This window comes from Ursus americanus, chromosome 12 (assembly GCF_024610735.1).
Source record: "Ursus americanus isolate L20-20 chromosome 12, mUrsAme1.1.p, whole genome shotgun sequence".
In the NCBI taxonomy this organism is placed as follows: domain Eukaryota; kingdom Metazoa; phylum Chordata; class Mammalia; order Carnivora; family Ursidae; genus Ursus; species Ursus americanus.
Window position 1 is genome coordinate 22787559 of NC_142138.1, and position 288358 is coordinate 23075916.

The window sequence follows — 288358 nt, forward strand, 5'->3', positions numbered from 1 at the left end:
AAAGATCAGCTTGTAGAATATGCAAAAGAAAATCATTACTTTAAAGGCTAATTTAAATTACGAATCCAAATAAGCATTTCTTTATGAGAGAATTGGTAGATACATTCCTTCATCTTGAATATCAGGGTTTACTGTGTTGAGTTTTAAATGCTAATGGGCTGCAGAGGCAAGGATGTTCATTAGATAGTTGAAATAATTATTAGAAAAGAAACTGAAATTGAGATACAGATTTGAGTGTCATTCCTGCTGAGGAATGAATTTCACATACCTAAGTATGAGATTACCAAGTGTGATAGGCAGAATTCTACAATGGCCCCATGGTTCCCGCTCCCTTGTATTCACACTTTTGTGTAATCCTCTCTCCTTGGGTGGAGCCTGTGACCTATTTCTAACCAATAAAACATGGTAGAAGTGATAGGTTATCATTCCTATAATTATGTCACCTTATATGGCAAATGTGAAAATATTTTGCAGATGTAATTAAGGTCCAAAATCAGTTAACTTTGAATTAATCAAAAGGGAGATTATCTTGGATAGACCTAACCTAATGAGATAAACCCTTTCAACGAGGTACTGAAGCCCTTCCTGAGTTCAAAGAAATTCTCTCCTGCTGGCCTTGAAGAAGCAAGCCATCATGAGTTCTACAGCTGCGTGGAAATTAATCCCACCAACAATGCTGTAAGCTTGGAAGAGGACCCCAAGTCTCAGATTATACCACAGCCCTGGTCAACACTTTGGCTGCAGCCTGTGAGAACCCAGCTGAGCTGTACCTAGACTACTCATTCATCACAACTGTAAGGCAAAAAATATCTATTATTTTAAACTGACATCGGTGGCAATTTGTGATGTAACAGTAGAATACTAACACACCAAAGGAAGAAGAATATGGAGAGAACCAAACAGGACTGAAAAAAGTTCTGTCAAATATACCTACATCTGAGTGACTGGGAAAAGAAACAGGGAAACTAATGGCAATTAAAAAGAGGTGGTTGTCTTAATTTGGACTGCTATAACAAGAATATCAAAGACTGGGTGGCTTAAACAACAAATAATTCTCACAATTTTAGAGACTAGAAGTTTGATATCAGGGTATCAGCATAGTCAGATGCTAGTAAGAGTCTTTTTCTTGGTTTTATCACAGTGAGAGACAGCTTGGTCTCTTCAACCCTTTATAAGGTACCAATCCCATCCTGGAGGCTCCCCTGCAATGGCCTCATCCAAACCTAATTACTTCCCAAAGACCCCACCTCCAAATATGATCACATTGGGGATTAAGGCTTCAACATATGAATCTGGGGTGAGGAAATATAAATATTCCATCCACAGCAGGTGGAGACTTCCAGATAATAATATAGCAGCTGACACAGGTTTGTGTCTCTAAATCTAAACATGCAGAAATTCTAAATATATTTTTTTAATTGTTTAAAATACAGAGCTAGGGGCGCCTGGGTGGCATAGCGGTTAAGCGTCTGCCTTCGGCTCAGGGCGTGATCCCAGCGTTCTGGGATCAAGCCCCACATCAGGCTCCTCTGCTATGAGCCTGCTTCTTCCTCTCCCACTCCCCCTGCTTGTGTTCCCTCTTTCGCTGGCTGTCTCTATCTCTGTCAAATAAATAATAAAATAAAAAAATCTTAAAAAAAAATAAAAATAAAATAAAATAAAATAAAATAAAATACAGAGCCAGCAATACCTAATTGGAAAACACAGTCAAAAGATTTCATTTATAATAGCAAGAAACAATAAAGTAAGTTGGAATCAATATAATAAGTAACATCAGGACTTTACGTAGAAAATTTTAAGTAAAAATTATCTATAAAATAACCATAGCATACATATAGTTTGAGATTTTAAAGCACAGAAAGAATGAAATATTATTTAAAAATTCCCTCCCACCCTTCCCTAGCCACTTAATTCCCTTCTCCAGGGGCAACCACTTTTAGTTTCTCATGCATTCTTTCACAGATATTCTAAGCATACACAGGCAAATGTATATTTTTCCTAATTTTGCAAAATGACAGCATAGTAGAATGCTTGGCACCCCACTTTTCTTCACTTATCAATATATCTGAGGATAATTTCATATCCAGACATATGAAATTGCCTCATTCTTTTGAAGTGTACCGTTGTATTCCATTTATACAATCCATTCCCTATAAATGCAAATTGGTACAAACAATGCTGTTGTGAAAAATCTCTGTACCTAAACTGTTTTCCACAATTTCATGTGTAAGAATATCTCAAGTTCAAATTGCTAGAAGAGGAATTGTTAAGTCAAAGGGTATGTGCATTTAAAATTTTGATAAATAAGCCAAATAGCCCTCTGTAGAAGTTACACTAATTCACATTCCCACCAGCAATGTAAGCCTGTGCTTGTTTTCTCCCAATATATTCTCTCCTCAGTGTTTTTTAAAAAATTTTATCTTTGTCAATATGACAGGTGAAAACGGTCTCATGCAAATGGCAACCACAGAGAGATACCACTTCACATACACTAGGATCTAGGTTATAATCAGACAGATAAGAAGTTTTGGTGAAGGACCCTCATACACTGCTGATGGTAGAAATTTTAAATGATGCAACTACCTTAGAAAACACTTTGGCAGTTTCTCAAAAATTTAAACACGGAGTTACTATTAGATCCAGCAATTTTATCCCTAGGAATATGCCCAAGAAAAATGAAAACATATATCTACACAAGAATTTGTATACGAATGCTCATAGCAGCATCATTCCACCAAAAGACATAAACAACCAGAATGTCCATCAGCTGATGAATGGATAAACAAAATGTAGTATAACAATACAAGAGAATAATATTATTCAACCATAAAAAGAAAAAGAAATACGACATGTTACAACACAGATGAACTTTAAAAACATTATGCTAAGTAAAAGAAGCCAGCCACAAAAGACCACATTTGATTCCATTTACATGAAATGTCCAAAATAAGCAAATCCAGAGTTACAGACAGTAAGTAGATAAGTGGTTGCTCAGGGTCAGATGGGATGGAGGGGTTGGAGGGGATGGCTAAAGGTTACAGTGTTTCTTTGGGGAGTGAAGAAAACAGTCTAAAGTTGATTGTGGGGATGGTTGCACAACTCTGTAAATATACTAAAACCACTGAATTATACACTTCAAATGACTAAATTATATGGTACATGAACTATATCTGAATGTATCTCAAATTGTTACAAAAAAATGGTCTCAGCATAGTTTTAATTTGCATTGCTATTATTAAGTGTGAAGTTGAGCATCTCTCCATATATTTGTTTGCCTTTCAGTTATTCGGTGACTTATCTATTTATATCCATTACTAGTTTTCTATTCATTTTTTTCCTAATCAATTTATTGTTCTTTGTACATTTTAGCTACATTGAGATGCTTTACAGATTGGCAAAAATTAGAAAGTTGGTGTGGTAGGCAGAAAAATGCCCCCCCCCCCCAGTCTACATTCTAATCCTCAGAACCTGTGACTGGATTAGGTTAATGGCAAAAGAGAATTAAGGCTGCAGGTGGAATTAAAGTTGTTAATGACTTATCTTGAGACAGGGAGATTATCCAGGCAGGCCCAATGTAATCACAGTGTCCTTAAATGTAAACAAGGAAGGCATAAGAGAGTGTCAGAGTGATATAATATGAAAAACACTTGACTGGTCACTGCTATCTTTAAAGATGGAAGGCAGCCATGAGCCAAGGAAAGCAAGTAGACCGTAGAAGCTGGGAAAGACAAGAAAATGGACTCTCCCTTAGAGTGTCCAGAAGAAAATGCAGCCCTGCCAACACATTGGTTTTAGCTCAGCAAGACCCATTTTAGACTTTTGACCTCCAAAGCTGTAAAAATTTGTGTTGTTTTAAGCCACCAAGCTTGTAGTAATTTGTTGCAAAGCAATAGGAAATAAATACAATGACTAATATAAATTCTGAAAAAGATGAGGAGAAACAGATATCTTCATATATCACTCATGTGAATGGCAACTGGTACAGCCAATTTTGGAGAGCAATGTTGTGGGACTTAGTGCAACTGAAGTGTGTACATCACTTATGACCCAGCACTTCTATTTCTGGGTATACACCTCAGAGAAACATCCACATGCATGCACAAGAGACATACAAAAGGATGTTTATTCTTTGGGTATTATTTGTGGTAGCAAGGAGCTGGAGGCAACCTAGAAGCCCATTAGTACAAGTACGGATGTGGAAATTCGGGTTATACTTTTGATGGAATATCATACAGCAAACTGAAACAATGCACCAAAGCTACTTGTAACAACATGGATTGATCATAATTTTATTTCTCCTTAAAACATGTTTAAAGAGGAATAAAATTCTTTTTAAAGATATTTAATTAAAAACGGCATAAATTTATAAAATAATACCATTCGTTTAAATTTTAAAATAGAAAAATGTTACATATTTATCACAAATTCATACGCATATAAATAAGCACTAGGAATATAAATTGGAAAGACATTATGTAAATGAGGACATCAATGGGGTGGGAGGGAGAATAGAACGGACATGGAGGTTAAGAGAGGAAAAAAGGCAACAAAACAAGGGTGCCTGGGTGGCTCAAAAGTTTAAGCATCTACCTTCAGCTCAGGTCATGATCCCAGAATGATGGAGCCCCACATCAGGCTCCATGCTCAGCAGGAAGTCTGCTTCTCTCTCTCCCTCGCCCACCACCCCCACCTCATGTTCTCTCTCTCAAAGGAATAAATAAAATCTTTAAACAAATAAAAAGACAAAACAAAAAGTCAAAAGGGGATATGAACAAGTCTTGCCAAAAAAAGAAAGAGGACTCAAATGAAATCAGAATGAAAGAGTAGATGTTTCAACTGATACCAAGAAATACAAGGAGAGTGCATCAGTAATCAAAAACCTGCCAACAAAGAAAAGTCCAGGACGAGCTGGCTTCACTGGTGAATTTTAACAAATATTTAAAGAACTAATGCCAGTCTTCAAACTCTTCCAGATAATAAAGAGGAAGCAACATGCCAATCTCATTCTACGAGGCTAGCATTACCCTGATACCAAAATCAGACAAGGCCACTACAAGAAAAGAAAATTACAAGCCAATATCCCTGATAAACATAAATGTAAAAATCCTCAAAATACTAGCAAATCAAATTCAACAATACATTAAAAGGATCATAGACATAATCAAGTTGGATTTATTCCAGGGATACATGGGTGGTACAACATTTACAAATCAATCGATGTGATACACCACATTAACAAATGAAGGATAAAAATCATATGATCATATCTCAATAGATTCAGGAAAAACATTTGACAAAATTCAAGGTCCGTTCATGACAAAAAAAAAAAACTCTCAACAAAACGGGTACAGAGGGAACATACCTCAACATAATAAAGGCAATATATGACAAGCTCACAACTAACATCATACTCAATGGTGAAAAGTTGGAAGCTATCCTCTAAGATCAGGAACACAACAGGAATACCCACTATCACCACTTTTATTCAGCATAGTACCAGGAGTCCTAGCCAGAGCAATTATGCAAAAAAAGAAACAAAAGACATCCAAATTGGAAAGGAAGAAGTAAAACTGTCTCTACCTGCAGATATATTATATATATAAAACCCTAAAGACTCCACCACAAAACTGTTAGAAATAATTAATGAATTCAGTAACTTTGCAAGATACAAAATCAATATACAAAATTCAGTTAGGTATCTATACACTAGAGACTCTAAGAAAACAGTCTCACTTACAATTGCATCAAAAAGAATAAAATACCTAGGAGTAAATTTAATCAAGAAAGTGAAAGACCTGTATACTGAAAATTATGACATGGGTGAAAAAAATTAAAGAAGACATAAATAAGTGGAAAGATATTCTGTGCACATGGATTGGAAGAATTAATATTGTTAATGTCCATACTAACCAAAACAATCTACAGATTCAATGCAATCCCTATCAAAATCCCAATGGCATTTTTCACAGTAATAGAACAAACAATCCTAAAATTCTTAAATTTGTATGGAACCACAAAAGACACCAAATAGCAAAGAAATCTTGAGGAAGAAGAACAAAGCTGGATATATCACACTTTCTAATTTCAAACTATATTACGTTATAACAATCAAATATAAATGGATAGCCACATGCAAAAAAAAAAAATGAAACAAGACCACTATCTTACTACATGCACAAAAATTAACTCAAAATGGACTAAAAACTTGGACATGAGACCTAAAATTATAAAATTCCTAGAAGAAAACATAGGCAGCAATTTCCTTGATAACAGTCTTGGCAATAATTATTTGGATTTGACACCAAAAGCAAAGGCAACAAAAGCAAAAATAAGTAAATAGAACCACATCAAACTAAAAGGCTTCTACAAAAGAAATCATCAAAATAATGATAATGAAAAGGCAACATACTGAATGGGAGAAAATATTTGCAAGTCAAATAGCTTATAAGGGGTTAATATCCAAAATATATAAAGAACTTATACAACTCAGTACCAAAATAATAATAATAATCTGATTAAAAAATTGGCAGAGGATCTGAATAGACAATTTTCCAAAGAAGACAGAGATGCTCAATAGGCACATGAAAAGGTGCTCAACATCACTAATGGTCAGAGAAATGCAAGTCAAACCCATAATGAGATATCACCTTACACACGTGTTAGAATGGCTATTAATAAAAAGACAAGAAATAACAAGGGTTGGTGAGAATTGGAGAAAAGGGAACCCTTGTGCACTGTTGGTAGGGATATAAATTTCTACACTATGGAAGACAGTATAGAGTTTCCTCAAAAAATTAAAAGTAGAACTAACATATGATCCAGTAATTTTACTTCTGGGTACTTAGCTGAAGGAAACAAAGACACTAACTCAAAAAGATATCTGCACCCCCACGTTCACTGCAGCATTTTTTATAATAGCCAAGATACAGAATAGCCAAGATACGGAAGCAACTTAAATGTCCATTGATGGATAAATAGATAAAGAAGTTGTGGTACGCAGACATATGCCAGAATATTATTAAGCCACTTGCAACAACATGGATGGACCTTTAGGGCATTATGCTAAGTGAAATAAGTCACACAGAAAGACAAATACTGTATGATCTCACTTACATGTGAAATCTAAAAAACAAACAAATACTGAAATCATAGCTACAGAGAACAGACTGGTAGTTGCCAGAGGCCAACAGTGGGTGGTGGGTGAGATGGGTGAAGGGGGTCAAAGGTACAAACTTCCAGTCATGAAATAAACATGTCCTCGGGATATAATATACAGCATGTTAGTGAGTAATAATACTGTATTGTATATTTGAATGTTGCTAAGATAGTAAATCTTATAAGTTCTCATCACAAGAAAAACAAATTTGTAACTATACATGGTGATGGATATTAACTAGATTTATTGTGGTAATCATTTTGCAATATACACATATATTTAGGCATTCATCTTATACATCTAAAATGAAAATAATGTTATATGTCAATTATATCTGAATAAAAAATTATAAACATACACTTCCCTTGATGCTGAAATTCTATTTCCAAAATCTTATGAAATAGCCACATATGTTCATAAACATATATCTAAGCTATATAAAGAGTGTTTCTTGCATTATCATGTGTAATAATAGAAAACTACAAATAAAATGTCCATTGGAATGGAAACAGTTCATGAATTGTGGCTCATTTGTTCCATAGATGTAATGAAATTGCTTAAGAAAAGTTATGAGGTAGATTTAAATACCTTGACATGGAAAGAGCTCCAAGATGAATAATGCTAATAAAGGAACAATACATAGTGTATGGTCCTAAGTAAACTCACACAAATAAAGGTGTATCTTTGATAATACAATGAATAGAAGTGGTCTAGAGATTAAAAACTGTTAATAGTAGACCCAGGTCAAAGTTGTGTTTGCTTAAAACTTTGCACAAATTGAAAAAACAGAAAGTGTCACTCTCAAAGTATGGTATAAAAGGACTGATAGAGATGATGAGAGAATGAAAATCTCCCTAAACCAAAGGCTGACAATTGATGAGTTTGCAATGGGGATGGGGAACAAAGGGACTTTTCATATTGTCTTTCACTCTTCTGTATTCTTGAATCTTGACCAAAAAAAAGGAGGGGGCTGATGTATTAATTGTAATAAAAGGGGGGGTAGGACTTTAAAAGACAATTGCATGCCTGCTTCATATACTAACAATTATACTCAATACAATTCTATACATCTAGGGCAGGGTCACCAAATATTTTGTATAAAGGGCCAGATAGCAAATATTTTAGCCTTTGTAGATCACATAATTTTTACAATCTCTAGGGTTCGGTAAACTAAAATGTTAAATGGGCAAAGAAGCACAATTAATGTGATTCCTAAGTAGGAGAAAAATCAGACAATAGAAATAAACCTAGAAATAGCAGAAATGATAGAAATGGAAGACAAGAACTTTACACAACTATTATAAATGTAATTGAGGATTTAAATAATAAGAGATTTGGAAGCTTATAAAAACAATCAAATGGAACTTGTAGAGCTGATAAATATTTTGATATCTTATACAAAACTAATTGGATGCATTTAACAGATTTGACACTGCAGATAAAAGAGCAATAAACTTGAAGACATAGCAATAGAAACTATCTGAACTAAAGAAAAGAGAGGGAAAGAAGCTGGAAAAAAAAAAGAACAAAGCCTCAATGAACAATATAAAGCACTCTAAAATTATGTAATTGGAATCTAGGAACATGGACAGAAGAAATATTTGAAGAAATAATGTCTGAAAAATTTTCCAAAGTCAACAAAAACTAAAAAAACTAACCAAACGAACAAAAATACCCCACAGATCTAACAAGCTCAACAAACACTAAGCAGAAACACCAAGGAAACCACACAGGAGCACATCAAAATACAATACTGAAAATCAGTGATAAGAAGATCTCGAAGGGGTTGAGAGAAAGAAAGACATTACATACAACAGAACAAGATGAGAGTTCCACTGACTTATCTTCAGAAACAATGCAAGCCAGAAGACTGTGGAATAGTATCTTTAATGTGCTAGGGAGAAGAAACCTATCATTTCATATACAGTAAAAAATTCTTCAGAAATGAAGGTTAAATAAAAATATTTTTAGACAGACAAAAACAGAAAATTTGTCACTAACATATCTGCACTATAGGAAATGTTAAAGGAATTTCTTTAGAAGTGAAATGATACCTCATGGAAACTTTGATCTCTATAAAGGAATGAAGGGTGGTGGTAATCATAGATATGTGGGAAAAAAACTTTTGTTTTCTATTTTTAAATTTCTTCTTAAAAGATAAATAGTTAAAACAGAAGTAGTAACAATGTATTGTGGGTTTGTATCATATATGAAAGTAAAATGTACAGCTGAAATAGCACAGAAGATATGAAGATAAAAGTATATTGTAAAGTTCTTAAATTACACACTATTTGAAGGTACACTGAGATAAATTGATAATACATATTTGTAAAAACTACCAGACATATGAAAAGATGTTTGTAGTGAAGGATATACAGTTTAAAATAATGAGATACCATTTCTCATCTGTTAGATTGATAAAAATTACAGAAGATAGATACCATTCACTGTTAGTGATAATGTTGTAAACTAGTACGAATGTGAATCACTACAATTTGGATAAAAATCTGGCATAGTCCATTAAAGTGAAAAAGCTCATACTCTTTGATTCAACAAAGCATATGTGAGATTCTATTACAAACAGAATTCTATTACAAACAGAATCTATCTATTCTATTACAAACACATAAAAGTTCCACATATCTGTGTATGTGTATGTATAAAACTATTTTTATTTTGGTGAATATATTATATTCTTATTTGGGGGAAAAGTAAAAAACAAACAAACCCTAAAGATCTATAAATAAGAGAATAGTTAACTAAATCTTAGTACATACACAGTATGGAAAATTATAGCTATTGAAAACAGAATTAGATCAATTATGTATATTATGGAATGAAGTTTATGCCACGTGGTAAAGAAAAACAAAACAAAGACAGGTGGATAGATAGATGAATAATAGCATGGCTCAATTTTTGTTTTAATGTAGGGGGGAAGCATATCATGCTTTTATACACCTATAAAGGCATGAAGAAAAATGTGGAAAGATTCCCACAAACTATTACTTTTGGAGAAGAGACTGGAGGGGAGAGGAGAAATTATTAAAATTTGATATTACTCTATTGTGTATGACTTGCAGAAAAGGACACTTAATTGAGATTCTTCCTGTCTCTGTTTTAGCAGAGATCCTATAGGACAAAATAAAAAATCCTAACACATCGCCCAGTAGATCAGACCAGTGACTTCTGGCATCTCACATGGTTCTTCTTTACAAAGGGGAGCATTCTCTGTTTCTGTTCCAGCACTTCACGTTGTGGGAGGCGTGTGGGGTATAGTATACATGTATTTTGGGATTACAAGCAGAAGGGTCATATCCCACTAGGTAGCCAACGCTGCTCACTTCTGAGAGCTTGGCTCTGAGCTGGTTGCAGTGACAGGACAGGATTTTGGCTGTTTCACTTGGGAAATCAGGGACTATCTTCTATATATGGGAACCACGGAGCGAAGGCATATTTGGAGCCTCAAATAATGAAATACAGAATAGAATGCTAATGCTCACTAAGCGTCCATGTTCCAGAGTGTTCTTTGTTAGGCTTTCATTGAGGAGCTCTATAACTAACTAACTAACCAACTAACTAACTAACTAACTAACTAAAATTATGTGTGGTTTTGTGTAGAAATATTTGCGAGAAATTTGTCCTTTGTGAAACACTCTCCTCTTTATAAGAATGTAAAAAACACTTTCCCTTGGGCAACCAAAGTTCTGCCTCTGTGTTACAAGGCATTATGTTGTGGAATCTGTGACTCCTATATAACTCCTGCGTCTCTTAGATTTAGCTACTGAGAATAGAAGAGCCAGATTGCAAATCAAGTTTACATTGTGTGGGACCTGTGGTTGTCAGTGTTTTAAATTTGCCTCATGTCTCACTTTACTCCTAATCTTTATTTTCATTTAATAAGGCCAATGGCAACCTTGAAACCTCTTGAATATACATTGCTCTTATCCAAGACATGGCATTTTCCAAGTGGTTTGTTCATCTGTAAACAACATCTGTGCTTGCTAAATGTCAATTGTAGAAATGTTGCAACTCTGCATTTTAAGAATCTTTGGGGATTACTAATAATCTAAGAATCTTGCACTACAGTATTTTATTTAAGCCTTTCAACATATGATACTACAAATATGTTTAGGAGCTATATTGAACAGATGAATAATTAAGTGAAAACTTTTAGAAATGAAACTTTTGCAAAGTGAAGCAGCAAGGGTGAATAATTAATCTTAGATTCCGATCCCCTTATTAAAGTAAAAGGTTCAAATACATCAAAACTTTCTTACCAAGTTTAACTGGTACCAGCACTTGCCTGATGCCCTAAATCACTCTGTTGGCAACCATCTCTTAGTACTTATTCTGACAAATGACACACAATTGTCATAGCACTGTATGAGTTAAGTATTTTTAGAACTTTTGGTATCAACAATGAAACAAAATAGATATGAAAAGGAATGGAAAAGTACCAGAAATGGAAACTGAAGTAGTATTTCCTAGAAAAGTCTTTGTCATTGTCACTGTGGTTATTCACTTAATTGAACTTTTGATTTGCAAGTACATTCATCTAACTACAGCTTTACAGAAGGCCATTTCACACCCATAGACTTAACTATCATATTAGGTTGATATTTTGGTTTGTATGTTAGGCTCTTGTTTCATTAGGTTTTCTCCACTACTTAGGGCTTATTCTCAGAAACACAGAAGAAAGATTTTTTTCTAACGACACAAGCAGCCCCTGATAACAGACATGCATCTACTAGGGAAACTCCCAGATACTAAAAGAAAGAGGAGGAGGAAAAGGAAGAGAAAGGAAGAAAGAAAATATAAAGGCCTCTACAGTCTATCAAATAAAGAACAGTTTAAAAAAAAAAAAAGGATGGTTAGATTCCATATGGAAGGGTCACCGGCTTGCTAAGAAAAACTACGTATAATTTTCCAACTACTTTTCTTTTAACTTGAAAGTTTTGAAGATTCAACACCACTTATAAATTTCATGAGCAAAGAGAGTGAGATCTCTCTAGAACAAGTCAATTCAGCTCAATAAACATTTGCTGAGCACCTGTCATGTGCCACTCACTGTGCCAGGTGCTGAAGAGAAAAGAATAAGCAAGACAAATGTGGACCTTGCACTAATGGAGCTTACAACACAGGGAGGGAGCATGATGGATGAGACAACTGCTGTTATCAGAAACTATTAGCACAAGTCTTCCCTCACTATTTAACCCTAATTAGATGATATATTTTTCTTAGATGTATAACTTCTTAGACTTAGATGATAACTTCTCTAATAATATTTATGTAAGATTGGTCATCCTGTTTATTTGCATCTAGGGAGAAGAAGAGAATAACGAAGGCCATCATTGTTGCCTGCATCTTATTCTTATAATTTGCTTTGTTTGCTTAACAATCAGATTCAGGGGCGCCTGGGTGGCTCAGTCATTAAGCGTCTGCCTTTGGCTCAGGGCGTGATCCTGGCGTTCTGGGATCGAGCCCCACATCAGGCTCCTCTACTGGGAGCCTGCTTCTTCCTCTCCCACTCCCCCTGCTTGTGTTCCCTCTCTCACTGGCTGTCTCTGTCAAATAAATAAATAAAATCGTAAAAAAAAAAACAAAAAAAAAAACAACAATCAGATTCGAGTCCTTTCTCCAATGCCTTCATCCATCCTTTTAAAGAAAATGGCTCAGGTGCATTTGGAACACCATCCTGTATCTGATTTAGCAATTCTGTAACATGACGCAATTAGAATGTTTTAGATTGTGCACTCCTTTAAAAAAAGAAAAATTTTATTTATTTGTTTGACAGAGAGAGAGAGAGGGAGAGAGGACAAGCAGGGGGAGCGGCAGGCAGGCAGAGGGAGAGGGAGAAGCCAGCTTCCCAATGAGCAAGGAGCCCAACATGAGGCTCAATCCCAGGACCCCGGAATCATGACCTGAGCTGAAGGCAGACGCTTAACCAACTGAGCCACCCAGGCGCCCCTATATTGTGCATTCCCTAGGGAAAAAAAGGATTGAGAATACATTGCCAATATATGTTTAGCTGTTTTTTTGCTTCCTTATAAATTTTGTATATACATAAATAAATATGTATTGCAAATATGTATTTACTATATATATAGTAAAAAGTACACAAAATATAAATTAAACTTTAAAATGAGATAAAGAATAAAATACATTTTGGAATAATTTATTAACTAAATAAAAGCCTTTTTTTACTAAAAAAAAATTGAAAAAATAAGCCAATCCATGAATTGTACGAGTTTATATAGTAAAAAGTACACAAAATATAAATTAAACTTTAAAATGAGATAAAGAATAAAATACATTTTGGAATAATTTATTAACTAAATAAAAGCCTTTTTTTTACTAAAAAAAAATTGAAAAAATAAGCCAATCCATGAATTGTACGAGTTTATTACTAACATTTGGTTACCATAATTTTACTATCTCTGCCTTTGATTAGTTGTCCTTCAGAAACTACTGCATTTTCCTATTTTTTTAACAAATGGGTTTAAAATTTGCTGAACTACTCAACTGAAACACTGAAATAGGATAGCAAATTGTTTCCAAGATTTTTTAAGCATTTATTTTTGTAGGTGACAAACATATAATTTTACTAACCCACCCCCCCCCAGCACACGAAGTAATGGTAACATCTTGAAATATCTGTTTTCAAATGTTCTCTTCATAGCACCTTCTCACTCAGTGTTAAAATGTTATCTTTACCTTGAAGAGACGGTGATTTTTTCAGAAAAATCTCTTCAGTAACATACTACTGAGAGATGCACAACATTACAGAAAAGTTCAGCAAATTTAGAATATTTGTCTTTTTTGGTGAAAAAGATAAATAGCATAAAAAATAACCCAGTTTTTTTTTCATATGGTATTTCTAGTTTAATTTTTTAAAGAGTCTCCATACTGTTTTCCACAGTGACCGCATCAATTTATATTCCCACCAACAGTGCTCACCGAGTACTTTTTTTCCCACACCCTTTTCTTTTTTTTTAATAATTTTTGTTATATTAGTCACCATACAGTACATCCCCAGTAAAAATAACCCAGTTTTAACTAAGATAACTCTTTGACTTTCTTGCAAATGATTTTCACAATCATTCACCATCTCACTACACAGTAACATTAAGATTCTACAACTTAAAGTTTTAATTTTTATCAAATTATTTACGGAGGCAAATTGCTGAAGTGTGTAAACTACAATATGTCACCGTCTCATAAAAACAATCTAGTGTACATTGCTAATTCTAAAATGCACTTTTTTTGTGTGTGTATTTAACATATTCCCAATTTGGGAGTCTTAAGCCTACTGTCCAAACAGTAGGGAGATGTGGTTAGCTCTGCAGAAGCTCAGCAAACGGGTTGGTTTTAGTGGACTGGAAGAATAGCGCGGGGACAATTGGGACACTCTTAAGAAATGCTGCCTTATTAAAGCTCTTCTGTCACTGAGGATGATGCTGGGTGAAACAAAAAAGTGATCAGGAGTGTTGGACTCAATGTGAATGCATCTGAAGAATATTTTAACCGATTTATTCTGCTATTTCCTTTTATGAATGAACAAGAGTGTTAGATAATAAATACGTATTTCTAAATAAACCTAAAAGGGACATTTCAATAACATTTTAATCAAAAGTGTATTAAGTGATAAGAATGCATGTGTCATAGTTTATGTGACAGTTCTTATTTCTTACCGGTACATAAAAATGGTATGTCGCATAGTTCACGAATTCCTGGATTCAATAAATATTGTCATAAGTGAAGGGCACTGCTGTCACCCCCTCTGCATTTTGTGCAGCTTTCCCTCTTCCCTCAAAACCCTACTTACAACATACCGAACGTGGGACTATTTAGGGTCAGTGTCATGCCATCTATTAAATGTTCATGTCTTCTTTTTTTAGATAGTAGACCTAAATACAAGCTCCAGTGTTTTCGCGAGCCCACTGGGGAGAGCGTGGCACCAGCGTGTGGTGAGAGCGGGCAGCCCAGAGCGCGCAGAGGAAGAACCCCTCAGAGGAAAGTTCTCTCTAATAAGCGTCAACAAAGTGGCTCCTCTGTGGCTCTGCAAATCGAGGACACGGTTTTGTCGTGCTTGTCATACCCTGCACCTAATTCGCCGCGCCAATTCAGTCAGTCCGCTCTCAATCGTACGCGAAAGCTTTACTGTCCGCCTTTTGTGGAGGGGGAAGGCGGGTGCGGAGCGATAATTACCTTGCTCAAGGCGACACTGGGAGCCCACCGGTGGCAGGACCCGGCCCCGGCCGGCTGGGAGCGCGGCGTGGAAACCGCAGGCGCCGGCGGGGCCGGGCGTCCGGCCGCTGAAGGGTGCGGCCGCATCCCCGGCTCGCCACCACATCCGCGAACCCTGGCGGCGCCGCCGCGCCCACTCTCGGGGTCTACCAGCCGCGCGCCGCGGACCCGGATAGCGCAGGGCGCGCGCTGGCGGCGGGAAGCTCGCAGCGCCTGGGGCTAGCGCGACACGTGCGCCCGGAGCGCCGGGAGCGCCGGCTGAGCCGCCGCCCGCAGACCCGCGACGTGCGGTGAGTGACCAGTGGCTCGGCTGGGGTGGGGGCACCGGGGACCTCGGGACGCGGACCTAGCGGGGTGTCTGAATGCCTGGGGCTTCTGTGCCTCGCTTCTCCCGGGAGGCTTGGCGGCGAGGAGGGCCGGGGGGCGGGGGGCTCTGCTCATCCAGGTGCTCACTCTCTGGGTGCTGATGTGCACGTGAGGGTGCCAGGTTGGAGTTCGGCCGGTTGGAGGGGAGAGGGCGCTCAGACTGAGCCTCCCAGGCGCTCCCTGGGGCAGGACGAAGAATGGTGGGCGCGTGGAGCAGGAGGGCTGGCGTCTGGGAAAGGGCTGAGGGCACCACTCAGGGTTCAGTCTTGGTCCAGGCCCGCAGGCGTGACTCGGGCTAGAAAATAGGCCTTCTCTGACTAGAATACTGGGGAGTCTTAGTCTGGCAGAGGGAGTGTACTGCCCCACAATGGGCAGCACTTTCCTGTGGCCTCTGTAGACAGACGCGGAGTCCCTACCTGGCCAGTTAGTTACTAGTGGAATGTTCTGGGGCAAGCCAACTGGCTAGCCACTGGCCAGACTCAATTTTCTTATCTGTGAAATGTCTTTAGGAAGGTCCTTCTCACTTAGTTAAGGGGCGCTAAATATAAGCATTCTAAGAAACGAAGTATCTGCATGATTAGATCGACACCTGAAGCATCTTACTAAAAAGACTTTTCCCAGGTATGTCTAGAGAATAGGACAAAATTAGTCTTTATTCCTTAACTCTGGATAATTGTTATATCCCTTACATGTATATCTTGTGTGGATAAAAGTCTTTGTTGAGCCCCTACTACGTACCTGGCCTTTGGATATATACTGTTGATTCTTTAAAACTGTTGATTCTTTATATGATTCTTTAAAAGTTGGTGAAGTTGTTATTAGTATTCTCATTTTATGGAAACTTTCACACTTTCACAGAGATGGTAAGTTACAGGTTTCTGGCTCCAAACTCTGTGCTTCTTGCCTTTGCACCTCTAGGCTCATAACATTATATCCACTTCCACTTGGACAAACACTACATTTTCATTTCCCATGAACTTTAGAAATGGTACAGTGCCCTATTTGACCAGAGCGGCGAAGAGCTGACACTCTTCTCCCCTATGGTATTGAAAAATCCTCAGTCATTACCAGCACTTTGTTAGGCATGAAAGGCTCTGTAAGAGTCTGCAACATTCCTTTTTGATGTGTCTTGTTTCTTGAATGTCATGATGATTACATAGGATGGTCAATTCCCAAATTTTGGCGAGCTCTGAATCCTGTGTTAGAATGAGTTCTAGGCTGAAAAAAAAAAAAATCTAAAGCATATGTAAGATTTTTATAGAAGAATCCTCTCAGTAGATGTTGCATTATCATTTCTCAAGAGTGGACTTATTTTTACATTACTACACCTGCTTTGTTTTCTGGTTATCTGTCATCTTTGTAATAACACTCAGCACTGCTCTCAACTTCTAGATGTAAATTTGTGCAGACCAACATAAATAGAAAGCCAAATCCCAAAGAAGGCTTGTCCAGTGCCCTTTGCTCTTGGAATCGTGGTGCTCTTTGCTAATGGTAACAATGCTTTTTTTAAAGATACAAATATGTATTGAATAGCTATTATGTTCAAGACAGTGTGTGGCACTATAGTGACTATAAAGAAATGAAAGATGCAGTTCCTGTCCTCAAGATGTTAAAACGGGTTGGGAAGACATTAATTATGAGAACACTTAGTATGTCAAGGATTTTAGGTGGCATGAATTCACCTATTATAAAGGAGGTATGGGATCTAGTCTTGATCAAATTAATCTTTCAGTGATAAGCAGAAGAATAGGCAAAGAGAGGGGTCAAAAAGCAAGACTGTCCCTGAAAAGGAAATGATATTATCCTTTTTCTTATGATAATAATAGCACATAATAATATTTATTGAGCTCTTGTTCTGTACCCATTACTGTAATAAGAGCTTCTTATTTAACCCTCACAATAATCCTGTGAGGGAGGTGCTATTTTTATTCTCATTTTACAGATGAGGAAACTCAAGTATGGAAGGTGGTTCTAATTTATCTAATTTTGAATTTACTTCTGGCTTTTCTTTATTATCTTGGTCAACTTACAGACTTCCCCACCTATAGAATTGAGATACCAGTAGTTACTTTGTATAGCAGATGACCAAATATTAACAACTCAGTTATATGCTTTGCATTGTATTAAATTGCTAAGTAAATGCCTATAAAAGATGATTAAGATTAGAATCTTAATTTACATCTCTTTTACAGTGGTATGCAGAGGAAGAGGTAAACATTGAGTAAAACATCTGGCAGAGATGTTGAGACATGGGGTTGTTTGTGTAGAGACGTCAATTGAATTCTTCATTTATATAAGAAACCTTGAGGAAAATTGTGGGATGATGATCACTTGTCTTAGCTCATCCCACCCCCTGTCACTAGCCTCCAAATATCTTCAGTTGCAAAATTCTTAGAAAATTCCGAAAACAAAGTAATTGTAATGTGTTTTAATATTTTTGATGCCTCATAGCACTTTATGAAAAGACTAGGTGATTGATGCTACAAGATGAAGCAAAACTTGCCAAGATTTCCCAATACCCAAGGTCCAAAGATAAATCTTCCACCTCCTGCCACTGTCCACAAATAGAGACTTCAAGACGGAGGATGTCCAAGGAGAGACACTTCCAATAAACCAGGGAAGAAAATTTTAGTGAAAGAGGCTTAATTTTCTCAATAATTTAATTTTCATTGTCATTTTTCAAACAAGGAAAAGAGGGAAGAAAGAGGGAAGAAAATTTTAGTGAAAGAGGTTTAATTTTCTCAATAATTTAATTTTCATTGTCATTTTTCAAACAAGGAAAAGAGGCTTTGAAATGTGAAGTTACTTATGATGGTGACACAGATAAAAGTAGAAGAACCAGGATGGCACCCAGTTCCTCAGGCCCTAGACACTGTGCTCTTTCTAGTACGTCATCCTTCCTGAAAGTAAATGGCTTATTTTATTTATAGCTCTAGATCAATGCAGAGAGTGAAAATAGAGAAGGTTGGATTGTTAAAACTTAATTGAACAAGTGCTATGAAAATTGTTGGCTTTTGGAGCTAATCCAAGAAAGAGAATAGGAAACATAACAACACTAGTTGATTTGAACGTACCTTGTTTCTTCAGGACTCCATCCGTGTCTTGTTTCTCCTTTCTTTATTTCTTTTTTGCAGTTCTCTTGTGGGAATGCTTATTCAGTTTACAAGATAGTTCACACTACAAATGATTTGAGGGTTGGAATGATATAAGATTCCCTAATGCATTTTAAATGTGATTTGTTTACACACCACATTTCAAAAGCCTATTATGTCCAATGTGATATATCTGAAATGGAAATAAAGACAAGTAGAATTGGCAGAACATTTCAGAAAAATATAAAAGAAGGGGTAAAAGGGTAAGGGAACTTTTGTTAAGAAAAATGATGAAGTAGGGCACCTGGGTGGTTCAGCTGATTGAGTGTCTGACTTTTGATCTTGGTTCCAGGTCTTGATCTCAGGGTCGAGAGTTCAAGCCCTACATTGGGCTCCGCATGGGCATGGAGCCTACTTTAAAAAAAAAAAAAGAAAGAAAAAGAAAAATGATGAAGAGGTCATAAAGAGGGAAAGGAGAAAACCCTTTAACAGAAATTAAAAAAAAAAAAAGACCAAAACTTCAGAAGTCTTGTGATTTCAAGCAAGAAAAGAATGTTTCTACGTATAGGTGAACTTAGGAATACAAATGCTTACCAGTGAGATGAAAGAAAATTCAAGAGAGCCTTAGCAGGTGTGTAAGAAAGGAAAACAGTGTCTGTCCCGTCCAGTTTGGCTCATGTAAAGGGTGTTGCGACTATTGGGTAGAAAAAAGAAAAAGCAGAAAGGGTTGAGGTGATGTTACTTTCCTTGCCCATCACACCACTAACATAACATCATGAAGAGGCTGATTTGATGATTAGGGCCTGACAGGCCAGCATTTGTCCATGTTATGCCTTGTGAAGTTTTTCACCAAATGGTAGACTCAGAAGGAAAAAGGAAATAATGCTTCAGTCAGGAGACTGTTCTTTTTCATGACTTAGCTCATGAAAAGTCATGGAGAAGGTTGGCTCCAATGGCTAGGTGGCAAGTTATCTACTTGGTGGATATGATTACCCTTTCCCATCCTCATAGTGGAATAGATCATTAGAGGTGGTTACATATTGCGTATATAGTTTTTATGTTTGTTTGTTTCATCCTCTTTTGAGAGAGGGAGGAGGGTATCAGAAATAATGATTTACACTGAACTCTACCTCTGAAACTAATAATACACTATATGCTAATTAATTGAATTTAAATTAAAAAAAAGAATGAGTAGTTAAACTGATTATGAGTGGTATTTGTTGACTAACGGCTTCATTTTAGGGTAAAAATATAAGGAGCACAGCACAGGTTTTAGCATTAGGATTTTTTGGCAGAATAGTTTTGAACTATTTACCAGGTTGCCCTTAATCATCAATATGTCACTTTTTGATAGAACATAACCATATCCTGTTATATATCCACGAAGCAAAGCTACTGTAGATTCAGTAAGCATACAGTCTTTGTTTTTACTCCAGTTTGATATTTTTTAAGCCTCTTACCTCTTATTTGGAGGTGGTTCTCTGCTCTATAATAAATCATATAATCTCAGCAAAAAGAAAAGAAAAGAAATAATGATTCAAGCTTCTGAAGATTAAAGCATCAGACATCATAATTGCTTTACTAGTGGGTATCATAAAGATTGTATTAATGTGCGTTGTGCCGGGAATATAGTAAGAGATCAACAAACTATAGCATTAGTATTAATGGTAGAGTTAGCGTTAGCACTATTTTTAATATTATGCTGCTACTGTTGTTACCGATCAGGAGCAGTCTCACATGCTAGAGGTAATGTTAGATTAGAAATCAGGAAACCTATGTTGTTTTTGTTTTTGTTTCTGTTTTAAAGACGATGTTCTAATTTTCCATTTACTGAGAGATTACTTTTTTTTTAAGATTTTATTTTTTTTGACAGAGAGGGCACAAGCAGGGGCAGTGGCGAGCAGAGGGAGAGGGAGAAGCAGACCGCCCGCTGAGCAGGGAGCCTGACGTGGGGCTCAATCCCAGGGCCCTGGGATCATGACCCGAGCCAAAGGCAGACACTTAACCGACTGAGCCACCCTGGCGACCCAGGAAACCTATGTTCTGATCTGGATTCTGCTATTAATGACCTTTGGCAAGTCCCATCTTTTCTCTAAGCCTCAGTTTATCTATGTGTAAAATGGGGAAGGTAGAAGAGATGACCTCCAAAGTGTTGTCTTTATACTGTCCTGCCACCAGTAAGACATGTCTGTAAGTAGCTTTGCCGGCAGAAGGGAAGGATTTTGTACTCTGCCTCATTGAGTCAACTGGGTAATTAAGGACGTTCATTTGTAAGACAGGAGCCTTAATGCACATCTAGAACAATCATTTGGTGGTTCTGCAGTGGCCCAGACTCAAATGTCAGCTGTTGGGAGGGAAAGAAAGTAGCAGGACCATGGCAATTAATAGCTAACATTTGAAGTTCCTTCCTCCTCTGCCTTATTAAATTATTTGATAGCTAGGGTTAAGAATAAAGGTAGCCTAACATATGATTTTCTTTTTTACCTAGTTTAACAAAGCATATAATTCCAGTACAGTGAAGGTCATAAGTGATTTTAAAAAGAAATGCAAAAGCAGGACCCAGAAGGGAAAATGGGAGCTAGCCTCAATGGTGTGCCTCCTTAATTCTAGGTATTCTCCTGGGTCCATCCCACTATCATATTAATCTTCCCAATAACTTTGTATAGTTCCATATTACTGTACCCACTGTAAGAAACGGCACTCTTACAGTTAATAGCACACAGTGGGACTGAGATTCACTAGCCTTTTTCTTTTCCATAATACCATGCTGTCCCTTGAACTTAACATGGTGCTACAGAAGAAAAGTAATGTGGAAGTAGAAAGTGCTCCTGCCTGCATGAAATTACCACCTGTGGTAAGGGTTTTTCCTAGCCTAGTAAAATATGATTTTGCAGTAGTGCAGATTTTGTGCTTCTTCCTGGAGCAGTGGGGAAAGAGACTCACTGAGGGGTTGCCTCTGCCTTCCTGCCAGTTGCTATATTTCTGGCTGGTCCTTATTCCCCTCACTGAGACATTGTTTTCACTATTTGGAAACTGTCACAATTTGAGTGATGAGTCAATGACATAGAACACTCTTTGATTTTCTGATTCAAGATGGAGTTGTAGTTTTAATATCAACCCTCTAGGCAGGCTGCCTGAAAGATGTTTACAGTTGATAGGAGGTTTCATTTTATTGGAAGATACCTCATTTACTTGAAGGTCTTTGAGGTTCTGAGTTTCTTATAAAAGGAGAAAGTATTTTACCAGGTATTCAAAGAGAATGAGCAAGTTCATGTTTGGATAAATGTACTATATAAATTGAACTTTATCCTCTATTTTGCCTATTTCATATGGTGTGTGCATGTGTGTGTGTGTGTATATATATATATATATATATATATATATATATGCATGTTTCATATATATTTCTTATATACATATTGCATATGTATTTTATATACACATATTTCATATTTATACATTTAAAAATTCTTATAATAACTAATTAAATATTTTGATATTAAATATTTTACTTATTTGGAGAATATCATAGCTCCATAAATTGCAGTGCATATGGAAAGATACCCTGTAGATACCCCTTGTAGTCAGGAAGCAGATGTGTAACTATTCATTCATAATTCAGTTTTCTTCTAGTTATCTTCTAGTTCAATTCATAATTTCCTTTATGCCAGAATATTCCAAATTTTGATGAAGCAACTAAGGAAGCAGTAATAAAGAAAAACTTGCTATTAATGATGTCAACCACAATGTGGCAGAATCAGATTTAATGTAGTTGTAATGTAGTTACATTAAACTAGAAATAAAATAGATAAACACAGAAAAACTAAGTTTTGTTCAGTTCAGCATATGCCTATTATGTGCCATAAATTGTGGGCTCTGCTCATGAGGAGTTTGTAAGCAAATGGAAGAGACAGACGGATACCTAAATAAATTAGTTCTAGTTAATATGGCAGGTGCTAAGATATGAGGATGCCAGGATGCTATGCAGGAGGCTTCAGTCTGACCTAAAGACATAGCTAAGGCTTCCTAAGATTTGACGACTTCTTTCCTTCTCTACTGCTGTAACTGTGGTCCACATCATCATTTCTTACTAGGTATCTGCGATTGCTTTCTAACTGGTCTGCTTGCTTCCACTCTGGCCCCCATAATGAAGCCTGACTAATTTTTTTTTTGTTTTTTGCCTTTGCATGTGTATATTTAATGTAATTCATACCTCGTAACACCCCCAATTAAAACTCAGGTAAATAAATAAAACCTCAAATTAAACATCAGTGATTTCCTGTAGATTTGAGAGTAAAATCCAGGCTCCTTTCCATGGCAAACAAGCCCATAGTAGGTCTGGCTCCTGGATTCTTCTCCACTTCATGTCCTACCATTCTCTGATTGCAGTCACTTCCCCTGCCACCCTGATCTTTTTTCTGTGCCTCACCCATAGCCAGCTATTCCTCTGCCTCTAGTCTTCATCCTGAGTCTTCATTTGGTCTGTGCCAGTCTCAGCTCAAGCTTCACTTCCTAGAAATGCCTTCATTGACTAGCTTCTCTCCTCTCCAGACTTCTCTCCCCTTAGCTTCTCTTATGTTTTTCTTTTATCATTGTCTGAATTTATTTGTTATTTATTTCTTTGTTTTCTGTCTCCCTATTCCAGATTGTTGGTTTCATGAGAACTGAAATCCTCTTTGCTCTATCCCTAGTTCCTGGCACATAGCAGCTGCTTAATACATATTTGTTAAATGAATGGCTGAATAAAAGGGTTCTGAGCTGAGTTGGGATGGATGAATAAGACTTAGCCATTCCAAGAACAGTGGAAAAGTAAGAGAATAGAATCGGCAAAGATACAGAAGCATGCGTTGGCGTGAGATATGCGGGGAAAGTAAGCAGCTCAGTGTTACTAGACGATAGAGTGCCAGCAGAGAGTAGAGGTAGATGTAGTTGGTAATAAAGGCAGGAATTAGCTCATGGAGGCCATTGTATGCCATGACTTTGGACTATATGGTTTAGAGAAAGGAAACTGTCAGATTTCAATTTATATCAGTTTTTCTTAAACATTTTTAACCAAGACCAACAACAAATACATTTCAGGGGCGCCTGGGTGGTTCAGTCAGTCAATGTGTCTGCCTTCGGCTCAGGTCATGATCCCAGGTCCTGGGATGGAACCCTGCGTTGGGCTCCCTGCTCAGTGGGGAGCCTGCTTCTCCCTCTCCCTCTGCCTGCCACTCCCCTGCTTGTGCTCTCTCTCTGCCATATGAATAAATAAAATCTTAAAAAAATATACATTTTATATTTTCTGTAAACTGAGAGCCACCCCCAGATTCTAGAGGCCATCACATTCCTTGGCTCATGGCCCCCTTCGTCCATCTGCAAAGCCGGCAGTGGCAGATCCAGGCCTTCTCATATCACAGCTCTCTGATGGAATTTTTGCCTCCCTCACCTACTTTTAAGGACTCACTTGATTAGATTGGGCCCATTTGGATAATACAGGATAACCTCACCATCTCAGATCCTTACTTGTATTCGCATCTCCAAAGTCCCTTTGTCATGTAATGTAATACATTCACAGGTTCTTAGGGATTAGGCCATGGACATCTTTGGTGGCCATTATTGTGCCTACCACAGGGATGTTTATAGGGAGTTTTTTATAGCTCATCTTCTTCCCCTTCCTCCCTTTTATCTTTCTTTTAATAAGCATTTATTAGGTACTCTTTCCTAGTGCTGATACAGCAGTGAGCAAGACAGCCAGTGTTCCTGCTCTCTTGGTGGCTTAAATTCTAGCACAGAGATAGAGGACAGACAAGTAGTCAAGTAAAAGTAAACACAGTAGTTATAGACTGTACCATAAAGGCAATAAAAAAGGTGATGAGTAGAAAGTAACTGGGCAAGACCACTTTAGCTAGGTGGTCAGGGAGGGGCTGTCTGAGGAAGTGACACATGATCTGAGATCTGAATGGTGTAAGTCAGTCAGCCACTAAGAAACAGAGGAAGAGGATTCTAGCAGAGGAAATGGAAAGTTCAGAGTCTCCGGGCAGCAAAAGACATGTCTTATTCAAGGAACAGTCTGAAAGCCAGTGCAAATGGAGCAGAGTAAGCAAGGCAGAAAAAGTTGAGCAAATGATGGTGGCAAGACAGGAGAAGTGAGGCCATGCAGTGCCTGAAAGATCATGTGCGGTAAGGATTTTGGATTTTATTCTAACAGCAAAGGACATATTAAAGGGTGTTAAATAGTGGTGGTATGAAACAGGTAATGTAATCTGATTTATACTTCTAAAAGGTAGTCACTATGTGAAAATGACTTAGAAAGGGGTAAGGATGGATTGGAGAGATACACTCCGGGACTACTGTAGTCATCTTGAGGAGAGATGACAGTCTTTTGGACTAGAGTGAGGACCGTAGGAATGGATAGAAGCAGATTGATCTCTGATATATTTTGGAGGTAAAATTAATAGGACTTAGTGATGGTTTTGTTGTAGGGGATGGGAAAGAGAGTGGGATCAAAGATGACTTCTAGGTTTTTGAGCAACTTCAGTTATTTACTGAAATTAAAAAGGCTAGGGAAAGAACCAATTTGGGGAAGGGAGACCAAGAATTCCAACTGATCATGTTAATATTGAGCACTCTACTAGAGGTCTAAGAAGTGATGCAAGGAGACAGATTGGAGCTTAGAGAGATGTCTGAGTAGAAGATATGCATCTGAGAGTCATTAGCATACAAATAATTTCTAGAGCCAGGTGACCAGATGAGATCCCCTAGGGAGGGAGTAGAAATAGAGAAAAAATGTCTTGAGTGAGCTGAGGTCCTCCCAGAGTTGAAGTTCAGGAGGAGGAGGAAGAACAACCAGCAAAGACTATTGAAAAGGTGCTAAATTTTTTTGGAGCTTTCCTGATTAATGGCTAGGCTAGAGGTAGAAACGTCAAAGGAGCAAATGGGGACATTTCTGTATACCCACTAGAAGCAGTACTGTTGTATCGCTAGCACTTAACAATGTGCCTGGCACATGAAAGATGTCCTATTGAATGAATGAGTGAATTTTTTTAAAAACGGCCAATATGGTCTGGCTTATCATTTTTTTTTTTAGAGATTTTATTTATTTATTTGACAGAGAGAGACAGCCAGCGAGAGAGGGAACACAAGCAGGGGGAGTAGGAGAGGAAAAAGCAGGCTCCTAGAGGAGGAGCCTGATGTGGGGCTCGATCCCAGAACACTGGAATCACGCCCTGAGCCGAAAGCAGATGCTTAAGGACTGAGTCACCCAGGCGCCCCAGGTCTGGCTTATCTTTAGGTATGGGAGTAAAAGGTGAACATTTGCATTGGCTGGTTCCCAGTGGCCTAACATCACAGAAATTTCCAGCCTAATTTATGGATTCTTGGCCTACTTTTAATAGAATTTAGAGAATTTCCTAATGAGTAGTAGAGCCATTCCTTAGGTTTAAATTTGGAAACAATCAGAAATCACCAGTTCATATTTTCTGAAACATTCAAGATAGAAATATGTAGTAAAATAAACAACTAGTGAATAAATAAGCAAACAAACAAGTAAAATCGAACTTTTGTAGAAGACTCCAACAACTCCCTTTCTTATGACCAAAGAGATCAGTCTTTGCTAAGTTCCAGGAGAGGGGTATGAGCCACTTTTTAATTTCCTGTTACTTCTAGAAGCACATGAATAGCTTAGAAATTCTCATTATTCTTGGGATTTAACACCACTATGTTTGACTATGTTGGTACAGCCCTGTTTGGAAGAAAAAAATTTTTGTGTGTGACTGAGGCTCAGAGGTTAAATAACTTGTGCACAGTCTCAAAGTTCATTTTTATTTTTACTATTTTATTTTATTTTACATTATTTTTTTAGGGGGTTGGGCAGAGGGAGAGGAAGAGAGAGAATCTTAAGCAAGCCTCACATCCAGCATAGAGCCCGACGTGGGGCTCAATCTCACAACCCTAAGATCATGACCTGAGCCAAAATCCAGAGTCAGATGCTTAACCTTAACCAATTGAGCCACCCAGGCATCCCACAGTCTCAAAGTTCTTAAACCCAGTTCTAAAGGACTCCAAAGGCCATCTCTCTTCTCCCACCCTTTGCCAACACCAAGAAGCTTAAGCGAATGGGGGTTAGAGGTGGCTAAGATTTTCAATTTACTAGTTTTAAAAGTTACTTCATTAAAAAAATCTTAACAATATAGAGAAATTAAAGGGGCATTTTAAGTCCTGAATGATGTTGGTTCTGGTATTTTCTGAATATATTTAACATGAATGAATTTGTCTTCTTTTACAAGGAAAATTACAGAGGTGTATTCCCGAGTTGACTGTTCATGGCACATACAGTTGGAGGGTGCTCATTGGCACTTATTTTTATCATTGTGTTGTTGTTGGTTAAAGCAAATATAGGTAAGATATTTCTATAATTGAATCTGTAGAAGGATTTGCGGTTTAAACTCTCAGTTACAGATGAAATATGTATTTGTGGGAATTGTTCTGGTAGTTGGTCTTTTGTAGTCAGTCTACTCTCATTTTAAATGGGTAAGTCTGGTTCCTGCTCTATAACTAATATGCATTTTATTTAAATTATGCTAATATATGAGTGCAGTCATATAATTTCTCCTTAAAAAGTGGCTAGGCAACCACACAGCTGGCATTGTGCATTTTACTGAAATGAAAAATGATAGTGTACTTTAACAAAGGGTATGCATGGGTGGATTCAACTATGCTAAAAAAATAATGGCTGACATTTTCCTTGCCTTTTCTTTACTGGGAGCTTACAATTTTACTTCCTAGCTCATTACAGTCAATGAAAATCAAAGAAGCAGAGAACAGACGTATAAGTAGGATGGGAGGCGAGAGTAAAAGAGAGTGACTTAGTTTTAGTTCTGAAAATAAAAAAGATTTTTTTATTTAAAATGAATTTTTAGTATTTCCTTTATTTGATCTAAATAACTTTTTTTACCAATTTCTGTTTAGTGTAGTTAATCAAAACAATCTTGCAATTACCAAAAAAAAAAAGACTTTCAGTGGAGGCTTTCCATCACATCAGAAAATTCAGGGCAAATCTATAATTCTGAGGTTCTTTCATTGGCAGAACTACCAAAAACTGTTCATTTCTAATTAGTTGTCACTTATTTACACAAAAACTTCTAGAGAATAAGAATGACCTCTCTTTTAATTAGTTTAATATGGTATCTGGCAATAAATAAATAAATAAGTAGACTCTTTTAAAAAGAATACATTCATGTAATGTCATATTAGCTGTATCGGGTTATGGTTCATCTAGCTCAGGGTCTTGAATCTTGAAGGAATACCAAAGTGTGGCATGGGGGACCTAGTTTTCATCCTTGATGCCAACCACAAACATACCAGAGCCACTGAATATTTTCTTTTGTTATAAAATAATGTTATAGATTATATATACTTTATACCACTATAGCAAGAGAAAGTAGTATTCCTACATCTACCCCTTAGAGTTTGTAATAGCCTTTTAAATGGTCATTTGTTTTTGTTGTTTGTTGCTTTTTTTTCCTTTTTGCTCTGAGTCTTGAAGTAAGCCTTATAAATCAGAAATGGGGATGGAAGCAAATGTGATTTATTGTGGGAAGTACTTTTCAGTAGTCTGGTGAGTAATTTGCATATAAGCGAGATTGGTTTTTCCTGGTCTTCTGTTCCTGAGTGTTCTTCCAACCCTATTTTCTTAGCACTCTTAGTCTTACTGTTTTGAGAACAATGCATCTTTTAATTAAAATACAGTTAGACTTTAATGTGGTTGCCTTCTGTTCTCATTGTGTATCACCAATATAGCCAGAGCAATGTGGGTTATTTATATTTCCATGATTTGATGGGATTAATTTTACCCTGCTGTTGAGAATCACACAAACCCACCATTTTGAAATGGGTTTCTTACATGCTGACTTGTGTCTTCTTGCAGATGCATGCAAGAGAGGAGATGTGACTGTGGAGCCTTCCCATGTAATTTCACTTGGATCAGCTGTCAATATTTCATGCTCTTTGAAGCCCGAACAAGGCTGCCCACAATATTCCAGTTTAAACAGGTTAATCCTCTACAAGGTTAAAGAAAAAATCAATTTGCTGCATGGTCACTTCCTCAGTTCTCAAGTCACAGATCTTCCTCTGGGTACAACAGTGTTTTTCTGCAAACTGGCCTGTAGCAAAAAGAAGGAATTACGAATATGTGGGGCAGAGATCTCAGTTGGTGGTGAGCATTCCATTCTGAATTCTTAAAAACTAGTCATGTTTTGGTATTTGTCATGTGTTAGACAGACATCCAAATATAGGGCAGTGTTCTTTTTTCTCCTGCCACATGGATATATTTTATCTTGATAGCAATATGAGCACCTCAATGTGAGAAATCCAGAAAGCAATAGAATTGGGATCTCATTTCATAGTGTTCTCTCTCTCTCCCCCCTTTCCTCCCCCATTTTTTTTTTCCCTCTTAAGACCAAGGACTTAATGTCCTTGGACTCCAGTGGCACAAAAGAGAATCTCTACAGCTGAATTGTCATGCCTTCTTGATCTATGAGAATTTGTTCAAAGCTACAGCCTCCTAAAAAGAAAAAAGAGATACCTTTTTTGACTTATGAAGCCCAGGTTGACTACACAAGAATGAGCAATTCTCCTTTCCCTAACTTAATAGTCCTTACATCCACATTCACTCCTGATCACTGGTTATCATACTTAGCAGAGGTTAAAGGAGAACTGGATTTTCTAGAAAACTCCATGAGGCAGAACAGATGCTTTGTCAGGAGAGTTGAGTTATATAGTCTCAGGGAAGCAAGAGTGAGGGAATGAGCCAGAAAGGACCAAAGCAAACACAAGGAGGTCAAATTACGGAGCTGGCCACAGCACAAACAGAAAATACAGCTGGTTGCTTGGTCGCTAGGGACATTCCCAGAAAAAAACATATGGGAAGATACAATGACAGGGAGAGAGAACAATTTAACTGTCATTGGTCAAAGTTCACCCATAGGGTATCAACTCCCCTACATGCTGGCTTGCACTGCTGGTCCCTCCAGGAAGCTGCTTGGAAGTAAGAACTAAGACATCAGAGCTGGCATCTATAGCATGAGCCACAGTGCCCCAGGTGAGCCCACAGTATACCTGCCTAAAACTTGTAGATTGCAGCCCACACCCTTAGCCTTGAAGGCTAGCCAGGCAAGCTAGTGAGCATGCCTGGGCTCTGAGTCATCCCAGGACACTCTGTGCCTCCATGGTTCCAGAGAAGTTCCGGAGTGGCTGGTAAGAGGCCTGGGGAAAGTAGGAGGACTGCAGGCTGACTGACCAAGATGCAAGGACAGAGCCCCTGACATGAAAACATGATACAGAGCTCAATGAGACTCTTTTCAGCAAAGATCCCTCTTTGCAGAACCACTTTTCTGTAACCTATAAGGATATGGTTGGTGCTAAGCAATCTTGCCAGAGAGCCATCAGAAGCTCTGAGCAGAACACCAAGCATACAGCCAAATGAATCATTGGAGGCTAAGGAGACATAAACCAGATCCAGGCCTCCTCTTCCCATTCGTGGCCTCCTATTCACACCACCTATGGGTCATGTATTCTCTGGTCCGACTGCCTGTGGTGTCCTAAAAGGAGCATGGGCTTTGAAGCCAAACCCTCTCACTAACAGTGTACTGATAGGCAGTTTCAATTCTCTGAGCTGCAGTTTCTCTCTCTGTGTTATCAAGATACTAACACCTACTTCATAAGATGGTTGTAGTGATTAGATGACACCTGGTATGCAAAGTGTTTCATCTAGTACCCAGCACATCGAAGGCACTGAGGTGATAAGCTCTAGGGTGGAGGTTACAGCTGTCTTGGCTCTTCTTCCTGTGTGCAGCATGTTGGGTACGAGTCCATTTCCCTTGAAAGAAAGTACAAGAAAGTGATAGACAAATGAAAATTTCTCTAAAACACACCATTGGTCCTCACCTCTTTTGTCCTCAGAACACCTGAATGTTTCACCCAGGTAACTCGCAGTCTTGGTAGACCAATGTTATGTATTTGTGTTGGACGTTCCCAGACCTGTGATGTTAGTTGCTGCTGATGTTTTTCTTCGTATTTATTAGGCTATGATAGCTTTGGAGGTCAGTATTCTTGCACTTGTCCTTAGCCATCCTGTTCCATTTCCTACCTTTTCTCAGGTATGTTAAGAGTGCTGCAACCCCTTTCCATTTGTAAAGTTTCCATCCAGAGGGGCGCCTGGGTGGCTCACTCGGTTAAGCATTGACTCTTGATATCAGCTCAGGTCTTGATATCAGGGTCATGAGTTCAAGCCCCACCTTGGGCTCTGCACTGGGTGTGGAGTCTACTTAAAAAAAATGTTTTTTTCCATCCAGAGTATGGAGATGCATTTGTGACAGTTTGCAGCCACAGAAGACCTAGGGAGATGGTTAAGAGGATCTATCATGGTGCAGCTCAGTTGGGTGGTACTGTTGGAATGTTGCTTGTCCAGTGCGCTCACGTGGTATCCACACCATCAGTGGCTGCTCTTTGAGCAAGTTTAGCACCTTAGAGGTGAAGGACTGACTGGAAGCAACACCTTTTTCTGAGTATGGCTAGTCATTCCAAGAAAAGACGCAATGAATTTTGGTTTCACCTAGTATAGTAAGCTTAATCTTATCAGTAAGGGAGTAAACAACCCCTTTTCTTTTTTGTGATAGTGGTATCCTTTTTTGTAGCACCATTGTATATCCTGAGAATGCTGTCATAAAGTGGACTGATTTTTCAGAACTGGGAATGGGTAATTGAGCCCTTTCTTCCCAGCCCCTCCCTGGGCTTGGGCGGCTCTGCTACCAAGAGCTCATTCATGTTGTGTAGTAACTAAGCAATCAGTGCTCTAGCTTAACCTCACAGCGTTGATCCACAAACTACTTAGAAAATCAAGGTAATAAATGAAAGACAATGGATCCTTGCTTGGTTGTTTTCAATATATGCTTCACTGTTGATATTTCTGAAAGCTATTTTTCTAAGACAGTTAATGTCCCATAGTAAGTAGGGCTTTTAAATACAATAGCAACCATGGGGCGCCGGGGTGGTTCAATCAGTTTTTCTCTGAATCTTGATTTCAACTGGAGTTATGACCTTGGGGTTGTGGGATTGAGCCCCACATCGGATTCCATGTGGAGCCTCCTTGGGAGTCTCTGTTCCCCTCTCCTTCTGCCCCTCCCCCGGTTGTACTCTCTCTAAAAAAAACAAAAACAATAACAACCATAATACTAGTAACAATTTATTATATTGCAAGCTATTTTAATTTTCAGAGGCTTTGATTTCTGTCCTTTTTTTGGTGTCAGCTGTTATACACTTGTATTGAAGAGAATGAGATCTGGTTTCACCTGAGACAGATAGTTTCTGCCAAAACCATGTCCTGGGCTGAAGTAGACACCTTGATTTCATGGTGTGGGGACCTCATGTTGGGAAAGTTGACTTGACTTTCAGTACAAGCTGTGCTCTTTAAAATGAGAGTCTCCGCAAACTTTTAGGAGTAGAGGTACAAGTGAGAACTTAAAGGTGCCGAATGCTTTATATCTCATTTGGTCATCATTACCCCTATGAAGGGTTAAGGTGATGATGGTGGTTTGAACACATGTATTTACATTGATTCCCCTGAAATTAAGCCAACATGCAGTAAAGAAAGTTTTCTAGAGGCACAAATTGTAAAGGACAAAAGGGATGGGAGGCGAGACATATCAACAAACTTTTGGAAGCTGGAAAGCAGGTAGACCAGTGATAATTGGCTTAGCCAGCAGCTGGCAATGAGAAATGTCATGATGCAACATGACTGAATGCAGAAGCTCCCACCTCAGAAAGACTCAGAAATTAGTGATACTATGTCCTTCTGAGAGTGAGGGTAAGAATGGGACCAAAAATGAGAGATTTGATTGAAAAATCTATTTGAAAAACAGATTGTCAGATCTCTTTCCCAATTCCATGTAGCTAGACATTCACTGCTCTACTACTCTGGTGTAAGACTGGAGGCTTGGCATTAAAGGGTCACTAAACTAGTAGCATGCTGGAAAACGGAGGGGATTAAAGGAACATTTACATTCAGCTCCCTTCAGCCCTGTACCTTCCTCCACTCATTAAAATATCCTTTTCTGGGAAATCTGATAAGTCCGAGAGGAAATATCTAAAATTATTTCCAACATAGGTTCCCAAGAAAACCTCACCAGATCACCTTGGGGTGAAACCCAGAGTCAGCAAACACTTCTCAGCTGACACACATGCAGAGCTCCAATCTGTAATTCCGTGCCTCACTCCTATACATGAGTAAAAATATAACAATCTGGGGAAAATGTCTACTATGAAAGATAGAAACCAGAAGAAACATAGGAACAAAGCATATAAGCTAGGTGGAAGAAATAGAGTGTATTCAGGGAGATGAAATGTTAAAAAACAAAAACTATCCTTATACCCTCAGAAAATTACAAGAAACTATTGCATACAGAACAAAAAAAGGATGGTGTGTGGAAAGAAAATACTCAGAGAATAGAAAACATTGCCCCTGAAGATAAACAAATGAAAAACTTACTAGGAGGGTAGATATATACACTGAGGAGGTTTTTCCTTGAGAGTAGAACAGAAAGACCAAGAGCTTAAAAATATAGAAGATAAGGTATAAAATTAGAAGAAGATCCAACCTATAAAAACTGGGGATTTTTGGAAAGGAAAACACAGAAGAGAATCAACAGAGAAATAATTCAAGACTATTTCCCAAACTGAAGGATATAAGTTCCCAGAATGTATGAACTCTGAGAATCCAGAAGAGAATAGATCCTCATCAAGCATATCCTTGTGAAAATTCAGAAGAGTGGGGACAAAGAAAAGATTCTACAATCCTCTGAAGATTAAAAACAGTGGTTCAGGAATCAAAAGGGCTTCAGGCTTTTTTTTTTTTTTTTAAGATTTTATTTATTTGTCAGAGAGAGAGAGGGCATAAGCAGGGAAACAGCAGGCAGAGCAGACAGAGCAGGCAGAGGGAGAAGCAGGCTCCCTGCTGAGCAAGGAGCCCTTCCTGACGCAGGACTCAATCCCAGGACCCAGGATCATGACCTGAGCTGAAGGCAGATGCTCAACCAACTGAGCCACCCAGGTGTCCCTGGCTTCAGGCTTCTTAACAGCACCCTAGAATGTAGAAGACAGCAGAGCATTGCATCCAAAATCCTGGATGAAAATTCTTTTCAATTTAGAATTCAGTACTCAGCCAAAGTATCAGTCAAGTGTGAGGGTAGAATAAAGACATTTTTAATCATGTTCATAATATTTCCTCCCTGTACCCTTTTCCAGGGAATTATTGGAGGATGTACTCCACCTACACATATAATTAAATCAGGGGAGAGGAAAGAATTGAATTTAAGAAACAGGAGATCAAACGCTGGAAAATGAAGGCATTTCCATTATACTAAGGGCTCGCAATATCAGAATAACAGCTGTGTACCAGGCACAGAGGCAAACCTGTCTTGTTGGATAGTTCCCAATGCCCCAAGAAAGAGGTCTTCGGGCAAATGAAACAGCATTTGAATATTTGAACAGTGGTTCAGATAATTGGCTTGAGTTTGGAATTATATTAATAATAAGAAAACTAATGGAAGAACAAGACAGTTTTTTACTGGCTCCAAGATAAAAACAAAAAAAAAAGGTGTATAGAAAGTGGGAAGTTAATGTAGTAGTCTAAGTGGATCCCTCATAAGTAGTTATGTATACAGATATATACAGTGTATATATGCATTTAACCATGTTCAAAATATTTCCTTCCCTGAACCCTTTCCCAGGGAACTGTATACAGTGTATACAGTGTGTATATATAGTTCATATATATTCAATATAAGATATACATATTTCATATACATGTATATGTGTGTGTGTGTGTATATATATATATGAAAGAGTCTTCTTTCAGGAAAAGAAAGTTTATTATTTCATTAAAAAAAACTATATGAGCTACCTAGTATTATACCGATTTTATAGATGAAGAAACTGGACTTCTGAGAAGTTAATCTGTCCACTATCACATAGTGGGCAATTATTGTGCCCGGGTCTGTGATGTTTGCTAAAGACAACAACAACAAAAAAAGCCATTTATTCTACCAGTTACAGGTTGTTGTTTTTTGTTTTTTGGTACAGACAATATCTAGGACTTCAGTGGTATAATTGTTTTATCTCACCCAAACGAAACATCTCTTACATGTGGGTCTCAGTATTAGAATAGAATGAGATGAATGAGTAACAGTATTTTCTGTTACCTCCACTAAATCTAAGAAACTCCTAGCTTTGGGTTTACCTCTGACTATAAAATGGCTTAATTTACAAATACACACCTTTGATAGAGGGGACCTGGCCTGCCTTGTACACCTTTGTGTGTCCATAGCTAGCACTATGCCCTTGGAAGGTACTCAGTGTCCATGTACATAAAGAATCAGTTTATAAATACTCATAAAGTGTTCCAGGTGAAGCTGCAGAAATTAGGTTTAGCTGGTACAGTCCAGTAGGACACGCCTAGGGCCAGTGGGTGGAATGTCTTGGCAGCAACTATCAGGTCTATGAAGAGAAAGAGACCCTAATCTTTAGAGGTTTCTAATATTTGAATGGACTTCACTCTAAATAAGTAAACTCATCATCACCAGTGGTAATGGAGCTAGCATTGGATGTTCACCTGTCAGGGAGAATGGGGGAATGTGGTGGTAAAAGCCTCAGACTCAAATCAGCTACTCCTGGGCTGGAGCCCTGACTCTGCCACTTCACAGTTTTGTAATTTGGGACAAGATAGTTATCCTCTAAGTCTTAGTTTCCTCTTCGATAAATTGAGGATAATAACAATGAATACTTTATGGAGCTGCTGTGATGCTTCATTGAGAAAAACCTCATATAATGCATAGGACTTGGCATGTTGTGTTTGATCCATATTCACGATTGTTATTAGAGGACATTCATGCCTTGGAAGCAAATTTGAACGTGATGAAATCTAGACATAGGGGAAGTATTGTTATTGCAAAATAATGCGATTGAGATATTAACTGTGTGCTGTTTAAAATATGAGGTTTTGCATTTTGTTTTTAAAGTTGTTCCAGAACAGCCTCAAAACTTATCTTGTATACAGAATGGAGAACGTGGGACTGTGAACTGCACCTGGGACAGAGGAAGAGACACCCATCTATATACTACGTATACTTTACAGTAAGTGAGAGACTGTATTTTTGCAGCTGGTTTGTAGGTATTATCTTAAACTACACTTGGAAATATCTAACAGTTTTACTTTTATCGGAGAGAAGAAGCAATAGACACCTCTAGGTAATTAGGTACTTAAAAAAAAGAAAGAAAGAAAGAAAAGTCTAGGGTTCATCAATAAAACTGACCCATTTCAGTTAGAGTGTGAGAACTAAGGTCTTGGATCTGAGATCTCACTTGGAATTCTCTTCAGGGCAGCTGAGGCCCATGTTGTGGATGTCCCTCCCTGCTCTGAGAGGGTTACACTGGCTGCATTATAGCCTTTCCCTGTTTGTAGTTGCAGACTCTTGGGGTCATAATATATAAATAGACTCATTCTTGTGGTAGATTTCCATTAGCTTTGGAGGAGTTTCTTTTTAAAGCACCTTTGCCTGACCCGAAAGTCCACACAAAGTAGAGTCTGGGAGAGTCTGTTCCCTGGAGTTGATCCCGTAATCCCATCCGAAGATCCAGCTGGTTTGCCCCATACCTAAGTGAGCAGGAAATGGGGAAAGGACGTGGAGCCCAGGGTTTCAGTCTGTACTAGAAGCTGGCCCTTCTGTGTAGAAAATGCCTAGCTGGCCGTGGATCCTTTGTATAACAATTAGATCTGCCCTGAGGAGCCAGGATGCCAGCCAGGGTTTTGGGAATTTAGGTAGTGTAGGTCTGGTTACTTATCTACACGAACATCAGAAAGTCTCAATCCTACTGAAAAAGGGGAAAGGGGAGAAAATATAGTCCTATTTATGACCATAGAATACAAATATTCCCATAATGTATCCTCTAGTAATAAGACTAACCTTAACAAAATGTCTAGAATTTAAAATATTTGCATTTTCTATTCCTTTGTACTAGAAGGAGCAAGTAGCTCATAAAGGATCTTGCTAAACACAATTGTCTTTTATTTACAGGTTAAATGGACCAAAAAATTTAACATGGCAGAAGCAATGTAATGGTCATTATTGTGACCATTTGGACCTTGGAGTCAACCTAATCCCTGAATTGCCTGAATCCAGCTACACAGCCAAGGTCACTGCTACCAATAGACTTGGAAATGCTTCTTCGTTTCCATCCACATTTACATTCTGGGACATAGGTACATTTTATTTCACTTTTTGTACATATCATTCATTGGTATATGGACATTATTTTAAAAATCACTTGAATGTTCTATATGTGACTGTTTCAAAAGGGACAGTGTCACAAGGAATAGATATGACTTTGATGCAAGTGAAAGAGTGCATGATCCTAGAACTTTATAGAGATGGTTGTACAAAATGGAATATTCAACCTTATTCTCTCCATTGGAGAAAAAAGAGCTCAGTCCTATGGAGGCTCTAGCTGCCAGTGATACCACTTGCGTGAGGACAGGGTTCTGCAAGGTTATTCATAAAGCTCAGTGTAGGCACTCCTCGGCACAGGTGTCTTTTTATCCCCATGGTTACCCCACTGTTCTGAGATGGGCCACCTGTAGGCCTGCTGGGCCAGAGCAGAGGTGCCAACTATCAATAAAGTGTATCCAGGTACATTAAATGCATCTTGCTCTGAGAATACCTACGTCCATTCCTCTCATCACCTTGGGAGCTGGAGTGAGCCAGTCCCAGCACATTTCTGAGCAAATATAATTAGCCCAGTTGAATCAGAGGCCCATCTCAAGCATCCCCAAGTTCTGACCATTACAGGTAGGACTGGGCTTCTGGCCTGCCTTAAGTTCTGGCCTTATACTGCGCATGTCTCTGCCCTCTTCCCACAGCCCCTCTTTGCACACATACTGCTATGAGTCTTGTCATAGGCATTTACCATACATTTTCCTATCACACTTCTCCTCATCTTACCTTCCATTTCTTCACATTGACTCTTCCACTGTAAGGCACCTTCTTTCCCTTTTATTCTTTTCCTGTGTTCTCCGTTCCTCTGCCCCTTCCATATGACCTTTTCCTACCAATGTTTCTTCCCTTTCGGAGAGGTGATCACCGCTAGCCACCTCTGCCTTCTCAGTCATTGGAACTCTCAAGTTTGGCACATTGGTTTTCTTGATACGTTGGATTAAATGCAGTCGACACTATCACTAATGTTGGAGGTAGTTTATTTGGTAAAAATGAAGGTAGATTAAGGAGAATTATTTTAGTTATTTCATAGTGAATCAAACTTTTTCTTCTCTGAAAAGCCAGGGGTTTCTCTCTTATATATTTCACCAACTTAGTGGTCATGTATCTTTGAAATGAGTTTTGTTCAATTCTTTCTAGCTCATGTCAAAACAAAGGTTATTTCCGATTGTGGAGCCTGAATCACACTTTTTTTGTTTGTCCTGATTACCAGTGAGGCCTCTTCCTCCATGCGACATCAGAATCAAATGTGTAAACGCTTCTGTGAGCAGATGTATCCTTCAGTGGAGCGACGAGGGGCTGGTGCTGCTTAATCGACTCAGATATCGGCCCAACAGCAGCGGGTCCTGGAAAATGGTAATGGTTTTGAGAGTAAAAGGAAAAATCAGGGAGGGGCTCTTAATATCACTGCACAGATCTCTGTCTTTTCATGCCAGCAAAGTACTGGGTTTGAGAATATTTAGCCCTAAAGTACACACTTGAGATGGATCAGATAGTCATATACACCTCTGTTTGCTAAGAAATATCTTGAATTTTGATCACTGATTCTGAAGTTTTTTTTGAAGATTTTATTTATTTATTGGAGAGAAAGAGAGAGCACAAGCAGAAGGAGAAGCAGGCTCCCCTCTGAGCAAGGAGCCCGATGCTGGACTCGATCTCAGGACCCAGGGATCATGACCTGAGCCAAAGGCAAACGCCCAGCCGAATGAGCCACCCAGGCATCCCTGATTCTGAAATGTTTTTAGCCACAGGCTTCTGCAAACCAATATTAATTTTCTGTGATTTATTTCTAGTAAAGGATTCATTTCACCTTGTTATGCTACCCCTCCCTCTGTATGACTTTTTAGTAATTTTTTAAATATACTCGAAAGAGGAATATTAGGGAATGTCTGTTGAGACTTACACGGAATTTAATATTCCAAAGATGAAGATGCACACTTTGATTTCATGTTAGACATTAATTTTTTTACAATTAGATTTTAAGATTATAATTCCTTTTAGTATTTTGTAAAATATAAATGCTTATAATAATAACAAAATGTAAGTTCCACATATAGCTGAAACTCAGGAGAAATATAGTAATTTTTTAATATAATTAAAATTTTCTTTCTGAAGCCAGTTCTATGTCTGTGTTAAAACATTTATCACATTGGGGGCTCCTGGGTGGTTCATTTAGTTAAGCATCTGCCTTCAGTTTGGGTCATGATCCTGGGGTCCTGAGATCGAGCTCTGATCTCTGCTTAGCAGGGAGTCTGCTTATCCCTCTCCCTCTGCTCCTACCCTTGCTCATGCTTGCTCTCTCTTGCTCTCTTTCTCTCTCAAATAAATAAGATCTTTAAAAAAAATCATTTATCACATTGTAATCGTGACCAAATAAAGATAATCTCTAGAAAATTCTCCAAGGCTGTTCTGAAAAATGGTATTTTTCAGCTTGTTTCAGGATCCCCCTTGGGGCCTTTATAGATGGGTTCCTAGACCCCAGAGTTTGTTTTTATGAGAAGCTAATTCAGATTAACATCATTTGCATTCAATAACCCTGTCATTGTGTTCTCAATGAATGACAGATATAAAAAATAGAAAGGGTTATCTACTCAAGTTTCTTGCCTATGTGTGTCAAAATTCTTTATTTTAATTTTAATAGACCTCTTAAAAAAAATCTTGTCTGATTCAAGGTCAGTGCTACAAATGTCAAAGGAAGACATGATTTGCTGGACCTGAAACCATTTACAGAGTATGAATTTCAGATTTCCTCTAAGCTACATCTATATAAAGGTAGTTGGAGTGATTGGAGTGAATCGTTGAGAACACAAACACCAGAAGAAGGTATGTGTTTTAAAGAGGGGAGTGGGAGGAGAGGGAGGAGAGACAGGAGGGGGAGAGGAAGATATAACGATTTCCTTGGAATAGGATCTCTAAAGTACTGGTACTGAACCAACAAGTTAATTTAATGCATAAATTGAGTGCATTAATTAATAAGTCAATTTTGACATTAGCTTAAGTACTGTAATTGTCCAGGGCGATATGTTTATATTTGTAGGCAATTTTTAACATGCGGTCAAGTCCTACTCTTGCTTGTTACATGTTGTCATATTGGTTACAAGCTGATGCTTCAGTAATGTTTAGTTATAACTCCATTTCTGTTTCTCTTCCTATCTCAGGAATTCTCTCATTCCACAAAACCATAACCAGTAATTTCATATCTTTATGAAAGTTAAAACTTGATACATTTTTCTATGAAAAATAATTTTCTATGAAAATTAAAAGCTTGAAAGAAGGTGTCCTCTGGAGACATAACATTTTAAATAAAGGTTAACATCCAGCAAGCCTCTCTCCTCCAGACATCATGGCACTGCAGCTCATCACTCCTCTGATACTTGTTGCTCCAGTGAGGGCCACCAGATTGCCCATAGCTACGGAAAGGATATCAAATATAATTCTCAGTCTGATGGGCTTTTCTTTTTGGCAAGTATAGGGAAGACAGCTTACGAGGTGCAATCAAACATTTTATTGGAGCAAAATTACCTGTATGAGCTTTATGCCAATATTAGCAAATCTTTGGATACACAAGAAGAAGCCATCTGAGTAAGAGTTTTTAACAGCACTCATTTAGTGACATACTATACAACTTTTCTCGATCTGTAAATTTGGCTCAGAAAAGAAATTGTTGTCATATAATCCATTGCTTATATTATGTGGAGATTCTGAAGTACTAATGTGAGAAAATCTAAGTGCTTATTTGTAAAATTTATGGATATGTGTGCCTGTAAGTTAGTCTCATAAGTTACATTCATTTTCCGTGAGCTGCTAATGGCCTTTGAGTGCTGATGACACTTATCAGTGATACCCCAATGACTTTCAAGGACCCGAAGTATTTATTAATAAGATATAATACCCAATAAACAAATTATAGTATAATTGTGTATTCTTCCTTTCTTCTGTCAATTGCATTTCTGTATTTTAAAAAATATTTTAAAATAAATCCACCCAACAAATTATAATTCATTCCCTCTCATTTTATGATATAGATCTCTTAATGTTGAGCCACTTGTTCCCCATTTAAATATTTGTCATTTTTATAATCCAGAGCTTACTCTTTTTATAATTTTATTACACATAGTCAAAGTAATGTATTTTTTAAATACCTCATGGGTTAGACTTTGTTTATATGCCTTACAGATAAAATTTTTGAAAATGGGCCATATTTTATGTCCAAGGCCAAGGTAGTTAATAGGCTGAGAACTTTTTAAGTTCTATCACATTAGGCTTAACTATAAACCAAGGAAACTGTGGGCTTGTGAATTCTTGTCATTCTTACTGACGTTTAGTAATGACCTGTTTGGAGATGTGTGAAGAGGATTTTTTTTTTTTAATGTCTATCTGTTGAATTAAAAACACTCCAGGGTAGGACAGTAACTTCCTCACAGCCCCTAAAACAAACCACTATCATAACAATGAGTGCAGCAGCTTGTCATGGTTGTGAATTCATGGACAGTTATGAATTGAACCAAGGAACTGGCTCGTTCAGAGTAATCGCAGGGGTTTGTGAAGAAACCCATCCTCCAAGGTACCAGGTTTACCAAGCTCTGCTGGCTTCCTTTCAGTGTCTGCATTTCCCTTGTCGTGTTTGATCTTTCTGTGGGTTTATGCAAGACCTCTTCCCTCTTACTCTGAGCAGCATGGTTTTCACCCCTTACCGCTGTTTCTGTCATCAGTTTCTTTATGAAACACCAACTGATGTCACCTAAAAGGTGTGAATTTTTTTTAGCACTTCTTCTTTTTCAACTTTTGACTGTGTATGCATATGTAACTTGGCATTTAAAAAAAATTACTAGTAAGCTTTTTTTTTTTTTTTTTTTTTTTTTTTTTTTAGTTTTTAAAACTGTGAATGACCTTACGATAGAGCTCTTTGTAACCTTTGCTGCTCCAAACTGAGAGCAGTGTTCTCTCCTGGTGGATTGGGCACAGTTATTTAGATCATGTCAGCAGAGAATGAGGGCTTATTTACTCCATATGGCCCTTTCCTATGTCATTAAATTCAACTTCTGTCATGGTCCTCCATGAAAAACACTTTTTAAATGGCCACTAAATGAAAAGGAGGAGGAAAGAACTTGCTTTCCTTTGTTGAGGAGGACAGTCCCTCAGTTAGTATCTATCAAAAGCAGGCCTGATTCTGGGAACTGAACAACCATATTTTGACTGTAGTGGAAAAACATTCTTGATTTTGAGCTGCATGGCCTCCAGACATGCCTGAGAGTATGCCCAGGTGTTAGGGGAAGGTGATTCCCTCACCACTCAGAGCGCCCAGGAGGAGACTCCAAAATAAAGCTGAACAGGCCGTTCCTTAGAGCTGTGGTATCAATCAGGTGTTTCTGTCTGCTCATTCGCCATTTTTTAAAGTCTTATTTACATGTTTTGAAACTTACACTCTACTATGGACAATTAATATGCTCAAACTCATGCCAGAGCAGTAAAGGAGTATCCCTCCCCCATCATAGGTGATTGGTGAGAGACCCCCAAAGGGGAGAAAATGCAGGGTTACCAGTTGCAACCACCCCTTCTCAAGTTGAGACGCTAGGCAATTCACTCAGTCTTTTGTAATTCTGAAATATTGCCAAGATGGGTTAATTTAAATGAAGAGAAGAACCCTGACCCATGGTAAGCATTCAGTAAATTTAGCTGTTGTTTTCTTCATTTGAAAAGGAGCTTGTTCAAGGTTCCAGAACTAGTAAGTAGAGAAGCCAGGTTTTGAACACTGGTCTGTTCATTGCATAGCCCAAGTTCCTTGCTTTGCACCCTTCAGTTACCTGGCTCTGAGAAGGCCAATTAAATGCTAGAGGTTATTTTACCATTTTGGTTAGCAAGTACTTCATAACAGTCTAGTGTAGGGGTCAGCAAACATTTGCTGTAAAGGTCTAGACAGTAAATATTGTCAGCTTTGCAGACCACATCTCTGTCACAAGTACTAAAATCTGCTATTACAGTGTGCGAGCAGCCAATGACAGTGTATAAATATGTAGACAAAGCTATGTTCCTATAAAACCTTATTTATGGACACTGAAATTTGAATTTTATGTAACTTTCATATATCAAGAAAAGTTATTCTTCTGTTTGCGTTCAACCACTTAAAAATGTAAAAACAAAAAGTAAAAACCATTGTTAGGCCATAGGTTGTACCAAAATAGGGAACAGATTTGGCCCACAGGCCATAATTTGCTGACTCCTAAACTAGCTAAACTTGAATATATCATATTTGTGTCTTTCTGCTTAATGCTTGAGAAAATGAGAATGAAACGTTCTTAGCCTTTGAAAGAGACTTGCATGCAAACATTTTCATTAGAAGGAAAATGTTATGTTTGAGATCCAATGACAGTCTCTGCCCTCCTTTCTTTTTTTGGTCCCTTCTAAGCCCAACACCTATCCTGGAAGAAATCAACATCTGGGCTCAATTATTTGATAAGTTGGTGATTATCCCAAAGAAAGAAATGCTTTCCCTGTAGCCTTCCAAGCAGAAACCAATGAAAAAATACGCTTCCCTAGATGATCTGTGAGGAAGGTGTTTGTGTATCAGGAACTATCCTAGATGCTAGGATAGATGATAACTAGTCAGATCTTCAGACTCAAGGGCTTATAGTCTATTTTGGAACATTAGGGAAAGATCCCTGAAGGATATGACTCCAAGAAGAAATGCAAAGTTCAAAGGGAATCTTGTGGCTGGCCTCCCCTCACCTGGAACATATGGCTTCCAAGGTCACTGCAGTAGAAGAAAGGAGCTAGTTTCTCCTTGAAGTACTAGATTCTTTAGAATTCTGTGAAATCTCATATTCCTGAATTTTATTCTGCTTTATTGGCAGTTCTTCTTGGTCCCTTGCTGGTCATTTTTCTCTTCTCAGTATCAATCCCTATGGCTCCCTTCTTTTCCCAGGTGACCTTATCCAGTCCCATGGCTCTAAAACTAGACAAACAGATGATAGAGAGAAGATAGATAGATAGATAGATAGATAGATAGAATATAGTTTCAGTCTTCGACTCCCTCTACATCTTCAGATTCGTGCTCCAGTAGCCTATTCCATATCCTACCTAGATATCAACAGACATTCTGAACATCACATAGCCTAGACAAAACATCATTTTCTCCAAAGCAAAATGTTTCTAAAATACTTTGGTTTCCATATTTTCTATTTCAGTAAACAATACCACCACCTTCCTAGTTACTGAAGTCGAAAATCAAGAAATTATACTTAAATTCTCCTTTTCCCCCATTCCCCTATATCAGCACTTGACTCTCCTAAACAATAACAAAATCTGTTCATTCCTTCTGTTGCCAGTATGATTATCCTAGTTTAAGCTACTTTCTCCTTACAAAGGATAACAACAAAATGAACAGTTATGAACCCACCATTCAACTTAAATACTATAAAATTACCAATATATTCTTACTCCTGTCATGCCTCCCCAGAGGTAATATTATCCTGTACATTTATCAGTACTTTTCTCATAGCTTTCAGAAATGTATGTATCTCTAAACAATAATTAGTTTTCCTTGTTTCTGAGCTTAATCAAAATTATATACTGTAATGCAACTTGATCTGTCTCCCATCACTCTGGCACAATGCCTCCACTAGTTTTAGTATGGATGAAACCTCCCCGCTTCTATCAAGAAACAAGCTCTTTGCTTGTGACCTGTATTTTAAAAATGTTAAAAGCTTGGGGCACCTGGGTGGCGCGGTTCGTTAAGCATCCAATGCTTGATTTCAGCTCAGGTCATGATCTCATGGTCATGGTCTCAGGGTCATGAGATTGAGCCCTGCATCAGGCTCTGCACTCAGCGGAGTGTCTACTAAGGACTCTGTCCCTCTCTCTCTGCCTCTCCCCTGGCGCACACACACTCCCTCTCTCTCTTCAAATAAATAAATCTTTAAAAAAAAGTTAAGGGGTGCTTGGATGGCTCAGCTGGTTGAGCGTTTGCCTTTGGTTCAGGTCACTTTCCCAGGGTCCTGGGATCAAGCCCCACGTAGGGCTCTCTGCTTAGCCGGGAGCCTGCTTCTCCCTCTGCCGCCGCTCCCCCTGCTTGTGCTGTCTCTCTTTCTGTGTCAAATAAATAAATAAAATCTTAGGAAAAAAATGTTAAAAAGTCATGTTTCTTAAAAAAAAAAAAAGGAGAGAGTCCCCAACTATGTCAAATCCTGCTGAGAAGTCCAATGACGTAAGAACAAAGAAGTGACTATTAGATTTGGCAACACAGATTCACTGCCAACCAGAGGCAGTGTCAGTAGAATGATGGGGAGACGATCTCAGGTGCTATAGGTGAGGGACTAAACACAGGACAATTCACAGCTCTTCAAGAAGTTCTGTAAAGTAGAGCAGAGACGCAGGGCAGTAGCTGGAGCAGGATGAGGTATCAGGAAATGCTTTGCCTGGTTTTGTTGTTAGGATCAGAAAAAATTCAGTGTATTTTCAAGGTAATGATAAGGTCTCAGCAGAGAGGGAGAAATTAATGATGCATGAGAAGTGGGGGAAAGGTCCTTGATAAAGCAAGAGAGGATGGGATTCAGCACTCGGGTTAAGGGGTTGAACTTTGATGGCAGTAGGGGTGCTATGTTTGGGAATTGATGGTGAAGTTTGGAGGTTTCCATGGTGGAAAGATGAGAGAATCCCTGCCTGATTACTTCCTTTTGCTCAGTGAAGTATGAAACAAAAACATCAGTTAAGAGAAACCTATCATTAGAAGTGGTCAGGTGGAGGGAATGACAATACTAGCTACTGGGAAGGAACAAGCTGTGGATGGTGGCCCTTCATAACTAGTAAAAGCAGTGACAGAAAGAAGTGGAAAGAGAGAGTGAACCAAGTGTTAAACATCATTAATCAAGAAGGAAGAGGAATGGGGGAGTCTGTATAGGGTTTCCCTTGCAGACATAGCTGGTGATAACGTCTGAAAATAAAACTTGTTTAATCAAGTAGATACTTGTAAGATCTGTTTGAATCTAATTGTTTAAAACTAGATTTTGGATAAATGGATCATCCCCAAAAAGAGCTCATGAAGGAACCAGGGCAGCGAATACCTTATCTCTTCCTTGCCCTGCTTGGAACATAAGTTGGATCAAAAAATTCTCCTGTGTTGCCTTTAGTCCACTACCTGAAACATCCCAAGATAATGCCTTTTCCATATTCTCTTTGTGTTAAATTCCTCATTTTCACTGTTCTTGGAAATCTTTATACTCCTCCTTACTGCCTGTGAAACCTCCACCAAGGGATTGCTTTCCACCTGTGATTCAGTTGCTCTTGTCCACGTTCCTGCTCTTGCCTTGGCTTTAGATATGGATGCTCATCTCAGAAGCACATGGGTTGACTGATTTGTTTGCCACACATACTGGTTCATAGAAACCCAGAATCTTGGGATTTTGGAGTTGAAAGCACCCTCAAGGTCATTTAGGCCAATCTCCTGCTTAATTTAGGACCTTTGTTTTTTTTCACACTGGGACTCTGTTCAACCCTAGAGTTTCCCCGTTTATTATATAGGAGGTAGTTTCATCTCAGGAGACCTGACTTTCATTTCTAAATATTTGTATTTTTAATCATTTGTGCCCATTTGTTTTGTAATCACTTGAACATTGGCCTTTGAATTTTTTTTTTTTTCTGGCCTGCCTATAATAGTTTTATCTGCCTTTGTTAGATAACACTGAGGTTAGGACTTCAAGTGATTTTGTGTCAGTTGAATGTCAAAGATTTTCTTTAATATCAGCTCTTATGTTGCTTTAAGCAGCAGTGGTTTAACACCCCTGGTCATGAAATTTTACACTTTGAAACTCACACAGATTCAGCTAATGATTTCTCTCCCATAGAGGCTAACACTGCAGGTGGGCACCATTAAAATTTCAGTTTCACTTGCAATTTTTCCTTTGAAGAGACTGTGATTCTAGAATTCAATTCTTAGCTCTGTAGTAATCTGGTAGGTTGTAGATCTTTAATGAGGCAATGAGTGTTCCTTTAAATTTTTTACCAATATGTAATTAACTGAGACATTAACACTAAAGAGTCAGCTGACTTTGACATTGAGCACAACCAAGTTTCCAAATCCTGATTATGTAGTCAATGTCTGGATTATCTAGTTTTCTCAGATCTTTGCTCAATGTGGTGAACTGTAATGGAAGAGCAGGGTCTTTGGAAACAGTGAAACCCGGGCTCAGCTCCTGGCTTTGCCATTTGCCAGCTCCAAGTGTTCTGTAGATCTTTAACTTTTGTCAGCCTCCTTGTCCTCAGCTCTAAAACAGGTGTAGCCACATGCACCCCCTGCATTCATTGTGTGACTATTAAATGAGATAATGTACAGTATATGAAGTGTCCAGATATTTCCTGGAACATAGTAAGTGGTTGATAACTGTCAGGTCCCCTTTCCTTCTGTTGCCTGTGCTTTTTTCCTTTTTACATCTGGACTAGTAGGAAAAAAGTCCTAGGCTTGATTTCTGGGTCGCTGTTCATAATCCTGAAGGATGGAGAACATTTTCAGAATGTATTTCTTGTCTTTAGGTCCTCACTGCAAGGGTAGAAGTTACCGCTAGTGGGAAGAGAGGGGAAGAAAATAGGTGAATGTTTAGAAAAAAAACAGAAAGGGAAGAGGGGGAGAGAGGCAGGAAAAGGAAGTGACAAAGGAAGAGAGTAGAACATGAAAGAGCACCTGTTGAGGGTGGAAGTATTGTAGAGAAATTGTAAGCCTTCTCAGAGCCAGGTAACTGCAGGGTGCAGAGCAAAGAGCTTGGGCTATGCGATGAAACAGACCAGTGTTCAAAACCTGGCTTCTCCACTTACTAGTTCTGGGACTGCGAACAAGCTCCGTTAGTTCTCAGCACTTCATTTTCTAAATGAAGAAAACAGCAACAGCTAAATTTACTGAGTGCTTACCAGGATTCTTCTATTCATTTAATTCTCACAACAGCCCCATGTGACGTATAGAACTATGCCACTCATTCAACAGATGAGGAAACTGGCTTAAGGTCGTGGTTAACATTGTTCAAGATTGCAGAGCTGGGATTTGCCCATAGATGGTCTCGCTCTGGAGTTCACACTTCAACCACTGCACTAGAGCTGCGTACATCATGGTGGGGTGGGGGGGACGGGGGGAGGAGGACATGGGAAGTAACTGTGAGTGGGCCCCCACAGGACCTGCCCAGAGTATGTGCAGGTGCATGTGCTCCCTACCCTTCCTTCTTTCTCTTCTCCTCTCCCTGGCTTCTTGTCCTCTGTTTTGCCAGTGGGACTTAATGTTCTGGAAACTTCCATCTGGTTAAATGGAACTTGCCACTCGAGAAGGAACCCCTGTGCAGCTCCATCTCAATACACTCTAAGTGTCAGTGTAAACAAGTTACATTGGTGCAGTTGAAGACTGTTTTCAAGGGCTCCTTCTATGAATCCCACCCCTGACTATAAATCAAGACAAATCTGAAAATGGAAGAAATAACACTATTTCACCCAATCACATGGGTGCACACACTGTCTCTTACACACATAGGAGTTGATTATTCAGTTCCTTTTCTAATCTGTTTGATTGACTTTTTCAAATTAAATTAGGTCAGCCTGTGTTTTAGCATCAAGTAGCTAATATTGCCTGAATTGTCCATTCGTTCATTCATCACCTAACAAAGAGTTATTGGGAACCTGTTACATTCTAAGCACTGCATAGGTATGAGGGATGTTAAGATGAATGAGATAGGCCTTCCTTTCAAGTAGATCGTTGCCTAATGATCATAAAACCAAATAATTATGCCACAACATGGTAAGTTCAGGAATGAAAGTGAACCCAGAGTTTATCATTTGTATTTTACATTTTTACAGGGTCAAAAAATATGTTCCTTATGATTTATGGTTTTCTTTTTCTGTTGAGAATTCTTTCTGCATTCCAACAAAAAAGAAAGAACCACACATACTATCTTTGAGTTATTTTCTTAATACATATTTTAAGAGTAAGTTAGTAATCTAATTTCCTCATCATCATTTTTTAAGATTTGTTTTTAAGGTAACCTCGTATTTTCTATGGCCAACAATATACATGTTCATTGTTTAACAAAAAGAAAGCAATACTGGGGCACGAAGAAAATTGAAATTGTCCTATAATCCTACTCTCCCAGAGTTATTTATTAAATAAGTAATTGCCTTTGAAAGGTTTTATATTGTGTATCTGTGGGTATATATGTGTGTGTGTGTGTGTATACAAAAATATGTTTTTTCCCCTTCAAAACAGAGCCTACAGGGACATTGGATGTCTGGTACATGAAACAGCACATTGACTACAGTAGACAACAGATTTCTCTTTTCTGGAAGGTAAGTTTTCAGTGTCAATATAAAGTTCAAGAGAATTATATATTTAATTTTTTTTTGGTCTTATTTTGTTTTTATTGAGATATAATCGTTATATAAAAATAATTATATTTTTGAACAATGTTTTAAGGCCAAAAAAATAAGTTTTACTTCCGTAATGGCTTTATACAAGGCTTCAGATATTTAGTTGGAGCACATTTTCTCAGTGATATCCTCGTGACACTTGACTCAAGGTCATTTACTTCTGCCACATAAGGGTGAGAGCTCTGATTTCTCTCCTCTACACAGCCACATCGTTTCCCCATCCACCTCCATCCCTTCCCATCCCCAGGCATGTCTGACACCACCGCAGCATTTCTTCTGACTCTTGCCCCTCTCAGCCGCCCTACCTCCCCTGCAGACAACATGCCCAGCAGTGACCATGCCACCTTATTCACTTTTTTGGGAAATTAAAGATGGGAAGTGTGTGGATATAGATATTCAGGAATGTATTTTCTACAGTCACCAAAAAGGGAGAGGGTGGAAAGAAGGCTTCTCTACCTCAAGAACTAAAGTAATAGTAGAAAATAGTGTGAACAGGAACAGAAAGGTGCTCTTCCTCAGGAATAGTAGTAAAACAGTGGTGACTTGAACAACCTTCCAGAAAACAGTGAGGCCTAATGTTATTACAGGATGTGAGAGCTTCACAAAGTGCTGAGATCTGGGGCGGTTGTTTCACGTAATCCTTTAAAAACCCTGTGAGGTAGGTACTAGGTATCCCCACTTAACAAATGGAAAAACTGAGTTAGAGAGAGGATGTTCTTCCTACAGTTACCCAGTTACTAAGTGCAGAATTGAGACTGAAACCCCATCCAGACCTCTTTCTGCTACATCATGACTCATCTTAATGAAAAGAAAATACTGGTTGAATTGAACTCCTGATTGGCATGCTCATAAGAGGTTTTCAGGTGAGCTGCACGCCTCTATACTTCCCCAAGCCTGCATCCCTCTCACCACACCTCTTCCAGTTAAGGGTAAATCAACAGTTTTGGAATTATGAAGCTGATGAGCATGAAACCCGAACAGTCAGAGAAATGAATATAAAGTCCTCTGTTGGGGTTAGCATGATAGAGTTTGATAATTGCAATCTTCTTCAGTTTTAAGAAATGAGCTGGGCAATAAATGAGCTCTTTCTCCCTCTTTTCCTTTCTCTCTCACATGCACACAAAATGTCTGGTATGAGACTACTATAAATAGCTTGGTGAGTCATCATCAAGCTCTTCACTCTGAAACTAAAACTGCAGCTTAAAATTTATTTTAAAATAAAGCCATGTTTAAGAGCAAGACAATTCTCAAAGCAAGACATTTAGAGCAGCCATAATTTGTGAATATTATAGAAGAAGCCAGCTCAATTCTTGGCTGTTGGTTTTCATTTTCACAAGTAAGCAACTGGTTAAAACCAAAATTCCTTCTTCCATAAAGATTCCTTTTCCCCAAATGTCCTCAGCGGAGATCTGAAAAGATATACTGTTTTAGTTCCGATAAACTTTTGTTAGCCACAGGTAAGGGTCAGCCTACGTGCATATGCAAATTCTTCTCTGCTTCTCATTTTAATCTTGCCCCTAATCCTTGAAAAGCCTAAATTCTAAAGTGAGGTCTTGGAATTCAAAAAGACTTCAGTTCTCTTCTAGTCCATCCTTCCTGTCATAAACATTGCTCCCATTCCATCCAGGACAGACAGATACCTCTGCTGGGATCATCTGGGACAGGGAGAATTCTACTTTGTAAGCAGTACATGCTGTGGTGGACATCTCTTACTGTTGGAAAATTTTCCCTTCTGGGGTGCCTGGGTGGCTCAGTCTGTTAAGCAGCTGACTCTTGATTTTAGCTCAGGTCATGATCCCAGGGTCCTGGGATCAAGTCCTGCATCGGGCTCCATGCTCAGTGGGGAGTCTGCTTGAGGATTCTCTGTCCTTGTCCATCTGCCCCTCCCCCAACTCATGCACACACACACACACTCTCTCTCTCTCTAAAATAAATAAATAAAACTTAAAAAAAACTTCCCCTTTTGTGGAGCCAGAATTGTGTGTGCTAGACTGGAACTGGCTTGAATAAGAAACCAAAAATGTAAATACTAGAAATTTCTACAACTTGGCACTCGATGGTGATCAAGACAGGACACCTTCAAAACCTTCAGTGACTATCCAGCCTGAGAGGCTCCTTAAGGAATGTTGGATCTAGTCCTCAGTTTTTCAGGGCCATTACAGGATTAAGCCCTTTTCTGCAAAATCCTGGGCTTCTTCAGTGGCCCCAAGTAGGCCATTTACCTGGGAGTGGGAGTAAAAGACTGACCAGAGTTACTGAGATGAGCAGTCTGCTTTGGACCACGAACTACAGAGCCTAAGAGCCAGAGGGAATGTAAGCTGTGTGCAGTCCCACCACTCATGTTACAAACACAGAAACAGGTCTAGGGAGATGAAGTGACCCCAAAGTGAGGATTTCAGGTACTATGGTACTTGCTGCTGGGACACTTTCCTGAGCAGAAATCACTGCTCCTTCTGTCTGGAACCCCTTCTGTCTCACTCATACAACTGGGGATTCCTCACACTACTCTCAGGCAGGCTTGGGAATTTGATGGGATGGTGCCATGACATAGGGACTCGTCTAAATGACAAACTAGAAAGAAACGCTGCAGCCAGATCGGGTGCTTTGTGGTGGGGCCCAAATCAGACCTCACTGGGAAAGGAAGCAAAGACGTATGTGTGTGGTGGCTTTGTTTTTTTTTTTTTTCACTTTGATCAGTACTGGGAAACCCAATGAGAGGGACACCCTGCCACTGCGGAGAAGGGGATTTCAGGTCTTGGCACCAAAGGAAGCCCCAGGTAAAACCCCATTAGTCTATGAACAAAGTGAGAACATGTTTCTCTAGCAACTGGGGAAATGTGAGATGACCTTTCATTTTTGTAGGATGTTTACATCAGAAGAGAACAACTTGGTGCTGAATGGGTATAGCCTGTGTATGTGAGGGTGTGAAGTATGAATGTAGGTGAGTGTGAGTACGTATCTGTGAGTGTGCGTCTATGTAAGTGATGTCTGTGCGTGTGTGTTGTAGTTGTACGTGAGTGCAAAGGCTAAGTGTGAATGTGTGTGTGAATGGGTGAGTTTTTTATGTTTGTGGGGTGTGAGTGTAGGAATGTATATACGTATGTATGAGTATATGTATATATGTATATATACTCATATGTATATATGAGTATATGTGTCAGTGTGGGTGCATGTAGGTGAGTGTCTTAGTCCATTTGGGAGCTAAACAAAATACCATAGACCAGGTGGCTTATAAACAACAGAAATCTATTCCTCACGGTTATGGAGGCTGGAAGTCCAAGATCAGGTGTCATCACGGTCAGCTGAGGGGCCTCTTCTGGGTTGCAGACTTCTTGTTGTATCTTCACATGGCAGAAGGGGCTAGTGAGGGGCGCCTGGGTGGCTCAGTCGGTTAAGCGTCTGCCTTTGGCTCAAGTCAGGATCTCAGGGTCGTGGGATCAAGTCTCACATTGGGCTCCTTGCTCAGAGAGTGGGGAGTCTGCTTCTCCCTCCACCCCTCCCCCTGCTCATGCTTATGCTCTCTCTCTCTTTCTCTCTGAAATAAATAAATCTTAAAAAAAATAAAAAGAGGAAGGGGCTGGTCAGCTCTGTGGGGTCTTTATAAGGGCACTAATCCCATTCATGAAGCCTCCACTTTCATGACTTAATCACCTCCTAGAGGCCTTACCTCCTGATACCATCACACTGGGAATTAGGATTCCAACATAGATGTGAATCTTGGGGACACACAAACATTCAGACTATAGCAGTGAGTGAGTATGAGTATGTGGAGGGTGTGTGTGTGGGTATGTTTGTGAACGTGTATATATGAATGTGAGTGTGGGAATGTGTTGAGAGTGAAGGAGACCTTTGCTTTGTTGTTCTGGTTCTTACCTATTTACTCTGGGTTTCTCCTGAAGGGTTTCTTCTGAAAGTTCTGTTTCCTCAAAAATATCTTGTGCTTTTTTTTTTTTTTTGCTGTAGCTATTTTTAAGACAAAAATTCTTTCTGTATTGAAGCCAAAAAGTACAACTTAATCTATGAAATAAAACAAAAATACCTAGGTATGTTAAAACAATAAATGCAATAACAAGTAGAAAGTGTTGCTCTGTCACAAAGAACCCCAGTGTTATGTTAGAGTCCTTCCCAGGGGCCTTTTAGCCTCCTCTCCCTCAGATTCCCTGTCTCTTCCTTCTGTGCAAAGTTTCGTATTATTTCCTTTGCTTTGATTAAGCATTTCAATCCATGATTCCAATACACCATTCTTCCACTTAACACAATATGTATTCTTTAAGAAGAAAATCACCTTGTAGATAGATAGATAGATAGATAGATAGATAGATAGATAGATAATGTATGAAAAGATAGGACAATGGGCTTAAACCATATTAACCTTTCCAGTTTCCTCTGTTAATTTCTTAATCATGGCAGATCATAAACTTTCTGAAATTGTGTTTGAGGCCATGGATCTGGAAGAGAAATATGTGTTTATAAATGAAGCCAGCTTCACTATATTTATCATCCATTCCCTGGTATTGGACACTGTTGCATTGCCAGGGTATGGAAGCGAATAAGGCAAATGCCGTCCTCGGGTGCTTGAGCTCACAGACCAGCACAAGGACAGAGATGGGGATGATGAGGGCACTCAGCTGTCAAGGAGCAGTTCGAGATTCAGTTGGGGGGGATGATGATCAGGGTCAGCCAGGAGAACAGGGGAATGGGTGAGGGGTCACAGAAGACCTCTTGCAAGGTAGTACTGGAACGGACCCCAGAAGAACACGTTAGCTGGGACAAGGGTGAGAGAACACTTGGTAGCAGGTAAAAGATGTAAAGGGTCACTGTAGTGAAGCACCATCCCATAGAAATATAAAGCAAGCCATAAATGAGAGCCACAGGTATCATTTAAAATTTTCTTGTAGCCACATTTAAAACATAAAAAGGTGGAATTAACTTTAATAATATATTTTATTTGGCCCAATTATGTATGGAATATTATCACTTCAACATGTAATCAATATTTTAAAATTATTGATTAGCTATTTTACATTCTCTTTATCCTACTAAATCTTTGAAAGTTGGCATGTCTACTAAGTGCCCGTGGGTACAGTGGCTAAGAGCTCCCCCTCCAGAGAGCAGCACATCTCAGTTACGCTTCAAGAGCTCCGTGGCTGCGTGCAGCCAGCAGCTCCCTCCTGTAATGAACAGGGCGCCTCCAGGGCCTTCACAAGCAGTAGAGAAGAGAGTTAGGCAAACTCGGTTCCAAAAGTGGGGGGAAGATTTGGTGGGTTTTACTCATTTGCTAAATGAAGTAACTCATTTGGATAAACAGCTACCCTCAAACCACAGACGGCGAGAAGAAAGAGAAAGTAACAAGCCCGGTACACCAGTTCACAGCGGAGCCTCAGAAACGCTGCTGTGGCCAGAGGCAGCCAGAGGCAGCTTCGTTAGTACATCCCCTTTGTCTCTTTCTCCCTGTATCTCTCTGTGCTGCATGAAGAATATTCCAATCCATATCACATTGCACTGAGGGGATGTGTCCTTTGGCCTCCTCATATGAAAGAAATCCAGTAAATGTAGGAAAGTATTACTCGTAATCTGATTTATATTGATGTAGAACAAAGGTCTATCATAAATCCACAGGGAAGATTGGCTGTCGGGAGCCTGAGGCCTTTATATAATTAGAGGAGGCGTCCAATCTCAGAATCGATATTTAAATACAAAAGCAGCAAATGGGAAGGTTTTGATAGTTTTGTTGTAATATTCAACTCTGTCTCCTTCCCTTTCCCAGCAGGCTGGCACAGCCTTTCTAAGGTATTTTTAGAAAGAACAGGTTGTTTTGCCTTGCTTACTAGTCATACATGTTATACTAGCTGTTATGTAGGGAATTTCAGTTGGATGTGAGAATGTGGTCAATGACGAAGATAAGAACGTGGGTAACAGAGAATTAACAGAAAATAGAAAACAGAGATGGAAGGGGAGTTCAAGTTTTGCTCTGACAGTTTCTGTTATTTTGATGTTTTTCTGCTACAAAATAAGGTAGAAATCATTATGTCAGGGTAACTAGCATGAGGTATTAGTATCAGTTAAATAATTTCAGGGTAGCAGAACACCTGGGTATCTACTGAGTGCTCACATGACAGCAGTTAAGAGTTCATCCTCTAGGTAGAGCTGTGCTGTCTGGCTTCAAGTGGAAGCTTCACCACTTACTGGCTGTGTGGTTCTTGAGCAAGGTGCTTATCCTCTCCGTGCCTTCCTTGCCTTACGAGTAAAGTGCAGATAGTAATAGTATTTACCACATGAGGTGGTTGTGAAGATTAATGAGAGAATCATGAAAAGTGTTTGTTAAGTCACTAGAAGGCAAACATGGTGCAAGACGCCAAGGACACAAAGATGGCTGACAGGCGAAGTGGGAGGACAGATCCACAGATAGATCACTTCAGTACAGTGATTTTTTAAAACTTCCAGATGAGGTTGCCTTTTAAGTTGCTCCTTCAGTTTGGAATGGGGTTGCTGAAAACAGTCATGAGTTCTGAAATCAAGGTACCCAGGCTTAAACCCACAAATTATATGTACTTTGTAATCAACTGTATGACATTGGTGAGACTTCCATACAGAGCCGTGGTGGGAGCCGAGTCAAGATGGCCTGGCTCTCCATAGATTGATGGAAGAGTCATATGACTACAATGGGAAAAGTGCCAGTTAGGATGATTTTTATATTAGAATAACCAAGAGCAGGGAACTCACCAAGTGGCTGACATCTGCCGTGCGCCAAGCACTCTTTGAAACCGTTTGCCTCCCTCAACACATTGCATCCTCCAGTAAGCCTAAGCTGTACATAGAATTATCCTCATTTTACAGATAAGTAAATTGAGCCTCAGAGAGGTAAAATAATTGCTCAAGGTCACACAGCTGCTGTGTGGTGGAGCAGGAAAATGAACACTCTGCCCTAATAAGAAAAACTAACCTCGCCCCTCAAAAAGTCTTCACAGACAAAACTGTGACATATTCAAATTCCCCAGCTTTCTAAGAGGTCTTGATTACAGACTCATCTTTGATGTAGGCTTAGTTCTGACAGATTTTTGTGTGTTTGTTTGTTTGTTTGTATCAGGGGAACTTCAGAATAAAATATCAATTTATGACAAGTACAGTAGTTTTTTCTTTAAGTACTAATAAATGATTTATCAATTCGCAGAAACACCCTTCCTCCCATATACTTAAAAACAAAACAGGGGTGCCAGGCTGGCTCAGTCAGTGGAGCATGCGACTCTTGATCTCAGGGTTGTGAGTTTGAGCCCCATGTTGGGTGTAGAGATTACTTAAAAAAAAATAAAATTTTAAAAACAAAACAAAACACAGAGGCCTTACATTCTGACATGAACCAGATTTTGTCCTATCATGTCCTATATTCACCACATTAGTTTTGACACTGAAAGCGTTTTCAGCCAACAGAGCTCTCACAATAGTTCTATAAGTTTGCTGCTCACTCTTTGCCTCTCAGACAAACCTAAGTCAGAAAAGCTAAGTGTACTAAGGTTAGATTTCTTGCAGAGCAGAAAGAAAACTGATTTTTCTTTAGGCAATAAGACAGCTTTTCATGTCTTGCACACTCTTACCGGTAGGAGAGGGTGACAATGACAGTAACACTGGCTCGACACCCCTTTCAGCACTGCCCATAAAGGTACAAAAATACCAGGGATACCAGACACATTCCGGACAGCACCTTCCTCCCTCGTGCCCACCAGGGGGCGCACGAAAATCTCACCTCTCTTTTCTGTGGCTACTACTTCAGTCAGTTTCTTAACCTCAGGACAGGGAGACATGAGGACTAAATGTGACAGTAGAAGTAAATCTTCTGACTCATGGTATGGCCCAATAAATGATAGTTTCTCCCTATCACCCACCCAAATATATAAACATTAGAGTAAAAGTAAGTTCATCTGGAAAGACCCAGCTGGCTCCTCAGATGGCAGTTCTTCTGGGTTCACAGCTAGTCTCCTTGTGACCTAAGGCCTGTTGACTCTGGAATAAAAGAATTCTGGATCTCCACATTCCCAAAATTGCTGACCTGATGTCTGCTGTTGAAGCTCCACATCAGAGTGTACCTCAGCCTCACAATTAGACAAGCTGCTGTCCAACTTTGGGCCAGAAGGGTGACTGAGGATTCCAACTATGAAATATCATGCCCTATGGTGACCGGTTCATTGTCGCAGGCTTGCCAGCGTAAGGAGCAGCACATCAGAATAGAGGGATCGCTAGTCTAAAGTCAGGATCCCTGGGTTCCCCTCTCAGCTCCTCTCTCTGTTCCTTGAGTGGCCTTAAGCAAGTCATTTCATGTCCTGGACTTATTTCCTATTGATAAAATGAAACGTCAAATTAATTGTTAAACTATAGAGTCCTTCCTGGTTCTGTAGTTCTGTGATGATACTCCGTTACGTCAGGGCCAATATTATCCAGAAGTGATGGATTAACATGCATTATTTGCAAACTTTATGTTGCTATTTTTTTAAACCAAATTAAACTGCTTTCAGTTGCTTTAGGACACTACACCCAGCTGGATAAATACCTGCTTTCCTATTGGCTGATTGGGTTTTTTGTTCCATGGACCCTGTTGGACAAGTTAGGCCCGTTTTCAAATTGGTGAAGGAGACCAATTGCCTGAAAGATGTTAACCTTTATCCCAAAACTTGAGCTTGACATTTTATACAAGCATAACTCATGGGATACCATATTTATTTCTCTAACTACCTTAACTCCATCTTTACCTTCTCAATGATATTTTAAAGTCTAAAATATGAGATGAGCAGAAAATGCAAGGTTTTGGGTCCAGGCCCTTTACTACCCTCTAGGAAGCTTCACTACATCTCTTACTAGATCGCTGTAGTGTGTGGTGTGTGGAAATCAGCGAGATTTCCACAGCAGTCACAAGGCAAGTTCATCGGATCCAAGATGACTTGACATTTTCCCTTCTTCCAGTGCTCTATCATAGGATTGATTGGGATTGTTGAGGTGTCTCTAAGAGACAATGAGAGAAAGGTAGTAAGGGCTGATTTGCAAGGTGTTTTGTTTTTTTTCAGTTAGGGCTCTGGTGTTTCATTTGTCGGAGTAAGACGGAAGCCCCTTGGGTTCCTGGCAAGAATGGGGAGCTTTGTGAGCTCAGTTAACTCTTGAGAAGTGCCTTAAGGAGAGGGTACATGGTGTGAGGGTGAAATAATAGTCCTATCTCTAGACCTACAGAGGAGACAGAGAGAATGGTTTGAGAAAGAGTTGAGGGAATGGTCTTCCCTAGCCAGCTTTCACTTTAATTTATTCTGTTTTTCTCCTATGACAAAGAGCATGTTTATTAATAACAGTTCAGAACACTACAATTTCAAAAGCAGACACTTACTTTAATTCACACAACAGGTCTATAAGATTGACTGTGATGGACAATTAAAATGCTAACTTTCTTGGTTCCTGCCAGAACACAAAGATGTCTTCTAGGGAAAGGCTGAATGTGCACCCAAAAGAGCCTTCAGCAACATGGTACTCTGGTGCATTGACCATGGTTTAAGATCCAGTCCTGGACTTTGTGGATCCGGAAGAGCACCTGGGATAGGACCTGCATTAATCAAGTTCCCAGAGACTGAAATATAAAAAGCTAGATGTTCATGGATTAATTTACAGTGAGGAATGCAGCTGTTGGGCTACCCAGAAGTCTTGAATCAGCAGATAGGAACATTCTCTCTCAGCATGCTAATTATTTCAGAAACTAAATTATCATCAGAAGGCCAATTTATTCACTTAAAGTGAAAAATACAAATTTTAAGTGAAACAGATGTTTATGTTACTCCAGCCTCTCCTGATAAATAAATACACAGGAAACCAAATTATTAGAAGATTGCTTAAGGGGTAGGGAATCCGAGAAGGGGGCATTTGCCAGTCCTAATGTGTGTCTTTCAGCACCTGAACCCATAGGAGGACTAGCCTTGCCAAGAAAACCATCATGCTTAAGTCTGACAAGCTAAACCGTCCTCTCCCTGAACTAGACAAGGATGGGCACTGCCAGGGCTGCCCTTGGCCACTCTCCATTTTCATTGGTTCTGTTTCCCATTGGTTCTGGTCCTTATCCAAACAGGGTTACAATACAAATAATTAGTTTTCTGCTTACTTTCTGGGATTGCTCCCAAATTATCTCAATTGGAATTTTTGCAATTCCAAAACTCATTAGTCACACATTTATAAACAGTGTCTTACTTTTCTAGCACAGATGGCTAATCCAGCTCACTAAGTGTGGATTTTACAAGTTTAGCTCTTGAAAATCTCATTTTTGATTTAATGAGCAGCATTACACTTTCTATATGAAAAGTTTTGTGTGTGTGTGTGTGTGTGTGTGTGTGTGTGTGTGTGTGTGTGAATGTATGTGTAGGGGTGTGTTTCACAGATTGAGAAATGGAGATTCAGAGGGGCCAAGTGCTTTACTCTGGGTCACACAGCTAGTGGTGCTTGGTAGACCTATTTTATCAATAGGAAATAAGTCCAGTACATGAAATTACTTGCTTAAGGCCACTCAAGGAACAGAGGGAGGAGCTGAGAGGGGAACCAGGGATCCTGACTTTAGACTAGCAATCCCTCTACCAATGAAACCCAGATCATCTGAGTTCAGATTCCACTCTTATTCCATTGGATGTAACTGAGGTTTCTACTGTTAGGAAGTTTCATTTTGAAGCAAGAAAGGAAAATCAATCTGTTTTTAAGAATTAGCTTTAGAAAATGTTAACTGACTTTTTTTTCCCCTAAATGGTGGGCTTGGGTGGAGGCATCAAAATATGCAGGGGAAGAGATAAGAAGATAGAAATGAAAAGGTCACTCCTATGTTATCTCCTGCTGCGGGGGGCCATTAAGTCCAGCCACAAAGCATCTGGCGACTTTGGGAGTAAGTGGATGTGTTTTGTTGCAGAATATGAGTCTATCCGAGGCAAGAGGAAAAATCCTCCACTATTGCGTGACTTTGCAGGAGGTGGCAGGGGGGAAAGTCACACTACAGAACATCACAGAACACACCTCCTGGACCTGGGTCATTCCTAGAACTGGGAATTGGGTTGTAACTGTGTCTGCAGCTAACTCAAAAGGCAGTTCCCTGCCCACTCGTATTAACATAACGGACCTGCTTGGGCCAGGTAAGTACCAACTTTCCTTTAATATCGCCTATGGGAAACTGTGTCTTACTTATCTCTTCTCTTCCACAGGCTCAGCCGAGGGCCTGGCATGAGCTGCACAGGAATTTAGGTTTTGGAGCCAGAAGCCTTCAGAGGCTCTTTTGCACTTACCCTATGAGTAGCCTTGGACAAGTGAATTAACACCTCGGAGCTTCAATTTCCCCCTCTCTAAAGTAGGGATTATATTATCTGTCTTGTAAGTCATTGTGACATTAAATACAGAGAGTAATACATAGCAGGTGCTTAGCAAATGTTAGTTAAGGAAATGTTAGTTACATTAAACTGAACACTAATAACTGGCTAATCTTTCTAGGCGCAAGAATAATCTGTGTTGTCAAGTTCTAGGAAAAAAAATTCTACACTTACAGTCAAAACATATTTTAAAACCAATAGTATTAAAATGAAATTCTGGCTGTAATGAAACTGCAGTAAAACTTTTCTATACTACAGCTCTTTATTACACAAATTCAGATATTTATCCAATTATCTACATTGAAATCTCCCAGCTAGCTATCCACATTTTATAGTTGCATGCTCTGAAAACTCATTTCTTGAGATAAAAGCTTATGATTAGTCAATAAAGTAGATATAAATGCTATTTCTCAATGTCAAGATCATTGGCCTAACTTTTCCAAAAAATGCCTTATAAAACTATAATCAAATCCTTTCTTAAAATTCAGTGGAACAAGTTTATCTACATATGAGTCTAGCAATCATCGTTTGAAAGAAGCTTCTACCCAAACATGATTATTTTATATACACTGTTAAATTTTAGTTATATATCCTTTCAGTCATATATTCATAAACATAGAGATGGTACAGTAGATAAAAAACACTAGAAGAAAATACAAGTAAATACTGATGTAACTTGAGGTTGGTATATGAGTTAGGAATTGCTCTAAGGAGTAAGGGTTGCTCTTACCAGAGGCCTGACTACAGTGGCTTATTAATTCTCTCACATAAAAGAAGTCCAGAGGTAGACAGTTCAGGGCTGGTGTGACAGCTTGGTGACATTATTAGGATTCCAGGCTTCTTCTTTCTGTTTCCTCTGCCAAGTTGGCTTCCATCCTCAACATGGATATGGTCCAAGATGGCTGCCAGAGCTCTATCTCCTTTCTTCTAGGAAAAGAAGGAAGAGAGGAGGGCCCACCCTTCACCCTTGAAGAGCTTTGCTCCAGGTCACACAACACACTTGTAGTCAATGACTTGATCTGGTCACCTGGTCACACCCAGCTGCAGAGGAGGCTTAGAAATATATTTCAGGCAGTGATGCTCCCTTTCTAAAAAGGAGAGAATGTTTGGTAGGCAACTGGTAATCTGTGACTAATGTGGGTACTAAGGCACAAACCTGAAAAGATGAATTAACTGTGGGGAAAGAAAGCTCAAATTCTATGAATAGTAAAATAAAAAATTTTTAAACACCATAAACAAAGCCATAAAAATGTAAATAGCAGTTTAAGAAAAGCATATATCACATTTTTGGCAAAAGGAGATTGATTGATTACCTATCTGTTTATCTTTCGATCTATCTACTTTTTCAAATAAATAAGAGATCGGAGATATGAACAGGCAACTAAAAATTAAACAGAAAAGTAGCAATAAAGATATGAAAATACGTTCGGCCTAACTAGCAATCAGTGAGAAGCAAATTTTGAGAAAAGATGAGAAACCAAATCAGACTGAGAAAGAGTAAGTAGAATTAGTATAACCCATGTGGGTGAGTGTGTGGGGAAAAGATATGCCATACCCTGCTGGTGGGTATGTAAATTGGTACAACTCTCTGAAGACAATTTGGCCATATATAACTTTAAATCCTAATGTATCTTTGACTAAAAATGTTTACCATTAGAAATGCATCCTCAGCAAATGATAAGTGCTTAAAAGTATAAGGACAAAGATGTTTGTTGAAAAATTTTTGAAATAGTGAAACACCATGAACAATCTAAATGTAAAATAATAGAGAAGGGACTGGTTTAATATATCATGACTCTCACCTGCCTTAACCCCACACTGGGTTAAAGTGATGTTGTAGCTATGCTTTTATTGGCAAGGAAGGATGCACATAATAAGTAAAAAGGTAGGCTTTCAATAGTATATATGGGATGATGCAATTTAAAATATGTATTTACATGAGTACACATTTTTTTGCATGGTAAAAAATCCAGTAGAATGTATGTGGAAATGTTAGTAGCAATCATGACTGCGTCATGGGACTACAAGTGATTTTCTTTCCCTTTTGCTTTTTATATTTAAAAAAAAATTTTTTCTGTGGGTAAGTGCTGCATATATAGTTTTTAAAGTGAATTCTGTGGGGGAAATTGAACTCATACCACTATTTAGTATCCTGCTGTTGTTAAAATGTAGCATGTCAGAATACCTTACTTCTTCAGATGTCGCTGCAGATAGGTCTTGAGGCTATTAACTTCATGAATTTTCTGGGTCTGTTCCAGGTGCTTTATTTAGATTTGGTAACGACTTCTCAAAATGGCACATTCATTATGTTAGAGCTGGCCTCCACTTTATCCATTCAACAGTCATTTACTGAGCATATACTACATAAGGGAGCTAGAATCCAACAACTAGGTTAAAAATACTGTTGAGGTCCTCCAGTTATATTCAGTCACATGGGAGGGACAGACATAAACAAGGAAACTATGGTGCAGTATAATAAGTGTGAGATTAGAGGGATGCCCAGGTAACTAGGAACAGAGGAAAGATGAAGCATGGGCCTGGAGAGGATGCCTGTGACTGGGGTATGGAGGCAACATGTGACTGGGGTATGGAGAGACGAGTTGGTGGGAGCCAGGTGAGGGAGTGGAGGTGTGCGGGCATGAGGGTTTGCTTTAAATAAGATCTGAGCAAACGTGCAAGTTGAGGAAAAGAATCAGGTAGAGAAGAGTTTGGAGATAAAGGGGAGAGAGGAGTTAATTAATGGATTGAGGTCCATGGGGAGTGGGAAGATGATGAAAACCAGTGACAAAGAGAGAGGTAAGAGGAACACCTGTTCCTCCCGGATTTGACAGGTGTTGCATAAGGATGAGGTTCAATAAGGATGAACATGCAGGGGAGGTAAGATAGGGTAGTACTTGAACTGAGCTGTAACTAAGAGGGTCCTGGTCCTGGAAATCTTGGAATCTCAAGGGTCTATTGTCTCTCCTAAGACCACATCTTAACCACCTAATACAAACACCCAATACTCTGTGTATCCCAGAGTGACGTGGAGGGCACATTGGCAAATTACAGCATCCCATCTTTGAGTGCTCTTGTCTCACACATATTCTGAATGATCTGTAGGAATAGCATAGCATGATTTTGTCTCCCTCTCTTTCAGCGTATGTTCACACTACTTACACATATAGCTTTCCTCTTAGGAAAGGAAAGTAATGTGCCTCCCCCTCCCCAGGCAGAATTATGTTGGTTTTGAGAAAGTAGGGACAACTTTGTTGTAAAAAGCACCTGCCACAGCATTGCCTATAAAGAAACATAAGAGTGATTTTGTTGGTTTACGATGAAAATCGAATGTGTGCTCAACCCTGCAGTCAACAAGTAAAAACGTGTTTAATATTTCAGACCAGTCCCTGTGCTCAAGAATTCCTGAAACTACGGGAAGGGTCAGAAGCCAGTACAGTCATAAACAGAGACCCACACAGATGTCAGAAACAGAGGCCCCAGGAGGTGAAGGAAATTAGCCAAGACCATACATCCAATTAGTGGCAGAGCTGGACCGAAAAACCAGGCCACCTGTCTCTTAGGTGGGCATGTATTCCAAATACCTTATGAATTTCATAACTCTGTTCAGAAGCTCTCGGGGGGAAAAGGAGATGGGAAGTTGAATGATTGAGGCTAAAGAAATAATTTTGAAAGGTGGCAGAAAGAAGGTGAATTGTTAGCAGAGTTCTGAAGGAGAGAACGTGCCCTGGCAAACATCATGGGAAGGAAATTCAGGCTGGTTCCTGGTAAATAGGATGACTCAGACAGGGCAATGCCAAGTTGATTTGCTTAGCTCATTGCTTTCTTTGGAAAGAAGGGCTCTTTGGCTATTTTAGCCCGTCACCTGCCAAAGGGTACTGGAACCTATAGGCGCTCAATAAATATTTACTAAATGAATGCATTTCATTCTCAAAAAAAAAAAAAAAATCTTGTGGCATAGCCAAGATATCCAGTACCAAGGCAAATGAATATAAGGGAACCCCTAGTGGGGAATTCCATTCCCTGGCAGAATAGGCAATGCACAGGTTACAGGTTCTCACCACCAAGCACAATTCTGAGGATGCCACAAGAGGGACAGGATAGATGGCTGAGTGCAGTGGGGAATAGTGATACGGGGGAGCACTGTGGTAGCACTTTCTGTTTTTACTACTTCTTCTTGCTCATGTTGCCCTGATATGATCATTGATTGGACATTTCTGCTATGGAGCAGGGAAGCCCAGAGAGCAGAACAGAGTAACTTCAGGGAAGCCCTGACACCTAATTGTGGAGGGGGTCTGAGAGCAAAGAGTACCTGTGAGCTGGCTGGCTCTTGAGATGTCTCCTGCCATCCACCCCATGTGCCCAGCAATTACAAAAGAGAGTAACAGCCTCAATTCCCCATGAAGAGCAGTGCCAGCCATAGAGGCATGGGTAGGTTCTGAAGGTACCAGGTGTAACTCAGGGAAGCCTGGGGATAGGTAGAGCTCAGGCTACATCCCTGCGTAGGCTCTCTGGCCTGGAGCTTTCCACCCTGAATAGCTCCTCCTCCCCACCTGAACTTGCCTGGAGAAGCACAAGCTAAGGGAAAACCTTCACTCTCCTCCCACAGAAAGATAAAGGCCAAGGCTGCTGAGCAATCCAAGAAAATAACACAAGATCCCAAAGGAGAAAATTAGGAGAAACTGAGAGGCACACATTCTGGTAAAGGCAACCTGTACCGTAGGAAATCTCACTAATGCAACAGAAAGAATGAGAGTTTAAATAAGCATAACAAGTATCCTTAGAAAGATTAGGGAGGATGCTAGAAACATAACTCAGTCAGAATTAGATGGTTATGAAAAAGCCCCAGATAAAGAGATTCAGTATGGAAAGTTCGTTGTTGAAATCAAGAACGCAGCCAATGGGTTGGATAGCAGAAAGGACTCATCTGAACACTGAATGAGTGAGCAGAAGATTGCGTGAGAGTCTCTTCCAAAAGGCATCCAGAACGGGGAAAGAAGTCAAAACATGAGAAAAGTTAAAACATGGAAAGAATAGAAAGAGAAGTTATGACAACTACTTAAAAGGAGCCCCAGTACCAGAAAAAACTAAGTGAAGGGGGAAAATACTTGAAAATGTTTATAAAAAATCTTTCGGTGGCGTATACCACGCTGGTGTACCGCTCTGGAGCGATGTCAGCAGCTGGTCAGGCTGTGCGCATGTGGGGGTGGGGAGGATACGGAAAACCTCGCACCTTCCACTCATGCTGCTGTGAACTTAGCACTTCTCTAAGGCATAAGATCCGTTTTTTAAAAGTTTCTGCAAAAAAAAGGGGGGGAGAGACGAAAACAAATTAGTGAAGAATGATCAACAGGATTGACCCCAAGAATACAAAGATGGATCAACATCAGAAAAATGTATTAACGTAATTCACCACAATAATAAAAAAGAGAGAAAAGGGATATGTTTTTAATGGATGTAGAAAAGTATTTGGTGAAAAATAATATTTTAGTAAATAAACAGTACTTTATAGAAATAAACCTATTGGAGCACTATGAAGGAAAAAGAAAAATTTTAGTTTTTAAAGACTTTCTACCGAAAACCTACAGCAAATATCATCCTAATAAAGATAGGTAGGCACATTCTCTTTAAAATTTGCAACAAGATGAAAACAAAAAAAGGAATAAAAGATTTAATTTAAAGATTGGAAGGAGGAGATATTTTACGTGTGCCGCTAATAAGTTTACTACATGGAAAATTCAACAAGGGCAATAGATAAATTATTAGAACTAATTAGAAATTTTAGCAGGTTCGCTAGAAATAAGAATAACACACACAAATTAATGGTAGGATAAGTGGTAGAAAATAAGATGCCTTTTAAATTGCAAACTCAAGGTATAAAGTGTCTAGGAATTAACCTGTAACAAAGAATGGAGGAGTTGGGGCTTTTAAAGAGGACCTGAATAATTTCAATGAAACAGTATACTTATGAATGGAACAATTTAACTTAATTCCAATAAAAAATACCAGCTGGAATTTCTGGGGACTCTGATACACTGATTCTAAAAGCTATATGGAAGAATAAAGTGTCATGAATATCCAGGACCACTTTGAAAAATGAAGGGAAAAATGAGGAAGGGATTTTACCAACCAGGTAATCAGACATCACAATACCTAGTAATGTCAATAGTGTGTTCTAGCAAAGAAGTTGACCCCAGACATGGACCCATGAATATATGGAACTTGGTATATGTTAGGGATGGTATCACATTTGCAAAAATCGACTCACAGTATGGAAAGATACAATAAAATCTATTCCCTTAAAAAAAAAGCCTTTTAGCTAGATTTGGATTAAAAATTTAAATGGGGGAAGGTAAAACCAAAAGCCAATAGAAGAAAATGTAGTTGAGTATCTTTGTGATCCCAGGATGAAAGAATTTCATAAACAAGACTCAAAATGTACAAGCCATAGATAAATTTACCTACATCAAAGTAAATATTTATGTGCAATGAACACATCATAAAGTTATCAGGGAGTTGAAGGAGTGAAGTATATTTCTAGTGCTGAAAACTAATGATTGATATCTAGAATATAAAACCTATTTCTGTAAATCAGAGAAAAGACAGGAAACTCAACAGAAAACATGAGTTAAGTATATGAGCAGGAAGTTTACAGAGGGGGAAGTCAGATTGCTCGTAATATATAAAGAAAAGCTCAGCTTCATAAGAAATTGGAAAACCATTTATAAAAAAAAAAAAAAAGATACCAGAAAACCAAAATAAAACCGCAGTTAAATGCCCCTTTGCATGTACCAGATTGGCAAACATTTGAAAGTCAGAGAATACCAGCTGTTGGTGGGGAAATAAGAATCCTCATGCTTTTCTTGTTGGAGTGTCAACTGATTGGCTATTTTAGAGATCACTGTGGGCATGTTTAATGAACGAATGTGTGGATTTACTCTATAATTGAGTAGCTCTGTGCAGATATATCCAGAGACATTCTTGCACAGGCACACATGAGGACATGCAAGAGAATGTTCATTGTATCCTTGTTTGTGTTAGCAAGGAGTTGGAAGGATCCTCCTCGTCGTCACTTGGAGACTGGACAGAAAGAGGTGTGAGGTAGCTGTTGGAAGGAATGAGCTGGATTTACATATAGCAGCAGGATGGACATATTCTGAAATATAATATTGAGTGGGAAGGAAAAAGTAAGAAAAAGCATTAAACTTACTCCCAGCACGTTTCATGGAAACACAGAACACAAGCACAAAGCCACACTAACTTTCAAGGATGCATAGATCTCTAAATAAACATCTGGGAGGTAGATTAGAAAGATGCATATGTCACTACAGCAGGTACCTTTGGGGACACAGAAGTGCAAGATGAAGGGGAAAATAATTCCACAAATAACCCTGCACAGGGGTCCTTGCACTTAAAAGAACAAATCTGAAGTTCTTAACGAGAAATTGGTTCTTCGTAAAATTTTGCCGGAATGAATTGTTTTTTATATCTTTATCCACCTGTGATTTTGTTTTTGTGCTTCCCCCTTTTTCCCCAAAAAGGGTTGCCGGCTCCTCGCCAGGTGTCTGCAAACTCGAAGGGTGTGGACAACATTATGGTGACGTGGGAGCCTCCAGGGAAAGCTGCACCTGCTGTCCAGGAGTATGTGGTGGAATGGAGGGAACTTCATCCCAGGGGTGGCACGCAGCCCCCCCTGAACTGGCTGCGGACTACCCCCTACAATGTGTCTGCTCTGATTTCAGGTACTTAATTGTTCACCTTTTCGAAAGCTTTTAAGTTCACTTTTTTTTTTTTATAAGAAATCACAGTTGGGAACCCAGAACCTTCTTCAATTATAGGCAGCTGCATAAAAGGGACAGTGGTGACCTAGAGTCCTTCAGGACAGCACCTTAGAATACAGCACTGCAGCTACAGAAGACCAACTGATTGACCAAAAACTCTAGTACTTATGGAAAATTCATGTGCCTCACACAGAACCATTTAAGACAAATGTATCATTGAACCAAACAAGCATGGCTGAAAGTTAAGTAGTAACCAGTCAGTGTGATGGGCACCCTTCATTTGGGAGTTTATGTAATTCTCAGAACAATCATATGCAGTGAGTGTTTAATTATACCCATTGTACAGATGAGGAAATCAGGAGATCTTTCATTCTCAATTCTGCTGCATATTATTTGTGTGATAATAAATCCAGAATTATCTATATGGTAATCAGCATCTCAGTCCTCAAATCCAAATCTGTCAGTGGTTTCTATCAAGTGATAGAAAGCATCTGAAAAGATATTAAAATGATCGGACAGAACTTCGTCAGTGTCACTTTTAGGAAAAAGCTTAGCATAGTAAAAAGTGCAGGTTCTGCAACCAGACTATCTGGGTTTAAGCCCTGTCTCTGTCACTTAAGGCTGTGTGACCTACGGAAAATTACTTAACTTCTCTCTGCCTCAGTTTCCTTATCTGTCAAATGAGGGAAATAGTAATACTTACCTCGTTGGGTTATTGTGAGGACTAACTGAATAAATGTAGAGAAAACATTGTGAACAGTGCCTCATGCATTTTAAGTACTTGATAATTTAGCTGTCACTGTTGTTATTATACTTGATAGGGCTAAGATTCTCATAGGTTTCAAACTCTAAATTCTATAATATTTTATGACGCCATGGCCATCATTACACCTGCCTGAGACGATACGCATACCCTGCCTATGGAGACAAGACAAATGAAATGAGGGGCGCCTGGGTGGCTCAGTTGTTAAGCATCTGCCTTCGGCTCAGGGCGTGATTCCAGGGTGCTGGGATCGAGCCCCGCATTGGGCTCCCTGCTCCGCTGGGAGCCTGCTTCTTCCTCTCCCACTTCCCCTGCTTGTGTTCCCTCTCTCTCTGACTTTCTCTCTCTCTCTCTGTCAAATAAATAAACAGATAAATAATCTTTAAAAAAAAAAAGACAAATGAAATGAGCAGAACACAGCACAAAACAGTAAGTACGTGAGCTAGCCCTTAACCATGGATCTCTTTCACAGTTTAGCTGTTCAGACTTCTAGTGGGTTGTGTTCAGTTGTCATCACTACACCTAAAGATAGTGTTGTCTAGATAACCCAGTGAACATCAGAGGAAGATGAACAAGTCATTAGGGGTCTGGAACTTTTAATGTGGGAATCATTTAGGGGCAACTGGGTGGCTCAGTTGGTTAAGCATCTGACTCTTGATCTCAGCTCAGGTCTTGATCTCAGGGTTGTGAGTTCAAGCCCCGCACTGGGCTCCATGCTGGGTGTGGAGCCTGCTTTAAAATAATAATAGTAATTGTAATAACATGGGAACCATGTAGCCTATAGAAGAGAATTCTAGATGGGGGTGAGCAGTTTGATGGCTGTTGCTGGCTTTGATGTATACCTGAGAAAGAATATGTGTCCTTTGTTGCTCTGGAGAACAAAATTGAGTCCTCCAGATGGAAATTATAAGGCAGATATCAGTTCAGTTTTGAGAAAGAAATTGCCTTACATGTGATAGTCTCTAACAGGACAATCAAGTGGCCCTCAGGGTGATGCATTCCCTGTCCCTAGATTGTTGCAGTAGAACCAACTTCCCTTTAGGGCTCTTATGCCCATCAGATCAAATGAAACAGTGGATAGAAAAGACATTTACTGAACTACAAACTGCTACAAAATTGTAAATGCTTATTATAAACTATATTAGGATTGACCTCTGTGAGATAGTTTGAGCCCTGTGGTCCCTATACTTTCTTCCTTTTAGAATTTCTGTAATACTACTCAAATACCATAAAAGAGATGACAAGAAAGAATGTTTTGCATATTTAGGGAACTAAAACATTTTTAAGCATTTTAGAAATACTCATTTGAAATCAGTACAATACTGGGTAAAATAACTTCATTAATTAAAGCTATTCCCCTGCTTGAAAACACTGTGGGTTAGCTATTGATGTTACATTCTGGAAATAAACACTTAAAAAATTAAGTAATTCATACGTATGGATTCAGTATGGCACTCTCCAGTCAGTAAGGTGACTCCGTGCCATCAGATCCTGACCAGCGCTTTCCCAGCATCTGGCTGGGGAAGCATTGCGTGTTCTGGAGTATGTTGTGGAGGCCAGAATACAATCCAGCTCTTGGGTTATAGGTTGGTGGGGCCTAGGCTAGAGACCATCAGTACTGTCTTTCGTGGGTAAAAATGATTCTGACCACATAGAGCCACTCCTTTTACAAATAGGTAGAAATCCGTAGGTATCTAGAAATGCTTTCCCCAGTGCCTAGGCTATTTGGGTCTCTCTTCTGCATGCTCCCACTGTATTTCCTCTGTGATCACTCCTCATTATTGATCATAAATGTGTGTCTTCTCCCATACTTATTAGGTGAAAACAGCTTTCTGCAAAAAACGCACCAAAGAGGTAGTTTATAAACATGGAGTCAGAGCCTTTGCCCAAGGGTGCCAGGTATATATGTATGCACAGGAGTAGTGGGAAATGAGCCCGGAAGTTGGGGCCAGCCTGTAGAAAGAGATAAAGATCTTAAGAATGTGGACGTTGTGCACTGGACAGCAAAGCTGAGGAAGTTTTGAGATGAATTTTTGAAAGCTAATGATTAGGGCGTGTATGTGTAAGAATTAGCCAATAAAACAGGAGTCCCTAAGGTCCGAACCAGGGAATAAGCTCGTTAGGGCTCTCCTCTTCCTGCAAAGGGAAATGTCAGCTAAGTTGTGGAGCCCTGCTTTGTTCCCTCCTCCTTTAAGGGTAGGTAGGGTGTTCACAAGAGGAAGCCCACAGCCTCTGCCCTGAGCTCAGGTTTTGCATGGCAAAATGCAACGATACTATTTGCTTAATGAGCTCATCTGGAATTCCCACACCTGCACAAGCACGGTGGTTGGTCGGCTACTTGCAGGACTAGAGACAGCAGCCAGGCCCAACCCTCTCCCAAATGAAATATGATTCCATGTTCCGTGTTGCCCTTTCAGCTTCTGGGTCTGCATGCCACCGCGAAGAATCTTTGGATGACTGGACTAAGCTGTCCTTTTCTCCGTATCACTTGATTCATGAATACAAATGAGAACTCACCATGGCATGGGTTTGAATCTCCTCGTGGTCTCTTCTGACAGTACTGGTTGCACATCTGAGCTTTATGTAGGGTACTTGCTGGACTATTTAAGGGACAATGGATTTTCATATAAAACATGATTGAGTAAATTATTCTGTGATATAAAATTCCTCTTCCTCAAAAATGAAATGTTAAGCCCTCATCAATTGTCGGTGGAGGGGACCCGATCTGCCTACGGCAGGGCATTAAACACTGTGGGAGAGAGTCCTTACGCTGACCATATGCCCTATAGTTGCCTGGTAGGGATTCTCTCTCATTTCCCTTTAAATTTCCTTGGACATTTAAAGATCTGTCATGGGCAGTATCTATGAAAAGGGCCTTTTCTTTACAGGAAGTAGAATCTGAAACTCATGGAAATAAGGAGTTTTGACAGGAATGAGCAGCTTGCCAGCCAACGTCATGACGGACAGAAAATTGCAAAGTGTGGCATTTTAAAAGCTAGGAAGTAGCATTAACATTCCCAGGTGTCTTCTAACCTCCCGGCTGTGAAGCAGGTGTAATCTGACTGGAGCACGGAGGGGAACGCGGGGAAGGAGGGACAGAAGGAGAGGTTGGATTGCCCTGAGCGTGCCCAGTTAGTCTCAGCCGCATGGGGCCGATCCCGCTAAGCATGTCCGGAGTGAGAAGAGCTGTCCCGGTTCTGTGACTGCAAACCGCCAGCCGCACTTCTCTGTAAACAGCAAAGTATTTGTTTGTAGAAGTCCGTGAGGTTTTTTTTCTTGAAAGTGAGTTCTGTTTCAAAAGCATCCTGTGTGGTTATATTTAAATCTTTGTTGGAAGTGCAATAGCTTTTGTCTCCTTAATCGTGATGACCCTGGAAAGACACTTCAGGTTGGCCTGTCTGTTCACCAGGAGGTGAAGTTGGGAGGTGGGAGCAGTGGCTTCCAGAAGCCATCAACTGGCAAACCGGATGCTGAGATTTCGTGACCTAGGTCACCCCTTTACCCTCAGTCCGGACTGTACTTGAACTATCTTCAAACTAAAGAAAGCAAAGAAGTGCCTTGAATGCATCCGTATCAGATACTTAACTGTCTCCCTTTAGTGACTCATACGTGATGCCAAACCTGTTGTAAGAACTCCCTTTTCCCTGCAGAGAACATAAAGCCCTACAGCTGCTACAAAATCAGCGTGTATGCGCTGTCAGGGGACCAGAGAGGAGGCAGCTCCATCCGGGCTAACTCTAAACACAAAGGTGAGTCTTGACACTTTTTGCCAAGTTTTGCTTTATTTCAACAGTTTGGATTTGGAGGGTGACGAAAGCCTCCTGTGTTCTACCTTGCAGCACCACTGAGTGGCCCCCACATTAATGCCATCTCAGAGGAAAAGGGGAGTGTATTAATTTCATGGAATGAAGTTCCAGCCCAGGAGCAAATGGGCTGCCTCCTCCATTATAGAATATACTGGAAGGAACAGGACTCCAATTCCCAGCCTCAACTTTGTGGTATGTGTGAGAAACAAATGCAGTAGGGTCTTTTTTATTTAGGTGTCGGGGACACGTAACTACACGCATGTGCATACTTACAGGTGCTAGCGCTGTGAGTGGCACGTAGTAGGTGCTCAGTAAATATTTGTGAAATTAACTGAATGAAGAAAAATAAAATATCTAAATGCACACATGCACACAGAGTTACTGAATATGTTATGTGCCAAGCAAATTGAAGAAGAGAAGGTAATGGACTAGGCTCTCAGGAGCTGCTCACAGGGGGAGATAGCATTTCAAAAAGCAATAACAGCACTTGAATACTATCATATAGACCCTTGAGGTTTGCAAGGGTTGAGTTGGGAGAAATTTTGAATCCCCACATTTGCAAATACTATCATAGCATATTATTTTCTCCTTAAAATGGGTAAAATACAATACAGTTTAAGTAACTTCTTATGACCTATAATTATTCTATAACTCTAAAATGAAAGCAATTAAATTTTGGCTGGGACATTATCTCAAATGATTTCATCTCTCATTTATGTCGGAGCTCCAAGTCGCTTGCCAGATTTGATGTTCTAATCTTTGATTTATTCAGAGTCGTGTTTTTTTTCCTGGCTTGACCTTCTTTTTATTTCATAAGCAGCTGGCTTTCTTTCAGGAGCATTTATCATAAAGAAACAATATTTTTATTCCTTCATGAGAGCTCTTAGGTCAGGGAGAATGCAGCAAAGCCACCCTGAGATGTGGGTACCAGCTGCCTGCCAGAGTGACTTTTACCTGGGAAACTGTACAGGATGGTCCTTTCTCTTGACCTTAGAAGATCTTCAGTATTGCTTTTCTGAAAGTTATGACTCTTGATGCTAGTTAATTTTTATTATATCAATAATACTTGCACGTGGTAAAAAAACATTCAAATCGTTCAGAAAGCTATACAGTGGAAATTCTTCCTCCATTCTTAGGCTATAGCAGTTCTTCACATGTTCTTCCAGAAAAAAACTTAATGCACTTGTCAAGCATATATTTGGGATCATCATCTGTATTCTGATCTACATCTCGCTTTTTACCTCTCAATAATATATCGGTCCACATCAGTCCGTATGGATTTGCATCATTCCTTTTTAACAGCTCTATAGAATTCTATTATAAGGCCTTGCAAGCAGTCACTTAACTAACCCACCATCGATAAGTAGAATCTATCATTGAACAGGGCTGCTTCCTACTGGGCCTGTCAGGGTAAGTCAGTTCGGAAATGCATCTGAGAACCTGATGACTTCATTGACCTCTTTGTGGGCCATTGGAGTTCTCTGTGTGAGATGTGCTGCTTCCCCCCACCCCAGCTGTCATTTTAGCAGAATTTAAGCCACGATGCCTATTAACAACCAACACAGTCAGCTGGTTCTTAAAGCCACTCTTGTACGTGTTGAAGAAAATCTCTTCCTTATTTTACTACGAATCTGATGAGTCTAAAGTCTATGTAAGGGCATTTTAAGTTTTATTTATTTATTTAGTAATCTCTACCAACTTAAGACCCTGAGATCAGGAGTCATACACTCCACGGACTGAGCCAGCCAGGCGCCCCTTGTGTAAGGGCATTTTAAAATAAGTTGAAAGGGGGTGCAGATTCACAGTCCTATTTCACACCACTTTAAGTTTCCTTTTGTTCCGGAAGCACTTACTGATGAATTAGACCTGCCCCTAACTTCAGAGAGCTCGCGGTCCACCGAGGGAGACGGTAGATCCCTATTGTATTTAGCAACCAGAAATCATTAGCAAATCCACAAGTACAGTTTCTAGAGACGGGTAGAGGGCTGTAGGTTGAGGACGAGGGAAAAAGACCCCAAGAGAGAGGCATCACACGCAGAGGAGGAGGATGGAGGGCCAAGGCAGAAGGGGCCCTGTCCTCTGTCTCTTGGGGCTGCCCCCGAGGCAGCTGCACGAAGGGGGCATGGGGAGCGCAGTAGGAGCACGTGGTGCTGCCGGAGCAGAAAGGAGGGGTGCAGCTGGGGTGGGCATCTGCATTTTCGTACCTTGCACAGGGGATTCTGTTGCGCAGCCCCTCCTCTGAAAACGCGCCGATACTGCCACGGGCACCAAGAGCGCGTGTCTCCACCTGCGCACACGTTGTGCGTTGTTACTACCGGGCTGTTCTTGTCAACGGACTCTAAGCATCATGAAGGAAGAAGCCATGGCAATTTGCTCACCGTTGTCTCCCCGTACCTACAATACAGCCAGGCATGCAGGAGGTGCTTCGTACAAACAGTATTTGTTGACTGACACATGAGTGACTACTGCCCCCCACTTTGGTAAACCAATGTAGATTGTTAGGTTAGAACTAGTTTCCAGTCCGTGCAGCTGTTTTGTCTGGTAGCACTTGACCTTCCTACCTGCAGCCTTTCAAAGGACTGGCAGCTATCCCATCTTCCAAAATGCTGCCTCCTTGTTTCACCACCTCGGCCTAAAGTTTCAGACCCCTGCGGATTGAATGCCCCCCCTTTATCTCTGCTGGAGGTCACACTCCAGACCAGGCAGCAGAACCAGTATTTCTGGCATGACTTCTTTCTCCCATTACTCAACACAACCTCTTTTGCTAGCCAAACTTCTGGCGCCATCACCTGCCTCACTGCTCCCTCCACAGAGTTAATATTTTTGTTCTTCAAGTGTGTGTGTGTGTGTGTGTGTGTGTGTGTGTGTGTGTGTGTGTGTGTGTGTTTGCATGTAAACTTCTTTGGCCCAGCAAACCATTCAGATCCCTTCCCTCCTATTCTGAGGTCTCAGAGCCGACGGTGCCTTCATGCAGTCGGACAGTTGACTCTGATGCTCACTGATGCTTTGCTGCAGCAAGATGAGCAGAAGGTCTCTCCAAAATTAATGTTTTACTCTCCTGCCTCAGGAATAAGGAGAGATTTTTGAGTTTCATCATACTGCTTAAGTCTGGGCAAGCAACTTCATCAGGTTAGAGTTGGCTTGCCACTTTCCACGTGGTACTTTTTTCGCAACAGGATGTTGAATACAGAAATTGCCCTGATAGTCACAGCTGTTAAGCGATCTGCTCAGGCTTCAGCCCCTTTGCGTGGAGTGGCCACGATAGTACAGGACTCCTTCTTGCTGGTTACCCATAGTAAACAGGGGTATGGGAGCATAAGAGGTCTGTTTTCCCCACTGATGCAGATTCTGTGCCTTTGTATCCTTGGTGACTTGTCCAGAGCACCAGCTCAATAAATATTTGTGACTGTTGAAATAAGTTTAGCAAACAGGAACGTTGTCTGACCTGCCCTGGGGTTTGTGAGCTGGTAGCTGATATTGAGGCTCAAAGTGCTGGGTTCTAGTTTCCACCTGGATCACCAGCACAGGCACGCCTGAAGAGCCCGCAGGCTGCTCCTGCCCAAGTTCTGCCCTTGACCTTGTAGCCCCCCTGCCCCCGCATCCCCAGCTTTTAAGAAGTCACTCCAAAACTCACAGCCAGCAGATCCTGGAGGAGATTGCCTACGTTCTGCAGGAGGAGAAAAACAACATCAGAACCCAAAATCTTCCCTGCTGAGACTCTGCAGGGGTGTTGAGAGCAAAAGGGACTGATAGGCTAGGCTTAAACTCCTGAGTAAATCTAATCTAAGTACAATTGCTCCCACTTTTAGATTTTATGTCAAATTAAAGTAGATCATCGTATTAAACCCATTAAAGACCCGTGTCCAGAACCTACCAAAAAAAGCAGAAAATCAAAATTAATGTTACTTAACTATTTCATTAACTGCTGAACTTAGCTTGCTTAAAAATTCCATTGAAAACAATTTGTGTATTTAATTGCCTCCCCAAAAGTTCTCAAATATATCTTAAAATCTTGGAAACATTGTAGTCATAGGAAATGAAATGAGTTACTACAGCTAAATAATTTCAGAAGCAGAATGGTAGGGGCGCCTGGGTGGCTCAGTCTGTTAAGTGTCTGCCTTTGGCTCAGGTCATGATCCCCTGGGATGGAGCCCCCCTGGGTGTCCCTGCTCAGCGGGGAGTATGCTTCTCCCTCTCCCTCTGCCCCTCCCCACCCTTGTGCTCCAGGGAGAGCAGGCATGCGTATACACTCTGTCTCTGAAATAAAATCTTAAAAAAAAAAAAGAAACCAGCAGAATGATAAAAGTTCTTTCAAAAGATTTTACCACAGAAAATATATTTAATTATTTAGGTATGCTGTGAAGTAGGACCTCCATAAATGACAGTATCTAGGGCCAATTAAAGTATTAAGTACTGATGAATTAGAACCATTTTAAAACCGCAACGTGCTTTTCTCTTTCAAATTAAATAAAGCATAACAACAGCAACAAAAATAAGTAAAAGCTCGCATTCAAATATTTCCTTTAATACGTGTCTTTCTTCTTTTATCTTTATCCTCCTTTCAGAAATTCCCTATAGGGTATCCCTAAATTCACATTCAATAGACAGCCTGCAGCCCAGAGTGACATATGTGCTATGGATGACAGCTCTGACAGCTGCTGGTGAAAGCCCGCCAGGAAACAAGAGGGAATTTTGTCTGGAAGGTAAGAAGCAACTTTAAAGGTGGTATGTCCACCCTGGATTCCTACATGGGTATACACTCCCACTACGACTGGCAAAGAGATGATCAGAGTTTCTCTAATTCATTAATTACTTTCTCGCTGCTACCCCTTTGCACTTGCTGTTTCCTTTAACTGGAGTACTCTACCACTTCATGGTCTGCTTGGAGATGGTACCTACTTATTTTTCAAAACTCAGCCTGAATGTTTCCTCCTCCAGGAAGCCTTCCCAAATGCACCTCCATAATTCCTTCATAATGCACTACATTTGACGCCTGTTCAAAACTCTGAATCTAATAGGCAGGAACTGATACCTGTTTATCTTTGAGGTCTAGTACGGTGCCCGGCACATGGTACTTGTTCACTAAATATCTGTTCCAATGGCCAATGGGAATAATCTCAATAATAACCATAGCAGCTAGTGCATATCAGATAGTTACATGCAGCGGTCATTGCGTTAAGTGCTTTGCATACTGTTTTGTTTGCCGGGGCCCTTGTAACAAAGCACCACAAACTGAGTGGCTTAAGTAATAGAAATTTATATTCTCACAGTTGTGGAAGGTGGAAGTCTTGAGTTCAGGGTGTCAGCAGGGTTGTTTCTTCTGAAGTCTCTGAGAGAATCAGCTCATAGAATTCCTCCTCCAGCTGAGGCGCAGTCTTTGGTGCTCCTTGGCTTGTAGATCTCTGCCTTTATCTTCACCTGGAATTCTTGTATGTGTCTTCGTTCAATTTCCTCTTTTTATAAGGACACCAGTCATACTGGGTCAGGGCCACCCTATTACACTCTGACCTTATCTTAACTAATTCCATCTGCAATGATCCCATTTCCAAATACAGTCACTTTCTGAGGTCCTGGAGGTTAGAATAACATACGGTTTTTTGGGGTGGGAAGACACAATTCAGCCTGCATAACACATACTTTTACTCATTTAATCCTGACCACTGCCACGTAAGGTGTCTGCTTTACACGATTGTACCTGGCCACAGTACCAGGAAGCACTCAATTCAAAAATGAATAAAGGAATAAGGGATTAGGATGCCTTTTTATAAGGCCCAGAAGGTACAGAAAGATTACCCAAAGTCATGGAAGTGGCAAGTGGTAGAATGACAATTCAAACTCAGGTTTTAGTGACCTCGGTTAAATCGGAGTGTATAAAGAAGGGACATAGCTCACATGGACTTGCCTCCACAGGCTAAGTTGTGCTGTTCTCTCGGGCAGCACCTGTCTGCATCTGCTCCGAGCATGAAACCAGCTGTTCTTGCTCTGCAACCATCATTCAGGACTTTGTTGTTCTATGCCAGGTACTTCTCCGCTGGGAAGCCTGACAAACCCCATCCCCTAGTACCCCGTGAAAGCTAACTTGTAAGCAATTAATTGGATTAATGACCCAGCATCTTTCTACCTGTGGTACCCCAGACTTGTCCCATCTGCCCAGGAAGGAAGGAAGGCAGATGCTACAGAAATGTCAGATGGGGCTGATTGTGCGGAGAGGTAGCAAAGCTGCCTGCGTCAGCTCCCCGCCCCCCCTTCGGCCCTGGTGGCACACATCTCTGGGGGCCTGGCAGGGCTGTGGCCTCTCATCCTTCCCTGCTCATCCTCCCTCCCCTGCCCCCAACCCCACCTGTCCTGCACACAGTTAGAAGAATCTTTCTGCAAGATGCCTGCTCCACGCTGACAGTCGGCCTCCTGCGGCACCCGTCAGTGGTTCCCCAAGGGCCTTCAAGCCGGAATTCAAACCGCTCCGTCTCCAAGCCCTGTATGATCTGCTCCTGTTCATCTGTCTGGCTTCGTCCTCTGCCACATGCTCATCATTTATCCTGGAAAGCAAAGCCAGACTACCTGCGGTTGCCCGACAGTGCAGCACTGTTTCTTCTTTCCATGCCTTCGCCTAGCTTTGTCTAGTCTGCTTCCCTGACTTGTCTGCTGTGCTGGCTCCATCCTTCAGATCTGTCGCTTTTCACATCGTGCCGTTGGGAGAACATCCTGAGCTGCCTTTGATGTCATTTCCCATGCCGATCCCTGCTACACTGCCTCTTACGTGCCTTTTTAAATGTATACCCCATGGCATCATGGTTTGTTTACATGTTTACACATCTGTCTCCCGGACTAGATTCATGGCTTAAGACAGCAGAGCCCATGGCCTAGTGACGTCTGCATCCCAGCACCTAAGAGGGCCTGATGCATTAATACTCAATAACTGGATGAAGTAATGGAGAATCCTGACACATAGCTGAGTACACATTCATAGCAAGGAATCCGAACAGTTTCAAAGACCCTAGAAAGACACAAGGCTTTTCCAATGGTTTGGTAAAACCAGTGATACCATTTCTCAGGGGCTGCTTCTGTTCAGATACATCACCATGTGCTTTATATGTACCATCACTAATCTTCACAGCAACCCGTAAGGTAGACGTCATCATTCACCTTTTATAGATCAAGAATCTGAAGTCCACTGATCCCGTAGCAGTCAGCGGCAAAGCCAGGACTAGAACTCAGGGCTCCCAGTTCCCAGCCAGCGCTTTGTATACCACACCCCCTTCTCCTTCTGCCCCTGTTAAGAGGAAGGAGCCCTTGTAAGGCTGGAGTCCCTTCCTTAGAACCAGAGAGCTGGTCCCCTTAGGGCCCCTTCTCCCTAACCGAAGGGACAAAAACAAGTTGGCCTTGTTCCTGAGCCCAGCTATCCAGTAGCTGTGGGGAGGTGCCAGAGGGTTCACGCAACAGTATTTTTAGATGTTCGTGGCAGATAACTCAGTCACAGGGTTTGCTAACTTTTCAGGTAAAGCCAGTTGGAGTGTGTTTGTGGCACCAAGCATTTGCATTGCTGTCGTCATAGTGGGCATTTTCTCAATGCGTTACTTCCGGCAAAAGTGAGTTGGTTACATTTTCCAATTTCTGTAACTTTTTTTTTTTAAATGATAACAGCTGTTGCCACTATGGGTCAAAGAAATGGGCTTTCTCAAACATTGCTGGTAGCAGACTAAATTTCTTCAACTTTCTTGGACAGCAGTATATGTTAAATTTTTTGAAAAAAAATAAAACCTATGATCTAGCAATTCCTAAGTAGAAATTTATTTTAAGTATATCATAAGTATTTGCAGATATTTAGTGGCAAATATGTTCACTGAATTATTGTTCATTAATGGAGAACTATTTGAAAGAACCTACTTGCCCAGTGACATGGGACTGGTTTCCTATATCACAATATCTCATGCTGTATGGCGTATTATAGCCATTAAAGAGATAGAAGAAAATTAAATGGTATAATATTTGCAATATTACATGTTAAAAAGGTTGCAAAGAATTACACAACTTCACCTTTTAAAAAGTACATACACACACACACATACCCATATGCAAATATATCAGCTAGCATTAAATTTGCTTCTGTATAACATAAAAAGCCGATTATAGGACTTAAACTGGCCGGCAGTTTCTCACCCAAGTTAAGGAAGTAAACTCAGGTCGAGGACTGGTGTAGTAGCTCTGTAGTCATCAGGGATCTAGGCTCCTTTTGTCATTTCGTGCCACTGTCCTCTCTTGGCTTCCATCCTCAAGCTCACTTCATGGTCCAGTGACCATAGCCATCATGCCTGCATTCTACAACTACGGGGGGGAAGAAAGGTGCCCACACTTCCCTGTTCCGGAGCCTTTATGTGAAGAAGTCAAGACACTTTACTGAAGAAGTCAGGACACTTTTGGTTACACCTCATTGCCCAGAACTTGGTGAGGCAAGGGAGACTTAAAAATTGTGGTCTTACATCTGGGCCCACTGTCATCCCAGTATATCAGGGTCCTCTTCCTAAGGAAGAGGGTAAAGGAGTATTGGGTAGTGATTAACACTCTCTAACCCAAGGATAATGCACCAAAATATTAATGGTGGTTCTATCAGGGGCTAGAATAACAGGTGATTGTAGTTCTGTTTAACTATTTTCTACAATTTCTTTAAATGGGTATTATTCTGTAAAGAGAATCTTCTAATGAGTTATTCAATACAGAGATTTCTTCAAATGTGTAAAGTAAGAGAAGAGGTCAAAATAAAACTAGCTCAAAGTCATTCTACTAGCCATTGAACTTGTCTGAAAGGCTTTACATTTATTGAAGCTCCCTTGTGTGACAGATACTTCAAAGCAGCACTCTCTTTAGGTAAACTTTGAAAAAGTTTAATTCAAATAGAGTCAAGCAGGATCAAACTCATCTTCTTGAGGGAAATATTATCAGTTAGGGTGAAGACTTTTTTGTTAAAAAAAAAAAAGTCACCAGATATATGGCTTTAATAAAATAGTTTCTCTCCCATAGAACAGTCCTGAGGTGAGTCATCCAGGTTGGTTGGCAGCTGTGCTCCAGTCATTAGGGACCCAGTTTTCTTCCACCTTATTGGCCCACCATCCCTTGGGCACTGTCCTCATCTGCATGATCTGCTCACATTTGTTTGGAGAAAAACCCGTTACGTGGGCCTATCTCTTGCTTCAAAGGGCTAAACCTCCATTCTTATTAAACATCAAAGCTTTTTAAAGCTAGTTCTTAAAAAATGTTTCATATTAGTTTTGAATTTTTTAAAAATAAAAGTTTAAGTCACATGCATTTATAAGAAACATTTTTAGGACTTTTTTCCTTCCATGTCACGAAAGTAATGTAAACAATTTTAAAATATTTTCAAAAGCCCAGAAATGATAAAGAAAAAAGACCCATATTTCTTCTATCAAATACAACTACTGTTAACAGTTTGGATTATTTCTGTTTTTTTTTTTTTCTAGGCATTTTTAAAAAATACAGTTATGTTCAAACTACTTATGCCATTTGTATCTTGTTTTGCTTTTTAAGGTTTTTTTTTGTTTTTGTTTTGTTTTTACTTTTAGCATAATAGTTTACCTGTTACTGCGAACACTTTATCAACATTCTAAACTAAGTAGTAAGCTCCCCACGGACAGGAACTATGTCTTCTTGTTTGCTCCTCCATCCCCAGTACGTGGCATGTGCTCATCACTCGCTGGGGCTTCCGTCCGTGTTTGCGGAATGAATGCATGGCTGGATAGTGACAGCTAAACATTACACTGAGTAAAAGTTTCATAGTTTATTTAGCAAACCCCAAACAGCGGCATCATGAGTCTATCATCTATCCAAACTCCACAGAAAACTAGTCTAGCCTTGCATGATGCATCATCTTTCTCCTTCAGGGTTTTTATGCTACTCATTTGCATACCCCTATACTGAACCGCCTCTACAGTGCAATCAGTGCACTAAGAACCAATGCCTCCATGCCACTGTGGGCACACTTAACCAGATGTCATTTTTTTATCTATAGGGTATTTGTTCTTCTTTCGGCCCTCAGACCTCAGTGGTGTAGTAAAGAAATTCCAGACCCAGCGAACAGCACCTGGGCCAAGAAATACCCCATCGTGGAGGTAAGGTTATAAAGCCTTACTGGTGAGTTGATGGGATTCCAGTGATGCAGGTTTCCCATTCTAGTTACAAGGAGACCTAGGTGCTTAGTTCCTATGGATAAGATGGAGCCCCTGTGCTAGGTTACTGAGTCACCACTCCTATGCACAGAATTTTCTGAAGCTTACGACCAAAAAGACCCATAGCTTTTCATTCCTCTCTCTGCCTTATGCTCCCCTCCTCACCTCAACTACTTCAAAAGAAATTTAAAAATCAAGTATTTTTGCCATTTGCTGAGCACTAGCTTGACTCATCCAAATTCAAGAGAATTGGAGTTTTACCGTGACATTTCCTGTCCTGAGCATAGAACAGATAAATAGAGCTCAGACTATTTTGGTGTTGGCAGAAAGCCAGTAAGTCATTCCATTGTGTAAGGAAAAGGTTTTCAAGAAGGAGAGGCTGCTCGGCTGGCAGATGGGAGAGCGGAGACTAAAGGATGAGAAGGGCACTGCCGCACAGCCCGAGGAAGTGAGAACAGCTCACGTGGGCAAGATGGTCATCTTGGGTGGGTGTTCTGGGAGTTGGAGGCATCTGAACATGGAGCAAGACTGTGCATTTCAGGGGAGCAAAGGGGAGAAAGGCAGTATGCCAGTATTCTTCCCATTGCCCAGCACCCTGGCAGCCCCACACTCTCCCTCACACCTCATAGCCATTCTCCTCCAAGACTCTCCTCCTCAGTTACACAGCGCATTCTCTCATCCACACCCTTCCTCAGGCCAGAAGCCAGTGGTACCAGCTGCTGCTCAGAGAGAGAGCGGGTTTCAGCCATGTCTGCCTCAGTGGGAACTGAAGGCACTACTGTTAGTGCCTTGAAATAAAGTTTGGGTGCAAACTCCACCTCTGCTACTTACTATGGTGGATGGCCCTTGGGCAACTTGCCTGATGAACTGAGCCCTAGTTTTACCCTCTATACAGGAATGGACAGTATCTCCCACGTAAACTGGTGTGGGGATTAAGTAAAATGCCGTGTAACGCACATGGGTCATACAAGGCAAAGGTGGTTCACTTTCTTCCCAGGAAGACTCACACTTGACATATTTCACTATTGAGGTATTTTGTCCCTATTAAGTTACAATAGCAAGAACAATAACAACAGTTTTTATATATGTAGACATATATTTAATTATATATATATGTCATATACATGATACATAATTATATATAATATAGTATATAATTGTATTATTAATATATTCATATGTTTATATATATTTATCTGAGGCATACCTCAGATTTATTGGTTTAGTTTTGAACCACTGCAATAAAGCGAATATTGCAATAAAATCAAATGAATTTTTAGGTTTCCCAGTACATATAAAAGTTATGTTTATATTACACTGCAGTCTATTAAGTGTGCAGTGTACTGTCTAAAAACACAATATACATACCTTAGTTTCAAAATCCTTTACTACTAAAAAATTCTAATCCTCATCTGAGTTTTCTGCTAGTCATAATCACTGATCATATATCACCATAACAAATATATTAATGAAAGAGTTTGAAATGTTGCAAGAATTACCAAAATGTGACACAGAGACACAAAGTGAACAAATACTGTTGGAAACATGATGCCAGTAGACTTGTTTGAAGCAGGGTTGCCACAAACCTTCATTTTGTAAAAAACACAGTACCTGCAAAGTGCAATAAAGCCAAGCATGATAAAATGAGGTATATCTGTAGCTTTTATATAGCAGGCACTTTAAAAAAAAACCTCTTTCATGCATTAAAATCTAATCCATACAACAGCTCTAGGAGGTTGCACTATTATCCTCATTTCAAAGATGAGAAAACTGAGGGACAGAGGACTAAGTAACTTGCCCAACACTAGTTGGCTAGTAAATGGTGGGTCCTGGATTCACATACAAGTAGGATGTTCTATCTGACATTATATTGTATGCTCTAAAAGATGTTTAAGCATACAGTGAGGGGAGTGTTTCTAGCAGTCAGCACCTCTGAGCTGAACAGGCTAACTGAAGAGGTATTCACACACTGGGCCCTAACTTGGTGGCAATCTTGTGATGACCTACGTGCTCACACTCAATAAGGATGCTGTTGCCGGTGGCAGAGATGATTCAAATACGAGAAGCTGCATCATTTGAGCTTTACGATCCCTCTCTTCCAATGCTGAGATTCCACAGTCCCACGTCCTAAGAGCCTGAAATAGCACAGTGGGAAGCATCTCTGGGTCAGTCCCGGACACCTGGCTCCCGAACTTGTAGCTTTGGCGTCATGGTCTCTGTCTGCCTCTGGTTGGGAATGAGGAGAAACAGAGGCATGCAGGGCCTAGGAAAGCCGTAAAAACCTAGAAGAAATGCTAAGACAGACACACAAAGGTTTAGAGACATTAACACAGGGAAGAGATAATAGAAATTGCCATTCATGTGTCCAAAATTATATAGTGTAAGTATGTTCATTGTAGCATTATAAATAGAAGCCAAAAAACTGGGCATAATATAGCCTGCCACCAGGGGAGCAGATTAAACGTGGGTACATCCATACAACAAGATTTAAGCAACTACTAAAAAAAAGAGAGAGATCCACATGTCTAAAAATCCCTAAGATATTTGAAGGTGAAAAAAACAGTTTGTAACAGTTGTCTAAAATGGGTTCTCATTTGTATAAAAAGGAGGGAGATTTTATATACACACACAACTGCAGCATGTGTAGAGGGTATTTCTAGAAGCCTACATATGAAACTGATAATGCTGGTTGCCTTTGAGTAGTGGGTTGGAGGTTAAGAGGGTCACTTAATTTTCATTACAAAGTTTCTTCAAACTTTAACAAAACTATGTGCATATATATCTTTTGCAAAAATAACTGGTAAATTAGAAAATAAAATTTAGCTTAAACATGGCATCTGTGATGATGGCCTTGAGGCAGCCTCAGAACCCCGTGTCACTTGACCCCTGAAGTGGGTGGACTGTTTTTAAAGACCCAAACTGCTCTCCTGGTAATAGGCTGAGGCAAACATTAGAAACAATATTCTTTCACCTCCAACAAAATTCTCAGAATTCCGAGTTCCCAGGCCTTAGCTCCTGTGCTCCCTTACCACTTTTTAAGATGTGTCTAAAATATAACATGTCTTCAAGCTCTAGAGAAAAGGCCAAATCATAAAGGGGATCACTGGGATGTTCTCCATTTTGAGTTTGTAGAAACTAAACCATGTCCATGAGGTACCTGAACTAATGGTGGTCTCAGAGGCCTTACCCCAGGACTTGTTAGCCAGAGGCCCTGCTTTGTACAAGCTCTAAGGAGCAGGCTCTATCAATACTGTCAAAGCCTTCAAGAAGGCATAGCAAATGCCTCACCTTATGAAAAAAAACAAACCATTTTCGCATCCTGTGTAGTCTCTCCCACACCTGGGGTAACAATGCTTTGTTAGCTCCGCTTCCCCGAGCTAAAGACCATCTACCAAGCCAGACCATTGTGCCACGGCCAGTTTGGGTAATGATCAGAAAAGAGCACACTCCTAAAAAAGAAACACACACTTACCCTCCAGCTTGTCAGTGTCCTTTGCGGAAGTCTGTCCTGAGACAGCACCATCAGTCACTTGTTGGAATCTTGCCATGCTCGAGGAAAGAAGGGGACATCAGAGGCCAATCCAGACCTAAGCACTCTTACACAACTTGGCATTTGACAGATGAGGACAAAGGCCAGAGAGGTTGATGGAGTTTCCCCAAGCTGTAGAGTTTCGGAGTTGGGACTAGTTCTCAGGGTTTCCCCTGTCTAAGGCTATTTTTTGTCATCCTACCCGTCTCTTAAGGCATGAATGATCCCTGATTGTAGATGGTTTATGGACATGTTAAAAAAAAGAAAAAGTGACAGTATAAAATATCATGTGCCAAGAACCTGAAAGTGGTTCTTTGCTGTTTTAGGAGTCCAGTGGAGGAAACAATCAGGAGGGGCTTCATGAGAGAGGAAGAGCATCAAGCAGGAAATGGTGCAGCCAACAAAAGCAGGGTGGAGGTTGGCAGTGGAAGCGCCCAATGTGGTGGTGGCACTGAGAAAAAAATGTGTTTAAAAAGACCAGGATGGTGTGCCTGAAATAGTTTCTGAATGGAGACATGAGGAGGTAGAGGAAGGTGCAAGAACCTGACTACCAGTCTAAGGGCTAGAAGCTTCACTGCACATGTAAGTCTAGATGATAGTGGCTTTGGAACTCTGCTTCAGAAAGAACAAGCAGTCAGTGTGAAAGATAGTTTTGAGGGGTAGGTAGAGCCCAATAAAGCACAGAAAGAGAAATGTTAATAAAGCACTTGGACTCAGGAATCCACAATAAGATAGGAAAGGAAAGAATTAGGACATTGACGAGCTAGTAACTGATGTGATATTGACAAAGAGAAGGCAGAGAAGTAGCAGACAAAATTAGCCATAGAGGAAAAAGAATGAATTACTCCAGTTTCCAGTTTACCCTGAACCTTTAATCAAAGCCCAAACTCATTAGCATCCTTTAAAGATCTCATTAGGCAACCTCAGATTTCCAAAGCCTCAGTTTGCCTGGCAAAGGAAAGACTAGCAGGTTCCAGAACAGAACAGTCCTCCTGGCCTGTTACCTCCCTACTTGGAAAGTATCTCTCTCAAGATTAGCTCTAGTGAGACTTCTTGAAAGTCTCCTCTGCCTCCTCCCCCAGACAGGAGCAAGCCCAGCCTTCCCTTTGCACCTACCTCGCCCTCTATCCTGGAGAAATCGCTAGTGCAGTTGGACTCCTCAGAAACAGTCTGGCTGAAGGTTGAGCAGAGTCGCTCCCTGGCTGGGGGGTTGAGGAGTCCATGGCTCCTGTCTCTCTTCCTCCCTGACGATGTTAACTGCTTCACTCCTGTCACAAAGGCAACGGCCCCCAATGTCCCACCTTGAGCCAACTAGGCAGTGCAGCCTTCAAGGCTGCATAACCCTGGAAAAGTCAGTTGTCAAGGGCTACTTACGTAACATAGCTGTATGAGCCTCTTCCTCCCCTTTCTCAGAAGACGCAGCTGCCCTTGGACAGGCTCCTGACAGATTGGCCCAATCCTGAAGAACCTGAGACCCTGGTCATCACCGAAGTCCTTCATCAAGTGACCCCAGTCTTCAGACATCCCTGTCACCCCAACTGGCCGGACAAAGGACAAGGAGTCCAAGGTCACTACACCTCTGAGGAAGACACAGGGTACAGTGCCTCAAGCCTACCACCTTCAAAAGCTCTCATAGCAGAGACAGGACAACTAGTGGATCTGTACAAGATGCTGGGGAGCAGGGGCCCTGACTCAAAGCCAGGACACCTAGTCAGCCCCTTGACAGCCCTCCCAGTGGACTACCTTCCCACCCATGAGGGATACTTACCCGCCAACATAGAGTATCTCCCTTCACATGAGGTTCCTATAACTGACCCTCTGGAAGAACTAGAGCCTCAGCACATCTCTCTCTCTGTTTTCCCTTCAAGTTCCCTTCACCCACTCACCTTCTCCTGTGATAAGAAGCTGACTCTGGATCGGTTAAAGATGGGGTGCAGCTCCCTCATGCTGTAAGTGGTGAAGCTTGGAAAGTCAATGTGTTCCCAGGCCCCAATGAGTCCCACTTCCCCAGCCCCCTGCTCCAGTGGTGAACGCCTCTGGGTGCTGCCATCAGGTTTGCAACTAGAGGGCAGATAGGCCGCTCAGGGTCCATCTTGGGAACTGAGAATTGGCTTTAACCCGGATACCTCATCTTGCCTTTTCCAGAGCCTTAGTATTACGGTTAATCCTTGAACAATGTGAGGGTTAGGGGCACAGGCTTAAGTCGGTGTATTTTTTTAGTCCCCAGAACGTTAACTGTTGGCCTGATGACCACTCTTATTGATAACATATTTTGTTGTATGTATTATATACTGTATTCTTACAATAAAGCTAGAGAAAATGTTAAGAAAATCATACGGAAAATGTATTTATAGTACTGTACTGTATTCACTGAAGAAAATCCACCTAAATAGACCCGCACGGATAAAACCTATGTTGTCCAACGGTCACCTGTACACTGTGTGCACCTAGACTCCAGTCTGGGTTCCTGCAACTTTCTTGGCTCTGTTGGCTAGTAAAGGGAAAGGGCAGAGTGGAAACCAAGGCTCTTACTAGCAATCACTAACAGTCCAGGGACTGCTCATGCAACTATTTATAAGGCAGCTCCTACACAGCAGGTCATACACCTGGGTCAGTAGCATCCAATAGGCCTAAGGTAGAAATGTTATATTTATCTTCACTGTTCAATGCCGTAGATATGAACCACATTGGCATGTGTGTAGTAGTGATGAGGAAGTAAGTGGTTTTGATTGTAATTAGTCACACATGGCTAGTGGCTACTGTATTGGAGGGCACGAATCTAAATGACGGATACACTAGTAAACATTACAGGAGTTTTCAGAACAGATCAACCCAGTTTTACAGATGAAGACATAAAAGACCCTCGTGAACACCAATATAGAAGGCCCCCCAAGATGGTCATGAATGTCCTTGTGAAAGCCTACACAAATGTACCTTTTTCCTATTTTATCTTCACCCTTTCAGTGAATCAAGGGCAGCTGGATGATGGAAAGTTACCAGAAACCTGCCCTTAAGACCCTGGGCCTCTAAGACCCTAACCACTAATGTTATATTTGTGTCACCCCCTTCTCTCCAAGGCATCCTGTTTTTCCTTTCTCAGGAAGGCTCTGAGTTGGTCCTCAGACAGCTCAAGTTCAGCCTAGAAGATAATTCTCTTTTTCTCAACATGAACTTTAACACAATACATGTTTTACTCATTTAAAGCTGGCTTGTCACCATCCCTTACCCCATCACTGCCTCTATCTCTTCACTATAGGCCCTTCTGCAAAGGTGGTAGGGAAGGCTTTCAAAATGCTTAGCGCCCTTCCCAAAGTAACAGGCTGTCAAGCCCCGGGCCCACCCCTTACCCTGACTTCAACCCAAACACTGGCACCGAGACAGTGTTGGTTTACCAGATGTCCCTCAGAGCTCTAGAAATTGAAATCATGAGCATTTGCTCTGCTTATTCATGTTTAATTCTTTATCTATGCTCCCTGCCACTCCAAACATCTTTAGTTTCCTCAGGCTTTCTTTGAAAAGCTGAAGTTCCTTCCTTACATCTATTCTACTCTATTTAGGTGCGGAGCAGCACCCTCGCACATGGCTTCTTGCATCTCAGCAGTCTCAGTGTTGGCTTGGCTATACCCAGGATGTGGTGCCCCATGTTTGACTGTTTATAAGTCATAACAGACAAGGCCACCTCCTCAGAAGCTGGCTAACTTATCACCTCTTGACAATGGGAGCCAACTTCCCTTCTTGCAGTACCTGCTTTACCTATTTTGGATTTTCTTTTGATTGCCTGACATCCATCTTAGTCATTCATCCCTTCCCCGCTTGGACCCAACACCTAGCTCCAATCCCCTTATTACCCCTAGACCCTTTCCCGTCTCCAGGTGATACTGCATTTGTTTTCCTAAAAAAGTAACAAAAACAAAAAAAATTTAAAAAGACTTCCTTGACCTCTGAAGGCTCCTTTTATGACTGCTGAGGTCTCATCCCCTCAATGCTTCCCTAAGCATGATGTCCACACCACTTACTTCCTCTACTGGACTGTAAGACACGAAGGCAGGAACGATGGTAATCTGCTTCCCCAGCACCATGCCTGGTTCACAGTAGGCTGTCAATAAAAAGTAAGAACCATCACCTGCCACTGCTTTCACTTGTTCCTTCTGTACCAGAAGCCAGTCTAGCTGTGCCTGCTTCCTCTTTATTGGGACAACTGAGTTTGTATTCTTCATTCCCAACATTCTACCCTACTGTTCACTAACAACGTTGCTATAGAATACTTGTAGCAGTAGCTCTTATTTTGAAGACCTCTTTGAGCTTTAGCTGCTCACTCTGCCAGATAAAATATCCTCTTTTCATGAACAGCTGAGGACGGGTAACCTTGTCCTGCCCTTGCCAAGTAGTTTTCACAATCCCCTCATCCTGCAGATGCAGTCAAAATACCAAATCAGGTTGCCTCCTTTAACCAGGACTAGATGAGACTCATGAATATTCATACGCCCAGTTTTTATTACTCAGGAAAATTAGCTATGATTTTAATCCTCACTCCTTCTGTACATCCCAAAGCCCAGAAATCTCTGCTCCATTGAAACACATCAAATTCTCTAAGGCCTAAATACTACAAATAGAGTCCAAGTTCACTCTAAGTGGATTCATGGGAATCTTCACCACTAATTCTTGTGTACAGATCCTTATCTTAAATTGCCCCTTGAAAGGGCCCTCTTTCCCAGAAGCCAGAGATTCTATTTCCTGGGCCTCTGTCTTCTTTTTTGGCAATAAAGTCTAACTAGTGTTATCTAGTTCTTTCCCCTTTACTGACTTTTCCCTTCCATTCTGTCCTAATTTCTCAGCTTCCATTAATAGCCCACAGCTGCAACTCACCAATGCCCTGAGGCCAGTGAAAGACATGCCAAGCTAGGCACATTCTATTCTAGTCAATCCCTTCTGTTTGATTCTTGGTTTTTCTCCATTAGCCTTTTTTTCCTTCATCTGATAGTTGTGATCTGTTCCAATATTGCAGCTCAAACCCTCCAAAAGAACCCCACTTTTCTCTTCCCAATCTGAAGGACTCCTGGACATTCATATTATCCATCCTATGAAAGGCTGATAGGTGAACTCTGAAGTAAAATCACTTCTCTAGAATAAAGGTCTCTTCTTCCCACTAATAAAAGATAAGCAATTCAACAACTGGCTGTCAACGGAAAGGAGTCCGATCTTTACATCACAGCCTAGATAAGAATAAATCTCCAATTAAAACTTTGCAAAACACATACACCAAGTTAGATAAAAATATCTGCAATATATGCCCAAAATAACTTAGGTGCTCTTAAGAGATCAGTATAAAAGCCAACACTAAAGAAAAATGGACTGAGTCAACTCACAATACATGTAAACTGCCCAAGTAACATGAAAAAAACAATCACCTGTAATCAAAGAAATGAAAGTTAAATATCATTTTTCACTTATCAACTTAGCAAAATCAAGGGGAAAATTAGCCAGTATTAATCAGAGAATATGGTGCTCACAACCAGGAGTGTTAGCTGGCTCCTTTCTGGAGGCAGTTGGGCAGTAATATTCAGTAAAATTTGAGTAAGTAACTCCACTCCTAGCAATGTAGACTAAAGAACAGTATAAATATCGTAAATTGGATAAAGGACTGATCACAGCATAGTTTAAAATGGAGAGGGGGCCTAAACGCCCTTCAGTAGGGACCTGCTTATATCATAATCCATATAATGAAACACTCAATTTCATGGAGTTTGATTCTACCAGTTTTAGGACACACCATTACTTTATGTTCTGAGTAGGAAAAACTGCTAATTAAACTGTAATATTCCATCAATTTCTATGATGGACATTCCCCCACCATTTTAACATGCCTGAAATTGGAATGGATTTTAGAATTGCTGAAAAGCGTACTATACAGTCTTCATAAAAGTATAACAATATTTGACATGGAAATGGTCAGTTACAAAAGGCTGAATAGAATCATCTCACTCTTATAAAATCAATGCAAACACAAAAACAACGCAGGAAGAATATACACCAAAATGCTAGTGGTTATCTCCAGCCATAGGTTTTAAAATTACAGTTTTGCATTCTTTTCACCAAATACTCATTATTTTTATAACTGGATAAAGTTAATAAAATAAGAAGTATTACCAATTTCTTTCCGAAGACTTGAAACGGTGGATCTAGAGAGAGACCCTACCGAGCACTTTAAGCCCATGCCGCCTTCATCCTCCACCGTGTCTGGCACTTTCACTGACCAATAGTACTCCTGTCAGAGGGCATAGCAGAAAAGTAAAAAAGGCAAAGTAGATGACACGCTCGGTGAGGGTGGGGGTTGGAAATTTTAGGGTAATAACTTAAATGATGGATCTTGGAAATACTAAGTTTACATCACAAGCCAGTTTTTCCCAAACAGACATTTTAACAGGAATAATTATAACATCTAACAAAAGTCCTTAGTACATGCAGTTTTGAAGGGTGTAATGCAGTGCTCACTCTGACTACAGAGATGGGGAAACAGATACAAACTCGTAAGTCACATAACTAGTACTTGAAACTGGACAGTCTTGTTTCAGAGCATAAGCTTTACTCTGTAATTCCTTCCTATGCATGACTGCCCTATAAATTTACATCAGCTGGGGTTCTGACTGTAGTTGACTATAATTCCATAAAAATCTTTGATGTGTATTTTTACTAGGTAACCAAAAAATGGCACTTCCATACTTCTTAAGTTCTAGATTATTGGTTCTTGAGAAATCTACCTAAAACCATGGTAAACCTTAAATGACCAGAAAAGATCTGGCACTCCTGAATTTGCAAACTTACCACCCAGCTATTCTAAATTCTATAATAGAAGGCACAGGTAGGAAAGGAAGTAACACTCCCAGTAAAGTCCATTATTTTAAGGAATTGGTAAACTATTTAAAGCTGTAAGTATATTATGCCTTTTAAATAGAAAAATAACCAGAGCTTTCTCTTAATTTCTCTTTAATACCTATTACCCCACCCAACTTACCTATTTTTTTCCACATACGAAGGCTTTCTTGAGGCTGCATTCGACTTAATTGTGTTGTGTATGTGAATTGTTGAAACATAAATGCCCTTCCTCCATTCTGTGGTAATTGGTTCTACATTTTGCTAGTGGTCATTTATTTACGGCAGCAAAACTATTCTTAAGTTGGTTCTGCTGAGATTTCAATCGCATCTCTAAGAGACAAACTTATTAAATGTGCTGTCATGTGTTCCCTTTAAAAGTCAATTCACGCCTCTTTTTAATTTCCACAAATTTAAATAATTCTTCCATAAGAGACCCCCTTGCCCTAGGCAAAAGAATGTTAGGTGAGGTTCAAAATACCCTTCCTTGTCAATTTCAGACATTTGATTACCTGTAAGTTAATAATAGGACCCCAAAGGAATACTGTAGTAACTATTAGGGAGTTTCTCGGAGAATAAACTGTTCTCAAAAGCCCTGAATTGTCACTGATCAGTCCTGAACACCCCAAAGCAGGATACTTTTACTAGTTCAAAAAACTGCGAAAGCATTCTTTTAATGTCAGATGAAAACCCCTAACCATAAGACACTTGTTTTTTATGAAAGAAAATCTCAATTTACCTGCTAAAATGGCAATCATAGCAGACAATGTGGCCTATGTTAGGCTGAGGGCACATTTCTTGTGCCACCTAAACTAAGGAGCCTGGCGATTCCATCCCCAGTCCTCCCCAAACAAAAACTCTCAAGGTGAAAGTAGGGTGTTGCAAGATTTTAGAAACAGAAATCTTACTTTATTCCATCACAGAGAGTAAAAAGATCATCTGCCATCTTTCCACAACACTGTATAAAATACTTTTTCTAAAAGTTTTCTCCTTATAATTACAACTTCATTATGACTAGATTCCTTTGGATTCCTATACACTCCCTTTAGTTTACCCCTCCTGGTCTATGACAGGGTCGATTTCAAAGCAGCTGCAAAGAGTTTTTAGAAAACACTCACTTTGACCTGCTTGCAACTGACTAAAATTAACTTGCAAGGATAATTAAGAAAGTCATTTCTCCAGCTACAGATGCAATCTTCAAATCAATTCAGATTTCTTTCCTCTAAAAATCTGCAGTTATTTTTAAAGTCTAATAACTCTTAAGTAGCAAGACTGATGATCCTGAAAAAAAAGGGGAATATCCTTGCCCTCCTGTAACTGGGATGTGCTTATTTCAGTTCTTCAATTAACAAACAATATATTGGCAATTTTCTCTAAATAAATCTGGCCCATTTTCTCCTGAAGGGAACATATTCTGAGGATTATTTCACTTAGCATTACACACCATCTAAACCCCTTCTCTACTTCAGTCAACATGACTTCCAAGAGTTCTACCATGACCCAAGAAGTGTGTGTGTAAGCATGTGGAAGGCCAATCTGTTAAAAACTTCGGTTTACTGGGTTTTGTTAATACAGTGACTAAATGCCACTCAATCTTCAAGGGATACCATTATGAATAAAATATACCTGCTCAATTATGCTGATTTCCATCCTAGTGACCAGTAACAGGTCTTAAGAGTACCTTTATCCAATCCATTCTTCTCAAGCACTCTTCAGCTCTTTAGACTTTAGCACTTAAGTAAAACCTTGGTAACTATGTACCATAAAATCATGCTGGAACAAAATTATCTAGTTTTTGTTAAAGTTCTTCCTTTACTGGAAAAAAAAATAGTGTGGAAGCTTCACTGAAAATTCAGAATTTATAGGTAAAAGACAAACCAACTCTCTCTCTCTAAACAGAAAAGTATGTTTAGTTCAGTTCACCAATCATGAAGCCTAAACATTTTCAGCCATGAAACTGGAAGTTGGCGGGGTGGGTGGGTGGCGACAACTACCATCTTCTTTGATGTGTTTAGTCATCAATTTCCACAACCACCTCTGGCAGTCTGAGCACTCTGTGTGGCTGCCAAACAAAGCAACATTTCACTATGGATTATTACACCCAAGTGTGAAACAAAGAATTCAACAGGTTTCCAAAACAAAGTTTTTGACATTATTCATCAGCTAATAAATTTTAGGCCCAAGGTAACAAAACTCCATGCGGTCAAACGTAGAGAACCACGTTCAGGTAGACCACTATATTTATAAAGAATCTTCATGCTAGATAGATGAAAACCAGTGCCATTTCTTCAAATTAAGACAACTCTTTAAGTCCTATAATCTTTAAATCATCAGTCACAACTGCAATCGAGGTTAATATAATCAATACTGTCAGTTCACCAAGTATCAAAATCCTGAATATTAACTAGCCCTTTGCTCTCCACATTTCTATACCAATAACACTTTATGCATCTATTTAAGAAATAAAGCCATATCAAGAGCAACTCTCCCAACACCGGGTATCAGTTATCCAAAATAGGTTTAAGAAATCCATAATTCATCAGAATTATCAGATATTAGTAATCACCTGGTTTCTTTTATGTCTTCCAAGCACAAAGCTTAGCATACACATAAGCATACTAGGAACTACCACACCCTGCCAAATAGGCGGCAAAAGGGACAATGTTACTAATTTAAAACACTTAAGTACCTACATAATTAACACCTCAAACAAAAACATAATTTGGTAATTTCCTAACTTGTATGGGTCGTTTTTCATCTTTTCTTTCCATTTAGAAACGCACAATTGACTCCTAGTTATTTGTGAGATAATCAATGGCACAAAAACTAAATTCTGCCCAAATGAATATTCTCCTAAGCTCTGAGAAATGCAGTCATCAAGAAGCCAGTCCCCAGCTCAACCTATGGGGTTAATTAAGACATTTGTTGCTCAGCATCGGGCTCCCTGCTCAGCGGGAAGCCTGCTTCTCCCTCTCCCACTCTCCCTGCTGGTGTTCCCTCTCTCGCTGTGTCTCTGTCCAATAAATAAATAAAATCTTTAAAAAAAAAAAACAAAACAGACATTTGTTTTCTCACCTATACGAAATGTTCACAACTCTCACCTCATGGGAAAAACCAGTTAGAACAGTTTAGCACTGACAAAGTCTAATATATAACGCTGAACATAAAACATTAAACTGTAATCACGGCATTAAGCGTACTCTTACAGCAAATTTATACTTTCCTAAGTTTTCAGTTACAAGTTATATAATCTTTTTTAAACTAACAAGACCATCTTTACTAGAGGCTACCAGATATCTTGCCCTTCTTCTGACTATAGAAGAGGTATTTTAATATACTTCTAACTTCACAACTTCCCATGGGGCAAGAGGATTTAATTTGTACCTAGAACTAAATTATCACTTAAAAGAACTCTTGTATGTTGACCTGGGAATGATAGCTTAAGATCAGGAGTCAACAAATATTTTCTATAAAGGGACAGTTGTTTTATGATTTGTGTGCTACATCCATCTTTTGTATGGTAGTAATGGTTTTTTACCCTTTAAAAATGTGTATTCTTAGCTCATAAACTACAAAAGCAGGCCAAAGGCTGAAGTTTGGTGACTCCTAGCTTAGATATAGAACTTATTTAAACACTCATTTCCAATGCTATCTTCCTGAGGCCAAAATCGTGATAGCTTCAGTAATGCATCTTTATATCCTCATCATTTTCTGAAATTAAGTCTCTCATCCTTTAGACAATTTTTCTTTCCTTATATTCTTTGATTTAGTGATTCCTCTCAGCCTTAAACAGGCTTACTTCAATCAGTCCTTGAACATCATCTCTATTTAACCTAAAAATCAAGTGGGATTTTCAATGTGAGAGAATGTGTTTATGGTAATCCTAGACTGAGCAAAAAGAAACCACCCAAAATCCTAAAAGCTGCCAGTCAATATAATCTTAATGCTAAAACTTCGACAATTTTGCAAATCACATCGATAGATTAGTTCACTAATTACTAGGTCTGAAAATTTGTTAAGATCATTTTACAACTTGTCACTATTCTGTAAAGTGTACCACTAACCACACTCTGGGCTTTCTCCAGTTAACTTGGAGATGTGGCTTTTTAGACTCACTAAACACAGGTTAATTTCAGAATTAAAAATGTATGGGTTAAAATCTAAGTATTAATTTACTTTCTTTAGAAAATACAATTTAAATGTACCTGAGAGCTCTAGATTTTGCAAACCAGTTACTTCAAAGTTGGGACAGACGGCCATGAATACACCTGATATAATCTTACCTTGAAGTCAGTATCATTCAGGTTCCAGCAGCTTCACACTTGTTTTTTAACCTTTTAATACTTGTTGGTTCCTTCTACATAACACTAGTGCTCTTAAAGATGTATTTTAAATATCCAATACATAATATTTAGACTTTGTATGCAACTCCCTAATGGCACAAAATTTTCCTATTTCAGTGCAATGACCTCTTAGAAAAATAATAAAATCAGAATGAGTACTTAATACTCTCCTTCCAAACCCATAGCTAGAAATAAGCCCCAAGTATATTTACAACCCTGGAGATGATGTGTCATGCTTCCATGTTTAAAATAAAACTGAGTAAATTAACTAGATATGTAATACCTACTGCACATTTTAAAATTTCTCCTAATTCCACACAGGTCTCCAAAAACTACTGAACTAAAAAAATAAACTAGATTCCAATTATTTCAATGCAAGTTGAAAATGTCATAATAAAAGTATCAACTCTGGCATTATTCCCATGTAATCAAGATATATGTTCATTAAACATTAAATCAGCCACCACTATTATTTAGAGATCTGTATTAAGGGATTTTTTAAGTATTATATCATTTGTTTAAAAAAAGAATGGCATTCAGTATGGTTAACCTTCACACTCAAAATGTGATTTGCTAAAAGAAATGCCAGTTGCCATGTCAGTCCTTGAAATTCATTTTACAAGTTAAAATTTCAACTTTCTAATTGTAGTAGGTTTCATCCCTTCCAAATGTGATCCAACGTCCTCATAACAAAAACCCCACATACACAAAATCTAAATCTAAGGGGGAAAATATGAAATATGATCATTATCTTATGGGTACACACACAGGCCAGAAAACACGTGACGATAAATGGGCTCCTATTTGATTGTTTTCATGACTTTTAAGAAGTGAGCATGAAAATAAAATCTTTATTTTCAGTTATTACCCACCAATAAGAGAAAGTTAGGTTCACAGTTTTAGCTCTTTTAACACAAAGTGAACTAGGAGGCAAATTTTACATCCATCAGATACAACTAATGGACCAACTTTTTAAAGTCAGGCTATCTTGAAAGCTTGCAACATACCAGATATTGCTGTATTCTCTAGTGACAGAATGCCAGCAATGGCTGACACTAAGTAGAACTTGTGAAGTGTTTTTAATAGGAGGTGTTTTCTATATGTTGCTAAAAATTAAGAGGTTTATAAACATGTTACATGTCCAGAAACAAGTTAAGATACTTGGAAGTCTAACCACAATGATTTCGGAGCGTGTATGTTGCAATCTCAAGAGGGGTCAATAGTCCATATGGACTAAATTAATACTTGCCTCTGGGTAGCAGGTATGTTTGTAAATATAAAATTATATTAGACATTAGCACCAGTGCAGAACATGCTCAGCATCATAAGATCCAAAACACCAGCACAGAAGTTTATCCATCATTAAAAACCAATTACCTCCTTCCTAAGATGTCAAACTAGCAGGTAACTAGATTAATGAATCTAATCCAAATGAATAACTCTCATACTGTACAATCTCTTTTAGAAGTATACGGGAGAATGAGTCAGCTAAATAGAAGACATTTTATGATTTAAGATCTTCAATATTTCAAAACTGGACTTACCATACAACAGGTAGAAAATACTGAGTGACAAAAGATCTTTGATACTATACATGAAAATTCCTTTCCTGTTTACTAATAAATGTGGCGTAAGATTTAAAAAAAAAAAGATCCTAGAAAATCTGTTGATAATTCTCTCCAAGTATGTTTTAGTAAGTGGTGATGCTCCCATTCAAGGAATCCATTAACCTAATTTTCTAATGGAGGAAGAGGTAAAAATACTTATCACTTTCTGTGGAACAGTTATCTATCAACTTAAGACCAAAATTAACAGCAATACAGGAAATTCGGAAACAGTAAGATTTTTGGTTTATATTTCATGGACGGTGCTGCTGTTCCAACCTTATAAAGTAAAGCTGTCTGCTTTCCAAATTCCAAAAATTAACATACTCCCCCATCTTACCATACAAACCAGTGCCCTTTGGTTTCTTTAGAAAAAGGAAGGGTTAAAGGGTTGCTGATTATGGAAGAACAATTTTGATTTGGGACCTTCCATACACACAAATCATACTGAGTGGCCAGACGCTTATTTTACAGAACAGTTTAAGTATTACGCAGCAGCCAAATCAACTTGTTCCACCCACCCTTTGGAGGGGAAAAAACCCAACACCCATAAAACTACTTCACTTGATAGGATGTGTATCAACAATAAGTAGCTTAAACTTTCACCAATAAGGTGTCCAATCTGGTTTTTAAAATGGGAAAGTCACACATTTTAAAAGTAAATATACTTGAAATTGTGAGTCAATTATAAATTTGAACCTAATGAACCATGCAGGAGCAAGGGTTAATAAACCAATGTGCTTTGAATTTGTTCAAGTACTGATATTTCTGTATATAAAGATTTAGCATATATAACAGCTATCATGAGAAGTGAAAAAGATTTTCCCCAGAAATGAAAATATTAAAACTAAGTTAAAATACATAAAGTAGTATTAGTATTCCACACAGCATAAAATTTGACAAATCAAAGTTTACATGACCCAGTTGACCATGTGTGAAAATGCAAAGCAGGTATTAAAACTGATATTATGTCCAATATTTAAAACCAGTTTGTAATTGGGAGAACATCTAAATCCTTAATTAAAAAACACAAATGAAGTGAAAGCTTTAAACTGGTACACACTGTTCACACCTATATTTCAAGTTTGGAAATGCATATTTGCAAGCAGCAATACAAAAGTATTCATGAAGAATGCATAATCTCTGAAAATTATGAAAACATCCCTGCTACCAATACATTTCTAAATACAAAACTGACTACCATATTGTTACTTCTGTGTAGCGAGAGAAGTTCATTTTCAAAACAGATAAAATTCAGTCTTTAGGTGTGAATGGTATGAATGACAGTCTTTTTTTTTTTTTTTTTTAAATTCTTAAGTCGTTTGGGATCCTTAAGCATGCAAAACCTCAGATGGGAGGGTCCACAAAGGAACCAGGGTTGTCTTATGGCATCCAGTTAAGCCAGAGCTGGGAATGCCTCAGGGTCATCTACATCAGGAGCAGAAGCACTTGACTGAAAAAGAAACAAATCAAAATTAACAATTCTCAAATCTTGGATTGCCACTGTCTACATTTATACACATAACTTTAAAATACTAAGTAAAAATGTGTCAAAAATGTGCTTTACTGTTATGGATCAGAACAGGACTATAATTATTTGCAATGAGCCTTGTCCTGAATGTCCATCAAGAACTATTCCTTAATAACATCATGGGTTTAGTTTTCTAATAAATCACATAAGTAGATCCACATGGCATATGTATGTGGATTTGTTGTTTACTATTATTTTATTCTCCTCACTTGCTAAGAATGGCATCAGTTTGAAAGCAGGCTAAGAAACCTATTACATGATTCATTCATCAACATTAGAAAGGGACCGAACTGCTATTTATAGTCAAAGAATAACAACAAAAACGTATTGAAAGATCCATATACACAACATTGGCCTTTTAAAAAACCTGATGGCTCAGAGGAAGAAAAAGAAATCACCCCGTTATTACTGGCAACCATGAAATCTGTATTAAGCTACCACTATAATCGAACATCGACTCAATTGAGCAGGTAGGTCCCCAATTTACACATCAGGTGTTGAGAATTCAAGGACATCATTGTTTCCTAGCCAGACCACAAGAGACAATGAACTTACCTAACCCAAAGGTTACTGCTAATACTTTAAAATATCTAGTCATTAACAGCATATACTTTGGCATCAAATAGATCAGAATTCAAATTTATCAATTACTAGGGCTTCTATAAAAATATTTAAGAACTTGTTTGTGTCATACACATTGTACAAGGCATTAAATTATAAAAGTAGGACAAAAATGAACCCCAGCTCTCACACCGCAGTTTAAAAAAAAAAAAATCAAGAAAAAAGAGTGCCAATAACCATCCAGTTAGTGTCACACAATTATGGACACAAATGCTATACTGAGACCTAAAAAAGCAGCAGAGTCAAGGTAAAGGAAGCAAGTAGACCTCAGCCAAAGCCAAGAGTTAACCTGGTTCCCTGTACCTAAATTTCCTCTTCCGTAAAATGGGTACGTCAACGTAACAAAAAGAATTAAATGTCACAATACATAAAATAGTTAAACTAGCATGGCACCATGACCAGCACCTAGTACTCAATAAGCACCTAGTAAGTAACTCAATAAACAGTGATAACTTTACTAACAGAACTAATGTGCTTTAATTTCCTGAATTGTAAATATAATTTCTTGAAGGTCTATCTACTTTTTCCGTCTATCCCCAAAAGGACCTAAGGCACTGATTTACCAAAGAGGTCTTCAAATTACTTGAAAAAGTGAAAGAATTCTTAAAATTACCTTGTCAGTTCTGCTGCCACGGTTTGGACGTCCACCACGCCCACGGCCACCTCGTCCTCCCCTGCCACCACGTCCTGGGCGGCCAAGGTCTCCAAAATTGATCTCCAGCTGAGACGTTATATCATTTGCTGGCTTCCGGAAATGATGGTCCATAACCGAGTCTTCAGCGTGAGCCTAAAAATTTAAAAGCAGGCCATGGGGTTATTAATATGAAAGCAACACTGCAATATCTAAATACTGAGCTCTCTCTTAAAAAGACCAAAAGTCTAATCTGCACTTCATGTGAACAAATGTATCAACAAATGATAATAAAAAATATCAATGCCACTAAAGGTAACATAGAAGGCTTGGGGATCAGCTATAGTGATCTTAGAGGAAGACCTCCTTTCACTTCTCTTAATTTTAAAACTACAGTTGATATTGGCAAGTCTTGATGAGAGGTATATAATCAAACAACTCGAGTGGCTGGGCCCCATATGAAACCTACCGAATCATAGGAGTGAAGTCTGGTTAAGTACATTTTAAATATATCCTTCAGATTAGATTCCAATATGAACCTCTGATGAAGACTTTTGGATAGATGGCATATGAGGTTTCTACTGGTGATTAATACTGAATCACTTTTTAAGTTATAAAGAAAACTCTGGCTCTGTACTCTTCCAGGTGTGACTTGGGGAAAGAAATCATGTATAAACTTCTCAGAATGCTTTTCTGTTCATGTAACAACTATCCTGTGTTCTTCCCTACAAATTGGAGAACTAGATTCAAGTGAAACACAACTTTACATCAGGGAACCTTAAAAAGCTAAGCACAAATAAATGCAAGCCTTAAATATAGACAGGTAACCTTAAAGTCAAAATGTTTGTGAAATCCAGATCCTCCTCTGTATTTATAAATAAGGTACACCACCTACTCTGTAAAAAAACAATAAAGCCAGACAATTTTACACTGCTTAATTCCTAATTTCTTCCTGTATGGCTTAGGATAAATAGGTTTTAAAATCTTCTAGTTGGGGGGCGCCTGGGTGGCACAGCGGTTGGGCGTCTGCCTTCGGCTCAGGGCGTGATCCCGGCGTTGTGGGATCGAGCCCCACATCAGGCTCCTCCGCTGTGGGCCTGCTTCTTCCTCTCCCACTTCCCCTGCTTGTGTTCCCTCTCTTGCTGCCTGTCTCTATCTCTGTCGAATAAATAAATAAAATCTTTAAAAAAAAAAAATCTTCTAGTTGGATACTTTTCTTACACTACTTTAAAGTATGTTTTAGTTTTCCTAAATACAGGTATAATCCTTTTCTGAAGAACATTTTGTTCTAAATCTTGTTAACACTACACCTGTAACTATTCCTTAAATTACCAATAAATTTTGTATTTTTATCTATGTTCACCCCTTTAATTGTCTAATATCCAAATAAATGGTCATTCCTCAGTGCTAAGCCAACCTAATTTAAAGGCAGTAGAAAGTTATTTTAAATTAATGTTTAAATGTAAATCCACAAAACCACTAGCAAAATCAATTATACATACTAATTGTTTAATTCTTAAACGTGTGCTATTTTAAGGCAACAATGTCAATTCATTAATTAGAACCATTTTATAAGTTTCTAGAGCGCAGAAGCAAAAACACCTAATTGAAACACCTCAAAGGTTTTACTACAGTAATATATAATACACATACAGTAATATACAGAAAGAGTTTGGATGTTCAGGGGACATCCCTTTAAGGCAACAAATAAATCTGCAAAGTTGTTTTTTTTCCCCCCAGAGCAGTGAATGATAATCAGGAAAGAAGAGCTCTGGCTTCAGCCCTGTCAGTTTAACACCTTAATTCGGTTTTCTGTTTCTGAATTTCTTATTTTCTCTACTTCTTGTTTTGAGGATTAGGATATGTAAAAGAGAAAGAGTACTTAAATACACAACAAACCTGAAGACCTACACATATTCAAGGACAAGACCATTTATGCCAATAAGGTCAGCTTTAAACAAACAGCCACGTCACAAAGGCAACATGAATCCAAACTAAAGTGGCTTGATAATTAAAACATCCTGGTTTCAAAGTTATTCATAACCAATTTCACATTTTAATTTTCAAAAATTTCTAATCATATATATCAGCTTATATAATAATTATTTCTGAAAAGCTCAATGTAAAACTGTGATACCTAACGTGATGTCTACAAAATGCATAAAGAGACTTCAGGGAGATAAGAGACAAGAGAATTATGTAAAATATATCAGTATTTTGTGTATGTGTCTTGTTCTGAAGAAAAGTTCTGTCAAGACCCCAAAAAAGGTACATATAATTGTGTCAAAGGTGCCTGAGTAAATCTTTTCCATATTAACCTAAGCAGTTTAATCAGCAGTACAAATTAACAGTCCCCCCAAGATGAACTGTGATGGTTTCTTTAATCAGGAATACTTTGTTAACCCAGATATACAACTTTATCTGAAAGAATTAAAAAAAATAAGCAAAAGCATTCAAATGAAGCAAAATTTTTTTTTTCCTACAGGACTTGGCACTTAAGACAATGTCCCCATTTATATTATTTTATGGAGTCAATGTTGTTTAAAAAAAAATCATCTCTAAACCTAGAATAATATTTAAGTCTCTTCAACCTTAATTTTATTTCAAAATGTTCCATGTTTGTTTCACAGCTATTTAAGAAAATTAACATGCAATATCTCATTGAATCTTATTACAGACTGCCTTAATAACATTTCAATTTAACTTTATGATTAAAATCTCATACTTGTACAAGCCCTAAATGATGTAGCAGTAAGCCATTCCTCTAACAACCTGCCCCAGGGATTGTTACCAAATCAAAAACCACCACCACCATGTCTTTCTCAAGTATTTTCATTAGTAAATTAATTTGCTAGTTCTTATAAGACATCAGTCCTCAAAAAGGATAGCATCATTCATTGAAAAATCTTCATCACTATAAATGACAAAGGCAGAGAGTTCGAAAAATTGAACACTGATGAAGCCACTCTTTTAGCTTAGGTTAAACCACATGAAAATGCAAACCTTTCAACTGATTCAGTTAGGCAAGATTTCTAAAAATATTATCACAACTTTGAAAAGACCTACTTTATTTCTAAAACACTAGTAATTGTATGATACACAACTGACTGCTTTCTAAAAAAAACAACAAAACCACCATATTAAATATATTGTGGATTGACTGAAGGACTACCTTTCTTGAAATATACAGTAATGCAGTTTTTCCTTTCTGAACAATTTATCTGCTCCAAATGCTCCCATGTAAAGCTTTTATCTTTTATCAACAGATTATCCATGTGATATTTTAAAACAGGAAGTACAAATACAATTCAATACAAATCTCAACATTTTCAAACACCACAAAACTTAATTTTACCTCTTCACTCTTTGACTTATGAAGAACAAATCCCTTCTTCCACTGCCCATCAGCACCTTCATTTGGTTTTCGGATATTAAATTCTACTTTTGCCCGATCCTTATTTTGAATAGCTTTCCACTCATCCAAAGTCATTTCTTTTGGACCCTCTTCCTTTACTTCTTCAACTTCGTTCTCCCTGTGAAAGCATATTTGTTTTATAGCTATTAAGGGGCTGATAAAATCGTAACTTATAAGGAAGAATAACTTCTTGGCTTGTTGGTAATCCCAGTCTTCTGTCACCCAATGCTTAACACATAACTTGGTGGAGGCTAGGAATTCAGTGCTTATTCAATTAGTGAAAGCATGGATAACTGAGAAATATACAATTCGAACTTCATGAACTATGAAATCAACTATCAGTAGTTAACAACCTTGAACTGTCTTTACCCAAAATACACACTTCTTAAAACTATACTGCTTTAAAACTGTACCCTTATGTGATTTAAGTATTTGACCTAGCTTCTCCTAAAACACTTTCAATTTCCGTAATTCTCCACGATATAGAACTTATAATAACAGAAATAAAAGCAGTCACCTAGGATGCCTGTGAACAACTAAAATTCATATTCTAGAATATGAAAGAACTGTTCCTCTCTTTATCAACTAACACTTAATAGCAAAATAATTTTAAAAGCCAAGTTTCCACAAATCCAGAATCCTGTATACTCCAAACCAGCCTGTATATGGACAGGAGAGACTGTGGTTTGACTAGTATTAGAACCCTCCACAAAACATATCAGTTTCAGTACTTAATACTAAATTAATTATTTCCAAATACAATTCTCAGGATATAGCTGTTATATAATACCCTTTTCCCTTTTTATAAAAACAAAGCATGGGCCTAGGAATCCATTATTTTAGTCTAATCTCAACTTGCAATTGTCACCAAACAAGTTGTTTGCTATTCTGGGAGCCCTGCTTCCTTCCAAAGATAGCAGGTGATTCAGTTAACCTTAGAGCTCAAATATCTCCCTTCCATGCTACTCCTCACTGTTTGACAAATCCTATCTTAAAACTGCCCATACCAAGTTTACATTTAATTAATGAGATCTTGGCTATCAATATCAAGTCCAACTCTGTCACTTTACAAATGGGAAAACTAAGGATCAAGAAAAGGTCCTAGTTATTTTCAAGTCACGACACAGCCAAGAATAGAACTTGGCATACCTTTACCACATCATGAAACCACACCTACCAAAGGTGGTTCTAAGAATCAAATGAAACAAAAAAGAAGTTCTGGGAACAATATATTAAGGGAGTTAATCAAAGTTCAGCCTGTGCTTAAATTTATACTTCCACATGCAAGGTATAATGCTATATTCAGATCCTCCCTACTCTGGAGTAAAACTAAAAACTGCTCTAATGTCAACCATCTTGATCTTCTTTAGCCCAAATATCCCCAGTTTCATTCTTGGGTCCTAAGAGAAGGATTTGTTTGCAACATGCTGTCAATACATCATTTCTTCTGATAAACAGTTTTAATCTTTGCAAATCACTCTTAAGGTCATTTAAACATGGGCTCTTTATTAAAGGAACAGTTCTGTTAGGAGTTGTGAAGTACTTCTGTTACTTTAAGGTTCATTTCAGTTGCTGATCATAATTTCATTGTGTACACTCAAAATTATGATTTCCTATTACCCCAAGTTCAACATATCACTTAACGACTGAGCCACCCAGGCGCCCCTCAAGTTCAACATATCACTTAATACCATGTATTTTTATCTACTCTAATACTAAATCAGTTATTATTCCTTCTTCCAACAAATCCATGGAATATGATACTATTACCAATAGTGGTCCACTATAGGAGCAATTCTGGGAGAAAAAGCAGAAAAGCATCCCTCCCTGACTGATTTAAATATGCTCTGGCTAAGAATTACAAACCCTAAATAACTGGTAATTTAAGACTCTAAGCCACAATCCTATAAGAAATGAACAGCATATAACTTCTGCTTGGGTTGATGGAAACTAGAGGAAGGCATTAAATTATTTCTACCAGCGTAACTTGTGGCTTTGCAATTCTTCCATCCTTGAATGAAAACTTCAAAACCAAATCTTACGCCTAAAAACTCAGAAAATGAAAAGGATTAAGAAAGCCAACTGAATTAATAACATATTCTGTTATTCTGCTCTCCTCATACATTTTAAAACAAGCCAATAATGCCACGTTCCAAATCCTATGTTGACGGAAAAAGAAACTTCAGATGGAGAAATTTTAAAACGGTCACATTTTCTGGTTTTAAACGGTCTCAGAATAAAATTTATATAGTTAAGAGTCCAAATTACTTTGAACTCTGTGTTCTAAATACTATCTCTTCTGTCAACCATTTGGTCTAATTTTTCGAAACTCCCAACTTTAGCCTCCAATTCCCACCTATTCAATGTCTCTGGACAGCTATCATCACCAGGATTAGTCATTGTTTAACTTCTCTACCAAGTAAGGTATAGATAAGTAAAATGGAGGACATCTTATTCCTATTCTCCATTCTCACGTCAAATAGTTAATTTTTGTTCCTAAAGAGGTATTACTAAAATATGTTTTTTCCATTATCTTTTCAAAGACAACAATAATTTAAACTAGAAATAAGCATTTCTATTTTTCAAACCATTATAGCCCAATATATGAATGTGTAAAGCACTCTTCCAAATATTTACTATTTGAGGAATTCAGGTCCAAGTCTCCTGTCAAAAGCCATTAAATGCTAGCATTAAACCTGTATGTTATTTTCTCAGTAGAAACCCAAATTGCTTCCAGTGCTGTGGCATCACCACTATACATAAAACCACTTACTTATTTTCAGTGTCTGCAACTGGATGCTCTTCACCTTCAGGTGTTTCCTCAGTCACATTTGATTGATCCAAGTCACTGCAATTATAAGATATTTGTTTCTGAATGTATTTTGGGGACTCTCTAAGGAAAAAAGAAAAAGAAAAGCATCTAGGTCCATTTACATGTAGCTTAAAGATTCTTTATACAATTTTAAAATCTTCACATTCTAAGAGTCTTTTCTTACTAAATTTAGTTCCTAGTAGACCTCTGAGAAAATAATTTAAAAATGCATACTGATCCAAGTTATAGTTCACGTACTTTATTCAAAAAGTAGCAGGACAGAGTAGCTTGCTTTAAGACAAAGCTTTACCAGCCTATCAAATTTTTGTATGACCACAAGGGTCGATAGCTACGATAGGAACTATTAAAGACACACAGAAAATCAGAATACCCAAATGAAAAGAAAAACTGACATCACATGTATTTAAATATAGAAAAACTGGTCATGTGACATATTGTACTCAAACATATCCAACAAGATATTACAAGGAAGTAGCTGAGATGAGAGCATCTGTTCTTGTCCTAGGGACAAGTAAAGTATAATAGTTATGGATAAACTTTTAATAAAGCGTAAAAGCAATCTTATTTAAATATTACTTATTTTAAAAAATCAGAATACCAACGTTAATTCATCTTTGACAGTTCCCCAGTTGTGAGATCCGCTACCTCCACGTTTGTCCTCATGCTTCAGGCCACTGTAATGTGAAAAAGAACTAACAAAACTGAGTTAACATAATACTCTTTAATTCTAGAAATTCAAATTTTGTTTTATTAAAGAAGTAGATTCACATGTAAAATTATAATAAAAACCAATAAAAGACTTACGATCTATCACTTCCACTATGCCTATCAAATTCACGTTTGCCACGAGAATCAAATCCATCTCCTCGGCCCATTCCACGTCCACGGCCTCCTCGACCTCTTCCAAGACCACCACGGCCTCGGATAGGCCGGTCAATAATCGGTCTACAGCAAATAAAAAATATCATATACTTCCAAGGTTTCCAGGGGAAAAAAAGAAGGGAAATGCATCCAAATGCTCAAATGTAAAAACATATTTACTGGCTAATAATCCAATGGTTAATAAACACCTGTTTTAGAAAACTCAAAAACAGTCTACTTCTAAACACATAAAAGTACTCAGAACTAGGAAGCTCCCCCCAAACAAGAAATTTTTGCTTTCTCTAAAACTTTACTACTAGTACCTGTACTTTTTAAATGATTTATTCATATTATAATCCAGTAAAACCACACTACAGCTCACCAATATACTTCAAAATTAAAATAAACACATCTAACATGCATAATGAGTAAAAAAAACACACCTAACATGCATAATGTGAGTAATATGTTTTGCTATAAACAATTACCCAAGACTTTCCTGCTAACATCAGAGAAAGGAAACCAAGGAAAAGAAATTGTCCATCAATTCAACTGAAGTGTTTCATTACCAGAAATCCAAGACTGAACACTAAAAATTGTTACCAAAATGTTCATAGTAGAACAATGCATACACTCAGATATTTATTTCTCTGAAAAACATAAATGTACCAGCCAGACTGCTACCTGGCAAATTATGCCCAATTTATAGCTTTGTGTTAAAATATGACTACATAGGGGCGCCTGGGTGGCTCAGTCGTTAAGCGTCTGCCTTCGGCTCAGGGCGTGATCCTGGAGTCCTGGGATCGAGCCCCACATCAGGCTCCTCTGCTGGGAGTCTGCTTCTTCCTCTCCCACTCCCCCTGCCTGTCTCTCTGTCAAATAAATAAATAAAATCTTAAAAAAAAAAAAGACTATATAAACTGACAAAACATGAAGAGATTAAAAACAAATCTTGCCTATCAACTGAAAATTCTCCTCCTTCACCCTTTTCTTCAAGTGGCTTTTCAAATCGTCGTTCACGAGGTGGTCGCCTTTCTGGTCTCCTATCAATTATTTTCCCTTCACCCTGCAGCTGTTGATCAGGTCTTCTTCCAACACGTCTTATTCCTGAAATGATAAATAACCTGCATAAGCAAATTATTTTTGCAACACAAAAAAATTGGCAGACTACTGAAAGATCCCCCCCCAAAGCTGCTATTCTTTCAATCCAGTTAACTAGCACTTGCTGCTGAAAAAGGCAAAAACTGGGCACTTTTAAAAAATATAACAAAATACCTGAGAACTTGTTTCAAACTTCTATTTAGTTCGCCAAATTATGCCTCCCCCACACTCAGGTAAACCTGAGCAGTCTCTGTACCTGACTTGAAAGTCATCTGGGTAGCCATCATTCCTCTCACTTTTCAAGATGCCAGTCTCATAATGTAAAATTCTAACTTTTAAGAAATTTTAGGCATGGTACATTTTGGCTTTAAAGATACCAAAAAAGATTAACACCAGTAGCCATTCATTAATAATACCCAAGCAAATCAACACACTCACCAGATAAGGACCCTCAGAAAAACAGTGAAGACCGCACTATTTTATATGATCTGGAGGAAATAAAACTATAGTAAAAAGTAGAGTGACAGTTCTATAAATTACAAAACTGAAAGGAAACAAACAGCATTGAGAATTACATCTCCATTGTTTCAAACAACCAATTAACCAGAAAAAAGTACTGTTTTCTTATTATTTTTATGTGTGTTCACATATGTATCCATCCATATCCATACATACAAAACCACACAGACTAAAAAAATATACTGCTATGCAACCACTAGGCAATAGTCCAGTTGTTTTATTATAAATGGAGAGTTTTTTTTTTTTTGCCTTAACAGGTATCTTTGTTTCCAAAGGATCTTTAAAAACCACACACACACACACACACACACACACACACACACACACGGACCCCTTTAAAAACAGTATTTAATAGAAACTTGTGGCACTAAGTGATGGCTGAAGCATTTACTGATTTCCCCCTGTATTACTTTTTTCCTGTTAGTGTCTGAGGCCCACAAAGGCAACCAGTATGCATTATTGGCCTTAAGGATAAGTAGATACATTCATGACTGTATAATTTCAGGTATGCTCTAATTCCTAAACCGTAAGTTCTGACAAAGTTTAAAAAAAAAAAAAAAAGACCGAGGAATTGGTTTTATAACAAGATCTTAAGTTGATTCACTGATTCTAAGGAAGTGACCCACCACCAGGATACATCCCATCATTCGACTGCTTGTAACTGAAGTCAAATGGTAAACACCAAACTCTTAAATGAAATTTTAAGGTCCATTCCACATAAACTCTCAGGACCGACCACAAATGTTAAATCTTTAGGCATCTTAAACAAATGCTGTCACAGGTATAGTGTACTGGGGTGGAGCTATGGAACCAGTCCTTACAATAATGATATCCAAGCCAAACACACCCAAGTGAACAATGGCTTCCTTCCCCACCCAATATTCATTATTATGCTTACAGAACCTAAAAAATTTACTAAATAAATTCACCCAATAACTGACATTTAAAAATTCAAGCTTCTCTTAATCTATTTACCTGTACTTGCAAACTCACTAGATTTCAGGCTTTCAATAAAAAAATTAAAAAACACCTTGTAGTCTACACTTAAGTGATGTTCTGAAGTGTCAGTTCTCAAATTCTTCAAATGGACAAAACACAAGCTACAAAACTCCTATTAATATTAAATACGTATATCTAAGGTATGTCTAGTATTTGCCAGCACCTATATGTAAAGGCAAAGAACACATCACCAGGTAGCAATTCTTTCCACTACAAGAGGTAGGGAGACTTTTTACAGTCTATCCGTCTCCAAAGCCCAGACCATCAAATGACAGGTAGCAGGATCTGAAAATAAAAATTTTTTTTTCATTCAACACTTTTCCTGTATTTAAAAGCTTATGCTTTATGCTATTTAAGGTTAAGAGTGCTTTGTATTGCTGATCTAAGGAAGATGGTGACAGGTAATATGGAAGTTTTCCAAAGGGAAAAGTACTGAATGGTGAACTTTGTCCTGGTTATAAGTTTATGAAAGAATTCCTCATCTTTAACAACTTAAAATACTAGGTTCCAGGTTAAAAGCTTACCTCCTCAAAGATGGGCTTTATGATCAAAACAACCGCGGCTTAAACCAGGCTTCATGCTTTGAGCATTCAAAATGGGTGAAACACATCTACCTGGTACACTTTAGATTTATGTATTAGACTCAATTTTTTTCATGCACTTTTTTTCATTAGTGAGATCAAGGAGGTAAACCTGAGCAAAAATAATAAATAACACAGGCCTGTGTTCCTTAACGCGGAAATTAAATAATTATTCAACCGAGCTACCGGTTGCTTCAAAACTTTGATGACTGAATAGATATTTGGTCTAAACGATGTACACAGGGCTTTCCAACACTCCAACTTGTGCTTCTCCCCAACCTGTAATTTTAATACAAGAATTCTTTTGTTTTATTCACCACATAGGTTCTTCATTCCAACCATCACAGAAGTTCTGCATCAAAAAAAAAAAAAACAAAAACAAAAACCTAAACTAAAACCTAACACAACTGCTGTGATTTTTAAAATTAGTTGAATGCTACGGAATTCAACTAAAACTAATGAGAAACAACTTCTTTCAGGAGCACGTGGCAATAAAGGGTAATTTCAACTTTCAACATAAAAAGGCAACTTTAAAGATCCAGAGCTTAGATCCTACACCTACTTGCTACTGATCACGTACACTTTTTATCCCCAACTGTTTTGCTTTTTCGCCCACCAAAGAGGACAAAACACTAATTAGAAAATGCAAAAAAAAACCAACCTCAAGACAATCCTGTGAAGTTTACAGTGACCTCTGGAACCAACTATTACCCGCCAATGAATCCCGACCATGCTTCACGCACATGTGGAGAAAAAGCTACAGACTCAAAAAAGAGCTCTGCTGTGGCTAAAGTTGTGACAGCCTCTGCACTCAATTCAACACGAGGCCCAGGCCGGGCCACCATATGAAATATTAAGTGCGGGGGGGGGGGGTGCCGGGAGAGAGGACAAGCCTCAGAATTTCCTGCAATAACCAGTCTTCGTTCACAATTCCCGCTTCTGCTTACCACGGTGTAACCAAATTTCTCTTCTCAAAAGCTTAATTCACTCCAGCAAGTTAGTGGTTTTTAATAGTTGAAGTGATGAGGAGGGACAATAAGGCACATGTGGCACCCGAAACAGTAGCTCACTCCACAGAACCTAGAACTGGCTCAGGTGCAAACTCCGACCTCCAGCTTTTCACTGGGGGTACTCCGCGCCATCGTGGGACAAGATGGCAGGAGAGAAGCCAACCGCACCCCAAAGCAGCACGCCGAGGGAGAGCTCTGAGCAGGAAGAAGCTGTGGACCCCACGCTTCCCCCTAACTACAAAAGCTTAAGTGGCCAGCTTCCCCGAACCTCGGTCCATGCGCTTGCCCGCCAAGGAATCCGGCGGGAAGGCAACAACCTCCCACGATCGCGAACACGCTCGCGGAGCAGCTTATCTCTGGAGCACGCTCCGCGCCTCAGAAACAGAGGCGGGAAGGGGGTGGCTCCACGATCCTTGCAGGTGGTTTCAACTTGGGGCTACCACGCTCCCAGCCACCTTCGTGGGACCTGGCTTTTGTCGTGCGGGGGAAAACGTGAGGAAATCGGCGGCAAAGTCTCCCGCGGACACTCGAAACTCCAGAAGCAAGTACTAGCCTTAAGTCCCCTCGCTCCTTCCCTCCATCCCGGGTCTCCTCCACCTTCTACCACAGCTTTACCTTCTTTCTTAAGCGCCACGGGCGGCTGCGTCTCCTCTTTCTTGTCAACCACGCCAACGTTGGGGGGCAGCGGGTTCTTGCGGTCTTTCTGGGACTCTTTACGCAGCTGTTTGCCTGCCGCGTTGGAGTTGGTCTGGGCTGCGGCCTGAGCTGCGCTCTTGGCCCCAGGGCCCCCAACGCCGCCCCCGCCGGCTTCTTTTTTCTTGTTCTCTGCTGCCTTCAACACCTCAAAGGGGTCCGATTCGTCGTCAAATAACTGGTCGAATCGGTTGGTGACCACGCAGCCGAAGCCTTCCTGTAAATGCCCAGGCATGATGGTGGCTCGCCGGCGCGTTCCTCCACGGATTGCAGCGGGCCGCGCCGAGCCAAGAGCGCCTGCTTCAGCTCTTCCCACAAGATGGCCGGGCCGAGAGAGGGGGGCCGTCTTCTCTTCCGGCGCCAGGCACACATCCGGGAGCAGCCAGCTCTGCACGGCACTATGGGGTATGTAGGCCAGAGTCGCTTCTCCTGAGGCGACTCCCAGGGCGAAGACTACAATTCCCAGAATGCATGGCGTGACAACTCTTCGCGCGCGCCTAAGAGGCGGGACCTCACGGAGGGCGTGGAGCGTGCGAGCTGAGGGCGGGGAAGCGCGGAGGTGGGCGGAGTTCTGCCACCTGCTCTTGCCACCCTTAAACTCTCTGGGTCTCGAGCGGCGCTGCAAACAGGAAAACGTGAGGGCGTTTTTTCGCTCTCGAAAGTTCTCTGTCTTTGGTTTTACTCACCCCGCCTCTGTCCCTGGACTAACTTTCCCCACCTCCCGGGGAAGGTCAAGGTGATTCTAGATTTTACAACTGGGGCTCGCAAACTTCCAGGGCTGGGAGGGTTGCTGAGGTACCTCACTGGCCTCCCGAAGGCACGTCCCGATTCCAAGTTCCAAATCCCTAGCTGCTCAGGTGCTGGAGTCGCCTTCTTGCACCGCCAATAATGAATCGAGACTCTTCTGTTTAATGTGAGGAGGAATACGCTTTCTCTCGCGGGGACACAAACTCGGTTAGAATTAATCAAAAAGACAAGTTGAACTATCGCAGGGGAGTGTTGCGCGCGTTTCCTGAGTGTTGCGATGGGTGTTTTAATTGCTGTTAACTCCTAACAGTGCAGCACTAGCTAGACACTGGGCAAGCCTCGAAAAGCACTGTTTGTACATTTTCTGAAGTCTGTCTGTTGTCCTTTAGTGTCCGGCAAGTTAAGGATTAGGTATTAGTAAAATGTGCTCAAGAAATAGTATTTTAAAGTATCCGGGTGTGCAGGGTGCTGAGAGATGCAGTGAGGGGAGGAAAATATGTCAGCAAATTAATTGCCATTACTAAAAGCATTGATATTAGTTGAGAATATTAAGATCCGTTAAGGTAACAGATGTCAGTGCGCAAACATATTTGGTAACACTCTTAAGTGTTTAAATATATCACCATAATTTTTCAACCTTTTCCCATTTACACAAAATAGAAAATGCAACTCTATGTTCCAGGTGCTATGAATAACCTTAATTTTCAACAACAACTTGGTAGGTAGGTAGTTTCCTCTTTTCACAGCTGATTAAACCATTCCAGAGGTGAAATGAGTTACCAAGTTCACACCTCTTTAAGTGCTAATGCCAGGAGGTAACCCAGTCTTCTAACTCCACAGTGAGACTGTTGGCATTAACCTTTAAATCCAAACTCTGCCTTCTGATAGAAGTCAGTCCATTATTAATTAATTTCCAATCTTTAATAAGATTTAAATATTGTGGCATGTCAGACAGGGTATGTAAACATGGCTGACTCTAATCTTATCAATTTCTGAGCAGATTTTAAATCAATTCCTTAACAGGGAAAGTAAAAGAGTCATAGTTCAGGCATGCGGCAGCAAGCCTGTTGGTTTTCTGGTTTCTAACTCCAGCCCCACTCCTCAAAGTCACTTATTTCTCTGTTGTCTCAGTCCCTGCCACACACACTCCCATTTTACATACACACATCCCACCCCCTTCCACAAGCTCTGACTCTTGTGGCTCCCACCAAGACAAAGGACAAGGAGTTTTTGACAGTACTTTTTATGCCCCTTTGAAAATACCTCAGTTGCAATCTCCATGCTTTAACAAACCCTTCCTCTTTACCATGGACTGTTATTTGCATCTTTGAGACATCTGCTACAGCTCCTCTTTACCTCTTTCAGGCCACTGCCACAACAATAATAAGAGCTAAAACATGACAATTTACTTTGTGCTTAGTGCACTTTACATATCTGATTTCATTTCACCCTTCTATCAACTCTGTGAGGAAGTTCATGTATTCCCTTTTTGAGGTGAGGAAAATGAAGTACAAAAAGAGACTAACTGGGAAGTGGGGTAGGCCTATACTCAGGAATTTTTATCTTATGTACAGATCCCCTGTTTCCTCAAACAGATCTCTATAGCCAAGTGTTATAACAATAAGAATGTTTACAGATAAGCTACACAGAGGGGAATTGTATGGCTATGAATTTACTTATGCTTCTTAGAGAATTTTACTTACTAATATAACATAAAAATAAGAATAAACATTTGGAGAGAAATTTGTTAAGTACTTTCAACTTGTTCTCTCCCTTTCTTCTCTCCTGGAATTTTGGTTAACCCAGGAAAGTTTTAAAGCCCACTTTTAAAGTATACAAATAAAGCTCAAAATGGCAATTCTTTCACACCTCACAATCAGTTATTATTTTATAAGTAATTATTTTCACTAACGTTTCCTTTCTCCTGAGAAATTAAAATAGTCCTTAAACATAGAAGCTCCTGCTGCTCTCCATAGAAAAAATATTGGCTGAATAAACCTCAAGGGAGGAGGAAAGGAGACTTCTTGGCAGATTTGTTACTCAAATTAAAGGCTTTAGTTGTAAAGTGACAAGTGATAAGATACCACTGATTAGAAATGTAGCCTAAAATATCAGGACTCTGTAGCGATGCTTGAATCACACATTGTTCTCTGAAAAATATTCATGCAACTTCTAAGCTTTATCTTTAGCAAGCTCTCTAAAGAGTTTTCTAGCACTAAATGCTGAAAACTACCCAAATATCTTGATTAAATGTTGAATACAATTACCTAATGTTAACAAAACTGAGAATATTACATATCGTTCCAGTCCTCACTGTTAGGAATTTAATACTCAATTCTCAACCACATTACGACTTGCTTCTACCCATTTCTTAATAATTTCAATCACCTATCACTAACTATTGCTGAATTAAAATAATAATTGCTTACAACTACGGTAATTTGAGCATTTACTATGCTCTTCACATCTTATGCTAAGTTCCTCACATGATTTCCTTTAAATCTCAGAACAACATTATGAGGTAAATAGTATCATGACCTATACCTCCCTTTTATATATAGGGAAACTGAGGTTAAGTGCCTCTCCCAAGTTTACCTTGCCTGAGACAGTTCAGTCAGTCTGATCTCACAGCTTGGGCACCCAACTATTATACTTATGAGGGACATGGCAGAGGGAACAAAGTCTTTCATCTTTATATTGCTGTTACCTTTTAGCAAAGTACAACTATTATTATAACACTTTGGGGGCACTAGATATAGGCAACACATAAATGTAAATAAAAGACTCTAATTTTTAGTGTACTCTAAGTATATTATGCATTTTTAAAACAAAAGCAATAAAGGTGGTACTTGTGAAGAAAAGGCAAATCCTCTGTGTCTGAGGATGCATTGCTAAGTATAAAATTGCAAGTCTATGCTCTTGCTAAAGTTAGAATATCAAAGCTAAAAATAGAAATATTACACTCTCTGTTTTGCCACTTCAAACTTAACTTTGAAGTTTGATCCTCTTAATTTTAAACTTCCTTTCCTTTTATTCCCCTGCATTATACTCTTAAAAAAAAGATTTACTGAAATATAATTCATATGCCATATATAATTCACCCGTCTGTCTAAAGGTTACTATTCAAAGTTTTTGGTATACTCACAGAGTTATGCAACTATCACCACTAGCTGATTTTAGAACATTTTTATCACCCCCCCAAAAGAAACCAATACTAATTAACAGACACTCCCCATTCCCTCCACCCCCAGCTAGGCAACCACTAATCTACTTTCTGTCTCATAGATTTACCTATTCTGGACATCTTATATAAATGAAATTATATAACATGTGGTCTTTTGTGACTGACTTCTTTCACTTAGCATAATGTTTTCCGGGTTCACTCATATTGTAGTATGTATCAGTACTTTATTCCGACTGGATAATATTCCATTATACAGATAGACTACATTTTAATTATCCATTTGCCAGTTGATGGATATTTGAACTGTTTCTGCTTTTTGGCTGTTGTGAGTAATGCTGTTGTGAATATTTGTTTACAGGGCTTGTGTGGACATGTTTTCATTTCTCTTGTATATATATATATATAATACATATATATATATAATTATATATATATATTATATATATAATACATATATATATATACACATATATATATATATATACATATATAATATATATATATAATTTCTCTTGTATATATATCTAGGAATGGAGTTGCTGGGTTATATGGTAACTATGTGTTTAACATTGTGAAGAGCCAAACTGTTTTCCCAAGAGGCTTCACCATGTTACAATCCCACCAACAATTATGAGGGTTCTAATTCTCCACATCCTCGAATGCTTGCTTTGTCTGTCTTTTTGATTATAGGCATCCTAGTGAGTGTGAAATGCTATTTCACTGGAGCTTTGATTTGTATTCCCCTAATGGCTGATGATGTTGACCATCTCTTCATGTGCTTATTGGGTGTTTTGTATCTTCTTTGGAAAAAATCTATTTAGGTTCTAACTGGTATATTTATCTTTTTATTATCAGGTTATAAGAATTTTTCATATATTCTAGATTTCAAGTGCCTTATCAGTTATATGATTTGCAAATGTTTTATCCCATTTTGTGGGCTGACTTTTTACTTTCTTGGCAGTAACCTTTACAGCATAAAAGCTTTTAATTTGATGTGGTCTTTTGTGATGAAGTCCAATTTATCCATTTTTCTTTTGTCACTTGTACTTTTGTTGTCATATCTAACATGGCTTTGCCTAAACCAAGAGCACAAAGATTTACATGTGTGTCTTCTTTTATGTCTTTTTATTTATTTTCATCCATGTCTTCTTCTAAAAGTTTTATAGATATTTTTATAGTTTTAGCTTCTATATTTAGGCCTAGCATCCATTTAAAAATAGTATTTTGCTTCATGTATTCCCCTTCCTTTCTTTTATTTTTTATTTTTTATTTTTAGGTAGGCTCCAACCCAGCGTGGAGCCCAATATGGGGCTCAAACTCACCACCCTGAGATCAAGACCTGAGCCGAAATCAAGAGTTGGACACTTAACTGACTGAGCCAACCAGGTGCCCCCCCCACTTCCTTTTAATTTAAATTAATTTTGAATATGTCAAACCAAAAAGAAGAACTTTAGAAGGAAAACAAGATACTGTTCTTATTCATCTTATTTTGGACATTACATCCAATGAAGTTCCAAATGCATCTGTCTAAATCCCTTTGAAAATAGAAAATATGATTCACACTTAATACGAACTATTCATTCTAAGAATAGACATTTAATTCGACAATTATTTATTAAATATCCACCTGTCGGATATTTAATAGTGCGTTGTCAAGCACTATTCTGAGCCCTGAGGATTCTGTGGTGAACAAAACAGGTAAGGCTTTCATTTTCATGGAGTTTACACACTGGTGGAAAGAAACAGAGAAAAAACAAGTAAATAGATACATCAGTAAGATTATTTTCAGAATGATAAGTACTTTGAGAATGTAATACGAGGGAGGGACAATGTTTTGGATTACATGGTCAGACAGTCTTCTGAGTTGAGATCTGAATCAATGGCCAATAACACCAGCTTTGCAATGATTTGGGGGAAAAAAACCAAAAACAAAAAACAGCGAGCAAAGGAACAGCGAGCAAGAGACCAAGAGGTAGGAAAGAGCTAGTAGGTTCCAAGTTAAAAAACAAGAGGAAAACCAAATCTCTCTAAGTGTCTATAGGCAAATGCACAAGATTTGGGGTGGCAAACTGGAAGATAGTTCCTGAAGTGAATACAAACGTAATGAAGACCGTGTATGCCTCCAGTTTCTTATTTAAAGAGGAATCCTCAACTAACATGGTAATAAAGTTTAAAATTTAAATAAGGAAAATATTCTGTAATCAGAATTCGCTTTGTTATTCTAAAGAGGCCAGATCAATACATTCTTGAAATTTTAACCTGATACCTTAGGCATTGAGAGGGCAAAGGCATTCCCTACTTGATCCCGTGGAAACTTAAGGCATTTCTTCTTGATCCAATGGAACTTAAGCATTGCTTTTTTGTTTTTTTTAACTGAGCGAAAAGTTACCCCCTCTCCATATTCCAGGTGTTGTTGGCTTCTGTGAAGTGGATTAGAGGCAACAACACCAAACAAAAATTGCTGGCAGAAGCTTTTTTCATAGTGATATCACATTATTTATCAGGAATTACCGTAGAGCTGAGATAGAATATATCCAGGCGTTATCCCTAAAACTGAAAAATTAGAGATAATTAATTATAAGCACAATGCTCAACCATAATAAGTACTTAATAAATGGTAGCTATTATCTCAATAGCTTTGGCTGATCTTCAGTGATACTACTCTTGATTGCTGGCTGGAATCTCTTAGGTTTCTGCTGCTCCCAAAGGAAACAAATGGGAAGGGTGAAGGAGATGAAGCCTCCGTGGTTAATGTTTGCAGGAGGAGATCATATGTAGAAACTTTGGAGCAAGTTTCATATATGCAGAAATCTCAGGTTAGGCACAGATCCGGGTGTGAGGCCTACAAGCTCTTGCTGCCCACCACCACCACTGGGAGGTTCTTCCTTCCTCTAGTGCCAACTTTGTAGAATTCCGTTTGAGTTTATTAAGGGTATTCTTTTTAAATTTTAATCTGGGGTCTCTGATTGCCAAGAAATTGCATGCAAAATTTTGCATATTCCCAGGGTAGTAGTTACTTTCATCGGATCTTCTGAAGCATTTAAGAGCAAATCTATAGAAACAGTAAATAGATTAGTGGCTGCCTAGGGCTGTGGAGGAGCTGTGGGGAAGAATGGGCAGTGACTACTTACGGGTGTGGAGTTTCTTTTAGGGGTGATTAAAATGTTCCAAAATTAGATTGTGGTGATGGTTGTAGAAGTCTGTAAATATACGGAAAAATATTGAATTGTAAACTCTAAGTTGTGATGGTATGTGAATTATATCTCAAAAAAATTTTTTTAATAGTAAGCATCTAAGACATTCAAAAGATTAATTACCATTGCTGTCTGACATAAACTCCTGATCATATCTTATTTTCTAATCCCAGAAACTCACAACTGTCATGTTCTGAGTGCCTACTATGTGCCAGGCCCTGTACTAGGTGCTTTGCATTTATTATATTATCATATAACAAACTTTGAGGGGGGATTCTAATTCACACTAAACATGAAACCAACAAATGATAAAACTGGATTTGAATTCAATTTCATCCAGCTCCAAAAACTCATGTTCCTTCTGTTATGCCACCAGTACTTCTCAAGTTTTTCCGACTAAGTACCCATAATAGCTAGAAGGATACCATTTTTGAGGGCAATGTACAATATTATTACCCTTCCATTCTGCTCTAATCAGTCATTACATTCTAACAGTTCTTCCTGTTATCTCCCAAACATCCCACTTCTCCCTCCCCATGACCAGCACTCCAATGCAGAGTATCTAGGCGTATCACTGTATATGGTAGCCCTGACTTCAAATTTCATCTGGTCTGGATTGCAGATCATATCATTCCTAGACTTGACAGCTCTTCCCTTATTACATACAGGGTAAAGTCCAGAACCCTCAGCAAAACACTGGAGGCCTTTGATAATTTGGTACTACCTACTTTCCAGCCTCCTACCCCACACACTCTAACCCTCAAACCCTATGGGACTAACTCACTCTACCCCATGCACACGAACATGCTCCATATCCTTTTTATATCTTACAATTCATGTCCTGTTCCAAGAATTCACTTGGCAAATTCCTTCTCATCCACCAGGTCTCATCTTGAGTTCACTCTTGTAAGAAGCCTCCTCTGACCCTTAAACATCATGTCCTTCTGCCCTACCATGTGCTCTAATATTACCCCTTTCTACCTCATTTGCACTACTTACCACACTGCATTATCACTGTCTATTTACCTCGTGCAGTAGTTTGTAAATCTTTGCAGTGGGAGTGTTGTGTTTAGCTGTTATGCCCCCAAGTGCTGGTGCTTAGCACATAAATCTCTCTATTGAAGAATGTGCCCCTTATCTCCCATAGAATATAAACTCTTATTTCTAGTGCCTTGCATGCTTAAATATCCTAACTATCTTTTCAGTGATACTTCAGGCATTTTGAGTATTTACTACGTGCCAGGCACGGTTCTAAATATTTAATATGGATGAACTTGTTTAAAACTCATAATAATTGTGTGAGGTCAGTGGTATCATTAACCCATTTTACATTAAGGAACCTTAGGGACAGAAAGGTTCAATAACAAGTGATGTGACCTTGAGCAAGTAAATGGCAAAACCACAATTCAAACAAAGTACACTTGACCCTTGAACTACACAGGTTTGAACTATGCAGGTCCACTTATATGTGGATTTTTTTCATTAACTACAGTATAGTACTCTAAATGTATTTTCTTAATGATTCTTTTAATAACATTTTCTTTTTATTGTAAGAATACAGTATATAATACATATACAAAATGTGTGTTAATCGACTTTTTATGTTATCAGTAAGGCTTCCTGTTAACAGTACGCTATTAGTAGTCAAGTTTTGGGGAAGTCAAAAATTATATGCAGATTTTTGACTGTGTGGGGATTAGTGCCTCTGACCCCTGAATTGTTCGATGATCAAGTCACTGTAGTCTGGTTCCAATATCTGCACTCTGACACTATGCCATGTGGCCTGTGTGTGTCTGTCCAGTGAGGGACTAAATAAATAAAATCCTTTCCAATTTCTACAGGAATAAAAGCCCAAGAGTCCTGAGCCTATTTAAGGAGGTATTAAGGAGCCTGTGTAAGGAGGCTCTTAATTTCTCCTTGATTTCATTGGAAAGGGTTGAAATACTGTGAGAACTTCAGGTACCTTCCAGGCAGTATACACAATGTTAAGTTAGCAGAGCCTGGGTTTGATCCCCAGAGCTGTGTAAACTTGACTCTCGTGATGGCCTGCTGTGGAATTAAAGGCCCTCCCATCAAACCATTACCCCACTTCATAGCCTTGTGTCTGGAGCTCAGTTCTTAACCTCTTTAACATCAGTTTCTCATCTGTTAAATAGAGATATCATCATTAGGATCTCTTAGGATTGTGAGGACTCAGTGAGTTAAAACATGCAAAACACTTAGAGCAGAGCCTGCAATTAAGTGCTCCCGGAAAGAAAAAGGAGGAGGAAAAAGTGTTTCCCCTTAGGGAGGGTCACTAACACCAAGTGGTCCTGTCAGTTGTTTGTAAATAGCTGCCAGCACCTTTTCGAAACGAGTAGGAAAGGAAGAAAAAGGATCCACACTTAAGTCAATTCTTTGCTGCTTTCCATCAATTTTGGAATTAAAGGTTAGGAGGAGAAGGCCATTGTAAACTTTTGCTAAAGGGAAATGTTGGGAGAAAACACAAATAATCACCTAGGGATTCTCCATAGCTCATCAAGAAGTGCCTGACCATATATTTATACTTAGAGAGTACCTCTCTTTTGAGGAATTTAAGTGGCTTTCAAAATTAGAACCTTTCTAGCGCAAGGGAATTCTGAACTCTGTTAATCATTTAATGGCTATGTTTCTGCCTTTCCCTCAATCACCTTTTTCTTCTTTTCCTCTCCAGCTACAAATTTCCCTCACAAACTACTTTTTAAGATGCATTTCTACCAGTAAAATCCCTGAGTTCTTTTTTGTTTATTTTGAGAGTAAATGGTTAAGAATGAAAGTAAAAGAAAACAGAGAAATACTCAGTCCCCTTGGCTGCCTGCCAGGAAAAATGCCAAATGTCAGAGGCCTTGCTGAAAGCTACCCGGCCACAAGTATGAGGGACTGGCCTACCACAAGATCATCCTCCAGGGGACTTTATACCAACAGCCTAAAAACTGGACAGCCTTGGGAACTTTTCCCTAGGAGGGCCTACAACCGGACTTGATAGTAAAATACCAGAGTCTTAAGCTCTCAAATCCACCACTAAACAAGAGCCTGGGATCTCAGGTTACATGCAAAGGATTTAGCTATGTGAATATTTTTCCTTTGTCTGAGAGGCCATAGAGCACAGTGGTGAAATGCAGGCTCGGGTGCCAGAGAGACTTCGGTTTGGATCCTGGCCCACTACTTACCACCTTGGTGATTTTGAACAAATTGCTTATTCTCACCTAACTACTATGCCTTCATTTTTAATATTAGGAATAACACAAGATCCATCTGAGAGGGTTGTGGTGAGGATTAAAAGTTCCAACACAGTTAAGTACCCTGCTCAGTAAATGTTAATTACCACTACTACTAGTTTTGCCAGCCCTCAACCTTGACAGGTGGAAACCAACACCTCGTACTACTACTTCTAGGACAGAGGCCACAGGACCATACCACTCTTGGTTGTTTTCCTTATGTTTACATCAGTCAGTAACCCCAGAGGATTTGAGTGATTCTAAGAACTCAAGCATGAGTTTCCAGGGCAAAGGAAACCTAAAAGGGAGTAATTTGAATCAAGGTCAAGTGATAGATTTATTAATAACAGTGCCTATTTGAGCACGTAACACATTATTCTACCTAATCATCACAATAGCCCCAATGGGGGAATCATTACTGCTTCCTAAATAAAGACACTGAAGCTCTCAGAGGTCTACCTACCTAGTAAGTGGTAGAATTGGGATTTATCTGAGAATTATCAAACACCAAATCTTCTTTTTTTTATTTAAAGATTTTACTTATTTATTTGACAGAGAGAGAGAGCGCACAAGCAGGGGGAGTGGCAGGTAGAGGGAGAGGGAGAAGCAGGCTCCCCACTAAGCAGAGAGCCCGACATGGGGCTCAATCCCAGGACCCTGGGATCATGACCTGAGCCGACTGAGCCACCCAGGTGCCCCGCAAACCTTCTTTTTCGTCTCTGCTATGAAGTCTTGATGCTGAAATCTTCAAGATTTAGCAATGTAATCGAGAAAAGCTCAATATTTTTACTCAAATGACGTGTGGCAAAAGCTCAAAAAGTCTCTCAGCAGTCCCTTACCCACCTCAAGATCAGAATCCTATTTAATGGCACACTTCTTAAGGGCACATGTTTAGTTAGAAGACATTCTGAGCAAGTCCCATTTTAATTGTATTAGAAAAAGACCAAAGGACAGGGCCAATACCCTGAAACTGTCTTTTTACATTTGATAATGAATACCTACCCACAGGACAGAGCTTGTTGGAAAGCCTGAGAGACAGAGCACCCAAACAAAGAAATGGTGTGCCCTGAATAGAATAGCCCTTTGACAGAATGTTGGGTGTTTTTTTGTTTGTTTGTATTTTGTTTTTTGTTTTTTAAAGTAGGCTCCACGCTGAGCTTGAACTCACAGCACTGAGATCAAGTTCTGAGCTGAGATCAAGAGTCTGATGCCCAACTGACCCAGCTACCCAAGCACCCCAACAGAATATATTATTTAAAGATGAACACAGCAATGTCTCATCCCATGTGCTCTTCTGCAATGTGATCCTGCAACTCCCCAACAAGAGGTGGAGTTCAATGCACTTGCCCTTGAGTCTGGGCTGGTCTTAATGATGTGCTTCACCAATCAAATGTGTTGCAAGTGACAAGACATACTGGGTCTTTCACGGTTGTGTCATCAGAAACATTTCAGCTTCGGCTTGGGTCCCTTGAAATACTCTCTCTGAGAAGCTCAGGCCATACAGATAAGTCATGTGTGGGGACTCCAGGTTTCAGCCGCAGTGGAGCTCCCAGTCAACAACCAGCATCAGCTGCCAGCCTTGTGAGTCAGGCATCTTGAACATCTCGCCTACTCAACTCTACAGATAAGTGCAGCCTCAGCCAGGACCAGCTCCATAATTTGTAGGGCTCAGTGCAAAATGAAAACCTTGAGTTTCCTGTTCAAAAAATATTAAGAGATTTAAGACAGCAACAAGAGCAATGAACCAAGTGTGAGGGCCCCCTAAGCATGGGGCCCTCCGTGGCTGCATAGGTCAACATGCTATGAAGCCTACCGTGGCCATATAGTAGACTCTGATTGCAACCATTTGAGAGGCCACAAGTGAGAACTTGCCAACTGAGCTTAGTCAACCCATATAACTATGAGACATAATGGGAAATTGTTATTTTAATTGACTAAGTCTTGGGGTGGTTTGTTATGCAGCGAAGGAAAATTAGAACATTCGCACAAGACAGTTGCAGGTCCTCTACCAAAGGACCCTCTGCTTGCATACATATAGGAGTTTGATCTTATGTGATAAAACACAAACAATCCCAGATCCAGGAATATGGCTTCCCAGGGGTCAGAGAGATTTTTCTTTATTCGGGCAGATCCTGGGAGAAGAAGGTAGGCACCATAGCGGCCTCAGAAATAGCTAAAAGAAGAGGCATTACCATTAAAAATAAAAGTCAAAATATGAAGAAAGTTGTACTCTGCAATTAGATTTATTGGAGCAATGGAAGGAAATTAAAAGTGAGGAAGCTGAACCACTTTGGTTATCTCTCTAAGGTATCAGGGAGAATGAGAAATTTTCCTGGGGATGCATAAATAGCTTTATTTTCTAAAAAAGTAAAAAAACTGGATTCCACGAACTACAGCTTGGTTCCCTCATCCTGGGCTAGATTCTGGAATAGCATGTTAAAGGAATACTTGGTGAATTACTAAAAGAGAAAGAATTGATCACTAAAATCCCACACAAATTCATTAGGAACAAATCATGGTAGACACAGGCCCTGGCATACGGTAGGAAGCCAAGAAATACTTGTCCCATGAACTAATTTTATTTTCTTCTTTCATGAAGTTATACATTTTGTAAAGAATTCAGGACATTTAGCAACATATTTCATGAATTCCTGGAGGGAAAAAGGAGAGAAATGTGGGCCACAGGATAGTGGAGTTAGGAGTTTGTAACTGATTCAACAATTACAAGCTCTTTGAAAAATTCAGCAGGTATAGACCACCTGGCCGATCTAGTGCAGGGGAATAAAGCACGGATTTTGATGTCATTGTTCTGCCATTTGCTTGTCATAAGACCTTGGGCAAATTACATAACCTCTCTCATTCTTAGTCTCCTTGCCTGAATAATAACCCATGTGGGATAGGCATGAAGCAGTTAAACGGAAAACCCGGGTCAGTTGGCTCCGTTCCACCCCCAGAGAACCAGAGCAGGTGGTTCCTCTGCCACGGAGACAATTACAGTGAGAGGAGGGAAACGACCAAAGAGGAAAAGATTTTTGAGTAAGAGGAAAGTCTTCTGGGCGGTACTTGGCTCAGAAGACTGCCCTTTAATTTCAACAGACTTTAGATATAGAGGTCCCTAATAGCCTGTCCTTCCACCATAGGTCTGAGAAGAGTCACTGACAGTCTGGCACCTTTGTAGGGCTTTTGGCTTGGGGTGGGTCAAGGTTCCTGGTATTTGTGTCTGTTTTATAACTATTAGGTACAGAAACAAAACATAAGAATAATATAAATTTAGCAGTACAAATACATAATTCAGGGAAACACCATGCTTGGAAGACCCAACTTAGAGTAGCTTCAGAGACTGAGAGTTCTGTGCAGATCAGTGTTAAAGGAGAAAAGCAAACAATCCAGGAATAGTGCAGGAAGCCTGACACAAGGCCTGGGCCTCACTTTCAAAGCCCTCCAGTGTAGATTTTTTATGTTATTACCAAATAAAGTTATATATTTGGTTGTCCTGGAGATATACTTACAAAATTGAAAGAAGGTCCTGTTCATTATGCAATTTTAAACTTGCATTTCATTGCTAGACCACACCACCTATAACGTGTTGACAATTGATATTTTTAATAATATTAATAAATTTAATAAGACAATCTCATGACTATGTTGTGCATGGTAAAAATATATTGCTTTTTATCATATATTAATTGTTACTGAAAACCACATAATCTAAGTATGATCACAATTTTTACCACCTCATTTTAGCATTTTTTAAAAACATAACAAGATTCTCAAAAACCATACATGGCCTGTGCTTCTCTCATTCTCTGCAAGAAGGTAGGGGAAAGCCAGGTTCAGAATCATGACAGTGAAAGTAGATAATTCAGGCAGGATAGCATGGGCGCTGCTCCCTGGCTCAATTTCTGCAGAATTAGATGTCTTGGCAATGCTGGCCCTAGCTCTCTGAGTTACCATTTGTGTGTTTGGAGTTGATTTCTCCCTGGATACTAATTTTTACCCTTTAAAAAGAGGAAGATGTTGAACTTCATGATCTCTGAGATATTTTCCTTCTTTAACACTGTAATGCAGCTATGAATACCTGAGTTAAGAAAGGTGATCCTCAATTCCTTATCTAAAACATTTGGAGCCAGAAGTTTTCAGAATTCAAAAATTTTCAGATTTAAGAAAGATAACATGTGCATAGAAAGTGTATTATGTAACACTCTAGTGGGTTACACAGCAGACCTGTAATTGTAATCAAACATTAGTTCTGCAGTGAAATGTATGAATATTCATACAAAGTGGGAAATAAAGATTATAAATAGCCAAATAACATGTGAGCTCAGTTCAGGTTTGCCACTAAATGAATTCAGGTCAGGTTGGGTCTTGCCAGGAATGAGTCACAAAACAAAACAAAACAAAACACCAAGTTTCAGCTTTTACAACTTTTCAAAAGCTTTCTGATTTTATAGTTTCAAAAGATTTCTGAGTTATGCAGTTAGTACCACTCTAAAGGTATGTCTGCATATCAAATGGATTTTACGTCTATCTAAACATGTTTCAATAATATTTACCAAACTGCAAATTGTTCATGTAGAACGTGCCTTGCCCTTTGCTTTTTCATCACTAATCTTTTTTTTTTTCTTATGAAGTCCCAAGGTAAAAGAAGTCCTTCAAATATGGAAAAGGGAAGGTAGCTGGCAATTGCAAAACTAGCTGGCAATTGGAAAACTAAATTTCCATTTACAAGCATACCACATTGCTTTTAAATATCAAAACAAAATACCACATTTGTTACGTATATATATTTAAACCTGAAATTGAAGCATTTGTTTTTTGGATGTGTCTAAAGAATTATACACTGCATTAAAATTTCAAATTAAACAAAGGTGCATGTTTAAAAAATGTTCGGATCACATCCCTCCCTGTTTAAAAACTCTTTGAAGGTTTGTTAGCTTCGTTTTAAATTTCTTTTTCTCAGGTTTCCAGACAGGTTGGCAGCTTATGTTAATTAGACATTTGTACTCCCCAGCCCCCAGCCTGTTTTTTTCTGAGAGGGTCCTTTTAGAATGCTGGGTGGTGACAGGGAGGGTAGGTGGTGGGTGGAGAGGCTTGTACAGAAAGTATGTAGCTTGGTGGTCAGGGACTGAAGGAAGCAGGGATTAGGAGATGTGATGGAGAGGAAAGTAGAAAGTGTGGGAAGGTGTCAGGTCCAATTCTCGTCCTTGCCCTAGAGCCTAACCACCTTCCTTTCCTTAGTTCTGCCTTCCCTTAACATTCTTTCCCTTTTGTCTTCCAGAATCAGATCCATTTTCTCACAGCCTGATTCTACCACACTCCTAGGATAACTTATTTTAATCAGGATTTTTTTCTCCTCTAGACATAAGCATGTTACCTGGAGAGAATAAAGGCTGATGGGTAGAGAATGCTTAGTCCTGGACCCTGGTCTTTTCCAAATGGAAGAGCATCTGGGGACCAAGTGTAGAAGGACAGTGAGGACATATCCCAACCAGGTACAGAGATACCAATCTTGTCATTTTTACCCTGGTGTTACAATCCCTGCAATTTTGAATATTCATCAGAGTCAAGGACTGGACTTCATCATCAATCTCCTAGTAGACCAGGGGAGATCCTACTAGGAAAATCCCTGTGGGTTTACACTAATCTACACAGATAAATAGCCTCTTTGATCCTCGGTATTTTTCCTCTGTAAAATGTGGATTAAAAACACCTACTGCCTGTAAATTGGTATGTAGTAGAGATAAAGAAGGTAGCATGCCTAATGCAATGGTGATGTGTATTAAATGCTTAATAAATGCTATTTCCCTTTTTCTTCTTATAGGAACTTGTGACCCCAGAAAACTGATAGAGAGGTTAGAGAAGGTAGACATAGAATGGGAGAGATGTGGGCCTCTAGAATTTCAGGTATTAGCTAGACCTGAAGAGAAATTGACTGATACATGTTTTTTAGATATGAACAATGTTGGAAGGGGAGAAAGGGACAATTTACTAGCATCTTAAGTATTCCCCCCAGTTTATCTGATACTTTACACATATCCCTTGTCTCTGTGTCATTGCTGTTCTCTTCATGACTCTTCTGAGAGAAGCATACCAAGCAATAAAGTATCATTTGGGTGATCTTTCCTGAAAGCAGTGGGGCATGAGGTTAAGGTAAATGGTTAAGGACCAGGTTAGAATCAGATAGACTTCTTTCCAGTCTCAACTCTGCCATTTTTTTGTGTGGCCATGGGCAAATCTCAGTCTCCTTTTCATCATTAGTAAAATGGTATTATCTTACCTAACTCCTAGGGTCATTAATTTGCTCACAAATATTTTTTTCTGAGCACCCATCATGTGCTAGGTATGGTATTAGGTATTGGGGATAGACAGTTAACAAAACAAGGTCCCATTCTTACAGACTTTGCATTCTAAGGGGAGACACAGAGAATGTACCAAGAAATGTAAATACATTAGATGGTGACTAAGTCAGAAGGTGGCTATGAAGAAAAATAAAGCCAGGTAGAAGGACATGGTGGGTGAGGGAGCAGGTTACCCTTTTCTATAGAGTGGTCTGAAAAGTCTCCAAAAGAAGGTACCCTTTGAGCAGAGTCTAAAGAAAGTAAGAAAATGAAGTGTGTTCTAGGCCATTGTGAGATTTAAATGAGATAATGCTGATAAACTTAGCACATTATCTGGAATACACTGGGCACTATATCAATATTAGCTGCTTATGTTTTTAAAGAGGGTATTTCATCACAGTGAAGGCTACAGGTAGGTGGAAATCTTTCTAGTCCCACCTAGCACACTCCTGAGGGACCCTTAACCATTGTGAAAGAGAGGGGTGGTGGCTCAGGGGACTTCATACACACACATTTTATTGCTGGCAATAAAATGCCAATTGTGCAAATAAAAGTATTTCTGTGGGAGTGGGATACTTTAAGCCAGCAAAAAAGAGAGTGGGGTAAGAGAAACTTTAGATTCACATTCTCTGTAACAAATATTCCCAACTCTGAAGTTTGCATGTGTGCAGAAATATTCCACCTCATCAACAATAATAATGGCAATGATGACATTAATTATGCCATTTATAGGTTTATAAAAGCTTTTCTTCCAAAGACCTCAAGTGTTTTATGTACATGACCTAATTCACCCTCACAGCTTCCCCAAAGACAGGTCTAGTCCCATTTAATAGATGAGGAAACTGAACTATAAAGAAGTTAAGTCATTTCTTCAAGGTCAAACAATTACTTAGGCAACTATGATCTAGATCCCAGACTTAAATTTCAGGTTAGGTCCCTTTCTGCCTGACTCTTCATCTGTCTGGATGTCAGAGATGATAAGGTGGGTGCAGTGAAAGGGAGCCACGATGTCAGATGTCATAGTGCTCACCCCTGGCTCATCCCATAGTCAGTGATCAGCAAATGTTGGCTTTTTAAAAAGCTCTTTAAGAAAGGGCTTCTTTAGTGCTACCAAAATATTAACTGTCTAGCACACCTCTCTGCTCTCTGATAGCCACTCATGCTTATATGTCAAGATGATATCAAAAACTACAAACTTTGGTTGATGAGACAGGCCTCGTTTAGAAATACCCATATACTTAAGCACAGGTATTTGGCTTCCCTCTCTGAAAGTCAACAGGAACACAGCTAGGGAACTCATGTTTGTTGATCATCTTCTCTGGGCTAGGCCTTTTACATATGTTATGTGTTTTTAATCCTCACGACAGACTTTTGCAGGAAATATAATTGACCACACTTGACAAATTAGGAAACAAAGTATCCAAAAAGTTAAGTGATTTATCTAGTGTCACATAGCTTATATATGGCAAAACTGGGATTCAATCCCACATCTGTCTGACATCCGAGTCTTGATATCTTCTGTAAGGCCAAACTGCCAATCCATAATACCTTACTCAAAGTCCCTGCAGTCTGATGATCCAGTGTGAGCCATTTATGACCCATTTCTCCCTTTACATGAAATATGAGCAAAAGAATTAAATCAGCAGGTAAAATTTGAATAATGCAATTTTGCTATCTTTAAACTTTCCACTTAAAAGTTTAACAGTTTGGTATGTGCAGCTAAAATTTGGAATTTTGTAAGTTCTATCTGTATTTTAATTATCTGGTCTATTCTTCTGCTCATTGGCATGAACAATTGGTAGCTTTCTAAACATCTCAGTGGACCTCTTTTTCCTATGTCACAGATGGTCTGGATTTCACAGGCAAGCACCTCTGAAGATATAAGGAAGGACTGAAATCTGGACTTTAATGACATCAAGACCTTCTCAGGCGCCAGAGGTAATATCTTGTAGTGAAATGCTATAGACTTGGGAAGGAATTTCATTTATAATTTAATCATCCAAATCATTCAAACTGGTACAGTGATGACACCAGCAGATAAATTATGTGTATATAATCTATTAAGCAACTGTCAAAAAAGATATACAAGAAATATACTCAAGGGGCGCCTAGGTGGCTCAGTCGTTAAGCATCTGCCTTCAGCTCAGGGAATGATCCCAGAGTCCTGGGATCGAGCCCCACATCAGGCTCCTCTGCTGGAAGCCTGCTTCTTCCTCTCCCACTCCCCCTGCTTGTGTTCCCTCTCTCATTGGCTGTCTCTCTGTCTGTCAAATAAATAAATAAAATCTTTTTTTAAAAAAAAGAAATATACTCAAAAACACAACAGATAAATACAAATGGAATTCTCAAAAATATTTAGGTAACTCACAGGAAGGCATTAAAAAGAAAACAGAAATGAGACAGAATAAAGAGGATATAAACATAAAACGGCAAACTTTAGCCTTCATGTATGAATAATTAAATTAAATATAAATGGTCTAAATACATCAATTAAATAACAGAAACTGGCAGAGTGAATTAAAACATATAATCCAAATATGTTATCTGTAAGAAACTCACTTCAAATATAATAATAAAGGCAGGTTGAAAGTAAAATGATAGAAAAAGATATGTCATACAAACATTAATCAAAAGAAAGCATGATTGGCCATACAAAGAAAAAGTAGACTCCAATGAGAAGAAAATTAGCAAAGACAGAGAGGGACAATACATAATGATAAAAGGGACACTACACCAAGAGAAAATGGCAATTTTAAATATGTATGCACCAAACAACAGAGTTGCAAAATATGTGAAGCAAGAACAGAAAAAACTGAAAAGAGAAATAAATTCACAATTATATTTGGAAAATTTAATACACTTCTCTCAATAATTCATCAAATACTTAGACAAAAAACTAGCAAGGATACAGGAGAACTCAGTAATGCCACAAACCAATAGGAACTAATAAACTTGTACAGAATATTCCACACCCTGAACACATGCTTCTTAAGCGCCCACGGATCACATACCAAGATAGACCATATCCTATAATGCTTGCCATAAAACAAACCTCCACAAAATGAAAAGAATTGAATTCGCACAGAGTGTGTTTGAAGTATGTTGAAATCACACAGAGTGTATTCTGAATTGATTTCGTTTAGAATCAATTTAGATAACAGAAAGATCTCCAATACAGAAAAATCTCCAAGCACTGGGAAACAAAACAAAACCCATCAAAATAATCTGTGGGTTAAAAAGGAAGTATCATGAGAAATGAAAAATTACACCAAAGTGAAAATGCAGCATATCAAAATTCATGGGACACAACTGAAGCAGAAGGAGGCACTCCTTCTGTCCTCTGAATCCCTCAGCACTCTGCATGTTCCTTTAGCAAAACCCAAAACTCTGGCTTAAAACCATTCTTTCTACATCCTTCTTCTTCCTTAGATTGTGAGTGGACAATATCTTATATTTCTATGCCAACACCTGGCTTAGTGCTCAGTAAAAGTTGCCTGAGTGAATGAATGACTGGACAGAACAAGCTACTTAGCCGAATGATATCGAGGCCAAACCAATTTCTGCATGGGATCTATCAGAAAGTATATATATGGTATGTGGGCCCTGACAGAGTGGGGCTGCTGCATAGACACTGTTCTGAGCAGCTGCCTAGTTTGTCTACCGGGAGAGCCTCCTTGGATTTATAGTTGCCAGAAGTGGCATTTGCCTATGAACGATGAAAGTAGAGAAAATTTAACACACACAATTCCATATCTCTGCCCTCAATTTCTTTCATTCATCAAGTCAGATTTGGCCCTCTCCTTATTCCTTGACCTCAACTATCCAACTTTTCTCACCTTTTCCTTTATTCCCTTGTGAATAGAAGGACCATAAAGGTCATCTAGTCCAGCTTCCCTTCCCATAACTGAATACCCTGTAGTCAGTTCAAAGGTGAGCTGCCAGTTTTTCTCACAAATTAACTCAACTCAACTTTCTGAGAAGAGCATCATTGAGAATCAGAATGTAAGGCATAAACTTAGTAACTGAGGAAATGAACTAAAAGAGAGTCTGTGAGCCCTCCCCTTTCAAAACCAGTGTTTCTACTAAATGCATAAAGGCAGACTTATTCTAGAAAACTAGTTAAAGTCAAAAGTTAGGAAAACGTTCCAAAAGGTTGAGTATGCTGAAATCCCTCAGTAGTCTTACATGTTACGAGGCTGGTTCTCTTCCCAGAGAACTAAAAGTATGATACATTCCCTAACTATACACAGTCTTGATGATGTATTTCCAGGATTCTGTAGATGTGTTTAAATCTTATTTTTCCCCCCTCACAACTGATAATGCAGTCAATTAGTTGACATATCCTATGTGTTGTGTAGTTATACTTCTCAATGGGAAAAAGTAAAGAGCATTCTAAGTTTTTATATATGTCTCCTGTTAAGTTTGGTAAGTTAGTCTCAGTGTTTGATCTAATCATGGTGAACTTGTAATTCAGTTTATGAGCCTTTAAAGGGGAGAACCCTTCCTGGAAATCTGGTGACTCCACCTAATTAATACCACCATCTGGTAAACTCTAGATGGTCGACTAGCTTGCTTGCTCAAGTCACGTCCTACTTTATCCCAGGCCTTTCCATTTAGATGACAAGGTCCTAACAAAAGATCACACTTGACTTCTGCTAGAGAGAGGGGGCTCAGTATTTATGGGTTGCTTTTTTGGCCTTTGCTTTGTGCCTTTAAAAATGCTAAAACTTGCCTTCTTTTCCTTTTCTTCTCCTTGATCCTTGTTCTGTCCCTTGGGGCTATGATGAGAAAATTCAAGTTGGTTCAGTTAAGCCAACGTTAGAAACCTAAAATGGCTAAGTAAAATTAGATAAAATGACCAGATGGCAGCAACAATATTATCTTATTTTTTTTTCTTATGATAATTAAAAAGAGAAGTACAGCAATCATCACCCCCATTGAAAACCTCTCGGGAGGGGCAATTCCAGGGAGTAGGAGCCTCCAAGGATGTAGAGCTGCAAGTCAGCAGCAATTGCCCTCCCACTCTGAAATCAGCAGGACTGAGGGCTGACTGTGTCCTCACAGGCCTCATTCAAGGTGCCCAAGACTGGCATTATTAGCACAGCCTACTTAATAGCGTGTGCTATCTGTCAGAATACTGGATTAAGAAGGTAAGACCAGTAGGACTTGTTTGTCAAGGTCCTAAAATGGGAATTTTCCTGGTTATACACACAATGAGTATAAGCAACATTAATAGTGTCAAGCGTGATGACATCAAAAGCTTGAGTCTTGGTCTGCTGTGATTATTAGATGATGTACCCCCAAAGTCGGCCAGCAGAGTTCACATTTCGAACATAGAAACAATCTGCGTCTCGCCTTAGCTCTAAGATGTATATTTGGCTCAAGTTACATTTTGCTGAAGCGGATTTTGCATTAATTACAGAGTGTTTATACCTTGAGAAGGTTATGGGTAAGTTTATAGAAAATGTGGATTCCAGAGCTAATAAATATGTTCCAAGCAGCTGCTTGGAGGTAATGACTGAAAACTTCAGATCCCTCAAATAGATGAGTGTTTTCTACATTTGAATTTTCTCTCTCCCTCCCAGCCTTTAATTCCTGTGGAGATGCTGAGGTCGTCTGAGTTTGGAATACTCAACAACACATCTGGGAGGCTAAGTGCAGGCCTTTGAGCAGTTGTTAACTGCGGCTCCCAGAATAATAACTGACACAAGATGACCACCAAAGCTTGACAGACTAAGCATCTTCCCCACCTCTCTTCCTCGGCTCTGGTCCCCTAGGTTATTTCATGAGACACCATCTTTTCATTTACCCCAGATGAAAAACTGGGGCTAATTTTCTCACCTTCCTCTTTTCTCCATCTCCCCGTGATTTTGCTTTGGACTGGTTTTGTAATTGTCCCCTCCTCTCCATACCTACACTCAGCATGCTTTACCTTTCCCATGAATCATTGCAAGAGCCTCCAAACTAAAGGAGTCGTCGACTGTTAACAGTTGTTATCTCTGGGCTAGAGATCGAGAGGCACTTTTACATTTTTAGCTATACATTTATGTGGTCTTTAACACTTTTGACTGGCACGAACTGCTTTTGTAATCAGAAAAAAAACTTTTTTTTTTTTCATTAAAAAAGGACATGGGGAGGGAAATGGTACTCAGGCCTCCTCAATGTGGTGGTACAGGAGTGGAATAGGAAAACCTGAGAACAAATACATTTCTGTAAGGTTTTTTCATGTAACATAACCCGGAACCAAACTCCAGTTCCTGTAGTAGCTAAAGCAGCACAACTGTCTTCTATAAATAGTCAGAAACACTCAGTCTGAATTCTTATACAATATCATCTGACAGCATGGAGAAGGCATGTTCGTCAGGAACTGAGGGAAGGAGAGGGGAGGGAGGCACTGAGGAAAAGAAAGTCCTAAATAGCTTGTAATACAAATTAGCTCTTGAAGGGACTCCTCAGTGATAGACCTACGTAATAGGAACTGTGTTTTTTCCGAGAGTCATGGCTTAGACTCACTGGTTTATGATTCCTGAGGAGAGTCAGCTTGCTTTCCTGAGCCACCTCCCCTTTCACATAGCACAGGTGCTATTTATGGAGCTGCCTGTCCCAGGAGTGAGCCGCCTGTCCCAGGGGTCCAGCCCCAAGGAGGCCCTGTGTACTTTGTGACACGTTCTCCTGAGGGTGGACAATTTTTAAGACTAGCCAACAGCTACTACTAATTTTTACTAAGAAAGGCTAACATAGCAAGGGAGAGGACAACACAAAATACTCCTGGGGAATCAGGGTCTTCTGGCTTCCTCACTTCTAGTTGGACCCAGGCTGGACATGTGGTGCATCAGCTTCTCATTAGCACAGAGCCTAAAGTCTGTGGTGTGTGTGTTGAGGGGGTTGGGGGCTCCACATCAGTCTCCTCTTGGTACATCTTCCCTGGAATTTGTGCGTATGGGGACTCCAAAATTAGGCCATAGGCTTGTGTTTGTTGAGGTATGAAGAAGGTTCTGGAAGCCTTTACCATGCCTTCACTAATGAGTACCTGCCTCACCAAGAGCACATGAATTATATGTACAATAAGCAGGAAATTAAAAAGAACAAGACACAGTCAACAAATGTCTTTTGAATGACTAGTAAAACATGGTAGTCAAGAACACAGGCTCTAGGCAGCCTCCCTGGGATTCAAGTCCTACTTTACTTAGCTGTGTGACTGTTGCAAAGTTGAAGCTCTGTAGGTAAGAATGCCTGGTTTCTCGTCCAGACTTTGGTTTAATAACTGAATGTGCTGGGTCAAGTCTTTTCACTTCTCTGGCCCTTAGTTCTGTCATCCATAAAGTGGGATAATTATACCTGCCTTGTCTCCCTTACGGGGTTGTCAGTGGGATCAAATGAGATAATGTCATAAAAGCCCTTTGTAAATTAGAATATACTATACAAATGCAAGCTATTATTACACTTAATTCTAGTGACTAGTGAATAATAAACTGGTGGAACCAACAATCCCATTGTCACCAACCTGAATCTTACAGAGCAATTTCCCAATTCCACCCACTCTACCTGCTAGGCACCTCCACCTACCTCCTTCCATGACTTTAGTCAAAGACAAGAGAAAGAGAGTACCATCATAATTTCCCTAATTAACTTTCTCATTCAGAGCCCTATAAAAACATATCCAAAAGAAAAAGGGAATGCATAGCAGAGTGTGTACTGTTTCTTTTAGGTCAGCACTTTATTCACCCAGGGTTTTTGGTTCTGTTTCTCTGTTTCAGTGCTCTCAGTCTGAGGTTACTTTCATACTGTTATTTGGGTATTATCAGCAGGCTAGGTACGGTTCTGTTCTCCTTTTCACCACAGTTAGCCAGATGAGTGTGTACAAGTTACCTTCCCCTCACTTTCTCCCATCTGTGCATCTAGGGGTTAAAGTAGGTGACCCATTGATCCCTTCCAGTCCTGAGGGTCTATAATTCATCAGGTTCCCTGACTCCTCCACCTGCTCCAGACAACTGTCTCCCAACATTTTATGGTGCATGTGTGATTTGTGTGGGAATGAGATTAAGAGCAAAGCAAAAAGTCGCAAACACAGCTATCACAGGAGGTACCTGCCAAGCTTCTTTTCAGATCCTCTTCCCATCCCCTCTTGCAGCTCTTCTCTGGAGTGGGTTAAAAAATGCCCTTTTTAAAGAGGTGGAAGCCGGGATGGGAGGTTGGTGTGGATTTGGAGTGAGAAACTGGGTCAGCTCCTGAACCCCATTTATATTTTCTGCAATGTGGGCAAGTGAATTAGCTCTAGTCTCAGTTTCTTCATCTTTAAAATGGGGCTAACACCTGCCTTATTTATTTGATAGGCCTGTTATTAGGAATAAAAGAAATGGCTTAATGTCAAAGTGCTTTGTTATTATGGTTTACAATACAACAGAGGTTGATTCTGGAATCTGAGGGCATAACAGGGCACTTAGATCTGGGCAGACTGAAAACCAAAAATAGAATCACAATTGCACAGAGCCTAGAATAAAAGCTTTACTAGCTGCTGACCCATCCTTCCCTTCTCCACAGCAAATTCTTCCCAGGACCTTTGTGTTGAGTTAGTTGTCAAATGTTCTAATTCTCAGATGATTCAGGCTGACTTTCTTTAAAATGTCTCTAATGTCTAACACGTAACTACCACTGTATTTAGAAACCTCTAAGCAGAGCCATGGAATTTGGAACTACTTCCCGCAGCTCAGCTCCATAGGTGCAAGACACAACTGCCAGCCACTTCTCATTGCAGATTAACTAGATCCAATTGCACTGACAGTGATGGGCCAAATATAGGCCAGCAGCAGGGACTCACATTGGCTAGCGTAAGCCTACTCAAACATTGTGAGGAGGACTAGCTAGGACAAGTCACGTCACCACTTAGCCTAATTACCCTTAATGGGTTTAGGGCTGTCTACCTGGAGGACGGGAGCAACTTCCAAGGTTCTGTGGACATATTTTTCTCTTCCCACTCCACAGTCTGTCTCCTGGGGGATCTCATCCATTCTCATTCTTTTCCAGTGACTTCTAGACCTCAGTCTTCAAATGAGATATTTTACCTGAGGACTAAGCTACCATTATTATTTTTTTAAAGATTTATTTATTTATTTATTAGACAGAGAGAGAGACAGCCAGCTAGAGAGGGAACACGAACAGGGGGAGTGGGAGAGGAAGAAGCAGGCTCCCAGTGGAGGAGCCTGATGTGGGGCTCGATCCTGGAACGCCAGGATCATGCCCTGAGCCAAAGGCAGACGCTTAATGACTGCGCCATCCAGGCGCCCCTAAGCTACCATTCTTAGCTGGTCTTCTCACTTGGATGTCCTGCTCATGCCTCAAACTCAGCAGGCTGTGGGCTGATATCCTTGCCCACACATCCACAAACCAGCTTCTCGTCTCCTGGGGCCTCCGCTCCTGTGAGCCCCGTCCTAGGGAATGACGCTCCACCCACTCAACTGTCTAACCAAAGGAATGGCCCTTGACTTCTCCCTCTCATAGCCAATCTTTGATCAGCCTTAGCAGTTTTACTTCCTAAATATCTCTGGAATTCATCTACTTCTCTCCATCCCTGTTGCCACTCGCCTAATTCAGGCTGTGATTATCTTTTGCATCACATATTGCAAGAGCTTCCCAACTGGTTTTTCTTACTTCCATTCCTGCCCCCCCATCCATATTCCACAACAGAGATATTCTGAAGTCTTCAAGTCTGATCATGCCACTTCTTCCCTTGCTTGAATGTTTAAATAGCTTCCCAGTGCTCGGAGAAGAAAACTCAAGCTCCTTGACACAGCCTTCCGGGCACTGTGTGATCTGGCCCACTTCACATCTCCAGCCTCACCTCTCACCACTCCCTTCCTTTCATCCCATGTTCTGGTCCAGTGGCTCTCACCCCAGGTTGCACATTAAAGTCACCTGCTTTAAAACATACTTGAGCTTGTAAAACATACCCAAGGCTGGACTCTCTCCAAGACCAGTTAAGTCGGAACCTCTGATGGTGGGGCCCTACTCGACTATTCCTCAGGCCTACAGAGCATCATGCCCTCTCTCATCCTTCATCCTTTGCATATGCTCTTGGCTTTGCCTGGAAACTTTCCTTTAACCTTGCTTCCCCTCCTGCCACCTGGCTGACTCATTCATCCTTCACGTCTCACCTGGGGCATCACATTGTCCTCCAAGAAGCCCTCTCCAAGCCTGGGGCTTTGAGTGAAATGTCCTCTCCCATGTGCTTCCAGATAGATCACCCAGTATGTTCCCTCTGGCAGTAGCACCTGTCACACTATATCGTTCTCACTTGTACACTCCAACGTTGAGCTCTGTGACAGCAGAGTCTGGGTCTGCTTGTCTCACCCTGTATCCCCAGCATCTGGCACAGTATCTGGCACATACTGTGTGCCCAGGGCATTTGTGGAAATAATTGGTTCATTTTATAAAGTCACCCTACTTATTCCAGACTTGCCAATCCCTCGTAGCAGGAGGGTCAACAGTAATATCCATTTCTGAATTCCTTTATTTAGTCACTTATAACTTCTTGTAGCAAATATTTGACAATCTGGTATGTGATTGGCATTAGTCATCCCGAAATATATTGGACTTCCTCAAATGAAAAATTCCCCACAATTGGGGCCTGAGACCTATCTGTGGAGAAGCTAGGAAAAGGTCTCACACTTTCAGATTGCCTGGGCCACAGAATCACAGCCCGGAGACCCAGGCAGCTTCCTCTGTTTGTGCTCACTCCATCCCTCTTCCCTACAGGGAACCGGGCCAGGAATTACTGATGGTTGTTTCCAAGGACTGCCTCTCTGGATTCTTGAGAACTTGAATGAGAAAGGTGAAAAAATTGGAAGGATTATAGTAAACTTTGAACTGATGATCCCAAGGGCAGACACTAGCTTCTTAAACATCTAATAAGTGAAAACAGAAGTGAACATCAGTCCAACCTATCCTGGCCCCGGGGGCCTTGTCCCCTGTCTCTAACGACTTTAGAGACCCACCTATAGATACCAGACAGCCAGAGCGTGAAGTTCATCGGCTGTTGGTGTGCAAGGTTCCCACGGAGACTGGAAAGCACCCAGCTCTTCTTCAACCTGCACCAGGCTGGTTCTATCCAGTCAGAACTCTGCATCGCCACCAAGAAGACCAGGAAAGGTCCTCACTTTACCTCATATAAATGAACCAAGGAAAGTAAAACTAACCAAGTAGGAGTGAAAGGGAGGGAGAAAAGAAAAGGGCAGGAGGCAGAGGCTAAGAAGAAACTTTCATCATAATAGTGATAGAAATGAGACAGGCTACTGTTGACTGAGCACTTTCAATGTGCCAGGCATTGTGCCTACCTAATCCTTACCAAAATCCTCAAATTCTGGTCACGAGTCTGACCACACCCTATCTTCCCAGCCACAATGACAAAAATGCACAGGGAGTTAAGTGGAAAAGAAGCTAATGGGGTTGGGGATTTGGGAAGAGTTGAGCAGTTGGAACACCTGCTTTAGGGGAGGGAGGTAAAGGAGGCTTGGAGGATGTGGAGACTCTGAAGACAACAGAGTAGTTCCAAGCAGGAAATGCTGGGTAGGAACCCTAGAACATGATGATGAAGACCCAAATATGGCTCTGCTGGTTTCTGGGTGGTGGAGAAGGTTAAGAGAAGGAATCAGGTGTCATCCAGGTAGATGATAAAGTCACCAAAGATGGCAGTGGGGGAGAGAGTAGGGAAGTACAAACTTCATTCTTCCCATTTACGAATAGATACTGAGCTGAGCTCTGCTATGTGTCAGACAAGACTCTAGACTCTGTGGATACAATGGTGACCAGGACAGCTAGGGCCTTGTGTCATGGAGCTCATGTTTCTGTAGGAGTGACAAACAACACAATCAAGGAGCAAGTACACAAGAAAAAATGCCAGAAAGTGATTAAGTGCTGGCAAGTCATGGTGTGGATACAGATTGGGATTGGGACTGGGTAGTTCAGGAAGGTCTCCTTGAGAAGGTGACATTTGAGAAGGATGTGAAAGGCAAGAAGGGGTCAGACATGCAAAAATCTGGGGAGAAGAGCATTTCAAACGTGGAGAACAGCTGGCACGCTGGTCCTAAGTGAGAATAAGCCTGGAAGAAGAAGAACAAGTTCAGGGTAGCTGGGACATAATGAACAGCCAGAATGGCTGTTGCTGTGGAATGAGGTCCCAGAGGTGGGCAAGGGCTGGATCATGTGAGACCTCATTGTCCACAGTTTGCCATATAGATTTTAATCTAAGGACAGTGGGAAGCTTTGATTAGAAGAGGGATGGTCTGATGTGTGTGAGTGTGAGTGTGAGTGTGTGTGTGTGTGTGTGTGTATGTGTATGTTAAAGCTATCTTAATTGTAGAGCAGCAATGGAGTAGAGAGGGGAAACAGGGTCCCCAGCAGAAATAAACCATCTTTCTCAAGAGGTTGTTGGGTTGGGTTTGGTTTTGTTTTCTCAGATCTTGAAGTAGAATGCATTTCTAAGGGTCAACTCCCAAGGTCAAGAGTAATCTGAGAAGTCTGTCTGCTCCCTGTGGTTGTTTGTGAGGAAGTCAAAGAGAGGCACAGACCAAACCTCTTATTATGGAGGAGAGAGAGTGTGCGTTTTTCCATTCCACTGAAAAGCAGACAACAGAAGAATAAATGTATTTCTCACTCCCTGCAGAGGATATGCCACCCACTGTCTTCTCTCCCAAGGTACCTGGAATCCCTTTCCCATATCTTTACCCTCCCAATGGTTTAACAAATTAAACCATGCCTAATTTCCTAAACTGATTTCCCAAGGGCCCTGGCTTGGGGAGTTCCCCTTTCTGTCATAGAAACTAGCTGACTGACTTGGTTTTCCTTTCCTGCCCGCACCACTAAGGCAATGGAGCTGGGCGTCACCTCCCTGACTCCACACTGGCCCTTCTCAGGCTTCAGATTGTCCTGCTGGGGCCTCCATTCCTCCTGCTGCTTTGGTGGTCCAAACTCCTCATTTTCACCAGATTTCACTTGGACAGCATGTTGGGATGAAGGAGGGAGCCCCAAATTATCTTTGTACCTCTGGCAGCTGCTTCCCTGGCTTCCCAAGCCTGGAACCGTGGGTGGGCTATGCCTGCTCCCAGCCTGGATTCCATAGCTCACCTACCATGAGGTTGCTCGCAGAGCCCCTGTGAAACTGTGGATGATTCAGGGTGCAGGAAACTTGCCTTTTTTGACTCTTTCATGAGTTCTGGTTGCCATGACACTGCACTGAAGGTTACCATACAAGAGTGGCTCATGCTGAGTCAGGACACACTATGTGCCTGGCTCTGCACTAAAATCTATATAGGCCCATCTCATGAGATCCTCATAACCTTCCTACAGAGAAGGAACCTTTATCTCCATTTTTATAGAGGGGGCTTTGAGGGGTTGAGCAACCAGCCTGCTTAAAAGTAATAGGATGGGATTCTAACCCAGGAGTCAAGCTCCAAAGCCTCAAGGGGCTTAACCATGATATGCCCACCACAGCCTTAACCTTTGCATCTCCCTCACCATGATTTCAATCTGAAGGTACCCATCTGATACAATTTACTTTCAGGTTCTCAATAGCAAAATCTCCCATCATGGACTCCACTATCCACTCTGAGGTTCTTCCTCAACGTGGGCCCTGGGAAGATGTGGAAGAGGTTCCGATTACTGTTATCAAATCGAAGGTCCCGTATTTCTCCCAAACAGCCTCATTTTCTTACTCAATGGACTTTTAAGTACGCACATGAAAGTGTTACCAATGTTTGAAATTATAGATGTAATGTTGTCGGTACATAATTGTTCTTTCCAGATTTTTTTTTTTTTACATCAAACATGTATTTATTTTACTATCAGGAAGGAAAAAAAGAAGGAACAGTGGGAAATAAAACAGCAATTGAATAGGGGGAAAAAAAGAGGAAAAATAGTTGTTGCAACTTGTTTCGGGCCACCCATGCTAATAAGTTCCATGTGCAGAGGATTTCACTGCAGGCACATAGACCATACTTAGACCATCCTTAGGCTTGAGTTCACACCTGGCTGAAGACCACAATTTCATATCTGTGGTGCATGGTCAGTACCCTTGAACAGAGTTGGGGCTCAACAAAGATTGGTGGGTTGAATCAGAGGTGGCCCACAATGCACATAGAGCCAATATATTGGCTAGTTTGAGGTTAGCAGTCCTATAAATTTATTCCCTATTGAGGTGTGAGGTCATTTTTAGTTAAACTCAGATTTTAGAGACTTGGGGGAAAAAAAACGATGTCATGATTCAATGAGTTCCTGAGAAAAGACAGAATTTTTTGGCCACATATTCTCAGTTTTTCGGTTCATTTGACATATCGCTGTGCTAAATTTGAAAGCAAATGTCAAGCATAATTATTATATATGTAGAAATCCACCTCCCAGAGATCTACATTCCTCATCTGGAAAATGAAGGGGTAAACCAGATGCTCCCTAAAGGGCTTTCTAGTACTTGTGTTCTCTGGTTTATGTATTTCAGACATTATATATCACTTTTTGTTTATTATAAACTGAAAAGAATTAAAAAGGATAATATCCAGCCTCCAATTTCCCAACCATGTTATAGCTGATCTACAAATTAGATGTCTAAAGGATTATATCACTTTGGACTAAATAAAAAGAATAGGTTACTCTGAGAAGATGCTTGGATTGTGGCCTTCTAGATAAATCCCATGCCTAGGCATTTACAATGGCTTCCCTGTGTGACAGACAAAAGGATTATTCCATGCCCTTTGAGCATATATATGAGAGGAAATTAAAATAAGGCACTAAACCAAAACCTACTACCGCATTCAAGTACTTCTAACTTTGTGTTTTCACCCAGAATGTGTGTGTGCCATTTTTTGGTTCTTTTTGTGTTTTCTTTTTCCCTTTTTTTTTTTTTTAAAACAAGTAGTCTATAAATAACAATGACTTGGGCCTCCTTTACTTTTAAAGTCATGCAATATTGCAAATAAACCCTCCAATACTCAAGTATGTGTGAGGTCATATTTACTGACAGAACCATGTAATGGTTAAGAGCAGAAGTTTTCGATCTCTGTTTTGCCACTTAATTAGCTATACAACCTTGAGCAAGTTACTTAACCTCTCTGACTCCTCATCTATGAAACGGAGATATGAAGGATTCTTTCCTCCCTCCTTCCTTCATTTCCCTCCCTCCCTCCCTCCTTCCCATCTCTCCTTCAAGAAATACTCTTTTGAGAACCTGCAATATGCAAGGCTCTGGGAATAAATACAGTGGTGAACAAGGACAAATTTCCTTTTCTCATGTATGTAAGAGTTTATTTGAGTGAAACAGATAATAAATAAACATGGATGCCATTGCAAATGCAATGAGCAAAGCAGAGTAAGAGATATATATGAAAGATGGAAGGAAACTATTTAGAAGAGGTAGTCAAGGAAGGCTCCCCTGAGAAGGTGACATTTGAGCTGAAATACGAACTAGGTGGGGAGAAGAAGATTCCAGGTGGGGGGAACAGGGGATGTGACAACCCTAAGGAAGGGTGCTTTCAGTGACTGTTTGAGGAAGAGTGAGAAGATCAAGGTGGCTGGAACACATAAAGCCTTTAGATTTTACTCTAAATGCATTGGGAAGCCATGGGTGGGGGTGTATTGAGCAGAAAAGAAATAACATGATCTGGTCCATGTGGAAAAGGACCAAGTTTCCAGATGTTTTAACATGTGGTTTGACTATGTGTCTAAAGATTGACTTCTCAAGCATGTGTTAAGATTGACATGAGCTTATGAAGCAGTGCATGTGAATTGTTTAATATCTGGCAGTAGACTGCATTTAAGAAGTAGCTCTTATTATTACGCTATTTGTCAAGTTGATAGACCATCACCAGGGTTCTGCACTGATGATGAGAGGGCATCTTTCTGAGGGCCAAGGCAACAGGGAGAGAAAGCCATCATTTCTTGAGTACTTACTCTATGCTAGTCCTCTACATACTTAGCTCAGATACAATATAGAGCAAAGCAGCATGCTAGGAGGAAGGGAAAAGAATGACATCTGACCTTAAAATAGGTCTTCTACCTTGTATCAGTCTTGTCATGGTGCCCAGAACTAGTCATAACTCTGGGCTGAGGTGACTAGGAAAGTGTACATTTTAACTTGGAATGGTAACATCAGGTCCCATTCACCCGTTTTTACCTTAATGTGATTTCATGAATCAGATGAACTAGCTAGCCATGCCAGGGGCTTCGGGATCTGAATGCCTGGGATCAATGTCCACCTCAACCACTTACAAGCTGTGTGACTTTGGGCAAGGCACTTAACCTATCTGTGCTTCAGTTTTTCCATCTCAGGGATGATAGTGATAATTATCTCTCAGCCTTTATGTGAGCTAAAGAGAAGTACTACATGCAGAAATGTTTTATCTGATGTAACTGTATGATTTGTTCAGTTAAATTAATTAATGAGCCAATTGGAAAAGCTTTGAAGGGTGGAACACAGGACTGGTAAGTTTTCAGGAGAAAGCAAAAGGCCAAAAATGTTATGGTGCTGATGTAAAAAGTTCTGCAGGATGAACATTTCCAGGAGTGGGGACAGCTGATAAAAAGATGCTGAAACATTTTTAAAAATCTGACTTAAGTCTTTGCAAGTTCTCACTGTGGAGACAGAAGATTCAAGTGATCCAGCAAGAAGTTTTGGTCAATATGCTGCAGGGTGATGGATGATAGGGAGCCAAACAATGAGAAGGGCCATCCATATAAGGAGTTTAAACAAAGCAGTAAGAAAAACGGGTAAATGTGGGCAACGAATCAGAAAATTTGTAGAGTAAGAAATGCAACTAGAAAACAAATTAGTGAGTAAAACATTTGCCCATCAAGTTGGCAAGGATTAAAAAAAAAATAATATGTATTCCCTTGCAAATAAGGGAGGAGCTTTCTCATATACTGCTGAAAGGAATGTAAATCAATAAAACCATTTAAGAAATCAATGTGGTGATATAGATCACCTTTAAAATGGTTATTCTCTTTGACTTGATAATTCTATTTCTAGATTGACATATACCCATTTGTAGTTTTCTAGTCTTTATTGATTTATTTGAAAAAATTAATTTTGATGTAGAGTCTTCATAGAATTTATTGTAGCAGCCCCAAATGAGAAAGATTAAAATATTTTCAAATAAATGGCATAGTTGCAACCACTAAAAAAGACATTTATATGCCCATGAAAAAGAGTGAAGTTGGACTCCTTCCTCACACCATACACAAAAATTAACTCAAAATGGATTGTAGGCTGAAATGTTTAAGAGCTTAAACTATAAATCTCTTAGAAGAAAACAAAGGAGTAACTGTGACCTTGAGATAGGCAAAGCCTTCTTAGATATGACATCAAAAGCACAAACATCAAAAGGAAAAAAATAGGCAAAATTAAAAACTTTTGTGCTTCAAAGAACAGTCAACACAGTGAAAAGACAATCCAAAACAATGGGAGAAATATTTGCAAACCATTTATCTGATTAGGGACTTGTATCCTTCTAGAATATATATTTAAAAATTACAATTCCAAAATAAAAAGATGACCTAATTAAAACATGGGCAAAGGTTCTGAATGGACACTTCACCAAAGCAGGTGTAAGAATGGCCAATAAGCATATGAAACATGCTTAACATCATTAGCCACTAGAGACGTGCAAATCAAAACCATGATGAGGGGTGCCTGGGTGGCTCAGTCGGTTAAGCACCTGCTTTTGGCTTAGGTCATGATCCCAGGGTCCTGGGATGGAGTCCCGTATCAGTCTCCCTGCTCAGTGGGGAGTCTGCTTCTCCCTCTCCCTCTGCTGCTCCCCCTGCTTGTGCTCTCTCTCTCTCTGTCAAATAAATAATTAAAATCTTTTAAAAAAAGAATTAAAAAAAAACATGATGAGATACCATTTTCCACCTGCTAGGATAGTTATACTAAAAAAGACAGTTAATAACAAGTGCTGGCAAAAACGTGGAGACATTAGAACCCTCATAACACTGCTGGTGGGAATGTAAAATGGAGCCGCCATTTTGGAAGATAGTATGGCAGTTCCACCAAAAGGTTTCCATGTGACCCAGCAATTCCACGCAGAATTCCATTCAGAAATAGAAACATACACTTCTACATAAATGTTTAAAGCGGCATTATTCATAGTAATTAAAAAGTGGAACCAACACAAATGCCCATCAACTGACAAACTGATAAATAAAATGTAGTGTATCTAGATGATAGAATATTATTTGGTAATAAAGAAGAATGAAGTATTGATATATGCTCTAACATGAATAAGCCTTGAAAAAATTGTGCTAAATGAAAGAAGTCAGTCACAAAAGACCTGTATTATATATGAAATATACAACATCTATATGAAATGTCTGAAATTGGCAAATCTATAGAGACAGGAGAGTAAATTAGTGGTTGTCTAGGGGTTCGGAATGGGGAGTGACCACTAATGGGCACAAGCTTTCTTTCTGGGGTAACAAAAATGTTCTCAAATTGATTATGGTGATGGTTGTACCACTGTTCGGGTGGTGTACATCCAAACCCATTAAATTATATACTTTAAATGGGCAAATTTCATGGCATATGAATTGTATCTTCATAAAACTACTAAAAATACATTTGTGTAAAGTATACACTAGGAGAAGAAATGTTCATGATATTTGTGAATGATTTGGAATTGTGCATTGTGAATTATGATTATAGCTATTTGGAAAGAAGATTAGAAGCTCTGACAAAGTCTGGCAAGAGATCCACTAAAGTGTTAATGAAAGCTACTGTGGATGGTGAACTATGGTTGATGATTTTTTCCCCTTTGATGAGCAGGCCTTTTATAATAGGGGAAACTTTTTTTTAATCAAAAAAATGAGGAGGCCTTATTTCCCAAACAGTCCTTGGGTGTAATCCTTCTTCATCTTTACCCTCTGCTCAACAGAAAGCAACCGAAGAGAGTTTCAGCTGTCATTCTATAGAAAACAAAGTCTGACTGAGACTAAAAGTGACATTTTCCATGCTTCCTCCTACCTCCTGTTCTTCTACCCCACAGGCCCATAAAAGAAAATGATTCAGAAAGTCCTGAGCAAGTGAAACCCGGAAATGTGCTGCGCTTATATCTGTCAGCCTCATGCCCTGGAGGTGAGGAGCAGACAACTGCTGTCCACAGCTTCTCACAGTGAAAGTGGAATGAGGGAGGCATGTGTCCAGCTGGGAGCATGAGTTAGGGCTCGTGCCAGGTACAAGGAGAAGCCTTATTTTTTCCTTGAGTGCACACTATATGCTTATCTCTACTGAGGAAACCAGCTTTTCCTTCTTACCTCCCAAGAGGAGGAGCCAGTGCTGGCTCCCGTTCCTGGACAGAGTTACGCTTCCCAGCTGGCCCCTCTCCAGGGCAGCCAGTTGTCCATCTCTATCTTGGAGGAACAGCTTTAACAAAGTCCTTGGCCCTGTTTGGAAATCCCCTTCCCCTTGCTCTCCCAAACAAAATTAATTTGAAACAGTTGGGTTAATCTGACATTTTTCCTCTGAGGAACATGTGTTCATATGAGGGGGGCAGGGTCTTCTGGAGACAGTCCCCGGGCTCTCTGCTTGGAGTCCATATACCTAACTCCCAAATGCTGGCAATCTGCAGTGCGTTCAGGGGCATGCACCTGGGTTGGAGAGAGGTCTGGGGCCAGTTCTCTGAGGAATGGTTGAAAGACCTGGGGCTACTTAGCTTGGAAAAGAGAAAACTCAGGGAGATCCTGAGATTGTCTCAATGAGCTGTTAGCACGAGAAAAGTTTATTTTGGAATAATATCTCAGAGAAAAATTGGAACCCATGCGGAGAGGTTGCAAGGAGGCAAATTGCCTTAATATTAGAAAGAGGTTTTAAGATGTGATTTTCATCAGAAGAAGGCTGTGTAGCAACTTTCTTTCAGGCATCATCAACTTGAGAATGTAAAACTTTTTTCCAATAACTATGTGGTGCTTATTATATGCCAGGCAATATTCTAAGTACTTTACATATATAATTCCCAGAATACTTACAACATCCTTCTAAAATAAGTGTATTTTTATCTTCAGTTTATAGATGAGGAGAAATAAGACTCAGAGAGAGGTTCAGTAACTTGCCCGGGGCCATACTGTGACTCAAACCCAGGTAGTCTGATCAAACACCCACGCTCTTAACTGCTATATTGAGGTTACATTTATATTAATACACCCAAAGTATGACTGTAGGCTCCTATATGTCAGAATATAGGATTTAGGTTATCTCATCCAGAGGTGCCCAGATCATTTCCAGGAGTCTCCAGGGAGTGTCTATCTATACCTACAACCTAGTGGATAATGTGCATGCACCTGTTATGCACCATGGCTTCTCTCTTGGTGATGTCTCAGCTCTCAGTGCTATTCACACAGCCTCGCCAACTATACTAATTATGAGGCCACCAACGTGTGTGCCAAGAGGGCTTCCTCACAATGTGCCCCAGTTTGTAAGGCTCAAGGTCTGTGTGTTTCTGGGTTCTGAGAGCTGTGGAGAATGGTCCCACTTCTGTACCTGAGTTTGTCATCTGAGTGTCCAAGAAACGATACTTTTGACTAGAGTCCTCTGTCTCTCTCAATAAAATGTCCCTCTCAGCTACTGACCCTCATCTCCTTGGGTATAGAGTTTCAGAGACAATCCAACAGTTGAAGTTGGGCCCTATAACTCACGTCCCTCTCTGTCACCTTTGTTTCTTTCTCAGCTGTCTCCTGTCACCTGGACAGCCACAATAAATAAAACTCTCTTTTCCCCCAGCCACAAAACACAGTGCCTCCATGCACCAGGTGAAGAGAACTCTGAAGAGATGTCATCTCACTTCTTCCCAGCCCTTGCTCAGCCAAAAAAGACCTGTGAAACCTGAGAGCAGAAGCAGGAAGACTATTCCCAGGGGTCCTGGGGAAAAGGGTGCTGGATGAAGTTGGAGGCTGGAAAGAATGGTAAGAGCTCATCAATTCTAAAATGTTAGAATCCTAAGTCCCAAATAGTTTGAGAGAAATGGAGTTGCTTCAGCTTGTTTCCTTCAATAGCCCCCACTGGGTTTGCTTCAGGAAGAGTGAGCTGTGTTTCTAGGTAAAGTTTTTAGCAGTTTCTGCATCTACCTCATTTATGGAAGGGAAGGTACAGAGTGAAGGAACCGGCTGTCTAGTGTAGCTCACCTTTAGGCAAGAGAGGAAGCTGGGATGTGGAGGGCTGGGGTCCATTTACTGAGGGGGAGCAATTAATGGCTCTGTCTGATAAGCCATTTCCTTGAGGGAGAATTTCAGAGATGAGCTTGCTGTGCTTGTACCCAGTCCCTCTAATGTTCTTCAGGAGAGTAAACATGTCTCCATATTATCCAAGGGGTCTTCTCATTGTCTTTTATGGACAATGTGAGGGATGTGGACATTGAGATTCTTTGAAGGTTCCATGAGAATATTTAGCTGACATAAGGGAGAGAAGATAGAGACAAGAGGAAGGTACATATCACTGTGGATAGGAGGAGAGGGTGTGGTAGCCAGCCTCAAAATGGCCTCTAATAATCCTTGCCTCCTGCTGCTCATGTCTTGCATAGTGTCTCTCCCTACACTGAATCCATGTTTGTCTGTATGGCCAATAAAATATGGCAAAAGTGACAGTGTGTGACTTTCTAGGCTAGGTCTTGACTTCCACCTTGGTCTCTGGGATCGTTTGCTCTGGGGGAGGCCAGCCACCATGTTGTGAAGGACACTGAAGCAGCCATGTGGAGGAGTCTATATGAGAAGGAACTGAGACCTCCCACCAAAGTCAGCACCCACTTGTCAGCCAAGTGAGTAAACCTCCCTGAAAGCAGATTCTCTAGCCTCAGTAGAGCCCTCGGATAACTGCAGCCACAGTTGATATCCTCACTACAACCTTGTAAGAGATCCTGAGCCAGAACTGCCCAAACTCCTCCTTACCTATAGAAACTGTGACAGATATTGTTGATTTAAGCCATTAAATTTTGAGCTAATTTATAACACAGCAATTGATAACCCATGAAAAGAGCAAGTCTGGTTATGTGAAGGGCCCTCTGGCATAAGCCTTGTGGGTTGGGGACCTTTATGCACCTTGTCCTTGGGAGGCCGGGGTGGGGGGGTCCTTGTTCTGTAGTAGGCGTTGACAAACTAGGACCTGTGGGTCAAATCCAGCCCTCCACAGGCCAAATCTGTGCACATCACTTGTCCACATATTGCCTATGGCTGGTTTCTTGCTACAATGACGGAAGCGAATAGTTGTGATACACTGGATGGCTCAAAAAGCTGTAAATATTTACTATTTAGCCCTTTTTAAAAAAGATTTTTTATTTATTCATTTGAGGGAGAGAGTACGAGTGAGAGCACGGGCAGGGGGTAGAGTCACAGGGAGAGGGAGAAGCAGACTCCCCACTGAGCAGGGAGCTCGAGTAGGGCTCAATCCCAGGACCCCAATCCCAGGACGCCGGTACTGTGACCTGAGCTGAAGGCAGATGCTTAATCGACTGAGCCACCTAGGCGCCCCTACTACTTAGGCCTTTATAGAAAAAACTAGCCAACTCTGTCCTGTAGGAACAGTGTGATGGTGAACTGTCTTTCTCACACACATACAGATAAGCATACCCTCTCCACACAAAAGTTTGAAGCGTACACATGTATTTCATCTGTCCTGTGAGCCGTCTCTATTTTCCTCATCTGGCTAACTCCTACTCATCCTTCAAAACTCGGTTCAGATGCACCTTCTTGAATCCAAACATTTACTTGTGAAACCCCTCTCCTTCTTTGAGGTTGGCTTATATATGACCTCCTTCCCTCAATCCCCCAAGCGAAACAAATTCTAACAGCAGTGTTTCCATATCTCTTTTAGAACTCTAGTCGATCACATGATGGGGATTTGTTTAGTGTCTTTCTCCCCCACTGGACAATAAGCTCTTCAAGAGCAAGGACTGTTTATAACCTCAGAGAAATATACCTTTACTTATATGTTCATCACAAATCCTTATCAGACACTTATTATTTGTCAGATAATTTGCTTACACAGAGAAAAAGACTAAGTCCCTGCCCTCAGGTTGCTCTAGAACAGAAGTGGAAAAGCAAACTGGCTTTAGGGTATGAGGTGGTGGAGGTGTGTGCAAACTTCATTAGTGAGCATATTTGCTGTAGCCATAAAAACATCTGCAAAATGAAATTGATTTTCAGCACTTTCATAGCATTTACCATTTGTCAGACACTGTACTAAGCACTTACATACGTTACAATTTATTTAATCCTTATACAATATGAGGCAAGTACTACAATTATTTCTATTCTACAGGATATGAAGACCAAGGGAGGTCAAGTAACTTAACCAGGGTCACAGAGCTAAAATGTCCGATGAATTTTGGAGCCATTATTTAGTTGAATAATCTATTCTAAGTCTCAGAAACAACACAAGTGTGAGAAATTGGGGTAATGCTGTTCTTTTCTTTTTGAACACTAAGTGGATAGTTTCTGTCAAGCTGGAAATTCCAGCTCCAGAGTCTTTCTGATGACTTACACTATGCTTGGCATTTTATTTCTAGGAATTGCCTTCTGGGAGATTCTGCTGTTTTAATGATTGTGCAAGCCTGGTTTCCTCATTGACTTGCACTATTTGCCACTTTTAAGTCATCCCTAGTTATCAGTTTTCCTTTCCTAGGGCTTTGTGGGGGGAAGAACACAGTCAACAACCCCCAACGGTGTTCTTTCCTTGCTAAAGTCAATAGGACTATAGATTGTCTACAGTTGGGATGTGAGATGGGACCCTAGTGACTTCTCTCTGCCACCACTTGTCTCCAGCTGTGATCTAGTTGTGGATTAATTGGTTCCACCCTTGGGTGTCATTCAATGGATTGGTTTAAAGAGATTTTGTGTACCGTGGCTAATGCCGCTAGTTCTAGCGTAAAGACCATTGCCCCCTGTAGTAAGAATCACTTGATTGCATTCTAGTTTCCTTTCTAGGAATGAAGACTCTAAAGCTCTAAAGCTGGTCCCCTTTACAAATACATAAGTAGGTGTTCTGAGCCATTTGTCCCCTCTGTTCAGATCACTCATTTGTGCTTGGCTCGGCCTTCCTGCACAAAGATGTGGGCACTTTGTGGTAAAGACTGAAGGTGGGGGAGTGGGAGAAATCCCACTGAGGACAGTGATAGGTGCTGAAAACGGGTATGCCCCTTGCTCAAGAGCCTTTGATCAGCAATTCCCTTCAAAGGGAAAGGTGCAGAGTGAAGTGATGAGGAGTAGTGTCAAAGTGGAGGGGGGAAGGGAAAGGCCGGTATCTCCACTTGTGGTTTTCAGCATATTCATCTTCATTCAACAAGTCCTGATGGAATCAATTATGTGCCAGACCTTGTTTACAATCGGGTCCTGGAGTTTACAATGGCCAATAAGACATATGGTTCCTGCCCTTCTGGAGCAGTGGGGAAGATCAGAAAGAAGTTAACAGTTAAATACAGTAATTGCTAATTATGGTAAGCGATGGTAGGAATAAAGACTGGGCTATTACAGAGAATAATCGAGAGTGGGGGATGGGACAGGACTATTTGTTTTGAATGGAGTAATCAGAGAAGGCCTCTCTGAGGATGTGAAGGATTGCACTTGAAGGATAATGAACATGAAGGATAAAGAAGCAAGGGGAGAATCCCAGACAGAGGGAATGGATTGTGCAAAGGCTCTAAAGCCAAGGTCAGCTCAGGCAAGCAGAAATAGCTAAGTTGCTCTTGGGGGGGGCCTTCAGAGCTTTCCTTTGTTCCATCCAAACGTGTTCCTGGTGATAGCTTGAGAACGCACTTTGCCAGAATCTGTAAGAATCTACAGGGTCATCTGGAGTCTCAGCCTTCAGCTATGGCTTTGAGGCAGAGGAGTATTCATCAAGAAAAGGAGGACATTTAGGGACATGGGGCCCCTTCTCTTCCATTTTAGGACAAGTAGGCCTTGGTAAAGCTTAGTGTTACAAATTACTTATGTCCTCTGGGTTCAAATCTTGGCTCTGCCACTTGCAAACTATAAGCATAACATGTTACCTAACTGCTCTGTGCCTCAGTGTCCTTATCTGTAAACTAGGTCTGAAAAATGTATCTACCTCATAGGATTGTTATGAGGATTTAATTAGTTCACGTTAGCTAAGCACTTAGATCAGTACCCGGCACATAAACATTCAACAATCATGTTGTTGTTATTATTATCACACTGCTGTACCCTGCTGACACTTCAGATGGCAGTGAAGGTGTGTTATATATTCCCCAGATGCTGGTCTCCCAAGGATCAAGCTATAGCTTTCTTATATAATTCAGTTCAGAAATCATTTTTATAGCAGGCACTGTATTGGACACTTCACTGCATCATTTCCTTTGATCCTTCCAACAATCTTAAAGAGGGATTACTACCCCTATTTTATAGATGCAGGAACTCAGGTTTAAAGAGATTAACTCACTTAACCTAAAACCACGAAGCTAGTATGGTTCCTAGGTCCGCCACTGAGATCTGACTCAGTAGGCCTGGGTACGTCCTTGGAATCTGCATTACAAGTACCTGCCCCAACCTTCCCAGCTCAGATGAGGCTGACCTCCTTACTGTACTTTGGAAAGCTATGGCCTTGATGATCTCTAAGGCTCCCTCTGGCTGCAGGTCCATGAAGATGGGGAAGTCCATACGTGCCAAGTACATAGTTTAACGAGGAAGACAGTTTGCTGCTGTTGATGTTTATTATAACGGAATGAACTCAGCTCATGCCACTGGTTCCCTGCTTCAGGGATTGTCCAACAGGCACATGGGGGCTGAAAAATGTCCCCAGAGTGTTTTGCATTATGTGACCTCAGTTCGCAATTTCTCATCTACTGTTCCAAAATAAGATTAAATAAAAATGCTTCGAAAACCAAGTCTTAAGTTTGGGGAAACTCATTTTGCAGTCAAACATGACTGCAGGTTTTTTGGCCGATGTTATTTAAACTACTTGCTGTGAATATTTAGACACTACACTGCAAAATTATCAGTATGCTTGATTATGGGGTTGTATTAATGATCTATTGTTGCATAACAAATTACCCCAAAACTTAAAGGCTTAAAACAACAAACATTTATTTTCTCACAGTTTCTGTGGGTCAGGAATTCAGAAGAGGCTTAACTGGGTAGTTTTGACTCACGGTCTTTCCTGCAGTTGTGGTCAAGATGCTACCGGGCTGTAGTCATCTGAAGTCTTGCCCAGGGCCAGGGGTTCCCTTGCAAGACAGCTCACTCATATGGCCATGGGCAGGAGAAAGCACAATGCTTTTTACGACCTAGTCTCTGAAATGTCCCACTGTCACTTCTGCTTTACCCTTTCTTAAAAGAGAGTCACCAAGATTAGCCCACACACAGGAAAAGGAGATTTAGATGTCACTTCTTGAAGAAATGAGTATCAAAAAATGTGTGGACATTATTTCAAAACCACCATAGAAGTGTTACCCAGATCTTCCTGGAGGTGTTCAGTTACATGCAAGATATGGAGCAGTATTATCCTACAAAAGAATACAGTAAAGATTACTAAATAGTTCTGAATTGCATCTGGCACCAAGAGTTTTGGATAAAGGGTTATGATTCTATAGTATCATGACAAGCTTGCACTATGGTTTTCACCACTTTATTTTATTTTATTTTATTTTATTTTATTTTATTTTATTTTATTTTATTTTATAGATTTCATTTATTTATTCATGAGGGACAGAGAGAGAGAGAGAGAGAGAGAGAGAGAGGCAGAGGTGGTGGAGGGAGAAGCAGACTCCCCACGGAGCAGGGAGCCTGATGCGAGACTCAATCCCAGGACCCTGAAATCATGACCTGAGACGAAGGCAGACGCTTAACTGACTGAGCCACCCAGGCGCCTGGTTTTTTACCACTTTAAATAAATTAAAGCAACATAGAATATTTTGGAATATCTTCCAGCCTCAGGGAACCTCATGGATTATCCAGTAACTAGAATTTACCCTCATCTCCTTCACTCTACAGATGAATAACTTGAGATTCAGAGAGGGAAAAGAAAAATTTCTAAGAACATACATACTGTGTTTCAGACACTACTGAGTGCCTTCGATATATTATTTTGTTAAATTTTCCCACTTTACTGATGAAGAGAATAAGAATCAGAAAGGTGAATAGAATGTCTGGATCAGACAGCTAGTGTGTTTTGGAAACAGGGCTAAAAACCCATGTCTCCCAAGTGTCACCAGAGCCCAAGTTTACAGATAAGGACACTGAGGCACAGAGCAGTTAAGTAACACGTTATGCTTATAGCTTCCAAGCGGCAGAGCCAAGATGTAACACCCCCTCTTATGACCCTCTGGGATGTGAGAGCAGAGCTGGCAAAACCTAGACATCATATCCCTGGAGGGTCAAGTTGAAAGGTCTTCTGTCCACACACCCAGGGTCCTCCCTAGTCTGAAGATCGCACCAGACTGCTGCTTCCCTAGCTAGTGTCCAACCTGAGATTCTCCCCTGGGAACCAGACAAGAACTCCAGAAGTTGCAGAAGCAATGACCTCACTAGCCATTGCCTTACCCTCAAAGTAGGATTCTGAACTTCAGGCTGGGTGGGTGTTGCTGAGGTGTGACCAGGCTCTGTTCCCACTTTGAAATGCCTTCTCAGAGTACCTCAGAGATACATCATGTTCACACTCTCATCTAAGAGGTGTTCCCAAACAAAACCTCCTCCCCAGGGGATTATGGCTGGAGAATCCTTTCCAAGAGCTGTCAGCTTTAAACTCTACAAATGATATGCCATCATTAGGAATCTAAGTTTAAAAGTTACAATGATAGTGGTTGTAGTAATAGAATCAGGACTCTTTTAGTGACATGTGTCAGAGAATCCAATCCGAAATGACATAACCTAAAGGAGACTTAATTGAGAAGTTGAGATGTAGAGTTGATTTCAGGTGTGGCATGATGCAGACAATCAAATGCTCCAGGAGGAATCAGTCTCTCTTTCATCTCTCCACTCTGTATCCTCTGTTGTTGACTCCAATTTCAGACTGTCTGATGGGTCCCTGAGCCAGTCACTAGCATAAGAGGACAACAATGTTCTCACTGGCCAGAACTGGGTCACAGGACATTCCTGGACGGGGGGATTGGGGCAAGCACAGACCAGTAAGTAAACAACTGGAGGCTCCACTGGAAGTAGGACAGAGGGATGTTGCCAATAAGTTTGACAACATTTGAGCCCTTATTATGTGCCAGACTCTATGCTAAGCATCCCACATGCACAAATCTCATTTAATCTTTTAAAAAAATATATTTTATTTATATATTTGAGAAAGAGAGAGAGCACGAGCAGAGGGAAGGGGCAGAGGGAGAGGGAGAAGCAGGCTCCCCGCTGAGCAAGGAGCCCGATGTGGGGCTCGATCCCAGCACCCTGGATCACCACCTGAGCCAAAGGCAGACATTTAGCTGACTGAGCCACTGAAGGCACCCCTCATTTAACCTTTATAAACAACTCTATAAGATACATATTAATATTACATCCATATAATAGATGAAGAAACTGTGGCTCAGAGAAGGTCAGGAACATGCTTAAGGTTGTGTAGCTCCTGAGTGAGGGGCTGAGTTTGAACCAGTTCTGATTCAAGAGCCATTCTGGTTCCATTTCCGTGAAGCTGCCTGTGGCATCAGCTTCCTCCACGTCACTGAGGCTTGGAATAGCAGTGTCTTCTTCAACATCGTCTGCATCCAATAGTCACCAAATCGAGTTGATCCTAGCTTCACCATCTTTGAGCTTCCTGTTCCTGTCTTTTACTCCTAGCGCCACTTCCCTAAGGACTTGATCACTTCTCTCTGGATAATTAGAATAGCTTATCCTTTCCTCAGAGGACACACATGTGAGTTCTGAAGGCCATTTTAACTTACAAATTCATATTTAAAAGTTAGGATTAGGGGCGCCTGGGTGGCTCAGTCAGTTAAGCATCTGCTTTTGGCTCGGGTCACGATCTCAGGGTCTTGGGATTGAGCCCCCACATTGGACTCCCTGCTCAGCGGGGAGTCGGCTTCTCCCTCTCCCTCTGCTCCTCCCTCCACTTGTGCTCTCTCTCTCTGTGTCAAATAAATAAATAAAATCTGTAAAAAAATAAAAGGATCACATAAAAATCTATATCCTATGGTATTCTTTGAAAAAGGAAAAATTCGGTAACACTGAACTCGCAATCTTCATGCCAATAATGACTGAAATTGAGCATCTTTGGTTCAGTTGGCCAAGTCCCTGTTGCTTTTTACCTCCAGACCTCCTCAGTCAGGTAAGTTCCTCACCTACCCTCTGTAAACATCTGAGTTTGCAAGCCTAGTCCCTAGCATCTCCCCATTTTTACCCATCTTCCTGGGACCACTAGGTTTATCTTCTTTTTAAACCGTGATCTGATTATCCCAGTTCATATTCAAAGACATTTAAGAGTTCCACACTGCCTATAGGCCCACCGCAAGCTGGACCCCAGGCTACTTCTTTAGGCCTCTGTCCTCTTGAATAAATAAGCCTCTGCCACACCTCTCTGGACTAGGCCCCATATTCCCTGTCCCACTTGCGTTTGCCCAGGCCTTAATCTCTGGGTCCCTAATGTCCATTCTTAGTCTTCTCTGTGCCTCTTCACACCTGCTCTTTGAGTGCTCACACAACTTTGAATGACCAGGTCAATTCCCACCTCCTCCAAGAAGCCTCCATCAACATTAATGAGCTCCGACTTCATACACCACCAGTCCATTATTTTTGAGCACCTGTTGTGAATGACGTTTACTGCAATAATAAATACTCTTTATAATCAATCAGTCGAGTTCATATTTATGGAACACTGCTATGTGCCAGGCATTTTTTGGAGTGCCTTACGCTCACAGGACCCAGAGCCTGGGCACCTTATCACCACCTCAGATATGTATTCGGCATATATTTTAAAGAAACTGCTGTGTGCCAGACACTGTAGGATATGTTGCAAATGTAAAGATGAATAGTAGCATGCTCTCTGCCCTCAAAGAACTCCCAAGCTAATGGAAAGAGACGGACGTGGTCCAATAGGAGGAATGAGTATCACGGGTGTCCTTATAGAAGTGTAGAAGGAGAAAGGGGGCAACACGGAGGTGTCCATGAGAATTTGGAACTTGTGCACAAAGGGGGTGGGTCACAGCCAGCTGAAGGGTCAGGGAAGACTTTGTAGAGGAACTTTGAGTTGAGTCTTAAAAGGTGAATTACACAAAAAGCCACATATTGTATTATTCCATTTATATGAAATGTTCAAAACAGACACATCCACAGAGACAAAGAGCAGATTTCCAGGGGCTGGGGGAAGGGGAGACTGGGGTGTGATGACTTAACGGGCACAGGATTTCTTTTGGGGATGATAAGAATATTCTGGAATTATATAGTGGTGATGGTTGCAGAAGACTGTAATAGGAGTGATTGAATCATACATTTTCTCTTCTTTTCTTCTCTAGTTTATTTGAGAGAGAGAGTGCGCTTGCGCACAAGCGGCAGGGAGGAGTGAGGGAAAGAGAGAAGCAGACTCCCCGCTGAGCAGAGAGCCTTACATAGGGCCCCATCCCAGGACCTCAAGATCATGACCCAAACTGAAGGCAGACGTTCAACTGACTGAGCCACCCAGGCGCCCTGAGTTGTATAATTTAGAATGATTAAAAAGGTAAAATTTATGTTAAGTGATTTTTATCTCAAAAAAAAAAAAGATGAGTTGATATCTATCAGGTATGCTGAGCAGGGCATGGGGTGGGGGCTATTGGAGATGGGTTGATTTCAGGTAAAGAATGCAAGTTTGGGAAACAGTGAGCTGAGTTAGAATGGCTGCTGTTACAGTGCGCTCGGAGTTGGTGTGGGCAGGGCCTAGATTTCACAGCAGCAACTAAAGCTCCCAAAGCAGATACGGGCAATATAACAATCTTGTAGGCCATTCCCAGGAGTTTGGACTCTATCCTGCCGGAAATGGGGCACTGGTGATGATATTCAGCAGGACGACGATGTGCTTGAGTATATGAGGAAGATCAAACCAATCCTTATATGGAGGATGGGGATGTGTAAAAATCTGGAAGCAATAGGGGAATTATTGTAACAGTCCAGGTGAAAGCCAACAAGGAGTTGAGGATGGGACCATTGCCGCATGCTGGAGAGCAGAATCTTTGTCATTTGCGTTTGTGAATTTCATTCATTCATTGAAATATTCCCTCAATGACCATAAGTGGATTTCCATTGTGGCCCATTATGTGCTGGTGCTGAGGACACAGCAGTGAACACAGACCAGGCCTAGCTCTCCTGGAGCATACTGTCTGGCCAGGGAGGCATGTGATAAACCAGTAATGACACAGTGGATGATTAACAATTGGGAGAGGTACTTTAAAGGACAAGGACAAGGTTCTAGCGGTAGCCAGACAGCCCTAGTTTTAAAACCTGGTTCTCCACTACTCAGATGAGGGCAAGTTTCTCAGGCTTTTGAAGCCTTGGTTGCCTCATCTAAAAATGTGGGTAGCAGCAGTACCCACCCACAGGATGGTTAAGGAGATTAAGTTAGTGCTGTAGATAGAGGTGCCTACCAGTGCTTGGCAGGCTGCAGAAGCTCAGAAGAATCGTTTGATTTTCCACATTAGCTTGGCACCGTAAATCTGAGTTGGACAGAATTATATTATTGACCTTGAACCCGTCAGTCTCTGGAACATGGTGGAAGACATGGGAATGCTGATTTGCTGTGTATAGAGTGGCCAATTGATCTGAGAAGAAGCCCTTTAGGAAATGTTCATTTTTGAGAACAGGCAGGCCTGCCTTAGCATTGTGGAAGTTGCTGTCCTCCCCCTATTACTCCACCCCCAACTAGGCTTCTCTGCGTGTGTAAGAAACAGCCGTGGATTTTGGTGTCTCCCTATATAGTTCATTCCTCAAGAGAATGACATTCCCTGGCCTGGTACAAAATATCCTTTTTTTGACCTTCAGAGGCCAATGTGCCCATGCTCCTTGTAACTCCAAAGGAATGGTGCCCACCAGTGTCTTTCCCTTACAAGATTCAGGCTTAGTCATAAACTCCCTACACATGAGTACCTTCATCCAAAATCATGGATTGAATGCCTCTGTCTGGCAGTCACTGCGCTAGGTGTTAGGATTATAGTATTGAAAAGAATAAGACCACTCCCTCAAAGGCATCCTAATCTCATGGGGAGTCAGAGAGGTAAATGAATCAGCGCCGTCTGTGTTTAAGGGGCTAGAATCAAAGTAGCCCAGGCCATAGAGTGGGTGCACAAAGGCAAACTGAGGCACCTTGTCTGGGAGTGCATGCCAGACTGTGTTAGACAAGGCTGGGCTTTGGTGTCCAGCCCCTGACATACTTCTCGGTGATAATAACTGTCCTTTAGTGAGTACCACTATGTCCCTGACATAAGGCGCCAGATACGTATGTTGCTTAATTTAATCCCCATGATGATGCCATGAGGACTGTTTTAAATGAATCAGTACATTACGACATTTAGAAGAGTGTCTGACTCATGGTAAATGTTCCATAAATGATATCTATTATTATTCTATATTCTCTCTCTCTCTCTCTCTCTGTCCTCTTTCTCTCTGGATAAAACTGAAATTAGGTGAGAGGAGCTCAAAAGTCCATAGGGTCCAAACATAAGTCTTTGGCAAATTCCCATGGAGACCCAAAAGGCAGCTTGGGTTTCCATCACGGGCAGCAGGGATAGGTGAGAAGTGCTGGGTTCTCACAGTGGGGCACTATGTAGCAGGGAGAAGCAGTAGATTAGCAATACACATAGCACTAATGCCAATTGGAGGACTTGGTCATTGGCCCCTCCTGAAGAGGGCTTCTCAGCTCCAGCAGATGGCTGCCCTGTGGGAATAAAGCCTATGACAGATACAGCAGGATGACTCGCTCTGCATCTGTCCCTCCTTTCTCCTCATGCCTCCCTGAACTGCAGAGGCTGGAGAAATAAAATCCACCTTTATCAGCCTTCTTGACACGTTCTGGGTATGATTAGAGTCTGCCATTTAGATTGCTCACAGGAGGCTCAAACTGAGTTAAATGCGGGTGAAGGTGGGATCAGCTTGTTGCTACACTGCTTTGCTGGTGCGGGTCTGGCCAGTGCAGAGCCTCTAGCCGTGATGACAGCTCCCCCATCCTGAGTTGTGGCTCAGGTGATAGGAGCCTGGACTGAGCAGTTGAGATACCATCTGGGTGTTGTTCCTAGTGCTGTTTTGGGGGGCCACTCTCCATCAATCTTGTGAGCACCCAATTCCCTGGAATGTTTTCCTGCTTAACATAGCTAGAACATTTTTTCTTATCGTGTGTGTGTGTGTGTGTGTGTGTGTGTGTGTGTGCGCTCTTCAAAATTTTAATGTGAAATCTCCTGATTTGTAAATAAGGACTTGCACAGAGCACCCAAACCTTTCTCACCCTGGCTTCCTCACCTATGACATGGTGGTGTGAAACCACTTCCCATCATGTAGTGGGAAGGATTCTGTGAAATATCATTTGCAAAGTGCCTGTCATAGAGCAATAACAGACATCTTTCCGTAGCATAGAAAGCATGGGTTTTTAGAAACTGGGTTCAAATTGTGGTAATACTGCTTATCAGCTGTGTGACCACATAAAACTTTCTGCAGCCCTGGGCATTGTGGGTGATAAAATACCTACTATTGCATGGTCTTTTTGTTGGCATGCTGGCTTTGGTGAATATTAAAGAGCTAACATATACCAGGATGCCCAGCACGGTGCTTGCCTGACAGAGTCCTCTCTTCTCAAATGTTCATTTCCTTCTTTATCACCTATTTCCTTCAACCATAGTAATATTTAATATACTTGTGGATAATGGGGATGGTTGGAAAGAAACTAATGAAGTAAACAGTTGTAAAGGATACAATTATACAACCAACCATTTGCTCCCTGTTGGGAGACTGACAATTTTTTTCCCTCCATAATACAGAAAATAAAGTGGTATCTGTCATTTCAGTGGGTGTGTCTGGGTGCTCTGGAGACTGTTCTGCTCACACCTCTTTCCTGCCACCAACCGTCCTTTCTCCTGCTACCAGAACCACGGTTCAGCTCTGCTTCAGGAGATAGGACCGGTGCTCTGGGCATCTGGGGACCTGCCAAGTGAGATAAGAGTGGGTTGGGGAAGGGTAGCCCTCTGAGATCCTTGGCAAAGTGCCAATAAGGTAAGAGGAGGAATGGTTGATGCTGGACACACAGTAGGTCTGCCAGTTTGTCAAGAGTTGTAGGAGACTAGTATTATCTGTGGAAGGGGGTGATCAGGTGCAGAGTAGGATACTGAGGAGAGTCAGGGCTAGAAAATTGCTGATTGAATGGGGAGCATAGTGGCTATTATAGGATTATTTGCTAGCCTTTCTTGCTGTGAGATATACTTCTTGGCAAGAAGTGTGACCAGTGGAATCCATTGAAACGTATTTGTAGAAACCATCAGTAGACATTTATATTGGGTACCGCCCACCATATGCTCCAGTAAGCATTGGAGGGAAGAACGGTGTTTTGTTTTTATTATTTTTTAAAATCCCTTCCAAAGCCTAGCAGTGGTGATTAGCACACCACCTGTAATTTATTGTTAATGTAGACAGGGCATCTTGTGGAGAGACTTGGTCGTTGGACAAACATCTGTGGAATGCTCACTGCCCCCTATATTCCTGCCAGGAGCCTGGCTACAGTCGGAGGATACAAAGTCCCTGCACCCAGGGAACTGACATTATAGAGACGGAGGCAGATGCAGGCCTTCGGCTACCACTAATTGAGTGCCTACTATGTTCATGCACCTACCAGACTCTGGGATATAACAGTAAGACCTGGTCCCTGCCCTTAAAGATACAACATCTGTTGGGGTGGGACAGTGGGAAGGAAATGTCAGGGGGACAGGGAGTTGCAATCTGGTATGCTTCAAGCTGGTGTGGGTGAATTATCCAGGTGTGAGCAGAAACCATCCAGGTGACAACAAGGGGGTTGTGTGTGTGTTTTTGTTGCTGAGGGTGAGGAGAAGGCATTTTAGGCAAAGAAAGCTGCTCTGAGTACAAGAAAGGGCACAAGCCCTAGGAGGACAGGGTGAGCTCAGTATTGCTGTAGGGTAGGGGACAAGGCTGGGAGGTATTGATAGGAAGTGAAATTTCAAGCAAGTTGAGACTAGACCTGCTAAAACTTGTTTGTCATGCTCAGAACCTGAACTTCAATGGGAAACCAGAGAGGTATTTTAAAAGGTAGATTGAATCCATTAATCCTACAACTATTTATTGAGTGTTAACTATGTATATATTTGCTACTGGACTAGATTCTGGGAATTTGATGTTGTGCAAAATAGTTTTTGTCAATGCAGGGTTTATGATCTAATATGAGAGAGATAAATTAAACAAACCAATTTCTTTTACAAGGAGAATGTATTAAGGCAGTGTTTACATAATTAAAACATAATTAAAATCATAACATACTCCACAGTCACCCAACATACATACAAAGTTATTAAATATGACAAGTGCTGTGAAGGGGACTCCAAGTCAGCTGATGGTAAAATGCCAAATAATGGCTAATAATAATAGAGACATTTGGTAAGTGATCATTATGCAGCTGTCATCATGCTTCATGCAGATTATCTCATTTAATCTTCAAAGCAATCAAATGAATGAGTTTTATCTTCACGTAGGGACATATGTCTGACTCCAAGACTTGTACAATTCATTGAGGTTGCGTTTTGATTTCATCTTTTGCTAATAGTAACCGTGATAGTAGACTGAATAGTGGCCACCCGAAAATGTCCACACCCTAATCCTTGGAACCTGTGCTTATATTACTTTCCATGGCAAAAAGGACTTTGCAGATGGGATTGCCATGGGGAGAGTATCCCAGATCATCCAGATGAGTTCAATGTAATCGCGAAGGCCCTCATAAGAGAGAGGCAAGAAAGTCAGAGAGAGGAAGGAGCAGAGAGAGAAAGGAGAGGCTGGAGGGATGTACTTTGTAGATGGAAGAAGGGACCGCTGGTTAAGGAAGGCCTCTGGAAGCTAGGAAGGCAATGGATTCTCCCTTAGAGCTTCCAAAAGGAACAAAGCTCTGCTAACACATTGATTTTAGCCCCTAAGAACCAGTTTCATCTTCTGACTTCAGAACCATAAGATAAATTCGTGTCATTTTAAACCAACAAGTTTATGGTAATTTGTTACGGTGGCAATAAGAAACCAATAAAGCAACTTTTGGGGGATACTCACTTCACAACAGCTGGGTAAGAAGCCCTATGTCATAACACTCTGCTTTGCCTAAATGAGGGCAAACTAAGGAAGTATTTTAGAAGCTTGTAGAAGATCTGCAGTTGGGAGGATGAGTCTGAAAACAAAAGGTGAGTGGGAAGAAGTGGACAGAGGGTGTGTGAAGGGCAGGGACCAGCAGAAACAAAAGCATCAGGGCAAGGGTGGGCCATGAAGGCAAGTGTGGAGGAGGGTTTTGCTAAAACCACCAGGCATAGCAGAGGGCCAGAGTGTGACGTAAGCCTAGCATTTTGGCTACAGTCAGACCATGGAGCCGGACACCCATGTGAGCTGTGACTAGGCAATGGGGAGCCACAGGAGGACTTCGAGGAGGGCCGTGTCATAATCAGGCAGCATTTTATGAAGAATTCCCTCCATGGGTGGGAGCGGTGGGGGAGAAGGGCAAGGAAACCAGTTCTGAGGCTTTGCTGTCATCTGCCCCATGTGATGCTAGTCTGAACCAGGCTGGTGGCCATGAGAAGAGAGAGAGGAGTCTCCCTGTCATAAAGCACACAGAAATACATGGTTTTGTATATTGGCAGTTCTCAAAGTGTGGTCCCCGGACCTTTGCAGTGTCATTGAGACCCTTCAGGGAGCTCTCAAGTTTATTATTACCTTTTTTCATTTCAAAGTTAAACTTTTTTTTTCATTTCATTTCATTTTTCACTCTCATTCTTTCACAGTGCATAGTGGAGTTTTTCAGAGGTTACAGGGGTAAAATCACTGCAGACTTATGGCAGAAGGAGAATTCATCTCCCTTTTATTAAGCCAGACATTAAAAAGACTTGAAAAAAATGTATTATTTGTTTTGGAAAATATTATCTCACAAAAATGCTCTTCATGCCTACATATACTGACTTGTTATTTCTAAATGAGTATTTATTTAGATATCTTAGTAGTAATTTATCACATGGTAAATATTGATAGATATAAGCCATATAAACCATAGCTCTTTGAGGTCTTCAATAATTTTTCAGGAGTATAAAAAGGTCGTGAGACCAAAAAGTGTGAAAACTGCTATTGCACACAAATCTGCAGGCTTGTTTCTCTTTATTTGAGGTATTTTCCTAGACTTAGGCCTTTTAAATCCTGAAAGAGGCAAGACAGATATGGCTCTTCCCAAATGACAGACGAGGCTCCGTGGGATTAAGGTATGTGCACAAATGCATGTAACCTGCAAGAGTGGAATAAGGCTGAAAGCCATGTGTTTATGCCCAGATCATGGGCTGTTCCCATTGCTCTACGCGCTGGAGAAGGGCTTGGCCTGCTGGGAGGAGGCCTGGGGAGGACTCCTCCTCATGCTGCTGCCAGCCCAGAAGGGCCTGGGAGCGCGCCAGGCTGGTGCTTCCCGGCCGTGCCCAGCGCTCCCTCTAGAGGCTGAAAGTAGACTCTACACCATTCTTGCTTTATCTTCCTATCGTGAAATTCTGTCCCAGGAGGAGTTTGAAATTCCTAGCTCCCTGATGCCTTGAAGCAGGCGATGGACAGCAAGCAGAGCTCTGTTTTCAAGTGAGGAGGCTGTGGAGTCGAGAAGCAGTGTGTTGCAGTGATGAAAGCACTGGACTGACCTGAATCTTGGTTCAGACTCAGTCTACAACTGGCGTCACTTGACCTCTTTGGGGTTCAACTACTCAGGAGGAAATAGTCTGTACAACCTAGCCATAAAGATCCTTCCAGCTCTAACAGCCTATGATCCTAGATGCTAATTGTCCCCATAGCCCATGTCATGAGTAGAGACATCAGGGAGAAGGCTTGGTTTCCTGGGCTGCAGTCTCTCAGGGCTCTCCTTGCATTTATGGGTTTAGCTCAACCTGAATCTGATATTAGGATGAATCTTTGTAATTACAGAGCTCATAGATTCTGTCCTTTAGCAAGTTTATTTTTTAAGATCTTTATTTATTAAGCACACAAGAACAAGCTGGCATTGGCTGAGATATGTGTCAGGCAGTGGGTCAAGGACTAGATGCATATTTTATGACCCGATCCATACCTCAACCCTATATGCTAGGTGCTAGCATTATATTGCCATTTTACAGAGGAGAAAACCGAGGCTAAGGAACTTGCCAAGATCAGGAAACAACTGTGTGGCAGAACCAGAATTCAAAACCAAGCTGTCTGACACAGCCATAACACTATACCTAGCCCTGATAATAAGAGTGTGCTTTTTTTTTTTTTTTAGGGTTTGATGTGTCCTTGGAGCTTTATGCATGTTATGTTATTTAATACAGTTATTCTGTAAAGTAGGTATTGTTATCTCAGTTTTACAAGGAGGACACTTATTCTCAGGTCACCCGGTGCCAGAGCTGAGATTTCATCTCTGGGACTTCAAAGCCTGAGCTCTTCATTGTTGTTCAGAACCATCTGTGTGCCAGAGAAAGATGAGAAAGACCAGCTGAGTCTACTGCCTTCTATTATAGTCTCCTTGTGGGATAGTACTAGTTACAGCCATTTACTGAGCACCATTGTAAGCCTTTACATGTATGAGCTCAATCCTCACAACAATGCGATGAGATCTGATTACCATCCCATTTTACAGATGAGGAAACAAAGGCATGGCGACAGAGGGGTTAAATACATTGCCCGAAGTGCCTCCCACATTTGGTGGTGGGAGAGTTGAGATCTTGGCTTTAGAACCAAAGGTTTTAGTCACTATATTACCCAAAGCACAAATAGTTCCCACAGAAATGTAGGGGCCACTGACCAGGGTTGAGGACAGTCAAGGGGAAGAAGCCCAGGCTGCAGAGAAATCCCAAGGTGGGGAAGGAGGTGTCCCTCTCTGGGCCCTGTTCCTCTGTGACCCTGGCTTTCTAGCTGTCTATCAGACTGCTGCACTTAGAAATTATGACTTCTCCTCAAATCTAAGGGCTAAAAAAGCAGAATTCAACACATTTCCCCAAATCGTTCTCAAAATGTCTCTTCCTTGTCAATGTTATCATTCCTTCACACCACCAGAATCAAACCCCGATGGATAATTTGTTGGTGTTAGAGAACTATATTAAAGATTCTAAGATGTTGCCTTGTCTAGAATGAGCAAGCAAGAAAGATATGATCAATGAAAACATTTCTGTGGTGGGAATAGTGGGAACTGATCACATGTGCCATGTATTTGCTATTTCTGGAGTGGGCTCTGTCCTAAGGAAGGGTTACAGAACTGAGTCCTGAGAGCAGGTGCTGACAGGCACCAAGCCGATATGAATACCCAGGTCAGGGGTGGGGGTGGGGGGCATGGCTGAGAACATGGCTGTTCTTGGATGGAGAGAGTAGGTGCTAAGTCAAACTGGCCAGACTTAGAGAAAAGGGAATTCTAGATAAGAGGTATCAGCCTGGGGCACTAAAGTGAGGTTGCCAAGCTAAGGGAAGGCTGGCAGGGCCCAGAGGAAAGACAAGGAACAGATGATTTCTTGTTTGAAAGCCATGGCAGAAAAGCCTTAAGCCCTAGGATGGTACGAAGCGAGGACAAATGAGTTGCACCAGGGAGGATTTCTCCTGAGCTATGGCATTCCCTCCTCCAGAAATACAAAGCAATGGTGCCTTTCAGTTGGGTAGGATGGGGTTCTGGGATAAGCTCCAGTGGGAATGAAATAATCCAGAGTGAGTGAATAGAGGTGGAAGAGGTCAGTTGGCACTTAAATTGTGAATAGCAGTGACCATGGTGAGTGAGACTGAACACAACAGGAACTTGATAGAAGAACAGAGCTGTGACTGTCTCATGGAACCCAAGGGTGAGAATGGGCTTGGAATCTGGGAACCAAAACATCATGCCAGGAATTCTCACCGTCACCTGTCTCTGCTTCTCTACACTTATGTGCTTTGTTCTGTCCTTTCCCTGACAGCTGTCCTCACTTCTTAGCCTACTTGTTAAAATGAAGGTGCCTTGGGATCCCAGATTCTCATGTCACAGTTCCAGCCAAAGAGTTGGTCAAGACTTTGGGTCTCAGTTCCTAATGTGGGGAACAAGAATCTGACTGGCTGGTCTTTGGTCTGTTGTCTTCCCCTGGGCCAATCAGCTAAGACCAGGAACACAGGGCAAACGTATCTGTTAAAGGCTCATCCCCATAAATGTGGGGTGGGAATGGGGATTGTTCCTAGGAAGAAGGACTAGAGGTGGTTGTGGGACTAGGAAAATACCCCAAATGGTATCTGCTAAAGACACAAGGGTCTTCTAAAGATAAAACACTGGAAGACAACAACATTGATTAGATGTCAGAGAGAGGAGATGGGGAAGGAGAAAGTCTCCAGGTGGTTAGGAGGAAAACCATGAGAGAGAAATCATGGGTGCTGAGAAAGAAGAGAGTTTATTTAAAGAAGGAGGAAGGTGGTCAAAAGTCATGGTGCAGTCAAGAAGGGTGAGCAGTGTTAGAGACCATTTGATTATAGAAAGTCCCTGGAAACCTTTTAGAAAGCACTTTTGGAGGAGCACATAGTGGAGAAATCATATTTCTACTGGCAAAAGATGGAGCTGGTTATATTTTTATAGGTGAACACAAAAGTACTGAGTGTTAATTGTGCTGTCAACTTTGGAAAAAGAATCCACCTTCACTGTGTTGAATTGGCTTTATTAAGAAATTAATTTACCTTCCTTTGTTAGCTGAATTACTTCAGCATAGCTATCTCCTCAGCCACTTGGTTGCCTGAAGTTTCTTCCGATTCCTCAGAGAAGACTCCCAGAGGTAGTGCTTCCCAAGTTCTTGCTTTTTCATGACAGTGTGCTTGCTGTCTGTCTATTCAAAGATCAATTTAAAGTTGACTTAAAATTCTTGGCTCATATTTTCTTTGAGTGTCCTAAATAAGTTACTCTACTGATCAATGCATGAGGCATTGATGTTGAAAGTCTAATGATGATCTGACTTTCTTCCTCTTATAAAATACCTGTTTTTGTCTGATTGCACAAAGGATTTTTTTTCTTTTTCTCTAAAGTCCAGTAGTTTCAGAGTGGAGATGTTGAGGATTGATTTTTCCAATATATACGGTATGTCTGTTCAATACGTAGTTTTAAGGTTTTTGGGTTTTTTTAATTTCAAGAAAGTTTTTTTTTTAAGTTTTAGTTTTTAGTAATTTTTTTTATTTTATTCTTTTGTTTCCTTCTTTGGAGACTCATCATATATGTATTGGATATTCTTTACCTATTTTCCATATTTATCATTTTCCCTCAAACCCTTTTTATGTCTTCTTTCCTTTTTGGTTTTAAAAGCTTTTCCTATTTTTGGAGTGCCTGGGTGGCTCAGTCAGTTAAGTGTCCGACTCTTGATTTTGGCTGAGGTCATGATCTCAGCGTTGTGAGATCGAACCCCGTGTCAGGTCCTATACCCCACGTGGAACCTGCTCAGGATTCTCTCTCTCTCCCTCCCTCTGCCCCTCCCCCCCAAAACAAACAAACAAACAAAACTTCTGCTATTTTTCATTTTCTATTTCGCTCAGGGAATTTTTCGTTTGGTTTGTTCATTCTTGAATTCCTTCTAGTTTGGCCTTCATTTCCGAAGCAATTTTTCTTTTATTTCCAATTCTGTTTTGAATTTTTCATTTCTCTTTTCAAATCTTCCTTTTCCTGAATCTTTCATTCCATCTTTGACTTTTTCTCATCCTGATTTGTGTTGTCTTTTATAGTTTCTATTTTCTTTTTTTAGTTTATTTTGAAATATTATATTTTCCATTCATTTCCATTACATTTATTACGTTTCTGCTTTGTGACGTGTGTTTGGTATTCTTTCATTGTCTGAGGCGATATTATTCTGCTTCTTATTCTTTCCTTTATATAATAGCATTGTTGGTATTTGACTATACTTTTTCCCTAGGACTCCTTTTTTGATGAAATTAGTTTTCCTCTGCTTTCAGGAGGAAACAATGACAACAGAGAACTTCCCTAGTTTCACAGTCTTGAGCTTCCCTTCTGTTGATTTCATGAAGTAATTTTAAAAATATGACATCATACATTCTGAGTTCCTCTTCCCAGCTTCACTCCCCGCCTTTGATTTGACTTCACCATTTCTTTACCCTTGTTCCCACCTTGCTCAGATTGGATTCTACTCCCAGCATTTTCTGCTCAGAGTAGGGCTTTGTCTTGGAAGAGTGCTTTGGCTTTGCAGGTTTGTTTTTTTTTTTAAAGATTTGTTTATTTATTTGAGAGAGAGAGAGAGCAGAGCACACATGTTTGGTGGGGGGGCAGTGGTGAAGGGGTAAAGGGAGAGGGAGAATCTTAAGTGGACTCGCACTGAGCACGGAGTCCCACATGGGGCTCAATCCCACGACCCTGAGATGGCGACCTGAGTGGAAACCAAGAGTTGGACATTTAACTGACTGCGCCACCCAGGCATCCCTGGTTTTGCAGGTTTTAGAGCTCAAAGGGCCCAGATTCTTGGCCTTTCCCCCCAGCCCCTACACGGTCAGATCTCCCTTAGTCTCCATGCACTCACTTGTGCATCAGAACCTTCTCTCTGTACCCCAGCCTTGCCACTGTTCTCTAAGTGACCCGCGGAAATTTCCAGTAAGTTCTTCAGGTGATTTGGGTATCCTTCAGTTCTCAGGAGTATCAGAGGTCCCTCTACCTTCCTTCCTCTTCCTTTTGCACAGCTTCTTATACCATGTGAGTCATACGGTTATTGGTAGGGTGACCCTGCTCACTCAAACTTTGGAGTTCAAGGAAACACTGGTTACCAGGTTTTGTTGTAGGTGTTGTTCATGGGTTTTTTGATTTTGATAACCTAGTTGCTGTGAATGTGTTATTAGCGGGATTCAAGGAGATTCTGAAATTGCTCCACCACCTAGTGGCATGACTTGGTACATTTACTCAAGATCCTTGAACTGTACACTGAAAATGGGTGACCTTTATGATTTATAAATTATATATAATCTCTATTTATATATAAATTTATATATAAATTTATAAGGTTAAAAAAAACCCACAATCTTACAAATAACTCCACACCATTAGCATTAGCATCTTGCCAGAATTCCCTGTGTCCCTAATCATGCGGGCATCTAGGGGGTCACCAGACATGAAAGACAAGTCTCCGTGAAGGACATCACTAGGGCTCCCATGCCCTGTTCTCCTCTCCTGCATGGACATGGGGAGAGATTACCTTCCCTGGCCCTTGGGACTAGCTGTAGCCACTGGAACTTGATCAGAAGTGGCACGTGCTGCTTCTGGGCTGAGGCATTTTTTTAAATAAAGATTTTATTTATTTATTTGTTAGAGAGAACACAAGCAAAGGGGGCTTCGGGCAGAGGGAGAAGCAAGCTCCCCACTGAGCAGGGAGCCCCATGTGAGACTCGATCTCAGGACCCTGGGATCATGACCTGAGCTGAAGGCAAATGCTTAACTGACTGAACCACCCGGGCGTCCCTGGGCTGAGGTGTTTAAAGCTGGTGTGCTATCTCAACACTCTGTTTCTCTATACGGCAACCCTGTACGTGTAAGCACGGCAGCCTAGCCTGTCCTAGCCTGACCAGCTCACCGTCTACCGTCTACCAGGGAAGACCACGATCCAGGCGAGCAAAGAGAAAGGGCAGCTCGGAGGAAACAGAAGCAATTCAGAGAGAAGGAAAACAGAACTGTCAAAATCTCTTCTACACATTCCCACTCTTTCCTATTTGTTTCCCCTTACAGCTCAGGATACCCATACCTGACATTCGATGTAAACCCAAATAGATAATTTTTCCATTTTTAAGACCATTATGCCCCCAGCTGGGTGTGCAAGTCACCTGCGCAAACAGCTCCACCAAGTGGCTGCTTTCCTAGCCATCCTGACACTGGTCACCACTGGTTACCGGGCTGATGATTCATTCAGAGGAGAGCAAGTAGATCCAGAGACACCGCTTCTGTGTTTCTTCATGACCAAGACTTTTCCTTTCCTAATACTGGGTGGATGGTAGAAAACCACACACATTGTTTTCTGGTAAAACAGAGAGCCTGGATGTGAAGAACAGCAAGTGGAAAGTAGGGTAAAGTGAGGAAGAGGACCTGGAAATAAATGACAGCGATGTTAACTGTGGTCAGATCAGCAGGGAGGTGACATCCTGGACTGATGGTGGAGGGACAGGGCAGCCTACTGGTTAAGCATCGGAAATTGGGGTGACACCGGTTTGTTTGGAATTTGCTCTCTCTTTTTTATTAGCTGTGCAACATTAGGCAGGTTCCTCACCCTCTCTGAGCCTCATTTTCCTTGCCTTATTGTTTAGTTCTAAGGATGAAATGAAATAATACGTAGAAAGGATTTAATGTAGTGTTAGGCACTAGCAAGCATTAAGTGGGGGCTGGGTCTTCAAGGTGGTGGGTTCACCTCTGAGAGCTCCCTGTGGAGACAGAAAACCATTGCTTCTTGCAATTTGACCTCCCTTGGCTGAGGTCAGGAACTTGTGTGGGACACTTGCTTTAGGCACTTTTTAGCTTTACAAGACTTGGAAAAGCCCCCATGGAGTTGGTGCAAAATAGAATTATAGGGAAATGTCTGCAGAGAGCAGAAATGCAGTGGAGAAATAACTCCATCGTTTGCTGTGTATTCAACATCATCATGTTAGCTATTTTCACTGAAATGACTTTTCAGTAAAAAGGAAACCCTCACACTGTGACTAAACGTTCCATAGAAACCATTGCTGACAGGGTGGATATGGTCATTCTGTGCTGTGGATACGCACCTTTTGTCTCCTGCCCAGGGAGCCTGGTGTGGGGGTGAGGCCGGGCTGAGCTGCGGGCTTGGAAAGCAAACCGGAAGTGCAGGGGGAGCCGCCTGAGGGCTGGCAGTGGGCTGCGCGTGTGTGAAAGTTGCTGTCTTTGCGGGTTGTTTTGATCTTCTGGGCACAGAACATTCACGCGCTCTTTGCAAAACCCTTTTTCGGGACTCGTATTGATGATGAAACGCCATTCCACAGAGGCAGTGAACAAAAAGAACTTGGCTGGACATCTGGGTGGGACATCCCCAGGCCCCCCCACCCCTGCGTGTCCTTCACTACAGTCATCCCCTGCCTCCCAAACCTGGTACTCCTCCTTCATTCTCCACTTCAGTGAATATAAATTACTAAGTCACCACTACTTAGTCACCATGCTGAACATCGGGGTGTCCTCCAGCCTCTCCCCCGCCCTGCCACCTGCCTCCTTCTGTCACCATGACATTCATAAAATCTGGCTGACTCTGCCCAGTAACACCCCTAATGCTCCCCACTTCTCTCCACCACCATCAGAATGCTCAGTATTTCTTTTTTTTTTAATGTTTTTTTATTATATTATGTTAGTCACCATACAGTACATCCCTGGTTTCTGATGTAAAGTTCGATGATTCATTAGTTGCGTATAACACCCAGTGCACCATGCAATACGTGCCCTTCTTACCACCCATCACCAGCCTATCCCATTCCCCCAACCCCCTCCCCTCTGAAGCCCTCAGTTTGTTTCTCAGAGTCCATAGTCTCTCATGCTTCATTCCCCCTTCTGATTACCTCCCTTTCTTTATCCCTTTCTTCCCCTACCGATCTTCCTAGTTCTTATGTTCCATAGATGAGAGAAATCATATGATAATTGTCTTTCTCTGCTTGACTTATTTCACTTAGCATTATCCACTGCCGTCCACGTTGCAACAAATGTTGAGAACTCGTTCTTTCTGATAGTTGAGTAATATTCCATTGTATATATGGACCACAACTTCTTAATCCAGTCATCTGTTGAAGGGCATCTCGGTTCCTTCCACGATTTAGCTATTGTGGACAATGCTGCTATGAACATTGGGGTGCATATGGCCCTTCTCTTCACTACGTCTGTATCTTTGGGGTAAATACCCAGTAGTGCAATGGCTGGATCATAGGGTAGCTCAATTTTTAACTTTTTAAGGGACCTCCACACTGTTTTCCAGAGTGGCTATACCAACTTGCATTCCCACCAACAATGTAGGAGGGATCCCCTTTCTCCACATCCTCTCCAGCAATTGTTGTTTCTTGCCTTGTCAATTTTTGCCATTCTAACTGGCTTAAGGTGGTATCTCAATGTAGTTTTGATTTGAATTTCCTTCATGGCTAATGATTTTGAACATTTTTTCATGTGTCTGTTAGCCATTTGTATGTCATCATTGGAAAAGTGTCTGTTCATATCTTCTGCCCATTTTATGATTTATTTGTTTCTTGCGTATTGAGTTTGAGAAGTTCTTTGTAGATCTTGGATACCAGTCTTTTATCTGTAGCATCATTTGCAAATATATTCTCCCATTCTGTGGGCTGCCTCTTAGTTTTTTTGACTGTTTCCTTGGCTGTGCAGAAGCTTTTTATCTTGATGAAGTCCCACAAGTTCATTTTATCTTTTGTTTCTCTTGCCTTTGGAGATGTGTCATGAAAAAGGTTGCTTTGGCCGATGTCATAGAGATTGCTGCCTATGTTCTCCTCTAGGATTTTGATGGATTCCTGTCTCACATCGAGGTCTTTCGTCCATTTGGAGTTTATCTTTGTGTATGGTGTGAGAGAGTGGTCAAGTTTCATTCTTTTGCATGTAGCTGTCCAATTTTCCCAGCACCATTTATTGAAAAGACTGTCTTTTTTCCACCGGATGTTTTTTCCTGCTTTATCAAAGATTAGTTGCCCAAAGAGCCAAGGGTCTATTTCTGGGTTCTGCATTCTGTTCCATTGGTCTATGTGTCTGTTTTTGTGCCAGTACCATGCTGTCTTTGTGATCACAGCTTTGTAGTACAGCTTGAAATCCGGCATTGTGATGCCCCCAGCTTTGTTTTTCCTTTTCAACAGTTCCTTGGTGATTCGGGGCCCTTTCTGGTTCCATACAAATTTAAGGACTATTTGTTCCAATTCTTTGAAAAATGTCCTCGGTATTTTGACCGGGATAGCACTGAAAGTGTAGATTGCTCTGGGTAGCATGGACATTTTAACTATGTTAATTCTTCCGATCCATGAGCATGGAATATTTTTCCATCTTTTTGTGTCTTCCTCAATGTCTTTCAAGAGCGATTTATAGTTTCTAGAACATAGATCCTTTACGTCTCTGGTTAATTCCAAGGTAACATATGGTTTTTGGTGCTATTGTAAATGGGATGGATTCCCTAATTTCTCTTTCTTCAGTCTCGTTATTCATGTATAGAAATGCAACTGATTTCTGAGTGTTGATTTTGTATCCCGCCATATTACTGAATTGCTCTATAAGTTCTAGTAGTTTGGGGGTGGAGTCTTTTGGGTTTTCCACATAGAGTATCATGTCATCTGCGAAGAGAAAGATTTTGACTTCTTCTTTGCCGATTTGGATACCTTTTATCCCTTTTTGTTGTCTGATTGCTGGTGGAAGGACTTCTAGTACTATGTTGAATAATAGTGGCGAGAGTGGGCATCCTTGTAGTGTTCCTGATCTTAAGGGAAAGGCTTCCAGCTTTTCCCCATTGAGAATGATATTTGCTGTAGGCTTTTCATAGATGGTTTTTATGAGATTGAGGAATGTACCCTCTATCCCTACACTCTGAAGGGTTTTAATCAGGAAAGGATGCTGTATTTTGTCAAATGCTTTTTCTGCATCAGTTGAGAGGATCATATGGTTCCTGAGTCTTTTCTTGTTGATATGATGTATCACGCTGATCGATTTGCGAATGTTGAACCACCCTTGCATCCCAGGGATGAATCCCACTTGATCATGATGGATAATCCTTTTAGTGTACTGTTGGATTCTATTAGCCAGGATCTTGTTGAGGATTTTGGCATCCATATTCATTAGGGAAATCGGTCTGTAATTCTCCTTTTTGATGGGGTCTTTGCCTGGTTTGGGGATCAAGGTAATATTGGCCTCATAGAATGAGTTTAGTAGCTTTCCTTCTGTTTCTATTTTTTGAAATAGCTTTAGGAGAATAGGTATTATTTCTTCTTTGAATGTTTGGTAGAATTCCCCAGGAAAACCGTCCGGGCCTGGAGTTTTGTTATTTGGAAGGTTGTTTATCACTGACTCAATCTCTTCATAATTAATTGGCCTGTTTAAAAAATCGATATCTTCCTGTTTCAGTCTTGGTAGTTTATAGGTTTCCAGGAAGGCCTCCATCTCTTCCAGATTGCTTAATTTATTGGCATATAGCTGTTGATAAAAGTTTCTAATAATCCTTCCCATTTCATTGCTGTTGGTTGTGACCTCTCCTTTTTCATTCATAATTTTATTAATTTGGGTCCTTTCTCTGTTCTCTTGGATAAGTCTTGCCAGCGGTCTGTCAATTATTGATTCTCTCAAAGAACCAGCTTCTAGTTCTGTTGATCAGCTCTACTGTATTCCTGGTTTCTAATTCATTGATTTCTGCTCTAATCTTTGTCAACTGATTCCTTGTGCATGGATTAGGCCTGTCCCTCTGTTGCTGTTCCAGCTTCTTGAGGTGAGAATATAAAAACTGCATTAGATTTTTCTATTCTTTTGAGTGAGGCTTGGATGGCTATGTATTTCCCCCTTAGGACTGCCTTTGCAGTATCCCATAGGTTTTGGACCGTTGTGTTTTCATTCTCGTTGGTCTCCATAAATTGTTTAAATTGATTTTTGATTTCCTGGTTTATCAAGTCATTCCTGAGCAGGATGGTTCTTAGTCTCCAAGTGTTTGAGTTTCTTTCAAATTTTTCCTTGTGGTTGAGTTCCAATTTCAGAGCGTTGTGGTCTGAGAATATGCAGGGAATAATTTCAGCCTTTTGGTATCGGTTGAGACCTGTTTTGTGACCCAGAACATGGTCTATTCTTGAGAATGTTCCATGGGCATTAGAATAGAATGAGTATTCTTTGGTTCTGGGGTGTAGTGTTCTATATATATCTATGAGGTTCAACTCGTCGAGTATGGCATTCAAAGCTCTTGTTTCTTTGCTGATTTCTTGCTTAGGTGATCTGTCTATTGCTGATAGTGGAGTGTTGAGGTCCCCTACTATTAGTGTATTTTTATCTATATGTCTCTTTATTGTGGTTAAGAGTTGGCTTGTGTATCTTACTGCTCCCCTGTTGGGGGCATATATATTTCTAATTGTCATATCCACTTGTTGGATACATCCTTTAAGAATAATATAGTGCCCTTCTAACTATAGTCTTTAGTTTAAAATCCAATCTGTCTGATATGAGAATTGCTACCCCAGCTTTCTTTTGAGGTCCATTGGCTTGAAAGATGGTATTCCATCCCTTTACTTTCAGTCTGAAAGTATCTTTAGGTTCAAAATGAGTCTCTTGTAGACAGCAAATGGGTGGGTCATGTCTTTTTATCCAATCTGCAACCCTGTGGCGTTATGGGAGCATTTAGGCCATTTACATTGAGACTGATTATTGAGAGATATGATTTTAATGATGCCATGTTGCCAGTAAAGTCTTTGTTTCTATAGCTTGTGACTTTCTGTTCTGTATCACTCTTGGGGCCTTTTTACTTTTATAGAACCCCCCCCCCTTAATTTCTCCTGTAGGGCTGGTTTCGTGGTTATGAAATTGGTCAATGACTGGCAATTCTGAAAGGTCTTTATTTCTCCATCAATTCTGAGTGACAGCCTTGCTGGATAAAGGATCCTTGGCTGCATGTTTTTCTCTGAAAGAGCTTTAAAAATGCCCCCCCCCAACCGTTTCTCTCATTCCAGGTCTGTGTAGACTGGTCTGACATAATTCTGATACCTTTGCCTTGGTACATGAGAAATTTCTTTGCCCTGGCCACTTTCAATACTGTATCCTTGTATCTAATATTTGTGAATTGCACTATGATGTGACGTGGTGTAGGTTTGTCGTGGTTGAGCTTGGGAGGGGTCCTCTCTGCCTTTTGGACACGAATGTTTCTTTCCCTTGCTAGATAAGGGAAGTTTTCAGCTACAGTTTGTTCAAATATCTCTTCTAGACCTCTGTTTTTCTCCACCCCCTTGGGGATGCCGATGATTCTGACATTGGAACGTTTCATTGAGTCAGTAATCTCCCGTAACCTACATTCCTGAGAGTGGATTTTTTTGAGTCCAGATTCTATTTTAGCTTTTTCTTCTACTAACCCATCCTCCAATTCGCTGATATGTTCTTCTGCCTCATTCACCCTGGCCGTCAGAGCCTCTAGTTTTGACTGCATTTGGCTCATAGAATTTTTAATTTCTGCCAGATTCGCTCTTATTTCCGCCCTTAGAGATTCTATATTCTCATTAACATTTTCGTTAATACTTTTTTCAAGTCTACACATCATCTTGACCATTGTTACTCTGAATTCCATTTCTGATAATTTGGTTACATCCATATCCATTAGTTCTGTGGCAGAGGCCACAGACTCATTGTCTTTTCTTTGCTGGGGGGGATTTCTCCTTCTCGTCATTCTGATGAGGAGAGGTTGTGGGGTTGTCCAGAGCCCAAATTATTGACCAGGACCCAGGCCGTCTGCCCTTGCTTTATAGGGATCTTAGGGATGTGGGCTTCTTGATTTTTCAGCCTGCCTTCTGGGGGAGAGGCCTGCTGCTCCGATACTCAGGCAACCCTGTTTGGGTAGAGTCTCCGTGTCCCCTGCAAGGGGGGATGGGGATGGGCACACTGTGAGCCGGTCTTTCCAGGCTTTTGTTCTCTGGCGGCTTTCCCTGGCGGTTTACTGTGCCTCTTCTGAGAGTCAGAGCAGCAGTGGCTGAATCTCAGCCTCTGTCTCAGAACAGAGGGATCGCGGACCATTCCCCACTGATGTTCTGGCCACTTTAACTCTGATTCTGTTGGTGCTGCTCAACCCTGCAGCGTCCCAGGATGTGCGCCCCACACCCGGCGTCCCAGCCCTCACTTTCAGGGCCAGCGCGTCTCTGTCCTTTGTGTTTCTAACACCGCCAGCCTCCAGCTGCCAGCTGCCCCCGTGCGCTCCAGAGCTCCCGGTCTCAGTCTGGTTCCAGTGAGTGCACTGGAGCTCCGGTTTTCAGTCTGGTCGTGCACGTGCCCTGGCACACGGCCTCAGTCTGCTGTCTCGCGGGTGCCGTCCGCAAGTCCGCCCGCTCCCCCGTGCAGGGGGCTACCGCTTCCCGGTGCCTGAATACGGCTGCTCCCTCCCCCTTCTGTTTATCTTCCAATATCTGTGCGCGGTTTCACTGCTCCCCGCTTCATACCTCAATACTCAGCGCTGGAGATGTTCATTTGTAGAGATCCAGATGTATCTTCCTGCGTCTCAGGCTGATTCCATGGATGTTCAGGCTGGTCTGGTACCTATCCAACTCGACTCAGGAGACCGGCTGAAAAAGGGGTCCCTTACTCCTCCGCCATCTTAACTCTTCCAGCTCAGTATTTCTTTTATCATGACTTTGACGATGGCCTCTCTCAGTGGACACCTGCCCTTTGCCACGTGCACCCCACCACTTCTCTACAGTTCTCCAGAAACTTCTTTCTAGAACCAGACACACAACCCACTAAAAACTTCGGTACCATTATTACTAGGAAAGAAGGGCAGCATTGGCACTAGGTAAAACAGCAGTCTTTGTCACAGGCTACAAGAGCCAGGCATTTGTGCTAAACAATTTGTATAAAGCTCTCACTTACTCATCATGCTTTCCAGAAACAGTACCTGCAGAGCCCTGCTTCATTGTCATTCCCTTTTCTTCTCACTGGGAAGCTTTTCCTCAAGTACAGCTTCCTCGAGGCAGCAGCCAGCGATCTTTGCTCAATGGCTGTGAAGCTCCCTTATGGAAAATATTATCATTGTTCCCTATTTAACAAAAAAAAGGGAGAGGCTCAGAGAGGTTTAGTCACTTACCAAATGTCACACAGTGATGAAGCCTTAATGTTATTTCAGGCAATCTGACTCCCCAGGCCACATGTTTAGCCACTTATGCCACACCAAGAATGAGTAACAAGGTCTTTGCCTCTCAGGAACATCTGGGCTGGCGGGAGAGCTAGATGTAAACAAGTAACTGTGAGAAAATGTGATACCTACACTAATGAAGTCTGACATTTTCCAGAGCCCCGAGGAAGTAGTGATCCAGTTGTTTCCTTAGCTTCTCTCCATGCCAGGCTTGTGCACCACATCAGCGTAGTCTTCACAATCTTTCAGTCAGAATATTTCCGTACAAATATTAGAAAATGCTGTACAATTGGAGAACAGACCCAGCAGAACGACTATGCTCCTGTGCCCTCAAATTGCACCCCTGATCAGTGCAGGGCCTTATAATCCTGCTGTTGGAATCACGAGCAGATGCTGACAGGTCTGTCCTTCGGCCATTGGTGAGGCTGCAAAGGGTTCTCCCTTGGTGGGGTTACAGCAGACGGTCTGACAGCTCACAGAAGCAAACCCCAGCAAAGGTCTGTCAGCTCTTCTCTCTCAGAAATGTAACTGGTGACTCAATGGGCCCTGGTCTTCATTTCTACCAGGGCATGCCTCTGAAACTGCTGCCTCTTCTCCTTCTCTTATTTCTCTTTTTCTTCCTCCTTGAACATCTGTTAAGCATCTATTTCTGCAAGATACGGTGCTGGGAGCTCAAATGCAGGGATGAATGAGACATAGACCTCATTCCTACAGAGACAATATTTCCACAGCAGTGGGAAAGAATATGCACTTCAGAGCCTAAGGGTCACGATTATAATCCTAGCTATTTACTTCCTAGCTGTGTGACCTTGACAAGTTACTTAGCCTTTCTGGATCTTAGTTTCCCCATCTGTAAAATCGCATAACATAGGTATCTACCTTAGAGGGTTGTTGTGTGAATTAGAATGAGGGGATTACCTATAATACACTTAGAACAGGGCCTGACAAATGAAAATACTATGTAAGTATTTATTATTGTGATCTGCATACAGTATAGTGCAGTTCTGAAAGCTGATATTTGATCACTTTTATTCCCCCAAGATAAATCACACAGCATGCTAAGGGTTGCCTGGTGCATAGTAACCTCTCAATGTGTAAAGTTAGCAATCATCATAATTGTCATTGGTGCGGTTTGAATGGAAAATTTGGATTATTTCAGGTAACTTGTCATTTCATTCCTCATTGCTGAAGTGTGAGGAACGTGAAACTGATTTATTAAGGGAATTTTCTGAGCATGACATCTGTTGTGTCTAGAGACAAAACCACGGTGAAAACCTAGTGGTGAGGAGAAGCTGCAAGACTGAGCTGTAGAAGGAAAATGGACATCTTTGTTGGCCTGGAGTGAATTCTCTCCTCAGAGACACAAAAAGTGGTGGTAAGTCATGGAGTTAAACTGAAAAGACTGAATTGTTGGCCTGCTGAGCGTAACCAGGGGCTGGCCGTGCGCAGTCGCATTCAGCACCACATTGCCTGGTGGAGATGAAAGGAAGAGTAAACGCCAACCAAGGTTCACTGTCCACAGGATGCACATTGTGTGGTGTGTGTGTGTGGTGTATGATGTGTGTGTGGCATGTGGGGTGTGTTTGCCTGTGTGTGGTATGTGGTACACATATATATGGAATATACGTGCCGTGAGGGGAGTATGTGGTATATATGTGTGTGTGGATGTGTGTGCTTTATGGTGTGTGTGTGTGTGTGCGTAGTGTGTGATGCATGTGGGAGGGGTGTGGGGTGTGTGTCATGTGTGTGATATGTGTGATGCGTGTGTGGTACGGGGAGATGTGTGTGGGTGTGTAAATGTGTGTGGTATGTGGTACACGTATATATGGAATATATGTGCCGTGAGGGGAGTATGTGGTATATATGTGTGTGTGTGGATGTGTGTGCTCTATGGTGTGTGTGTGTGCATAGTGTGTGATGCATGTGGCGGGTGTGTGGGGTGTGTGTCATGTGTGTGATATGTGTGATGCGTGTGTGGTACGGGGAGATGTGTGTGGGTGTGTAAATGTGTGTGGTATGTGGGGCGTGTGTGTGATGTGTGTTGTGCATGTGTGTTGGGAGTGAGAGGGCAGGAAACCTGACCTTGCTTTATCAATGAAGGAGGCCAGCATTTTAAATTATTCTTACACTGGGTGTTTTCTGTTAGTTGGGCCACTTTTTTAAAGGTGCTGTTAAGAATAATTATTACTCTCTTGGGGACCTTATTTTATTCTTATAAAGTTAAGTAATCATATGTGTTTGAAGTAGGTCAACAAAAAGGAGTTGTCTGGTTTTGCTGTCTAAGCAACTCTGCCTGTATTGTCATCAGCATGACTTTTTAATTAAAGCCCCTTCCGAGTTCACAAGTTAGAACTTCACCCCCTGCCTGAAACCACAGAATTATTCACACTACCAGATGTCTCAAAAATGGCATGTCACAAACATGGGTAGACAGAAAAATTATCCATGTTCATATGACTTAAGGCTTTGGTTCAAGTGAGTGGACTGGAGCCATCAATATTATTTCCGAAATCAAGATATTTTTCAGGGCTAGGTAGGGCTCAGGTAGCTTACTTGAAGCCAAAACTGATGATGCTAAGGGTGAGCAGAGAGACAAATGTTCCAGTTCTATCTACACCACATACTGTGAGTCTTGGGCAAGTTTTCTGAGCCTTAGTTTCTTTGTCCGTAAAGTGGGGCAAATAATATTTGGGGCTCCCCAGTGTCTTATCTATCGTCCCCAAACCTAAGAGCAATAAAAACAGGCATCCTTTTCTTAACTCATTGGGCGGTGAAATCTAATTGATCTTAATTAATTTGGTGGTAAAACCCTTCCCTGGACTCACCTGAGCCTTTTTATAGTCTGTATTTATTTTATTTAATGTGAACATACATGTTTTGCTACAGAATTATGAATGTATTAGTTACAGGGTATAGCCTCAGACCGTTGGGTACATAACATTAGATGTTTGGTGCACTGGTTGTGGTGAGCCCTGGTGTTGTACGGAATTATTGAATCACTATATTGTACACCTGAAACTAGTATTACACTGTACGTTAACCAACTGGAATTAAAATAAAAACTTAAAAAGCCAAAAAAATTTTAATACTTAAGTATTAAAGTATTAAAATGCAGTCTATTTGATGATAAAAATATACAAAATTTCAATAAATATCATTAGAGTAGAGCCCAATAAATAATTTTCGAAGTTGATGAATAGTATTATCAATTGGCCTGGATAAATATATTTTAGCAAAAGAAATAAATAAATGCTTGCAACATACTATTTCTCTAAAACCCAGGAATGTCTGAAGTCCAAAGCGCATTGGCCCCAGGGAGTTTGGGTAATGGACCATGGACTTACACCTTCCTCATAGGATTGTGAGGACTGCTTGAAATAATGTATGTAGAACATCTGGAGCACCCTATGTCATGCCATTTCCATTCGCCTTTCTCCCAGGAGGGCTTTTCTCAGGTGCAACTTCCTCCATCAGGTAGCAGCTCAGAGGATCCTCAGGTATATGGCACTTCCGGCTATTTGCCCACTTGCTTGCTAGTTTGTAGACTCCTTGATGGTAGGGGTCGAGTGGTGTTAGTGATTCACAGCACAAAGTCCATGTTCTACAAACATTTAAAAAATGAGTTCAGGAGCACCTGGGTGGCTCAGTTGGTTAAGCATCTGCCTTCAGCTCAGGTCATGATCCCAGGGTCCTGGGATCCGGGCCCCACATCTGGCTTCCCACTTAGCCGGAAGTTTGTTTCTCCCTCTCCCTCTGCCACTCCCCTGCTTGTGCTCTCTCTCTCTCTCTCTCTCTCTCAAATAAATAAAATCTTAAAAGAGAGAGAGAAGCACAGAGGAGAAACCCAGAGGGAGAAGGAAGAGGAGGCCATATGAGGGCAGAGGCAGAGACTGGAGGGATGTGGCCACAAACCCAGGAACGCGTGAGCCACCAGAAGCTGGAAGAGGCAAGGAAGAATTCTTCCCAAGGGCTTTTGGAAGGAACATGGCCCAGCCAACACCTGGATTTCGGATTTGTGTCCTTTAGAACTGTGAGAGAATTAATTCCTATTGTGTTAAGCCGAGTGGGTGATCATCTGGTGCAGTGACCCTAGGGAACTAGGACACATAAGGGGAGTTACCTAATTTCAGTTGCCTCAACTGAAAATGGGGATAAGACTTGGACCTACTTCATAGGGTTGCTTGGAGGAGGAAAAGGAATTAGTCATGTAAATTGCACGGCTCTTAATAGATGAAAACTGTTGAAATGGCTGATGAATGGCAGTGAAGAAATGCTGCTTTCCTCCAGCAGATGGCAGAAGATGGATTTGCAAATGAGAGGGCTTGATCAAGTTTACTGCCCAGCCATGCAGGGCCTGATCTAAAGTAGTCTTCCTAGCTCATCAGCTGAAAGGGAATTCACCCACCCTGCCTCAAAAGGAGCTTTCAGCTGTGTTGAAATTAAACTGATTCTGTTTGCCTTTGACCTGGTACACAAGCAAGACTGGCATTGAGGGCAACACAAAATATTTGGGTTGTAGGCCCAGCTCTGTGACCTCACTAGGACTGTTTCCCTAGCTATAAAATAATGATAAAATGAAATACAAAGGGCAACATACATTAGAGGGTGTTGTGAGAACAAAATGACCTAATGTGTGAAAGTGCTGGGAAAGCAACATGCCATCCAGCCCAGCGGGGGCCTAGCCGGGATTAATTCTGCAGGAATTGTGGGGTCATGGTCGATGTGCTCATTTGGTTATTCACTCGGCAAACATTTATTTGTGCCAGGTATTGTGTTAGGGCCTGGGAACACTGCTTCGAGAAGCTCATATGCTAGTTTGGGAGCACAAACACGACAAAGGTGTATACGGGGCATGATTTTCTCTCAGATACTAGAACGTTTCAACTCTGTGCTTTGGCTCAAGAGACACATTCGAATGAACAGACCCCTTGTAGAACATTAATATTTCCTTCTTAACATCTTTAAAAATTTCCACCCTTAAAAAAAACCTACCATTTATGCTTAAATGAAAACAGAAAATTGCAGGACAGTCCTCACAGAAGGCTCCAAACATCAATCTTAATAGTGGCTATCTCTGGGAAGGGGAGGAGGTGGTATTTGGGAAAATGAGTTTTCCCTTTTATTTTCTGTACCTCCATACCATTTACATTTTTTAACAAGCACACATTGCTTTGCTCATGTTTAAAAAGAACAATAATAATATTTTTACTAACCCTGCCCCCAGAAATCTCTTCTGCACTCGCTTGGCTAATTCAAACACTGTGATGTGCACTAATGATGCAGTGAGTTGTCCCCTTTTTAAAAGAAAATTAAAAGGAAGAGAAAAGTTCATATTTGCTCTTTGTACCCTTGTGGGTCATCTAACCGGAAGCAATCCAGCTGTTTTAAAGGCCTTCTCCTCTTCTAAGTGGTTTGCTAACATTAGCTCAGTGACCCACAGGGCCTCCTCGTGAGACGGGCTTATAATAAGGTGCCGGTGAGTCACTCGGAAGTGCCGGGCTGTGGGCGCCCTGTGTCAGCCAGTCATAACACCCCTAACGAGAGTCTACAGTTTTATAGTGTTCAAAAGGCTTTCTCCTGCATTATCTTGTATGACCCTTTTATGACCCTTAGGGGGTCAGGTCAGCCCTGCTATTCCTGTATTATAGATGGGGGATGAAAGTTTTGGAAAGTGAAATGACAAGCCCAAGGTGGCGAAGCTAGTCCACAGCAGAATTTAACATCACTTCTATGTCAGTTACTGTTCAGCACAGAAAAGATGATTGCTAACATTAAATTCTCATATAATGTACCTTGCGCATTAAGGGAGTAGGGGAGGGCAAAGAGGAAGAGAAGACAGTCTTCTTGTCTAAACTTACCCTCTCCTCCTTTCTCCCTCCCTCCTTCTACTCTACTAGGAAAAGACAGGAGGTGAGGAAGAGGACCCTGTCAGAAGCGAACAGATCATTACAGTTTAGAGGTCAGGTTGTATGCAGTTTTCCATTATGCTGTGGATTTGAAGCAGTGTGGTAGAAATGTAGGAATCGAGTCTCACTTACATGCAAATAGTGAGGAAGTGGGAAGCTTCTCAAATTACAAATTGGTCGAGTTGCCTAAGTTTAATGCCGGCAAACCTGGTGATTTGCAGGTCATGTTCACACTTTTGCCACACGGTTACCACCATTACTGGTAGATGTACGCATGCACCCTTCTGTCAGGGTTGGTGCTGAATTATGGGAGTTTTGCATTATACAAGGTTTACAAGGACTTCTTCCTCCTCCCCCAGCCCACCAAATATAACCACTCGATTCAGCGTGATGAAGGCTAATGGAGGTAGACATAGGTCAGAGGAAGTCACCTAGCTCAGCTTGGAAGGTAGACAGAATGAAGTAGCTCTCAAAGAAGGTGATAAATAAATTGAGTCTTGCATCCTACGGCGATGGGAGTGATGTCCACTCAGGCATGTCCTTCTCTGCAAGGCCTGCTGTGTCTCACGTGCATTTGTGCAAGCCAGTGATATGGTCTTGGAGGAGGGCTGGGCGAGGAGGAAGCTGTGGAGTCACCCGTTCTCTGCCCAGGCTGGGCAAGGTGTCTCACTGGGCCCCCTGTTTATTCACATCACTCTGCTGGAAACGACCGTTAACATGCCTGTCTCTACCACTAACTCATAAATTCCTCAGGGGCAGGACCTGAACTTCTTCTTCTTTTTTTATTTTATTTTATTTTATTTTATTTTATTTTATTTTATTTTATTTTATTTTATTTTATTTTATTTTAGAGGGAGAGAAAAAGAACACAAGCAGGGGGAGGGAAAAGCAGACTCCCTGCTGAGCAAGAAGCCTGATGTGGGACTCAGTCCCAGGATCCTGAGATCAGGACCTGAGCCGAAAGCAGACAGTCAACCAACTGAGCCACCCAGGTGCCCCTGAACTTATTCTTTTAAACTCTATCTCCTTGACCAGTGTCGAGCATATAGAAACTTATCAGTAAGATTTTTTTCTTTTAAAAATATTTTTAATATGAAAAATTTCAAATATATACAAAAGTGCAGAGAACAGTATAATGAACTCCCATGTACCCATTATCCAGCTTCAACAATTATCAACTCATGGCCAATAATCTGTCCTCTATATTCTCCATTTTCCTACTTTCTCATCCCACTATTTTAAAGTAAATCTTAGACATATATACATAGATGTGGATATTTTCGTGTATATAAGACATTGTGAGAAAAGAAAAAGAAAAATTTAACTGCTAGGCCTCTCTCACTGCCTTAGGAATGCCTGGTGGGTGGGGGTAAGCAGAGTGGGGAGGAGGAGCTTTTCGTGGAAGTCTAAGGCTTTTGTGGGACAATTTCTAATAACGAGAACAGTTGAAAAGGGGAAGAGGAAGGAATAGTGCATACTATGTGCCAAGCTTTGTGCATTATTATTTTATTTCATTCTTCTAGGAGATACAGGTGTTACTTTCCCATTTTAAGAATAAGACTCAGAGAAAGTGTGTGCTGTATCTAAGGCAAAACTGGGATTGCAACCCAGCTCCATGTGACTCCAGGGGCTGTGTCGTTAACCCTCTGATAGGGTGACTCCTACAATGCAGACCCAGCAAAACCCATCCCTGTTCTGAGGCTGCTAATGAGAATTTCCTGGCTGTGATAGCCAGGAGTCCTGAAGTACTTGTAAATAAATTTATAAAGGGTTAAACACCGAAATACACATGCAGAGTTGAGATAAACCATTTGTGGGAAGAATCTAGGAGACTGTGTTTAAATGTGTTCTTCAATAGATGAGGCTGGATTTGGATTTGGTTGTGACTGTGAGGGAGTCAACAAAGCGCTGGTTACTTAGGGAGCAGGAGGACCTCAGGGTAAGAGATGGGGACTGGCCAGCCTGGGAAGCTTAATGGCAAGTCTCAAGGGCAAATGCTGGCAGTGTCTATCCATTCAGCTTCCAAGCAAGAAGCAAACTTGGCAAGCAGACCTGAGCAATGAGGTTGACTGGGCACAACCACGCTGTAAGTGGGTGAGAGCACCACAGGCAGTTGGACTTAAGAGATAAGTCTAATGCTCAACCATCACCCTGGCCCCTATTCCTTGCTCATGGTCTTCTGGATAATTTGGCATCTGCATGATTCATTTTTCAACAGGAAAAGAACAAGTCGTTCTGGTCAGTGTGAACTTCCAATACTCTTGAAAGTTGATTTTTTCATTATAAGTAAATACATTGGCTTTCTCATTATAACTTAGCTTTTGCAGTCATTTGCCTTCAGGGAGGGAATGGTCAAATCTCCTTACTAGTGTGTGCTGTCTGCCTGCCAGCTTTATTTCGCTTCGTAAATTAACGAATGGGCGTTCTGTAGCTTATATATCAGCCTTTTGTGTGTGTGTAGTTAATACCTAGATGCCTGGGTAAGAAGGACCTGGGTGGGGCGTGCCAACAAAGTCAGGTCTCCGGGCTGGCAAGAAAGCGGGTGCTGTAGGGGGAGAATTCATCAAGGTAGTGAATACTATGTCCTGTGGTCTCTTGGGAGAGAGCTTGTTGCCCTTCTCTGAGGATAGCTCCTGGGTCACAGTGACACCTGGGCCTTAACACAGGGAACTCCTTCCTGCTCTCAACGAACCAACTTTGGATCCCCTGACCTCTAAGCAGACCTGGTAATTCCAGTTCAGTTGAGGAGCATGCCTGCCTTTACTCTCATGGGCATGAGACAAAGTGGTTTGGGGAAGCAAAACTTTGCAGTGTTTTGCCTTCACTCAAAACCCTCCCTACCACCTACAGCGCAAGTACAAAAGTACAAACTCCCAGGCAAAGGCAGCCCGTGTGGAAGAAGGAATAAAAAGGTAATTGCCACCCTATTTCACCAAATCAAATCCCCTTATAATTGTGGAGTATTTTATTATTCAAAGTACTACAAAAAATCGTCAAATAAACTAAGATAACTCATTAAGGATAAGACATATCCAATTGCAGATAGATTAAAATATGGAAAACGTTTGAGTCTTAAAATCACTGAAATATGGTATTTAAAACAAAATCTGGGAGTCGCAATTTTTTCCCTCTCAAGGGAGAGACACAATTCATTTTAGAGGAAAAGGATTCTGTTGTGTAGGAGCACATCAGGATGACTATTTGTTCGTTTGTTTTGAGAAGAGCTGCCTTAATGCGCCTAAGCCTAGATAAGTGAGAGCAAGTCAGAGAGAGAGGGAGAGACAGACAGAAAGGAAGAGGAATTGCTCTGTGTAATGAGGTAATAGGAACTGAAGCTTTCCTTAGCAGCCAGGACAATGGGGAAGGGGACAGATGAGCAAGGTCTAGATACAGAGCTGTATTTGCAATGCCAATGGCACTCTAGACTCACCCAGGAGCTTTAAGGTGTATACCTGCCCAGCCCCACTCCCATAGATTCTGACTTAAATGGTTTGAGGTGGTCCTGGGCATTGGTCTTTTTAAAAACTTCTAGAAGAGTCTAACTGTTGAGACAGAGAAGAGGTGGTCACAGGAGACTAAGGAGGTTAAGTTGGCTGGTAGGAACTTCCCATCGGTGGAGGTGGCCAAGCCAAGTTGGGGCCACTGTAGCTAGTGTTTCATAAGAAGTTGTCCCCTGTTCTGTGCTGTGTCCTCCGGCTCTCTCCAGCCTGTAGCCTAAGCTTGCCAGGCCACAATTGTGGAAAACAAGTTGGTGCGAGAAAGGATCGAGGGCTGCAGAAGAGGGACTCCAGCAGCGGAGGCTGAGATCCATAGTGAGCCCTCAGTGCCAGGGGAATGGGCAGCAAGCTGCAATGCCAGGTGGCCCAGGGAAGTCTCACCTCAACCAGAATCACGCGGAGCCTCCTCGGAGATATCAGGCTCCCCACTGTTTACGGCAGGGCTGCCTCAGCATTTCCATTTGAATATTGAACAAAAGGATGATTCTAGAAGGGTAGAGGACTTGGGAGTCACTCAGGCCCAACACTTTGGTTATACCAAGTCTTTTCTGATCTGGTTTCTGCTCACCCTCTCTTCATCGTATACCCCACTCTACCCCCCATTCACCCCATACTTCTTGGAAAATGCCCATTCACCTGTCAAGACTCAGTCCAAGATTTACCTGTTCTGAGAAGCCTTTTCTGGACCCTCACTCACTCCTACCTCCGTTGGAGTGGATTATTTCTTTCTGCTGCCCCACTGAGTCCTGTGCAGACTTCTCTTAGAGTGCCTCTGTTCTGGGCTGAATTGTGACCCCAGAAAAGTTATATTGAAATCCTAGCCCTCAGTACCTCAGAATGTGACTTGCTTGGAAACAGGGTCTTTTCAGAGGTAATCAAGTTAAAATGAGGTCATCATGGTGGCCCCCAGTCCAGTATGAATGGTATTCTTATAAAAAAAAAAGGAAATTTGGCCACAGAGACATGCGCACAGGGAGAACACCATGTGAAGATGAGTTCTGCTGCCACAAGCAAAGGAATACCAGACACGTGGAGAGAAGCCTGGAACACATTCCTACCCGCCCCACCCCCCGTGCCTCTAGGGGGAGCATGGCCCTGCTGACACCTCCATCCTGGACATCTAGCCTCCGGAACTATGAAACAATAGCCGCTCAGTTTGTGGTACTTGGTTGAGCTACCCCTACACAGCTCATAGCCTCCAACATGTCACTGCCTTTCTCTTTCTGGGACTATTACCTCCACTGAGCTGTAAGCCCCTCGAACACAGAGACTGCTCCAGTCACCTTTGTATCACACCTAACTACACCTCAACTTTTGTTGCATGAATTCGTGATTGCCGTGCACCCACCGATTCTCTGAATCTGCTCTCAGAAACAGCACCGGGCGGCTGAAAATGCCTCGGGGCTTACTTCGCCTGGGGCCTGTGGGCCTGTGGGCCTGTGACCTGCTTGGCTGCCAGCTCTCTGCAATCATCGTCAATAACCACAGCAGCAACAATAATCCCATTTTCAGCTAGGTTTCAGTGGTCATCAAATTATAAGTATTCGGTCAGTCTGTCACCGGACAGCCATTCATTGAGTGGCTCCCACGGGCTGGGTTCTGTGGTAGGAACTGGGGATTGAGTGGTAAACAACACCAGCTGGGTCCCAGGTTTCATGGAGTTTCGATACTAACAGGAGAGACAGATTAAGTAATTATGTAATTACAATGATGATAAAGTACTCCAAAGAGAAACACAGGATACCAAGAGAATAATTAACAGAGGACTCTGGCTAATTCCAGAAAGCTTCTCAAAGAGAGTGATGTTTGAGCTGAGCAAAGAGGGGTTCATAGGCACAAGCTAGGCAAAAATTTAGGGGAAGCATGATCCCCATGGAGCGAGAAACACACATGAAGCCCATTTGCTCAACAGTTACTCGTTGAGACCTTGCTATGGGCCAAGCAGGTGTCCTAGGCTCTGGGCATATGGCGGAGAACCAACAAAAACCCCAGCTATTGAACTGCTCACATTTAAGAAGCCAGAAGGAGCCAAGCAGAAAGAACCAAGGAAGGAAAAAGCAGAGCGGGAGTCTTCAAGGAAATGAAATGCAAAAGGTCTGACCCAGTAAATCTGTTTTGGATCTTTGGGGCGCCTCCCACACTTAGAGCCGTGCCTGGCACACGCTAAGATCTTCATACGTTATTTGCTGTGGATGGATCGGAATCAGCGAGGAGGGTGGAGTTGGGGGGTGTGTGGTGATTCTAGCACAACCCCAGGTGAGTGAGCAGTGTACTAAAAAGTGCTTGAGAGCTTGCAAGAATGCTGTTGAACCGTATCATGTTCACAGTCCGATTTTTCACTGCTCTTCAGTGGTGCGGTGGGTCTTGGTAATCCTAGGAACTTGTCCGGTAATTGTGTGAGTGGCAGAGTGACCTGTCCAGTTTCAAGCCTACATTGATGACTGCTGTCATTCTTTATATAAACCAGATTGTATGGCTCTCCAGTGCTTAGAAACTTCAGAAGGAAAAGTCTGAGTCCTTCCCATTCTGGTGGCTTCCTCCCTTGTTCAGGTCACGATGACCTTTACTTGGGGCTATTAAATGAGGGAAGAGGTACAATCTAGCTCCAAAGTAGATGATTCTATTGTTTGGAAAGGCACTTTAAAGGACATTTTGGTTGAAAGAGGCAGATTCCATCTCCCCACCCTCTTTTTAAACACATGATATTGTTCATTGTAGGAAATAATATAAAATACACAAAATCAAATGAAAAATAAGTCTTTCATAATCCCACCAACAACCAATGTGGTATTTTGATATATTTTTTGTAGACTTTTTCTCTGCAGATATACCCAGTATGTGTACGTGTATTTATTTTACAAAAAAGGAGATTTTATATAATATCAATTTGCAACTGACTTAGGCTTAGAAATTTATATTAAACATCTTTTTATGTTAGTAGATTTTCATCAACTGGTCACTATTTTAAATTTTGGCCTGGCCTGGTATTACAACCTCCTGAATTTTCCATTGCTAATTTCTCTCTACCCTGTGAGCAATATTGCCCCTGAAGCATAATCCTAGTCATGTCACTTTCCTGTTGAAACCCTTTCAAGTGCTTCCCACTCCTCATTTTCTACAGATGAAATCTAAATTATGTCATCCCAAATTGGAGACCCTCCGTGACCTGCCCCCAAGCTGCTTGTCCATTTTTTTTAAAGATTTTATTTATTTATTTGACAGAGATAGAGATAGCCAGCGAGAGCGGGAGCACAAGCAGGGGGAGTGGGAGAGGAAGAAGCAGGCTCACAGCGGAGGAGCCTGATGTGGGGCTTGATCCCACAACGCCGGGATCACGCTCTGAGCCGAAGGCAGACGCTCAACTGCTGTGCCACCCAGGCGCCCCTGCTTGTCCATTTTTATCTTCCATTTCTTTCCAAAATGTACCTGATACTCTAGTGCAAGCTTGGTGTTTCCCAAGATCCTTACCATCCCTTTCCCATCCCTGCTCAAACTGCTCTCTACCACTTAGAACACCACCTCCACCAGCTACCCAGCTACTGGAACCCCAGCACAACTTCTAGGTCTGGCTCAGGTGCTATCTTCTTCAGAAAGCCTGTTTCTCTCCAAGGCACTTGTCTCCGAGGCACTGAGACAAGTGCTTTTGTCATTACGGGGGCTGGGGGTGGGGAAAGATCATTTACCACACCTTGTCATTGCTTGAAGCATATTTTGCTGCTTTGGATGTGTGTGTGTGTGCACACAAACATCTGTGATGGTAAATTGTGCAAAAGGGGGTTAGTTACGAGGCCGACTTAGAATCTAGGGCTTCACTCCCACAAATGCTTTTCTCATTTCTGTAAAGTATTTGTATATTTCTACATACGCACATAGGTATGTACATAGAGATGGATATGCATGTGTGCGTATGGAGGTATGTTTGTGTATATATGTGCGGGTATGTATCAAGATTCTTGCCATTTATTTTCTGGAAGCTGCCACTTCTAAGGTACAAGGTAATCCTTCCTACAACATTTATAGGTTTCAGTCAACCATTGCATTTTATTAGGGAGCTTGCGGGGAAAAGGCACCTGAGTCATACCCTTCATAAACCTGTCTGCCTCAGTCGAGAATCTGACTCCTCCTTGGTTTTATGCTCTTAAATTGATAAATAGCTCTTAATAAATCCACTGAGCTTACATAACTCAGTTTTGGCACTGTGCGACTTGACAACAGGATGGTATGCTGATTGTGGGTAAGTTCATATTTAACCAACTAGATTTCATGGGTTAGCTCTTCTGTGCAAGCAATGGCATTCAGGAGCCAGACTCCCTTTAATATCTGAGAAATTGGATTTCCTCAGCTTTTAGAATTAACCCTGTAGGAGTCCACCATTTCAATACTGCAAAAATCGTAAGGAGCACAGGAAGGAGGTTGACCTGGAGACTTTTACCCAAGAGAAGTATAGAGTTTCAATAGTACCCCTCTTCGGAACAGACCTCTTTCAGGGTTATCAGGATGTAAAAGTCTACTTCCTCCCCTCCCCCCGAGACTGCCTTGCCAAATTGCTTGGCTGACCTTCATCCATTGCTGATCCCATAAGCTCCAAGCCCTACAAGGAAGACTCAGTGGTGGGCACACGTGGTCATTGTCTGGCCTTTGCTGTTGATGTTGCAAAAGTCATGAAGACTTTATTCTAGACTGACTCCTGTCTGTTTTAACTTTCTCTTTTCACTCTAGTCTCTCCCTGAGTGATCTCATCCACAACCATGGCCTTTAATGCCACATATATGATGACCACTCCCACATTTATATTTCCCTTTCAGATCTGCCTTCTGAGCTCTGTCCAACATGTCCAACCACCTACTGTCATCGCCATATGCATATGTGCCTAGCACCACAGACTCAACAGGTTTAAAATGAATTTATCAGCTGTTTCCTAAGCTCATTCCTGCTCTTCGGTTTCCTATCTAGAGGATGACACCACCTGCCATCTAGATACTCAAGGATGAAATCTGGGATGTGTCCTCATTGACACCTCCTCTCCTTTTCACCTCCCCTTCACCCTACCCCACTACAGGACTGGATAATCATCAAGCCCTGACGATCCAGTCATCTCCCGAGGAGTTCTCCATTCTGTCTATGGCTCTGCATTTCTCCTGCTGGCTCCCTGCTCCCAGACAACAGAGTATCTTGCCTGGACTGCTACAAAAGCCTTCTAACCAGTTTCCCCACATCCTTTTTTTTTTTTTTTTTTTTTTTGGTGGAGAGAGAGAAGGGGCATGAGCGCGTGCTAGAGCCCCAGAGTAAGTGAGCATGAGTGAAGGGGCAGAGGGAGAGGGAGAATCCCAAGCAGGCTCCACTTCCAGTACAGAGCCGGACACGGGGCTTGATCTCACGACCCTGAAATCGTGACCTGAGCCAAAATCAAGAGTCAGACGCTTAACCAACTGAGCCACCTAGCCACCAAGCCCCCCACCCCCCATTTCTTGCATTCTCTAATCTAGTTCCCACGTAGCAGCCAGGGAGATTTTTTAAAAAAACAATCTAATTATGTTATTCCCCTGCTTAGACACTGTCCATGGTTTCCCAGTTCTTTTATTGAAAAATTCAAAGCTTTTGCCATGGCTCACAGTGCCCTGAATAACCTAGCCACACCTTCCTCATCCTTGTCATTCAGTATCTCCAGGTCCCTTCTCCTGTCTTCTTGGTGCTCTTGTCCCACAGGCCTACTCTAAGGACATCTAAGTCCTTAGATGCCATGGATGGACAGAGCTCCTTCTATTCTTTCCTCTTTGTCTGGCTAATTCCCATTCACCTTTTAGGTTCCAACTGAAATATCTTCTGTAGCCCCTGAGATCAGATTAGCACCTGATTATGCTCATTTGCACAACATCATGCTTCTCTGTACTGCGGCTCATAATGGCTTTTATTTGAACAAGGATTTGTTTGATATTAATTTCTTTTCCTAGTCTGTAAGCTTCATGAAGTTAGGAACTGTATCTTCTTTTTCCGTGATGTCCTTCTAACACCTAGCACAATGTCTGACAATTAGCAAGTGTTAGATAAGTATTTGCTAAATGAATAAGAGATGTTCTAAGTCTAGATCTTTCTGATATAGTGGAACACATTAGTAATTTTTGTCAGTGTCATTCTAGTTTTGAATGACTAGCTTCACTCGTTTGTGTGTGGATTGGTTTTACCTTTTCATTGAATGGACCATAAGCATTTGCTCTCTCCAGATAACGCACTGGGTACCCAGAATCAAAGTGGAATTAGACTTTGATCCTGCCCAGAAGGAGTTTACCAATTAGCAGGGGATAGCTCAAGCTTATATTTTCTATGGGAGAATACAATGAGAGGTTTGGGGATTTTCATAGAAGCAAGAACACCTACACCTGTTATACTCAATGAGATCATTCATCTAAGAGTAGGCAGGGCGCCAGAGAAAGGGTTATGGGCTCTCTTGGCTGAGCCACTGTGGCTGTGGCCAGGTTAATTACAGTCAAGAGTACGGCCCAAGGTCAGGAAGGCTGAGTTGACTCATTCTGCAAAGAGAGCAATCAAGAATCCGGGCAAGTAAGGTTAGCAGGTTGGGGTTCACCCACAAGGGTACAGCCACAGAGAAGGATGGGTGCTCAGACTTAGTTTGTCAAATGCCAGGCTGGCCCAGGTAGCATCTCTCCGGCCACCGCAAGGCCCCCTTGCAGCTGCAATGTCCAGATTTATGACTTCCCAGCAAGGGCTGAGCCAAGGTCCTCAGGCAAAAGTTGAGCAGTGAGCCCACATTCAGGCAGAGCTGGGTTTGTATCTGGCACTGTTTGGAGCTCCATGATTCTAAGCAAGTTTTGTCAACTTTCTGAGACTCAGTTTCCTCTGTAGCAAATAAGACAGTTATATATCCATCACTCATTGGGGAGATAAAATAATGTATGGGAAGTGCCTTTCTATAGTTGGTATTCATTATTTTTTGTTGTGTTATAGCAGACATAAAATGTTAGTTTCAGGCATACAACATGGTACTTCAATATTTGTATACATTACAAAGTGATCACCATGGTGATTCTAGTTACCATCTGTCACTATACATCATACCACAATATTACTGACTATTCCCTATGTTGTACTTTACATCTCTGTGATTTACTTATTTTCTAACTGAAAGTTTGTACCTCTTAATCCCCTTCACCCATTTTGCCCACTCCCTATTCCCCTTCTCTCTCACAACCACCAGCACAACCACCAGCTTGTTCTCTGTATTTATGAGTCTGCTTCTGGTTTGTTTTGTTTGTTTTGTTTTTTGAGGTGCCACATGTAAGTGAAATCGCATGGTATTGGTTTTTTTTCTGTATGACTTATTTCACTTAGCATAATAACTTAGGTCTATCCTTGTTGCAAATGTCAAGATTTCATTCTTTTTTTCATGACTAAGTAGTGTGTGTGTGTGTGTGTGTGTGTGTGTAAGTGTATGTAAGAGAGATATCTTTATCCATTCATTCACTGACAAACACTTTGGTTGTTTCCATATCTTGGCTATAGTAAATAATGCTGCAGTGAAATAAGGGTGCAACATGTATTTTCAAATTGGTGTTTTTGTTTTCCTTGGATAAATACCCAGAAGTAGAATTGCTAAATTGTATGGCGTTTTTATTTTTAAGTTTTTGAGGAAAATTTGCACTGTTTTCTCCAGTGACTGCACCAATTTACATTCTCACCAATCATGCACAAGTGTTCCCTTTTCTCCACATCCTTTCTAACACTTGTTATTTTTTGTCTTTTTGATTCTAGCCATTCTGACAGGTGTCAGGTGATATCTCATTGTGGTTTTTGAAGTCTATTTCCCTGATGATTAGTGACATTGAGCATCTTTTCATGTGCCCGTTGGCCATCTGTATGTCTACTTTGGAAAAATATTTATCCAGGTCACCTGCCCATTTTTTAATTGAATTGTTTGGTTTATTTGGTGTTGAGTTGTATAAGTTTTCTAAAAAATATATTTTGAATATTAATCTCTTATCTAATATATCATTTGAAAATATCTTCTCCCATTCAGAAAGTTGCCTTTTCATTTTGTTGATGGTTTCCTTTGCTATGCAAAAGCTTTTTATTTAGATGTAGTCCCAATTGTTTATTTTTGCTTTTGTTGCCCTTGACTGAGGAGACAGATCCACAAAGATACTGCTAAGACCAATGTCCAAGGATTTACCGCCTTTGGTTTCTTTTAGGAATTTTATGGTTTTAGTTTTATATATTACATTTAGGCTTTCAGTCATTTTGACCTTATTTTTGCATATGGTATAAGAAAGTGGTCCAGTTCATTTTTTGCACGTAGCTATCCATCCGGTTTTCCCAAAACTATTTCTTGAAGACTGTCTTTTCCTCATTGTATATTCTTGCCTCCTTTGTCGTAGATTAATTGACCGTATAAGCATGGGTTTATTTTTGGGCTCTAGTCTGCTCCATTGATCTATGTGTCTATTTTTGTGCCAGCACCATACTGTTTTGATTACTACACTTTGTAGTATAGTTCGAAATCGGGGACTGTGATAATTCCAGGTTTGTTCTTCTTTCTCAAGATTCCTTTGGCTATTCGGGATCTTTTGTGGTTCCATACAAATTTTAGGATTATTTGTTCTAGTTCCATGAAAATGTTATTGGTATTTTGATAGGGATTGCATTGGATTTGTAGATTGCTTTGGATACTATGGACATTTTAACAATATTCTTATAATCCATGAGCGTGGTATATTTTTCCAGTTATCTGTGTCATTTTCAATTTTTTTCTTTAAGTCTTACAGTTTTCAGAGTGTAAGGTTTTTACCTCGTTTAAATTCTTAGGTATTTTATTCTTTTTGATGCAATTGTAAATGGGATTGTTTTCTTAATTCTTTCTAGTAGTTCATCATTAATATATAGAAATGCAACAGATTTCTGTATGTTAATGTTGTATCCTGCAACTTTACTGAATTTATTTATTCTAATAGTTTTTTTTGTGGAATCTTCAGGGCTTTCTGTATATAATATCATGTCATATGCAAATAGTGGCAGTTTCACTTTTTCCTCACCAATTTGGATGCCTTTTATTTCATTTCCTTGTCAGATTGCTATGGCTAGAATATTCAGTACCATGTTGAATAAAAGTGGGGAGAGGGGGCATCCTTGTCTTGTTCTTGATTTTAGAGGAAAAGTTTTCAACTCTTAAGCATTGAGTATAATGTTAACTGTGTGGGTTTGTCATATATGGCTTTTATTAGGTTAAGGCATGTTTCCTCTATACCCACCTTGTTGAGAATTTTTATGATAAATGGATGTTGAGTTTTGTGAAATGCTTTTCTGTATTTATTGAGTTGGTCATATGATTTTTATCCTTTATTTTCTTAATGTGGTATATCATGTTGATTGATTTGCAGATGTTAAACTATCCTTGCATCTCACGAATCCCATTTGTTCGTAGTGTATGATCCTTTTAATGTATTGTTGAATTTGGTTTGCCAACCTTTGTTGAGCATTTTTGCATCTATGTTCATCAGAGCTATTGGCCTGAAATTTTCTTTTCTTAGAGTATCTTTGTCTGGTTTTGGTATCAGGTTGTTATTGGCTTTGTAAAATGAAGTTGGAATTGTTACTTCATCATCAATTTTTTGGAATAATTTGAGAAGGATAGGTATTAAGTCTTCTTTAAATGTTTGGTAGAATTCATCTATAAAGCCATCTGAACCTAGAGTTTTCTTTGGTGGGAGTTTTTGATTACTGATTCACTTTCATGAGTAGTAATGGGTCTCTTCACATTTTATTTCTTCATGATTTAGTCTTGAAAGATTGATTTATCCATTTCTTTTAGGTCATCTAATTTGTTGGTGTATAATTGTTTAGCGTATTCTCTTATGATCCTTTGTATTTCTGTGGTATCCATCATAATTTCTCCTCTTTCATTTCTGATTTTATTTATTTGGGCTCTCTCTTTTGTTCCTGATGGGTCTAAATAAAGGTTTGTGGATTTTGCTTGTCTTTTCAAAGAACCAGACCCTATTTATTTATTTAGTCTCTATTTCATTTATTTCTGCTCTGATCTTTATTTTTTTTTTCATCTACTAACTTTGTGTTTTCTTTGTTCTACTTTTTCTAGTTCTTTAAATGTACAGTTACATTGTTCGAGATTTTTCTTGTTTCTTGAGGTAGACAATTTTCATTTTTCTCAAGGTACTTTTTGTTTTTCTCTTTGATTTCTTCATTGACCCGTTGGTTGTTTAATAGCATGTTATTTAGTCTCTATGTATTTTTGTTTTTTCCCAGTTTTCTTCTTGTAATTGATTTCCAGTTTTATACTATCATGGTCATAAAAGGTGCTTAATATGACTTCAATCTTTTTAAACTTATTAAGACTTGTTTTGTGGCTTAACATGCAATCTATCCTGGATAATATTCCATGTGCTCTTGAAAAGAAAGTGTTTTCTGGTTTTGGATGAATTGTTCTGTATATATCTATTAAGTCCAGTTGGTCTAATGTGCTGTTTAAAGCCAACGTTTTCTTATTGGTTTTCTTTCTGGATACTCTATTCATTGATGTAAGTGAGGTAATAAAGTCCCCTACTATTATTGTATGCTGTCTATTTCTTCCTTTATTCCTGTTGATATTTGCTTTATATATAGGTGCTCCTATGTTGGGTGCATAAATGTTTATAAATGTTATATCTTCATGTTGGATCAACTCTTTTACTGTTATATAGTGCTTTTCTTTGTCTTTTGTTGTAGCCTTTGTTTTAAAGTCGATTTTATTTGACATAAGCACCACTACCCCAGCTTTCTTTTTATTTCCATTTGCATGGCATATATTTTTCCTGTACTTTTACTTTCACTCTGTGAGTTCCATTAGGTTTGAAGTGAGTCTACTATAGGCAGCACATAGAAGGGTCTTATTTGTTTTAATCCATTCAGCCACTCTGTCTTTTGATTGGAGAATTTAGTCCACTTACATTTAAAGTAATTAATAGGTATGTACTTATTTCCATTTTGGTAATTATTTTCTGGCTGTGTTTATAGTTTCTCTCTGTTCCTTTTTTCTTCTTTCTCTCTTCTCTTGTAATTTTTTTTTCTTCTCTTGTAATTTATTTTCCTTATTGTTATACTTAGATTCCTTTCTCTTTTGTATATTTATTGTAAACGTTTTCTTTGTGATTACTGTGAGGATCACATATAATATATTTTGTATATAGCAGTCTGGTTTAAGTTAACAGTAACTTAATTTTGAACACAGGCCAAAACTTTATATTTTTATCCCCGTACACACATTTTATATTTTTGGTGACACATTTTACATCTTTTTATTTTATGCATCACTTAACTAATTATTGTATTTTAATTATTTCTGTTACTTTTATCTTTTACCCTTCATACTTTCTTTATAAGTGGTTGATCTGCTACCTTTATTATTTATTTACCTTTTCCAGTGAGATTTTACTTTTACATGTTTTCTTATTAATTAGTGCCTTTTCTTCTTAGCTTAGGGATGTCCCCTTAACATTTTTATAAGGTCAGTTTAGTGGTGATTAATATCTTTGGCTTTTGCTTAGCTGGAAACTCTTAATCTCTCTTTCAATTCTGAATGATAACCTTGTTGGATAAAAAAAATTCTTGGTTGGCAGTTTTTCTCCTTCAGTATTTTGAGTATGTCATGCTGCTCCTTTCTGGCTTGCAAAGTTTCTACTGAAAAATCTGCTAATGTCCTTATGGGGTTTCCCCTTCTATGTAGTATGTTGTTTTTTTCTTACTGCTTTTCAGATTCTCCCTTTATCCTTAACTTTTACCATTTTAATTATAATGTGTTTCATTATACGTGTTAAACATAATGTGTTTCAGTGTGCTTCTCTCTCTTTTTTTATTATGTTATGTCACCATACAGTACTTCATTAGTTTTTGATGTAGTGTTCCATGATTCATTGTTTGCATATAATACCCCATGCTCATTGCAATACGTGCTCTTTAAGACCCATCACCAGGCTTCTCCTTGGGTTCCTCTTATTTGGAACTCTCTAGGCTTCCTAGACATGGAGGTCCAGATTAGGGACATTTTTGGCCATTATTTCTTCCAATAGCTTTTCTATTCCTTTCTTTCTCTCTTCTCTTTCTGAGACCCCTATAATGCAAATGTTATTCCATTTGATTCCTACAGGTTCCTTAAGGTATCCTCACTTCTTTAGTTGTTTTTTTTTTTCATTTTGCTGCTCTATTTTAGTTGTTTTCCATTGTTTTATTGTCCAGCTTGCTGATTTGTGCTTCTATTTTATCCATTCTGCTATTGAACCCTGTAGTGTATTTTTCACTTCAGTTATAACTTCCATTTGGTACTTTTTAATATTTTCCCTTTGTTGAAGTTCTTGCTGTGTTTATCCATTTTTCTCCTGACCTTGGTGGGCATCTTTATGACTATTACTTGGAATTCTTTATCAGGGGGGTTGCTTATCTCCATTAAGGTCTTTTTTGGGGGATTTGCTTGTTCTTTGGTTTGGAACATACTCTTCTGTCTCTTCATTTTACCTGTCTTTCTGTGTTTGTCTATGTATATTAGGCAAAATGGCTACCTCTCTCAGTCTTGAAAGAATGGTCTTGTGTAGGATCTGTTCTGTGTGGCCCAGAAGTGCAGTCTCCCCTGGCCACAGAGCTAGGCACTCTCTAAGCATCCCTCATGTGAGCTGTATGGACCTGCAGGAGTGATTGGGCTGTGGTTGCTGTGTAGGGAGAGTGGGGCTCAGGGCACTCATCTGGCCTGGTTGCAGCTAGGTTGCTATGTGGGGTGGGCAGGGCTCTGAGCACTTGTCTGGTCCATTTGTCGCTCATCTGCTCCAGTAGGGTGTGGCTTGGGGGCACTTTCCCATTTGGGATATGGCATGGGTTGGGCAGAGAATGCCATCTGGAGCTAGTAGGCCAGAGGGAGGGCACCAAAAATGGTACCTGTTTGCTCCATTACCAGCAAGTGAGGATGAGATTGCAAAAATGGTGTCTTCCAGCACTTCCATCCCTGGGTAAAGTCCCTGCGGGTTCCTGCCTCTCTGGTAGCAGCTTTGAAATTAGTAAGTGGGTCCCCCTACTTATGTCCTAGGTGCTTTGCAGTTTGTTGCTTCTGTGCTAGGTCTCAGGGTGAGTGGGTTTGTATGCAAGCCCTTGAAGAGCTGAATCTCCATTCCCTATAGTTCTAGGATTCTTCTGTTCTTAATCCTCATTGATTTTCAAAGCCAGGTGTTTTGGGGGCTGGTCTTTCTGGTGCTAACTCCCGGGGTTGGATGTCTCATGTGGGGCACAATCCCTCCACTCCTCGAGGGAGAGTTCCATATTTTGGGATCTCTCCTGATTGTGGGGTCACTGAATCTGGGGTGAGGTCCTGGGCAAGGCCATGTCTGCCTCTCCTACTCTGCTCAATGAACTTCTTTAGTCCTTTGTTGTGGAGATGCTGTTCATCTAGTTCTCAGGTCCTTTTCAGGAGAAAATTGTTTTGTAGGTAGCTAGCTATAAGTTGGCTGTGTCTGTCAGGGGAGGTGAATTTAGGGTCTTCCTACACGGCCATCTTGAATTCCCTCTGAAAGTATTAATTTTTTTTTTAAAGATTTTATTTATTTATTTGAGAGAGAGAGCATGTGTGTGAGCAGGGAGAGGGGGAGAGGGAGAGGGAGCATCTCAAGCAGACTCCATGCTGAGCATGGAGCCTGACATGGGGCTTGATCCCAGGACCCTGAGATCATGACCTGAGCTGAAATCAAGAGGCAGACGCTTAACTGAGTCACCCAGGTGCCCTTGAAAGTCTTAATTTCTAACTAAACTCTGCCATAGTCAGCAGACAACTTTTAACTGTCAACTCCTTCAGGGATGGCTTTGCTGCTTAGTTACCTTGCCCAAGGTCCTACCCCTTCTTGAAGTGACTTGAAGTCAATGAGTAATCAATGCCTGTCATCTCTGCCCAGCTGCAATAACTCTGAAGGCCATTCTAGTGCCAGGGCACCTCCTGCCCTCATCTGCATTTTCTGTCCTCTTCCCCTCCTTTCTTCAAGTGTTCATCCCTGGGATGCTCCCTAATTAATATCGTTCCCCCGAACTCCATCTCAGAGTCTGCTTTCTAGGGAATGAACCTGTGACATACTGGCTCACCTAAGTGAAATGTCTAGGGGCTATCAAGCATAGCAGAAAGTTAAGCTAAATATAATCTCTACCTTCTCAGACCTTACAATCTAGTGAAGAAGAGAAACCTTAAATAATGGTGTATCCAATATGGTAATCATGGTCAGATGGGAGCTACTAAGAAAAGAAGGTGGGGTGATAGTTATAATAGGGGACATGGCCTGGGGAGGCCTCCTCAAGCAGGGGACCCATAATATGACTTTGTAGGATGAGTAAGGAGGAGCCAGGGTGGGGGGACAGTCTGCCGAGCCCAAGGGGACAACACATCATAGGAAGAAGTTGTGTTTGAAGCAACCAAAAGGTCAGGGTAGCTGGAGCCTAATGCAGCAAAACTTCAAGCTTCGCTGTATAGGCTCCTTCCTTTCTTCATCTCAGCCACTCACTTGAAATCCTCCATCTTCATGTTGCCTGTTGGATGCTTGAGATGTCTCATTCTTTGTCCCCCTTTCTCTCTGAACAGACCTGCTGCTTTCCTGACCCTAACACCCTTTTCTCTGCCCTCAGTTAATCTATTCTGCACCCTTTGGATCCCCTTGGACTTCTTTAATAAATTCAAAAAACGAATGACAATGCATGCCCCTTCTCAGGTCATCTAGTTTCTTAGGACCTTTTAGGGCAATAATTTTGTTGCAGGTGAGCGGAAGGATTATGTAGAGAGGAAACGGTGGAGGTAGAGGCTGGAGCCAACTGGAGAAAGAAAAACGTTTGCTGAAATGCCACACCAAAGGGGGTGAGGTCCAGGAGCCAGGTCCTGGCATGAGGGAGATGGACCAGAACCAGGAAACGAGTCAATCAGAGGCCCAATTATCGGAGTGCCGGAAAGTGGAGTGTGGGGGCAGAGTCAGCTGGAAGGTGGTTGGTCTGTGGTTGGGTTGCTTTTTATAGGAGCCAGCCCTACCCTGGCTCCACTTGGGAGCTGCAGCCTGAGGCCCTGCCTCGTCTGCAGGTGTGAGTAATGCTGAGAATGGCGGGCACATGGAAAAGGGGAACTCTCTGGAGCCAGGAACCACACCTGTCTACGTTTTTCAAAGCTTTATCACCTTTGCAATTTAAGCAGTTTCATTTCCACTGAGATTAAAAGTAAGCGTGAGCAATTACATAAATTATGCCTGATTGAGTACTCCCTAAGGAAGTGTGAGAGAATAACCTTGAACTTCATCCCACCTCTCAAATATCTTGGTCATAATTGTCTTCTTTATTTCTTAAGAGTTCTGAAGTGCTTTTTTTATTTACATGGAGCAATGTTTTTGCATACTTAATGGTTTTGTAATAATACATAGATTTTTGTAAGGATGCTTTTATGTTTTTAACTTGCAACCATTCAATTTGATGACCTCGGCTCACTGTGATATTTTAGGTACGAAATACTGGTTTCGCCTCCCTGTGTACTGGGTGGCAAGAGGCCAGGGGTTTGTTTTCTCTCTGCACAGACAGGTCCTTCTGCTAGTCGCTTTCCACACTTGCCCAGGCTTCTCTCAGCCGCGGTGTCTGCAACTCCTGGTCATCCTTCAACTTCAGCTTCTGTGCAACTTTCTCTAGAGAGCCCTCCCACCTCCCGGGTCTTGGCTGGTTCCGTTTCCTCAGGGCAGTATTTACACTCTGTTGGATTCCCTATCTGCTTGTCTGGCTCTTGTACCAGACCCGGGCTTTTAAGACTGAGTTCCAATCACTGACGGGCTGTGAAATCAGCATAGTGGGTCATGACCAGTTTATTTAGGTTTTGTAATCTTTATCTTGGAATTTTTTTTCTAGGTTACATTTCAATAGTAATAAACTCATGTTTGCTACTTAGCTTTATTTTTTACTTCCTTGTAAGGAGTGAGGTTTGTTTCATGAAGCTTTTGTTTCTGTGTGTGTGTGTGTGTGTGTGTGTGTGTGTATCTGCATGCACCATAGTGAATAAGACAGATGTAGGCCTGGGCACTTTGGAGCACATGGTGTGAAGGAGTGTTTTCTCCAGATTTTTAAACTGTGACCTACAGTAGGAGAAACATTTTATACTGTAACATTTTTATATGGTAAGAAAAACATTTTACAATGCAGTGTTTTATACCGCATACACACACACATTCCCATAGTTTTCAAAGCCTACATATTGGACTTTGATATGTACACCCCACACGAGGTAGCTATTTTTAACTCATTGTAGATGTGACGAAATGGAGATTGAGCAATTGAGTGACCTGCAGAGGTCCTACCTCTTGTAGAAGTTGGAGCTTGGGCCTTGAATCCAGGATTCTGATCTAGTACTTTTTCTCACTCATGTGAATTTTTATAACCCTACACACAGACGCAAGGTTGCATGAGCACTAATAGCCCATCAATACCTATAGTATTGTAATTTTTTATACACAATATTGTGCAAAACTCCAACTGCACAGCAGTGGAGTGAGGCCATGGCACTTGGGAAAGCAGCTGAGCAGTAAGTGTGGTCAGCAAATAGGGTTTTGCAAGTAAAGAGCTAACATTGTTACAAGTCAATTTTTTGCCCACCGAGAAAAACTCATTATTTTGATTTCGGACTCCACTAATAGAAGTAGGATGGGTAGGAGAGAAGTGATTATCTTGTACTTTTCTAAGAGCTTTGTATTTTATCCTGGGTAGCACACTTTGAAACTAAAGACAAAAGATAGATTGTTTTTAGAAGAGGTGAGAGGACTCAGGGTCAGGCCATAGGAGGATGGAAGGTCAGGAACTGGGGGGAGCAGACCGGAGGTGGGGGTGGAGTGGAGCTCTTCAGAAACATGAAGGGCTATCTGGTGACAGAGGGCTTAGGCTGACATCAGGGGGCCCCAGGAATGGGAACAGCATGGGGACCAAGTCCCACGTGGTAAAATTGTGGTAGACGTTTGTGGGTTTTGCCTGCATGGTGTCTGCTTTTCTTTCTTATCACAGAACCCATGTCTCGTTCAGGGAATAAATCCCTCTTACGCTTGGCCAACATGGTCATTTTGGCGGGCTAACTCTATTACCTTCCCCAGGTGATCTTACAGCTCTGGCCTAAGATAATCAGCATACCCCTTCCTCTCTGGCCACAATAATTGGTCTAAGAATCAGCTTGTGACTCAGATCAGTTTGATGAGAAGAACATTTTGAGTTTCTAGGAAATTGTTGGTAAAAATCTTCTCCCCTCACTGGATTCACAGGTGCATATATCTACGGGGAGCTCAACACAAAGGAGCGCACAGCCAAAAAGAAGGGGTAACACTATGCCCCAACTCTTTCCTTCTGAGCCCCTGGAAGCAGCTGTGCCTTATGTTCTCTAGATCTTTCAGTTAGGTGAGCCAGTATGTCACAATTTTGTTCCCTGGAAGGTGGACTCAGATGGAGTCTGGGGTGTGGGATATTTCATTGGGGAGTGTCCTGGGGATGAACACTTGAGGAAGGGAAGGGAGTAGAGGTTGCAAAGCGAGGCCTTACAACGGCTTCAGCCACACCCTGAGTTGGGTGGAGATGATCCAGACATCTGTAGTCCAGCATTGATTACTCATTGGCTTTGGGTTACCCCAGGAAAGGCTGGGGCAGCAAAGCAATTCCTGAAGGGGTTGAGGATTAAAGATTGCTGACTGGTAGCTCTCCGTCAGCTGGTGCTAAACATCCTTCACTGGAGGGGCATCTGATGGGTCCGTCAAGAGCCTGCCACACAAGTTATTCCTTAATTATTCTTTTGGTAATGACCGTTTCAGCTGGCCTTTCTGTCACTGGCAACTGAAGGGATCCTGGCAGGCAAACGAGGAAACATTTTCTAAAATTCAGAGCTGTCCATATACGTAAGAGGCTGCCTTGGCGGGGAGCAAGCTCGTCATCCTCAGAGATGTTCAAGCAAAGCCTGGCAGACCACTTCCCTTTGGAAGGGAGGTTTCGTGCACTGGAGGGAAATTTGAGCTGCACGACCTTTCATTCTAAGATTCCTTGACTCCTGGCCTCTGAAGACAGGCTTAAAGAGATTCTGGTGACTTCTGGACAGTCACGGCAACATCACATAGACACATCACATGCACATCAGAGAGACCCAGATCCAATCATATCAAGTCGTATTTCTCCCAGCTAATTTCATTTGACTGTAGACTTGGAGGAATTTGACTTGAATTTAGAGATGAAGGGGATGTTGCTTGGTTTGCTAAGGAAAGACACTTTTTTTTAATGTCATTAGAAGGAACCCTAAAGGAGTTCCTTGAGCTGACTTTACCACAAACTGTTTTCACCTGCCATGCCCAAAAAGGCAGATGCCATCCTAAGTTAATGCTATCAGGGAGCATCTCAGTCAGGTTTTCCTCCTTCTGTTTCTGTCTCTGAGTTCTCCGTGTCTCCTGGTCTCCAGCCTCTGGCCTCTCATGTCACTATGCCATTCCCTGAGTCAGGCTTCACTGGCTGCTTGTGAGGCCATCTGTCCTTTCATGCCAAGGACCTTGTGCCTTGGCCTCATGCACCCCTCTGGCCCTCCCTGCCGTCCACCCAGGGTTGGCTCTCCCCCCTTGTGTCTAAGCCCTGAGCTCTGGGCATCCAGCTCCTGCCTGTCTGGTGGGTCCCCCACTGCCTGCTTTGGCTCCCTTGGATGTGGCTGTTTCTCCAGCCCTGAGCTCTCCACCTCAGCCGAGTGTCTATAGACTTGGCAGGGAGTATAGGCACCTTGTATGTGGTGTGAGGAAAGGGCCCTGGACTCAGTGCCTGGAGAATCAGAGTTTGAGACCCAGGAGCCTCTGCCACTCCCATGGATCAGTCACCCCTGTCTCTGAGCTCTAATTTCTTCATCTCCAAAGCAGGCCTGCCCTGCCTCACAAAGTCATGGTGGGAATCCTTATAGTCCTAGCTACCCTTGACTGAGGTTTTGCCACATGCTGGGTATTAAGCTTAGCACTTACTATGCTTCTTAATCCTCCCAATGCAACACTTTGAGAATGGCATTTTTATCCTGATTTTACAGATGAGGAAATGGAGCCCGGGGAGGTTAAGTGATTTACCCCTGGTCACACGGTAGAGCTAAAATTTGAACCCTGATGTGTCCTTTGTAACACTCTTGGCCTTTATACACTTCACTATAAGATGAGGAACACAGGAATGCTTTATAACAGTGAGAAGTCTTTTCTGCACATCAGCATCTATCATTATTTCAATCATCCATGAATCTCTCTGGGTCTCAAAGGCACAAGGACTGTCTGATAGGGATGGTGCTGATCCATCTGTGGGCAAATTGCAGAGAGAACCATCTCGAGTCAACAGTTCTTCACATCTCTGATTTCTTTAGCCTTAAAGAAACACATACCTAGCAAATGTAGGGGGATCGGGGGAGTAGACTTCCTGTTACTGAAGATGCACTGAACACTTGAATCTGGAACTTGATCCCCAGATCAGCTTTGAGGAAACAAAGCTTGGCTGAAATCAAAATGGCCAGTATCTTTGCACCTCACAAATATGCCTACAGTGGCCACTGCCCTCATTCTACCCTACAGCATCTGCAGGCAGCATGCACTGTGGTGCCTGTGTGGGGACAGGAGCCCATGCTGGGCTGCAGCACTTTCTCAGGAACAGAAGCAGATGCTAGGAGTAAGTTTGCTCCCACTTGCACTCAAAGTTGGCTGGAAAGATCCAGGGAATGTTGCTGGAGATTGGCAACCCTGAGCTGCTGCATGTGCCATGGTCACTGGCTCCCACCTCCCGAGTGGATGAAGCTGTGGTAGTTCTGCAGACTCACCATGCCAAAGGAGAAACTGCCCAGAAGGTCGGTGCTGTTGCTGCTGCTCCCTCTTAGACAAGGAAAATCTGATTCAAAAGCCAAATAACTGCTCAGGGAAGTCAGATCAAGGTTTGAAGGCTCCCTAGCTTGTCCTACGAACCTCCACACCAGGAACCACAAATTGCAAATTTAATAGGTCATTTTGTATCAAGAGGTCAATTAGGAAGCACCTAGAATTTTGTAATTATATGAATATTTTCTTTGGGATCTGCTATGGCCTAGACAGTGTTAACTTTTTTTTCTATTGTGATTTTTAAGTTTCTCCTCTAGAAACTGATTTTATTTAATATACACAAGTCTTTCAGTTCTCAAAGAAAAATCCATTAAAGAAAAAAAAATGAACCAGTTTTGGTAGGTTCTGCTGGCTGCAAACCGCCCCACGGATACCAGGTGGTGGCGCCAGAGAGGCAGTAGCCGCAGGAGGATTGGCCTTGGAGGCTCCTGACAAGAAATCTTGAGCCTTCAGTTTCCAAGTGCCAGGGCTTAATTGGCCAGCCGTTCTGCATTCTTCATGTGTCAGCAGCCTGGCTGCTCTTGTTCCTCATGGTGTAACGAGGTGCCCTGGGGTTTGTCCATAGCTGGTCACCCGGAGTTGCTCCGGAAGTGAGAGCATTTCCCTCCTGCTGCAGAGACAGTGCACGTTCTCTTTGGAAATACACAAATGGGCCCCTGCAGTAGCTGTCCTTGCCTGGCCCACTATCGCTGCCTAGCTCTGTGCTACTCCCTGCTCTTCACAGGTCTGTCTCCACCTCTGTAGTTATGGAAACCATTTATGACAGGCCCATGCAGATCCAGGGAGATAATCTGAGTGCCTTCACATGGGTCAACTGAGAACTTCCTACAGTGGCATCCCAGAGTGATAGGTGGCCCACTCTTAAATTCTCTCGTTCTCCACTGTGAGTAGACTCATCCATTTAGGCCAGCACAACTTGTGTTATATACTATGCCAATGCATAATACCAAATACTATGTATTCTCTCCAGGTGCTGTGATGTGAAAAAGTTGAGAAACTTTGGCCTCATTGGACCTTCCCAACTCAGAGCCGTAGATTCTATTGTTATCCCCATTGTACAAGTGAGAAAATGGAGACCCCACAGGCTTACTTACTGTACCAAGGTCACACAGCTATTAAGTGGCCCAGCCAGAAGTTGAACCCAGAGAGCCTGCCTCTAGAACTTCCATGCTTTTGACCCCAGAGCAGAAGTCCTCCCTAACTATGTATTAGAATCTGAAGAACTTCAAAAAAGACCAAGAAAACCAAAGCCAACAAACTGTCATGGCCAAGGGAAGCCTAAGGAGACAAGATAACTAAATGTCCTAGGTTGTACTAGATGGAATCTTGGGACAGGAAAAGGACATTAGAAAAAAAAGTGTGGAAATTTAAATAAAGCATGAATTTTAGTTGATAATAATACATGAATATTGGTCCATTCAGTGTGGCAAATGTGCCATATTGAGGTAAGATGTGAATAGTAGGTGAAACTAGGTGTGGTGTAGACCGCAACTCTCTCTACGACCTTCATAATAACTCTGCAAATCTAAACCTGTTCTAAAAGAAGTTTATTTTAAAAAAAAACCCCAAAAACAAAGCCTGGGGCCCCATCTCAGAACAATTAAAACCACTTGGAGGTGAGGGCCAGGCATCAGTATTTCTTTAAAAGCTCTCCAGCAGATGAAAATGTTCATCCAGGGTTGAGAATCCCCACACTACCCCCACCCCCACTGCCACCCCAATATGGACTCGAGGCTGCTGGAGTGCAGGGTTCTTGTCTTATTCATTTTTATTCCTCTAGCACCTAGCTTGGAGTCTGGCCCTGGTTACGCATTCAGTACACATTTGATGAATGAATGAATGAATGAATGAATGAGTATTTTAACCTCTCCTCAATTCAACCTGACATAACCAGCTCTGAAGAGAAAAGATTAAAAGATTTAATGTTGTCAGGAAACACATCTGTCTGTGGGTCCTGATGATTTATTACGAGCAAGTCACTAGGTGCTGGCCACTGCTGAAATTCTGATAGGAGGTGATGCCTGTCCTCGAGGCATATTCTAGAAGGAAAGGGGGCGGCCCCGTGGGGTGATGGTTAAGCAGGCAGGGTCTGGAATCAGCTGGTTCAGATTCAGATTCCAGCTGCTGCACTTAGTAGCCATGTGATCCCCGGCATTTTCCTTATCAGGTTGGAGACAAAGGGAGATACGAAAATGAAGCAGAAACCGAAGTTGCTGCCATGTGAACTGCAAAGCCAGAGACATTGGTAAAGTGGAGCCTACTGAAGACTTTTGCTTTCACTGGTTTTCTACCAGATGTATTTCCTGTCATCAAAAGTCCACCTGTGCCCTAGCTGATATGCCCGGCAGAAAGGATGGGAACCGAGGCTGTGATGACGTGAGCAGCTGGGGGTCCTGGCAGGGTCCTGGGCTTGGGGAAGGAGGACAGAGGACAAGTTAGGTGTGGAAGGGGGGGCTCCTCCTGGATCTGCTGGGGCCATTGCTCCCTTCATGGGGAGACCTGAGCGAAGGATCATGGCTCATGCTGACAGAGCCCTAATTCTGCACCGGGAACTTTTCTAAGTGCTTTACCTGCTGGGGATCATTTCATGTTCACAGCCTCCTCCGGAAGCGGTCCTCTTGTGTATCACTCCCATTTTATCGGTGATGCAACCAAAGCCTAGAATTAGGTAACTTACCCAAGGTCACATAATGAGCAAGTGGTAGGACCAGAATTCAACACAGCCTGGCTCAGAGTGTGTGCAGACCCACTGTGTGAGGGAGACACAGCCTAGTTTTGCAGGAAAAGCATCAACTTCAGACCCAGGCAGAGCGAGGATCAATCTGGCTCTGTGACCTTGGATGTGGCACTTAACCTTCCCAGGCCTCCCTTTCCTCAACTGTAAAGTGAGTATCACAGTAGGGTGGTTCTGACGGTTAAATGAGATAATACATTTAGCCCTTCTGTCTCCTTTCTCCATTCTCAAGCTTATCTCCCTCCTTCCCCTCCCCTCCCTCTGTCCCCATTTAGTACCCATTTCTTTATCTTTTCAAAGCTAGGTAAGAAAAGCAAAGGTCTTCCAGGTCTTGATCTATTCTTCTAATGGAGCTGAGTTATCAAAAATATATACATATGCATATTTATATACATATATTAATACAGGTGCCTATATGATATAACATATATACAAATCATATATATGTGTGTGAGGCTGAATAGTTAGTAGATATAGATATATAGATAACAAAAATGTTTGAAAGCCTTAGTTAAAGATCCAGCTTTATCTTTTATAAAAGATCCCTGACTGGTGTGGCATGGTGGAAAAGGAAGGAGGTCACCCAGTTAGTATCACAAACCTAGAGTACAGGGAAGTGGGGCAAGAACCATAATTTCAATAGGAATTCAAAAGTGGGAGGGTTCAGTTTGGTTGAAGGAGTCAGGGCGTGCTTCTCAGAGGAGGTGACACTGCGTTGGAGGGGCAGGGTTTGGTGAGGCAGAGGGCACCAGCCTATGACATGGAGAAGACCCTATAGAGGGGAATAGAAAGGACATGCCATGAAACTGTAGGTCAAATGCACCTGGGGGGACCCAGTGAGCTGCAAAATGAACATGAACCTGGGCCCTGCATGCTACGTGTGTAGTTTCATTTGATCACTTGGACAGCTTACATTATTATGCCCCTTTTACAGAGGAGGGAACTAAAGTTCAGGAAGTTCAAGTCACTTGCTGTAAAGTACATAGTTACAAAATTAGAGGCACCGAGATATGGTGATACCACAGGGTTTTCCATACTGACTTCATGAAGGTGAGGGAGCATGCTGATGTGGGAAGAGGGGCCAAGAAAATGGGAGGACTGAGTTTCCATGCTAAGTGTCCTTAGTGGCCCACAGAGTTGTTATGGGTTTAAGTGAGATAATGCTTTTTTAAATGCTTTCACTGTAAAGTGCAGTGCAAATGGTAAATGGACCAGAACACGGGGAATCAAGTTATGTCCACCTTAGTTTCAGAAGAGCATCTAGTATAATAATGCAAACCAGGGGCTTACAAGCTCCTCAAAACTGGGGAGTGCTGAAAAGCATATGAACTTGGCATCAGGCAGACTTGGGTTCTAGTTCTTATTCTATACTCACTAGCTCTGTGGCTCTGGGCCTAGCCCTTCTCTGGGCCTCAGTTCCCTTATCATTGACATGGAGTGTGCTCCAGTGTCTCACTCAGCCCACACATGGTCATGTTCTGGGTCTGCCCTCACCTGACACGGCAGCTGGGCTCAGGTTCACTTTCAAGATGACCTCCAGTGGCCCCGAAGATAGTCAGCCAATCTCAGGAAAGGAAACATAACTTACAAAAGAAAAACTTGTTTGCACTACTTGGCTATAAGTACAGTTTATGGAAAAATCCCAATGATATTGAAAAATATAAAGTCCATACGTAAAATTTAAAGGATGCAGAAAAATGTAAGAATGAATATAAAGTTCATCTAGACCTAGACATTATTATCTTTTTGGTGTGTGCCAACAAACATTTTTAATAAGAATAAATCAGTATATGTAAGTCAGTATTTAAAATCCTCATCCTCCTCTTTTGTATAATCTTCTCTCATTAGTTAAATATAATATAAATGAAACTCTCTGCATATAGAAACTGCTTTTTAAAAATTCTAGTTGTATTCATTTAACCAATCAAAAATGTTTCTGAAAAATTAGTTGAGCATTTTTTACGTCAATACCAATTATTTATTAATGATTTGCCAAATAGTAATAAGTCTTTAGGTTATGTAACTAATTATTGTTAAAAATCTTTACAACCTTTTAAAAGATCAGTCAAATATAAAGCCAGTCAATTAAACTTGACTTTATATCTTTAAGTTTAGGAGATACCGTTGCTAATCTCAATACTTTATGAAAAGCTCACTCGCTCTACAATATTCTATTCACTAAGAAAAATTGATACAAGACAGCACTTTTGGGAAGGGGCTATCTCTTGTATCAAACCAGCAGAGCCAAGCTGTCAATGTCTGTCTAAAACCTGCTGTCAGGGGCTGGAATTCTGCAGCTGTCTTCCCTTCATGCCATAAATGATCCAGCTCATTCAATCCAAGAATAGTCCAGTGGGTGAGGGGGAGAAGTCATTGGCGGGTAAGACTCCTGAGTGTGCATTGCTGACTGGGTAAGGGAAAGCAACAGAAGTTGTACGAGGCATTTGATTACTTAAGCTCTCATTCTGAGTTCTACCTATCTCGGTCAGGAGAACCCAGGTTCTGCCGTGCTAACAAACCTTCCCAAATCTCAGTGGCTTAACATCATAAAGATATAAGCAGATAGACTCTGCTCGCTTTAGTCACTCAGTGACCTGGGCAGTTAGAGGCTTCATTTCGAGTATGCTTCTAAGAAATGTGGTGAGTTCTTAAAGCTTCCATCCAGGAGGGCTATATGCAATTTCTACCCACATTTTATTGGATAAAATAAGTCACGTGGTTACATTTAACTTCAAAGGGGGCAGGGATGTGGAATCCTGCCATGTTATGGCCATTTTACTGTTAAGCCAACTGTGGGACCTTGGGCAAGTCAGTTCTACTCTGTCAGCCTCGGTATCTGTAAAAAAGAGGGTTATCTGGCCTCTACATTCATTCGTTCATTATTCAGTCAGTCAGTCCGTCCATCAACGCAGTGTTCTGGGTAGGAGCCCAAACTCTGAAGCCAGCTTAACTGGCTTCATCTCAGCTAAGTTACATACTACCTATGACGTTAGGCAAGGTATTTAATATCTTCTGGACTTCAGTTTCCTTATCTGTAAAATGGGGATGATAATAGAGTTGTTGTGCAGATATAATGCATGTATTATATAAGTTACACAGAACAGCTTAGAACCGTCCCTGGCATATTGTTTATTATTGATCCACCCATGTAGCCATTTATTCAGTGACTATTCAGAATCTTCTCTAGTTACCTTTGGAATTTCTTATGAGAACTGAAGGGGAAAACAGATGTAAATCTACATTGCAAATGACAGGATACCCACAAGGAAGTACAAGAGGAGAAGTAGCGTTTTTGTAGGGTTGGACTGATTTTTTGCTTCCATTTATTGAACACCTAGTACGTGCTAGCTCTGTACTAAGTGCTTCTGTAGTGACCCTAAGAGGTGGTCTTCCAGATGAAGAAATTGGGGCTGTAGGAGTTTAGGTAACATGCACCAGGTCCCACAGAGGGTGAAGGGTGGGGCCTTTGAAGGATATGAAGTGAGGATACAGTTACTTTTGCATGAAAGCCTTTGTTCTTTCTCCTGAGCATGTTGTTAAGGATCATCTACTCATTATTTAACCTGCTCATGTCTCTGCTAGATTGAAAGCCCCTCAAAGACAGAAGGTATTCCCCTGAATTCTTGGTGTCCTTATGTTGCCCAGCACCACACCAGTGACACCACGGGGTGGCCATCAGGAGGAGGAGAAGGGAGAGAGAATTAAGCCAAAGATCAGAGTCTTGGATTTAAATCCCTCCAGCTGGCTAATAATCTTCAGAATGTCACTTCTCTTGAGACTTTCATTTCTTGACTGTTAAATCTGTTCCACAGGACTTTCTGTCCAAAAAGGCTTCACAGCCCCAGTCTTCCAACACTTACAATTTAATAGACACTTGTTGACTTGACAAGAAGATACAACCACACTAAAAGGCTACTTATTATCAATTTTAGGCCATTTGGCTTTTCTTTGACACACTTCAAAGACAGAGAAGAAAAGATATTATCTAAGACATTTACACATCTTTCTTTGCTGGGGCATAAATTTTCCATTTACCTCAGGTTCTGCCAAAAGGGGGGGAGGATAATAGAGGAAGGGGACAAAGCCAAGACTGTGGAGCTCATGAACCCTGGTGTGCTGTATCCAGAAGAAATGTCTCAAACTAAAGGCTCTCTTAGGGTAAGAAAGCAGACCCAGCCCAACCTCTGGGGAAAAAAAAAAAAAGGAAAAAGAAAGTCCCCTTGAGATAATGTTGTGGGGTCATGCCCTTCCAGCTTGCCAAGGCGAAACACACGTGCTGTAAACACAATGGGCGCAGGCTGAACCGGTCCTTCCTGCAGATACCAGCCTGCAGAAAACACGCGTTGGGAGCCGCTGGTCAGAGGAACGTCGTACGTGTTGCTCAGCCAGGGAGCAGTCACAATGGCACAGCAAGTAGATTTGCTCGGTCCAGGAGCAGTGAGGAATCAGCCAGAATCCTGGCCACCCCGCTGCTGGAGTGTCCCCCACCGTTTTCCCTTGTTCTCTCGCACGATAAGAACCACTACTATCAAGCATCGATTAGACGTGCTAGCTGCCCAGCACCGTGTAGACCTTCATTCTTTCCATCTCGCAAGAGCCCCGTCAAGTAGGTGCCCTTCTCCTCCCCATTCTGCAGAGAGGACGCCGAAGCTCAGAAAGGCTGCGTCCCTGCCTGTCGTCACACTGCAAGGACTCTAGCCCAGGACCCGTACTCCGAGGCCGTCCTGGAGGTTTATAGATCAGAAGTCATGGTCAGGGGAGACACACTCCTCCAGACCTAGCCCCTCTTCCCGGAGCGGAATTCTTCAGACCGTCTGCCCATCTCCTCCACAAGGAGTCGCCGCGGGTGCTGGGCTGCCCGGGATTTCCTGCCCCGACTGAGCAGAGATGCGTACAGTGACCTCACTTCCTGGGAAACTTTAGTGGCTCCGCTTTTCGATGGGCTGAGTCATTGTAGCTGAGCTCAATGTTCGGAGCTGCATAGGAAAGTGTCTGGAAACTCCCCCAGGTCTTATCGACAAAAGAATTCGTTGAAGACAATCCAGCTGCATTCCTCGGCTTTCTCAGACCTCACCTTGCCCTGGGAGGATGAGAAAGGCTGGGAAGGTATGAGGGTGAAAATAAGCTCTGGAATTAGGAAGAGCTTTTCGTGCCAGCCCAGGGATCTGGCAGCTCCTGAAAACACCCCACAGCTGGCCTGTGAGGACCCAAAGGCAATGACCCTGGGTCCTGTGCTGCACGTCCTGTGGAAAGCTGGCTGGTCCCTACCCCACAGCACCCATCCAACTTGTCATCTGGCACCAAGGGCCTAATAGGAGCAGGGAACTGGGTTAGGCACTGGTGATAGAAGAGCCTGTGGTGAATGGTGTGGTAGGCAGCTCTGGACTCAATATTTGGATCTGTGGCTTACTGGCTGTGTGACCTTGGGCAGGATAGTTAGCCTTTCTGAGCCTTGTTTTCCTATCTGCCCTCAGTCAAACCTCATGATTTTGTTGTGAGGATGAAATGAGATAATATGTATGCTCAGCATAGTGCCTGACACATCATAAGCATTCAAGCAATGATAGCTTTTATTAAGTCAAAACAGTCATGTCTTACCTTCAGTTCAACATTCTTGGAGCACCTGTATGTCAAGAACCTGTTTGGCTCTGGGGGAGGTAGAAAGAGAGAAACAATCCCTTCCAGGAGCTCGAAAAGAGAGTCCATTAGTAAGTGATTACAATGCTGTGAGGGAGACGTAGCAGCAGAAATATAAGGGGTGTTAAGAGAGTAGAAACACACGAGAAGGATCTATACAGATTTCTGGAGAAGGTGATGCCTGAGTAAGTTACCCGAGGAGAGTAGGAATGTGCCAGGTGGAGAGATGGAGGGCCCAAAGACCAGGGCAGTGAGGTAGGGGCATTCCAGAAGAGGGGACAGCTTGAGCTTATGCAGTACTCAAGATGGAGTGCAAATTCCCTCAAGGGAAGTGGAATGATCTAGCACAGAACTCAGGCAGCTGGGTTGTAGAACAGCTGGGTTCAAGATTTATGTTCTTCCCTTTCTAGCTATGAACGTTTGGCAAGTCCTACTCCTCAGAGATGTCATTTCCTTATCAGTAGGAAAGAGATAACACTAGCTACTTGACAGGGATAGCTCCACTCGCAAACGGGGCCATGTTTGTGCAGAGACGGTTATGTCTGCAGCTGTGTCCCTTGCACTCCAGCAGGGCCCTGGGTGACTTGAGTACTCCAAGACTTTTGGGTCCTCAAAGGGCATCATACTAGCTTCCCTAGCAGAGCACACACTGTGTGCCAGGCAGGGACTGTGATAATATGGTCTGCATCTTATTCACAGTGGAGAAGCTAAGCACGATCATGGTCTTCTACATGCGTCCAAGATGAGGGGGTTCCCAATACTCAGACAATCCTGGGGGAACTTGAATGAGTTGCTCACCCAACAAACAGGCCTAGTTTTGCCACAGGCCTGTGGCTGAGCTGGAATTTTAACCCAGGCCTGTTCGCCCTCAGCACCCAAGTTCTTAACCACTGCACTATTAACTTAAACCAGTAAATGACGTCCTTTCCAAACAGAGTCATCTCCAAGTTCTGATTCATTCCCAAACAGACTGATTAGTCTTTCTTGTCTCTAAGCTTACCAATTCTCCTTCTGCACCAGGAGCCCAGCATTCAGTCTTGGGCTCTGATGCCCATATTTCGAATACTTCAAATATTGTCCTGTGAATAGACTGTAAACAGAGAGGCGAGAGGGAGGAGGAGAGGAAGGGCGGGGGGAAGAGGATGAGGCTCAGCCACCAACACCTGTCCCCCCGGGACCACAGCCGAGTGCCGTCGCAGGCTCTCTGCCCCCGTCCCCTCTCCTCTCTCCAGAGCCAGGGACACCAGATCCAAATACTGGGCCGGCCAGCCCACCCTGTGCGCCCCGCAGTTGGACAGCAGCTGCGAAATGAGAGTTGGGGAGGGACACTCAGCGAGCAGAAGCTATCAGGACTTTCCCTGTCTTTTCCAAAGCACAGTTGAAACCAGCACCGTGGTGTGAGGCTGGCGGCCCACCATGAAGGATGAACAGGATGCCTGCTGGGCGACAGGCAGGCGTTACGACACAAGGGCCAAGTGTTATTTACTCCCTGGGAACAGGTGCTACCCGGGACTCACAATCCTTTCTTGCCTGACTCCTCTGCCCACATGTCCCAGCCCTTGTCAGAAGCCGCTCCTTCCAGTGCCCCACGTGGCCCCAGCCCTCGGCGCTGCCTCATTCTTGGCCCTGGGCAGCACACGGCTCACCGGCGCCTGGAGGATGCCAGCGGTGGGCCGGCTCCTGCCCTGGACATGTGCTTGCTAGAATCAGCTCGTTTTACATAAGCCACGGGTGCAAATGTCAGGTGATAACAACTTTTCGGTCCTAGTTAACCTGCAACCACCCTATCTGTGCCCACACAGAGGCAACCGAAGGCAGCAAAGGGAAAGTCATGGAAGAGGGAGGGAGAAAACACTGCAAGCGTCTTTGTGTCCTGGCAAATTCACCTCTGGAAAATGCCCTAGGCTCTAAACCACAACTGACTTTTCTGTTACGGGAGAGACAAACAACCGTGCAGGCGAACTCCAGCTACCACCAGCTGGCCTTTCCTCCCCTGATTATATGTTATTTCCTTACGGCTCTGGTTGGTAAACATGTAAGAGTCTTTTGTTGATTCACAAAACAATACAGAAGTCGGTTGAGACATTTCTTTGCACAGTTTGATTAAGGACAAATAGAGAAGGGGAAGTGAGCAGAAGGCCTGGAGGTCTTGTTTGGCTCATGAACTGGACCACATGCAGCATTCACCCCATGCCCTTCTTCTCGAACCCCATGACCCTCAGAACACATCAGTGCCAACTGTGAACCAGCACTTCAGCCCAGGGTCGCAGCGAGGGTAAAGGGCTCCCAACCCGGCAGTGGGGACAGATGATCACAATACATGGCCCAGGGTCATGGGGCCATGAGGCAGGAAAATGCATGCTGTGAGTTTAGAAGAGGACAAGATTGTGTGTGGCTGGGGGGCTTGGGAGAAGATGGTCACTTGCTTTCCCTGTTCAGACCCTCATTCTCTCTCCTAGACCACAGAAACTGTCTTCACTGGCATCCAGCCTCCAGGCTTGCCTCCACTCCCATGTACCCCACATTCTGCTACAAGAAGGGTCTTTCTAACTTAAAAATTGGACAGAGTCCTCCATTCATTTGAAACCCTTCCTCAGCCCCCATCACTCTAGGGTAAAGGCTAACATGATCCTTCATCATCTAACTCCTCCCTCCCTCCCCAGCCTCATTTCCCAAACCCTTTTTACTCCGGCAGCAGTGAACCTTACGTCCATTTTCCCCTCCTGGTTGCCTCCCTGAATCGATCTCCTATTCAGCCTTCAAGACCCACCTTTCACAGACCTCCTCCTAGCACCAATCATGCGGACTTCTGTGCTCTCTCTTGTTGTTGTTAAAATTATTTGGATTATAATACTTTATTTTCATGCTAACGTTCACCATAAGACTGGAGATTCTTAGGCAAGAGTCATACATAGTTCAAGGCTGTATCCCCGGCATCTAGCACAATAACTGGCACTTAGTCATGCTGGACACATGCTGGTATCCTCCCTTTCCACCAAAGGAAAGCTGACATCCTGCTTGGGGCTGGCCATACCTAATGTCCTCAGTGCCTACCTCTCCCTTTCTAGGCCTTTCCTCTGTAGTCCTCACCACACCCTTTTCCAAAGCCTTGTGCTCCCTCCATCTTCGACATCCTCCTCCCACTGCCAAAAAAACAAAACAAAACAAAACAAAACAAAAACCAACAACAACACAACCAGAAAAAAATAAAAAGAAAAAAGAGAAGAACAAAGCCCTGGTCTCAGGTCTTAGGGGAAGATAATTTAAACTCTTCCAGTGATATAATTTGATGTGTTCTCTGCAGCTTACAGCCTGTCCCTCGTTATAGAGGTATTGAAGAACTCCTCAATCTGGTAGGCCAGCCAAGAAGACCAAAAAAGGGGGTGGTGTGGGGGATTGATTTTATTTGATCATCTGGTATCTCTCATATACTAGTTCCTTTGGTCCCACAATAACCCAGTGAACAGGCTATTTTTACCTCCATGTTGTAAATTAAGACACTAAAGCTCAGAGACAGCAAGTGACTATCCCAAGGTCACTCAGCTGATAAGCAAGAGAGCCAGAATTTCAATCCAGAATTGTCTGATTCCAAAGGGCTTGCCCCTTTCACTATAATGTGGAGGGAGAGTCTGTGGAGAAGGAGTATCTGATGTTTTTTAGTCAACCTTCACACAAAAAATGGAAAGCCACTATTCTAATTATTTCTTCACCCTACAAATCCCAGGTTGAAATCCTAGTGTTTCCAGGAGGTCTCAGTTCTTGTTAGCCTGCCTGATTAGGAATGCATTCTATGGCATTGCACTGGTCTGGAGTAGTTTCTTGTGTATACATCTTTTCATCCCAATCCAAAGGCTAGAAACGTGTTCCCCAGACAGGATCTAGGACAATGCCAGGCACATGGCAAGAAGCCACCTATAAGTCCTTTATTCCAGACAGTTACTGATTCACAGAGTCAGAGCCCTTGGCTCCACTTTCAACTCCTTTTATGACCTTGGACAAATCACTACCCTTTCTTTGGACTTCAGTTTCCTTATCTGTAAAAGAGGTCAGACTAGCAAGATCTCCTATAATATCTAACACTCCTATACTCTGTGCTAGGCATGGTCCTAAGTGCTTTCCATCTAGTAACTCATTTAATCTCCATAACAACCCTAGGAAGAAGCCACTCTCATGATCTCATCTTATAGAAACAGGAAACCAAAGCACAGAGAGAATAAGTAACGTTCCCAAGGCTACACAGCCAGTAAGTGGCAAAGCCTGGATTCAAAGCCAGGCAATCTGCTTCCAGAGACTAGGCTCTAATCATTGCACTATACCTCCTCTCCTAGATACCTTTCTAAGATGTAAATGTCTCCGTCATTCATTCTATAGTCATTTGCTGACCCTCTACCCTGTACCAGTCACAGGTATACATCGTGATGGGCACCAGCGATACAGACCCAATAAGCTCCTGATTCTGCCTGGGGGTCCCCTTGCTGCAGTGGGGAGAGGCAGCTGAGTAACCACAGGCCATCTTGGCATCCTGAATACCTGTACCAGCTATGGTAAAGCACATTCATCATATGTATCCCTCAAAATAGCCCTACATTGGATTTCTCAGTACTATGTTTCATTTTCTCATGGATTCACATTATAACTCAGAGGTTCTTTGTCGGGAATGGGGATTAAGCGCTGCTGACCCACGGGTGCCTCTGACCGATGATCTGGAAAGCAGTTTGTTGGGCCCAACTGCTCAGGCCTTATTCAAGGGTCCCTCCCAGTGTACCTCCAGCTTCCCCTGCACCCTCATCACCCAGCACCACCCTCCACATGACTTTCCCGGTCTAGACTGAAGCCTCTCTGTTCCCACAAGCATGTCACTGTCTCGACCTCCCTCGCCTGTTGTAGCCCCACTCATCTTTCTTGGCTCATCATAGAATCCACCTCCATGAAGCCTCTCTTGATTCCCTAACCAGATGCAATCACTCCCTCCTCACTCTTCCATGCAGAGTTCAAGTTCCTCGCAGGCAAGCACATGTTTTATAGGCAGTTTTCCAAGGGGTGCATTATAGCAATTCCTGGTACAGAGCAGAAACTCTGAGTAGAAGGTACAATTAGCTTGGCTGCAAAGTCCTAATTTCTAGCCTCTTCTCCTCTATTTAATATTTCTGTGATTTATGGCAAGTCATTGAATTTTTCTTAGTGTTTGTTTCTTCTGATCGCTAAACAATACAAAAAGTCGTAAAGAAGGTCTAAATTACCCATAATTTCCACCAATTGGAGATAACCACTATTGTTCTTTTGGTATATTTCCTTCTTTTCTCTATGCACGTAGCACACATGGAAATAAATATACTATAAATATTGTTTTGTAACCTTTTCACTTAATATTTTGAGAATATTGTCTTTGATAAAAATCTTTTCTACAGGATTTAAAAAAAATTATCGAGGTATTGTTTATGTACAATAAATGCCCCCATTTTAAGTGTATAGCTTGACGAGTTTTGACAACTGCATACACTTGTGTAACCATTACCACAGTCAAGATTTAAAACACTTCCATCATTCCCTAACGTTCCTGAATACCCTTTTGAAGTCAGCCCTCATGTTCCCCCTGGGCCTGGGCAACCCATCATCTGCTTCTACAGCCTGATTTTTAATGACCATGTAAGGTTCCATTATATGGGATGTCCTAATTGGTTTCGCTGTTGCCTGACTGTTGGACCTTAAGGATGGTGTTTAATTTTTCCCTGCAATAAATGACAACCCAATGAACAATCTTTGGTCATGCCTCTGATTGTTTCCTTGGGATAAATCTCAGACCTGGAATCGTTGGATCAAAGGATATGTGCACTTTTAAGGCTTATGATAAATATTTGAGCAAGTCACTCTAATCCCTCTGAGTCTCAGTTTCCTCATTTGTAAAATAGGAATTAAAAATTCCAACCCCAAGGACTTGCGAGGATTACATGAGACAAGCTACGAGATACTTGGAGTAACTAGTAAACTGATCCACAAATACTTGGGAGCTGAGTAGGAGGAAGAGTCTCTCAGATGGATCTGAATGGTGACTCTCTGCCTCTTTTCTAAGTGTTGACCTTGAACAAACTACTTAACCTTAGCCAGCCTCAATGTTCTCATTTGTCAAATGGGAATAACAGGTTCCATTCTCCTAGGGTTGTTATGAAGTTTAAGTGAGATACCCCATGTAAAGAGCTTAGGATAATTCCTAGCTCATAGGTGCTCAGTAATTTGCAGTAATTAGTTCCAGTCAGGGTTCTTGGTGACAAATAAATGGGCACCAACTCTGGTTTACTTAAGGAAAATAGGAAGTCACTGAAAGGAAATTGGGTGGCTTACAGAATCAACAGGAAGGCTAGAGAACCAGGTGTGGAAAATGGGCAGGAACCAATGTAGACTGGGCAGCTGAGAGCACAGCCCAGCCTTGCCCCGGAACTGTCTGGTTGGGACCTGCGGCTGGCACCTGCCGCTGCCAGCTACCCAGACCGTGTGCCTGTGATCATCTCGGCCATCCCCCTGTCTTTGTGTCACTTGCTCCAGATTCAGAGCTCCAGCTGGAGGCATCTGAATGGCTGAGCCCAACATACAGATCAGGGCCCTGGCTGCTAGGGAATGAGATGGAAAATGCCTGCCTTCTTTCAGCTTCTGTAGGGGGGGAGGAAGTTTCCTGCGTCTTGCCAAAACCCACAGAATGAGAAAATTCTCTGAAATAGGAAGCAGACTCAGATGCTGGGTATCTGAAAATGATGAGTCCACTATGTTATTATTTTTAATAACATGATGACTGGATAAATATTTAGTAATTGCATTTATTCTACAAACACATGCTAAATGCTATTGGGCACGCCGCATTCTAAAGAAACTTCTTGATGAATGCTCTGATAAAAGATACAGTGAATTTGCACATTTGGATAGTGTCATATTGGGCCTTCTTCCTATGGGAACAGGTCTGTACAAACTTCTCTTGGTTTTAAGGTGTGTGCGTGTGTGTGTGTATGTGTGTGTGTGTCATGGGAGGTAAATAGAGGACACAGGAAGAAGGTGGAATCTGATTTATTGAAAATGAGCACTCTTGATTAGATATTTAAATTTCATTGTTCATTTCCTTTTGGTTTGATTTGATATAATTTTTCACTAAAACTGGTGAAGTACAGTCACTGAAGAAGAGGCGGACACCGCAGGTGGGGATCATCTGGGGCTGGTTTGACTTTAGTGGGGAGCCACTGAACATAGTCAACAGCAGATTTCTGTCATTTCTCTTTTTAGAGCTGCGATTTATTTGGCCCTTAATGGGATATGCCTTATTTAATTCTCGCAGTCATCCTGTGGGAGAACTCAGAGGCTCAGAGGATAAGGATAGTTTTTTCAAGGTCACATAGTGACCTTTTCCACTAGTGAGTGAAAAGTTTGGGATTTGAAGCCGGGTCTGCCTGCATTGAATCCAAAGCTCTTAGCTACAAGTGTAGCAAAGTAAATAGCACGCGCATGACTGGGGAGCTGGGGCAAGGCCACTGTGTAAATGGACATGTTGGCCCGGTGGACAGAGCATGAGGACAAACGGTGGGACATAAGTTCCCCACTAGTCACCTCAGACATACGGACTAGATTTCCAGGGCCCCAGGGCCTCAGGCCTACAGTGGTGGACTAGCCATTTGCACAAGGGATGTTTTAAAATTTGTTTTGCCTTAAAGACTTTTTTGTTGTAAAAGATTAAGTTAATATATGCATATATAATATATATATGTATATATGTATACACACACACACACACACACACACACACATATAAAATATCCCTCTCTCTCCTACCCCATCTTGCCAGGCTACTAATGTTACCAGTTTTTATGCATTCTGCCAGAGTTCTTTCTATGCATTCACAAATATAAGTAACAATGCATATATCCTTGTATTTATAAAACAAATGGTATCATACTATGTGCATTGTTCTAACATTTCATTTGTTCACTTAACAATATATCTCGGAGATCTTTCCATGGTGCTATATATAGCTCTACCTCATTTTTTAACAGTTGCATAATTTTCCACAGTGTGACCATTATATGTATACATTATAATTTACTTTAGTACTGTCTATTAAAGATTTGGGATGCCTCCAATTTCTTTCTTTCTTTCTTTCTTTCTTTCTTTCTTTCTTTCTTTCTTTCTTTCTTTTTTTTTTTTTTTTTGCTATTATAAACAAAACTGCAATGATCTGCAAATGATTTTCAGCTTCCGAAAACATATTCAGACTGACAACACATATCAATCTATTTCACTGATTTATAGGTTTGTAGGTCTCCATGATTTGTAACTTCAAGGAGAAGATTGCAGGGTTTTGTTTTGTTTTGTTTTGTTTTGTTTTGTTTTGTTTTTTAAGATTTTATTTATTTATTTGACGGAGAGAGACAGCCAGCGAGAGAGGGAACACAAGCAGGGGGAGTGGGAGAGGAAGAAGCAAGCTCATAGCGGAGGAGCCTGATGTGGGGCTCGATCCCAGAACCCCGGTATCATGCCCTGAGCCAAAGGCAGACGCTTAACGACTGCGCCACCCAGGCGCCCCAAGATTGCAGGTTTAACTCTGCTCCGGACCCTCCCCTGACAAGCCATCTCTGACCAACCCCCCTTTCCTTGAGTTAGTCGCTTTTTCTTCCTGCTGCCTTTCACTCTACAAATTTTAATCACTCACTGTCGCTCTGGGATAGAATTATTTATACCCTTGTGCTTTTCCTACCAGATTATGAGTTCCTTGAAAGCAGGGACTGCATTTTCTTAGTTTCTAGGCCAGTGCCTGGCACATGGTAGGATCCATTGATATTTGTTAAATTAAGCTGAACCCATGTGCTTAACATACCACCAGTCCCCTCAAGAACTTTAAAGGTGTGGTTACGCTCTGCCCTGTACCATATCATACATATAATATGCATCCAACATATATACTGTCATAGAGAAAGTAAACTGTCCTGTCAAATACTTGAATTTGCCAATGATTAGAAAAGACATGGAGTCCTTTTTTCTCGATCTAAAGAAGAGTTGTTATTAATTCGCTGTGTTAGTTTCTTAGAACTAATGTAACAAAGTACCACAGAGTGGGTGGCTTTAACAACAGAAATTCGTCGCTTCAGTTCTGGAAGCTAGAATTTCGAAATAAAGGTGTCATGGGATTGCTCCCTTCTGAGGGGCATTAAGGAATGATGTGTTCCAGTCCTCTGGCCTTGGCTTGTAGATGGCTATCTTCTATGTTTCTTCACATTGTCTTCCCTCAATGGCTGTCTGTGTCCAAATTTCCTTTTCTTAGAAGGACACTAGTCCTGCTGGATTCGGGCCCACCCTAATGACCTCACTTTAACTTGATTACATCTGTAAAGATCCTATCTCTAAATAAGGTCACGTTCTGAGGTATTGAGAGTTAGGACTTCAACATATGAATTTGGGGGCAAGGAGACACAATTCAATCCCTAACTCTTCGTTTGAAAATTATTTTTAAAATCATATCAAGGAACTCTGATCAGGCATCTTCTGGGACTATAAAAATTAAATTTAAAAAATCTTTCAGTGTTTTTTGTATGTCTATGAGTGTTTTGTTTGTTTGTTTGTTCTGAGTGTCTTTGAGTATGTGATTTGCAGAGGACCAAGGCTGGTGAAAAGTTCCTTTCCCAGCCAGGAATTTGAGAGTCACCCCTCCACCCCATTCTGGGCCCACAGAATCTGGAGCCCAAGCTCTCTCCTGCCTTGAAAGCCAGAGGTGCTCCACTCACTGCTCATTACACTTCCAGCCATTCCCCATGGTCTGGAGAATATTTCTCTGATGGTATCAAATCTGTGACTGATAAAAGTTTTTGGTTCCACAAGAGTTTGGTTCTTCAGGTATTTTTTCAGCTCAGGATAAATGCGACAGACGAGTTATATGTCATCCACATGCACTTGATTTAAGATGAGGCTCTGTGATGGAGCTTAGCTTTGGGTCTACAGGGGACTCCTGCCTGCAGTGTGGGTTATGAGCCCTTCCTCTGTGGCTCCACTCCTGGGCTTCCCTCTGACCCAGCTCCAGTGAAGATGTAATCATCTCTCTTCACCTGTCTCCCCCACTGTAGTATCTGTCTCATTCACTGTGTCTCCTTAACAGCTGACATTGGGCAGCTGATTTTTCTGAATTAGTCAACAAATCCCAAACTGCTTGTGCAAGGACCCACCTCCAAGACAGTTCATGGCTTTGGCAAACTGGGCCAACTGAGGGGAAAGGAACAAGAGAGCAAGTCTGGTATAGAGCAGGAGTCGGAATGGATGCATGTGGGATTGAGGATGGGGAGGCTGGTGGAAATGGACATGGAAGTCTCCCAAAAGCCTCATGCACCCACCCATCCATCCACCATCCACTCATCCACCCATCCACCCACCCATCCACCCGTCCATCCATCCATCTACCATCCACCCACCCATCTATCATCTACTCACCCAGCTACCCATCCATCCATACATCCATCTATCCATCCATCCATCCATCCATCCATCCATCCATCCATCCATCCACCTACCCATTCACCCATCCATCCATGCATCCATCCACCCATCCACCCATCATCCAACAGCTATTTCTAAGCACCTGTTATTGGTAGACACTCTATGGGACACTAGGAATGATACAGTGAGTAAGACAGAGTCCCCATCTTCTTGGAGCTGACATTTTAGTGTGGACACAAACACAACTCAGATAAAGTAATGCATAAATACCGTGTCTGGCACTCTATGCTATACACTATACACATGAGATGAAACCCAAAGCAGGGCAAGTGTTGTGTTCTCCTAGAATTAGATAAGGTCTAAAGGGAAGGCTTTGAAGAAATGGTACTTCAGCAAAGGCCTACTTGAAGTAAGGGAGGAACTCATATGACTATCACTCTATGCTATACACTATACACATGAGATGAAACCCAAAGCAGGGCAAGTGTTGTGTTCTCCTAAAATTAGATAAGGTCTAAAGGGAAGGCTTTGAAGAAATGGTACTTCAGCAAAGCCCTACTTGAAGTAAGGGAGGAACTCATATGACTATCTGGGGGAGAGCATGCCTGGTAAGGAGAGAAGCATAAGCCCTGAGGCAAGAATGGGCCAGTACCTTAGAGCAGTAGGAGGAGGACTGTGAGGTGGGAACAAAGGAAGTCAGCAACAGATGATGACAGCTTAAAGAGCTGACTCTCTTCTAGGGCTTTCAAAAAATTTCTTAAGCTGACTTTTATTAAGAGCTTATAACATATAAGACTTTGAAGAATTTTAGATCTATTAACTCATTTATTTCTCGCAGAAGAATGTCAGATAGGTATTATTATCATCCCTATTTTATAAATGAAGAAATGGAGGCACCCACGTTAAACAGCTTGCCCACGCACGTGGCCAGTAACTGACAGAGCCCAGACTCACACCCCACGCACACTACGTAACCAGAAACCACCCTGCTGGCCTTGGCTAGAGCCTCCACCGTGGTTAGCTCAGCAATAACCACACTGCTCCCCCATGTGCTCCCCCCCTAGCACCTCAAGGAGCAGCCAGTGCTCGTTCATTCACTCAACAAAGGGAGGACGTGTGCGTTAACCTAGCCACATACACATCAGGGCACTGGGTGCACAGGACAAAGACGAAGACAATCCAGTTGGGAAGGCAGAAAAGCGAAAAGGCAATGACTGGGTGCTTAGACCCATGAAGGAGAGAAGCACAGGATGTTATGAGGACACAGAAGAGGACACATACCCATGCTCGAGCGGGTCAGGAGTTGCAGAAGCCTTACTAGAGAAAGGTCACCTGCAGCCAGGTCATCCCAAGCCCCAGGGGACAGGCCATGAAAAGTCTTCCCAGCTCCTCTCTCATGGAGAGAACCTTGTCTGCCGCAAGCCCCACTGCTGACATGCCCTATCAGAACGTAGCACTTGCCAACAAATCCACTTTTAACTGTTCACTAATCACTAGCCACTATTACTCCCCTTCCCCAAATGTGCCTGCTTTCCTCCTCCCCTCCTGCCCACCCTCCACCCCCAGCTGGGGTCTCAAGTGTTGGAGCAGCTAAATAGTGGTCCCTCTCCCCCAAGGAAAGGAGTCCCAGAGAGCAACAAAAGTTTTAATGGATGCATGTCCAGCTTTCGTTACTGACCAGGAGAGGATTTCAGATGTGACGGCCTCTTTTGCAAGCCCCCTGAAGTCACAGCATGAGGGCAGCTCACGATGAGGGTGATGAGGGGGTTGGGGACGGCCATGCCTACTCGTCAAGCTGGTCCTGGAAGGGAGACAAGCAGGCCAGGAAGCAACCAGGAGGCCTTGGAAGCACAAGAAAGGAAAAACGACTGCAGGGTCCAGGAGAACCCCCCTGGCCTGGCCAGCCCGGAGGCTCTCTATGCCAACAGTAAATCCTGGGGTGCTGCAGCCCACAAACCCTGGCCCTTACTTTCTTCCTCAGAGAGGAAAAAAAAAAGGGTAAGGAAGCGGGTAGCTCTTAGAAGACTGTTATAATTTCAAAGTAAAAAGGAGTTGTTTGGATGTCTGCTCAGAGATACAGCCAGGTCCCAGGGGGCTGCATTTGTGGTTCCAGTAAAAGGAGCGATGTTGACATGGAATTCTTGGATTGGCCTCATTTCATGAAAAACAAGCTGCCAAACCAAATGGGAAATGGAGTTCAGCAGAGAAGTATGTGCTGACTCCCCCCGCCGCCCCCCACAACTTGGCTTCCTACGACAATCAGCACACGACTTACATTCTCTAACCAGAGTTCTAGCATCAGGGAATTTTGCTGGCCCGTCCCCCGGTTCACAGGACATACAGTTTGCTCCTGATGAGCTATTTCTCAGCAGGGTCAGCCTGGGCCCATGGCCTGTCACTTCTCCCACTTCCTGTTCTTTAATGGAAAAGAGAAAATGCTAGGCAGAGAGATGATTGGGACCAGATAGCTGCCCTAAGAAGGTGCCCCAGAATCCAGAGATATCTAAGGACGTTTCAGACTGGTAGTTCCTACTTAACCATGTCCCAGACTGGGCTGTCTGTTACTTTTCAGTCTGCTTCCATGGTTAAAAGTCAGGCCAGCTTCCTACGCATCCATCGTTGGAGAGGAAAGATCAATCCCATTCCTACTTTACTAACCTACCAGCTCTGTGACCTTGGACAACTGGCGTAAGCTCTTTATGCTTTGGTTCCTTCAGCTGTCAAATGGAGATAAAAGACCTATATTGTGAGGTTCCTATGAGGATTAAATAAAAGCATGTGTATAAAATGCTAAGGCATAGTGTTCATACACATAAGCACTCAATGAATTGTAGTGGCTATTTTTTTTATCATTCATATCTGTCAGTGTACTTAGTTAAGATTCTTTTGAATATAAAAAGTAAGATATATAATATATATATATATATATATATATATATATATATATATATATAGTCGTCAGGGTGCCTGGATGGCTCAATAAATTGTAGTGGCTATTTTTTTTATCATTCATATCTGTCAGTCAGTGTACTTAGTTAAGATTCTTTTGAATATAAAAAGTAAGATATATAATATATATATATATATAGTCGTCAGGGTGCCTGGATGGCTCAATAAATTGTAGTGGCTATTTTTTTTATCGTTCATATCTGTCAGTCAGTGTACTTAGTTAAGATTCTTTTGAATATAAAAAGTTAAGATATATTTTATATATATATATATATATAAGTAAGATATATATTTTATATATATATATATATATATATAGTCGTCAGGGCGCCTGGATGGCTCAGCTGGTTAAGCGTCTGCCTTCGGCTCAAGGTCATGATCCCAGGGTTCTGGGATGAGCACCGAGTCTGGCTCCCTGCTCAGTGGGGAGGCTGCTTCTCCCTCTCCCTCTCCCCACTCGTGCTTCTCTCTCTTGTTCTCAAAGAAATTAATAAAATTTTTTAAAAAAGTAAGATGAGGACTAAAATCTAGCTCAAGAAAAAGATAGTGGTGGGAGAGGTAGAGTGATAGGTACAAATTATAAGGGTACAAATTAGCTTATGGAATACAGGGCAGGAGGCAGAGTTGAGCCTCATATGAACTGGAATCAGGGATTGCAAACGGGGAGCTAAGACTTCGCATGCTCTATCCTAGTGGGTCTCTTAGACCAGTGCTGTCCAACAGAATTAGCGGTGACAGTGGAAATGGTCTAGATCTGTGCAGTGCAACTGAGGAACTAAATTTTAAATTACTGATGTTATTTAAATAAATTAATTTTAATTTAAACAAATTAAACCCATCAATGAATTATTATTTGAACAGAATTAAAAAGCCCCATATGGCTACCAAGTTGGACAGCAGAGTTCTAGACTTGGCTTCTCTCTCTCTCTCCCTTTTGCACACGTGTGCGCCCCCCCCCCCCCCCCGCTTCCTTTCCATCCTCTCCACATGGTCAGTCACAGTTACTGGCGTCACCTCCCAGCCCGGGGCCCACTTTCGATCGTCGTGCCTCTGCTTTGGGGTTCCAAATCCTAGGAGAGTAATTTGATTGACTTCACTTATCGTATCTTGTCAAGTCATGCTGCAAGTTAAAGGCCACTCTAGAAAACCCTTTGGGGTCAGGGTTCACTGCCGGACCACAGGGTCATGGAATCTTACACTCTCTCCACAAGGGCTGGGGGGGATTCCCCCAGGGGGAGCTGTGTGGGGCAGGCGGCTCCGGGAGCCCGTGCCTTTTGTCTGAGGGCGGCAGGGATCCAGAGGTTGGCGTCGATGCCTCAGCCCGGCCCAGGAACTGGATAGCTAGGACAGGAAGTATGACGGTGCCTTTCCCGGGCTTCTGCGGTGATTCAGGCCCTGTTTGTGAGGAAAGCCCAAAGGTCCTGCATTAACTAGTGAATCTGGGAGGAAGCAGATAAAGAACGAGCAGCCTCTGCCCAGCGCGCCCTGCTGATCCACACCCAGGCCCGGGGGTGCTCCTAGTGTGGCGGGATGGTGACAAATGACTAAAGACTTGAAAACACCAGGTTTGAAAAAGAATGTTTTGTTTTCCTCCAGATTCCTGGAGGCACAGAGACGTGGATTAACACTAGCGAGAGAACAATGGCCGATTTGGGGAACTCTGTGTCATTCTGAACTCTTAGCTTCACCCTGTTGATTGAGCTTGACAAGTCTTCTCCGTCAAGCAACTGACCGGGGCTGGCACACAGCTGCTCTGTCTGGCCTTTGTCTCTAGGCTTTTAATCGGTTTGTCTGAGTCTTTGAATGCATGGAATCAATGGGTTATTTAACTTATTAATCAAACATCAGGCATTATTAAAGGGACAGTGACATGCCCCAACCTGCGCTTGTCTTTGTAGAAGAATATGATAATACAATCGATCCTCAGTGAACCCTGGGGGTGACAGCCCCCTCCCCTCCTGGCTGTCCTGAGGAAGACACGGTGATAAGACGCCAGGCAGCACAGAAGTGAGCAGGAGCAGGAGGGCGCTGCGGTTCCTCATCCCTGCTTCCACCCTGCCTGCACCCCCCTGTCCCCCTGCCCTATCCACTCCCCACACTGCAGCCAGACTGGTTGGGCATGTAGACACGCACCAAGGCTGCTCTGCTGCTAAAACCCTCCAACGACTCCCCGTCGCACTTAGAATACCATCCCAGCTCCGGCCTAAGCAAGACCCCCAGCTCGGGGCCTCCCCCACCTCTCTGGCCCCATCTTCTGTGGCTCTTCCCCCTGGCTCACCCAGCCTGGCCACACAGGCCTCTCACTGCGCTTCCACATAAAAATCCGTCTCACCTTAGGATGTCTACACTGATGGGTCCCTCCACTTCTGGAATGTTCTTCTAGATTTTTTTGTATGGCTGGCTCTTCTTATTCACAATGCGTCCTCAGGTCTTTCTTGATCATCCAATTTTAAGTATTTCCCCTGCCACTCTCAATCCTATCCACCTGGCTTTATTTTTATCATAGTATTTATCCTTTGCTTCTTGACATTCCCTCAGTTGTTGTCATTTGTTGACTTTCTGTCTTCCTCGATTAAAATAGCCTCTTTAGTATAAGAAGTCACTCAGGTGAGACTTTGCCTTGTTCGCCTTGTATGTTTGCAACTTCTAGGACCGCACAAAGCACAGTTCGGTTCTCAGTTATTGTTTGGTGAATAAATGATTGACTTAGTGAGAGGGTTGACTGGCACAGGTTAGCGGTTTTGCAAAGATCCAGGGTTTTATGTAGTGTTTCATTGTATGGTCTTGATGTTAATTTAATTTAATTTAATTTAATTTTTTAGCAAAACTCAGGGATTAACCCTCTAACTTCCCGGACCGTAGGTTTTAGATCTTTCTGGGCTTCATGTCCTCTGCTGTAAGTGGTGACTCCCCTTTTACTAACCTAATGTGGTTATTCGGAAGCGTGCCTAGCTCACTTTTTAAAAATGCTTTGAAAAGCCTCCTTTCGGATGGAGTGCAAATCCGTAGGTAGCCCCAGACACTCTCTTGGATGTTTTGCCTGTTCCTCCAACTGAGCGTGTCTGACCTGAGATCAGCGTCTTCCATGTTCCTCCTCAAACCCACTCTTTCCCTTTTGTTCTCTGCCTCCAAGAATGGCTCAGTCATCCTTCCAGCGTAATAGCCGGAAATCTGGGCCTAATCCTCGACGCCCACTTCTCCCTCTACCTTCTTGTTGAATTAGTTGATTCTACCCTCAGTTATTTAAATCTGTCCAAATTCATCTTCTTGTCTCCATCCCCACTACCCCTACCACAGTCTAGGCCCCTTGGATGTCTTGCTTTGACTACCGAAACAGCCTTCTTATTGGCCTCCTTGACGGCATTCTCCCACCTCCAGTCCATTCTCCATTCCACAAACACTACCGGTTAAAAAGCAAGTCCCAGCGTCTTCCCTTCAGTGGTTCTCCACTGTCCTGGAATGAAAGTCAAAACCCCTTAATGTGGGGAGCCTGGGTGGCTCAGTTGGTTAAGTGTCCTCCTTCAGCTCATGTCATAATCCTAGGGTCCTGAGTTGAGCCCTGCATCGGGCTCCCTGCTCAGCGGAGAGCCGGCTTCTCTCTTTCCTTCTGCTGCTCCCCCTGCTTGTGCTCTCTGTCCAATAAATAAATAAAAATCTTTAAAACAAACAAGCAAAAACAAAACAAAAAAAAACCCTTAACGTGACCTCTAAGGCCTTGACATTGCTTATCTCACCAGCCTCACTTCTTGTAACTTCCCTCCCTCCTCCATCCCCACCTTCTTCCTGTTCCCCAAACTGTGTGTGTCTCTCCTCTTCAGTGCTGGTGTCCGTGTTGTTCTCTCTGCCCAGAACATTCTTGTCGTTTTCCTTGCCTGCATGCCTAATGGCCCTGCGATCTTGCATACGTGTCAGGACTTCAGGGTCCAGGTCTGAGATAGTTGCTCCACCTTCGCATGCCCTCAATGGTTGCTACTACACTGAGGCTAATACTCATGAAATTAAGAAGAGGATTAGGTAGAATATAAGACACTGCCTGGGGCTCAAACAAGATCAAAGTCTCTTTCTTTCTCATTTATTAGACTGGAGGTTAGAGGGCGAGGCAGCAGGTCAAGTGTCCTTGTATCTTGTTGGTTCACCATCCTGAGGGATTGCCCTGTTGGCACAGTCCCAGATGACTTCACCGCCGTGTCTGACATTCCGGCCATCTAGCTGTGTGGTGCTTGCTATGGACTGCATATTTGTGTCCCCTCAAATTCATATGTTGAAATCCTAATCCCCAGGGAGATGGGTTTTGGGGAGGTAATTAGATCATGAGGGTAGACCCCTCATGGGATTAGTGCCCTCATAAGAAGAAACACAGGAGTGCCATGCCCCCTTCCATCTCTCCCTCCTTCCCTCTCTCTCTCCCCCTCTCTCCCTCTCTTCCTCCCTCTTTCCTTCTCTTCCTCTTTCTCTCTCTCCTTCCCTTCCTCTCTCTCTTCTTCTCTCTGTCCCACTCCCTCCATCTCTCCCCACACCACATAAGTATACAAGGAGGAGATGGCCAGCAGTCTGGAAATCCAGAAGGCCTTCACCAAGAGCCCACCCATGCTGGTGCCTTGATCTCATGCTTCTAGCCTCCAGCACTGTGAGAAATAAAGATTTGCTGCTTAAACCACCCAGTCCATGGTATTCTCTTACAGCAGCCAGAGCTAAGAGAGTGCTAAAAGAGGTGGAGAGAGCAGGCCCCTTCTCCCTGCCGCTCTAAGGGGTCACCTGGGGGTAATTATATAATTACAACAGAGAGGAGAACAGACAGCACACTTGCCAGTATTTACAGAGCACCGTGCTGAAGAAATGCCTGTTCTCATTTGACTCTCTCAACCACCTTATGGGGGTAAATGCTGTTTTTATCCTCCCTCCCATTTTTAAGCAAAAGATGTTTTATCAACAAGCCAACTTTGCAAATCCGAGAAATAACATGAAGAGCCAGTCAGCCTGGCACAACATGTGATGGCAGTTCCTTCTCAGAAAAGTTCTCATGTGATGTGCACATGACTTTTATATTTGTTAACAAACACAGCAAGGAATTCCAGCACTTTCTGTTCTTGTGTAGCTATTATTTTAAATTTAGTTTTATGATTGTCCAAGGTATACGTGCATGTCGTTAAAGAATCAAAAGATGCTTTGATACAAAAGGTGGTACCTACTTCCGTGTTCCCCACTCTTTCCCCAAACACACACAGGGTAGCTTCCCAGGGTCCAGAGGCAACCACTGTCAACACCTGGCTCTCTTCGCCCTACTTCCTTTCCTAGCGTGCTTCTACTGCCACTCTGGGATTGCTCAGTTTTAGGCTTTATCTCTTGGCTTTCTACCGTGAGATGAGGGTGTAGCTCTGACATCAAGCCACCGCCCCATATGCAACCTACACACATACTTTCTCCCCATTCTCCTAGCTTCCCAACATAGGTATCACTGACTCTCAGCCAGGCCAGTATTTTCAGAGCTCTGTCACCTAGCACACTCGATTTTTCACTTTTCCTGCACAATTTTTTATTTCCCTGGAATCATTTTCTTATATTTGAAGCTTGCTTAATTTTCTATGTACTTCTCTCTGATTCAGCCTCAAGCCTGTCCATGGTGGCAGAAACCTTTTCCAAATGTCTTCAAATATATTTGGTGTTCTATCAAGTTCAGCTTTTCGAAGCAACCTCCCTGGGGGCCTTCTGACTGGCTCCAATCCGGACAGGTGGTCCCCACGCCTGGGGTACAGCTGTCGTCCCAAGATCCCTTCAGTATCCGCCAGGCCTTCCCTGTGCCTCTCTTTTAGCTTGAAACTCCTCGTTGGTGGTTCCCATGCTTTCTTCTGTTCTGGGTTATTCCTTTAGCTTGGAGTGTGGGAAAGAGACCATGGGAGGGTTTTGTTTGTTTTGACCATATGTACGACATGTTTCACGTGCCATCTTTAATGGGAATTCTTAGCTTCATGTCAGAGATGAAGCAATTGAAGTTCAGGGACATGAAGCAACTTGGGACTCACTCAGTTGCTCTAGTAGGGTCTTTCCCCAGCAGAGCACCTGCCACACTGTTTCCGGATCTGTTTTCCCTTCTGAGCCACAAGCTCCCTTGGGGCACGGGGGTCAACCTTGTTCGCTTTTGCACCTCCAGTGGGCAAGGCCATCCTACGTACTCCGCTACTGTTTCTTAGGGGATTTTACTGGGTCTGATTCTGGAGGACGTTATTTATTACATCCCAGCAATCCGCATTTTGTTTCTAACTTCCCAAACCCAAATTCTCTGTACGTGCTGTCATTATCCCCCACCCTGTCATGTTGTGCTGCTCGTCATCTCAGGAGAAAGATAAATGTCTCGCCTGCACATGAAAGAGCTCAAAAAGTCGTCTCTGGGTAGGTGTTGCTCGTGCTTTGTTCCTGAATCACAGAACACGCTTCCAGATCTCTCTTGTGTGAGATATACAATAATAGAATAGCAAAATATGTTTTCCCTGAAAGAACAACTTACTCCAGTGAAGGCAAATGCTATAGTTATGGCATTTCTTTCCTGTTTTTAGGATAGCTCATGGAAACTTGACAGAACAAAGGCATTATTTTTATGAGGATAAATCTGTGTGGATCGGGTGGTGTTTGCTTGCTGCCCATTAAGTCTGAACATCGCAACTTGGAAAAAAAACAAGACTCTTTGATTAATAAAAACAACCTGAAACAGTTCCCTTCAGCCAGCCGGCTCTGTATTATGTTAAAACGCAATGTAACAAACACGGCCGGTGCCCTCCCCAGAACCCAAACCTACCAAAGCTAAAAATAGCCCTCGGGCTTTCCCTGCAGCTCAAAAACAGGAACAGCACAACTTGTTTGCCTCATTCTGCGTTGTGCACAGGGATCCAGTCCCCTCTAACATCCTGGCCCTCACGCAGCATGAGCAAATTCTGATCTGCTGATTACAAATCCAACAGGTCCAACAATAGGAAGTGAATTCTGCACAACCATGGCTGCCCGGGGGCCTGAAACAATCGCGGCTCATGCTGGAGTCCCAGGTGGGACTAGTAACCATAACCGCCAGTGAGACAAGGCCCCTCTCAGTGTTCGCAAGGCTCTGTGGGCATGGAAATAGGTACCGTATGCGTATTAACCCTTTTAATCCTTACCATCCTGGAGAGTAAGTCCCATTATTATCCCCATTTTATGGATGAAGGAACTTGCCTGCTCACCCAAGACGGGATGGGGTGGTATCCACACCCAGCTGGGTTTGACTAATAAGCATCACGCCAAGCGGCCTCGCCTGGGCTTCCATGGTGCCGTGGCTGCTTGGATAAAGGAACAGCTTCCCTGTCCAGCCTAACTCGGGTTACTGTTGGCCCATAACTATAAAGGCAGGGACCACAGCCTCTCCGTCAGGAAGGACTACGAGGAGGGTCTGTCCTTGAGGATCTTTTCCTTCTACGGCACATCTGACTCGTTCCCACCCAACTCCATGGGAAAATCAGGCTTTGGAGTTGGCCAGGCCTGTTTTCATGTCTTAGCTCTCCCATTCACTAGCAGTAATGCTGATACATGAATCACGAATAGGTTACAAGTGCACTCCCTGTGCCAGGCACTGGTCAAGCTCTTCTAAATGCATGACCTCCTGCAATCCTCGCGACAGCCTCTGAAGTATGTCCTTCTCATCATTTTGCAGTTGAGGAGCGTGAGGCTTGAGGAGCAAAGTAAGGGGGCCAGGTTAGTGTGGCAGTCAAAAGCATGGGCTCTGGAATTAAACACCCCTGATTCAGATCCTACTTCCTCTGGTGTGACCCTGGGCCACTTACTTAACCACTCTGAACCTGTTTCTCCAGAAGTAAATGGGCACATAATGATATGTACCTTGTAGGGTTGTGGTGAGAATGAGACTAAATAGGTACTAAATAGTAAAGTTACTAAATAATAGTTCTTTGAACCTTTCCCTCTTTCTAGAGGAGCTCAGTCCATTTATAGTTCTAATGATTTGAAAGGCCTCTTTATATCTCACCTGAAAATCTTTCTCTTGATGATTCATGCTTCCTCTCACAAAAAATCTAGCTATAGCGACAGAGTCTAGACTTTGGCATGTGGAATACATAGTTTATAATTTATTCATTCAAGTATGTTTTTGAGCATCAGTTGCTCTTCTAGGCTGGGAAACAGAAAAAGGTCTAGATTACAGTCTAGAATGTGTGTGTGGCAAGGGTAGAGAGGAGGGAGGTAGACAGACAAACATGAAAATGCCAAGTGCTGTTTTCTTCACCAGTTTTGAAGAAAATATAACAAGATAGCATGATTGCATATGTTGTGTATGTGGGGGTGATGGTGGTGGGGCTGATTCTTTAGGTTGGACAATGGGAAAGGCCTCTCTGAGGATGACACACTTCAGCGGACACTTGACAAAGATTCATGTGTGCAGACATCCAGAGAAAGAACATTCTAGGCAGAGTAGAGCTGGAGCTAAGGACCTAAGGCTGGAACCACCTTTTGAGTCCAAAGCACCAAAAAGATCACTGAGTGGTATGGAGTGAACAAGGGGGAGACTCGGCAGAGAACAGGTCATGGAGGACGCTATGAGCTGGGACAAGAAGTGGGGATTTTATTCTAAGTCAGGTGAGGAGGTATTGGGGGATTGAAGTGACATATTATGCTTTACTTTTCAGGAAGAAGCCTAGTAGGGGTGTGGAGAGTCGATTGTCAGGGAAGCGGCAAGAGAGGAGGCCGAGTCTGATAGGAGGTTTCTGGCAGTAGTCGAGCTGGAAAATGCTGGGACTTGGTTGGGGGAGGTAATAGTAGAGGAGGCAAGACGTGGATGAATCCTGGGAATATGTTGGGAGAGAAAGTGAAGAGCACTAGCTGATGGGGATAAAGGAGAGGGAAAAATCGAGATAGCTCCTAGGGTTTTGATTTGAGCAACCAAGTGGATGGCGGTGTCATTGACCTTGCTTGGGAAGCTTGGTGAAGTTCAGGGTGACAGGGAAAGGAAAAGCCGTGCTGTGACCATGTTACATTTGAAAGGGTCTATTTGGTATCCCCTGGAGGTGTCATGGAGGTGGTTGGTTACGTGAGTCTCCAAGCGCCCGAGAAGTTAGTATTGGAGATTTAGGTGCAAGAAACATAGACTTAAATTGGTATATGAGCTGTGGGATTGAATTAGATCACGAAGGGGAGAAAGAATATAGAAAAGAGCTGTGATATTTAAAGTCAAAGAGGAGGAAGCCGGCAAAGGAAATGGAGAAGGAGCTGCCGGGGAGGTGGGGGTAAAACCAGGGAAGTTTGGTGTCACAGAAACCAAAAGAAAGGAAAGAAGTCTTTCCGAAAGGTGGATCTGATAGCCTGCGTGCAATGCTTTTGCAAAGTTCTAGTAAGCACGGCAAAGAGATCATTGGGTTTGGTCATCTGAGGGTCACCAGTCACTTTGCCAAGGGCTGTCTCAATAGAAAGTGGGGAGACAGAAGCTCAGAAGGAGTGGGTGGGGGCACACAGCCATCCTGTCCGCTGTTGTGTCGCATGGGCAGGGTCTGGGGGGGAAAAGCCAGCCCACTTTCAAGTAGCAACAATGGAAGCAAAACTTTTAGGGCAAAATTCAGGCACTAGTCAGGTCAAGAGAGGAGGGAAATATTCTAAGAAGGGATAAGGATAGGGGCCTGGAGACTGCTGAAAAGACGGGCAGGTTAACAGACGTGCAGAGCACCTTGGGGCTTGAGGGTTGGGGCGATAGTGAATGACCTAGGAGGGGGCCTTGACCTTCTGGAGGCAATTGAGGTGAACAAGGAGGTGGGAAATTATGAGAATAGGTTGGTGATCTCATAAGAATCTGGCTTGGTAACAGAAAATTTAGTGAAATCTGTTCATTTCACGTCTGTTTAAAGACCTTGAACAGCAAGTCCAGACTCCTCAGCACTGTGAACAAAGCTGGCATGACCTGGCCCCTTCTCCCTCCCCGGGGGACCTCTGAGCCAGTCCCATCAAACCGAACCGGGTGAAATTGGGTTTTTCTGCTTTTCTGATATCTCAGGCAGTACAGTACAGTGAATAAGCACAAAGACTCTGATTCTAGACCATCTGGGCTCGAATCCTGGCTCTACCACTTTCTAGCTCTGTGGTCTTGGGCAAGTTATTTAACTGCTCTGGGCCTTGGTTTTCTCATCTACAAGATAGGGCAAATAATAGCACCTATCTTAGGCAGCTATATACATGCAAAGGCATTAGATCTTTGTCACGTGGGCTAGTTGTAGTAATTATTCCCTCTGTCCAAGATTCCTAGCCTGGAATACTCACGCCATCCTTCTGCTCCTGGCCCTGCTCTCTTCTCTACCCGCTTACCTTCTGGGGACACTGAGACATCATTTCCTGCAGAAAACTTTCCCGGGCCCCCTTGGGGGGGTGTCCCAGGCTCCACTTCCTGTAGCTACCTGCCCTACCACACTACCACCATGCCCTTGTCTGACCAACCTTGCAGTCTCGTGTGCCGATTCCTTCCCAGGGCCCGGCACACAGTAGGTGAGCATAAATGTTTGTTGGATAACAGAATGAATGGACGACTCCTCCAGAGGGAGAGGTAGGGGGCACCAGGCTGATGAGGTACAGGGTTTGCAGCCGTGCGTGTCCCACAGGTGATGAGGCATCTCAGCTCAGACCTGCCAGGGTGGGTGTGGGAAGAAGCAGCCCCCGTGTGCACGCTTAGGCAGGGAGACCTCTAGGACTTGTATTGCTGTCTCCCTTTCCAATTGCATTTTAGTTAGAAAAAGAAGATGTCGCCTCCCCAAATTTGAAAATCTTGGTACTCTCCGAACACCAGCTCAGGATTTGATAAGCTCCACAGCACCCAGCCTCTAAGTATGGTGACCCTGAGGGGTAGCGTTCATTCCTTCAGATCTATTGATTCAGATATTGACAAAAAGTTTCTACGAAGGTGGTAACCCAATCAAAATGAATTTTATTCATCTGTAAGCATGCAAAGCATTGTGTATGCATGGGAGAAACCTGTTTCTTCCGCCCACAGACAAGGCTTGGCAGGCGTGTGGACTCCCTGCGAGCCTGCAGTGCCTGAGCCGGCCAAGGGCGCTGGCCCCGCTGGTGAATCTGAAGTAGGGACTACCCGAGATTCTCAAAACTGAACTTCTCTGTCTCCCCCAAAGGGGGAGTACAGGCCCAAAGCCAATTCCGGAGGCCTGGCCATGAGAACGTCAGTTGCCTCTAACATTTTGGCTCCAATTGAGCAATCTCGGCCTGACCTCTGACGCTGTGGAAGTGCCGTCTGCCACCCTGGCAGTAGCTTGTTGCAACAGGCGTGGAAGAGACCAGAAACACTGAGCCAAAGTGCAGACAGGCACCGTCTGAGCCAGCGTCGGGGTTCTGTTACTCGGAAGGAGGAAGAGCTTGAGGATGAATCAGAAATGAAGGAGCCGTGTCTGGGATGTAAAATCTGTCTCTTACTAATAGGCCTAAGCCAGGCTGCTGGTTCAACAACTGTCTGTTTCTTTTCCCAAGTATCAGCAGCCTCCAGCTATCAGAGAAGATGCGATGGGAACCAGGGCCCACAGCCAATCCCACTCCCCTTGCCCCCTGGGTACGTGCTAAAAGCAGGGGTTAGGCCAAATTCTACCAGACTTGCATTGGCAATTTAGGCACAAAAGTCACAGTCTGTTCTTCCACGTATGAGAGATAGGAGGGGAAAATCCAGTAAGCATCCTGTAGGAAAGATCCTCTTCGAAGTTAAACAAGCCCACCACGCAGACGGGTCAAGCATAAAAGTCCTGCAGCAAGAGGGAGGCATGGGTCCTCAAGAATTGCTCCAAGCCATGATGCTGCCACATTTGCTGACTTTCCTGCCTCGCTCTGCAAGCAAGTTGAACTGTCTGGTCTCTCTAGCTGTGCTACCTGGAGCACTGCTCTCTCTCTGGTGAGGAATAGTTATTTTTGACATTCCTAATGCCAATTAACAAGTGCCTGGTGTAGATTTCTATACTGGAAAAGCTTAAGCAGTCTCTAGAGTGTGGATTGCTGAATAGGGCACTTCAATTACTGTCTAACTACCTTGAGGATGGAGACTAAAGTTAATATACAAACAGGCATCCCAGTTTTTACAAAAACATATTTTTAAGCGAATTGTCAGACCTACAGAATGAGGCCGAGAGGCTCTCTTGTTGATTTTGTTCATTTATTCATCCATTCATAATAGTTTGGAAATACCTGCTTTATGCCAGGCACCGTTCTAGGCACTGGTGAACAGGAAATGAAGTCCCTGACATCATGGAGCTTACGTTCCAATGGGGGAGGCTCATGATAAACAAGTACAATACAAATACATCCTCTAATATCTGGTGGTGACAGCTCCTATGAAGGAAAATAAAACGATGTCTGGGGCTAGTGTGTATTTCATACCCCAGCATGCCTCAATTTGGACCAACCACATTTCAAGTGCTTGATGGGCACAAGTGCTTAGTGGCTACTATGTTGGACAGCACAGGGCTTGAGAGGAAAAGGACAAGAGTCCTATTTTAGACATGGTGGCCAGAGACCGCCTCTTCTCTAACGAGGTGACATTCTAATTCAGATCTGCATGGAGTGAAGGAGCAAGCAATTTAGTTATCTGGAGAAGAGAAGATATCAAGAACAAAGGCTGTGAGCTGGCATGACAGCCATACCTCAAGGAAGCATGTGAATTAGCTGGCATGTCCCTTTTGCCCTTTGTCTTCCCTTCTTCCTCCTTGGAATTCACATGGGATGCCTGGAGGGGCAGCAGCCATTTTTCCACCCTGAGGACAAGCATAGGTTCTGAAGTTAGACTCCCAGGTCAAATCCCAAGTCTGCTATTGCTAGCTGTGTCACTGGTTCCTCAACTATCTGTAGCAGAGGAGCAGGGAGCCACGCTACCACCACCCCTCAATCCACTGCAGACCAACACTTTTATAAAATAAAATAGAGTGAATTCGTTAAAAATGAGATGAAGTAAAAAGAAATGAACATGTGAAATACAAGAATCCTCAATGAACATAAAATTGTTCTATCAAGTTGCTACAAAACACGGGTACTCCATTTCTATATTCCTTTGTTAGCAGACCACTGACCAGCAGTTAGGTCCAAGGACAACACTTTGATCAAGAGTGAGTTAGAGTACCGTACATGAGTTTTTCAACCCACCTAAAGCCTGCCTTCTCAGCTGAAAAATGGACTTACTGTAATAACACCTCTTTCACAGGTTATCTTTTTGGTGTGGATTAAATAAAATAACCCCTGGGAAAGCTAGCCCAGTATGTCAGTTAAAGTTAACTATTGCTCATTATCACATGTTCCTCTCCCCAGTGGGCCATCTGCTCCCTAAGGACAAAGGCAACTAGGCCTAACTGTTTACATCCAGTGGCCTGTGATGCCTGCAGAGGAGATAGTCAACAAATTACTGTTGAATTCTCAAAAGGTGCTTTGAAATCCTCCGGTGAAAGGCATTTGGAAATAACAATCCCCATCATTTTCCATTGGTCCATCAGTCAGTCAGTCAATCATCCATTTGGTTCCAAGGTAGCATGATGAAAAATAGACAGCAGCTCTGGACAGACCTACGTTCAAGTCCAGTTTCTTCCATTCACTAGTTTGGGCAAGTCCCTTTACCTCTCTGAACTTCAGTTTTCACACCTAAACCTCGGCCCTCATCACACTCGCCCTATTAGATTGTTGTGGAGATTAACTATGCAGAACACCTGGGCCCCACACATGGCGGCTCTGGTTCCTGCTCGGCAGACGGTGCGGAGAGTTAGCGCCGGTGGCCGTGCTGGGCGCTGACCGGGATGGAGGCCTGGCATTTCTGGCTTGGTGAGCATTCCTGAAACTTTTATTGGCGCGTTGAAAGATGCCGGCAGCTGGTAGCAAACTGGCACCAGTGTCTGGCAGAGACATAAAACTGGGACCTCACCCCGTCAGGCTCTGTTCTTACCCTGCCCCGCCTGGAGGCTAGTTCCAAACACTCCCTGGGCCTGTGGCTGTCGGTGGTAAGAGGTATCTGCTTTGAAGTTAGAAATTGCACCCAGAGTCCTCCCTGCTTTAAAAAAAAAGCAAAACAAAACAAACTACCACCAACAATAGGCCTCTCTGTGTGGCCTGCCACACGGGATGAAAGTCTTGAAGCGCTCCTCACTTCTTCAGGGCTGAAGGTATAGGAACCCTGTCTTAAAGTGCGGAGTCTGAGGGAGATCCTAAGGGAGTTGGGCCATTAACCCCTTATCTCCCTAGAGTGCACGCGCCAGACTTGATCTCACTGGACCCTCACCACACTTTCCCAGGAGATTGGTTTGTTTCTTTCTTAGTAATTAATTTTAAAAATTGTGGTAAAATACGTAAGATTTACCCACTTGACCATGTTTAAGTGTACAGCTCAATTGTGCTAAGTATATCCACTTGGTTGTGAACCTCCAGAACGCTCTTCATGTTGCAAAATTGAAACTCTGTACCTGCCAAACAATAACTCATTCCCTCCTCACCCATCCCCATCCCCCAGCCTCTGGCAACCACCCTTCTGTTGCTATGAACTTGACTATTCTAGGTACCTCATATGAGTGGGATCATGTCATATTTGTCCTTTGGTGACCGCCTTATTTCATTTAGCATAGTGTCCTCAAGTCTCACCCATGTCGTAGTGGTGTCCTTCCTTTTTAAGGCTGTGTAATATTCCATTGTGTGTATGTACCAGACGCTGTTGATCTCCTCATCCTTTGATGGACACTTGGGTTGCTCCCGCCTCTGGCATTGTAAATAATGTTGCTATCAACATATTGGTGTACAAATACCTTTTTTTGAGACTCTGCTTTCAAGTCTTTTGGGTGTACACCCAGAGTAGAATTGCTGGATCATATAGTATTTCTATTTTTAGGTTTTTGGCAGAACCACTGAACTCTTTTCCATCATTGGCTGCACCATTCTGCATTCCCCCTGACAGTGCACGAGGGTTCCAATTTCTCCACACCCTTGTCAGCCCTTGTTATTTTCTTTTTCTTTTCTTTTTTAAAAATAGTAGCCATCCTAATGGGTGCGAAGTGGTATCTCATGGTGGTTTTGATTGACCGGTTTGTTTCTTTTAAATCACCATTTTGCAGAAGAGAAAGCTGAGGCTTAAAATATGAAGTAACTTGCCCAGGGTTATCCGGCTCACCCGTAGAGAGACCACACAGAATGCATGACCTTCTGTGCTTGGGGCCGTTCTGGAGCACAGCCGCTGAAGCCCACAGACCTAAAATGTGGCCCCGCTGCATCCAAGCACTCATCCCTTCAGCCAGCCCATCCTCCACCTAGCCCTGTCCTACAGATGTGTGTCAGCGCGGTGGAGTGGGAGAGCGTGGGTTTTCTGGAGCCCGACTGTACACTCTGAGGCGTGGCTCTGCACTCATTCGCTGTAGATTTGCAGCGAGTCAGGTGCCCTGCTGCGCCCCGTATTCTGTACGCACAAAGGTTGCTCGATCAGAGTACCACTTCTTACGGTGGCTGCAGGGGACCTGCAGGGAGTGCTGCCTGCTGCGAGCCCAGTGATTGAAGGCAGTAGCAGGCCTGGAGATTCAACCAGGACACAGCATCAGGGTCCCTGCCTCTCCCCTGTGGCTCACTGCCCAGTGTGGGGCGCAGCCATTAACTCAATATTTACACAAACCTGTGCTCAGGGGCAGTGCAGTGAGTGAGCGCCCCAAGGAGAAGGGCCAGTGGGAACCAGTCTTTCTCACCATCTCTTCCCTCATTTCTACTCCCACCAGTCTGCCATTTACATAACAGGTAGAACAGCAACTCTGGTGACTACAGGGCAGAGTTGAAGGGGAAAGGTTAAAAGACTTGGTCTAGCATTTAAAATTCGTGGCTAATTTGGGTATTCCAAATGAATAAGCCCCTTTAATTCTTAGAGGAAAATCAACAGTCTTTTTCTTTCAGGCAAACATACCTGTGAACAGGTTTTAGGATTATTATTTTTTCTTTTAATTTAAAAAGAATTCTCAAGTGATGCCTTTTAGGGGTAGCAGGAGGACATGGAGGGAAGATTTGAGAGCTGAGGGAGGTTATCATCTGATATACACGTCAGCCCTGTGAGGACAGAACGGTGTCTGTGGCTCATCACTGCGCGCCTAGGGGATGTAGTGCCCCTTCTCCCTGGCCCATAATAGATAACTCAGTATTTGTTGGATGAAGGAGTTCAGTCCAACCAATATTTCAAACAGCTATCATGTGCCAGGTGCTACTATTATTGATTGATGTTAATTAAAACATGCACTTTTGGGGTCCAGCATGAACAATCTAAGCCTTGCAACCCGGACAGGAAGTATTATCGTCATTTGGCAAGAAAGAACCAGAGTCTCGAGAGTATTAAGTGTTTTGCTAAAATTCTCCCATCTAGTAAATGGCAGTTGGGATTTGAACCTTCATCCATGTCTTGCCATGGCAGAACTTGACCTTGACACTCTGCTTGCCCCTCCCCACCCCGCATCATTGACCCCTATTTGTGCAGATCACCCTGCCTCGAGAAAAAAAAGAGTTATACCTTTTCCTTCTTTCAATCAGTTTAGAGACGTGCCCATTTTTCTCCACCCAGGAAGAATCACAAAATTCTAGGGCAGGAAGAAAACATGGAAGGTTCTTCTTTGCGTGCTGAAGGCTTGGGTGGAATTTGCAGAAGCCCCTCCCAGGAGCTATAAGTAGCTCTTTGGTGAGTACAAAGGGCGGAGTCCTCCCTGGCTGGCCTGCCTGCGGTCATTGCTGGCCTTGCTAATTAGATCTCCTTTCATCTACTGAGCTCCAAGAGCTTTTACCCACTTTAACTTGTTAATCTTAGCCCCATCCTTCTGATGCAGATGACAAGCATAATTAGGTCTAGTCAGGAGACAAAACAGAGCCAAGACAGCGGCAGAGGCAGAAGAAAACACTGGGTAGTTTACTCCTCCTTCTCCCTAGTTCAGGGTCTCTCCCACTGACAGAAGTATTTTCAGTTTGCCTTGAACTGGCTTCTGCCTGCTTTTCTGTATCCCAATTCTGAAAATAAAGTGTAGTCAGTTTGAATCTTGACACGCCAGCCTGGGTGTGCAAACTAGATCACATTTCTTTTTAGTTTTTTCAGCTCAGTCTACGTTGGGTCCGTCTCTCTGGGCTCCTGGGAGATTCAGTCTCATCTTTTACTGGTGCTAAAGGCACCCCATGTCCTCCAGAAGCAGTGTCAGTTCTGGGGTCCAGAGTAGAGAAAAGCTTGTTGGCAATCCCTGTCTGCAGTCTTGGATTCACACTGGCAGGTGCCGAGATGTCCGTGCTCTATGCCTTGAGGTGCCAGTTCTCTGTTGCGTGTCCTCCTGGGTCGGCAGCATTGGCCAAGTGCTGCCTGGCTGGGCAATGGCCACTCCCTGTGCTGCTTCGAGGAGATGAGACTTGGGTCCTGCTTGGTGGCACCATCATATTTCCATCATCTCTTCAACCTCAGAGACTCTGCCTCTACCTGCTAAGGCCCTGCCGTCTCTTCCTCCCTTTTCCGACATCCTACACTGCTGAAATCTCAATGACGTTTGGTTCTTACAAAAAAGCCAGGAAGAGAATGGTCTCCCAGAAGGTTTGGCCCGGCAGATGGCCCCTGAGGCTGGGGCTGCGTGTCATTGTGGGTGGGGGAGGGCAAAGACCTAGATTTCTCACTCTCTCTTATTGTGCAGCAGAGAAAACAAAACACGGTTACTGTGCCTTAAGTTTCCCCACCACCAAAGCTCTGTACAGGACAGTTAGTTTGTTAGGGCTTCCATAACAAAAGGCCAGACACTGCGGGTCCTAAACGACCGAAATTCATTTTCTCACCATTCTGCAGGCTAGAAGTCCAAGATCAAGGTGTTCATCAGGTTTGGTTTCTTCTGAAGCCTGTCTTCTTGGTTTGCACATGGCTACCTTCTCTCCATGTCCTCACATGGTCTGTCCTATGTATGAACGCCCCTCATGTCTCTGTGTCCAAATTTCCTCCTCTTGCAAGGACACCCATCCGATTGGAATAGAGCCTACCCTGATGACCACATTTTAGCTTACGCGCCTCTTGAAACACCTTCTCTCCAAATATAGTCACGTTTTGAGGTGCTGGAGGTTGGGACCTCAACATATGAATTTTGGGGTGACACAATTTGGCTAATAACACAAGGATTAACTGTGTTTTAAAAAATTCCCAGTTGACACTTTTGCCCTCTAAGTAACAATCACTTCCTTTGGAATCTATAGACCCGGGCTCAATCCCTGCCTCAATGTCATATCTGTGTGGATTTAGGCAAGTTGTTAACGTATCTGGGCTTCAGTGTCCCCATCTGTAAAATGGAAATAGCAATAGTATAAACCTCAGAAAGCATTTCCGGGATTAAATGAGATAGTAAAATACTCAGCATAGGGATCAAAACCTAGAAAGTACTCCATAAGGAAAGCAATCCCCCATTCAACCTTCCCCATTTCAGTCTTCCTTGGCCTTGAAGTCTCAACACTGAAGCCATTTTCTCCAGGAAGTCCTCCCTGATGTTCCAGCCTTGGGTTTAATAACCTCTTTCATATTTCCCCAATCATAACACTTAACACACTGGGCTGGGAAGGTGAGCTGAAGTGTCTGTATTTCTCAGCACAGGGAATCATGAAGCAGGTCCCCGGTCTCACTGGTCCCCCTCACAGGTGACTGTTAGAGGTTGGCAGATTGGTTATTATCAGCTGTTGGGTGCAGAGAAAACATTATTGAAAAGAAGGAAGGAAGGGCTGGGTGGATGTGGGGGAGTAAGGATACCTTAGAGCAGGCAGGTTATTCCCCTTGGCACTGGTGACATTTGGCCAGTAAATCTTTGCTATATGGGGGCTGCCATGTGCGATCTAAGAGTTTAGCAACATCCAGGGCCTCTGTTCCCAAGATGCCAGCAGCGCCACCGCTCTCAGGTGTGATAACCAAGAGTGTCTCCAGCCACTGCCCAATGTCTGCTTGGCGGGGAGAGAGGGGAGCTGCAAACATAGCCCCGTCTGAGAACCACTGCCTTAGATCTAAAGCTTAATTAGTGGTCCTCAGACTTCAGCATACATCAGAATCTCCCACACTGGTATCTCAGAAACAGATTGCTGGGCTTCTGTTGAGGTCTAAATGTGTCCCTCCAAAAGTGTATATGTTGAAACTTAACTCCCAATGTGCTGGGATTAAGAGGTAGGGCCTTTGCGAAGTAATTACGTCATGAGACCAGACTCTTCGTAAATGGGGTTAGTGCTCTAATAAAAGAGACCCCCCCCCCAGAGCTCCCTGGCCCTTTCCAGCGCGTGAGGGTACAACAGGAAGTCTACAACCCAGAAGAGGCCCCTCACCCGGCAGTGCTGGCACCCTACCTCTGACTGCCAGCCTCCAGAGCTGTGAGAAATACATTTCTGTTTTTATAAGCCACCCAGGCCATGGTATATTGCTACAGCAGCCCAAAGGGACTGAGACAATCCCATCCCCAGAATTTCTGATTCAGTATGATTGGGGTGGGGCCTGAGAACTTGCATTTCTAACAGAGTCCTTCTGGTGCTGCTGGTCTGGGGCCACTTGGAACCCACTGCATTGGAGGTGCCAAAGCACTGGTCTTGGGAACATAAGAGCCATGTGCTGAATACCTTTGGCCTGTGACTAGATCTGGCAAGGTAAAGACAAATCCCCTGACTTGGGCTCTCGAGGAACACATTTACACAAGCCTTTCCTCAGGCCCCAGGCAGCAGGGAGACGGCAGGGACAGATGGAGGGAGGGAGAGAAGGAGAGGGGCCGCAAGTCAGGTGCACCTGTGTGTCAGAAGACACTGCTGGGCTAAGGCAAGGTGGTGGTAGGGGCTCCCGCCTCCCCCCCACCGCCTGCCCCCACCATTCGTACCCATGGAGAGTCCAACCGTCACCAGCATTAATTCAGTACAGACTTACTGAGAGCCAGCTAGGGGCCGGCCACGCCTCTGGGTGTGGGAATCCATGAAGGATGTAAGACAGAAAAGGTCCTTGCCCTCATGGAGCTTACATTCTGTGATGACACAGAAAAGAACGATGCTAAACAAATTATGCACCTGTTAGAAAGCAGTAGATTCCGTGGTAAAAGTAAACCCGGTGAGTGGGGCCAGCAGTGGGAAAGGGGGAGGTGCGTGTACGGTACATGCTGAATAACCAGCTTTCTAGGGGGAGGGACATCCTGATCGCAGTGGTGCCACGGCAGCTTGGAAACTACGAATGTGACGTCATCAAACACGACATTAGGAGGAAGTGCACACAGCAGCACGACATCGTGTAATATCTCCACTACACGGTACCGTGCACGCAAATAACCTTCAGTACAGAGGCTGGTAAAACGTAAAATAATTTAGAAGGGATGAGTTTGGGTTATCTTGAATCTTGATTTCAAATACAATTCATTTAATTACGAGTTTACATCATTTAATTCACATTAATGATCATGTGTACTAATTGGCTCGCAGATTTTCTGAGAATTTAACAATCCACTCTTATGAGCCAGTACTGGTTGGCTCGCGCACAGCACTGCTAGTTAGGGGAAGGCCTTGTCGAGACAGCGCCATTCGATGGGAAACCTGTGAGAGGTGAGCAAGTAAGGCGTTGGATATCTGGGGACAAGCACTCTGTTTCCTTCCTGGGCCCCGTGTGGCCACAGAGCCCTGACCTCGCACATGCTGTTCCCTGTGCTCACAGCCATGCCTGGTGAGAGTCTTCGGGGCCGAGCTCACAGATGGCTTCTTGGGCAAAGTTCCTCATTTCTCCCAGGCCCCCTTAACTCCTTTCTGGAAACACCGGTGGCTGTGAGGGTGCTGTGAAGAGTTGAATGACCACAAGCAGACAAATGGTTTTCCCCCATGATCCCATCGTACTTCAAGCTGCTTTAGCCCTTTTCAGGATTATTCTGTCCATATCTGTCTCCCCGTGGAGCCCCCTTCATCAGGTGCATGAAAATGCCGGGCTCGTGGCTGGCGTTTCCTGAGTGCTTAGCTACTGAATGGATCAACATTGAACCTAACAGGGGGTGGCTTAGGCGTGAGTGTGTTTCAGTGAGCGCTCTGCTGTTGGGTGGAGTCCGCAGTCAGGGTTCCTTCTGCTGGGTGACACTGTGAGCACGACAGCCTCTCCCTCCCGCTCTGGGGGGGCTCCAGGGAGCGGGTCAGGCCAGCCACAGCCTCAGTTATGCTCCACAGCAGCGACCTGCTATCAGCCCCACCCGGTTCCTAAATCCTGAGAGCAACCCAGCAGGTGGGTGTTCTTACCCCCATTTTACTTATGAGGCAAATGAGGCTGGGAGAGGCTTAGGTAAGTCACCCAAGGTCACTGGGTAGTAAGGGGCAAAGCTTTCACTTTGCTGCCCAGATTGAGTAAGAACTGGTTGCAGGGAGTAAGGAGGTCAGCCGTGTAAAAGATTAACTGTAATAGTACCAGGCAGCAGGGCTAAGTGTTCATTAGAACCACCAGCCACGCTTGGGAGCACAGGGGAAGAAACCTGGGGTTCCACGTGGGCCTCGTGAACAGGCAGCTCGTGGACACCACAGAAGCTTTAACCCTCCACTCAGACCCCCACTTGGGAAAGGTGTGGGGGCTCTCAGCCCTGCTGTGGGGCACAGAGCTGGTCGTGGAAACTCAGGAGTGAGGCTTTTCATGAAACTGGTTTAGGATCAAGGCCCTTGGGCCGGTGCCATGTATTCATTTATTTATTCCCCGAAATAAGCTGGGATAATATTTTTTAAATATTAACTCCCCCCCCCCTTTCCTGGCATTTCCCCTTTGAGGCAACTGACTGGTCTGGACAAGGGTGGGGGGAGGTACTGTGAGGAAGGCACAAGGAGCCCACAGGTCTCTCCCTGGCTTTGCTTTTCAAAGCCTGAGCCCTTAAAGGAATGGAGAGGATTGTGAGGTATCCCCAAAATGTCTGAGGAAAATACAGTAAAGAGAAAAGATCCCTCCAATCTAGCTGGGTTTAGGGACGCAGAACGGGGGGCAAATAAGAGCGGGGGTAGGATGGTCTCCAAATGAGGGGCTGGCACAGGGAGGGGCTGCAGGCCCTCAGAAAGTGCTGGGGAGCTGAGGGGAAGAGGTTCTCTACCTCTTTCACCACAGAGCCCTGGAGGAAACGGGGAGACTCCGTGAGGGGTGAAGCTTCAGACAGTCTTGGAGAGAACTATGTACCCCAGGCTGGTTTGGAGGCAACAGGAGGAACCCATGCCCTGGTGAGGCACGGAGGGGGTGGAAAACCCCACCAGATCTCAGGGAGCATCCAGACGGGAACAAGGCCTGAGGGGACTGCTGCCTTAGGACCAACCAGGACACCAGGACTGTAGACCAGTGAAATAAGAACCAGTTCCAGTGCCTTCTGCGGCAAGGCCTGGAGCGATGGGATTCTCTGAAATTTAGCCACAATCCCAGGAAAAGGGAGAGCGAAACTTCAAATTGGCAGAGTTTTGGCTTCTGTTGCCCTGTAAGGACAGTGGCTCAAAATTAAAATTAAGATGAGTGATGGAGTCATCATCTGCAGAAAATATTTACTGAGCCCCTAAGATTCTAGGCACTGGGTTAGGCACCAGGGGTGGAGGGAAGACACGAGTAAAATAAAGACCTGCCCGTGGCCCCTTCGTCTACATTCCTGAAGTAGGAGTGGTGCCAGGGCCGGACTCGGACTTGTGCACAGGGTCCTTTAGTGCATGTAGTAGTCACCACCGACGCTTACGGAGTCCTTCCTTTGTGCTGATCCTTGCACCAGCTGAGCGCTTCGTCCCATTTTAAACAGGTTATCAGGGCCCAGAGATCCTAAGCAGTTCTCACAAGACTACACAGCTAGTAATTTCCCTAAAACCACACAGCGGTAAAGCGGTCACGTTGGGCTTCAAACCGAGATAGCTGTGATGGGTTGAATTGTGTCCCCCTAAAAAGAGGCTGAAGTCCTAACCTCCAGTGCCTGCGAATGTGACCTTATTTGGAGAGAGGGTCTTTAGAGAGGTAATTAAGATGACGTCATTAGGGTGGGCCAGATCCAAGGTGACTGTGTCCTTATAAAAGGGGGACGTTTAGACACAGACACGGGGGGATTGCCATCTAAAGATGGAGGCAGAGATGGGGTAATGCACCTACAAACCAAGGAACACCAAAGATGGCCAGCAAACCACCAGGAGCTGGGAGAGAGGCATGAAACAGATGCTTCCGCGTAAGCATGCGAAGGAGACAACTGTGCCAACACCTCGATCTTGGACCTCTAGCCTCCGGAACTGTGAGACGACACATTTCTGATGTTTCCTGACACTGAATTCACAAGTGATGTAGCCGTTTCGTTAAACCCTATGCCACTGTTAGCGCTGGGTTCCACAGAACAGACTCTCTCTTTTCTCTCTGTTCTATTAACCCTTCCTCATCTCCTTCCATCTCCTTAACACTGTTTTCTACATATTTTTAAAAATATTTATTTATTTACTGGAGGCAGAGGAGGGGAGAGAGAGAGAGAGCACGTGAGAATGCATGTGTGCGCAAGTGTGGGGAGGGGCAGAGGGAGAGAATCTCAAGCAGGCTCCCCACTGAGCACACAGCCTGATGCCAACATGGGGCTTGATCCCATGACCCAGGAGATCACAACCCGAACCCAAACCAAAGCCCAAACCAAGGGTGAGACACTCCACTGACTGAGCCACCCAGGAGCCCCTATTTTCTACATATTTTTAATTGAAGTCATCCCTACTTTTCTTATGAAAGACCTGACTTGAGCACCCTATGATTCCACCTTTCTATGTTGCTGGGAATTCCAGAAACATCCCTTGTCCTCTCAGCCCTCTGGAGTGTGGCTCATGTCGCTCCCTGCCTGACATGTCCTCCACTGTATGCTAGTGACCACCTGGGAAGTTTAATCACCCTTCAAGGGTGAGTTCCTCCAGTCCACTTTCATGAAACTATCCCTCAGCCAGACTTACTGTCTCCCTCCCTCCAACACCAACAATGTGAGAACATTTCCACATGGAATCGTCTTCGGTAATGAGCATGGCTGTCTTAAGTACCTTGAATGCCCCAGGAATAGCACGTGTTTTAAACCTCCCTACATTTCTAGATACCTGGATTCCTAGACTTCAGCTGGAGTCCCTCACCCATTCTTTTCTGGTTTCTCAAAATCCCCTTCCTATGAAAAAGAAACATCTTCCAATGACTCTATACTTGGCATATACCTATCCTATTAACAGATTTTCAATCCTGGCAAGAAAGGTTTATCCCACTTCCTTCCTATCCCCTTCCTGTATTTTAACAAGGTTTTGTCATCTCCTAGAGCTAGCCTCAGCAGAGATGATTTGGCTGGGTGAGCATTTTATTCTGGCATTCGAGGATGGTGTTGGTTGGAGCCTTCTGTCTGTATACTGTAAAGAACACCAAAAGAACAAAAACGTTCAGTTTGAGGCCATGGATCCTGTCCAGTTCCAGATTAAGGCAGAGGCCCTTCTCATCCAGGATCGAGTGCTGGCTGGCGTCCAAGAGCAGAGAAGTGGGGAGCCAGGCCCACGGTGGCTGCGGCCGCCCAATGGGCCACCTGCCCTTGACGGCCACAAGAGTTTGGAGGAGCTGCTGGCCTGGCCCTTTGCAGGGGTTATACTGAGAACTCTTCTCCTTTTTGGGAAAAACAAATCAACCTCCTGTAAGGAAACCTCAGTCTGGACAGATTTTCCTTGAGAAGAATCCATTCTGCCTTCTGCCTCCTGTGGTGGCTTTCTGCCTCAGGCTTTGAAAATTAAGGCCACTTAATGGGTTACTTCTCTGAGGAGCCTCACAGCTCTGAATTTTACAAGAGTTGACCCAAGCAGCCTACGCTTGCCTGATCAAGGGGAAAGGTGGTAACTTAGATGCTCCTTTCTTTCTTAAATTTATTTTTAGTTGAATTATAATTGACATACGATATGATGTGAGTTTCAGGTATGCCACATAGTGATTTGATATTTTCATCTATTGCAAAATGATCACCATAGCAGGTCTAGCTACCATCTGTCACCAGAGTTATTATTACAATATTATTAACTATATTCTTTATGCTGTACTAACTGTTCCTTTCTTATCTACCGACACAGCCTGACGGGTCTATAGGCACAATTTAATCTAACAAACATTTAAGGAACTCCTATAGTATGTTAAAAGCATGGGGCTAGCTTTGGGGTAGGGAGAACTTTTTTCCTCCTTGCTTTTTTTTTTCTTTAAGATTTTATTTATTTATTAGAGAGAGAGAGAGAGAGAATTCACGTGCACTCGCAAGTAGGGGGAGGGACGGAGGGAGAGAATCCTAAAGCAGACTCTCTGCTGAGCAGGGAGCCCTAGCCAGGGCTTGGTCCGAGGATCCTGAGATCATGACCTGAGTTGGCCACTTAACCACCTGAGCCACCCAGGCACCCCATCTTCATTGCTTTTTAAATCCTATACCAGACAGGTAATACTCTATATTGCAATACCCTACATTACAACAAGCCCTACATTACAACAAGCAGTGACTTCTGTGAGATAGAGCTTCATGCCCTAGTCCAGAGATAGATGGTCTAACAGGTGATCCTGTCACATTCATTGTGTTTTTTCCTTCTTAGGGTCCTACCCAAACCTCTGTATTGCAGTCAGGGGGAAGAGAGAAAACAAAGTGCTTACCCCATGTTCCACTCACATCCCACAAGCCAAAAATTGGTAACGTGGCCACCTCTAGTTATAAGGGATATAGAGAAATGTAGTCTCCACCGAAGCACCTATTGCCTAGCTAAGAATTAGAAATTCCTTTATCGAAGAACAAATACTGATGGACATGTACTAGTCTCTGCCCACCTTTCTTTCATTTATTCACCCAATCAACAATTATTTATTGAACGCCAGCCATATTTTGGCATTGTTTTCACACAGTCGCTTCTAATTCACTGGTGTGTCTGAACTATGCTCAGCTGAAAAGTCTCGTTGTGCTGTGTTCCCTAATAAAGAGCTCCAATGCTATGGATCTTCAGGGAAGGAAACACTCAATCCGACTAGAGAAATTCATCTCTTCAGTATATTTATCAAGCACTGCAGTAGGCAGTCTGTAAGATGGCCCCAGCGATTTCCACCTTCTGGTATTCACATCCTTGTGCAATCCCCTCCCCTGGAGTGTGGGCTGTACCTCGTGGCTTGCTTCTTTTTTTTTTTTTTTTTTTAAAGATTTTATTTATTTATTCGACAGAGATAGAGACAGCCAGCAAGAGAGGGAACACAAGCAGGGGGAGTGGGAGAGGAAGAAGCAGGCTCATAGCGGAGGAGCCTGATGTGGGGCTCGATCCCAGAACGCCGGGACCACGCCCTGAGCCGAAGGCAGACACGTAACCACTGTGCCACCCAGGCGCCCCATCGTGGCTTGCTTCTAACAGATAAAAATACAGCAAAAGTGATGGACTGTCACTTCAGAGTTTAGGTGACAAAAAGAGTCTGCTCCTCCATCTTGTTTGAATGCTTCCACTCTGTGTCGGTCCCTGTCTCTGTCTCCCTCCCTCTGAGCCCTGACTCTGCGGAAGTCCAGCTTCCATGTTTTGAGAAACTCTATGGAGAAATTCATGCAGCAAGAAAATAATATCCTCAGTCAACGGCCAACAAGGCCCTAAAGCCTGCTGGCAGCCATGTGATTGAGCTTGGAAGTCAGTTTTCTGAGGCCTGCCAACAGCCTCATGAGTGAGCTTGGAAGCAGATTCTCCTGCAGTTGACCCTTGAGATGACAGAGACTGATGGACGCCTTGACCGCTGTCCTGTGAGAGACCCTGAGCCCCAGTCATTCAACTAAGCGCCACCTGCCCCTGAATTCCTGACCTCAGAAGCTGTGAGGTAATAAATACTGTTGTAAGCCGCTAAATTCTGAGGTAATCTGCTATGCAGCAATAGATAACTGATACAACTACCTACTATTTTCATATATTGTGCTAGGTCCTAAGAATGTGAAGAAGGACTGATGCCTGGTCACCTTGTGCGGGAAGAGGAGGAGACAGGCGTGTGTGCAAATACGGTATGAACAACACAAGATGGTGAGTGCAATATGGAGATGTGCTGAGCAGGAGGTAGGAGAGCAGAGGAAGGGCTCCTTATCCAGGAGAGGGAGGGAGAGGCAAAAGGTCACCTTGGAGAAGGCTGTACTTCCAAGGAACATCGGGGGAGGGGCCAGTCCTTGGAGGGGGGACATGGACAATGCCTGGGGGTGAAATGGTGTGGTGTCTGCATCATAGTCTGTGTGCCAAGCAAGAGGGGAAGAAAAGTGAAGCCAAACAAGTGACTAGAGACTAGTCCAGTCTTGAGCCAGTCATTTATTTTAAAGTAGTCAACGTTATGAAATCTGCTTTGTGTGAAAGGAGGTAAAAACAAAAGAGTTAATAAAGGAACTAGCATGTTCTTCTCAGCAGGACAACACCTGAATTTTAAGAAGCCAAATTCAATTATCTAGAGAACACAGACAAGTGTAATTTGCCTCATTGTTTTTGCTCATAAAATTGAGCAGAGAACTGTTGACGTGTTTCCATGGAATAATTGTGGTTCTTATTGGAAAACTGGCTCAGGTGATGTTTGATGCTTTTACAAGCGGGAAATTGACCCTTCCAGCTGGAGGGTTTTATAATTCTGTGGTTTGAACATCAGAGGGGAGATCTGGGAAGTATTACATGTTTTTTGTGTGGTTGATTGTTTCCCACCTTTTCTCTCTCCCTTCCTTCTTCTCTCATTCCTTCTTTTCTTTCTTCCTTACTTTCTCTCTCATCCTCTCCCCATCTCTTTCTTTCATTTCTTCAAAATGTTGAAAGTTTCATGATATTTCTAAGCTCTAAGCATCAGCTCTGCAAGGGTTGGAAAGGAAACAAAAGCACTCCTCTTTCCCCTGCCTGGAGGATTAGCTCTAAAGGTTCTTAAACTGTTCTTGGAAGGTTCTCTGGATCACAACTGCTCATGAGTGAGTCCAGTGATTCAGCAAATAACAAGTTTATTTGAACCAAGAGGGCTGCAAAACTAGGCTTATGGATAATGGTTGGTCTAGAATAGGAAGAAATAAAGACAATATTTAAATTAAATTTTAAAATTAAAATGTTTTGTAATACCATTTCAAAATGGTTTTCTGTATGTGGAATCCATAATTACTTACATGAAATAAGGTTTCAGTGCCCCCTTGCATCTGTAGGGCACAATTCCTTGAATCTGGAGTCCCTCATCATGCTCGCAGGGACAGGGCTTTTGAGTAGATCCCTAGAAATGAAATATCGCCTGCTCTGTTGGGTTTTGCTAAAGGTCGCATAATCCCCTTCCAGATTTAATCAGGCAACACTCTCATATCATGAAGTTATTTCTTCCTCTGGTTCCCATATATGTGTCTTGCGCCTCTGTTAACTGCCTGCAGGACTGATAGTAAAGTATTATCAACCAAAAAGGCAAAGGCATCAACCAGTCCGAATAGACATGGTGTCGGGTCAGCATCCTGGAAATAATAACTGTTTTAATGTCTGTCTTTTCCACCAGAATGTGAGCAGTTAGAGGGTATGGGCTCTCTCATCTTCGCCTCTCTCCTACCTATGACAATGTCTATCCATAGTGGGTGCTTAGTAAATATTTTTTGGACAAAATTGAGATATACCTGTCTATTCAGGCATTTGGTAATCATTGAGGCTCTGCCTTGACTTAGACACTGCACAGGGGACTTTGGGAAATGTAAAGAGAAAGAAGAGTTTTCTTTCACCTTCGATGAGTTTTCAGTCTAGTTACTAGACTCTGCTAGAAATTGTCTTACTCATCTTGGTATCCCAGTGCCCAGGACAGTGCTTGGCATGTAGCAGGGATTCTGTAAACACTTGTCAATTAGTTGTAACTTCACATGTCTAAGCCAGAGGAGTGGCTTCAGACCGGTCAGTCCTCGTCCACCCCTCTAAATCTGCCGGACCAGCAAACTCAGTCCTGCAGAATAACTCCCAGTGATCCAGCAAACCATATGGCTAGCCAGGAACAAAAGCCACTAGGAAAATAACGCATCACTTTTCCTCTGGATGTTTCAAAAGGCACTGAGTTATTAAAATAAGGTCACAGCTGTCCCAATCAGATCATCTTTTCAAAGGAATTACAGGGTTGTGAGCCAACAGTGACCACATACACCTTTGCAGTCCTCTGAACCAGTGTTCTCGACACTGAAAGCAAAATCAAGTAAACAAGGTTGTGTTGTGGACTTCCTTGACCCAGACTTTCAGGAAGGAGCTGACACACTGCCCAGACTCGCGCTCACCCACATAGCTCCGAAGCCAAACAAACTGGAGAAGCTCGTGTTTTCCCAGCTGTATGATGCACTCACTTCACCAAATAATTGGCCAGAAAACAAGGGAAAGAAAAAAACGACGCCTAGTTCAGACCAGGCAAGGGAAGAAGAATTGCTTCAGCTGGACTTGGTGTTTTTATTTTCATGAAGTATACAGATATGTAAAAATGGAGGTGAGAGTGATGGTTTTAAGGTATTAAAAAGGAAGCAGATACTTTTGTTTTTCTTTTAAAGATCTGATCATGTCATTCCTCTGCTTCAAAACTTCAGTGACTTTTTAATCTTCGAACCCTTTGGTAACCCTTCAGAGTTTTCACAACTCACTTAAAGCAACCTTTCCAGCTACACATGCCCCACTTGCTCCCACTCAAAACTGTTCTTGAGCTTCACCAGGCTCTCATTGTCTTAAATACCTTCTATGCTCTCTCATCCACGTGCTTCTGTTCATGCTGTTCCTTCTGCTTGTCACACCCTTCCCTGCCTTGAGCTCCAGGGAAACTCTAAGTCATCTTTCAAGACCAGTTAACAAGACATTTTTCACCGCCACTCACCACTCACCCCAATAACAGAATTAGCAGCTCTTTCATCTGTCTCCACCTAGGACTACTTCGTGTGTACCTCTTTTTTTTTTTTTTTAAGATTTTATTTATTTATTCGACAGAGATAGAGACAGCCAGCGAGAGAGGGAAAACAAGCAGGGGGAGTGGGAGAGGAAGAAGCAGGCTCATAGCGGAGGAGCCTGATGTGGGGCTCGATCCCATAACGCCGGGATCACGCCCTGAGCCGAAGGCAGACGCTCAACCGCTGTGCCACCCAGGCGCCCCTCGTGTGTACCTCTTATTGAACTTATTCCTTGTATCGTTCATTCACGCATGCAACATTCAGTGACTTTCTACTTTGCACTGGGTACTCTGCTAGGCAGTGGGCATCCAGTTTTAAAATCCCCTAACTAGTGGGGGACTCAGGTTAATCAATTGTTGCAAGGCAGGATTATAGGTTCTTTGTAAAGGTAAACTCAGGGTGCTTTGGGAGATCAGAAAAGGGTCACATACCCCAGTCTGATTGGCGGGAGAGGATCTGGAAGGCTTTCTGGAGGAGGGTGCACCTGAAGAGCTTTGCCTAAAGGACATGGACTTTTTATATCCATCCCCTCATTTTCGGGAGAGCACTGCTTGAGGAAAGAGGTCAATCACAGATCATATTAAATCAGGTCATTTATTCCACACATGTTTAATGAGTTTTCTGCTAAGAGACAAATGCTGTTACCCCCAGGAATAGCTTGGGGACTAGGTACTAGCAGTTGGAAGGGAGAGAAGTGGATGAGGGAAATAGAGGAAATCAAGGATGATTCTCAGATTTCTAGTTTAAGCAATGGATGATAGTAGATTAGGGCTACCATGTACAGCTGCACAGGTTGTAGACTCACGACAAGCGAGGCAATGTAGGAAGAGCAAATTTGGGGGGAATAGTCTTATTCTTCATACCACAGTAACCAACACCTAATATATGATGTTGGCATGGGCTGGAATTGAGAGAATTGTTTTCTTAAAGGTCTTCTGTTCTTTCTTGTGTAGACTGTAAAATCAACTTTCCTGCTATATTCACTTGACTCCTTATTTTCAGCTATCAGGAGTCCCTGCTGTGAATCAGTCAGATATCTCCCACTTCTCTTCTGCCTTTAGATCATTTTGACACCTCTACCAGAGGAGATGTTACGATTTCTGGTTTAAATGAAGCTTGAAAACTGGGTGTGAAACTGGATAATTTATTCAGTTATTTGTATTATTAACCAATAAATGGGGTTAACAACATTTATCATTATTATTAACCAAAAGTTGGCTTTAGTTATTAGAATTGATTCAAGCTACAATCTGATCATCACAATAGTGGTGATGCCATGTTAACCTGAAGTTTTATTTTCTTTTATCCCATCTTTCCTTTTACATAGTGGAAGAAATCTAAGCAGGAGTTTGATCACTCATGATTCTTTTTTTTTTTTAAGATTTTATTTACTCATTTGAGAGAGAAAGTCAGATAAGCAAGGGGAGAGTCAGAGGGAGAGGGAGAAGCAGACTCCCCACAGAGCTGGGAACTTGACGTCGGGCTTGAACCCAGGACATGGAGATCATGACCTGAGCTGAAGGCAGACGCTTAACCGTCTGAGCCACCCAGGCACCCCTATCACTCATGATTCTTTACCAAAATAAATAATCCCTTCAAAAACTGTTTCAATGCATTCTTAGTATACCCTAAGCAATTTCCTCAGGAGAAGTTTGACTCTTAAGATACCCATTGGGTTACCATTTGACTTCCTGTTACTTTTAGAAAGAAACAAATCTTGTAATAAATATACTACTTTAAAGTGTATCCAGACCTTTCAGGACAGTCAGCACTTCATTATTCTTGATCGCTATTCTTTGCCTTTTCCATCTCTTTCTAGAAATACTGGGCCCCAACATATGTATCCCATAAAAGTAGACAATACATCTTACAAAAGACACCTGCAGCCGAACATTTCACTATCATCCGCTTGAACTGCCCATTTTTCCTACACGGCCCTCACTGACAACATATTTAATTTGCTCTTTGTTAGGAGTTCTATCCTCTTTCTTCTTTTTTTTTTTTTTTTGTATTTTGTTCTCCAAACGCATTTCTCTTTTAAGCTACTTGATTGTGGACTGTATTATCTTCTTTTTCACAGTTTAGATGAACTATTATACTAGCCTAATAAATTCGGATTCCAAACACCTGTCTTTGGTGGTTAAGTGGGAGAGAGAGGAGATAAAGTTTACCCTGGCATTTTATCGACGTGTAAAAGTGTGCCAGGTACACGTAATAATATGCAAGGCAGTGATTCGAATCAGCCCTTGTAAGAAGAACAAATGGTTGTAGAAGCACTATTTCCACAATCTCATTCTTCATTACTTGCAATTTTTAATCTATTCATGAAACAGATCCTCTAAGGCACTGATCTTTACATTTCTGCCATACTCTTCCAAAAATTTTGAAAACTATATGCCCTCATCCATTTTTAAAGTAAACATCGAATACATTTAAATAGTTGCAAAGCATGTGACTTCTGACATAATTTAGATATTGCCATTTAAAAACAAAGCTCTTCTATTACCCTCTCCAGTGTTTCCCAAGGTATTCGAAATTCCACAGCAATTTTACATTAACTGCTATGATTAGATATTCTATCACCACCTAGTTAAAAGTACTTGAACAAGCTTTTCTTTAATAAACATTTTCACCATGGTTTTCCATCTTCCTTCTCTAACAGAGTTTTTAAATAATGTTTTGATACTTGAAAGTCTCTTACTGGTCACCCTACCATACTTCCCTACCTACCTGCACGCGCACACACACACACCTAAGTTGTGGTCTCAAAGTGTTCTAAATTTTTTTGTTCTGCATTTAGTTCTCATTAGCCCAGAATGAGTCAAATCAACAGACAAATATTACATATTTTGATGTGTAATGATGAAACGTAAAAAGTAAATTTTTGTTGGAATTGCATTCATTAATAATCTGAGTAGCTCTTTTCCCAATTGTCTCTTGTATCCACGGGTGAGGTGTTTATTGCTCGAATGGGAGAGGGTGCAGCACCCATTCCATTCCTACTTATGACCTTTACAGATACAGGCATTGAGGGGCTGTGTTCACATAAGTAAGTAGGTGAGAATGGATTTCATGGCATTGCTGCTCAAGTCTATACTATTTCAGGGGTATCAGACAAAGATCACAGAGTCATCTATCATTAAGATAACTTTCAACGATCGGTCAGCTGACCATTCAATTAGGACGTCCTTTAATTCTGTTGAAAGCAGAGAATTGGGCACCACATGGCTTGCAAAAGGATTCATTACCCAGCCATTAGGATCCAGTTAGACACCAGTATTTGGACTTGTCCCTCTGTGGCACGGAGGCTTCTACACGTCTTTGCGACACATCAGGGTAATTTGCAGCAGGAGGGAGATGTGCCTTTCTTTCATAAGATGGAAGGATGGAGATGGTGAAAAGACAGAACCATAGTGAGGAGTCCTTAGACATCTTAATTTTGGGAAGGAGTACTTATGGTAGTTGAGCATCTGAAATTGGTTCTTTAACAATATGCTTTTTACACAGATCCTTTGGAAAGCCTTCGAATGGTATACCAATTTGAAACCACTGTTATAAAGATCTCTGCCAGGTACCGCCTCTTGTTCACTTGGCAATAGAGCCTTTTCTTTTCTCAGAACACTTAATACTGAGGAACCAAAGCTTCTTGGAATACTCCCTGGGAAATGATCCCTTAGAGGTTCATTTAATCTTAATTGGCTCCCCAATTAGATAATAAACTCCAAAGCTGGGAGCTGGAGGTTGTTGCAGATGTAGGAGACCAGATATGATGATGGTGATGGTGAAAGTTATTTAATTGTGTTCGCTTCACATAGCAGAAACCCCCACAGACATTGGTAAATATCAGTAAGGAGGTATTTGTCTGACACAAAAATAAATTTCTGGGCAGGTAGCCATGGAGTAAAATAGTGGCTCAACAATGTCATCAAAGTACCCAGTGCTTTCCGTCTTGCCACCCCATCGTCCTCCATTTGGGATCCTTTTGCCTCTTACCTCATGACTGCAAGATGGCTGCTCTACCTCTGCCCTCACAGTTGAGTTCCAGGCAAGAAGATGAGGGAGGGAGAGAAGCTCCACCTTTTCTTTCATAAAAGTCAAGGATGTCTACCAACATCTCAATGACCATAACTGGGTATTATGGCCACCCCTAACTACAGGAGAGATGGGATTTTTGAGTACAATTTCCTTTTCTACCCTTTCTAAAAGAGGAAGGCAAAGAAGAAAATCTTTGAGAATAGATTTTGAGTGAACAAACTTATAGGACCTATCACATCCTCCCCCCTAAGCCAGGCATCTTATATACATTACATCTGTTCTAACAATCCTATGGGAGATTTAGTACCCCCACTGTTCAGGCGAAGAAATGGAGGCTTACTGAGGCTAAAGTAACCTCCCAGGGTACCATAACCAATCTGTGCCAAACTGAGGCTGGAATCAGTTCTAATAGCCTGTGCTTCTCACCTCTACCCACTGTGTAGACTGTGGCTGTTGTGCCCTCCTTCCTGACATATTCCATCTACCTCACTGTGCTTGATCTGCACAGTGTTGCTGTGTCCCCAGGCCCAGTGCAGGGAGTGGGGCCTGGCTAAGAGTCACTCTGCTTGGTTTATACTCCTTCCCCTGCCCCAGTTCTCCTGATCTTGCTAAGGACAGGTCAAAGAGGGAAGGGTAGGAGAAGGAAGCAGCAGTTCTAAGCTGGGAGGCAGGACAGTGGGTTCCTTTGCTGGCTGTGACGCTGGCTTTTTAGGTCACATTGCCTCAGTCTCTTCATCTTGCTCTTCAGTGCATGTGTGTGATGGAAGACAGGTGGAGAGACGGCAGAGCTGGGATCTAGTGGGAAACGCGTGGGTCATTCCTGTGGCAAGTTCCCAGTGTTCTGGAGGCCAGTCTATCGACAGGCCCCATATGCAGGACTTGGCTTAGAATCTGCCTCTTTCTCAGCCTTGGCACTGGACACCCCACCTAGCCCTTCCGTCCACACCTACCCCACCACAGGCTCAGACATACTTTATTCTCAGGAACTCTGGGCTGCCAGGACCTACTCAGTCAGGGCTGATGAAGCATGGGAGCTCTAGAAACTTCACCCCATGGGACGGACTGGTAAAACATTTCCAGAATTCCACTGCTTCTCACCAGTGCTACCGTACCAGTCCAAGCCAGCATCATCTCCCACTTGGATGACTATAACAACTTCTATCTGATTTCCCTGAAGCCCCCTGCCCCTATATCTATTCTCCACAAGCAGCCAGAATAGTCACATCAAAGGTTCACATTCTTCTGCTCTAACCCGACAGTGGCTTCCCTTTCCCCTTAGAGTCAAAGTCAGAGCTTTGACAAATGGCCTCGAAGGCTCTACACTATCTGCACACTGTTCCTCTTCTCTTTCTGCCCCTCCTTAACACTCTCACCTCACTTCCACTCCTCTCTCCTCCTCACAGTATCTCCCTGCCTCAGAGCCCTGACGTGCCGTTCCCTCTGTGAGATCACTCTTCTCCCAGATAGTCAAGCAAGAACATCATCTCCTTTAGGGCTTTGGTCAAATGCTACCTCTCAGTGAGGCCTACCATGACTAACTATCCTGTTTAAAAGTGCTTACCCTCTCCCCCGCAACCCTACATTGCCAATCTTCCTTTTTGCCACTTTTTAAAAAAAGATAGAAGTGTTTCTTTAAATTCCAGTTAGTTAACATACACTGTAATATTGGTCTCAGGTATACAATATAGTGATTCAACACTTTCACACAATACCCGGTGCTCATCACAACAAGTGTCCTCCTTAATCCCCATCACCTACTTCACCCATCCCCCTGCCCCCTCCCCTCTGGTGACCATCAGTTTGTTCTCTATAGTTAGGAGTCTGTTTCTTGGCTTTCCTCTCTTTTTTTCTCCCTACGATCATTTGTCCTGTTTCTTAAATTCCACATGAGTGAAATCATATGGTATTTGTCTTTATCTGACTGACTTATTTTGCTTAGCGTAATACTCTGTAGCTCTGTCCATGTCGTTGGAAATGGCAAGACTTCATTCTTTTTGATGGCTAAGTAATATTCCATTAATATATAATGGAATAATGGAATATTACATATATATGGATATATATGTGGGTGTATATATACGGATATACACACGCTGCATCTTCTTTATCCATTCATCAGTCGATGGACATTTGGGCTTTGCCCATAATTTGGCTATTATATATAATGCTGCTATAAACATCAGGCTGCATATATCCCTTCAAATTAGTATTTTCGTATCCTTTGGGCAAATACCTAATTGTGCAATTGCTGGATCGTAGGATAGTTCTATTTTTAACTTTTTGAGCAACCTCCCAAAGCAATCTATACATTTAATGCAATCCCTATCAAAATACCAAGAGCATTTTTTCATAGAGCTAGAACAAACAATCTTAAAAATTTGTATGGTACCACAAAAGACCCCAAATAGCCAAAGTAACCTTGAAAAAGAAAAGCACAGCTGGAGGCATCACAATTCCGGACTTCAAGTCATATTACAAAGCTGCAATGATCAAGACAGATAGGTACTGGCACAAAAATAGACGCATAACGATAGAACAGAAAAGAAAACCCAGAAACGAACCCTCCTCACCCCACTTTACTTTCTCCCATGGCACTTACTGCCTTCTTATATAGTTATATAATTTATTCATTTGTTAAATCTGTGGACTGTTGCCTCCCATGTGGCAGAGGGTATAATGCTCCCCAAATATTCTATTTGCTCCCCCAGACTCCCTAGCATCTTTGTCATTAGGCGAGGCCTGAGAGAAAGTGTGGTAGGTCATTTCCAAGCTGCAGTGCTGACAAGCCCTCGGCAAGTTCTCTTTCTTCTCTTCTTCTGCCGTGACAACCAAGCACCCTCAGACTGAGGTGGTGAAGACTTCTGGGCCTCTGAGTCACTGCCTGGAGGATAGTTGCCCTGGAAACTCAATGGGCTTGTGTGAAAGAGACATAAATGGAACACTGTTTTGTTAAGCTACTGATACTTTGCAGATAATACAGACGCTCCTGGCTAACACACCCCATTAGAATATAAGGTCCATGAAAGTAGAATCTGGGTCTGTTTTGTTCTCTGTTGTGTTCTTGGCACCTGGATCAGTGCCTGGCATGCAAAAGCCCCTCCGTGAATCTGTTGAATGATTGAATGGGCTCATGGACCGCGGATCAGCATCCCTGGCCCAGCCCAGTCTCCAGCTTCCTCTGGAGTATGGCTAATTCTCAGGCCCTAAGCCTGGGACTCCTTATGAGTGGGTACCACATCACAGTCATCCTTGTATTGTCCTCAGTTCCATGCGTGAAGCCTGGCACGTTGTTCATGCTCAGTAAGCACCGCCTGATGGGTTACCCGCAATAACTAAATGCTAGACCAAGCTCTTCCTGCAATCCCCAGGTGCAAACTTGAGGCGGGAGAGGGAGGATGGTCCGTTCTGATTCATGTACTCTGCAACCTCAGCACATTATCTTGTTTCATCATGAAAATTAAGGCTGTTCTGTTTGATCTCCCTCAGCTCCTCCCTCCCTGACCTAAAATCTGTTCTCACCTCTTTGTTGTGCTCCTCCTGTTCAAGGGCCATCTTGGTGACCATGCAGGTTGTACCTTTCTTTCCAGTTTCTTACTTCCTGTTCATACATCAACCCTCTGTTTTGTGGCCTCCAACACCACAGTTCTACCAAACTTCCTCTTGCCCATGGCCCCCAAGACCTCCTGATCGCCAAACCTGGTGGGATTTCTTGTGGCACATGATATACCAGAGGCATGCAAACCAACCTCCTTGTCACATGCTACCTCTTTGGCTCCTACAGAACCACACTTTCCAGGTTTTCCTGGTATCTCTCCAACCTTTCCTGATCTTCCACAGGCTCCTCTTCCTCTGTGCATTGCTCACGTGCTCCCCAGGGCTTGTCCCCAGGTCATGGCCCCCATGGTTTCAACCACAACCTGTACACTGATAATCCCCAAATCGTTATCTCCAGCCCTGGCCTCTCTCCCAAACTTTAGATGTTTTATATGTCTACCAACTTGACAGCCCGACCTGGAAGCCCCACGAGTTGGACACCTCTTGTGCACCATCTCACAGCCTCTCAGCCTCACCTCCAACTCTAGAAGAAACTCTTGGGGAGCACCCTACCAGCCCGGCTGCTGCGTTGACAAAACTGGTGGGGTTATTCTCTAGAGTCAACGGCCACAGAGTCTTTGTGTGGGTGAAAGCTCGTAGCTTGTAACGTCACAATATACAGATAACAGGACACACAGCACAGGGAGTAGAGTCAGAACACCTGGGTTCCAGGCCCGCTCCACTTAGTAAATTGCCTGGTTCCTGCATTCACAGAGCGGGAAGACCCTATCTAATTGCCACAGGGTGTATGAAGTGTCTGTAATAGTGAATGATGGTGGTGGTGGTGGTGATGGTGATCGCGGCGAACATTTACTGAGCACTTACTATGAGGAAATGAAAGTGAGGAAGGGACCTTGTAAGCAGGTCTTGGTTCTGCTGTTAACTTAGCAATGTTCCCTGAGTAAAGCTATTTCCCTTGTCTTGACCTCCGTCTCACCCTGGAAACAATGGAGTTGAACTGGTTCAGGGCTGTTGGACGGGGCTATCACTAATATCCTTTACAGCTAAAAAATCCTGAGTTTACGCAGCAAGCACGTGGAGCTATTGCTTGGCCCCAAGTGGGCTGAGCACCTGTGTCTTTCGCTGTGACATGCTTGCCAGGGCACTCCGTGCGTCGAAGGTGACCTCACCAGTGCTTACAGCTGCCTACTTCCCCGGGGTTCCAGGAGAATGGCTGCTTGTGTCTCGAGCCAGAAAGTTAGAGATGCTGCAGCTCCTGCATTTTTTTTTTTTTTTTTTTTTTGTCCAGCACACAATAACAATGAGGATAATTCTGTCCAAAAAAGCAATCAAGTTTTTTGGCATGAAGTGTGCTCTTCAATCCTGCGGAGTTCACTGTCACATTGCTGCCAAGTTGGACAGATCCTTATCAGAGCCGGGTCACATCCAGGTCTTGCCTAAGGCCAGTCGCGTCCACCATGACCTCCATGCGTCTTCTGGAGGGACTGGGGGGGGGGCTAGTTCTGCGCTTCCTACTCCCCTGCCAATGAATGGTGCCTTGCTGTCATGGGAGGGTCTCCTATTCTTTCTCGGCTTGTTTTCTCCCATCCTTCAGTACCGTCTTAGAATTCTCCAGTTTGAAGTGACAACGTGCAGGGATATGTATCTGCTGGATATTTTCTCCTTGTGGTTATTACCAAAAGTTGCCCCCTTCCCCCCATTTTAGATTAATTTCTTTTCACAGCTGCTCATATTGATGGGATTTTCAGTAACCCACTGCTTACTACATAACTGAGATAGTCAGAATACAAAGTCCCAAAGTGGATGCGAATTGAAAGACACATTTGGCCATAGTGAGAGTTGTCAAAGGAAGCTACAATGCCAGGCAGAATGATTGTCCTTTTTTGTCCCCAAAATTGGGGGTTCCTAGAAGGGAGTTCTCAGGTAGGTTTTCTTCAGTGGAAGAGCAAAAGGCAGGGAATCTAGGAGGACACTTGACCACATCCATTCCTTGACACCTCATACAGTTGTCAGTTAGTTGGCTATTAATTACCTGGCTATTGATGTGGCGGGGAGGGGGGTGGATGGGGTGAAGAAAGGGGATGTCTGCCCACTCCGACTTCCCCTCGTGCTTCCCCCCATGTATGATCAAGCATGTGTAAGTTATATTTAAAAGCATTTTATTGATTTATTCCACAAGTAATACCAAGTGTATTTTGTGTGCCAGGCTCTGTGCTAGATGCTGGAGATACGATGCAGAGCGAACGTAATACTTACTCCATAGGGTAGCCACGTGCTAGTACATCAGATATGCCAGCTCAGCATGGAAAATATCAGATGAGTCCTATAGGGTCTGGTCTGCTTGGATTCCTTATTTATAGCATTATTGCTGTTATAATTAAATAATTATTTGAGGAATGATTTGTTAGTATTAACAAATCCCTTTCAAGTAAATGTCCAATAAAGACAAGGACTCTGCTCTCACTATAACCCCTAGCATAATTCCCAGGCCATCAGTAAATGCTCCAGAAACGTGTGTGGAAGAATAAAGAAGAGATGGAGGAAAAGATGGAGGGAGGGGAGGAGAAGGTAGGATGAAATAGAGGAAGAAAGAGAGAATGGGAGCGAGGAGGCAGAGAAGAGGATAGGAGAAAGGTAGGTTAGTCTCTTGGAAAACGGGAGAAGCAACACTGTGAAGAGATGCAGAGGGAAGGCAGGGCATGTAGAGGGAAACTGGTATTGGGAAAGAAAGGAGTGGTTGGAAGTGAGGAGAGGTCAAGATGGCTGGAGCTAAGCTGTACAGGAAGGGGGATGTTTCATTGGGAGCATTCTGTGGCAGATTGTCTGGAGCTGCTCTGCTGGACCTGGGGACTGGCCACAGATTCTCCTTGACCTGGGCTGAGAGGCATCCTGAGTGCAGAGAGCCATACCTCTGGCTGAACTGGGCACGACGGTGAAGCTCAGACCTGGGAGGGAGGCTGTTCCAACTGGGGCTGAGGACCTGGACTCTGGACCCAAGCAGATCTGATTTGCTTCCAGCCTGTGCTGCCAAGAGCCTAGAGTTAGGTTTCTCTAAAGAACAGTTTGAATGAGGGGGGTGTGTTAAGGGGGACCTGGATGACACCTTCTATTTGGAGGCAGCCCTGGACCCCTTCATAAAGATGCATTTAATCTTGGCTAATTGGTCCTCACAAACCATTGTTCTAGTTTGCAGTTTCTTGTCCTTGTCAATAAGAGCTCTAATAATTATATCTTTCTTACTGGTTTTAACTTCTATGGTTTCTATTTCAAGTTGAGTTTTGGTCTTACTGATATTCCCAAACAAACATTGTGATAGATGGTCTGCAAATTACAAGTGCACATATAGGGAGAACTCTGGAAAAGGCAGACAGCATTTACAGAGTAGGCAATATGTGCCAGGTCTTGTGCTAACTGCCTTCACTGCAGTATTTCAACACCCCTACGAAACAAGCGCTATTATTGTCTCCAGTTGACAGGGAAGGAAACAAGCTCAGCTCGTTGAAGTCCCCCCTCTGTGGTCTCTCAACTGCTGATGGTGAAAAGAGGATCCACATGCAGAGCTGACTTCAGGTCAGGCCCCCACAGCGCAGCGTGAGGCAGGCATTCTCCAATGGCAGTGAGCTACGATGGTAGGTGAAACAAGGACAGATGATTTTTACCTTAATAGTTAAATCTGTTTTTAAGGTGTCCTTCTTTAGTTTTGACAAGTGATCCTCATTTCTCATTTGTTGTGCTGATATAACGTTTCGTTTAATTAAGTTAAAAAGCAAAATTTTAGAAGAAAATGTTAGGTAAATTAATAGTGTACTGGGTATATGGTTAAGGAAAGAAGAATGAAGACAGACACAGGTAATAACCAGTGGAATCCTGAGTCCACCTCAAGGCTTGGTTTCGATCTTTGCCACTGGACTCTGTGACTCTGTTAGTGGGCTGACCATCATGGAGCATACACCTGGGGCTTGTTGCATCCCACTGGGACTTTCTAATCTTAGTCTGCCTTATCTTGGTAGGTCTGTCTGGTCTCTAGGTGTAGCCACAGCCCCTCTCAACAGAGTAAACACAGGAATTAGGTAAAAGGTGGTTTGGCAAAGGTCAAGAGAGGAAATGTCTTCAGCTGTGGTTAGCTCAGGAGATAAAGGGGTTTGTTGGGAAGGGTTACCAGAGAGGACTCTCAGCACAGGACCTAGAACAATCCAGAAAGTCAGTTAGGTCCGTGTGCACATTTTGAGAAAGGTCTCAGGAAAGAAAGTGTTGTTGGTTTACCAGAAGCCTGCAGTCTCAGAGTTTTTTTTTTTTTTTTTCTGCCATGTCACAGTGAAGGTGACCTACTTCAGACCTTGTGGACCTACAACTCTGATCTTTATGCTCTTTACCTGGGCATGAGGCCTCACATTTCTAGGCCCTCATTAAATATGTTTTGGATTCATTCTCCTTGTCACTTCACTTGGAAACCCTTTTATAAGGAAGAGGACAGTCTACATAGACAACCGCAATTAGACTTGCTTGGACACCCAGCTCTGTCCCTCGACTACCAAAAACTAGATTAGCGGCAATCTGCTCCTCAATGATTGCCGGAAGTTTCTTTTGCACGATCTAGTTCACTCAGCGCCAGTCCCTGGGTCAATGGATAATCAGATCCAAGACCTGCAAGGCTCTAACCAGGTCTTGGAAGGGGAATTATAAACATAACTCCTGATGTGTCCCTGCCCCCACCTCCTCACTCCCACTCCGCAAATAGCTGACACAAAAACACTGGTTTTGTGCAGTCCCCTTAAAAGCAGGGATCTTCTTAATGTTATCCATTGTTAAGCCATAATACTTAACAGGCAAATAATGCTAAGTTACTTGGTTTGCTGATTTGAAAGTGGTGTGTCCCTTGTGTTTGTTTTCAAGACAAGAAAAACTAAAGGTTTGAACAAACATTTTTGAACAGATAATTCCTGTTGCTGTCATATGAATAGTATTATGCTTAAGAACACGGGCTCTACATTCACGTTAATTTGAGTTGGATTTTCTGCTCTATCAACTTGGGCAACTTACTTGACCTCTGAGCCTCTGTTTCTTCATCTTCACATGGCAATGCCAAGTCCTGTATGCTGCATGGAGCAAAGATTTCTTCAGCCACGCTCTGCAATGAGCCTCTGGTAAGGCCTGATGAGGGAGGCAAGCATTTCATGCAAAGCTTAGAGTAGGAACCACTCTGTAGCCGTGCTCTCAGGGACTGGCCTGGGATCCCAGGGTAGGAGTATGTGAAGCCTTTCTCTAGTGTCCAGCATTCACCTGACCCAGCTGTTCTCTGAGAGCTGGCTGCTTCTAGAATGTACTTCTCTTCCCTGAACCAGTTTCTCCATCTTCCTCCTGGGTAACTTCTCTCTACGTCACAGCTTCTGCTGACTTGTACTTTTACTTACTCATGCCCTCAACTCCCTCGGGCCCATCATGGCTTCTCCGGCTTCTCATCTTCCACATTCATTTTCTGCAATTAAGCGATTTCTTTTATATACCCCCATCTCGAAATTTCTAAAAGCAAGAATTTATTTGGACAAGGCCTTTTGTGTTATGATACCCTAAAAACTGCTGCCTGGCCAATGGATTGGTTGCTATTGGGTCCAAGTACCACCTCTGACCCAATCAAGGTGTGTGCACAGGCATGTGTATGTGTGTGTGTGTGTGTGGGTGTGTGTGTGAGTGTGTTTGAAGATGATTACATTGAACAAATTGCAGCCACTGGAGGCAGCCCACTTTCAGCTGAAGTTGTGGGCAAGGAAGTTTCCCTTAGAAGGGGTGACAAATAGAGTGATCGAAACTTGTTTAAAAAAAAATCACGTAAGGTTGTAAAGATTGAAGAGGATCCAGCACAGAGCTAGGACACATAGCAAATGCCCAGAAAATGATAGCTATCATTCTTTATTATGTGACTGTTGTTGTTATCATTATTATAATCTACCACCAGTGCAGGCTTGGTTCCAAATGCACAAGGTAATTTGTAGGCTTCTAATGGACAAGAGACTGGACAGCTCTTTTTCTTAAACATTTTTGACAACATTTAAACAAGTTTGACTTCACTAAAGGGAGCGAGCAAGAAGGGAGATAGGACCTCTATGTGTACAGCATCAAGGAATAAAAAACCTCCCCGGAGCAAACATTTCCAGTTCCTCTTCAATTTATTTTTTAAAACCACAGATGTGATCCTGTAAGGCTCCCTAAATTCTTTTAATGGTTTCGCATTTTTCTTCAACGAAGACAAAAACTCTTCATAAGGCCTTGTATGGTCTATACCCCGTGTCCCTCTGCTGTGGACACGCATGCACTCTTCCCAGCTTTGGCCAGCTCTATGAACACGCAGCTGTGGGTGCTGCAGGCACACTGGCCTGCTTCCAGGATCCGGGACACCTTGTTCACATTGCACAAAAGGGCCTTGCAACATACTGTTCTGCCTACAATACTCTTCTCCTCCCTTCCCAGTCCTTTTCCTAGTGAACATCTATTCCCCTTTCAGCTCTCTGCTCAAATATCAGGAGAACTTTCTCTAGGACAGGACTTTCTGTGATATGCATTCACAGAATCAAATATTTTCGCTTTGGCCTGTTGTCTCACTGATGGGATCAAGTGGCTCATGTCTGCTTCTCTTACTAGATTCTAAACTCATAAAGGCAGAGAGTGTTTGTTTTTGCTCACCTTTGTGTCCCCCAAAGCCTGTGGTGCCTAGAATATGAAGTCACTCAATAAATATCTGTTGAATAAATTAGTCAACGATAAGTTTTGTTACCAAAGGTAACTAAATGATCACCTATCTCAGAAGCTATGACAAAACTGGAAGGTAGAAATAATGAAATATTATGCTTTTTTTTTTTTTTTTGGTCTTAGTTAAAAGCACACATACAGAGCTCACCAAATTTGGCTCTGTTCTATGCCCAAAGGAAATGGCAACATATTTTTAAAAAGTGTTATTATACAGGCCACATTCATTGGCCAGAATGCAATAAATTTAGAAATTAACAAACAGGGAGCCAAAATAAGTCTATAGTCCTGAAATATAAAAACACTTCTAAAGATCTCTCGGTTTAAAAAGGAAATAAACTACTTGGAACTGGACCACAATGAAAACAGCACACATCAAAGCCAATGGGATATGGCCAAAGCAATTTTCAGAAGAAAACTCTAGACTTAATGTTTATTTATTAGGGCATAAAAAAGATTGAGAAGAAAAACAAAACGAAGCCAAAATAAGCGGTAAGAAATTAATCAGTGGATATAGGAATAGAAACTAATGAAATACAGGGGAAAAAACTCAGCAAACTTCATCAATAAAACCAGAGGTTTGTTTGAGGCAAAACATTATTTTGCTAGAACAATTACTAAAAAAGAGAAAATAGTAGGCAATATTAGGTGTGAAAAGGACAGATGTACACATATAAAGAGGGATTTTTAAAGGGAACATTAGGAACAAATTTATGCCAATGAATTTGAGACCCAGATGAGATAGATGATTTTTTAGGAAAATATAAATAACCAACATTTGTTCAAGAAATAGAAACCTTAAATGAATAATCATTAAAAAAAATTAAACTATCACTTAAAACTATACCTCCTTCCTGCCCCTGCAAAAGGCATCATTTTCAAAAGGCTTATACGTAAGTTCTTCTAAACTATGGAAGAACAAATCATTTGTTTATGACCTTTGGGGTATAGAAGGTCTTCTTAAATTGTAAAAATAAGCTGTAAGAAAAAGATGAATGAATTTGACACAGCAAAACTAAAAACTTCTCTACGACAGAAGACACAACAAAAAAGTCAAGTTATGGTCTAGGAGAAAATATTTGAAGATATATGTATATGCATATACATACACAAATACATACACATATATGCATAAGTATATATACGAACATATATAACAAACAAATGAGTAGTACCTGGTGGTATGGACTGAACCATGTCCCCTCCCCCAGATTCATATGTTGAAGCCCTAACCCACAATGTGATAGTATTTGGAGATAGGGCTTTTAGAAGGTAATTATGGTTAAATAATCATAATCTGAGAGGATTGGTGGTCTTATAAAGAGGGAGGTCTTTCATGTTCCATATGCATGCAACCAAAGAAAGGCCACATGAGGACACAGCAAGAAGACTTTGTAACCCAAGGAAGAGCTCTCACCAGGTGCTCTCCTGGCAGGTACCTTCATCTTGGACCTTCCAACCTTCAGAACTAAGAAAAACCAATTTCTGTTGCTTAAGTCACATAGTCGGTGGTATTTTGTTATGGCAGCCCAAACTAATGTAGATACTTGGATATATAAATCCATAAGAAAAAGAAAACAATTAAAAAAAAAAGTCAAGATATGAACAGGAAATTCACAGAATAGATATGGTCAATAAACATTAGAAAAATGCTTAGCAATACTTAAATCCCTTTTTAATTCACAGAATAGATATGGTCAATAAACATAAGAAAAAATGCTTAGCAATACACAAATCCCTTTTTAAGAACCATCATGTTGGCCAACTTTATAAAGTTGATACTTTTCTGAATTAACATTGGCATGGGGAAATAAAGTATAAACTGGTAATAGTGACTTTGGAGGTAAATCGGACCATCTTAAAATAAAATAATTCCACTCCTCTGTATCTGTTCCTGGAAAATACCAGCCACACACAATATGTTTATCAAAGCATTATTTGAGAGAGCAAGATGTCTAAAGGCTAAGGTGATGGCGCTGGCAGCGTGGTCAACCAGAGGGACGCTGAACCCAGAAAGGGCTGAGAATTGGGCAGTGGAGAATGCCAGAGAGGTTGTTGGGTTGGAGCGAGGTTGTTCCAGAGAGAGGGCTGCAAAGAAGACTGCCTGCGTCACCAAGTGGCCACAGCACCCGCAGGGATGCTGCCGAAATGGAACTGGGCCAGTGGCAGTAGGAGTGCTGCCGAAACCCACAGAGGTAAATGACTAGTATCAGACTGAGCTTCAGCTGCCAATGTCTGCAGGGCAAGCAGCAAGCAGGTGGACAAGTGGCATCACCATGGAGACCAGAGGAGGGCTAGGACATGGCCCCAAGGACTCTGGCTCTTCCATTTGTCCAGGAAGTGCCAATAGTCTTATCATCCCCCTTATTCCCAGAGACCATCTTAGAAGAAGGGAAAAACTAAGATACAGAACATTTTATCCAAGAGACATAGTCTAGAAGGAACTGTTTGGATGATCAGATCAGACTGCTCTTTAAATCAGATTGACTCAAGCAAATCTTTCCTCCTACTCACCAATGGATACGATTTGGTGAGAAAAACCAGATCAGCATGGAAATGACATTTTTCTTTGAATATCTGAGTTATGAGGTGAGTGCATTTTGCGCTACCCTCTGCTTTTTATTTTTCTTTCATGAAAGTACATAATGCAATCTCAGAGATCAAAGAAGTCATTAAAATGTTTCAGTAAGCAAAATGCTGATTTCATATAAACAAATTACAGAAAGCTCTTGCATTTTGAAAGTAAACTCCAAAGACTATGTGATGACCTCTGATTCCAAGAGCCACACCTCAGGAGGGAAGTGAGGAGCAGGGCTGTGGGGACTGGAAAGGCCTGAGGATTCCCAGGAGGCCAGTCGTGCCTGGTGTCAGAATAGGGATTGTTGTGTTAAGTCCAATACTCTCTGTGATGACGATTAGCGTGGTATTGGTCTTACTAAAGAAAGAGAAGAGAGGTGAATTTCAGAAGGTGCCTGAGCAACTTCCACCCTCCTTGGAGTAAAATCACAATAATAATGATTGGAATCATGATTCGTGCATATCTTTCCTGCATTATCATGTTGACTCTTCACTATAATCTTATAAATAATTACTCTTATTATCTCCCATCTTACAGATGGGGAAGCAGAGGCTTAGAGAAGGGTTGTCTGCAAATATGGCCACCAATCCCCCCCATCCCAGGATGCACATGGCCCTCCTCCCTCCAAGCATCGCTCTTTACAGTATTTCCCCTCCTCTTGAGGTTCAGCTGGACCGTGGCTGCTTTCAACAGTAGAAGAGGTTAGAAGTGATGCTGGACCCATTCTTGTCAACGTCATAAGATGACTGGCAATTTTCGTTTTTATTCTCTTGAAAGCCAACTGCCATGTAAAGAAGCCTCTCTAACCTGTTGAGAGAGAGAGAGAGAGAGAGCTCACAGAAAAGGAGGCCCCGTTTTAATGAGAGACTCAAAAAAGAGAGAAAAGGCCAGCCAGTCCCCAGTGATTCTAGCCCTCCCTGCTGAGGGGCCAGACATGTGAGTGAGGCCTTCTTGGTTATTTGAACTCTCGCCAAGCTCACTGATGAATGCAGCCATGTGAATGACCCCAGTGGACACCATGTGGGGTCCAAGAATTGACTCAGCAGACTCACAGAATTGTAATGAATAATGAAATGGTTATTGTTTCAAGCCACTAAGTTTCAGAGTGTGTTGTTATACAGCAAGAAATATCTAAAACAAGAGGTTAGAACCTCGCCCAAGGTCATATGCTGTGCAAGTGGCAGAGCCAGGACTTGAGGTCAGGTCTTTCTGACTCCATTGCCCAAACTCTTCACAGCCGAGTGACACTGAAGAAGAAGCCGCATGACCAAAGTTTATACATCATTAAAGATAGGGAGATTATTGGCAGAGGTCAACTCCATCACCGTTTATGAGAGCCAAAGGAAGAATGAGGAGGAGAAAATGGACACACCAACAGTGGAAATGAGCTCCTAGAATTTAGAATAAAAGACCTTAAATTCATCAAGTATTTATTGAGCACCTGCAATGCTTGAGGCAATTTTCTAGTTGCTCTGAGGGATTCAGAAGGGCATGCTCTTGATCTTAAGAAGGTACCAACTTAATTAGAGAGAAGAAAAGTGAATAAGAATAACACTATTAAATGGAAAATGGTACAGCCACTAATGAAAACAGTTTGGTGATGCCTTGAAAAATTAAAAATAGAATTAACATATAAGCCAGTGATCTCTACTTCAAGCAGAAGAATTGCCCAAACAGATATCTGTACACGCATGTTCATGGTGGCAATATCTACAGTAACCAAAAGATTCAGGTAACCCAAGCATCCATCGAAAATGAACAGATAAACCCAATGTGCAACGGACATACATATAATATCATTCAGCCTTAAAAAAGAAGGAAATCAGACACATGTCACAACATTGGATGGACCTTGAGGACATTAGGCTAAGTGCATTAAGCCAGTCGCAAAAGGGGAAGTACTGGAAGATTCTGCTTACATGGGATCCATAGAGTGGTCACAGTCCTAGAGACAGCAGAATGGTGGTTGCCAGGGGCTGGGGAGAGGAGGGAATGTGGAGTTATTTTGTAATGAGTACAAAGTTGCAGTTTGGGAAGATGAAAAAAGTTCTGGAGATAGGCGATGGTGATTGTTGCAGAACAGTGTAAATGTACTTCATGCCACAAACCTGGACACTTAAAAAAGGTTAAAATGGTAAATGTTATGTATATTTTAGCACACTGAAAAAAGAAATGTTTACTGTAAAAGAATTTAACACTATACAAAGCAGGGAGGGGTGAGTAGCCTAAATGCCGGCAGAGTGGGAGGGAACGGGTAGTGAGGGCTCATTGTGGGCCAAGCGCCGAACTCGGGCACTCCGTCTTCTTTGTGTCGTCTAGTCTGCCCAAAAGCTCAGGGAGGTGAAAGTATTACATCTCATGCTATCAGAAAGTAAATTTATAGACTTAATTGCCCATACAGTGTATCATAAACACAATTTGCCACAATGTTATAAATTGGTTCAAAAGTTTGAACAGACTTAATGTGACAGAACCAGAATGAGTATTTGAGGAAAGGTGGAGATGTTGAGGGGGGTGATGAGTTTTGGTTTTTTTTTTTTTTTTAATATTTTAAAATTAATTCCACAGGGGAAAGTGTACCAATTTTTTTAAAGTTTATTGTTTTTTTAATTATAAAAATAGTAAACAATTATGCAGAACATTTAAAAAGTTAGTGAAAGAAGGGGCCGCCTGGGTGGCTCAGTTGGTTCAGCATTTGGCTCTTGATTTCGGCTCACATCATGATCTCAGGATCATGAGATTGAGCTCCGTGTGGGGGCTCTGCACTCAGTGCGGAGTCTGCTTGAGATTCTCTCTCTCTCTCTTCCTCAGCTCTCTCCCTGCTCAAGTGCATGCGCGTGTGTGTGTGTTTGTGAGAGTGCATGTGCGTGCATGCTCTCTCTCTAAAATAAATAATATTTTTTCCAGCAATTGCACTACTGGGTATTTACCCCAAAGATACAGATGTAGTGAAGAGAAGGGCCATATGCACCCCAATGTTCACAGCAGCATTGTCCACAATAGCTAAATCATGGAAGGAGCCGAGCTGCCCTTCAACAGATGAATGGATAAAGAAGATGTGGTCCATATAGCCATCAGAAAGAACGAGTTCTTAACATTTGCTGCAACGTGGACAGCACTGGAGGAGATTATGCTAAGTGAAAAAAGTCAAGCAGAGAAAGAATTATCATATGGTTTCACTCATTTATAGAACATAAGGAATAGGAAGATCGGTAGGAGAAGGAAGGGAAGAGTGAAGAGGGGTAAACAGAAGGGGGAATAAACCATGAGAGACTATGGACTCTGGGAAACAAACTGAGGGCTTCGGAGGGGAAGGGGGTGGGGGACTGGGATAGACCGGTGATGGGTATTAAGGAGGACACGTACTGCAGGGTGCACTGGGTGTTATACGCAACTAATGAATCATCGAGCCTTACATCAGAGACCAGGGATGTACTGTATGGTGACTAATATAACAAAATAAAAATTATTAAAAAAATAAAATAAATAATATATTTTTTTAAATAGTGAAAGAAGACAATAAAAGCTATGCATGATTTCACCCCTGGAGATACCTTGTTAATTTCAGTGTCCATCCTCCCAGGCTCTGTCTCTCTGGCCATATAGCTATTCCCTCAAATTGAAACCATAAACCGTGTGTATTTTTATGTTCTGAGTTTTAAATCTTAATATATAAGGGAAACATTTTTCCCACATCACTAAGTAGTCTTTAAAACTTGCTTTGTAATGATTTGTAAAGATTTGTAGTGATTTGTAATGATTCGCACACATTTTATCAAACCTCTCTTTTTCAACAGTTAGAGGGTTTGCATTTTTTCCTCTTTTAAGTAACACTGTAATGACCACCCATATATTATAAATATTTGAACATATATCTGATTATTTCCTTAGAATAGGTTCCTAGAATTACACCAAATGTTTTAAAGCCACTGTCAGAGATCAAAAAAATTGGTCCAGAGAGAACTCTAGCTTCGAGCCAGGATGGCAAGTATACTATTTTATATAAAGAAGCATCTTTGGATTATGCCTTAAAAATTATCTGTGCCTCTTTCACCTCTGAGAGTTCAGATAAATCTATACATAATTTATTGATAGTCAGCTAAGTAAGTAATGGGTATAGAGTTCAGACCAGCAAATCAGTCTGTATTGTTTTATCTTGGCAGCTCGCATTGCTTGGCACATAACAGATATTCAATAAAAATGTGTTGAACGAATGTCTATTGGATGAAACCTTTCATAAATAAAGACACTTCCAGCGGGAATGTGGGGACCTAAAATTGAAAATGTGAAATGATAGTGCTTTTCACTATCACTAATCATATGTAGTGTGATTCACGGGCCTGGAGGGCTTCGTGCCGATTTACGGAGAAGCACCACGGTGTGATGATTGCAGTCTGGGGGGCGGGCTCCGCGGACTTGGAGCAGATCTTCCGTGCGGGGTCTGACAAAGCAGCTGCTGTCCGAGCCAGGGCGGTGGCATGCGGGCTTCGGCCAGCAGCAGCCGCGGCAGCGTGGGTGGCCCCAGCTTCTCGGCCTTCCTCCAGTTGTGCGTGTACAGCCTACGTTACTCCTGTCTGTTTTGTGTCACCAGAGCCCTGGGGATGACAAGAAATCTGCCCCCAAGTGTAAAACCACCTCTTACTGAAAGAATTTTCAGAAAGGCAGCGTACAGGGAGGTGACTGGAGATTTCAGAAGAGATACCCAGAAATGGCAAAATGTGAAACAACGGAGTCCTCTGGGGTTTGGCATCCTCAATCATTGACTGCTGCCCATCAAAGAGGGCTCCGTGTGCTACAAGCTGCTGCCTCACAGAACCTCAACCCACGTGCTCCACGGAGTTTCCAGAGCTCACTTCCAGAGGGAAGTTTTCCGTCCTGTAGTTGGGCAGGAGAGTGTGGCCAGGAAGCATAGTGTGGTGCAGAGGATGCTCGGTGGATGGTGGAACGGAAGAGGGAGTGCGGATCAAGGGAACCGGAGCCTTCCTTTTGAGCCTTTTTAAGTGACCTGGGTCAAGTCGCTGAACTCATTCATTCATTCAACAAACATTCGAATGTGCTCCTACTTGAACATTGCCATTGAAGAGAAATATAACACAAGCCACATGTATAATTTAAATTTCTAGTAATGACTTTTAAAGAAGTAAAAAGAAACAGGTGACATTGATGTTCATGTGTTTTATTGAACCCAATATGTTCATTTTTTAAAAATATTTTATTTATCTATTTGTCAGAGAGAGAGCACAAGCAGGGGGAGCAGCAGTCAGAGGGAGAAGCAAGCTCCCCACTGAGCAAGAAGCCCTACACAGGGCTTGATCCCAGAACCCTGGGATCATGACCTGAGCCAGAGGCAGATGCTTAACCAACTGAGCCACACAGATGCCCCTATTGAATCCAATATATTCAAAATATTACTACTGCATCATGTAATCAATAGAAAAAATTATGAGATTTTTCTTTTACATTTTTTTCCATATATGTTTTACATATAAGGGCACATCTCAATTCAAGAGCCAAGTTTTCATCGGCAATAATCAATCTGTACTTAGATTTCATCAAGTTGACAGTTGGAGTAGGTTTACATACCTGAGTTGTTCCAAGCATAGTTAAAAGTTTTCTAGTGGGGCGCCTGGGTGGCACAGCGGTTGAGCGTCTGCCTTCGGCTCAGGGTGTGATCTCAGTGTTCTGGGATCGAGCCTCACATCAGGCTCCTCCGCTATGAGCCTGCTTCTTCCTCTCCCATTCCCCCTGCTTGTGTTCCCTCTCTCGCTGGCTGTCTCTGTCTCTGTCGAATAAATAAATAAAATCTTAAAAAAAAAAAAGTTTTCTAGTAACTGAATTAGATTTTAAACTTAAAGTAATTAAAATCTAATGCAAGTAGAAATTCCATTGCTCCGTCTCCTTTGCCACACTTCAAATGCTCAGTCACTATATGTGTGGCTAGTGGCTACTGTATTAGACAGCACACTTCTAAAATTCAGGATGCAGACTTGTTTAAGACATTGAACTCTGTCCTCTAGATTTCAATCCAATAGGGACTTCAGGCAAAAAAGCTAATAATTACAATATAAGAAGCCCTGTCATCTAAAGCAGTTGGGTCTAGAGAGTGTTTGGTTCACTCTGAGCAAGTCTAGTTAAAGAGGAGAGTCGTAAGAAGGGTACCTCGCTTTAACATTTTTTAAACTTAAAACATATGAAAGTTCATTCATTCACCGATTTAATGGGGTATGGCCAAAGGGGTTTCTCTGAATAAGAATTGACTGGCTGGAGTTTTGAGTTACCTCTCTTGCATAAGTCAGATCCATTTTGCAGGAACAATAGTTTTCAAGAAATGGGGAAAAAAGGCAGAGTTGTAAATGAAGGCCAAGGTCAGGGGCTGTAGGTTATAGCAAAGGAAGAAACAGGCTGCAACCCCTGGAGAAGTCACACGAGCAGGAACCGTTAGCACTGGTGAATGTGGCAGACGCTGTTTCCTGTCTACTCCTCTATCATCACCACTCCCTCCTCTGCCAAAGAGAAGTCTGGTTTTGTTCAGAAAGTGAGGAGAGATCCCTTGATCTCATGGAAGCTGGCCGTCTACCCCAGACTGAGGGGATGAATCATGAATGGCTTAAATCTTTGCCAGTAATTCGCTAGAGGTAAGCATATGATTTAATTCTGGCCAATGAGATTTCAGGGAAAAGGGCTGGAGAGTCCGCCAAAGACATTTCTTCTTAGAGGGAAGATGGAGCCTCAGGAGGAGAATGTCCTTGGCCCTCGCCCCTTTCTTCATGCTTGTAATGCAGTTCTGTGGGAATGGCAGCCACCATCTTATGACCATGGGGGAAATTAGCCTTAGGACATGCAAAAAATTCCGCGGCAGTTGGCAGAGTGAAGGAAATAGCTTGGGCCCTACAGGATGTATGGGGGAACTTATAGTAACCACAGACTTCTTGTTTTGTGAGATAATTAAAGTTTATTGATGAAGCCAATGTTGATCAAGCTCTTTGTTATAGAAGGTGACTGCATCCTAAGCCTATATTTTTCTCCAGGTCACAGAACACACCTTCCAGATAGGTACCACATTAAGGATACCACACAGCCTCTAAAACACACCGTGACCAACCAATCACCCAGCACCCAGAAACCAGATGTTTGTCCCTGACTCTTACTCTTCTCTCACTTTAGGAAAACAGCAGAGACATCCTTTGTTGATTTTAACTTGAGACAGCTCTTCTACAGTTTGTCATACGTAATGAGAACGCACTGAACCATCACTAAGCATGAGTCCTCTTTTCCTTTACAATCTTACCT

At 41.9% G+C, this 288358-nt stretch overlaps 2 protein-coding genes and 1 long non-coding RNA gene across 10 annotated transcripts; 2 read left to right on the plus strand and 1 right to left on the minus strand.

Annotated features, from left to right (window-relative positions):
- The first annotated feature begins 15291 nt into the window (after positions 1 to 15291).
- Positions 15292 to 89369, plus strand: IL12RB2 (interleukin 12 receptor subunit beta 2). 3 transcript variants are annotated; one of them, XM_087865989.1, is made up of 17 exons: positions 15295 to 15693; positions 17162 to 17260; positions 27129 to 27240; positions 28769 to 29056; positions 35913 to 36027; positions 36969 to 37153; positions 38377 to 38519; positions 39836 to 39986; positions 49396 to 49475; positions 60472 to 60691; positions 68461 to 68661; positions 73114 to 73212; positions 73303 to 73461; positions 77835 to 77972; positions 80765 to 80855; positions 83291 to 83390; positions 87303 to 88524. In XM_087865989.1, exons 3-17 carry the CDS (start codon positions 27165 to 27167, stop codon positions 87429 to 87431), a joined length of 2175 nt encoding a protein of 724 aa, XP_087722115.1. In that variant the 5' UTR covers positions 15295 to 15693; positions 17162 to 17260; positions 27129 to 27164; the 3' UTR covers positions 87432 to 88524. The 3 variants fall into 3 exon arrangements, with proteins under 3 accessions (XP_087722116.1, XP_087722115.1, XP_045658019.2); XM_045802063.2 differs by having other exon boundaries at positions 15300 to 15693; positions 88390 to 89369; XM_087865990.1 differs by lacking the exon at positions 80765 to 80855 and having other exon boundaries at positions 15292 to 15693.
- Positions 89370 to 99020: 9651 nt separating this feature from the next.
- SERBP1 (SERPINE1 mRNA binding protein 1) lies at positions 99021 to 114933 on the minus strand. Of its 4 annotated transcripts, none has more exons than XM_045802067.2 (8): positions 114511 to 114933; positions 110642 to 110792; positions 109629 to 109769; positions 109427 to 109498; positions 108765 to 108839; positions 105932 to 106109; positions 102559 to 102732; positions 99021 to 101246 (listed from the first exon to the last, which is right to left on the minus strand). In XM_045802067.2, exons 1-8 carry the CDS (start codon positions 114821 to 114823, stop codon positions 101190 to 101192), a joined length of 1161 nt encoding a protein of 386 aa, XP_045658023.1. In that variant the 5' UTR covers positions 114824 to 114933; the 3' UTR covers positions 99021 to 101189. The 4 variants fall into 4 exon arrangements, with proteins under 4 accessions (XP_045658023.1, XP_045658021.1, XP_045658022.1 ...); XM_045802065.2 differs by having other exon boundaries at positions 108765 to 108884; XM_045802066.2 differs by having other exon boundaries at positions 109427 to 109516.
- A 156-nt stretch (positions 114934 to 115089) lies between these two features.
- LOC123795330 (uncharacterized) lies at positions 115090 to 217058 on the plus strand. 3 transcript variants are annotated; one of them, XR_006780440.2, is made up of 10 exons: positions 115090 to 115324; positions 119796 to 120217; positions 130309 to 130441; positions 133132 to 133225; positions 150310 to 150398; positions 152040 to 152221; positions 152915 to 153069; positions 161710 to 161912; positions 184468 to 184588; positions 214676 to 217058. It is a non-coding gene; the product is annotated as an uncharacterized LOC123795330 (long non-coding RNA). The 3 variants fall into 3 exon arrangements; XR_015726263.1 differs by lacking the exon at positions 152915 to 153069; XR_006780439.2 differs by lacking the exon at positions 130309 to 130441 and having other exon boundaries at positions 115091 to 115324.
- Positions 217059 to 288358: the final 71300 nt, after the last annotated feature.

Bases quoted from the DNA above. Each gene is read 5' to 3' on its own strand.
- SERBP1 (XM_045802064.2), bottom strand. From the start codon at position 114,823: ATGCCTGGGCATTTACAGGAAGGCTTCGGCTGCGTGGTCACCAACCGA. The intron at 110,793-114,510 runs GTAAAGCTGTGG...TTATCATTTCAG, and splicing joins CGTGGCGCTTAAGAAAGAAG to GAATAAGACGTGTTGGAAGA. The intron at 108,885-109,426 runs GTTGGTATTCTG...TTTTTTCCTTAG, and splicing joins ACTGTCAAAGATGAATTAAC to AGAGTCCCCAAAATACATTC.
- IL12RB2 (XM_045802063.2), top strand. From the start codon at position 27,165: ATGGCACATACAGTTGGAGGGTGCTCATTGGCACTTATTTTTATCATT. The intron at 38,520-39,835 runs GTAATGGTTTTG...GTCTGATTCAAG, and splicing joins GCAGCGGGTCCTGGAAAATG to GTCAGTGCTACAAATGTCAA. The intron at 83,391-88,389 runs GTAAGGTTATAA...CCCCTTTCTCAG, and splicing joins AGAAATACCCCATCGTGGAG to AAGACGCAGCTGCCCTTGGA.